This window comes from Fulvia fulva, chromosome 11 (genome assembly GCF_020509005.1).
Source record: "Fulvia fulva chromosome 11, complete sequence".
Lineage (NCBI taxonomy): Eukaryota > Fungi > Ascomycota > Dothideomycetes > Mycosphaerellales > Mycosphaerellaceae > Fulvia > Fulvia fulva.
The window spans coordinates 2,207,114-2,478,038 of record NC_063022.1 but is presented as its reverse complement, the minus strand read 5'-3'; the positions used below and the strand labels follow the sequence as shown (position 1 = coordinate 2,478,038).

General features: G+C 50.7%; 87 protein-coding genes across 87 annotated transcripts; 52 read left to right on the top strand and 35 right to left on the bottom strand.

Annotated features, from left to right (window-relative positions):
- Positions 1-48,685: 48,685 nt before the first annotated feature.
- On the top strand, positions 48,686-49,741 carry CLAFUR5_13114 (uncharacterized protein; the record flags this gene model as incomplete). The annotated part of the gene is made up of 3 exons (XM_047912262.1): positions 48,686-48,831; positions 49,357-49,407; positions 49,558-49,741. The coding sequence occupies 3 exons, from the start codon at positions 48,686-48,688 to the stop codon at positions 49,739-49,741; spliced, it is 381 nt and encodes a 126-aa protein (XP_047767994.1).
- Positions 49,742-51,361: 1,620 nt separating this feature from the next.
- CLAFUR5_13113 (uncharacterized protein) lies at positions 51,362-52,522 on the bottom strand (the record flags this gene model as incomplete). Its single annotated transcript, XM_047912261.1, has 1 exon — positions 51,362-52,522. The coding sequence occupies one exon, from the start codon at positions 52,520-52,522 to the stop codon at positions 51,362-51,364; it is 1,161 nt and encodes a 386-aa protein (XP_047767707.1).
- Positions 52,523-54,221: 1,699 nt separating this feature from the next.
- CLAFUR5_13112 (AN1-type zinc finger protein TMC1) lies at positions 54,222-54,787 on the bottom strand (the record flags this gene model as incomplete). Its single annotated transcript, XM_047912260.1, has 2 exons — positions 54,222-54,631; positions 54,682-54,787. The coding sequence occupies 2 exons, from the start codon at positions 54,785-54,787 to the stop codon at positions 54,222-54,224; spliced, it is 516 nt and encodes a 171-aa protein (XP_047767706.1).
- Positions 54,788-56,303: 1,516 nt separating this feature from the next.
- Positions 56,304-57,620, top strand: CLAFUR5_13111 (uncharacterized protein; the record flags this gene model as incomplete). The annotated part of the gene is made up of 3 exons (XM_047912259.1): positions 56,304-56,307; positions 56,379-57,503; positions 57,556-57,620. 3 exons carry the CDS (start codon positions 56,304-56,306, stop codon positions 57,618-57,620), a joined length of 1,194 nt encoding a protein of 397 aa, XP_047767705.1.
- A 399-nt stretch (positions 57,621-58,019) lies between these two features.
- On the bottom strand, positions 58,020-58,415 carry CLAFUR5_13110 (uncharacterized protein; the record flags this gene model as incomplete). The annotated part of the gene is made up of 2 exons (XM_047912258.1): positions 58,020-58,105; positions 58,160-58,415. 2 exons carry the CDS (start codon positions 58,413-58,415, stop codon positions 58,020-58,022), a joined length of 342 nt encoding a protein of 113 aa, XP_047767704.1.
- Positions 58,416-58,482: 67 nt separating this feature from the next.
- Positions 58,483-58,781, bottom strand: CLAFUR5_13109 (uncharacterized protein; the record flags this gene model as incomplete). Its single annotated transcript, XM_047912257.1, has 2 exons — positions 58,483-58,659; positions 58,710-58,781. 2 exons carry the CDS (start codon positions 58,779-58,781, stop codon positions 58,483-58,485), a joined length of 249 nt encoding a protein of 82 aa, XP_047768290.1.
- A 6-nt stretch (positions 58,782-58,787) lies between these two features.
- Positions 58,788-59,185, bottom strand: CLAFUR5_13108 (uncharacterized protein; the record flags this gene model as incomplete). Its single annotated transcript, XM_047912256.1, has 2 exons — positions 58,788-58,857; positions 58,989-59,185. 2 exons carry the CDS (start codon positions 59,183-59,185, stop codon positions 58,788-58,790), a joined length of 267 nt encoding a protein of 88 aa, XP_047767882.1.
- A 3,847-nt stretch (positions 59,186-63,032) lies between these two features.
- On the top strand, positions 63,033-65,066 carry CLAFUR5_13107 (Heterokaryon incompatibility protein 6, OR allele; the record flags this gene model as incomplete). Its single annotated transcript, XM_047912255.1, has 1 exon — positions 63,033-65,066. One exon carries the CDS (start codon positions 63,033-63,035, stop codon positions 65,064-65,066), a length of 2,034 nt encoding a protein of 677 aa, XP_047768110.1.
- Positions 65,067-65,481: 415 nt separating this feature from the next.
- Positions 65,482-65,775, top strand: CLAFUR5_13106 (uncharacterized protein; the record flags this gene model as incomplete). The annotated part of the gene is made up of 1 exon (XM_047912254.1): positions 65,482-65,775. One exon carries the CDS (start codon positions 65,482-65,484, stop codon positions 65,773-65,775), a length of 294 nt encoding a protein of 97 aa, XP_047768111.1.
- A 36-nt stretch (positions 65,776-65,811) lies between these two features.
- Positions 65,812-66,189, top strand: CLAFUR5_13105 (uncharacterized protein; the record flags this gene model as incomplete). Its single annotated transcript, XM_047912253.1, has 1 exon — positions 65,812-66,189. The coding sequence occupies one exon, from the start codon at positions 65,812-65,814 to the stop codon at positions 66,187-66,189; it is 378 nt and encodes a 125-aa protein (XP_047768051.1).
- A 421-nt stretch (positions 66,190-66,610) lies between these two features.
- On the bottom strand, positions 66,611-68,122 carry CLAFUR5_13104 (uncharacterized protein; the record flags this gene model as incomplete). Its single annotated transcript, XM_047912252.1, has 4 exons — positions 66,611-67,589; positions 67,657-67,885; positions 67,932-67,996; positions 68,052-68,122. 4 exons carry the CDS (start codon positions 68,120-68,122, stop codon positions 66,611-66,613), a joined length of 1,344 nt encoding a protein of 447 aa, XP_047768292.1.
- Positions 68,123-68,348: 226 nt separating this feature from the next.
- CLAFUR5_13103 (uncharacterized protein) lies at positions 68,349-69,119 on the bottom strand (the record flags this gene model as incomplete). Its single annotated transcript, XM_047912251.1, has 1 exon — positions 68,349-69,119. The coding sequence occupies one exon, from the start codon at positions 69,117-69,119 to the stop codon at positions 68,349-68,351; it is 771 nt and encodes a 256-aa protein (XP_047768112.1).
- Positions 69,120-69,575: 456 nt separating this feature from the next.
- On the bottom strand, positions 69,576-71,030 carry CLAFUR5_13102 (Dothistromin biosynthesis peroxidase dotB; the record flags this gene model as incomplete). The annotated part of the gene is made up of 8 exons (XM_047912250.1): positions 69,576-69,623; positions 69,680-70,055; positions 70,119-70,327; positions 70,381-70,510; positions 70,564-70,607; positions 70,678-70,760; positions 70,887-70,932; positions 71,001-71,030. 8 exons carry the CDS (start codon positions 71,028-71,030, stop codon positions 69,576-69,578), a joined length of 966 nt encoding a protein of 321 aa, XP_047768113.1.
- Positions 71,031-72,897: 1,867 nt separating this feature from the next.
- On the top strand, positions 72,898-75,903 carry CLAFUR5_13101 (SWI/SNF chromatin-remodeling complex subunit sol1; the record flags this gene model as incomplete). Its single annotated transcript, XM_047912249.1, has 1 exon — positions 72,898-75,903. The coding sequence occupies one exon, from the start codon at positions 72,898-72,900 to the stop codon at positions 75,901-75,903; it is 3,006 nt and encodes a 1,001-aa protein (XP_047768114.1).
- A 314-nt stretch (positions 75,904-76,217) lies between these two features.
- CLAFUR5_13100 (uncharacterized protein) lies at positions 76,218-76,866 on the bottom strand (the record flags this gene model as incomplete). The annotated part of the gene is made up of 3 exons (XM_047912248.1): positions 76,218-76,498; positions 76,607-76,718; positions 76,798-76,866. The coding sequence occupies 3 exons, from the start codon at positions 76,864-76,866 to the stop codon at positions 76,218-76,220; spliced, it is 462 nt and encodes a 153-aa protein (XP_047768115.1).
- A 2,225-nt stretch (positions 76,867-79,091) lies between these two features.
- On the bottom strand, positions 79,092-84,598 carry CLAFUR5_13099 (uncharacterized protein; the record flags this gene model as incomplete). Its single annotated transcript, XM_047912247.1, has 2 exons — positions 79,092-84,445; positions 84,499-84,598. The coding sequence occupies 2 exons, from the start codon at positions 84,596-84,598 to the stop codon at positions 79,092-79,094; spliced, it is 5,454 nt and encodes a 1,817-aa protein (XP_047767749.1).
- Positions 84,599-84,887: 289 nt separating this feature from the next.
- On the top strand, positions 84,888-86,825 carry CLAFUR5_13098 (Vacuolar fusion protein MON1; the record flags this gene model as incomplete). Its single annotated transcript, XM_047912246.1, has 1 exon — positions 84,888-86,825. The coding sequence occupies one exon, from the start codon at positions 84,888-84,890 to the stop codon at positions 86,823-86,825; it is 1,938 nt and encodes a 645-aa protein (XP_047768201.1).
- A 317-nt stretch (positions 86,826-87,142) lies between these two features.
- Positions 87,143-90,175, bottom strand: CLAFUR5_13097 (uncharacterized protein; the record flags this gene model as incomplete). Its single annotated transcript, XM_047912245.1, has 1 exon — positions 87,143-90,175. One exon carries the CDS (start codon positions 90,173-90,175, stop codon positions 87,143-87,145), a length of 3,033 nt encoding a protein of 1,010 aa, XP_047768204.1.
- A 481-nt stretch (positions 90,176-90,656) lies between these two features.
- Positions 90,657-92,267, bottom strand: CLAFUR5_13096 (putative efflux pump kojT; the record flags this gene model as incomplete). Its single annotated transcript, XM_047912244.1, has 2 exons — positions 90,657-91,669; positions 91,712-92,267. The coding sequence occupies 2 exons, from the start codon at positions 92,265-92,267 to the stop codon at positions 90,657-90,659; spliced, it is 1,569 nt and encodes a 522-aa protein (XP_047768389.1).
- A 1,534-nt stretch (positions 92,268-93,801) lies between these two features.
- CLAFUR5_13095 (Membrane steroid-binding protein 1) lies at positions 93,802-94,938 on the bottom strand (the record flags this gene model as incomplete). Its single annotated transcript, XM_047912243.1, has 1 exon — positions 93,802-94,938. The coding sequence occupies one exon, from the start codon at positions 94,936-94,938 to the stop codon at positions 93,802-93,804; it is 1,137 nt and encodes a 378-aa protein (XP_047767752.1).
- Positions 94,939-95,631: 693 nt separating this feature from the next.
- On the top strand, positions 95,632-96,533 carry CLAFUR5_13094 (uncharacterized protein; the record flags this gene model as incomplete). Its single annotated transcript, XM_047912242.1, has 2 exons — positions 95,632-95,699; positions 95,750-96,533. The coding sequence occupies 2 exons, from the start codon at positions 95,632-95,634 to the stop codon at positions 96,531-96,533; spliced, it is 852 nt and encodes a 283-aa protein (XP_047768203.1).
- Positions 96,534-96,717: 184 nt separating this feature from the next.
- CLAFUR5_13093 (uncharacterized protein) lies at positions 96,718-97,671 on the bottom strand (the record flags this gene model as incomplete). The annotated part of the gene is made up of 1 exon (XM_047912241.1): positions 96,718-97,671. The coding sequence occupies one exon, from the start codon at positions 97,669-97,671 to the stop codon at positions 96,718-96,720; it is 954 nt and encodes a 317-aa protein (XP_047767756.1).
- A 1,348-nt stretch (positions 97,672-99,019) lies between these two features.
- Positions 99,020-99,829, top strand: CLAFUR5_13092 (uncharacterized protein; the record flags this gene model as incomplete). The annotated part of the gene is made up of 1 exon (XM_047912240.1): positions 99,020-99,829. One exon carries the CDS (start codon positions 99,020-99,022, stop codon positions 99,827-99,829), a length of 810 nt encoding a protein of 269 aa, XP_047768206.1.
- Positions 99,830-101,709: 1,880 nt separating this feature from the next.
- Positions 101,710-102,263, bottom strand: CLAFUR5_13091 (Small nuclear ribonucleoprotein Sm D1; the record flags this gene model as incomplete). Its single annotated transcript, XM_047912239.1, has 3 exons — positions 101,710-102,041; positions 102,099-102,148; positions 102,250-102,263. The coding sequence occupies 3 exons, from the start codon at positions 102,261-102,263 to the stop codon at positions 101,710-101,712; spliced, it is 396 nt and encodes a 131-aa protein (XP_047767754.1).
- A 631-nt stretch (positions 102,264-102,894) lies between these two features.
- On the top strand, positions 102,895-103,752 carry CLAFUR5_13090 (uncharacterized protein; the record flags this gene model as incomplete). The annotated part of the gene is made up of 1 exon (XM_047912238.1): positions 102,895-103,752. One exon carries the CDS (start codon positions 102,895-102,897, stop codon positions 103,750-103,752), a length of 858 nt encoding a protein of 285 aa, XP_047767755.1.
- Positions 103,753-103,823: 71 nt separating this feature from the next.
- CLAFUR5_13089 (Unsaturated rhamnogalacturonyl hydrolase) lies at positions 103,824-104,963 on the bottom strand (the record flags this gene model as incomplete). Its single annotated transcript, XM_047912237.1, has 1 exon — positions 103,824-104,963. The coding sequence occupies one exon, from the start codon at positions 104,961-104,963 to the stop codon at positions 103,824-103,826; it is 1,140 nt and encodes a 379-aa protein (XP_047768161.1).
- A 501-nt stretch (positions 104,964-105,464) lies between these two features.
- CLAFUR5_13088 (uncharacterized protein) lies at positions 105,465-107,251 on the top strand (the record flags this gene model as incomplete). The annotated part of the gene is made up of 4 exons (XM_047912236.1): positions 105,465-105,623; positions 105,680-106,674; positions 106,739-106,953; positions 107,010-107,251. The coding sequence occupies 4 exons, from the start codon at positions 105,465-105,467 to the stop codon at positions 107,249-107,251; spliced, it is 1,611 nt and encodes a 536-aa protein (XP_047768160.1).
- A 339-nt stretch (positions 107,252-107,590) lies between these two features.
- Positions 107,591-109,653, top strand: CLAFUR5_13087 (putative rhamnogalacturonate lyase C; the record flags this gene model as incomplete). Its single annotated transcript, XM_047912235.1, has 2 exons — positions 107,591-109,395; positions 109,446-109,653. 2 exons carry the CDS (start codon positions 107,591-107,593, stop codon positions 109,651-109,653), a joined length of 2,013 nt encoding a protein of 670 aa, XP_047768323.1.
- A 1,693-nt stretch (positions 109,654-111,346) lies between these two features.
- Positions 111,347-112,588, top strand: CLAFUR5_13086 (Histone H1; the record flags this gene model as incomplete). Its single annotated transcript, XM_047912234.1, has 6 exons — positions 111,347-111,419; positions 111,518-111,543; positions 111,685-111,707; positions 111,812-111,942; positions 112,103-112,371; positions 112,421-112,588. 6 exons carry the CDS (start codon positions 111,347-111,349, stop codon positions 112,586-112,588), a joined length of 690 nt encoding a protein of 229 aa, XP_047768162.1.
- A 1,013-nt stretch (positions 112,589-113,601) lies between these two features.
- CLAFUR5_13085 (Phosphatidylinositol 4-phosphate 5-kinase its3) lies at positions 113,602-116,584 on the top strand (the record flags this gene model as incomplete). Its single annotated transcript, XM_047912233.1, has 2 exons — positions 113,602-115,731; positions 115,781-116,584. 2 exons carry the CDS (start codon positions 113,602-113,604, stop codon positions 116,582-116,584), a joined length of 2,934 nt encoding a protein of 977 aa, XP_047768164.1.
- Positions 116,585-117,517: 933 nt separating this feature from the next.
- CLAFUR5_13084 (uncharacterized protein) lies at positions 117,518-118,753 on the top strand (the record flags this gene model as incomplete). Its single annotated transcript, XM_047912232.1, has 3 exons — positions 117,518-117,707; positions 117,763-118,041; positions 118,095-118,753. 3 exons carry the CDS (start codon positions 117,518-117,520, stop codon positions 118,751-118,753), a joined length of 1,128 nt encoding a protein of 375 aa, XP_047768163.1.
- A 273-nt stretch (positions 118,754-119,026) lies between these two features.
- On the top strand, positions 119,027-119,518 carry CLAFUR5_13083 (uncharacterized protein; the record flags this gene model as incomplete). The annotated part of the gene is made up of 2 exons (XM_047912231.1): positions 119,027-119,098; positions 119,159-119,518. The coding sequence occupies 2 exons, from the start codon at positions 119,027-119,029 to the stop codon at positions 119,516-119,518; spliced, it is 432 nt and encodes a 143-aa protein (XP_047768324.1).
- Positions 119,519-124,664: 5,146 nt separating this feature from the next.
- On the top strand, positions 124,665-126,019 carry CLAFUR5_13082 (uncharacterized protein; the record flags this gene model as incomplete). Its single annotated transcript, XM_047912230.1, has 2 exons — positions 124,665-124,738; positions 124,792-126,019. 2 exons carry the CDS (start codon positions 124,665-124,667, stop codon positions 126,017-126,019), a joined length of 1,302 nt encoding a protein of 433 aa, XP_047768165.1.
- Positions 126,020-128,256: 2,237 nt separating this feature from the next.
- Positions 128,257-128,808, bottom strand: CLAFUR5_13081 (uncharacterized protein; the record flags this gene model as incomplete). The annotated part of the gene is made up of 1 exon (XM_047912229.1): positions 128,257-128,808. One exon carries the CDS (start codon positions 128,806-128,808, stop codon positions 128,257-128,259), a length of 552 nt encoding a protein of 183 aa, XP_047768325.1.
- A 3,975-nt stretch (positions 128,809-132,783) lies between these two features.
- Positions 132,784-133,274, top strand: CLAFUR5_13080 (uncharacterized protein; the record flags this gene model as incomplete). The annotated part of the gene is made up of 3 exons (XM_047912228.1): positions 132,784-132,947; positions 133,016-133,146; positions 133,198-133,274. The coding sequence occupies 3 exons, from the start codon at positions 132,784-132,786 to the stop codon at positions 133,272-133,274; spliced, it is 372 nt and encodes a 123-aa protein (XP_047768166.1).
- Positions 133,275-135,811: 2,537 nt separating this feature from the next.
- Positions 135,812-137,088, top strand: CLAFUR5_13079 (Calcium/calmodulin-dependent protein kinase cmkB; the record flags this gene model as incomplete). Its single annotated transcript, XM_047912227.1, has 2 exons — positions 135,812-136,067; positions 136,124-137,088. 2 exons carry the CDS (start codon positions 135,812-135,814, stop codon positions 137,086-137,088), a joined length of 1,221 nt encoding a protein of 406 aa, XP_047768039.1.
- Positions 137,089-138,138: 1,050 nt separating this feature from the next.
- CLAFUR5_13078 (Levanase) lies at positions 138,139-140,100 on the top strand (the record flags this gene model as incomplete). The annotated part of the gene is made up of 1 exon (XM_047912226.1): positions 138,139-140,100. One exon carries the CDS (start codon positions 138,139-138,141, stop codon positions 140,098-140,100), a length of 1,962 nt encoding a protein of 653 aa, XP_047768040.1.
- Positions 140,101-140,339: 239 nt separating this feature from the next.
- CLAFUR5_13077 (uncharacterized protein) lies at positions 140,340-141,292 on the bottom strand (the record flags this gene model as incomplete). Its single annotated transcript, XM_047912225.1, has 3 exons — positions 140,340-140,454; positions 140,507-140,974; positions 141,027-141,292. The coding sequence occupies 3 exons, from the start codon at positions 141,290-141,292 to the stop codon at positions 140,340-140,342; spliced, it is 849 nt and encodes a 282-aa protein (XP_047768031.1).
- Positions 141,293-142,555: 1,263 nt separating this feature from the next.
- CLAFUR5_13076 (uncharacterized protein) lies at positions 142,556-144,178 on the bottom strand (the record flags this gene model as incomplete). Its single annotated transcript, XM_047912224.1, has 1 exon — positions 142,556-144,178. The coding sequence occupies one exon, from the start codon at positions 144,176-144,178 to the stop codon at positions 142,556-142,558; it is 1,623 nt and encodes a 540-aa protein (XP_047768032.1).
- Positions 144,179-145,642: 1,464 nt separating this feature from the next.
- On the bottom strand, positions 145,643-146,064 carry CLAFUR5_13075 (uncharacterized protein; the record flags this gene model as incomplete). The annotated part of the gene is made up of 2 exons (XM_047912223.1): positions 145,643-145,953; positions 146,016-146,064. 2 exons carry the CDS (start codon positions 146,062-146,064, stop codon positions 145,643-145,645), a joined length of 360 nt encoding a protein of 119 aa, XP_047768033.1.
- A 1,280-nt stretch (positions 146,065-147,344) lies between these two features.
- On the bottom strand, positions 147,345-149,966 carry CLAFUR5_13074 (uncharacterized protein; the record flags this gene model as incomplete). Its single annotated transcript, XM_047912222.1, has 2 exons — positions 147,345-149,727; positions 149,779-149,966. The coding sequence occupies 2 exons, from the start codon at positions 149,964-149,966 to the stop codon at positions 147,345-147,347; spliced, it is 2,571 nt and encodes an 856-aa protein (XP_047768034.1).
- Positions 149,967-150,368: 402 nt separating this feature from the next.
- On the top strand, positions 150,369-153,629 carry CLAFUR5_13073 (uncharacterized protein; the record flags this gene model as incomplete). The annotated part of the gene is made up of 1 exon (XM_047912221.1): positions 150,369-153,629. The coding sequence occupies one exon, from the start codon at positions 150,369-150,371 to the stop codon at positions 153,627-153,629; it is 3,261 nt and encodes a 1,086-aa protein (XP_047768035.1).
- Positions 153,630-153,869: 240 nt separating this feature from the next.
- CLAFUR5_13072 (uncharacterized protein) lies at positions 153,870-154,558 on the top strand (the record flags this gene model as incomplete). The annotated part of the gene is made up of 3 exons (XM_047912220.1): positions 153,870-153,919; positions 153,986-154,164; positions 154,236-154,558. The coding sequence occupies 3 exons, from the start codon at positions 153,870-153,872 to the stop codon at positions 154,556-154,558; spliced, it is 552 nt and encodes a 183-aa protein (XP_047768036.1).
- Positions 154,559-154,724: 166 nt separating this feature from the next.
- On the bottom strand, positions 154,725-155,162 carry CLAFUR5_13071 (uncharacterized protein; the record flags this gene model as incomplete). Its single annotated transcript, XM_047912219.1, has 2 exons — positions 154,725-155,042; positions 155,106-155,162. The coding sequence occupies 2 exons, from the start codon at positions 155,160-155,162 to the stop codon at positions 154,725-154,727; spliced, it is 375 nt and encodes a 124-aa protein (XP_047768037.1).
- A 458-nt stretch (positions 155,163-155,620) lies between these two features.
- On the top strand, positions 155,621-156,165 carry CLAFUR5_13070 (uncharacterized protein; the record flags this gene model as incomplete). Its single annotated transcript, XM_047912218.1, has 2 exons — positions 155,621-155,758; positions 155,812-156,165. 2 exons carry the CDS (start codon positions 155,621-155,623, stop codon positions 156,163-156,165), a joined length of 492 nt encoding a protein of 163 aa, XP_047768038.1.
- Positions 156,166-156,301: 136 nt separating this feature from the next.
- On the bottom strand, positions 156,302-158,366 carry CLAFUR5_13069 (Polynucleotide 5'-hydroxyl-kinase grc3; the record flags this gene model as incomplete). Its single annotated transcript, XM_047912217.1, has 2 exons — positions 156,302-158,082; positions 158,246-158,366. 2 exons carry the CDS (start codon positions 158,364-158,366, stop codon positions 156,302-156,304), a joined length of 1,902 nt encoding a protein of 633 aa, XP_047768450.1.
- A 139-nt stretch (positions 158,367-158,505) lies between these two features.
- CLAFUR5_13068 (uncharacterized protein) lies at positions 158,506-160,017 on the top strand (the record flags this gene model as incomplete). Its single annotated transcript, XM_047912216.1, has 1 exon — positions 158,506-160,017. The coding sequence occupies one exon, from the start codon at positions 158,506-158,508 to the stop codon at positions 160,015-160,017; it is 1,512 nt and encodes a 503-aa protein (XP_047768449.1).
- A 103-nt stretch (positions 160,018-160,120) lies between these two features.
- Positions 160,121-161,121, bottom strand: CLAFUR5_13067 (uncharacterized protein; the record flags this gene model as incomplete). Its single annotated transcript, XM_047912215.1, has 3 exons — positions 160,121-160,444; positions 160,938-161,018; positions 161,074-161,121. 3 exons carry the CDS (start codon positions 161,119-161,121, stop codon positions 160,121-160,123), a joined length of 453 nt encoding a protein of 150 aa, XP_047768448.1.
- Positions 161,122-162,313: 1,192 nt separating this feature from the next.
- Positions 162,314-162,725, bottom strand: CLAFUR5_13066 (uncharacterized protein; the record flags this gene model as incomplete). Its single annotated transcript, XM_047912214.1, has 2 exons — positions 162,314-162,664; positions 162,717-162,725. The coding sequence occupies 2 exons, from the start codon at positions 162,723-162,725 to the stop codon at positions 162,314-162,316; spliced, it is 360 nt and encodes a 119-aa protein (XP_047768447.1).
- Positions 162,726-163,135: 410 nt separating this feature from the next.
- On the bottom strand, positions 163,136-163,555 carry CLAFUR5_13065 (GTP cyclohydrolase 1 type 2; the record flags this gene model as incomplete). Its single annotated transcript, XM_047912213.1, has 2 exons — positions 163,136-163,190; positions 163,275-163,555. The coding sequence occupies 2 exons, from the start codon at positions 163,553-163,555 to the stop codon at positions 163,136-163,138; spliced, it is 336 nt and encodes a 111-aa protein (XP_047768446.1).
- A 1,093-nt stretch (positions 163,556-164,648) lies between these two features.
- Positions 164,649-164,959, top strand: CLAFUR5_13064 (Heat shock protein hsp9; the record flags this gene model as incomplete). The annotated part of the gene is made up of 2 exons (XM_047912212.1): positions 164,649-164,682; positions 164,739-164,959. The coding sequence occupies 2 exons, from the start codon at positions 164,649-164,651 to the stop codon at positions 164,957-164,959; spliced, it is 255 nt and encodes an 84-aa protein (XP_047768445.1).
- An 843-nt stretch (positions 164,960-165,802) lies between these two features.
- On the top strand, positions 165,803-167,630 carry CLAFUR5_13063 (uncharacterized protein; the record flags this gene model as incomplete). The annotated part of the gene is made up of 2 exons (XM_047912211.1): positions 165,803-166,138; positions 166,191-167,630. The coding sequence occupies 2 exons, from the start codon at positions 165,803-165,805 to the stop codon at positions 167,628-167,630; spliced, it is 1,776 nt and encodes a 591-aa protein (XP_047768444.1).
- Positions 167,631-167,797: 167 nt separating this feature from the next.
- On the top strand, positions 167,798-168,292 carry CLAFUR5_13062 (uncharacterized protein; the record flags this gene model as incomplete). Its single annotated transcript, XM_047912210.1, has 1 exon — positions 167,798-168,292. The coding sequence occupies one exon, from the start codon at positions 167,798-167,800 to the stop codon at positions 168,290-168,292; it is 495 nt and encodes a 164-aa protein (XP_047768443.1).
- Positions 168,293-170,566: 2,274 nt separating this feature from the next.
- On the bottom strand, positions 170,567-174,542 carry CLAFUR5_13061 (Spindle pole body protein pcp1; the record flags this gene model as incomplete). The annotated part of the gene is made up of 2 exons (XM_047912209.1): positions 170,567-170,798; positions 170,851-174,542. 2 exons carry the CDS (start codon positions 174,540-174,542, stop codon positions 170,567-170,569), a joined length of 3,924 nt encoding a protein of 1,307 aa, XP_047768442.1.
- Positions 174,543-174,885: 343 nt separating this feature from the next.
- CLAFUR5_13060 (uncharacterized protein) lies at positions 174,886-176,853 on the top strand (the record flags this gene model as incomplete). The annotated part of the gene is made up of 1 exon (XM_047912208.1): positions 174,886-176,853. The coding sequence occupies one exon, from the start codon at positions 174,886-174,888 to the stop codon at positions 176,851-176,853; it is 1,968 nt and encodes a 655-aa protein (XP_047768441.1).
- Positions 176,854-177,269: 416 nt separating this feature from the next.
- CLAFUR5_13059 (uncharacterized protein) lies at positions 177,270-177,941 on the top strand (the record flags this gene model as incomplete). Its single annotated transcript, XM_047912207.1, has 1 exon — positions 177,270-177,941. The coding sequence occupies one exon, from the start codon at positions 177,270-177,272 to the stop codon at positions 177,939-177,941; it is 672 nt and encodes a 223-aa protein (XP_047767904.1).
- A 444-nt stretch (positions 177,942-178,385) lies between these two features.
- CLAFUR5_13058 (uncharacterized protein) lies at positions 178,386-179,224 on the top strand (the record flags this gene model as incomplete). Its single annotated transcript, XM_047912206.1, has 2 exons — positions 178,386-178,399; positions 178,516-179,224. 2 exons carry the CDS (start codon positions 178,386-178,388, stop codon positions 179,222-179,224), a joined length of 723 nt encoding a protein of 240 aa, XP_047767905.1.
- Positions 179,225-180,095: 871 nt separating this feature from the next.
- CLAFUR5_20097 (uncharacterized protein) lies at positions 180,096-180,454 on the top strand (the record flags this gene model as incomplete). Its single annotated transcript, XM_059462939.1, has 3 exons — positions 180,096-180,162; positions 180,233-180,298; positions 180,363-180,454. 3 exons carry the CDS (start codon positions 180,096-180,098, stop codon positions 180,452-180,454), a joined length of 225 nt encoding a protein of 74 aa, XP_059319155.1.
- Positions 180,455-180,947: 493 nt separating this feature from the next.
- CLAFUR5_14683 (Ecp40) lies at positions 180,948-181,278 on the top strand (the record flags this gene model as incomplete). The annotated part of the gene is made up of 2 exons (XM_047913831.1): positions 180,948-181,088; positions 181,141-181,278. The coding sequence occupies 2 exons, from the start codon at positions 180,948-180,950 to the stop codon at positions 181,276-181,278; spliced, it is 279 nt and encodes a 92-aa protein (XP_047768195.1).
- A 1,086-nt stretch (positions 181,279-182,364) lies between these two features.
- CLAFUR5_13057 (uncharacterized protein) lies at positions 182,365-183,300 on the bottom strand (the record flags this gene model as incomplete). Its single annotated transcript, XM_047912205.1, has 1 exon — positions 182,365-183,300. The coding sequence occupies one exon, from the start codon at positions 183,298-183,300 to the stop codon at positions 182,365-182,367; it is 936 nt and encodes a 311-aa protein (XP_047767997.1).
- Positions 183,301-183,734: 434 nt separating this feature from the next.
- On the top strand, positions 183,735-184,655 carry CLAFUR5_13056 (Mitochondrial acidic protein MAM33; the record flags this gene model as incomplete). The annotated part of the gene is made up of 1 exon (XM_047912204.1): positions 183,735-184,655. The coding sequence occupies one exon, from the start codon at positions 183,735-183,737 to the stop codon at positions 184,653-184,655; it is 921 nt and encodes a 306-aa protein (XP_047767998.1).
- A 1,126-nt stretch (positions 184,656-185,781) lies between these two features.
- On the top strand, positions 185,782-186,509 carry CLAFUR5_13055 (uncharacterized protein; the record flags this gene model as incomplete). The annotated part of the gene is made up of 4 exons (XM_047912203.1): positions 185,782-185,985; positions 186,035-186,151; positions 186,209-186,334; positions 186,387-186,509. 4 exons carry the CDS (start codon positions 185,782-185,784, stop codon positions 186,507-186,509), a joined length of 570 nt encoding a protein of 189 aa, XP_047767995.1.
- A 451-nt stretch (positions 186,510-186,960) lies between these two features.
- Positions 186,961-187,353, bottom strand: CLAFUR5_13054 (uncharacterized protein; the record flags this gene model as incomplete). The annotated part of the gene is made up of 1 exon (XM_047912202.1): positions 186,961-187,353. The coding sequence occupies one exon, from the start codon at positions 187,351-187,353 to the stop codon at positions 186,961-186,963; it is 393 nt and encodes a 130-aa protein (XP_047767996.1).
- Positions 187,354-187,678: 325 nt separating this feature from the next.
- CLAFUR5_13053 (uncharacterized protein) lies at positions 187,679-189,180 on the bottom strand (the record flags this gene model as incomplete). The annotated part of the gene is made up of 2 exons (XM_047912201.1): positions 187,679-188,051; positions 188,648-189,180. 2 exons carry the CDS (start codon positions 189,178-189,180, stop codon positions 187,679-187,681), a joined length of 906 nt encoding a protein of 301 aa, XP_047768465.1.
- Positions 189,181-189,657: 477 nt separating this feature from the next.
- CLAFUR5_13052 (uncharacterized protein) lies at positions 189,658-192,748 on the bottom strand (the record flags this gene model as incomplete). Its single annotated transcript, XM_047912200.1, has 5 exons — positions 189,658-191,676; positions 191,724-191,841; positions 191,932-192,058; positions 192,110-192,656; positions 192,710-192,748. The coding sequence occupies 5 exons, from the start codon at positions 192,746-192,748 to the stop codon at positions 189,658-189,660; spliced, it is 2,850 nt and encodes a 949-aa protein (XP_047768466.1).
- A 288-nt stretch (positions 192,749-193,036) lies between these two features.
- On the top strand, positions 193,037-194,359 carry CLAFUR5_13051 (U3 small nucleolar RNA-associated protein 6; the record flags this gene model as incomplete). The annotated part of the gene is made up of 1 exon (XM_047912199.1): positions 193,037-194,359. The coding sequence occupies one exon, from the start codon at positions 193,037-193,039 to the stop codon at positions 194,357-194,359; it is 1,323 nt and encodes a 440-aa protein (XP_047767916.1).
- A 421-nt stretch (positions 194,360-194,780) lies between these two features.
- Positions 194,781-195,524, top strand: CLAFUR5_13050 (uncharacterized protein; the record flags this gene model as incomplete). The annotated part of the gene is made up of 1 exon (XM_047912198.1): positions 194,781-195,524. One exon carries the CDS (start codon positions 194,781-194,783, stop codon positions 195,522-195,524), a length of 744 nt encoding a protein of 247 aa, XP_047767917.1.
- Positions 195,525-195,790: 266 nt separating this feature from the next.
- On the top strand, positions 195,791-196,432 carry CLAFUR5_13049 (uncharacterized protein; the record flags this gene model as incomplete). The annotated part of the gene is made up of 1 exon (XM_047912197.1): positions 195,791-196,432. One exon carries the CDS (start codon positions 195,791-195,793, stop codon positions 196,430-196,432), a length of 642 nt encoding a protein of 213 aa, XP_047768451.1.
- Positions 196,433-200,678: 4,246 nt separating this feature from the next.
- CLAFUR5_13048 (uncharacterized protein) lies at positions 200,679-201,056 on the top strand (the record flags this gene model as incomplete). The annotated part of the gene is made up of 1 exon (XM_047912196.1): positions 200,679-201,056. The coding sequence occupies one exon, from the start codon at positions 200,679-200,681 to the stop codon at positions 201,054-201,056; it is 378 nt and encodes a 125-aa protein (XP_047768268.1).
- Positions 201,057-201,815: 759 nt separating this feature from the next.
- On the bottom strand, positions 201,816-202,359 carry CLAFUR5_13047 (uncharacterized protein; the record flags this gene model as incomplete). The annotated part of the gene is made up of 2 exons (XM_047912195.1): positions 201,816-201,974; positions 202,030-202,359. 2 exons carry the CDS (start codon positions 202,357-202,359, stop codon positions 201,816-201,818), a joined length of 489 nt encoding a protein of 162 aa, XP_047768410.1.
- A 187-nt stretch (positions 202,360-202,546) lies between these two features.
- On the top strand, positions 202,547-205,735 carry CLAFUR5_13046 (uncharacterized protein; the record flags this gene model as incomplete). The annotated part of the gene is made up of 1 exon (XM_047912194.1): positions 202,547-205,735. The coding sequence occupies one exon, from the start codon at positions 202,547-202,549 to the stop codon at positions 205,733-205,735; it is 3,189 nt and encodes a 1,062-aa protein (XP_047768409.1).
- A 527-nt stretch (positions 205,736-206,262) lies between these two features.
- Positions 206,263-206,673, top strand: CLAFUR5_13045 (uncharacterized protein; the record flags this gene model as incomplete). The annotated part of the gene is made up of 1 exon (XM_047912193.1): positions 206,263-206,673. The coding sequence occupies one exon, from the start codon at positions 206,263-206,265 to the stop codon at positions 206,671-206,673; it is 411 nt and encodes a 136-aa protein (XP_047768412.1).
- Positions 206,674-207,205: 532 nt separating this feature from the next.
- Positions 207,206-207,702, bottom strand: CLAFUR5_13044 (uncharacterized protein; the record flags this gene model as incomplete). Its single annotated transcript, XM_047912192.1, has 2 exons — positions 207,206-207,591; positions 207,642-207,702. The coding sequence occupies 2 exons, from the start codon at positions 207,700-207,702 to the stop codon at positions 207,206-207,208; spliced, it is 447 nt and encodes a 148-aa protein (XP_047768411.1).
- Positions 207,703-208,051: 349 nt separating this feature from the next.
- Positions 208,052-208,900, top strand: CLAFUR5_13043 (Mevalonyl-coenzyme A hydratase sidH; the record flags this gene model as incomplete). The annotated part of the gene is made up of 1 exon (XM_047912191.1): positions 208,052-208,900. The coding sequence occupies one exon, from the start codon at positions 208,052-208,054 to the stop codon at positions 208,898-208,900; it is 849 nt and encodes a 282-aa protein (XP_047768408.1).
- Positions 208,901-209,134: 234 nt separating this feature from the next.
- CLAFUR5_13042 (Cytochrome P450 monooxygenase bsc2) lies at positions 209,135-210,985 on the top strand (the record flags this gene model as incomplete). Its single annotated transcript, XM_047912190.1, has 4 exons — positions 209,135-210,124; positions 210,180-210,429; positions 210,492-210,732; positions 210,784-210,985. 4 exons carry the CDS (start codon positions 209,135-209,137, stop codon positions 210,983-210,985), a joined length of 1,683 nt encoding a protein of 560 aa, XP_047767694.1.
- Positions 210,986-211,701: 716 nt separating this feature from the next.
- CLAFUR5_13041 (FAD-binding monooxygenase acrE) lies at positions 211,702-213,488 on the top strand (the record flags this gene model as incomplete). The annotated part of the gene is made up of 2 exons (XM_047912189.1): positions 211,702-211,970; positions 212,021-213,488. The coding sequence occupies 2 exons, from the start codon at positions 211,702-211,704 to the stop codon at positions 213,486-213,488; spliced, it is 1,737 nt and encodes a 578-aa protein (XP_047767696.1).
- Positions 213,489-213,707: 219 nt separating this feature from the next.
- On the top strand, positions 213,708-215,123 carry CLAFUR5_13040 (uncharacterized protein; the record flags this gene model as incomplete). The annotated part of the gene is made up of 3 exons (XM_047912188.1): positions 213,708-214,180; positions 214,223-214,864; positions 215,120-215,123. 3 exons carry the CDS (start codon positions 213,708-213,710, stop codon positions 215,121-215,123), a joined length of 1,119 nt encoding a protein of 372 aa, XP_047767695.1.
- Positions 215,124-215,696: 573 nt separating this feature from the next.
- On the top strand, positions 215,697-215,943 carry CLAFUR5_13039 (uncharacterized protein; the record flags this gene model as incomplete). Its single annotated transcript, XM_047912187.1, has 2 exons — positions 215,697-215,717; positions 215,773-215,943. The coding sequence occupies 2 exons, from the start codon at positions 215,697-215,699 to the stop codon at positions 215,941-215,943; spliced, it is 192 nt and encodes a 63-aa protein (XP_047767974.1).
- A 770-nt stretch (positions 215,944-216,713) lies between these two features.
- CLAFUR5_13038 (Phosphatidate phosphatase APP1) lies at positions 216,714-218,164 on the top strand (the record flags this gene model as incomplete). Its single annotated transcript, XM_047912186.1, has 3 exons — positions 216,714-216,815; positions 216,889-217,512; positions 217,565-218,164. 3 exons carry the CDS (start codon positions 216,714-216,716, stop codon positions 218,162-218,164), a joined length of 1,326 nt encoding a protein of 441 aa, XP_047767975.1.
- A 532-nt stretch (positions 218,165-218,696) lies between these two features.
- CLAFUR5_13037 (Sorbose reductase SOU1) lies at positions 218,697-219,769 on the bottom strand (the record flags this gene model as incomplete). The annotated part of the gene is made up of 3 exons (XM_047912185.1): positions 218,697-218,975; positions 219,046-219,511; positions 219,624-219,769. The coding sequence occupies 3 exons, from the start codon at positions 219,767-219,769 to the stop codon at positions 218,697-218,699; spliced, it is 891 nt and encodes a 296-aa protein (XP_047767971.1).
- A 1,447-nt stretch (positions 219,770-221,216) lies between these two features.
- Positions 221,217-222,665, top strand: CLAFUR5_13036 (Serine hydroxymethyltransferase, cytosolic; the record flags this gene model as incomplete). Its single annotated transcript, XM_047912184.1, has 1 exon — positions 221,217-222,665. One exon carries the CDS (start codon positions 221,217-221,219, stop codon positions 222,663-222,665), a length of 1,449 nt encoding a protein of 482 aa, XP_047767972.1.
- A 725-nt stretch (positions 222,666-223,390) lies between these two features.
- CLAFUR5_13035 (uncharacterized protein) lies at positions 223,391-224,305 on the top strand (the record flags this gene model as incomplete). The annotated part of the gene is made up of 2 exons (XM_047912183.1): positions 223,391-223,461; positions 223,519-224,305. The coding sequence occupies 2 exons, from the start codon at positions 223,391-223,393 to the stop codon at positions 224,303-224,305; spliced, it is 858 nt and encodes a 285-aa protein (XP_047767973.1).
- Positions 224,306-226,946: 2,641 nt separating this feature from the next.
- Positions 226,947-228,504, top strand: CLAFUR5_13034 (uncharacterized protein; the record flags this gene model as incomplete). Its single annotated transcript, XM_047912182.1, has 3 exons — positions 226,947-227,067; positions 227,125-227,618; positions 227,683-228,504. 3 exons carry the CDS (start codon positions 226,947-226,949, stop codon positions 228,502-228,504), a joined length of 1,437 nt encoding a protein of 478 aa, XP_047767841.1.
- Positions 228,505-229,381: 877 nt separating this feature from the next.
- Positions 229,382-229,858, top strand: CLAFUR5_13033 (uncharacterized protein; the record flags this gene model as incomplete). Its single annotated transcript, XM_047912181.1, has 4 exons — positions 229,382-229,483; positions 229,539-229,670; positions 229,745-229,780; positions 229,847-229,858. The coding sequence occupies 4 exons, from the start codon at positions 229,382-229,384 to the stop codon at positions 229,856-229,858; spliced, it is 282 nt and encodes a 93-aa protein (XP_047767969.1).
- A 2,984-nt stretch (positions 229,859-232,842) lies between these two features.
- On the bottom strand, positions 232,843-233,775 carry CLAFUR5_13032 (Chitotriosidase-1; the record flags this gene model as incomplete). The annotated part of the gene is made up of 4 exons (XM_047912180.1): positions 232,843-232,925; positions 232,976-233,179; positions 233,244-233,578; positions 233,642-233,775. 4 exons carry the CDS (start codon positions 233,773-233,775, stop codon positions 232,843-232,845), a joined length of 756 nt encoding a protein of 251 aa, XP_047768265.1.
- A 1,799-nt stretch (positions 233,776-235,574) lies between these two features.
- Positions 235,575-236,389, top strand: CLAFUR5_13031 (LysM domain-containing protein; the record flags this gene model as incomplete). The annotated part of the gene is made up of 5 exons (XM_047912179.1): positions 235,575-235,711; positions 235,772-235,836; positions 235,890-236,076; positions 236,123-236,179; positions 236,230-236,389. The coding sequence occupies 5 exons, from the start codon at positions 235,575-235,577 to the stop codon at positions 236,387-236,389; spliced, it is 606 nt and encodes a 201-aa protein (XP_047767970.1).
- Positions 236,390-236,568: 179 nt separating this feature from the next.
- Positions 236,569-239,738, top strand: CLAFUR5_13030 (LysM domain-containing protein; the record flags this gene model as incomplete). Its single annotated transcript, XM_047912178.1, has 8 exons — positions 236,569-236,944; positions 236,995-237,316; positions 237,370-237,563; positions 237,620-237,766; positions 237,825-237,860; positions 238,289-238,607; positions 238,658-238,853; positions 238,905-239,738. The coding sequence occupies 8 exons, from the start codon at positions 236,569-236,571 to the stop codon at positions 239,736-239,738; spliced, it is 2,424 nt and encodes an 807-aa protein (XP_047768266.1).
- Between the last annotated feature and the right edge of the window lie 31,187 nt (positions 239,739-270,925).

The following is a 270,925-nucleotide window of genomic DNA, read 5'->3' as shown; positions in this document are numbered from 1 at the left end:
CAAGCATAGCTATCCAGATTCGCTCTGAGCACATTAGGCTGAGAGCATACTTACACCAAAGAAGAGTCCTAGGATACGATTCTAAACGTTGCCCCTGTGGCTACCTATCCCAAAACCCGGAGCACATAGTGCTGAACTGTACTAAGTGGGTAAAAGGGAGAAGCCAGTGGAGGGCGAAGGCAAGAGACAGGCAATACTAGGCCATCATCTAGGACAGACAAGATATAAGGAGAGTGACAAGATGGATCCTTAACGAGGACTACCTAGAGCAATTCTCCCTAGCAGTAGAAACGGAAAGGTGGATAGAGAGGAGGGAGAGAGAGAGAAGAGCCGGGGAAACAGAAGGGAGAAAGGGAATCGAGAGGAGGACATCACCAGGGTTACGGGCAAGGTAGTCATAGGGTAACAACTATGACACTAGCGTACCCTGAAGGAAGGAGAACGAAAGGACAAGACAGGAAAGAACGAGGAGGGCAAAGACGAGGAGGTTTTCATCCGTTAATCGGGTTTCCTACCTACACAAATAGACCTAAATAGCGAGAGACCTGCATAGGCCATAGGGCACTAAAACAGGCGAATAAATAATCTATCTATCTATCTATATAGTTGGTTTCTAGGCTACCTTCTATATTACTTATTGGATTGTCTTCGGGATTTGGTATAATAGCGCTTTTAGCGCTCCTAGTAGCTATACTATAGTGTTCTTATATACCCGGGCTAGGTGTTCGTTATCCCCTAGTAAGTTTTCCGCCTCCGTATATAGGGTCGTCTACGCTATATTATTTGTCGTTAGCCTCTACTTTCTATATAGTAGGCCTTAGCTTATGTCCTAGGTTTTTTCTTAGTTTGTTCCCCGGTTTGACTCTTAGTATAGAATGTTCGTAAGGCTATAGCTCTTGTTAGTTACTATCCTTCGCTATTCGGGGTCGCGCTTCCTAATTAGGTAGTTGTCCTCCGTAACTCCGTAATTCTAGGGTCTGCCTTTAGGGGAAAGGGACCTCGGGTTTAGGGTTTTTTATACTACGATTACGCCGCCGCTAGCGTAGGCGGGTCGCTACTGCTTAAGTAGATTGCTCGTCTTAATAAGGGCTGTCGATTAAATAGTCCTCGTCGATCTTACGAGCGTATATAGAATTTATACTAGGGGTATATAGATCCTTTAATATATATAGCGTACGCGAATATAGCGTTACCGCCTATAACCTTTCGTACTACTATAGCGTAAAGCCCTAACGCTTATACTATAACTAGATCGGCCGCGCTCTTAGCCGTATATACTTCGCGTAGGTTAATCTATATAGTATATACTTCCGTACCTCTCGTACGATAGAGTCTCCGGAGTTCGTACAAGTTGATCCGCTTAATGTCGTCTCTATACCTAGCCCTAACTCTTTTAGCGCCGACTTCGAGGGGCTAAGGGACCGGTATGTCGCGGATATTAGGTCGCTTAAGGCTATCGTAGTCGGGTACCGGTATTAGTAGTAACTCGGAGATAGATAACGTTACTAGTAGGCTAACGTTCTTATAGAGAGAGTGATTCTAATAGTTAACGTCGTTAAAGGTAAGCACGCTTCGCTTCTAGTCTTTATAAGGGCTATGCTTTACGTACTATCTAAGGCTAAGGACTATATCGTAGTAGGTATCGGTAACTAGGTATTTAACTGTCTCGATATAGCCTTAAAGGTTCAGTTTAATGTTTATAGCTTTAGTAATAATTATTGGTGCTTAGGAGCTATTACCTAGGCCTAGCGTAAAGGGCTTAATATCGTAGAGCGGGAATTGATGTTTTTACGTAAAGGAAGTATTTACGAGTTTAGAGTTAGTACTATTATTAAGGAAGGTATATATATATATATATTCTATTTGCCCTACCCTCTACTACAAAGTGATACGAGACTTCGGGTCCTTTATCTACTTCTATAGAAGAGGGCGTGCTCGCTCGGGCTTATAAGGAAAACGCCTATACGGTACGGGTATATTTATAAGGTTCGTAAGGGTATAAGACTTCCTAAGGCGGACTATTATCTATTAGGCTCAAATGATAGCTAAGGCATTTCCCGCCGGTACTTTAATAACCGTAAGGCCGTTATTATTAGCCTTCTTCTTAGGACGCTCGTATAGGTTAAGTAGGTAGCCGGCGGCGCCTAAGACGTAGCCGGTACCCCGATAGCGTAGATAGCTACCGCTAGCGATAATCTAAGTACGCTAATCTTAAGTAAGTTATATAAGGTTCTTATACTAATTAGGGCGGTCCTTCTACGGAAGGAGCGGCTGATTAGTATAAGGAGAGCGGCCGAGAGGTACACCGTTATCTAAAGAGAGTGTCGGTAGTATAATCTACCCTACTATAGGAGGTACTAATACCGTACCGTTACCCTTAGGTATAGTCGTCTGTTTGTCCTTCTTCTCGTCGTTCTTAGTACGTAGTAGGTCGTGTTCAAGTTAAGCTAGCTCGCTCTCTAGGCGGTAGTATTACTAAGTAAGCTCCTTAACTAACTTCGTATTAGGTAGTACGACTAGTCGATTACGGTACTTAAAGCTTAGCTTCTTCTTAAGCTCGATAACCTCGTACTTACGGCTCGCGCCTTATATAAGCTAGGCGCGCTTACGTTAGAACTTAGTATAGAACTCGGAGAACTTGTTATTCTCTACTATCTTAAGCGCGTCTATATTATTACGCGCGGTGCCCTCGGGATTATAGTCGCCGAAGTTCTTGTCTAGGAAACGTAGGCATTTCTTTACGCTCTTAAATAGCCGGCTCGCGGAGGGAAGCTTAGAGAAGACGATCTTCTAGGGGATATAGTTACGGAGTATAGAGTATACTAACCCTATAGTAGTTTCTTATACGAAACGTAGGGCGGATAGTACGTCCTTAAAGATAGAAGCGGTAAGCTTATTACCGAGTTAAGTAGTCTACTTATTAAGTATCGGCGAGTCTTTACTATCTATATTCTCTCCTAAGAATTTAGGCTTAGGTACTTCGATACGGGAACTCGTCTTAAAGTCTTCTACTATAGTTCGGTCATAGCGTACGATATCTACGCTACTGTCTATAATCTCGAAGTCGTCGTCGTCGTCGATAATAACGGTCTCTTATCTCTTTCTCGATCTCTTGTCCTTACCCTTACTCTTACGGTACGGACGCTCTTCGAAATCGGAATTAGAGTCTAAGGACGAGTCGGAGGAATCGGGGTCGGAGGAGTTATTAGCGAATCGCTCCTTACGTTACTTCCGCGTAGGCTTTGTAGCGGGTTATTCGGCGTACTTTTTAGCTAGTTTATCGCCGCGTCGCCGTCGTAACTCGGAGAGGGAGCGGGCGCTACGCTCCTTAGGTTTCTCGGTAGTACGGCTACGCTTAGCTTCCTCGAGATCCTGTTTAAGCGTAGCGATAGTCTACTATAGCCCTACTACGTCGGTAGCCGTAGGGGCGGAGTCGTCCGGTACGAGTATTTCTAGTTTAGCGACTTTAACTTTAAATATATCGACCTCCTTTTCGGCTCTCTTAGTAGAGCTATACTAGTCATTAGCCTACTTCCTATACTTAGTAACGTCCTAGTTAGCCTTTATAAGGTCCTTATTAGCTTGTTCTAGGTCCTACTTATATTCCTACTTTTACTTTTCCGTATATTATAGTTCGGTATACACTTCCTCGAACTTCTTCTTATTTAGCTCGTTAGCTTAATATAGCGCCGCCCTATCTAGGATAGCTTAGCGGTGATTAGCCTCGAGTTTACGAAGGGCGTAGGCAATTGCCTCTAGTTAGTTCTAGACGTAGTCGTAAAACTAAGTCGTATTAAGTAACCGTAGTTAGTCGAGTAGGGTACGGTATATCCCGGTGCGACCGCGGTCGTCTATATAGTTAATAGTAAAGTCCTTACGAGTATTGTCGGTTGACCTATTCTTATCGAGGTTGTCTATAATGTCGCCCTCGTAGAGTAATACTACGAGGTTAAAAGTGTCTATAATTTCGGGTTAGGTATCCTCTCCTTCCTCCTCTTCTAGGAGCCTATCGAGAACCACGCGTTCCTTATTAGCGTACTTAGTAAAGGGATCTAGTAGGACGGTATCGTCGGACTAGGTATACTAATCGAATTGCGTAAAAAGTTCTAAGTTTCGAGTTAGTCGCGCGCGGCGCTCGATACGTTAAGTATTCGCGCCGCCGCCGCCGCTAGGGTAACTAGTACCCTATAGCCTAGCTATAATATAGTAATACGTCTTCTTAGCGTCCTGATCTAGGGAGAAAGAGAGAGTACTACGCTACTTTTACGCTAGTACGAGTCGGAGATTTCGAGGAGTCGTAATATATTACGGTTTACTACTACCGTAACGTCGCGCGCCTTAGCGCTTCCTTATATATCTCGCGCTACGCGCTTCTCTTTCGTAGCCTTACCGAACAACGCTTATTTTACGGTAACCCTATACTATCGTCTTATAGATCACTACCCGTAATAGTTTATTCAGTCTTATAAGCGGTCTATCTAGTTAGGCTAGTAGTTATAATTAAATCGTACTAATAATAACTATAGTCGCGTAAACAAGCGTATTAGTTAAGTTAATAGATCACCTCTCTCCTTCCCGTAAAACGCGTTAAGACAGGTTAAGTTCACTATAGTTACTAACCGTCGAGTCGCGCGTATAGGCGCACTAATAATAACTATAGTCGCGTAAATAAGCGTACTAGTTAAGTTAATAGATTACCTCTCTCCTTCGCGTAAAACGCGCGCCTCCCTACTCTTATAGGGCCCTTATATAGATAGATAGATAGATTATTCATTCGCCTGTTTTAGTGCCCTATGGCCTATGCAGGTCTCTCGCTATTTAGGTCTATTTGTGTAGGTAGGAAACCCGATTAACGGATGAAAACCTCCTCGTCTTTGCCCTCCTCGTTCTTTCCTGTCTTGTCCTTTCGTTCTCCTTCCTTCAGGGTACGCTAGTGTCATGGTTGTTACCCTATGACTACCTTGCCCGTAACCCTGGTGATGTCCTCCTCTCGATTCCATTTCTCCCTTCTGTTTCCCCGGCTCTTCTCTCTCTCTCCCTCCTCTCTATCCACCTTTCCGTTTCTACTGCTAGGGAGAATTGCTCTAGGTAGTCCTCGTTAAGGATCCATCTTGTCACTCTCCTTATATCTTGTCTGTCCTGGATGATGGCCTGGTATTGCCTGTCTCTTGCCTTCGCCCTCCACTGGCTTCTCCCTTTTACCCACTTAGTACAGTTCAGCACCATGTGCTCCGGGTTTTGGGATAGGTAGCCACAGGGGCAACGTTTGGAATCGTATCCTGGGACTCTTCTTTGGTGCAAGTATGCTCTTAGCCCAATGTGCTCAGAGCGAATCTGGATAGCTATGCTTGCTTCCGCCCTCTTCAGGTCTTTATAGATAAGGTAGTTATACCTCCCGAAGGTCCTGGCCGCTGGTGGGGCTCCTGGCCTCACCGGTTTTTGGTTCCAACGCGTTTCCCATAGGTGACCTGCGATCCTTTCTGCTTGGCTTTGCTTCTTTTTCCCTTTGTCCCCTGTGTTAGCTTGCTCCCTCAGAGCTTCTCTCTGTTCAAGGGCTGCTAGGATTTCCTGTGATGTTTTTAGGTCTGCTTCCTTCTGTGGGATCATGTGTGGCCGGTTGGGTCTTCTCCTCCTCTCCCACTGGGTTCTTATCCTTTGAGTAGCTGCTTGGATGGTTCCCTGGGCTGGGTATGCTGATGTCTTCTCTGCGTATTGACACCTCATGCCCTGGAGGTACTCCCTGATGGGGGCTGTACCTGATTCCATTTCCATTGTCCTGTGAGGGGTTGACTTGTATGCCCCTAGTACTCTCTTTAGGCAGGCTGCCTGCGCTCTGTTGAGGGGGTCCTCAATTCTCTTCGGGATGTGTTTTTCCGCTGCCCAAATTGCTGCTCCATATAGCATTGCGGGCTTGACAATGGCCTTGTACATGGTCTGGGCCTTTGTGAAGGTCGCCCCCCAGGTTGACGCAGTGAGTCTCTCGATTGATTGTCTGTTGGTGTCCGCTCTCGCTTGCGCCTTCTTCACTTGTGGTCCCCAGCTGAGTTTCGGGTCTAGCCATATCCCAAGGACTCTGAGTTCCCTTGTAGGATGGGTCTCGAACCCCTGGATTTTTACTGGTGCTGCCAAGTTGTGTTTTGTCTTTGCCTTGCTAAAATGGATAAGTTGGTACTTGTCCGGTGCGAATTTTGCCCCATGCTCTCTTGCCCACTTTTCGCATTGTCTATGTCTCTCCTCTAGGAGTGCGCAGTTTTCCTCTGTGGACCCCGACCACGCTAGGATATTTGTGTCATCCACGAACCCCGATGCTGAGGTGTTTGCTGTTTCTAGGAGTGGGGTCAGGTCGGCCATAAAGAGGAGGAACAGAATTGGGGAGAGTGTAGAGCCCTGTGGGATGCCCGTGTTCGCAATTGGGGTCTGCGGGGCTTTGAAGGACCCTAGGAGGATCTGGGTTGTTCTGTCCTTAAGGAATGACTGCACAAAGTGTACTATCCAGGCTGGGATGCTTTTCATTCTGAGGATGTGTAGGAGCCTTGCGTGGGACACATTGTCGAAAGCCCCTGATATGTCTAGTGAAAGCAGTGAGGCTACCTTGTTGTTGCCATAGTGCCAGATGTGTCTGATTTGCTCTGTGATCAGTTCGACTGCTGTGAGGGTAGATCTCTTTTGTCTCCCCCCCATTTGCGTTGCCGGGAGGAGGTTGTGTTCTTCTACTATTCCGGTGAGCCTTATAGCCACGACCTTCTCTAGGAGCTTCCCTAGTGTGTTCAGCAACGCAATTGGTCTGTATGACTTCAACTTGGTATAGTCTTCCTTTTGGGGTTTCCTTAGGACGCAAGTCAGTGATTGCCTAAAGGCCTTTGGGCAATACCCCTGCTTCATGCACTGGGTAAAGATTGGCGCAAGCACTGGAGTGATAAGGCTGCTGCTAGCTTTTAGGTAACAGTTAGGGATCTTGTCTGGGCCTGGGGCTTTGTTGCCCTTCAGTTTCTTGATAATGTTTCCGATCTCTATAGCAGACACTTGCCAGTTAGCCTCCCTTGGCGGAGGAATGTGTGTTCCTGGGATGTTGCTTAGGTCTGCCTCTACCTGAGTCCCGAAGAAGTGGTCTGCGAATGCTTTCGCTTTCCCTATCGGAGTGGTTTGCGTTTCCCCGTCTTGGTCCTGTATTGAGGGAAACTGGGGCGGGGAGTTTCGTTCCTCGTCTGGTTTCCTGGCCCATTCTGCTAGTCTCCAGATTTGTTCCGGGTGTTCTGTGATCATCCCTACAGTTGACCTCCACTCCTGCGTCTTGTCTCTTCTGATCTGCGCCTTCTTTGCTTTGCACGCGTTGTTATAGGCTTCCCAGTTTGCTTGGGTGCGTCGTTGCTCCCATCTCCTTCTTGCTCTCCTTGCCTCCTTGACTTTGGCTGTGCACTCTGGTGTCCAGTATGGCTTCTGGTATAGCGACCATCTCTTCTCAGGTATATGGGCCTGGGCTGCCCTTTGCATAGCTTCTATCAGCTGCTCCACTGCTTGGTCAATCCCCTCCGTTGTGTGTATGTTGTCAATGTTCACCTGTTCTAGTTCGCCTTCTAGCCGCTGCTGTACTAGTGTCCACTCGGCCTGCTTCCAGCAGAGCCTCCTCTCAGGTTCCCTCTCCTCCTCAACTGTGAGTTGGATGTCGGTTTGGATTGGATAGTGGTCTGATGAGGACTCTAGTTGGTCATTGACTGTGCAGCTTTCTACCCGTCGTGTTAAGGCGTGGGACATGAAGCATAGGTCTAGCGTGCTAGAACTGTTGTTTCTAGCCCAAGTTTCTGTTCCCTTTGGCGTGATCAAGTCCATTTGGGCTGTTTCCATCTGACCAATGAGCCTCCCTGCTAAGAAGTGGTGTGCTGGGGTGAAGTCCGATCCCCACTTTGGGTGGTGGAGGTTGAAATCTCCTATCACGATGTTGTGGTTTTGTTGGTCCATTGCTTCCGGGAGCCTTCCTAGCGTATGTAGTTGTGTGCTGCTTCTGGACTCTGGAGGTGGGTTGTATACGCTATGGATCAGGACTTGGCCTTGAGTTGTTTTGAGCTGCACTGTGGTGATATCCCTGTCGGTTCTCGGCCAGGCCTGCCAGTCCTCTGCTAGTACCTTCTTACTGACATAGATACAAGTTCGTGGGACTCCCTCGGTTCTGTTTATTACTACGTGGTATCTCGGGTCTCGCACAGTTGATGGAATCCTAGAGTGTGGGTTGATCCATGGTTCCTGTATTGCTATAATGTGGTGTTCCTCCGGGTCTAAGGCTTGTAGAAAGCTCCTTTGGACCTTGTCTTTGCTTCTGTTCACATTATACTGAATGATTGATAGTCTGTTAGTGTGAGGCATCAGGACATGTTTGTGTCTGGGTCCGTTTGGTCTTGCTGTTGGTCTTGCTGTTGGTTTTCCCGTCCCTCCTCCTGTTCTTCCCTTTGGGGTTGGCTCCCTATCATTTGGTTGATTCTCATTTGTCCATTGCTCTGCGCTGCCTTGTACAAGAACGTTGGTCTCCCTATTGCTGGCACTATTTGTGGCTCCTCTTGTGGCCGGGGTCTCTTATTCGGGTGGGTGGTTCTCTCTGGTTGTTTCTGTTCACCTACTAGGAACCTGGTTGGTGTTGTTACCCTTGCTTCCCGCGCTCTCCACTGGGCTGATAGTCTAACTGGGCATTGGTTTGACCATGCCGGGTGTTTTCTCCCACATGCTGCGCATCTTGTGTCCTCCTTCCGTTTTTGGCACTCTTGGGTCGCGTGATCACCAGCACAGTGTGAGCAGACTGGTGTGGCTTTGCTACACTTTGGGGCAATATGTCCGTACTGTTGACAGTTGAAACATTGAAGGATTCTGTGGTTGCTCTGATGGATTTCTACATCCAGCCTCTCAAAGTCCCAGTACAACCCTTGGTCTAAGACCTTGTTCGCTTGCTCTGGTGTTGCAACCCATAAGATCAGCGAGGAGGCCCTCTTGCCCTCCTCTATCTTCCTCTTGACCCACGCTGTCTTTGTGATCTGTAGTCCTGGTGCTGTTACCTGGTTTTGCCTCTGGAGGTTTGGTGTATCCCTTTGTGTATCAAAGGTTCGTGGGACCCCATGCGCAATTACCATGTACTGTTGATGGGAGACTTTCGCTGTGCTCCCGATCTTCAGTGTCCACTCCTTGTTTATTTCGAGGGCCTTCTTGTCCTGTACGTGTGCTGTAAACAGCTTGACCCCTTTGTTGTCTGCCCTTGCCCCTACTATTCCCTTTACTCCGATCTTCTCGACTATCTCCCTCCCGGTCATCTTTCCTATCTCTTCCTTCTCTTTCTGGTCCGTAATATGGACTCGTAGTACTGTGCTTTGAGGGGGGGTGGGTTGGCTCGCGATTGTTGCCCAGGTCGTTGGGCCCTGGGTCTGTCTCGGGTCTCTTTGAGGGTTGTTTCTTGCGTTTCGTGTTGCTGCCTCGATTGCCATGTTGATCGTAGTGCTTGTTTGTCGTTTGAGCGCCTTCAGTCCCCCGAGCAGTTCGCTCATTACTCCTTTCAGTGCTCTCTCCGGAAACCTCCCTTCTTCTGCCGCTACCATCTCTTCCGCCTTCTTGCAGAGCGTCCTCCACTCGTCTCCCCCTTGCTCTCGGTCGTCTACTGCCGTCGTCGTCGCCATTTTTCAATCCGTTCTAACCTTCAGGTATAGTATATCAGGCCTCGTGTCTTATAGGGCCCTTATATACCTACTAAGAGAGCAGTCTTATCTACTATATAATAGTATAATATAGCTATACCCGGTAGTACTACTAACGGGGTGCTCTTACCTAAGCAACCTCTTTATCTAGATCTTAGTAAGTATAAGCGTTAGTCGCTCGTACGCGCTAAGCTTTTCCTAACCGTATTTACTAAAACGTAGACACTCGATAACCTAGGCACCGATACCGCCCTAGGTACCTTCCCTTCCGACGACGACTCGAACGTATTTGCCGCCGAACAATAAGAGATCGAGAAGGATCTACTACCTAAAGAACAGTAGTTTGCCTTAACCTCCGACCCTATTAACTTCGTATAATTCCTCGACAAAGAATAGATCTTAGAAGAAGGAGGAATTAAGGTGTATAAGATTATAGAGTCAAGAGATAATATATCTATATAAGATAGTAAAACTAATAATTTACGCTAACCTAAGGAGTAGGTAATCGCCTTAGAGTATACTACTATTAAGAGCCTAGCCGAGTTCGCGACTCGTACTATAGTATACCCGGAGATTATGTTTCACCTCGTTCGCTAGATATAGTTAGACTTCATTATACTTTTTAACTAGGTCGAGCCTCTAAAGAAGGCTAATAAGGTTATATAGCATAAGTACGCTAATATAAAGAAGGAACCTAATATCGTATCTAAGAGTCTTACTTAACTCGAAAAGGATAAGGATGTTAAGGGCCTCTTTATATTCTACTTCAATAAATACTAGAAGTATAAGAGTTAGATATAAGACCTTAAGAAAGCTAATTAGCGCCTCCGATAGGATAACGATACGCTCTTCGGACAGGTCGAGGAGTCGTAGGTAGGTATATTACCTCAGGATATTAAAGCCCTATCTAAGCGTAATTAGGCTCTAAATAAGGAGGTAGTAGAGCTAAAGGCTTAGCTAGTAGCTAAGGATACGAACGGTACTAGCGATACTAGCGGTACTAACGGTAATAATAATAATAACTATAGTTATTAGGTCCGCGTCTACTCCCCTCGTCGTAACGGTGTTTTACGATTACCTACGCCTCCTACTTAGTAGGACCGTATAGTTAGAGGCACCCGACGAGGAGGTAGTAGAGGTAGTAGCAATAACGACGGAGACAACTCTAATAACAATAAGAGTAGAGATAATAGTCGACTACGCCGTTACCTACGCCGTTACCTACGCCGTAACTCCTTACGACGAGAACGCTAGGACATACCTAGTAGTGCTTCTAGGGTAACTAATAATACCGCCGTTAGCTAGTTCACTACTATCGAACCCTCCGTTAATGTTATATATAGATAGATAGATTTGTTATTCCCCTATTCTAGGACCCTATCCGGCCTATATAGGTATATATCTATTGTTATATACAAAGGGAAACCCGAATAGGTGAAAACCCTTCCCGCCCCCGACTACTCCTTATCTAGTTTAGCTTTCCCTCTGAACGTACGTAGTCTATATCACTACCCCGTTAGCCCCCGCTCCTAGCCGGTCTCGTCGCGCTACGTCGTGTCCTCTCTTCCTATACTACTCCTACTAGGCGGTACTATTCTAGCCAGCCCTTCTCTAGTATCTAGTTCGTAATGCGCCGTAGGTCCTTAGCGTTGTTAAGAAGTGCCCTAATCGTCCGGTTCCTCGCCTTTACTATCTACTCCCCCCTTCCTAGCGACCACCTCGGATAGACGAGGAGTACGTGCCGTACGTTCTAGGAGCGATAGCCGTAGGGGTAGCTAGTATTCGTATATCCTAGAACCTTCCTCTATAATAGGTACCCCTAGAGGCCGATGTGTTCGCTTCGTAGTTAGGTTACTATACTACTCTATACCCTCGTAAGGCGGTAGTAGATAAGCTTCGGGGGGTGCTTAACCGCGGATTTTGTAGCTGACCATTCCTTAGGTTGTCCCGCTAGCTAAGGGCGTCTACTATGCCCTACAACCTAGTTGTTCTACCTCTCTTTCTATAGTTGCTCTATAAACGATTTCTCACCTTCCTATTATATTGCTAGCTATTCGTCCCTTGCCCGGTAGTTCGGCTCGTTTCCGGGTCGAATGCCCCTATACGCTAGTACTAATTTACGGGCCCTTACGACTGTACTAGCGATGACCTTCTGTACTAGGTACTATACCGACTTGCCTAAGTAGGAGGTCCGTAGTCCCTAGATATATAGGTCGATCGGCGGTATAGCGGTCTCGTGCTTAAGCATCCTCGTTAGTGTCGACTTATATGCCCCGGTGACCTTCCTTAGGCATTGGTTTTAGATCTTCGCTAGCGGCGCGACGAGTCCCTTCGATAGGTAGGCCCTCTCGCCTAAGGACCACACTTAGCTACTATAGGTAAGGACTGGCCGTATAATAGCCGTATATAGAAGTCGTGACTACCGGAAGTCCGCCCCCTATATAGACGTAGTAAGCCTCTAGTATAATGCTATATTCTGTTTAGCTTTCCGTAATATTGCCTATACGTACTTCCTCTACCGTAGCGCCGGGTCTACCTATAGTCCGAGGATCCTAAGCTAATTTGCCGGGTTAGTCGTATACCCCTATATATAGATAGAAGCTTGTATATTATAGAACCGTAGCCGGCGCGTAAAGTGTATTAGATTGTACTTTTCTAGGGCAAACCGAGCCCCGTGCCTCCTAGCCTAGTCCTTATAGATCTTGTGCTTCTCTTCTAGTAGCCTATAGTTCTCCTTAGTCGAGGAAGACTACGCTAGGATGTTTATGTCGTCTACGAAGCCGCTCGTAGCGGTGTTCTAGGATTCTAGGGCTAGGAGCAGCGTCGCTATAAAGAAGAGGAATAGAATAGGTACTAGCGTTAAGCCTTACGGGATTCCGGTATAGACTACTTAAAATAGGCTTCTATACTAGCCGACTAGGATCGACGTGCTACGGCTTTAGAGGTAGGACCGTACGAAGTTGACAAGCTACTTAGGGAGTCCTTTCGACCTTAGGATATAGAGTAGCCGCGGGTATAATACGTAGTCGAAGGCTCCCGATATGTCTAGGCTAAGTAAGGAAGCTACCTTGTCCCTATTCTTATACTAGATAGCCTTTACCTAAGAGGTGATAAGTTCTATCGCGGATAGCGTCGATCGCTATAGGCGCGTACCTATCTAGGTGTCCGGGAGTAGGGAGTGTTCCTCTACCGCCTCGGAGAGTCTCGTTATAACTAGCTTCTTAAGCGCCTTCCTAAGAGTGTTAAGGAGCGTAATTAGGCGGTACGACTTCACCTACGTATAGTCTTCCTTTTACGGCTTACGTAGGACTACTATCGTCGATTATTTAAATACTATCGGGTAGTATCCGGTCTATAGGCAGGCGTTGAAGATCGCTATAACTACTAGGGCTAGTTAATCTCTATACTTCTTTAGTAGCTCGTTTAGGATCCTATCCGGCCCCGGGGCTTTCTTCGCCGGTAACTTCCTAAGTATAGCGGTAACTTCTCCCTCGGACACCTCCTATTAGACCGCGATACTAGGGGCTAGGGGAGTAGAGCTATTTATGTCGCTTAGATTAGCCTCGACTAGGGGCGGGAAGAACTTGCTAGCTAGTAGACGCGCCTTAGCCTCGGGGTCGCTAACCGGGCTACTAGGCGATTATAGCGCTAGGATAGAGAAGGAGGGGCCCTATATAGGGTCCTATCGGGCCTATTTCGCTAGCTTCTATATCCTCGCTAGCTTGCTAGCGATTTCTTCTACTATAGCCCTCTAGCCGACTACTTTCTCCCTCCGTATTATAGCTTTCTTCTATTAGTATACCTCCCTATATACGTTCTAGGCCTCCTCGCTATAGCTACTCGTCCACACCCGGCGGGCTCTCCTTACTTCTCTTACTACCGTAGTGTACTTCGGCGTCTAGTATTGTTTAGACTATATCGTTAGTTAGGTAAGCGGAACGTAAAGTAAGGTCGCTATTAAATAGGTACGGGTAGATAGTAGCGGAGTAGAGTAAGAGATCAATCTTTAACTGACTAATAGCACGAGTATGTAGCAATATATTAGGAACCAATATGTTGATTGTGTTAGATGTCTATCTAAGCTAAAGGGGAGAGAAGGTATCTCCCTACAAGCTAAGTCATCGTGGATGCCTTAGGCTACTAGATCACTTCCTGATTGTTGACTCCCTTTAAGATGCTACATCTTAACACTCCTACTCATCTCGTATAGGAGGTTACAGTCTGCTCACTTCCTGTTAATAGTACTTAGACCTTTTTATAACAGGTTCAGCTAGCTTATAAACCTCTAGAAGTATAGACCAGTCTTTAGTTTTGTAAACCCGTCTACAACCATCTTAGAGGTTAGGGTGTACTCAATAGCAATAAGCCTCCTCTACTAAAGTTTCCTAACAGCGTTATAGGCAATGTCAATGTGCTTCGACTTGTTATGAACATATATATCTTTCACTAGGGTGAGGGCAGCTTGATTGTCACCTCTTAATTGGACTGGTCTCAAATTTGATACAGTCTCCTGGTTTCTAGTGATTCTTAGTTGATAGGAACAGTCTCCTACTAACTCTAGACAATCCATTTCCCTTAGTAGTGAAGCTAGGAATTAGGACTACTTCGCACATATATTCATAGCTATATATTCAGCCTCTATTATAGATGTTGCTACAGACTTTTGCTTCTTACTCATCTAAGAAACTGGTGCCCCACAGAGGAAGAAGACATACCTAAGGATTGAGACTCTGTCTGCTTTGTCTATTGTATAATCAGAATCACAGTATCTAATAAGGTGTCCTTTTCCCGACTTTGAGAACTGAAGTCCTAGATTAGGGTATGATCTTAGGTACCTAGTGATCTTCTTCAAAGCCTTTATATAGTAGGTGGATGGGTCACTCACAAATGAGCTCATCCTTCCTAGGGCAAAAGCAATGTCTGGCCTTGTGATTGTTGCTGGCCACATCTAAGTACTATTGATACTCTAGTACTCTGCCTTGTCACACCTCTCATCTATGTGGCTTGAAGGTTTGAGGGCCTCATAGCTATCTATAGGTGAGTGTGTAGGTGCTGCCTTCTTATAGTTCATTCCTATCTTGGCTAGGCTGTCCCTAACAAAGTGTCCTTAGTCAAGTTTCAGGATTCCTCTCTTCCTGTCCCTTGTGACTCTCATGCCAAGGATCTTTTCAGGTTCACCTAGATCTTTGATCTTGAAGATCTTGCCAAGTTCTCTTTTGAACTAGAGAACATCTGTCAACTTTAGTGCAGCAATTGGAATGTCATCTATATGTATAAGGATTATGATCTCCCTCTTCTTATAGATAAGTAGGCATAGATCTACTTCTGACTGTGTGAATCCAATCTCTCTGAGCTTTGACACACAGAGTTGATTCCAATCTCTAGCTGCTTGCTTAAGTCTATACAAGCTTTTAAGGATTTTGACTACCATGTTTAGTGGAAGCTTAACTCCTAGTAGTAGTAACATGAAGATGTCTTTATGGAGGGTGCTTTCTGTGAATACATTGTTCACATCCACTTAGTGAAGATGAAGATCCTTTTTACACACAATAGCTATAAACACCCTAAGGGTGTCCTGTCTTACTGTAGGTACAAATGTCTCTATAAAGTCAACACCAAACTTCTGTAAGAAGCCCCTTGCAACTAGTCTAGCCTTGAACTTTTCAATAGCTCCACTAATGCTTCTCTTAATATCAAAGACCTATCTTGATGTAACCAGATTTGCTCCTTTTAGTAGAACAGAATTTTCCTAGGTGTTGTTACTCTGTAGAGCATCTAGTTCCTTTTAGATTGCTTCCTTCCAAAGATGTCCCCATTTCTTGTCATTCATAGCATCCTTGTAGGATTTTAGAATTGGGACCTCTTGCTTGTATACAATGGCTTCTACAGTTGCTACAAAGGCCATTTCCTCAACTTCTTCCAGGAATTCGCTATCCTATAGTATTGAACTGTCCACTGATTGTATAGCTACAAAGAAAGCTTAGTAAAAAGCAGCAAGGTTCTCTAAGAGGTCCATTGCTTCTCCCACTTCAGTGGTTAGTTCGGGCTTAGGGACTATAGATTTTAGGGCTTTCTGTTTCATGTCATAGCCCTCAACATCATAGTCAGCCTTTCTCTTTCTAAGGGATGATTTAGGGACCGTCACTTGTGACCTAGTAACGTCTATTTCCTAGGGATCTAGGGAGCTTCTCTCAATTGGCTGATCGATTTTCTGAAATTCCCCTACGTTCTCCGGAGGTTAGGGAAGTTGCACAAACAGCTTTCTCGGCTGAGCGACTTTAGGGCTCTCAATTAGCTGATCTATTTCGGGGGGGCTCTGATGGACGCCTAAATGGTAGGTAGATTGTCCTAAGGATACGTTCTTCCTCGGCCTTCCTAAGGGCTTCCTAGCTAGTGCACTGCTTAGTAGATTCAATGTTGGAACATTGAGACCTATATCACCTCCAGGCTAGTCCTCAAAGAAGTCTGCATGTGTGTGTTGTTTAACAGCTCTTATGTCTGGTTCCTAAAAGAGCTAGGCTTTAGCTGTGTTTTCAACATACCTAATAAACACTGCTTCTTTACCCCTATTTATTAGCTTGTCACTTCTTGCCTATTGAGGTTGGGATCTTGTGTCTATATAGACAACAGCTTTGCATCCCCAAACTTTCAAATGGTTGATGGTCGGTTTGATACTATCAAAAGCCTCATCTAGTGAAACCTTGAACCTATCGTAATCTGGGCCATTTGGCAGTTTGTTCCTTATATAAGTTTGGGCCTCTAGTGCTTCAGGCCAAAATTCAACCGGCATTTTAGCCTCTTTAAGCATTGCCCTTATAGAGTCCTCTGAGGTTTGTATTGACCTCTCAACTGGTCCATTCTGTAGAGAGTTATATACCTCAGTCGGCTCGAGCCCAATCCCTAAATCCTTCTCCCACTGCTTCACTAATGCAATAAGTTCTTTTATATTGTCAAGTCTTACTGCTTTCAGCTGCGCTGATGATCTCCTCTCTGCTTTGATCTTCCAGTTCTAGAGAGCAACTGGAGCATCTTCTCTTTTCCTAAGAGGAAAGGTCCACTTCTTCCTAGAGAAGTTGTCAACAATCTCAAGCCAGTATTTGAATCCTAGTCTTGAGATTGGTAGTGGGCCACATATGCCAATAGATACAAGGGCAAGTCTTTCAGGTCTTCTCTCTATAACTTTGCCTTTGTACTTCTTCATCTTTGCTATTGAGCATACTCTGCACTAGTGAAAGCCATCCTTAGGGATAGGAATGGGTTCTTTCAAGTCTGTTACCTTGTAAAGATTCTAGAGCAAATTCTTCCCAAAGTGTGCAAATCTTCTATGCCAAAGCTCCCACTGCTTCAGGTCGGTCTCTGATTGAGCAGTCACAAAGGCATTCTCTATTAGTGGTGCACATGATGAGTAATGTGCCCGTTCTTGTAGGAGAGGAGAAATCTCATTAATGAATAGAACCCCCCTAAGGAGCTTTGTCTGGACAACAGTCTCACCAGAGGGGGAAACAAGAGAAAATGATGGAGGTTGCACACCAAACTGCTTGCTAAACTGGTTCCATGAAACCAGGTTCACTCCTAGCTTGGGTACAAGTAGGACATCTTCCAAAACAACTTTTCTGCCAGCTCTCCTACTCATCTCTGCATTCCCAATATAAGTGGCCAATAAAAACCCACCTCCCACTTTGATCCATTTCTTCCTTATCAAGGGAGTCATAGATCTAAAGAGGCAGCTTTGGTCAGTCATATAGGATGAAGCACAGGAGTCAAGTAACCACTCTGACGAGGGGAACTTGCCTTAGACTTCTACAGTTGAGTGAGCCACTTCATCATACTCATCATCATCAGACATTGTCTCTAGGGATGAGCTGTATAGTGACTCTTAGGCGGAGAAACCTTTTCCAGTCTTCTTTGCTTTAGAGGTATAAGACTAGGCCTGGTTCTTCTGGAGTGACAGTATGTTAGAGCTGAGTTTCTTCACCATTTTCTTAAGTTCTTCCATAGAGGACTTCTCTCTTGGTGTCCTCCTTAAAGTGAGTGGTGGAGTTCTCTTCTTCTTGACATGTGTTATATTCTAGGAAGATAGTGGTTAGGAATGAGATCTAAGGACCTTTCTTGCCTCAGGCAAACTAGGGCAGTCCTTGATCAGATGATCCTTCTTATAGAGAAGGCAGGAGAGTGGTCTTGCTAGACCTGAGGGCTTGACCCAGGTAGCTGCCATGCCATACTCAGCCTTAGAGGGATCCAACCTGGCTTCTTGAGCTTCAAGGATCTTTAAGGTCCTTTCATGATCTATCTTTGGCTGAGCCATGATAGTATCCCTGGCTACATAGTAGTCAGGTGGTAGTGAGCTTAAGAGCTGGGTCATCCTCACATCAGCTTTCCTGTAATGCTGACCCTCTAGGTCAACATTAGCAATCCTTTTTCTAAGAGAAACCAGGTGTGTCTATACAGATCTGATGGTGAACTCTTCACTCATCTCAAAGGTCACAAATTGCTTTGTGAGCTCATGTGCATGGGTTGGTAGCACCTAGCTATACTTGTTCCAGAGATATACCCACTTCTCAGCAGCTCTTCCAGATTCACATGAGCCCTCAAGCTCAAATTCATCTTCTTCTATGATCCTACTAAGGATACTGAAGTTACATACTGTATTATGTCTTGTCTATATTGGCGTATTGAGGATCTCTTTGGTTATAGCCTCTTCTTAGAGTTTCAGAGTCTTGCCCTTAATGTTGTCAAAAGACACTTCCATTAGGTCATCAATTGCAAAGAATGCTAATTGGCTCTCTATCTTATATCTCTAAAGGTTGAACCATCTCTTCCAATTGTCCCTCCTAAGAATTGGGATTTTGCCTCCCTTCTCCTCTGTCTTCTCTTGGTATGGATCTATAATAAATTGGATGTAATGAAACAAGGTGTGTATGTTCCAAAGTGGTGGCTTAGATCCTGCTGAGGCTTCTGGTGTAGAATAGGAAAGTTCGTAGGTGTGGATACTAAGGCCCGCTTAGTAAAGTAAAGGAGCGGTATAAGGTCTCGGGGCTAGGACACAGGTCTGTCTCTCCTAGCAGAGCTTCAAATGACTTACTTGAAGTCCTTCTTAATAGTATCTCGATGCAGTTCTGCCTATAGAGTATCTTCAAGGTATTGGCTTTGAGTAAGCCGTATAGAGTCCTTGTCTAGGTTACCTATTACTTAGTATCGAACTAAGCTCCTTAATAGGATAGACGGGGTAGACTTCTGATTCCTAGATGTTTTCTGCTACGATAGTAAGGGATACAAGTAACCTATACTGATATAGGTTGCTCTTATTCCTATATAAACCCGGGCTTATAACCTATTGAACAGGTACGGGTAGATAGTAGCGGAGTGGAGTAAGAGATCAATCTTTAACTAACTAATAGCACGAGCATACAGCAATATATTAGGAACTAATATGTTGATTGTGTTAGATGTCTATCTAAGCTAAAGGGGAGAGAAGGTATCTCCCTATAAGCTAAGTCATCGTAGATGCCTTAGGCTACTAGATCACTTCCTAATTGTTGACTACCTTTAAGATGCTATATCTTAATAGTCGCTTTTCTTATTTCGTCTATTAACCCTTAGACTACCTCGTCTATCTCGTCTTTACTATTATATTACTACTACGCGATCTAGACTAGCCTCTCGGAGTTATCGAGGTACGCCTAGATATTAGCCTAGTAGGCCTTTCCCTAGTTTAGCTTAGGGGTTCTCGCTAGTATACGTTATATCTATATCGTAATAGAGGTCCTAACTAGTATATAGTCTAACGACGCCTCGAGGTTATGTTCGATCCTATAGTAGGTTACCGTATAGTAGTAGCTATCTAAGATCTAGGAGAGGTCGATCGTGCCTTAGAGTCCCCCTCTCTTCTAGATACCTAGGTCCTTCGGGGTATTAAGGGCAATTACGTTACTCGCTATTAAGTCGAGTACTTCGTCGGCTATAGGGTACGGCTATATAAGGCTTTCCTAGGAAGGGTAGTATATATTAAAGTCTCCTACTACGATGTAGTACCCTTGTCTCTTAAGCGTACTGTCTAGGTGTCTATAGACCCCTAGGTCGCGGCTAGACCTCGAGGCTAGCGGTTGTATATATAGGTTGTATATCTAGGTACTACCTACGTAGAGGGAGGTAATATCGCCCCCGCCTTCTTCGTCTACGTAGTACACTACCTCCTAGTCGGATTCTAGTATGTCCTTGCTGACATAGAAGCACGTACGGGGTCTGCCGTCGCCTCGTAGGTATGTCGTGTAGCCTAGTGACTTGTAGGTCGTTAGTCTCTTATAGTACGGGTTAATCTATAGCTCCTAGATTGTAAGGACGTAGTAGACGCGCGGGTCCGCCTCGTATAGGAAATGGTTCTAGACTATATCCTTGCTATAGTTAACGTTATACTAGATAATACTAAGCGTATCGAGGCTAGTTATCGGCATCGACAATCATTTCCTCTATATCGTCCTATGTCCTACTACCCTATACGTCCTAGTCTACGCCTATCGGCTATATACTAAAGGGGAGCCGGGCCTAGTTAGATTCCCTCGCCGTAGCTAGTAGAGCACGTGGCCTCCCGTACGCCCTAGGTTGCGCATCCTTTATATCATTCTCGGCCCTAGGGCGCTTATACCCGACCGCCGCTAGTTAGTTCCGGTATAGGCTAGCCTTACGGTCGCCGTAGAATCTTAGGGCGACGGTTCTGTTTGTGATTACCTTGTTTTTCGCTAGTTTCCGCTATAGGCATTCCGTACTATACGATAGGTAGTGCCCCGGACAGTTCGCGTACCGTCTCGTAGTCGATGTATAGTCCCTAGATATATAGTCTCCTACACAGTTCGAGCAGGCCTACTTGTTTATACACGTGTAGGTTTGGTGTCTATACTGTTAGCATTTGAAGCATTAGAGGACACGAAAGGATAAGGAGTGCTTTTCTACTATCTTAAGGCTATATTACTAGACTAGGCCTTGTTCTATCGCTAGATCCGCCGCTTTCGCGTCTTATAGCTATACTATTAGCGCCGAGGCCTTCTTACCTTCTGGCCATTTCCTATAGAGCCAAGTCGCCTTCTAGATTAGAGAGTTAAGAGTGACCGGGTTGTCCTCTTAGAGAGCGCGTAGGTGACCCTAGTTAGTTAGGTCAAACTCCTTAGGCATGTCGTGGACTAGGATCGTGAATTGTTTCGTTAAGACCTTCGCTAATGCCGTAACCTTAGATGCCTACTATAGCTGTGTCTCTAGGTGCCTCCTAGTAGTAGTAGAGCTAGTATAGATCTATAGAGTGCCGTTAGACTGTTAGTTCACTACGACCACCCCTAGTTAGTTGATTCGTTAGGCGAGCTCCTTATTCGATAGCTTCGTAACTTCGGCCTAGTCTTCCTTTGCTACAATGCGGATCGTAACTACATCGTACGTTAGGCGGGGGCCTAGTATCGATGCCGCGACCGATACCTAGCTATAGGGGTGTTAATTCCGGGTGGCCTTGCTAATCGCCTAGGACGTCGTCCTTATTTCTTATTACCCTCGGTAATACGACAGTACAAGCGCCGTACGTAGCTAAGTGATCATTACCTATAGAGACCGGTAAGGGAGCTAATCGTTAGTTTCTATACTTTTTGCGTCCTCTATAAGTTGCTGCTAGTTGTCTTAGGGGGGCTTCGCCTATAGGGCCGTAGGCGCCGTTAGTGCCGTAGCCTAGGCTACTATTACCTAGGAGTTGCCTAATGTAGCTAGGCACCTCCGCGGCGTTTAGAGCTGAAGAAATAGGGTGAAGAGAGCTTCAAGCTATCTAGATTGAATAAGGTAGAACTCCCTTAGTCCTAGGGGCAGTGGCCTGCTTTATATATCGTTAGAATGACCTTAATAAGAGCTTTCGAATGTGTCTTATTTTGGCGTAGAGGTCGATGAGCGTTTTTACGGGTATTTAATGTCATATATACTAACAAGTTAGTTAAGGACCTAGAAAGCAAGTTCGATAATAAGAATATAAACTTTAACCGTTAGCTTAATTAGCTAGAGATCAAGCCGTCCGTAATATAGTTCTAGACTATCGAGGACGGACTACGCTATATCCTTAACTACCTCGACGGGTACCCGTACTAGCTATACAATCCGCGAGTACCCTCTAAGCGTACTAAGCGTAATTACGTTAACCCCTTTAAGTCTATCGATAGGATAATCTAATTCCTTATCGACCGGTATAGTAAGAAGGACGTCGTAGGCAAGGCCTTCTAGAAGCTCTAGGTCTTATAGTAGGGTAAGAACGAGTCATTTTCTATCTTTATTGCTAAGTACGACGAATAGCGTAACTTATACGACCTATTAGCTAAGACTAATTACCGCCTACTCGAGGGTAAGCTTAACTATAAATATATAGAGGCACTACCTATAGAGACTAAGGACCGCGAAGACTTAGTCGACCTATACTATAAGCTCGAAGCTAAGTTCGAGCGCCTAAAGTTAAAGACCCTAGCTATACTACGACTACCTCGTAGTACTAGCGGTAGTAACGGTACTATACCTACCGCGCCCGGCGTAGCCTAAGGTTTAGGCCTTAAGCTATACGCTTAGATGTCGCGCAAATTTAAGGAACTTAAGAAGCTCGAGCCTAAGGAGAAGGCTAGCATTATCGTAGTAGGCGATTATGTCCGCTACCGCCGTATAGACTATAACTTATACTCGCTAGACTACCCTATTAAGTAGTATAAGCGCCCTCCGCCGCGCGCGAATACTAGCTCTATAATATAGATACTAGCTAACCCTTAGTAATAGGGAAATAGCTAGACTAACGCTTAAGTACGATAACCGTTAGTCCTACTTATAAACATAATACTAAGAAGGAAATATAGCGAGATACGGTAATATAAGGACTAGAGTACGCTTTACGTATATTAGTAAGCTCTCTAACACCGCCTATTACACGAGGGGTACTAAGGCCGAGAGTATCCCCTTACCTTATAATGCCTAGTAGTATAGATAGTAATTAAGCTCTTACCTTCCTTAATTATAGTGCTACCTCTTAGTATATAGATTCTGTATACGCTCGTATATATAATCTTCCTCGACTCTAGGAAGAACCTCTTTAATTAGGACTAGCTAATAGCGGCTCCGCTAACGAGGTTATTACCGAGTCTACGTACTTTCCTTTTAATGTCGGCGGCTACGTCGAAATCCTTAGCTACTATCTAGTAGAATCACTAGAGTATAATATCGTGCTCGGCTCTAGTTAGTTCGTAGACTACGAACTAGAGATATAATAGGAGAAGGGCATTATAATAATAAATCATTTGAATTGCCGTACCTATAAGGCAAACTAGAGGTCTAATAAGTACCTAATAGTATAGTCTATTAACTATCTAGCTACGCTAGTACTATTAGGCAATTATCGACCGCCGATAGTAGAAGATAACCCCGACGAAGTCACCGCTCCTACGCTATCGTTACCTAAGTATATACCCTAACTATAGTTCTATACGACGTTCGAGGATAAAGAGGATAACTTCCGTATATATACTCGATAACCGTTACCGGTAGACGGCGTTAAGACGTTAAAGCGACCGTACCGATATACGAAACAAAAGTAACGAGTTGTCGAACTAGAACTAGAGATCGATATCGTAAACATCTCCGCGGCCTACGTAGCAAAGCTAGCTCGTAAGAAAGGAGCGGAAGTCTATATAATATAGATTATACTACCTAGTTAGAAGTACTACGCTAACCTATTACGAGCCTACGTAATAGTAGCGACTAGGTAAGACTTCGATCCTACTAGGCTCTACGCTATAAACCTTCGGAAGATATAGTTAGCAAACCCCTTAACAGTATATATAATAATAGATAGATTGATAGATTTGTCATTCCCCTATTCTAGGACCCTATCCGGCCTATATAGGTATATATCTATTGTTATATATAAAGGGAAACCCGAATAGGTAAAAACCCTTCCCGCCCCCGACTACTCCTTATCTAGATTAGCTTTCCCTCTAAACGTACGTAGTCTATATCACTACCCCGTTAGCCCCCGCTCCTAGTAGGTCTCGTCGCGCTACGTCGTGCCCTCTCTTCCTACACTACTCCTACTAGGCGGTACTATTCTAGCTAGCCCTTCTCTAGTATCTAGTTCGTAATGCGCCGTAGGTCCTTAGCGTTATTAAGAAGTGCCCTAATCGTCCGGTTCCTCGCCTTTACTATCTACTCCCCCCTTCCTAGCGACTACCTCGGACAGACGAGGAGTGCGTACCGTACGTTCTAGGAGCGATAGCCGTAGGGGCAGCTAGTATTCGTATATCCTAGAACCTTCCTCTATAATAGGTACCCCTAGAGGCCGATGTGTTCGCTTCGTAGTTAGGTTGCTATACTACTCTATACCCTCGTAAGGCGGTAGTAGATAAGCTTCGGGGGGTACTTAACCGCGGATTTCGTAGCTAACTATTCCTTAGGTTGTCCCGCTAGCTAAGGGCGTCTACTATGCCCTATAACCTAGTTGTTCCACCTCTCTTTCTATAGTTGCTCTATAAACGATTTCTTACCTTCCTATTATATTACTAGCTATTCGTCCCTTGCCCGGTAGTTCGGCTTGTTTCCGGGTCAAATGCCCTTATACGCTAGTACTAATTCGCGGGCCCTTACGACTAAACTAGCGATGACCTTCTATACTAGGTACTGTGCCGACTTACCTAAGTAGGAGGTCCGTAGTCCCTAGATATATAGGTCGATCGGCAGTATAGCGGTCTCGTACTTAAGCATCCTCGTAAGTGTCGACTTATATACCCCGGTGACCTTCCTTAGGCATTAGTTTTAGATCTTCGCTAGCGGCGCGACGAGTCCCTTCGATAGGTAGGCCCTCTCGCCTAAGGACTATACTTAGCTACTATAGGTAAGGACTAGCCGTATAATAGCCGTATATAGAAATCGTGACTACCGGAAGTCCGCCCTCTATATAGACGTAGTAAGCCTCTAGTATAATGCTATATTCTGTTTAGCTTTCCGTAATATTACCTATACGTACTTCCTCTACCGTAGCGCCGGGTCTACCTATAGTCCGAGGAGCCTAAGCTAATTTGCCGGGTTAGTCGTGTACCCCTATATATAGATAGAAGCTTATATATTATAGAACCGTAGCCGGCGCGTAAAGTGTATTAGATTGTACTTTTCTAGGGCAAACCGAGCCCCGTGCCTCCTAGCCTAGTCCTCGTAGATCTTATACTTCTCTTCTAGTAGCCTATAGTTCTCCTTAGTCGAGGAAGACTACGCTAGGATGTTTATGTCGTCTACGAAGCCGCTCGTAGCGGTGTTCTAGGATTCTAGGGCTAGGAGTAGCGTCGCTATAAAGAAGAGGAACAGAATAGGTACTAGCGTTAAGCCTTACGGGATTCCGGTATAGACTACTTAAAATAGGCTTCTATACTAGCCGACTAGGATCGACGTGCTACGGCTTTAGAGGTAGGACCGTACGAAGTTGACAAGCTACTTAGGGAGTCCTTTCGACCTTAGGATATAGAGTAGCCGCGGGTATAACACGTAGTCGAAGGCTCCCGATATATCTAGGCTAAGTAAGGAAGCTACCTTGTCCCTATTCTTATACTAGATAGCCTTTACCTAAGAGGTAATAAGTTCTATCGCGGATAGCGTCGATCGCTATAGGCGCGTACCTATCTAGGTGTCCGGGAGTAGGGAGTGTTCCTCTACCGCCTCGGAGAGTCTCGTTATAACTAGCTTCTTAAGCGCCTTCCTAAGAGTGTTAAGGAGCGTAATTAGGCGGTACGACTTCACCTACGTATAGTCTTCCTTTTACGGCTTACGTAGGACTACTATCGTCGATTGTTTAAATACTATCGGGTAGTATCCGGTCTATAGGCAGGCGTTAAAGATCGCTATAACTACTAGGGCTAGTTAATCTCTATACTTCTTTAGTAGCTCGTTTAGGATCCTATCCGGCCCCGGGGCTTTCTTCGCCGGTAACTTCCTAAGTATAGCGGTAACTTCTCCCTCGGACACCTCCTATTAGACCGCGATACTAGGGGCTAGGGGAGTAGAGCTATTTATGTCGCTTAGATTAGCCTCGACTAGGGGCGGGAAGAACTTGCTAGCTAGTAGACGCGCCTTAGCCTCGGGGTCGCTAACCGGGCTACTAGGCGATTATAGCGCTAGGATAGAGAAGGAGGGGCCCTATATAGGGTCCTATCGGGCCTATTTCGCTAGCTTCTATATCCTCTCTAGCTTACCGGCGATTTCTTCTACTATAGCCCTCTAGCCGACTACTTTCTCCCTCCGTATTATAGCTTTCTTCTATTAGTATGCCTCCCTATATACGTTCTAGGCCTCCTCGCTATAGCTGCTCGTCTACACCCGGCGGGCTCTCCTTACTTCTCTTACTACCGTAGTATACTCCGGCGTCTAGTATAGTTTAGACTATATCGTTAGTTAGGTAAGCGGAACGTAAAGTGAGGTCGCTTTTCTTATTTCGTCTAGTAACCCTTAGACTGCCTCGTCTATCTCGTCTTTACTATTCTATTGCTACTACGTAATCTAGACTAGCCTCTTAGAGTTATCGAGGTACGCCTAGATATTGGCCTAGTAGGCCTTTCCCTAGTTTAGCTTAGGGGTTCTCGCTAGTATACGTTATATCTATGTCGTAATAGAGGTCCTGACTAGCATATAGTCTAACGACGCCTCGAGTTTATATTCGATCCTATAGTAGGTAACCGTGTAGTAGTAGCTATCTAAGATCTAGGAGAGGTCGATCGTGCCTTAGAGTCCCCCTCTCTTCTAGGTGCCTAGGTCCTTCGGGGTATTAAGGGCAATTACGTTACTCGCTATCAAGTCGAGTACTTCGTCGGCTATAGGGTGCGGCTATAGAAGGCTTTCCTAGGAAGGGTAGTATATATTAAAGTCTCCTACTACGATGTAGCACCCTTGTCTTTTAAGCGTACTATCTAGGTGTCTATAGACCCCTAGGTCGCGGCTAGACCTCGAGGCTAGCGGTTATATATATAGGTTGTGTATCTAGGTGCTACCTACGTAGAGGGAGGTAATATCGCCCCCGCCTTCTTCGTCTACGTAGTACACTACCTCCTAGTCGGATTCTAGTATGTCCTTACTAACATAGAAGTACGTGCGGGGTCTACCGTCGCCTCGTAGGCATGTCGTATAGCCTAGTGACTTGTAGGTCGTTGGTCTCTTATAGTGCGGGTTAATCTATAGCTCCTAGATTATAAGGACGTAGTGGACGCGCGGGTCCGCCTCGTATAGGAAATAGTTCTAGACTATATCCTTACTATAGTTAACGTTATACTAGATGATACTAAGCGTGTCGAGGCTAGTTATCGGCATCGACAATTATTTCCTCTATATCGTCCTATGTCCTACTACCCTATACGTCCTAGTCTACGCCTATCGGCTATATACTAAAGGGGAGCCGGGCCTAGTTAGATTCCCTCGCCGTAGCTAGTAGAGCACGTAGCCTCCCGTACGCCCTAGGTTATGTATCCTTTATATCGTTCTCGGCCCTAGGGCGCTTATACCCGACCGCCGCTAGTTAGTTCCGGTATAGGCTAGCCTTACGGTCGCCGTAGAATCTTAGGGCGACGGTTCTATTTATAATTGCCTTGTTTTTCGCTAGTTTCCGCTATAGGCATTCCGTACTATACGATAGGTAGTGCCCCGGATAGTTCGCGTAGCGTCTCGTAGCCTAGGCTACTATTGCCTAGGAGTTGCCTAATATAGCTAGGCACCTCCGCGGCGTTTAGAGCTAAAGAAACAGGGTGAAGAGAGCTTCAAGCTATCTAGATTAAATAACGTAGAACTCCCTTAGTCCTAGGGGCAGTGGCCTGCTTTGTATATCGTTAGAATAGCCTTAATAAGAGCTTTCAAATATATCGTGTTTTCCGGTAATAATAATACGCGACGTATATCTAGCTATGTTTATGAGGTATACTCTATATATAATAATAGTAAATAGCGACTTCGATAGATTTATAAAAGGTAAAGATAAGGACTAAGATGCTAAGGTCTACTTGCCCTAGGAACTATACAATTTTAAGGACTGTTTTAACCGTTAGGATATATCGAAGATCCTACCTTACCGCCCTAGTAAAGACTATAAAATACACCTTAAAGACGAAACTAAGTCACCTCCTTTTAAGCGGCTATACGTAATGTCGTCTCGCGAGAATAAGGTAATTAAGAAGTAGGTCGATAATTAGCTAGAATCTAGAGCGATATAACGAAGTACGAGCCCGGCTTCTATACTAGTACTAATTGTACGTAAACTAGGCGGCGGTCTACGGGTCTATATCGACTATAGAGCTCTTAATACCCTTACGGTCAAAAGTAGATACCTAATACCGCTATTCTAAGAAACGCTAAACCGCCTAAATAGGAAGAAGTACTTTACTAAACTCGATGTTATCTCTACCTTTAACCGTATTCGTATTACGGAGGGCTATAAATAGAAAACTACGTTTAGTACTCGCTATAGTCAATTCGAGTGTATAGTAATGCCTTTCGGCCTATATAATGCTCTAGGAACATTCTAATTATATATTAACGATACGCTTAGGGAGTATCTTAATGACTTCTATTTAGTATACCTAGATAATATCCTGATCTTTAGCGACACATTCGAGGAATATATATAACACGTACGTAAAGTGCTATAGCGTATACGTAATGCCGGCCTATAATTAGACATCGATAAATACGAGTTCTACTAAACAGAGACGAAGTACCTTAGTGTTATTATAGGAGTGGACGGTATCCGTATAGACCCGGAAAAGGTCGACGTAGTTAAGAACTAGCTTACTCTAATATGCCTAAAGGATATATAAGCATTCCTTAGGTTTAGAAACTTCTATCGAAGGTTTATATAGAACTTCTCCAAAATCTATATACCCCTTACGAATTTAATAAAGACTAGTAAGAATAGTAAGCCGATACTATTCGTTTAGATAATAGAATACGAAGCAGCCTTCTAAGGATTAAAAGATACATTCTTAACGGACACGGTACTCGTACACTTCGTACTAGGGTTAGAAACTATAGTCGAAATAGATGCCTTAGATTCCGTTACTACGGTAGTAATTTTATAGAAATACGGAGACGTCTAGAGACCGGTAGTATACATGTCTAAGAAGATGTTACTATAGGAGTATAACTACGAGATTTACGACAAGGAACTATTAACTATCGTCCTCGCCTTCGAAGAATAGAGACCTAAGCTCACCGTCAACTTAGACGATAATATAGACACCGATTTCGAGAATACGAAGGATATAGATAACAATTCCGTCATTATCTACTCCGATCATAAGAACCTAGAATACTTTATAAGTACGAACCAACTTAATAGACGGTAGGTACGCTAGGTATAGTTTCTAGTACAGTTCGTATTTAAAATCACCTATCGTCTAGGTATATAGGGCATAAAGCCTAATAGCCTTACTAGACGATCGTAAGATCTACCGTCGAATCTAAGCGATCTACGTCTATAGTATTAGAGCTAGGTCATCCTACCGCCCGCTCGCCTCGATATTAAGCTCAATTTAAGCGAGCTACGGGAGGGGGAGGTAGTATAGTAGGCAGTATAGTAGGACTTACTTATATAAGTTAAGGCTCTATATAACAAAGAGACCGTTTAGGCTACTATATAATAGCTATCCTAGAACTAGTAAGTACCCCTATTACGTAAATATAAGATCGACGATCGTACGTCTAAAGTAGAAGATAGTATAATCTATATAAAGGACGCCTACGGAGGATATAGCTTATTTGTCCTAGAAGTTACTAGCGTAGTAGAACTTCGTACTCTAATTACGAAACGTTTCTACGATATACCCGCGGCTAGGCATCCCGGCCGTAAAAAGACATTCGAGTTGATTAGTAGATACTACCGCTAGCTACGTATAGTATAAACGATTAAGAGATTCGTCCGTAATTATGTTATATATAGAATAACGGTTCCGTTAAATTAGTAGTATTAGGGCCTCCTTATACTATTACCGGCACCCTTCGGAGTATAGGAGGATATCGCTATTGACTTCGTTATAGATTTGCCCGTAAGAGCTTAACCGATAGATAAACATATAAGAATGTCCTTATAGTTACGGATAGGCTTACTAAGGAGAGATACCTAATCCTAGTACTATAGATAGACGCCCTATATATCGTATATATCTTCATCCGCTATATCTTCGTACGTTATAGCATTCCTAAGAGCATCGTCTCGGATCGGGGCTCCTAGTAGACGTCTACGTTCTAGAGACGAGTTTGCTCCCTACTCGGTATTTAATAACGACTATTAACGGCCTTTTACCTAGAATCCGATAGATAGTCTAAAAATACGAATAAGGTTATAGAACGTTACCTTAGGGCCTATATTAACTACGCCTAAGATAATTAGGTTAATTAGTTACTACTTACCGAGTTTACTACTAATAATTATATATTAGCTACTACTAGAGTATTACCCTTCTACGCTAATACCGGTCGTAACCTAGAATTTATAGATACTAGTCTAACCACCCCTATAAAGCTTATGCCCTATAAGTAACGACTCGATATAGAATCTACGAATGCGTTTGCTAAGCGTATAAACTAGATATACGTATATCTAAGGCAAGAAATTGTGTTAGCCTAAGTATTATAAGCAGATTTTATAAACGTATATCGCTAGCTACCTCCGAATTATAACATCGGCGACGAAGTTTATATTAATACTACTAACTAGTCAATAACACGCCCGTCTAAGAAGCTCGACATTAAGAACGTAGGGCCGTACGAGATCACCGTAGTACTCCCGTATTATAAAATACTTACCGCGTTATAATACCCGATTAGTTAGGCAATCTCTATAACACTTTCTACGCCTCGCTCCTATAACTAGCTACTAATAACCCCGAACCTAGACAGATCCTAGTACCGCCGCCTCTAATCGAGATCACCCGCGACGACGACGGCGAAACATCCGAAGAGTACTTCGTAGAGGATATACTCGATAGGAAATATTTCAAGCTAAAGGGAAGACTACTAAAACACTTACTACCGAAGTAAGACGAGTATAAGTACCTAGTAAAGTAGAAAGGATACCGCGAGCCGAGCTAGGAGATAGTAGAAGTATTAGTAGGAGTAGCCGCCTCTATTATAGACTTCTACTACAACTTTCCGACGAAGTCTATACCCGCCGACTTTAAGCCGCCGTACGACTAGGTACCTAATAAGGACCGAGTTACTAGTATACTACGATCTTATACTAAGTCTAGGTAGTTACCTACGGAGAACGCGAGTACGTCTATATCGGTAGTTATACCGTAAACTAATACGCCCGTAACGGCGTCTAAGCTATAAGTAAGGACGTTACGCCGCTCGACAAGACTTAATATAAGTGCGATAGAGTTCGACACGCCTATAGTTGACCTATAAAGCTCTATAGAAATGAACGCTATAGATATAGGCTCGGATACTTAATACGCTAGGGCTACTATAGAACCGCGTATACCTACTTCTATAAAGATAATAACGGATAGAAGTCTCTATAATAAGCGTTAGAACAAGGATGTCGCTATATACCCTAAGCCTCTATATAGCCGTACTAGTTTAGCCGCCCGACGGATATAGATAGATAGATTTGTCATTCCCCTATTCTAGGACCCTATCCGGCCTATATAGGTATATATCTATTGTTATATACAAAGGGAAACCCGAATAGGTGAAAACCCTTCCCGCCTCCGACTACTCCTTATCTAGTTTAGCTTTCCCTCTAAACGTACGTAGTCTATGTTACTACCCCGTTAGCCCCCGCTCCTAGCCGGTCTCGTCGCGCTACGTTATGTCCTCTCTTCCTACACTACTCCTACTAGGCGGTACTGTTCTAGCTAGCCCTTCTCTAGTATCTAGTTCGTAATACGCCGTAGGTCCTTAGCGTTATTAAGAAGTACCCTAATCGTCCGGTTCCTCGCCTTTACTATCTACTCCCCCCTTCCTAGCGACTACCTCGGATAGACGAGGAGTACGTACCGTACGTTCTAGAAGCGATAGCCGTAGGGGTAGCTAGTATTCGTGTATCCTAGAACCTTCCTCTATAATAGGTGCCCCTAGAGGCCGATATGTTCGCTTCGTAGTTAGGTTACTATACTACTCTATACCCTCGTAAGGCGGTAGTAGATAAGCTTCGGGGGGTGCTTAACCGCGGATTTTGTAGCTAACTATTCCTTAGGTTGTCCCGCTAGCTAAGGGCGTCTACTATACCCTACAACCTAGTTGTTCTACCTCTCTTTCTATAGTTGCTCTACAAACGATTTCTTACCTTCCTATTATATTACTAGCTATTCGTCCCTTACCCGGTAGTTCGGCTCGTTTCCGGGTCAAATGCCCCTATACGCTAGTACTGATTCGCGGACCCTTACGACTATACTAGCGATGACCTTCTATACTAGGTACTATACCGACTTGCCTAAGTAGGAGGTCCGTAGTCCCTAGATATATAGGTCGATCGGCGGTATAGCGGTCTCGTACTTAAGTATCCTCGTTAGTATCGACCTATATGCCCCGGTAACCTTCCTTAGGCATTAGTTTTAGATCTTCGCTAGCGGCGCGACGAGTCCCTTCGATAGGTAGGCCCTCTCGCCTAAGGACTATACTTAGCTACTATAGGTAAGGACTAGCCGTATAATAGCCGTATATAGAAATCGTGACTACCGGAAGTCCGCCCTCTATATAGACGTAGTAAGCCTCTAGTATAATGCTATATTCTATTTAGCTTTCCGTAATATTACCTATACGTACTTCCTCTACCGTAGCGCCGGGTCTACCTATAGTCCGAGGATCCTAAGCTGATTTACTAGGTTAGTCGTATATCCCTATATATAGATAGAAGCTTATATATTGTAGAACCGTAGCCGGCGCGTAAAGTGTATTAGATTGTACTTTTCTAGGGCAAACCGAGCCCCGTGCCTCCTAGCCTAGTCCTCGTAGATCTTATGCTTCTCTTCTAGTAGCCTATAGTTCTCCTTAGTCGAGGAAGACTACGCTAGGATGTTTATGTCGTCTACGAAGCCGCTCGTAGCGGTGTTCTAGGATTCTAGGGCTAGGAGTAGCGTCGCTATAAAGAAGAGGAACAGAATAGGTACTAGCGTTAAGCCTTACGGGATTCCGGTATAGACTACTTAAAATAGGCTTCTATACTAGCCGACTAGGATCGACGTACTACGGTTTTAGAGGTAGGACCGTACGAAGTTGACAAGCCACTTAGGGAGTCCTTTCGACCTTAGGATATAGAGTAGCCGCGGGTATAATACGTAGTCGAAGGCTCCCGATATGTCTAGGCTAAGTAAGGAAGCCACCTTATCCCTATTCTTATACTAGATAGCCTTTACCTAAGAGGTGATAAGTTCTATCGCGCATAGCGTCGATCGCTATAGGCGCGCACCTATCTAGGTGTCCGGGAGTAGGGAGTGTTCCTCTACCGCCTCGGAGAGTCTCGTTATAACTAGCTTCTTAAGCGCCTTCCTAAGAGTGTTAAGGAGCGCAATTAGGCGGTACGACTTTACCTACGTATAGTCTTCCTTCTACGGCTTACGTAGGACCACTATCGTCGATTGTTTAAATACTATCGGGTAGTATCCGGTCTATAGGCAGGCGCCGCCTAATTACGCTCCTTAATACTCTTAGGAAGGCGCTTAAGAAGCTAGTTATAACGAGACTCTCCGAGGCGGTAGAGGAACACTCCCTACTCCCGGACACCTAGATAGGTACGCGCCTATAGCGATCGACGCTATCCGCGATAGAACTTATCACCTCTTAGGTAAAGGCTATCTAGTATAAGAATAGGGACAAGGTAGCTTCCTTACTTAGCCTAGACATATCGGGAGCCTTCGACTACGTATTATACCCGCGGCTACTCTATATCCTAAGGTCGAAAGGACTCCCTAAGTAGCTTGTCAACTTCGTACGGTCCTACCTCTAAAGCCGTAGCACGTCGATCCTAGTCGGCTAGTATAGAAGCCTATTTTAAGTAGTCTATACCGGAATCCCGTAAGGCTTAACGCTAGTACCTATTCTATTCCTCTTCTTTATAGCGACGCTACTCCTAGCCCTAGAATCCTAGAACACCGCTACGAGCGGCTTCGTAGACGACACGAACATCCTAGCGTAGTCTTCCTCGACTAAGGAGAACTATAGGCTACTAGAAGAGAAGCACAAGATCTACGAGGACTAGGCTAGGAGGCACGGGGCTCGGTTTGCCCTAGAAAAGTACAATCTAATACACTTTACGCGCCGGCTACGGTTCTATAATATATAAGCTTCTATCTATATATAGGGGTATACGACTAGCCCGGCAAATTAGCTTAGGCTCCTCGGACTATAGGTAGACCCGGCGCTACGGTAGAGGAAGTACGTATAGGTAATATTACGGAAAGCTAAACAGAATATAGCATTATACTAGAGGCTTACTACGTCTATATAGAGGGCGGACTTCCGGTAGTTACGACTTCTATATACGGCTATTATACGGCTAGTCCTTACCTATAGTAGCTAAGTATAGTCCTTAGGCGAGAGGGCCTACCTATCGAAGGGACTCGTCGCGCCGCTAGCGAAGATCTAAAACTGTTAAATAGGTACGAGTTACGTAGTAGTAGAAGACGGCGGATCACACGAAAGACGAAGAAGGACCTAATAGGATAGCGTATATCTATATATAGTATCGCCGGTATTAGTATAGGTAGATGCTAGGTGTCTAGATGTTTACTAGCCTATAGGCTAGTAGACCCTAGTCACGTGATCTAGTTATATAACACACCTATACCTACATACTTGTCCTACGGCCTATATGTTCTTAACACTCCCACTTAGGCTATATAGTCTCCTACAATCCCTTTACGTAAGCTAGAGCTGCCTTATAAAGTTTTAGAACTACTAGCTATTAAGGGGCTTTATTAACCTATTAGTAGCTATGTCCTTTATATAGTAGTAGTCTACTACAATCTTCTTCTACCACTAGAGATGTCTAATATAGTTATATACAACATCAATATGCTTTGACCTTTGATATATATAGGCATCTTTAATAAGTATCAAAGCGGCTTAGTTGTTACCTATAAGCTTAACTAGCCTTAGCTTGTTAATAGTGCCCTTACTTGCCCTTATACTCGGCTAGAAAGAGCTCTTTCCTACTAGTTCTAGGCACCCCATTTCCCTAAGGACAGTAGCAAGAAATTGTGACTACTTCACGGCTACGTTTATAGCTATAAACTTAGCTTCTTTTATTAATATTGTAATAGACTTCTGCTTCCTACTTATCTAGGACATAGGTGATCTATAAAGGAACTACACGTATCCTAGAATTGAGACTCTATCCACTTTGTCTATAGCGTAGTCAGAGTCCGAGTATCCCTAGAGATTGCCCCCTCCCTTTCTATATATAAGACCTAGGTCTAGGTACGACCGTAGGTATCGGGAGAGCTTCTTCAAAGCCTTTATATACTACTACGAGGGATTAGTAACAAATGAGCTAATTCTTCTAAGGGGGAATGCTAAGTCTGGCCTTGTTATTGTTATTGGCCATATCTAGGTACTATTGTGGCTCTAGTAATCCTGTTTGTTATACCTCTTATCTATAGGTGCCGTAGGCACTAAATGCTCGTAGCTCTCTATAGGTAAGTAGGTTGGCGTAGCCTTCTCTCTAGCTATGTTCATCTTGGCTAAGTTAGCATAGACATAGTGTCCTTAATTAAGCTTTAAAGTGCCTTAGGACCTGTCTCTTATAATCCTTATTCTAAGGATCTTCGTAGGTTCACTAAGATCTTTAATCTTAAACACTTTTCTAAGCTTAGCCTTAAACCACTAAACATCTAACAGCTTCGGAGCTATAATAGGTATGTCATCTATATAGGTAAGGACTATAAGGTCTCTATCCGTATAGATAAGTAGGTATAGATCTACCTAGGACTAGGTAAATCTAATCTTCTCTAGCTTCGTAATATAGAGCTTGTTCTAGTCTCTAGCTGCTTGCTTAAGCCTATAAAGGCTTCGTAGGACCTTAAACACTATATTTGAAGGTGCTTTAACTCCTAGGGGTAGGATTATATAGATGTCTTCAAGAAGGCTACTTTAGATAAAAGCATTATTCACATCCACTAGGTACATCTCGAGATCTCTCTTATACACTACTACTATGAATACTCGGAGAGTATTATGTCTAACAGTAGGTATAAAGGTCTCTTCGAAGTCAACCCTATATTTCTATAAAAACCCTCTTATAACTAGTCTTGCCTTGAACTTCTTAATAGCTCTACTAATCATTCTTTTCACATTAAAGACCTACCTAGAAGTAATTAGATTCGTACCCTTTGGCGGTACAACTGCTTCCTAGGTGTTATTGCTTACTAAGGCAATAAGTTCGTTCTCAATTGCCTCTCTCTATATATGTCCCTATTCGGGGTCTCCTACGGCTACCTTATAGGACTTTGGGATTAGCACTTCCTGCTAATAGGCTATGGCCTGCCTAACAGTAGCAAATGTATATTCTTCTACGTCGTTCAGAATCTCCTCTACCTAGCTTATTGTAGGGTCTAGATAGAACATCTAGGCAATAAGAGCCTTATAGTGTTTAGCCTTATACTCTTTAGAGTTATTATCTCCGTCCCCCCTTGACCTCTTGTTACCTATAACCTAAGGTGGCGCTAGGTATTCGGATAGGTCGAACTGAACGACATCTTCTTTTTCTTTTATTAGAGTACCCTGATCTCTAAACTTCTAGTATTCCCTAATGTCCTTTAGGGGAGGGGGAAGTTGTATAAATAGCGGTTACTGTAGTGTTAATGACTTAGGTAGGTTCTGTATAGATCCACCGTTATCGGCCTTCGACAGTGTTAAAACCGCCTTAATATTTTCTCCTAGCCTTCGTAACGGTGTCTCTAATAATCCCCTATCGGAAAATTTCGCCCTAAAGGGCTTCCTCCTAATAGGATTGCGCTATAGCGCTCGACTCGGCTAGTTAGTAAAGGTGATACCAAGATCTATATCTCCCCCCTTCTTATTCTTAAACTAGTCGACGTGACTATACGATTTTATTGCTTTTATATTAGGATCCTAGAACAGCTATTGTTTTATAGTGTTTTCTAAGTAGCCTATAAACACGGCTTCTTTTCCTCGGTTTATCAACTTGTCTCTCCTTAAGCCTTAAGGTTAGGCTCTTAGGTCTATATAGACTATAGCTTTGTATCCCTAGACGCGGAAATGGTCGACTAACGGTACTTAGCTAGTAAAGGCTTCTTCTAGTAAAGAGCAATACTATTAATGATCGGACTATTAGGCAGTCTGTTTCTGATTACAGTCTGTGCTTATAAAGCTTCTAGCTAGAACTCAACTGGCATGCTAGAGTCTTTAAGTATAGCCCGGACTGTGTTCTTAGAGGCTTGAATTGACCTTTCTATAGGTCCATTTTGAAGAGAGTTATAGGCATCAGTTGTGTCTATCTAAGTGCTAAACTCCTTCTCCTACTCTTTTAGCAAGGCGAGAATTTCCTTTACACTATCACTACGGATCGTAGATAGAAAGTACCTTGACTGCCGTTCTGCCTAGACCTTCTAATCCCGTAGGGCTACAGGAGCGTTGCTCCTAGCCTTTAAAGGGATTACCCACTTCTTCCTAGAGAAGTTGTCTACAATCTCAAGCCAATATTTGTATCCTAGCCTAGAGACTACGCCCTAAAAAGGCCCATAGATGTCAATAGAGATGAGGGCTAGCCTCTCCCCTTTCCTCTCTATAGTAGGTCCTTTGAACTTCCTTATATTTATAAGGGAGCAGACCTTGCAATTCTAGTGTTCAGAAGGAACAGGAATAGGATCTTTCTTATCAGTGACTCTATATAGGTTTCTTAGTAGTCCCTTGCCAAGGTGTGTATATCTTCTATACTATAGCTCCTACTGATCTTCGGACTTAGTGTTAGCTATAGCGGTACCGTCACGTTCTTAAGAGAGTATACTAGCATACTATGGCTTAAGAATTTCCGAGATCGAGTAGATAAACGGTACTCCTCCTCGAAGTTTAGTCTAGACAACGGGTTTACTAGACAAGGATTTTAGGGTGAAACTAGGTAGTTAGATAGCAAACTATTAGCTAAACTGATTCCACGAAACAAGACTAACTCTAAGGCTAGGAACAAACAGGACATTTTCTAAGACAATTTGCTTTCTAGAAGGACTACCTATTACTGCACTTCCTATATATATAGCTTGTAGATAGCCACCCCCAACCTTGATCCACTTCCTCTTTTAAAGAGGCTTTAGTGTCCTAAATAGTGAATCTTGGTCAGTTATATATAATGATACATAAGAGTTAAGCAACCACTCGGACAAGGGGTACTTACCTTTAGCTTCTATAGTAGAATAGGCAACCTTATTAACATCATCGTCTTCTAATAGTATCTTAGGGTCTGATACGTCTTCCTAGGTCGTATAGGCCCTTATAGGCTTACTAGAGGAGGCCTTTGGCTTGCGGCTCTCCTTTATCTGCTTTGTAAGGTCCGTTATTACCTTAAGGACATTACGAAGGTTTAGTAATAATGACCTCCTACGAGGTGGTAACGGTTGTCTCTTAGTAGGGTAGGTAACCCTAGCTAGTTTGTCCTTGTTCCTAATAGCCTACTAAGCTGTAGAAAGGTGTAGGCACTTGCTTATAAAATGGTCACTACTATAGAGATAGTACGTAAGCTTGCCCTAGGAACCCTTCTTAGCGAACATAGCTATCCCTTAATAAATTATTGATTCTTACTTCTCCCTAAGAATTATAAGAATGTCTTGTAGTGAGAGATTCACCTAGGTATCAATTGTATCGCGAATTGAGCCAAATGAGTCTAGTAGAGCTACTAAGAGTTGCTAGATCTTTCTGTCCTTAGTCTTAATGTCTTAGAACTAAGGCGAGATTGAAATAGCCCTCCTTACAATTAAGCTAAGCTCCTACTAGGCGTCATCTATTGACTAGTCCTCTGTTATCACGAAATTGGTGTATTGCTAAAGCAAACTTCTTCTAGTAGCGAGAAGTCTTCTCTTATATTTAGCTTTAGCCCATTCCTATAACTCCTTCGTATGCCGGATCTCGTATATTATCTCTTAGTTATCTGTCGACAGACAGATATACATCTTATATAGGGCCGTTACATTATGCCGTCTGTACGATGCCTTCCTTATCGCTTAATCTAAAGGAAGGGATAACTCCGATGATGTAGAGGGTGTCGCTATAGATAGGGTTATAGCGGGAATGTCCGTAATAATATCTTCGAGGACCTAGTCAACCTACTTTAATACTAGGTATATTCTTATTAGCTTGAACTATGTTTCGTAGTTCTCTCTTATTAGAACAGGTACTGCTCTCTTTCTTATAAACCTAGTCTCGTTCTCTATTTTCTTTTGTAAGTTAAGGGACAGGTTAGCTACCCTTAGGTAAAAGGATGTATTTGGTCGTACGCGATCGGATCGAAATAGGATAAAACGAACGCGAGGTTAATAGCGGAGAGGATGGCTATCCGCCGGGAAGGGGAGGAAAGTCGAAGGATCGTATTAGTACTAAGACACTATAGCGTAACTCTCTTAGTAGAGGGGGTTTCTAAGACACTACGACTCTCTTAGAATGAACAGTTAGTCGATACGAACGCGATGTCCGGAGAGCGACTCTTCTTAGTAAGCTCGCCTACTTGTCTAAGGTATTAGTATAGGCTCCCTAACTCGGAGTCTAATAGTGCCTTACTAGGCTCTTTTACGTCTTATATATACCTATAGTACGGCTATAGCTTCCTATACAATGCGGGTACGGCCTCTAGTCTGCCTTCCTTTTGTTCTAAAGAGGAATAACTCTAATACGACTTTGTCGAGAGTAAAACACCGAGTTACTAACCCGGGTTTATAACCTATTAAATAGGTATAAGTTACGTAGTAGTAGAAGACGGCGGATTATACGAAAGACGAAGAAGGACCTAATAGGATAGCGTGTATCTATATATAGTATCGCCGGTATTAGTATAGGTAGATACTAGGTATCCGGATGTTTACTAGCCTATAGGCTAGTAGACCCTAGTCACGTAATCTAGTCACATGACATACCCACACCCACATACTTGTCCTACGGCCTATATGTTCTTAACAAAAACTAATGCCTAAGAAAGGTCACTAGGGTATATAAGTCGATACTAATAAGGATGCTTAAGTACGAGACCGCTATACCGCCGATCGACCTATATATCTAGGGACTACGGACCTCCTACTTAGGCAAGTCGGTATAGTACCTAGTATAGAAGGTCATCGCTAGTATAGTCGTAAGGGCCCGCGAATTAGTACTAGCGTATAGGGGCATTTGACCCGGAAACGAGCCGAACTACCGGGTAAGGGACGAATAGCTAGTAATATAATAGGAAGGTAAGAAATCGTTTGTAGAGCAACTATAGAAAGAGAGGTAGAACAACTAGGTTGTAGGGTATAGTGGACGCCCTTAGCTAGCGGGACAACCTAAGGAATAGTTAGCTACAAAATCCGCGGTCAAGCACCCCCCGAAGCTTATCTACTACCGCCTTACGAGGGTATAGAGTAGTATAGTAACCTAACTACGAAGCGAACATATCGGCCTCTAGGGGCACCTATTATAGAGGAAGGTTCTAGGATACACGAATACTAGCTACCCCTACGGCTATCGCTCCTAGAACGTACGGTACGTACTCCTCGTCTATCCGAGGTAGTCGCTAGGAAGGGGGGAGTAGATAGTAAAGGCGAGGAACCGGACGATTAGGGCACTTCTTAATAACGCTAAGGACCTACGGCGTATTACGAACTAGATACTAGAGAAGGGCTAGCTAGAACAGTACCGCCTAGTAGGAGTAGTATAGGAAGAGAGGACACGACGTAGTACGACGTAGCGCGACGAGACCGGCTAGGAGCGGGGGCTAACGGGGTAGTAATATAGACTACGTACGTTTAGAGGGAAAGCTAATCTAGATAAGGAGTAGTCGGGGGCGGAAAGGGTTTTCACCTATTCGGGTTTCCCTTTATATGTAATAATAGATATATACCTATATAGGCCGGATAGGGTCCTAGAACAAGGGAATAACAAATCTATCTATCTATCTAATTGTCTAATCGTCTAGTAGCTTAAACGATACTAGCTATTTTATAAGCGCTACTACGTATGCCTTATAGACCTTACTATACTTCTTCTATAGGAGTTTCTAGATCTCTTTCGTATCTCGTATATCTAAGATTTCTTAGTTGTCCTCCTCGGACAAATATACTAAGATAGTATATCTCGCTATACCGTTTACCTTCGAAGTGATCTTAGGCGTAACGCATTCTAGGAGATCAGCCGACGAGTCGTCGATAACCTAGAATACCTCCCGGCTTTCGAGATAGTCTCGTAGTATAACGAATTAGCGCTTCTAGTTCTTACGAGTAAGGGTAGGGCCGACCTTCCGGGGGCCCTCGTAACTCGTTAAGTCTTCTATAGCGAAGGTAGCCTTAGATATATAGCAAGCTCTACTTAACTACGGTAGTTAGAATAAGCTTAGACTCCCCGAGTCTATTAGTAGCGTTCCGTATAGTAGACTCCCCGAGTCTATTAGTATATTACTATACGGATTCCGGGTATAGGGTATAATACCCTACGTCGTACTTCCTTAGTATATCAATATCCTATTAAGTAAACCCGGGCTTATAACCTATTAAATAGGTATAGTATATATATATACGGAAGTTAGGACACGTAATAGGGAAGGGGGAAGGACTAATATAGTATACGAAGGTATATAGTAGAACAGTGTTTAGTACTAAAGGTGTCTCTACTATCGGTATAGAGACTACGTCTCTTATACCTATATAGAGAGATATTGCTCTAGTCCTAGTTCTGTTTTACTACGCCTTATCGGTTTTACCTATATCTTATCCTACGACGGCAGTTCCTCCGACAGTCTCGTACTAACTAGCTAAGCGACTTTAGGTCCTCTAAGTCGCTCCTACTATTCGTACGGTGTCTCGGTAGTATTGCCGTACTATTGTCTCGACTAGCTTAGTATATACTAAGTTAGTCTTAGTACCGTACGATATACCTACTAACCTATATTCGTAATACCCCTTCCTATAACGAGTTTAGTAATAAACCTACCCGGGTACGCATTTTGTTCGTTACTAGTGTCGATTAAGAGTCGAATTCTTTTATAGTTCGTAGTGTCTTCGACTCCTAAGGGGTAGAGTCCGGAGCTAGAGGGGTTAGCGTACGTAGCTTAATATTAAGCTTATCTATTACTACCTATAGATTAAATAGAACTAAACTAGCGCCTCTAAAGCTCGATAGGATGTTCTCCTGTCTAAATATAGCGTCATAGGCTACCCGGAAGGCGCGTAGGAACTCTACTTTGTCGATATAAGTAATGCGCTAGCGTACTAAGCCCGAGAGCTAAGTACTGTATACCTTCTTTAAAGGCGAATAGTAACCTACATCTAATAGCTAGAGTAAGTACGAGGCGTACGATAGTATATATAGGGCCAAGATCTTGTATTCCTTATATAGATTCTAGAATGCCTTCGAGTTATAGATAGATAGATAGATAGATAGATGATTCATTTACCCGTTGTGGTGCCCTCCGGCCTATGCGGGTTTATGTCTATATATGTTACTACATAAGGTAGGAAACCTGTTCCTAGGTAAAAACCTCCTCTCCTTCTCTAATAGCTTCCTTGCCATGAGTTCTCAGTTTTCCTTCCATTAGGGTGCACTAGTGTCATGGTGGTTAGCCTCTGACTACCTTGTCTGCAACCCTGGAGTTGTCCCCCTCTTCCTGCTCTCCTCCTCCTTCTTTCTCTCCTCAATCCATCTCTCTGTTTCCCTAGTAAGAGAGAACTGCTCCAAAAATCCTTGGTGGATGATCCACCTTGTAATTCTCTGGAGGTCTCCCTTATTGCTGATCATGGCTTGGAAGTTTCTGTTCCTTGCCCTTGCCCTCCATTCACCTCTCCCTGTACTCCATTCTTTGCAAACCAGAAGTCTATGTTCGACATTCTGGGACAGGTAGCCGCATGGGCAACTCTTGTCTTCGATACCTGGGACTTTTCTCTGATGCAGGTATGCCCTGACTCCGATGTGTTCAGAGCGGATTTGTATTGCTATGCTTGCTTCTGACCTGGTCAGGTCTGAGTACAGTAGGTAGTTGTGGCTACCAAACTGTTGGAGTGCCTTTGGGGTTCCTGGCCTCTGTGGGGTTCTTGTCCATTCAGTCTTCCAGAGGAGTCCTGCCATCCTTTCAGCTAGAGACTGTTGCTTCTTCCCTTGGCTGGCTGCTGATCCTCTCCCTTGAGCCCTTCTGTCCTGTTCCTGCTGGGCTAGGTGCAGCTGTTCTGTTAGTTCTTTGAACTTCTGCAGGTCCTGCTGCTTCTGTGGGGCTGGATTGGGTCTTGCTTGTCTGTGCCTTCTTGTGCACTGGCTCCTGATTTTGTTGACTGCCTTCTGGATTACTAGCTGGGCTGGGTATGCAGACGTCTTTCCTGCATACTGGTATCTCAACCCTTGAAGGTAGAGCTTGGCTGGTGGGGAGCCAGACTCCATTTCGACCACCCTTGTTGGAGTTGACTTGTATGCTCCAAGCACCTTTTTCAGACAGGAGGCTTGGGCTCTGCTGATGGGATCTGCAATTCTCTTTGGGATCTTGTCTTGGGCTGACCAGATCTGGGCTCCATATAGCATGGCTGGCTTCACAATGGCCTTGTACATAACCTTTGCTTTCGCAAATGTGGCTCCCCATGTGGAGGCTGTAAGCCTGTCAATTGATTGCCTGTTGTTGTCTGCTCTTGCCTGTGCTTTCTTGACCTGTGGTCCCCAGCTGAGCTTTGGATCCATCCATATTCCTAGCACCCTTAATTCACTTGAGGGTTCTGTTGTGTGTCCCTGAATAGTGATTGGGGCTTGCATATTGTGTCTGTTTCTGGCTCTACTGAAGTGGATGAGTTGATACTTCTCTGGGGCAAATCTGGCTCCATGTTTCCTGGCCCATTCCTCACATTCCTTGTGTTTCTTCTGCAAGATTCTGCAGTTCTCTTCTGTGCTGTCTGACCAGGCTAGGATGTTTGTGTCATCTACAAACCCTGAGGCTGATGTGTTTCTGGAGTTTAGCTTTGCTGGCAGGTCTGCCATAAAGAGGAGAAACAGGATTGGAGACATTGTTGATCCCTGTGGGATTCCTGTCTCTGTAGGCATGCTGTCAGATTTGTATCTGCCCAGTCTTAGTCTTGTGGTTCTGCCTCTGAGGAAGGACTGGATAAACTGGACTGTCCAGTTAGGGATAGCCTTCTGTTTCAGGATGTGGATCAGCCTCTGGTGTGAGACATTGTCAAAGGCTCCTGATATGTCTAGTGAGAGGAGTGTGGCTGCTTTGTTGTTCCCAAAGTGCCATAGGGTCTTGATCTGCTCTGTGATAAGTTCCACAGCTGTTAGTGTTGATCTTTGTTTCCTGCCTCCTATCTGTTCTTCAGGAAGGATTCCATGTTCTTCAGCTAGGTTTGTCAGCCTTTCTGCTATGATCTTTTCCAGGAGTTTGCCTAGTGTTTTGAGCAAGGCAATAGGTCTGTATGCCTTTAGCTTTGTGTAGTCCTCTTTCTGTGGTTTTCTCAAGACCACAGTCAGTGACTCCTTGAAGTGTTTAGGGCAGTGTCCTTGGGCCATGCACTGTGAAAAGATGTTTGACAGTGCAGGGGAGATCTGGTCCTTGCATGTCTTAATGAACAAGTTTGGAATCCCATCTGGTCCTGGGGCCTTGTTTCCTGAGAGTCTCTTAATGATGCTCTTGATCTCTCCCTCTCCCACTGTGCAGGATTGCTCTAGTGGTGTTGGATACACACTGCCCTCCAGATCCTGCAGGTCAGCTTCTACCTGTGTGCCAAAGAAATGTTTCCCCAATGCCTGTGCCTTTCCTGGGAGAGTGTGTTGGATTACTCCTTCCTGGTCTTCAATGTTTGGAAACTGGGGCAGCATGTTTCTGTCCTGTGTGGGTTGTCTTGCCCACTTTGCTAGTTTCCACATCTTCTCAGGATTCTGGGTAATGGATCCAACTGTTGACCTCCACTCCAGCATCTTGTCCCTCTTGATCTGGGCCTTCTTGTCTCTGGTTGCCTGGTTGTATCTGTCCCATGCTTCCTGGGAGTGGCTCTGGGTAAGGGCTCTCCTGGCCTGCCTGGCTGCCTTGACCTTCTCTGAGCATTCCTTTGTCCAGAATGGCTTCTGGTACAGTGACTGTTTCTTTTCTCTGGTGTGGGCTGCCGCAGTTTCCTGCATTGTTCTAACCAGTTCTGCCACTGCTTGGTCTATGTCTAAGGCTGTTTCCAGTCTCCTGGTCTCTAGTCCAGCTAGCTTCTGTTCCAGGTCTTGTCTGATCTGTTCCCAGTTGGCTGCCTTCCAGGCCAGCTGAGGTTCTAGGTCTCCTTCCTGCTGTGTCTGTGTTTCAAACTCCACCTGAATTGGGAGGTGATCTGATGAGGACTCCAAGTCCTGGTTAACCCAGCATCTGGTGACCTTCTGCTGCAGGTCATGTGATGCAAAGCACAGGTCAATGGTGCTTGAGCTTGCTCTCTGTGACCAGGTAGTTAGGCCCTTTGGGGTAACTAGGTGCATGTTGTTGCTTTGGGTAGTGGAGAGGAGTCTGTTAGCTAGGAAGTGATGGGCAGGTGCAAAGTCTGATCTCCATGCAGGATGGTGCAAGTTGAAGTCTCCCAGCACGATGTGTTGGGAGTCACTCTGCAGGATGTCTGGCAGCTGTTGTAGTGTGCCCAGCTGGGTGCTGCTTCTGGAGCTGGGGGGTGGGTTGTATACACTGTGGATGTGGATGCTGCCTTGGTTGGTGTTGAGTCTGACTGAGGTGATGTCTCCCCCTTCCTGTTGGATTTGTTCCCAGCTGTCTGTTGCCATCTCTTTGCTGATGTACATGCATGTTCTAGGGGTGCCTTGTTTGGCTAGGAGTGTGTGATACCTTGGGTCGTTAGCAGTAGATGGTCTGTTAGATTTGCTGTTGATCCAAGGTTCCTGGACTGCAATAACTAGGTGTTTCTTTGGGTCCAGTGCTTGGAGAAAGCTTCTCTGGACCTTGTGCTGGCTTTTGTTGACGTTGTACTGGATAGTGGTAATATTAGGTGTCTCAATCATGACTCATCCATGCTGGTCTCCTGCTGGTCATCTCGTGCTTCCTGCTACTGGCTGCTATTTGGGATTGTGGTAAGGTTGAGCCTGCTTTGTGACGGGTCTCTTCCTGCAACCACAATTGATTTTGGTCTACCCATAGCAGGGTGGCCTTGGGCCTGTGTGGTCTCTTCTGTTCTGCCTCTTTTCAGAGGGTTGTAGACAGTCCTGAGGGGTTCTTGGGTGATTGTCCCTGTCTGGAATCTGATAGGGGTGTTGATCCTGGCTTCTCTTGCCCTCCTCTTTGCCTCAATCCTAGCTGTGCAGTCTTGGGACCAGGAAGGGTGTTTCTTTCCACAGCATGCACATCTGGCTTCACTCTTTGGGGCTGTGCAATTCTGTACTTTGTGGCTACCAGCACAGTGGGAACAAGTGTCCTTTTGGCTTGGGCATCTAGTAGAGATATGACCATACTGTTGGCACTTGAAGCATTGCAGTATTCTGTGGGTGCTTCTATGGATTTCTGTGTCCATTCTTTCGCATTCCCAGAAGATGCCCTTGTCAAGCACGGTGTTTGCCTGTTCTACAGTGCCTATCCAGAGCACTAGAGAAGACTCTCTCTTTGTGTCCTTTGTCTTTCTGTTGACCCATGCTGCTTTTGTGATCTGTAGCCCTGGGCATACAGCCTGGTTCTGGTCCTGCAGCCTCTTAAGGTCTCCTTCAATGTCAAACTTTGTGGTCATCCCATGGGCAATAACCATATTTTGTTGGTGTGAGACCTTAGCCGTCTTGCCTAGTTTGACTGTCCACTCCTTCTGTGTCTCTAGCCTCTTCCTGTCTTGCTCCTGTGCTGTGAACAGCTTAAGGACACCTCCCTTCTCTTTCCTGGCTCCAATGATGCCTTGTATCCCAATCTTCTGTATGATCTCCTTGCCTGACAGGCCCTCAATCTCTTTCTGCTCTTGCTGGTCGGAAATGTAGACCTTGATAGCTGTTTTCTGGGGGGGAGGGTTTTGGGATGCAACTGCTGCCCAGGTTGGTTGGCTTAGTTTCTGGCCTTCCTGTGTCCTCTTCTTTGCTGCTGCTGCTACTGTCCTGTTAATGATCTGTCCTGTTTGGCTCCTTAGTGCCTTTAGCCCTCCAAGGAGCTCCAAAATCATCCCCTTAAGTGCTCTTTCTGGGTGCTCGCCATCTCCTGCCATTGCCATTGTTTCTGCCTTCCTGCAGACCTCCTTCCACTCGTTACTCTCCTGCTCCTGGTCGTTTCCTGCGATCGCTATCATCGTGTCTCTCTGAACCTTATCAACCTATCTATATAGATTGCCTTCGAGTTATAGCTCTCGTAGCTATCGATAATAAGTAGTCTCTATACCCTAGTCGTACGAGCTATAGTATACTTCTAGAAATGCTCTAGCTACCGTATACCGAACTTATTATTAGTCTAGCCGTTCTCTATTAGCCCGATTGTCTAGTCTAGACCTAAGTTACCGTCTTAGTACTAGGTACTAACGTACTATTTACCTATAAGGATAACGTAGGGTAGGAGCGCTATTCCGTCTATATAGATAGTCTTAATTACTATTACCTATTCTCTATTGCCCTATTAAACGACCTTTCTCTTTCTACTACGCCTTTCTAAACCCGTAACGACGCTCTAAGACGTAATAACACCTATTATAAACCCTGTCTCGTCGAAGTTGTAGGTGTCCTAGTTAAGGATACTATACTTCTCCTTTATATTACGTATAAGTAAGAACTACCTCTCGATAACATCTAGATCTTCTATTAGGGCTCGCTAACAATCGTATCTACGTGTTATACGAACCTTTAGCTCACGATGCCGCCTAATGAACCTGTCTATCTAATTAAGACTAGCGGGCTTAAGACCCTTCTCTTATAGTAATGAATCGGCTATTACTCGTATACTAGCCTTTAATAGCGGGAAACCTCTAAGATCTAGCTCGAGTATATACTCAAGTATTACCCTCTCTTCTAGCTCTATAAGCTTCTTCGAATTAGGCTCGTAGTCACCCGAGGAGGTCGTCTATTTAATCGATACCCTAGTATAGTTCGAGACGTATCGTATACCTTTATAGCAAGTCGATTCGTGATTATCACGTCGCGTTTCTTGGCCTAGACAGCTAAGGTTAGTTTAGTCTCGTTTAAAGACAATACACGCTATAATAGTAGTTATATAGCTATATCTATAGAAGTGGTATAGTTCTTAGTAAAAGTAGCCCGCTCGGTAGTATAGCCCGCTCGGTAGTAAAGTACTTTATTCTATTAGGTCCTTCTTTATTTATATAATCTGTAATTCCTATCTTCTACGGCTACGTAATTCGTGACCTGTTTAATAGTAGCGATTTTAAAATTTACTAATAAACGAAAAATTCCCGGGACTTTCTTTTAAGCCCTAAGGCTTTTTAATTACTGAAAATTTCGGATTTTTAAAATATAGAGATTGTTCTCCTTTAGCTTCTCTATAGAACTATACACTTATATTTTAGAAAATATATCTATAGACTGCTATAGACCGGGGGTAGGGGTAATATATATACGAAGCTATTGCCCGCAGAATTGGCTGCGTATCTACGAAGCGATAGCGCTTTTCGCGACTTACGCCCTTGTACCACCTACGCTTTGAAAGCTTAGACTTGTTCCTATTGGGCGAAGAAACGAGGTGGTTCTGATTGGCTGAGACTAGCCTTGCGCATCACGTACTGTGGCGACCACAACAACTCAGCTTCCCATGGACGTCACGCAGAAGCAATGGCCATAATGCGCCTTTCTACTGGGACACTGCACCGACGAGCAAGTCCCTGGAGTACGCACCATGCTACATCGATAAACGCGACTACCAATGCGCTCGCCTGGCGATGCCCATGGACTACTGGAATGGCACGACGAACGCCACGGTCAGCCTCGCGGTAATCCGCCAACCAGCCAAAGTGCCCGTCACGGATCCGAGATATGGCGGAGCTGTACTGACCAACCCTAGTGGTCTAGGAGGCTTGGGAGTCGAGTATATACTTCGTGCTAGAAAGCAGCTTCAAAATAGCGTTGACTCGGAAGATAGTAAGTACTACGACGTCATTAGCTTTGATCTAAGAGGTGTGGCAAATTCGAAGCCGACGATGAGTTGTTTTAGTGATGACAACATTGGTTAGGTATAGCAGATAAGGCAAACGGAGGAGGGTATTTTGAAATCTTCTGATGCTACGGTTAGGCGGCTATAGGCTATAGTAGCGGCTTATAGTAGGAGTTGCTCTCTACCGCTGCCGGAGGGCGAGGCTGATATTAAGGAATATATAAGCACGTCTTCTGTTGCTACTAATATAGTAAGCTTGATTGAGGCGTATAGTGAGTCGCGGGAACAAGAGGCGAAGAGGCTTCTTTCTGCCGGATGCCCTAAACGAGCTGCTAAGGTCGACGTTCTAGGAGAACTAAAACATAAGCCTAGCAAGGAGAATATCTAGTACTAGGGCTTCTCGTACGGATCCTACCTCGGAATGACATACGCTGCGATGTACCTATAACGTATCGACAGACTTATCGTCGACGGTGTAGTCGACGCCTACGACTACCGCAAAGTCCTCTAGTACGACAACCTCGTCGACACCGAGGCCGGTATAGACACTCTTTTCTCTAATTGCGCACGAGCAGGCTACCTAACCTGCGCTCTCGCTAACTCGACTAGTAAGACCACCTCCGAAGGCGTCAAATAGCGGATCGCTAACATCACGGAAAGCCTCTACTACAACCCCTTACCCGTAATCGGACCCTACCTAGACATTATAACCTATAGCGACGTCTACGCCCTTATCTTCCAAGCCCTCTACAAACCTATCGCCAAGCTCCTACTCGTCGTAGACATCCTAGCCGACATCGAGAAAGGCAACGGAACCCGCTTTACCGAAGTGCTAAAGCCGTAACACGACTTCTCCTGCCCCTCGAACACAACCTACGACCTCGTCCGTGACTACGGCGCCGCCTAAATAGCTATAGCCTATAGCGACGGCGAGGACCAAAGCTTCCTTACCCGCGAAGCGTTTAAACAACACTAGCACAACCTTACCGACCTATCCCCTACAGCTAGTGATATATAGTCTATGATCCGTCTAAGCTGCGTCTACTACCTTAAACGCGCGAAGACTCGCTTTATCGATGAATAGAAGGGTAACACAAGCTTCCCCGTCCTTTTCCTAGGCAATAGAGCGGATCTAGTGACGCCTATAGGTAATGCGTATAAGATAGCGTAAGGGTTTAAGGGGGCGAGGGTGCTTACGTAGGAGAGTGCGGGGCATTGTACGCCGAGTACGTATAGTAAGTGTACGGTGATGACCGTAAGGGCGTACTTCTAGAAGGGGGAGATGCCGGGGGTTAATGCTACTTATGAGGCGGATGAGGTGCCGTTTGGGGATGGGAGGGGTGAGGTGAGTGTGAGTAAGGAGCGTGAGGCGGGGAGGCAGAGGGTGAGGGTTATTCATAATGCGTTGATAGAGTTGGGTTTTAGGGGGCGGAGACAGAGGATAGGTTTTTTGTAAGGATGATGTAGAGCTGGTCTAAACCTGTGGGTTGTATAAGGGCAATGTTATACAATGTATAGGGTAGCTCTATTGGATATACGTCTTTTATGCGAGCTGCCGCACCCCTAGCCTAATAGCAAACAATGTTTCTAGTAGGATGTAAGTGCGTAGCTGAAGATCAGGGCGGCATCCGCTTATAATGGTCAAGTAGGTCTTGATGGCGATGGGCTTGATCTTAAGGGGTATTCGTGAGCTACGTTGCTCTACCGGAGGTGCCTTTTTCATGAGAGCTGTAGGACTCCCGGTGCCATAGCGACTCAAGTTCCTCGTAGGAGGAAAGTGTGGCATCCGCTTATAATGGTTAAGCAGATCTTTATAGTGAGAGGATTGATCTCGAGTAGCATTTATAGGCGACGTCGCTCTACTAAAGGTGCGTCTCCTATAAGAGCTATAACACTCCCGATCTTAGGGCGGAGAACGTTTTGATAGGAAATAGCTGCATAGGACAAGATCAGGTCCTCATCGTGTCTAAGCAGACCCTCCTAATGACAGGGTCGATCTCGGCCGGCAATCGTGAGCAATACCGTCCCAAGTGCAACTCTTGTGAGCACCGGGAGCATTCCAGCACCTCAGACGCCGTGAGAGCGACAGTAGCATGGGACGCGCACATCAGTAAGTCACGGCAGTTGAAAAGATGAAAGATAGACAATGTTCGGGAGTCAAGGAAGTTCAATTCATATCTCTCGCGGCGTCGCTTCGACGTTAAGCTCTGCTCTCTTGTAGAGCAGCCGCATCTCTCTCGCTCAGAACGCATCAGTCAAGTCGAAGTAGTAGCATCTCGTCGGCACAGAACACCTCATGCAGTATCGTAGTAGTAGTAGTCTCATCTCCCAACTCAAAACCTTGTAGGAAACCCCATCTCTCATCTCAAAACCTGGTAGAATTCTCCTTCTCGCGAGTCATGCAGTGCCATATCTCTCAACTCTCATCTCGTGCCATGCTGTCGTAGTCGTGATGCTGCCCTTTTCAGAGTTCTTCAAGCATGAGGTCGTCATCGCTGTCGTGGAGGTTCAGGCCATTGGCAATCTGTCTCTTGCTCGCCATAGCTCTCTTCTCGGTCCAGGTGACTTCGCCGACGACGCCGTGCCTCATACCCATACCCTTCGCAATCTCCCTCAGAACCTCAGCCTGCTCAAAGAGATCGCCGCGGGTTGCCTTCTTCTCTCCACCGCGAAGGTAGTAGATGACATCAGCGATCGCCATCTCGGCATGGAGCCAAACGTCGTGCTCGTCGGTCTGCTTCAGGTAGAGCTGCAGAGCGATGTGGTAAATGCCTGTGCCTAGGAGATCGACGGCGAACTGGCCGATCTGTGCTGCTTCGACGGTGTAGTCGGCACGGTGGAGCATTACTGTGACGGCGGCAAGGCGGAAGGAGATGTACTCGACGTGGCCTCGGAGCCAGGTGATGTACTTTGGCGTGATGTACTGGCACATGGCCTCTTCTGATGGCTCTAGTGCTGCTGGTGGGAAGGTGGTGAGGAGGTCGGTGCTGTTGGTGGGAGCTTCGCTCCAGTCCAGGTCGGCGAATGGCGTGGCTGGGATGTCGTAGGAGATGTCCTTCACCTTTGGTGAAGGAGGTGGTGCCGCTGCCGTCTTCTTGGTGATGGCCTTGTTGGCCTTGCTGTTGGTGGTGGTGGTGGTGGTGGTGGTGGCGGGAGGAGGGGCAGTCTTCTTCTGCTTCTTGTTGATGGCATTGGCGCCATCGGCCTCGTCTTCAGGTCTCTTCCTCTTCTGGAAGGAGGGGAGGGCCTTGTATGGTATGCTGCCGGCCGTGACCTCTGCACGGCGCGGCGCCTCTGCAGGAACGACAGGGGCGGGCGGGGCGGGAGCGAAGTCTGGTGGTGCTGCTGGTGCTGGCTGCTCGAGGCCAGCCTCGCGCTGCTGGTCGACAGCGTTCTCCAGGAGCGCCTCGGCAGTGAACAGCGCAACGACATCGGCGTGGATGCCGTTGGCCAGCAGGAAGGCCTGCACGCTGCTTGTGACAGCGAGTGCGCCGTCATCTGCCATACTACCGTAGGCAGAGTCCCTGCCTGGGGTGGCGAGGGAGGAGGGGGGTGCCGTGGAGGCCGGGGTGGTGTTGGAGGAGAAGGCGCCTGCGCCTTTGTTGGGAGTGGTGGGTGGTGCCATCGCGTCGTGCAGTGGATGCTTCTGGTGGTCGGTGGATTGCTGTGCTGCGGGAGGAGAAGATATAAAAGCTGGAGGAGGAGTACTGCACTGCAGGAAGCGAGATGTGTTGTTGAGTGAAGGAAAGAAGTGAAGGAATGAGGGAAAAATGAAAATACTTATGCCTCCTACCCTCTATTGTCTACACTGCTATTGTGAGACCTTTCGAAGCTGTAGCGACTCGAAGCTATTGTAGGATTCTATAGCGATTGTTAGCGAGAAGGGCCAGGAAGTCAATGGTTGCTATTGTATAGACCCACTTGCCAGCCACCAAACTTATTGCTCGAGGCGTGCACGTACCTCTCGGCTATTGTTATCTTCTACAACAACCGCAAGCACCCATTGAAGGCTCTGTCAATGCAGCTATTGTGCTTGAGGAAGAGTTGCGTCAGAACGGGGCGCCAAGCGCAGAGGGTGACTCGAAGCTATTGTCGAATTTGATGGCAGCCATTTGCGATTGTCGTCGAATGCCATTCCCTTCGCTTTGGACAATAGGTTCGAGTTGAGAGCGTCATGCAACAGCGCGCTGTTCAGCTCCACCTATTGTCAGGTTCAAGGACAATGGACATCCTGCCATCTATGCTGAGGTCCTTTACAGGCGCTGAGGTATGCGCGGCGGACTGAGATCCTGCCTGAGGCACGCGGTCGGCTCAGACCCATACCAGTGTCCATACCAGTGGTCAGTCCGCCATACATGTTGAGGCCTCTTGGTAGGCCTGAGTGAGAGCATCAAGCGGTACGTCTCCGAGACGCGGTATCTCCAAGTTAATATCACAGTCCACGAAAAGCCATTCACCTGCCGTCCATGATTCCCATGTGCTTGATGTTGAAATGGTGCAGCGCCTCCCTTCTGAAGTCCAGACCCAACGCGCCAGTAGCTCCAAGCTGGATCGCCATCCATGCCACCGTTCTGCGCGCTGTCCATGTTGATACCATTGCTCGAGCCTGGTATGCAAGCCGCGAGACTGCTGAAGTCCAGAGTGTAGCGTGGTGCCTTTTCCAGCTTACGCTCCACGTCTAGAGCAATGGGCCATCTTCTATGCACTCTGTCGGCTTTCATCATGGCTGAAGGATGGCGCTTCGGCCGCTTGAGTCCCAATTTCTGCGCGCCGGTACTACAAACCTATCACGGTCATCCATGCTGAGGACCACCGCGTTGTCCACGCTGCTGCCACTTCAGGAGTCCGTACAGCAAGCGCGAGCTTCCCCAAGTGTCCAGTCTAGTGCGGGTACCTCCCAAGCGACTTCGACATTCACGGCAATGGATGGTCCTTCGTGTAGCTGGTCAGTCTTCCGCCGTACTGAGCGCGGCCCCTCGGAGCTCCATCATATGACTTCCTATACCTGCGTGAGCCTCACCTCACCATTCTGCACACATGTAACCGGAAGTAATGCCTCGCAGGCTGATCATATCCATGTCTGTTGTATTGGACCAATGACGGCCAGTATACTCGAAACTTCTCAATTCAGCACACCATACACTGCGCCTCGCTGATAGAGCAACGCAGGCCCGAAAAGGTTCCCTCCCAAAAACTCCATCATGCAAAATGTCCACACCCGTAATGGCGCGGTGGTCTGATCATCCGCTATTACTGCATCATAACATCCTCCCATCAGCGCACATGCCTGATTCATGTCGCTTGCACATCGTGTCCCTGCGTATCTAAATCCCCTTGATAGCCACAGTACGCTCACTCTCCAACTTCTCGCGATTCCGCTCCTTCTCCTCTTTCTTGCAGTCCTCAAGACCAGTGCAGTTGTGGCTCTCCAGCATGCGGTGTTTGCCGCAGAAGTGACCTTTGCAGAAGCCGCAATCGCCGACGATGAGCTGGGCCTTCTCTTTGCAGTCCTTGGCGTTGCAGCGGATCTTCTTGGGTGCGCCACCGCGGATGGGCAGAGCCATGTGGACGGTGGATTCGCCGCTGATGTGGTAGGTTGAGAGGGCTTCTGAGGGAGAGAGATGCTTGCCAGCGTGGACTAGGCGGAGGTCGGACTCTGGTGTGTTGGTACGCAGGGCGAGGAGGGAGCGGAGGGTATGGACCGAGGTTGACTCGGGAATGGTTATGGGGAAGGCTGGGAGGCTGTTAGTTGGAGTATGATAGTGATGATGGAGTGTCACTTACTGTCGCCTTGGATGCTCTTGACGAAGATCTGCATGGTTGGCTCTGGCTCCGCTGACGAAGCGCGGGAGCAGAAGGAGCTGATGGAGGTGATGCTGTTGGAACGCATGACGCCGGATGTGGTGTGTAGGGTGATTGTGCGGATTTGGATTATCACGAGAGTGTTTGTGGTGATGTGGCGAGCGTGGAGATGACTCGGTGGCAGTAGTCAGGTGCTGATAAGGCTAGCAGATGTTGGGTCGTGTGAGGCGGTGGCTGTGGACTCGGAGTCGGCGACGCTGGCTGATGAATGTTGTAGTTGCGCGAGGTGTTCTTGATGATGATGATGATGATGATGATGATGTAGGAGAGGGGAAGAGGATGAAGAAGGTGTGATGCGTCAGGTGTTGGAGTGGTGAACAGCAGGCTGAGTAATGGGGAATGGCAGGACACTAGTTGACTAGGATGCTGTTGCTGTTGCTGTTCACTCGACACGGTACACCTCGTCACAAGCCGAGCCCGGACCCGTGGCACAGACCCATTCTTCCCGTCGGTCCCTGCATGGCCCGTCGCCGTCGGCCTCGGCCTTCTCCCGACCATCATGCATGAACCGTGGAACCTTCCCAACATGACGTCGAATGAACAGTCCTCCCACCGCAGTTCGCCTTGCCTTTCGCGCGGTATCAACGGGGGCATTCTTCACAATATCCAGTCTGTCCTGGACGACAGCTTCATTCCGCGACTCATGCGCGCAACCACTTTGGGCTAACGCCCAAGCCGAAGCGGTGGACACGTGGCCAACGATATCAACCCTAGCCGGAACACCATCGCCGCATGATCTGTCGTGCGCAATCTACGCCATCACGTCGGTCTGGTGTTTTGACGTGGCAGAATTGCGAGAAATACTGCGCCAATCGAGCACGTTCAACCAGCACATACATGCATTGATAATTCTGCTGTGCAGCAACAGAATGCCAAAAGTCGCTATGCTAAGCTAAGCTACCGGTAACCTTGAGGGTGAGATCCTTCTTGCAATGACAGAGCCTCGACACCTCGGGTCTTTATTTCATTAGCCTAGCTCTGGCAGATGCTAGGATTGCGGCCAGTTGATGCGCTGCACTCGACGCAACTAGGTACGACGGCTGTGGTTACGAAATATACTTCCGGCGTGTCAAGACGCTGTATCGACAAAGAACCAGCCTCTTAAGGAGCCAGTCGAGGATGAATCGTATGCTGCACATCGAGGGATCGGAGGGTCGCCCAGACTCGCAAAGGGAGAATCTGGCTTTGTCAAGCTATATCAGGATCCTTTGACGGCCATCACAATGCTCAATGGACTGGGAAATGGCTGGCTTTGTTTGCATCGGCTCTTTGAGCGTCATGATCGATGTTCAGATATCCAGAAGCCCGCCTGGAGTTGTCTTGCTGCAATTCTCCAACTTTTTCACTATACGACCGACGCAAGCAGCTGGACTGCTTCTATCAAAAAAAGACTGCCTTCCGAACGATCGACCGACCTTACTTCCGAGCCATGGATCTGGAACTCACCTTTGGCATCGAGCTGGAATTCATTTGCGTATATGACCGCATGACTTTCACCAATACAGAATGGCCAGACCTTTTCCCTGGGCGGTGGCTTGGCGAAGATGGGTATGTCAAATGTGAACGTGCTGTGATGCACTTTCTTAGGAAACAGGGCCTCGTTTCTAACACTCTAAAAGAAACCTACTCGACATGGACCGTGACCTCAGACGATGGCGAACTGACACATGGTGAAACCCGCCTTCTGCCAGAATCCTACAAAGCCCAATCTATCGAGCTGATCTCGCCGGTTTTCCGCTTTGACGATCCTCAATCTTTCTCCCAGATCCGCGAAATGCTCGAAGCTCTCAAATGGCTAGAGCAGCGCTTCAAATGTCACTTCATCGTCAACAAGACTTGCGGATTTCACGTCCACTTTGCGTGTGGCAAGGAGAAGATCCCGGACGACACAGCTAAGTGTATCTACCAGATCTTCCTCGCTCATGAACGAACCATCGACTCGATTCACGCGCGCAGTCGTGTGCTGGCGCCAGCCTGGAAACGCCACGATGACATTGAACGGCCTCTGTATGCACCTCTTTCTGCTTTCCAGGGTGCTGCACATCTCCTGCGAAATTCTATCCAAGGCGAGCAAGACCGGAACCTCTTCGCCTGGTTGCGTAGGGTGGAACACTGCGATGACTATGGCGATATATGCAAAATGTTTGAAGCAGAATTCAAGAAGGGCTACCTCGATGGTCACTGTGCAAACGTCAATTTTGATAACGCGCATGCGCATACTGATCGAAATGGTGCGCAATGTACTAAGACTACGATTGAATTCCGGCAGCACCTTGGCACGCGAGAATATGACGAGATGTACCGGTATGTGAAGTTCCTGGGAAGCGTCATTACTTGCTGCCAACAAGCAAGCGATGAAGCTTTCATCGAGACACTTCTCAGTGCTACGTCGCCAACATACAGCTTCGACCAGCTCTGCCAAGCTGTGAATGTGCCGGAGGATGCCCGAGCTCTCTTCCTCCAGACACCACCTTCTATCGCCACCTTCCCAGCCGTTGAGACACCATATGGAGCCCCAAGCATAGGGCAATTCCTCGCCCAGAACGCGCACGAGAATGCACTCAACAGAGATCCAGCTGACGTAAACAGGATGCGAGCAGAGAAGTATAGTACAGGGTACTATGGTATCCAGCCGAATGCCCAGCCGCTCATCTTCGATCAGGAGAAGGTCAAGGACTTGCTAGTATCAGCACGTGAAGATCTGTCCCGCTCACGCTTTGAGGAAGTCACTTCTTCTAGTCTACGTAAGACGCTTTTCGCCAGGCTTGCTGGGTCCTATGCTGCCACTGATTCCAGTCTCGGATGAGGAGCAGAATGATAAGGTCATCGCGAGGATGAACGCGAAGTGGAACGGCAAGTGATCTCAAGAACAAGTTCTGGGGAGGGTGGAGTCGTAGTCATTACATTTCATGTCCAATTTGGCAAAGGGCGTATTCTTTCTTTCCGACAACGACGCCATGCCTCTTCGCATTTGTCTACTTCAAATTCACATCCCTGTTCACTTTCCCGGAGCTGGGAGCTAAAGAACTCGTGGAGCCGGGGGCACAATTGGCGAATGAATGGTTGAGCTCGATACCATGTACCTGTAGCAATCGTCTGCGACATCCATGAAGGTCGAGCTGAAGTGTTGGTCGCGCTGTTACACACTCTTAGATGAAACCACAATGTCCACGAATTTCGAATTTCACAACGCTTGAGCTGTATTCAGCTTCCAAAGCACGCTGCGTATTCACAAAGGTCAGAAATGGTTGCTTAGACGTTCAGCCTCTCTCAAGATCAGCCTCCGTACGTTCGGCGTTCTTATTCTTCGAGCTGGTACCCGGGACCTTCGTAGAGAGGTCAAAGACTGCATCAGATTAGCGTAAGTAAAACCCGTCTGGTTGGTGTCAATGCAACCTACCTGGAAGCTGGAACGGAGCATCAATGGACGCCAGGAGTAGCGAGGTGAACAGGTACCACCCCAGTACATCCGTTATGAACGTCAGTGCTCCAGCAACGACCTGCAAAGTCTGAGAACAAGCCATCTCTCCTATACCGGCGTACCAGTTAGCTGCTGCCAACAGAGCAAACGCGGGTGGGAGTGGGAGCAGAATGACGAAGAAGATGACGTTCGTCCTGATGGCGCAGATGAGGTAGACTAGGCAGAGAACGCCCATCCATAGGAGGAAGAATCCTACCCAAGGTCAGCGATCTATTTGAGCGACAGAGTTGCGCCGAACGGGCTTACCCCCAGCTGTTCACAAACATAGGCTGTGACGCGCCTTCTTGCGGAGCATTGACTGGATCAGGCGCGTAGTGAGAGCTTGCGCCGTAAAATGGTTGAAGCACACCGCCGTATGTGAGCCAGAAGCAGCCGAATGTGCTGAAGACGACCGAGATGAATGTGTTGCCCAGGATCCACTGCTCACATTTGAGTCATTCATTGCAATCGCCGGATCAGGCGTGCTTACCTCCAAGACAGCGGCGACGTTCACGAGCACGCCGCCGAAGAACAGGAATACGGGGATGTTCGAAACTCCCATGCCTGCTTAGGTGTTGCGCCAGTCCATCAGGTAGCATGAGAGTGGTGTTAGGGATAGTAGAAAGCCGCCAAGACCGCTGATTTGGGTCAGTTCTGTGAGCAACGATGTGTGTGGTAAGCCATGACCTTACATTGGGGTCGGATTGCCTGGAGGAAGAAGGTGTTAGTCATGTCCATGCTATATTATGTGCGCTACTATTCTACTTACCAAAGGTCCTTGACCTTGCTCTCCGGATTGAGATAAAGCTTCTCGAACAGCTCCGGTGGAATGGCCACACTGCCAGCGGTTCTGATCTTCCGAAGCGCATTATCTTGCGAGTCGTTCGGGTGCAGGTCCATCTGGTCCTGTCCATTCACGTCGTATTTGGCGGTCCCATACTCATCCTTCCTGTCGACGGTAGCCATATCTCCTTGCTGTGGTTAGGATCAGACCTTGCTCTGAAAGCAGGTGTCTGCGAGAGCAATGGAGAGAAGATCTGACAATACCTTCTTCGCTGCGAATGTCGGCCTTTTGAGCTTTCTACACATGTGCTATCAATACAAACACCATCGCGACGGGGAAGGTTGGCTCGAACTGTGTTTGCGACACGAGAGAATGGAAGACGATGATCGTATGAGTGCCATGCCAATGGAACAAGGCTTCGAGGTTCAGAGTGCTTCTTCGAGAACGGTCATTGGATCAATGCACCTTAGACCTTGACTGCAGATCAGAGCAAGATACTTCTTGCTGCTTGCTGCTTGCGGGGAAGGTATATCTGCCTTGATCTGGTAGTAAATATGGTCAGTCGTTTTGCTTGGAATGAATGTGGCCAACGACAGGTGCTCAAGGGTTCAAGGATGTGCCTGTCTCCTCATCTAGAGATCGTCAGTAGGAATACTGCTTGGACACGATTCGACCATCATACTGGCAGACGTTGTTCCGCGTGAAGGCTCTTGACGGAAGAGATGACCGCCGCACAATAGCAATCACGTCTTCTAGCAGCTACAACAGCGACACTGTAGCTTAGGGACTGCGTACTGCTCCTAAACCAGAACGGTGCTGTCGCTCGGTAGTGTTGGAGTGGAGCCACTTCCGAGCTTGCGAAGGTCCACAGACTTCACCGAGGAGCGGCTGATTTGGGAGGTAAACTGCGTACAAGATGGGAGCGCCAAAGCACGCGAGGCTGTTCGACGTTACGCGGGTAACGCGGCCGATTTCAAGCGCTAGACATCCCTTCCGCAGATCGTAGTTGCTTTCGCTTTTTGGGGGAATGCGGTCGCCTCTTTAGTTAAAAGCCCCCACTGGTTCCTGACGACCTGAACGGTCCATGCGAGGGAGGTCTCGATGACTAGCGAGGGCAGTACGAAGTACAAAGGAACCGCTGACATCTACAGGGGCCATTTCGGATTCTCAGCATCTCGGAAGCGTGTCGAAGAGTACGCCGTTTTGTCAGCCAACGCATCCTTGTCGTGAGAGGACATACCCGCGCGCTACCAAAATGCTGAGAATCCGATATGACCCCTGGAGATGTTACGCAAGTTCTGAGATCGCAGGATAGTGGCATGAGTAACTAGTCGGGGCTGTTGCAAGGTCATGCACATGATATGAGCTTGTTCTACCATCTGGGAGGAGGTGAGGTCGAGCAGGAGACACGAAAGGGAATCTCACTGGTGGCAGTGCCCGTTGCGGGGCCTCGGAGCGGGGGTTCGAGATCCCGATGCCACGGACGCGTTGCTGTCAACAATACTCCTTCCTCTTCCTGCTTCCCACAATCACAAATCACAACCACCACTCTCGAGCATCGACGTGACGTCGTACACCACACTGGCCAACCTTGCTATTCGCGCTGCAATGCCGCTCTGGTAGTAAGGTGACCTTGTTCGGCCGGAATACATATCATCGTTTGGCCTTCATTGCATCCTGCCTAGAACACGTACTATCAACAGGACCACATCTACTAATACCGACAGTAAGCTGTGCAGTCTTCGAAAGTAGCCCTATCGTACGATAGACTGACTGACGTTCTGTTGCGTCTGCTGCAACACGCTGCGCGGAGACTTGTACCTTCGTACACATGGTCTGTGCCAGAACGCACCACATTGGACGATGCTCGGGCAGAATTGCTCGCTTCCTGATGCAGCCAGCACTACAGCATGAGATGGGTTGGCGGCACCGGCTGGGTTTGAGCTCCACCAGGTGGCGGTCGATGGCAGGCCCAGTCATATGTCTATCAGAAGGACAATTTGCCAATGTCCAGACTATTCATGGCGAACACAGTCATGCACGCCATGATGGCGTTCAGCCTTGCAAAGTCTGATGCGACGACCAGGCTAGACTACAGCTGACCAAAATTGCAACCGGGCTCAGATCTCACAAAACCGGCGGAAGGTTATGATCGACTCTTGCGCAGGTGTCCCGGCGTTCCAACTCAGGCTTATAGTCACGCTGAAGAGCACTGCAGATCCGCTTGGCGAGTTGGTCCAAGATATCAAGAACCCTTCGACACATCAAGCCATCCCAAGATTATGGTACCTCCGACTCCACTCACCATGGCAGCACGAAATGCCCGCCACACTCAGCGACGAGACTCTAGCACGACCAGAAAGCGTGGCCATTGTGCTATCTAAAGACTGCGAGCAGGGAGTGCCAGAACATGTCTATCACCCTGGGGAAGTCCTCAGTGGGGAGCTGGGCATCCTATGTGAAGAAGGCTTCATTGTCGATGACATTCTCCTCTCGTTCGAAGGCAGGTGTCACGCCACTGCAGCCAACGTCTCAATCGCAGTACTGACTACGTGATCGGACAGGGGCGACGCGCACCTGGGTTGAGCATGTAGGCTATACGTCAGCGGTGCAGCATGATGTATGCTCGATTTTCCAGGTCTTTTAGCATCTCTAACGCATCGGTACAGTTCCTCAAGCAGTCGCAGCAGATCTCATCGCACCAACTCAAACGCAAGCAGACCATTGGTGGCTAACACTTCTGGACACGATTCAAGTTTCGACTGGCCTCCATGTGTTTCCCCAGCGATGGCTTAAATCCTCAGCTCACCTTGCTACCGCCGGTTGTCAAAGCTGGAGACCTCTCTTTGGATCACCGTGGTAAAAGATGCATGCAACCATTGATTGTGTACGGTCTGCGAGCACTCGTATCATGCCGACATGAGCCACTACAAGCTGCTTCTAGAGTTCAGCACTTTCGAGAGGTGACCTTCATGCCATGGACAGATCCTTGGCCGCCGATGAGTGTTGGAGACTTCCCCGGCGAATTTCAGACGCCATGTACGGTCGACCTCCGGAAGCGTCTCACTAGATCGCCACTTGGCATGTTGAGCGTGTCGCTTGACGAACTAAGACCGCTGATAATGCACTACCCGACGCCATTGACACCATCTAAGACACAGCGCATGCTAAGCCTGGTACTCCGCTCATGCAGTGCGCTGCATGCGAGGCCAATCTGGCATGTGGCTGTAATGCTTCAGCTCATCAGGAAGATCTACTACTCGACAATGCCTTTGGGAGAAGTTGCTAGTACACACTTGATGCGCACGCACAGATTTCGGAAGCTGCGGAACGAAGTTGCACACGCGCACAGCTGGAAGATCGAGCCTCTGAGCTGGGACTATGGCATTCCTGCCGATAACAGTCGCGGCAAGATCTGGATCGCCAATGTCCCTATACCAATCGCACCGAAGCGGCGGTTGCTACCGACCTTCTGCAGTCCACTCGCTACTGTATGATACAGTGCTAGAACGGCGCTTCAAATAATTGAGACAGCACATTCCGAGCTTGTAGTTGAGATACCACTGCAAGTAGTCAGTTGTCGTGGAGTTGAAAATGGCAGGCCCACATCCGGTGCAACATCCCCGACGGCGAACGTAGGCGACCAAGAAGGCGATGCGACTGAATTTGAGGTAAGTATCAGGACCATACACCACTCTCACAATCACTGACCTGTCTACAGCGACCTTCTCCATACTTCCAACAGTAACACTGTCTCTGCATCTGTAGCTGCCTGAGCGTCCCAGCGAACACAGCGAATCTCGCTGCGGTCTGCGGTACGTAATCTGTGTCCATTTCACCGCCCCTGCGTAATGCTGCGAACAACATGGACATCATGTCTCGCTTTGATAAAAGGCGCTACAGGTTCGCTTAAACGGTGGCGCTTTTGCAGCTACCCTGCCATCTGCGGCTGAAATATGTTGCTGACCTCGGAACTGGACTACCTCGATCATGGTATGACTTGTCAAGTCACGTTCAGAGCATCTTAAGATGGGTTACTATTCGTACATTCCTTTGCGCCAGCCATGGGAAGGTCACCATGAGATACGCGTGCTTACACTTCGCCAGGGCCTGCTCGAAGACGACATTCGGGTGAAGCTCTCAACGCATACGGTTCAAGACAGTGTCATGAGTGGCCGATCGAATGCACAGAGTGCCACAGTACAGTGGGAAGCTCTATCATACACCTGGGGTGATATGCAGAAATCACACACAATCACTTTGGAACAGGCCGACTCCAGTCTGGCATGTTTCGAACTCGGCAGCAACCTATATGCTGCTCTACGACACCTTCGCTATCCCGGATCAGATCGCCAACTGTGGATTGATGCTATCTGCATGGACCAGTCCGCAACAGAGCAGGCCGAGGCAGAGCGCAATTGGCAGATACCTGCCATGCTGGAGATCTACAGTATGGCTGCGAAGGTCATCATCTGGCTCGGCGAAGAAGAGAACGACAGCGCGTTCGCGATGCAGTTTCTTCAGCAATTGGGCGAGGGCTTCGACTTCAACTGGAGTACGTACGAGATGACTGGTAACGATAAACTCCAACCAGGTGTCGTGAAGTTTCTGCACAACTATGAGCAGTACTTCGCTCACGGCATGCGCCAGTACGAAGCGGTATGCGCACTGCTTGAGCGGGAATGGTTCACCCGGGTCTGGACCAGGCAAGAGGCTTTCGCATCCAACGACGACAGTGTCATAGCATGTGGAACGCTATCGATGCCACTCCACGACTTCCGGAATGCAATGCAGATCCTGGGCGAACGAGGGCTGGACGTCAGAGACGCTAAACATGACCTGCATAGCACACGATTGGGCCTTGCAATAACAATCCTGGACAAAGCCACTGCCCCTATCCTTGAGACCATCGACCGAGTTCGTGGCAGTAACTGCAAATTCGACGTCGACAAAGTGTATGGAAGCCTTGGCATGATCAAGATGACGGCCGGACCTGAATTCGCTGCAAGTATAACGTTGGGGCACAAGAATCCAATGTCGTTGTACAGTGAATTCTTCAGGAAGTACACTATGCGCTACAACCGGCTTAATTTGCTCGACGCCGCAGGTCTGTATCAGCGCTCAGCTATGAACGGTCCATCATGGATGCCTGACTGGACTACGCGGTCGAATCGACTCCTTCCGACGAGCTCTGAGACTGCAGTGTCTCATGCCATGGTATCAGGTGCAACATTCGAAGATGATGATGTACTTCGGGTTCATGGCGTTGTAGCAGACAAGATCGTCGAAGTTCAAACCCTCGACCGACCTGGAGATGTTTCCGATAAGCACTGGCCAGCGGCCTACGCTGCACTAGCGAGATTCATGGACTCATATCTACAGTCTATGAATCCAGCACAATTTGAAGACTTCATGCGTGCTTTTTTGTATCCACTGAAAGGGCATCGCATCCCAATAGATGACGTCATACAACGAAGGCCGGACTATGAAGTTCTCGTAAGAGCAGTCTGGGCAGGCCAAGACCCAAAATCTCTGGCCTCAAATGATAACGCGCAATCCTTCGCGCACTTTCAGATATGCCTGAGATATCACGAGGTGGCACAGTTGCCGTTCATGTTCACTGAACAAGGCCACATTGGCATTGGCAGCACAGGAACCCGACAAGGAGACCTGGTAGCAGCGGTCCTTGGCAGTCAGAGCCCGCTCGTGCTTAGACCATATTCCTTGACAGCACAGCCCGAGCGATACCAGCTGATCGGCACGTGCTCGATATACAGCCTCAGCACCGGCGAAGTGCTTCTAGGCCCTCTTCCGAAGGGTACAACACTCATCTCTCGGCTTGATCCAGCTGTGGGCGTGTATCAACGACACTTCCACGACGCAGTCTCTGGGACAACGACTTTCTGGGATCCTAGGATAGACTGGGAGTCACTCGAGAAGATGGACGGTAATGCAGGTTCGTGGAAGCTCAAGTCGCCGATGGGAGAAGCCGATCGAAATGCCCCGACTGCTGAGTACTTGCTGGAGCGAGGTGTTCCTATTAGAAGTTTTGATCTGGTGTGAAGGCGCGATCAGGCTCGGTATGTGAGATTGCCATGTCTCGAGTGATGGCGATAGCGAAGCCCGCGCAATTTTTCTTATGTTCGAACAAAGGCCCAAATCGGATCTAATGGCTGGTCACATCTTCGACAAGTAGGAACAGAGGACTTCAACACTTTTGGCAACTGGATTTCACACGAAAGTCTAATTGGTCACAATTGAGTCTCTGCTGAGATCTGGCGGTGCAATAGCGGTTCATCATGCTGGAACAAAGCAACCTTGAGCAATGCAGCCCAGAACTTGTCCGCATGCGGAATACACAAAGACATCGAAGCAGTGCTGGGCATATCTAGAAAGCCCACAACCAGCTATCGCGCTTTCGTTATACAAGCGCCTGCACTGTCGTAGTTCATCGCTACATTGCACTATCAGAGCAAACATGGACGTCGAAGCCATAACAAGAAGCTTCAAATGGCTAGTCCAAGAAGAGCTCGAACAGCTCAGCACCAACCTCGACAATGAGCTCTTCCGTCGCCGTTTTCAAGGCATCAAACCTACGAATACAGTCACCTCGCACTCCAAACTAGCACCGAGCGCACCTGCCCGAAGACCAGAACCCCCAGTGCCCAGCAGTCGACTACGTCTTTCACCATCAGACATGGGCGGCGCTTCAATTGATGCAGTCCGCTCTGGAATCAGATCAGCCCTCGTTCCAAACCTCGCAAAAGGGTAGGGCGAGCCGGACCTCGAGGCAATGATTGACTTCGTGATGCCTGAGCAGCTTCCATCCGCCAAGAAGTCTGCTGTCGCTTCTGGTCATAAGACCCGCAGCAAGAGTTCCGGGAAAACCAAGTGGATTGACAGCGAGAAAATTCAGTACGGCCTCAGTCCCGGCTCTGTCAAGAAGGTTCTACAGGGCAAGGTGATGGATCGAATGGAAGCAAGCTTCGAAGGCGAGCCCGTGGAGTTGGACAATATCGCTCTTAGACTTGTCAACGTGTATCCTATTGAGGACGTCATTGCGGTGCTCAATGGTGTGGCAGATGTGGATCTGCAGCAGGCATTTGACTTGGCTGCTTCCGTCGAGGCTACGGTTAAGGGCGAAAGTAAAAAGAAGAGTGCGAAGAAGAGACGCAAGGGGGAATAGAGACTTCAAGGAGGTTGATCTTGGGAGCAGTGCCCACGCTAGGTGCTGTGGACAAAGTCCGTTGCCGCCGAGCGCGTCGTCTACTTCCATCCAAAACATCATTGCTTGGCCCTTTTGGGTTTCCAGAGCAATCTGTGGTTTGTAGCGACCTACGTGAAGCGCTCGTGGGTTGCCTTACCTCAGTGATCTGGAGAACCCGAGGTCAAGGATCGGTTGCTGCAATGACCCGACGGAGATGTACTTTGTCAACAGCCCTTGCGTGAGGACTGGTGCGAGAAGAACAGTATGGCTTTTACGTATCTGGGGCTAGATGAATGTGCAATCGCGATTCCTCCGAGATTTTGCTCATGGAAGACTTCTGTTTCCGGTAACAAAGCATCGCCACGCAAAATGATAGCAACACATTACCACTTCCTCAGCTCTATCCCACAGTAAGGCCAGTCCTGATAGTCGGCTTCTCCTTCTCGTCCTTTGGATCCGCTCCGATCTCCGGCTCATCCTTCAGCAGCGTCTTCGAGCTGAAGTTGATAGTCTTGAGCCCAATCTCCGACACAATACCCTTCCTCTGCCCCTTCGCAGACCCCTTCCCAATATAGCTCATGTTCCCGCGCAGCTGGAGAGCAGACTCGGCCACAGCATCCGCAATGCTAAGTCCCAGCTCCAGCGGATCGCGATTTTTGAAGCCTTCCGGGTCCTCAGCGATAGCCATGACAATCATGAAGCCACGCTGGACAAGTGGTCCAACGCCAGGAATAAAGCCAAGGCCTACGCCGACCGCCATCTTGAGAATGGAGCGGACTTCTTCCATTGGAGTTTCCGCGTCGGGCGGCATCTCGAAGGGGATGTAAGTCAGCTCGACTCCGAAGTGCTCATTAATGACATGCGCGATGTCTAGCTTGTCGGTGAAAGGCAGCTGGATGAAACCTCTGTCCGGTTGAGCTTGACTTGGCACTGATGGATTCTCGGGTCCTGTCAACCTCACGAGCGCATCAGCGGGATCTGTAGGCATGAAGAGCCCTTTCTCAGCGCTGCGCAGCTGTCGTGGCAGGATGAGGAAGTTGTACACGCCACGGATGTCGATGCCAAGGGTCTGTCGTGGACGATAGCCAAGTCCAAGCTTGTTGTCGAATGGGACGTCGTGGCGAGTGGGCAAGCCATCCATGCTGTAGTCTTTCTGGTCGAACATCTTCACGCCCTTCCGGAGACGGAAGTCGAGCATGAGGTAACTACAAAGGTCGGGGTAGTCTTTGCTTGGTTGGTACTGCAGGGGGAGGTATATTGCTCGCACTGGAAAATTCAGGTCGATCCACATGAATGGCAAAGGCCCGTCTTTGTCGTTCAGCAGTTCTACAGGGGACAGCACAATCTTGGCTGGACCGCCAGCTCCTCGCTTCTTGTACCTGCACGCTATCATTAGCATGGCGTCGACGGATGGCACAGAAGATGAGTGACGTCTTGCACACATACTCGCCGTTGCCCCTTCTTGGAGTCTGTAGCTGTACATGCCGCTTGATGCTCCGGAAGCTAAGATCTTCGGCATCTCCAAACATGACAGGCAGATAGTCCCAGTATACACGGTTGTCGCCGATGCCATCCTTGTCAGCTCGTGTGTTCTTGCACCGAGGTGGCAGACGATTGTCGGTGAAGTCGGTGTTCGCCGGACACGGTTCGTTCCATACCCACTCGATCAAACAATCTAGATATCTCAGTCAGTGGCGAACAACAACGGTGTTCTATGCTACAACGCTTATTGAATACTTCCATGCCCTTTGCGGCATCTGCGTCGTCGACATTGATGACGAAGCTCCTTGATTATGATCAGCCTGAGGCCATACGTCCCAGCATCGGAAGGGTTCGCCTACCAGCCATTGTCCGTAAATGACAAGGCAGAGCGTTTGAAGTACACCTCTCCCTCCGGATAAGGTAGAGCCATGGCGACTTCTTCGTAGTCTGGGGTGAGTGAGCTCAAGACGATGATCGAGCTGCTAGACGACCTCGACTAAATATATGAGCTTCGTCGTGGTCAGCCCGGTGCATGGTCTCAGGTCACATGCTTGAGCGGCATTGTTATGTTACATACCACCAATCTGCAGTAGCTGTCGCCACCATGTTGCGCGAGCAAACGGCTATCTCGACCGAGCATCTCCGTGTTGCACAGTCTAGTCGAGAAGTAGCTGCAGATTAGAGAGGGACCAGATCGAGTGCCTGATCCACGCAAGCCGCATGGTTGTTGGGTAACGTCGAAGTGATCGAGGCCTCGTAGAGTTGCACAAAGAGATGATCGTGATGCAAGAGCGATCCACATGCCCCATGCGATCAAAATGCTCATCACTAGTAAACATGAGCACATCACTCCTACTTGGCCCACTGCCAGTGCAATTCCTCTTCTTGACGGCCTTCTCATGCATCTGCTTCACCAACGCTGCAAACCTGACATTCACAATTTCCGGTCCGAGATCACACCATAGCCATGCTCCAAGCGACAAGCTCTCCAGACCCGTCCGCTGCAGCCTCAGCGGCAGCGCATTCCATCCCAGAAGTCTAACCCGATCAGCATTCTGGATATGAACATGCTTCAAAAAGTGTCTGCCCGGCCCGATGCTGTTGATCCATTGTGTCGCAGAGACCTTCCCCTGCTGGAAGAAGAAGTTGTTGTTCGCGTAGAGAATTGGGAGAGCTTCGTGGTATGTCTGCCTGCATACACGGAGTACTTGATCGCCGAGGCCTGTGGGATTCATTGCTCGCTTGAGCCATTCGTTAGTTCTCAGGGCGGCAAGTTTTGGGCGGTCTAGGTCGATGTATTTTCGCCCAGAGAAGTACTTGTCGGCGTAATCGACGGGCAACTCTCCGGGACTCTCGAGGAGCAGACGATAGATCTCGATTCGTAGCTCGGCGGGAAGGTTAAGGAGGGGAGATGGTTTCCCAGCCATGATTTTGATCCGGCGGACGAAATTTCGTGAAAATGGGAGGGGCGTATTTCGTCGTCAGAATTAGCGATGGATCGAGCTGCAATTCAATCTGCAGATGCCTGTGGGCCGTCCCTAGATTTCTTCGTCAGCTCTGGAGCATCAAACTCTCGCGACTTTCATTCGACGCATGTTTGAGACGAAGTGTGGTAAGCATGAAAAATCATCCTATACTGGGCCTTCATTGGTCTCGATGTTTAAGATACCATCGAGATACAGAGCAAGGATGTATGGCCACGAATTTAAGAACTGTTCCTGTGATGAACGGCCAACGTTCACGGAGACGTGAGGAAATCATGTGACAGCACAATTTGCATTCTACTATCGAACCATGAGTCCCCTTCTGCCTAACACATCAGGACGTATCTCTTCGGCCATAATTCGTGATTACCATACCATCATCTCACCGTGTGTTCGGAATTACTTTGATGGGTACATTCCGGTCTTGCAGTCGAGGTTTGCATAACCCTATCACATATTAGCACCAGTCTCATCAACTATCGCTGTTGCAGAACAGTACTCACCGGGAACTGCTTGAACTGATTGTCATCAATACTCGTAATCTCCGGACAGCTCAACGCGCTGAACGCAGTGTTGAAAGCCTTGGTGAAACCGCTCAAGGCTCCAGTGAGGTCATTCAGCACACCGCTGCAGCTGACCATGTCGGGCATAGTCTGGGCCAGGAACTGCGTGGCGAAGCACATTGCATTGTTTCCCTCGCCGAGAGTTCTGGCATTGTAGATACCTCCAGTAAGATCCGCAGGGTCGATGGCCGCGTACGAGTTGACCTTACCCATGTTGCCACCGACACTGAGGAACTTGGGGTATCTCAGGCCGGCAAGGGCAGTGTCAGTGTTGAGGAAGGCGATAGAGTACTCATCGCCGATGGCGCGCTTGTACCTTGAGGAGAATGTTAGGATCGCCGTGATTGATGCATTATCAGGGTGATGTGAGAATTCTTACCAGTTGTCAGGAATCTTCTCGTGGCCGTAACCGCCGATCTTGGAGAGCTGGCCGTTGACTTCTTCGACGCCGAAGAAGGTGTTGAGGATCTCGCTGTTCATGAGGCCCTGTGGGTGCTCGGCGGACTTGTTGCCCATGAAGCGGTAGATGAACGAGTACGCGGCAGGCTGGACGAGAACACCGGTGAAGGGTCCGTTAAAGAAGTAAGGCTAGATTACAGGTCAGTGATGTAAACCGTGCGTGGGGAGAAGAAGAGACTCACGTTGGTGGCAATGGAGTCGTCGAATCGCATGGAGCGGAATTCATTCATCAAATCAAGATCAAGGTTATCGTTGTTAGCCTTGACCATGTCGTACAATTGCTGATACTGAGACATTTGCAGCTCAAAGTCGCTGCAGCCATGTCAGTAACTGCGAGAGTAGTGTGTAATCTTTCCAATACTCACTTTCCGTACTTGTACAGGTCACCACGACCAGGCGATGCATCCGCCTACACACCAAAGAGTGTCAGCCGTACTCGAGACCCATATGGTAGTGCCTGATCCCCTTCAAATACATACCTCATACTTGTTATGGCTTCCAGAGATACCCTGCGGTGTGCCCAGAAGAGGCAACAAAGGCGGTGCGGCTGCAGAAGGCCCACCTAAACAGAAGGGTGTTAGCCATACTCGAACACCACGTGGCATTGTCTCAGCAACCGCGACTGAGCTAGGGATGCTGCGCGCATGTTCCAGACAGATCATGCCTTCTGCCCTTCAGATTTACTCACCAATCGACCAGACGAGGCCATTGCCGTCCATGACACCGCCGAGGATCTATACATCACGTCAGCACAAGTAGCCCTTCGTTACGACCTCGTCTTCCGCCATGATTACAAACATACCGTCAAGAATCCGGAAAGATCAGCACTCATGCCGAACACATCGAAAGTCCCCTTGATGAAATCGAGATGAGATCCTACACCGTTGTGTGGAAGGTATCCATGGTTGGCTGTACCATGTGAGCACCGTCTGGCGGGCAAGGGATAGTTCTGGCATGATTACCCATCGCATTAAGCCCCGGGCAAGGACCACGCTGGTCGGTCGGTCCAGGAGCAACAAAGGCATGCTCGCCGGTGTTGGAGACGTATTGCTCGGCGGCGTTGAAGCGCGTGCTAAGGTCTGGGGCGGCTTGTCGCTCGCCGATGAGGGAGCGTTCTTCGTTTGTGATCTCCTTCAGGAGGGAGGGGAAGGCGCTGACTACGGAGGCCAGGCTCGCTACGGAGGAGGGAGGGGAAGGCGCTGACTACGGAGGCCAGGCTCGCTACGGAGAGGGCGGAGGTTGATCTCATGGTTGCGGTGGTGTAGGCTGGGATTTGGGAGTGGAAGGTGCGAGAAGAGCGCAATTATAGGTGAAAGAGCGGTGCTTGTTTTATGATACGCCAAAGTCGGCACTCTCATCATCCTCATCCCTCATCCGCTCCGCCGTTTGACAGCGGTGATCGTCTGGGGTACCTTTGTGGGGTGCAGATCGCGCAGCCGCCTCGAAGAGAGTTTGCACCATGATCGTCGACGGGTGCCACCGCGCACTTGGGCTGACAAGCCTATGTCTCCAGTCGTGGCGAAACAGACGAGCACCCCTTGATGAGAACATAAATTGTCTCCTGCGTACGAATCCCCCGACCCACGGTGAGACTTGTCGAGGCAGAATCGAAGACTCCTGTAACTTCTTTCAGTCCAGATCTTGAGGCGACGTGCTGCCTGTACGTAGTTCGACGCAGTCATCGCTGCTGAGCTCTGGTGAATGTCAACTTAAGCTATCCTTGTTCGCTGTTGCTTTCTTTCTTTTCGACCTTTCCCTTGGCGCCGAGACTTTCGGCTCATGTCACGACGGCACGTGATCGTGTCATTCTTACTAGCGCTGTGATGCAGCTTCACGGGTCGAGAAAGCGACAAGTCGATTTTGAGGCACAGCAAGCAAAGAGGAGGGGATGCCGGCGGGGTGTCGCGTCGTATCATGGTGACTGCGGTGGCGATGAAGGATGCACAGGAGAGGTCCATGCATCAGGCGTAAGACGAGATTCGGTGTGCGACAGACGGTCAGGTCAGTTGTTTGAAGTTGATAGCAGGCAGTCGTGTGTCTCCGTTGCAGCGACATGGATGTGGTTCTGTATGCGCGGGTTCATCATACCTCCACTGCGGGCTGCCTCGCTGCAAATAGACTGCAATGATGGCTCGTCTCGTTGGAAGGGAATCCTCTTGCCAGCGGCCACGCGCTAGAGTCTCGCCGATGCTTGGCGGCGCTTCCCTCTCGTCGCAAGGCAAAGCTGCGCTCGCTCCTCTCCCATCGCGTCACCTGCATGCCATTGCCATCGTGTCGTTTCCTCGGCCGCCTACCATCGATGCCACTCCGAGACGGCGCCTGATCACTCCAAGTAAGCATCTCACATCACGAACCTGACACGCCCGGGCCCCGTCTCCCATCACACTTCACACGTGCTCCTCCTCACCACGGTCCACACCACACACACCCGACCCCCGCCTTGCTGGCTCCACGCTCGCCCGGCTTGTTCCTTTGTCAACAATCACCCACTTCCACGCCGTCGACACGCGCGCCCAGAGCCAGAGCCATCCAGCGCCCGCGTGTTTCGCCGCTCGCCTTTGTTTCCACCACACGACCTCACCACCCTAGCATCCTCGGCGCTGCCCATCCACTCATTGGCTGGCGCGCGCTGCATGCGCCCATCCATGTGCTGACCAGCCGGAGGCTAACGATGCCCGTGTCAGTAGGTGGATGCGACCATGAACCCAGCATGGCAGAATGGCCAGCCCAACATGTTCACGCCCGGCCAGCCCCATATGAATCCGCAGCAGATGTACGCCAACCTCACTGCTAACCGGAACTTCGACATCAACCACTTCACCCCGGGCCTCCCGAACGGCGCCGGCTCCCAGTCGCATACCCCCCAACCACAGCAGACCTTCAATCCGACCTTCACCCCAGGCTCTGCGATACCCGCCAAGCGTCCGCACGATGGCATGTCCGGCTCACCGCAGCAGCCCAGTCAACAGTCGCGTAGCCAAACTCCCTCCTACAACTTGCCCAATCAACAGCAGTTCCCGAACGCGCCGACCCCCTACCAGCACCTCCAGCAACCTGGATCGAATAATGCCACACCTTCCCCGACAATGCAGAACCAGCAGTTCCGACCCCCTCAACAGCAGCAGCCTCAGCCGAACATGGGCACCGCCTCGCCGAGTCCTTTCCCCGGCCAGAATCGACCGCCCTTCTATGCCAACAACATGTCACCTGCCCCGCAGAACCAAGGCAATGCCGGCCAGTACAACATGAATCCGGCAATGTCCATGGGTGGCATGCCGAGCGCGTTGCAGGCGCAGATGATGAACAACAACAATCTGCAGCCGAATGCACAGAGGGCGTACCAATTAAAGTTGATGCAGCACCAAGCTCAACTACGGCAGAGTGGTATGGTCGGTCCGCAGCGGGTAGGAGGTCAGCCGGGGCAGATGCCAGGCATGAGTGGAATGCAGGCGGGAGGACAAATGGCGAATGGCAGTGCGCAAGCCATGCAGGCGCAACAGTTGAATCAAAAGCGAGCAGGCTTCATGAAGCAGCTGGCAAATCATGCTTCACAGCAGGGGAGGCCTTTCAACTCAATGCCAATGATCTCGGGGAAGCCAGTCGATATGTTCGCTCTCTGGACGATGGTCACTCAACTCGGTACCTCATCTGGCGTGGATAGGAGCGGCCAGTGGGCGACAGTTGCGAACAAGATTGGCTTTCCGCCTGCTCAATACCCAAACGCCGCCGAAGAGCTCAAGTCACTTTACGCGGTCAACATTGCCCAGTATGAACGAATGTGGTTACAGGTGAAGATGCAACAGAAGCAAGAGGCGGCACGCATACACGCGCAGCAAATGGCGGGCTTTTCAGGACAGCAGCAATCGCCGACGAAGATGATGCCACCTTCAGGACAGCAGAATCAGTATCAGCAGTTTCAACAAGCACAGCAAAGCCAACAGCCATCACAGACCACGCCAGTCCAGGCGCACGCTTCCTTACCGCAGAATGGCATGTCGACACCACAGCAGATGATGGGCGGAGCAGCCGCATTGCATCGGCGCAATAGTAGTGTTAGGAAGCCCGATCAAATGACGCCGCAAGCAGCAGCCACGCCAGGAACGACAGCTTCACCTTTGGCAGTGAAGCCGCAAAGACCGGCATCTGTCAAGCAAGAGTCGTCTGGTCCGGTGATGAAGAGCGAGGAGCCGCAGAGTACAAATTACCAGCCGCAAATACGGTCGATTGAGTCGGATGGTGGATATGACATAGCCGCGCTGTTCGATTTGGGGTCGGCCATCTCCCGAGCCATACCGAATCATCCTACGGTGGACGAAATGGGCGTGATAGACACCAAGGCAATAACACTCAGTCTGGCCTCGGGCATACACGGCGAAGTCAGGTACGCTTTGGATACACTAGCGGTCATATCGCATGACCAGCGAGTTCAAGTCAATTTGGAGCAGTGCGAGGACTTGATGGATGTGGTCGTGGACTGCGCAGAAGATCAAACGGAGGCCCTTTCGGATGATGCTGCCGAGGTCTCCGATGCTCTGGATCTGCCGGCGTACGAAGACATTATGCGATCCGCAAAAGTGGAGGCAGAGATGCTACAGGATGTGCCCGAGTATGGATCTCATGCTTACAAACTAGACCGAGCCGCCGACAAAGTGATCGCTATCACGACCATTCTTCGAAACTTTTCGTTTTACGAGATCAATCACCGACTCCTCACCGCACCTCCCCTCATAAAATGGCTCAGCAACACGATACGACTGCTAGGAACGCGAAACATGCTGTTACGAACATACTACAACACACAGGACTTTTACAAGGACATGATTATCTTCTTGTCGAACGTCACGCAGAGTCTGGAACTGCCGTCTCGAGATGATGCGCTGCACATACTGCACTTTTTGCTGTCATTCTCGCCCCAGCCCGCACCAAGCTACATGGAAAGTGGCGGCAAGGTCAGGTTCACCAGCTTCCAGCCAGCATATCACCGGTACCTACCTCCGGCTATTGATTGCTTGGCCAAGCTACTTGCTCGCCAAGACCCGAACCGGATGCTGTACAAGAGCATATTCTCGGCCTCGTCGTCATCATTGGCTGTTTCCGAATCGCCGTTGGATCTGCTCACCCGAGCCTTCGCGCTGTCCATCTCTGTACTTCCTGACAGGACGAAAGGATCACTGAGTAACAGCACGCAACTCAGGATAGTGGAAGCTCGGAAGGCATATCTCACGCAAGGCATGCTCGCCGCTGACATCTTGACCACACTTGCACCCAGCAACGATTCCGACCTCGCTCGAGCTTGGATTGAAAGCGAAGACGGTTGGGCGGTGGGCCTTCTCAATCTTGCTGCACTGCTCTCCGTTGACCGCAACCAACAAACAAATCCCGCCAAGAGCAGAGAACTTGGCATGGATACCGAGAGCTTCAAGTTGATAACATATCGTGCCTTGACGATGATTAAGCGACTTGCCGAGAAGGCAGGCAAGGGCTCGCTGCAGAACATCCAGCAAGCAATGACAACCAACGGAGACGCCAAGACTGTCGCAAATGGCGCGCATGATGAAGATGACCACTCGAGCAATCAGCCCAAGTGGGAAGGTATACCGCAAGGTCATGCTATCCTTGGCGCTCTGATGATGCCGAGCACGGACAAGGTTGCGCTGGGTCTGCTTTGCGGTTTGCATGACATGACGATGCAGCAGGTCGCGTGAGCGTGAGCGTGAGCTTGACATGACATATAGAGTGGATGGAGCTTGAATTGATGAATGTTGTATGTAGGAGTACAGAACCTTTTCAAGCTTTTGTATGTATCCCTTGAAACCTCCACCTCGATGGCGAGTCGAGCCCGTTCTTGATTGAGTTGGTCTACTTTTCGTGCATGTCACAGAAGTAGTCTTTCTTCGAAGCCTCATTCTCCCCACCAGCTTCACGGTAGCTTATCTTCCCGCGCGATCTATTCGAGACGAATTCTTCGGTCCTTGCCACCTCCAGCTCACTACCCTCCCGCCAGGTTTGGGCGAACCAATTACTGGAACATCCCCAACCCATCATCATCATCATCATCATCATCATCATCATCATCATCATCATCATCATCATCATCCTCACCCTCCCCATTCACCTCCTCCACCTTAACCTTCGCAGTCTTACTCTTCGATTTCTTACTCGGACTCTCGTCATCCGCCTCTCCACTCTCCATCTCACTGGCAGCTTTCTTCGCGCGCGGCCGCTTCGGTGTGGACTTGACGACCTTGTGTGGGGAACCTTTGCCGTTGACAGTGGCGACGTTGGAGGATGCGATGGTGCCTGCGAGTCTTTTTGTGAGTGGAACGAACATGCGCAAAGGTACAGATGGTGGTCGTGAGGAGGGGGGATGGAGGAGATGGTAGGAGACGATGGGTGAGGATGCCTTACCGGACAATGCGCCGTATTCTTCTTTCAACTTCTTCTTGGTGACGCGCATGAGTTCGCGCGCGGAGTTGGAGGAGGCTAGGCCGGCGACTTGTTTGAATTTTTCGTAGTCGATCTGTGTGGTGGGGAGGAAGGTTGTTAGCTGACGGGTGGCGCAGGAAGATAGCGGGAATGGGGTACGAGGATGTGTATACCTTTGGCTCGGTCTCGAAGCATTGCCAGGCGAGGGCGAGGTAGGACATTTGTTTCTCGGTCGGGGGCATGGTGGACAGACGGGTGCTGTGGTGGTTGGTGAGGGGTTGGGATTAGATTTTGGGCGTGCAGACGTTGTCTGTTGGGATGCAGACGGTTTGGTGGTGGTGTTGCGTGTGGGAGTTGGGTTAGGTGCAGGAGTGGGCTGGAGGGACACACGACAGGGTTGGGAGGTGGCAATAGTGATGGAATTTGTAAAGCGATGATTGTTGATGTGAGGTCGTGCAGCAGACGGAGTGAATGCGAACAGGTGGGTGATGAGGGGTGCAAGTGAGGTGCAGCTTTGGAGCAGTTTCACAGTCTATGCTTCGGTCTGTGCTCTCCTAGTCTGGAGGCATCATTGTGATTGGGGCGACGTGCTTATTGTATCTCTCTTGAACATTAAAACCCTCTCACGTCCATGTCGTGAAGCTCTCCCACAGAAAGCACATACATCTCACGTCCTTGGCGTGTGTCGTTGCTCATCTCATGAACCATGTCCTACGCTGCCAACATCATCCCTGAATCACCCCTGAGATTCTGCACGACCCTAGCAAAGCTTCTGGTCTGCTTTGGTTCGCCCCAGGAGCCTCATCGCATTTCTGCAGCCTCCTAGTCCACCAGCGCCTGGTTATAGCGGTGTCTATACCCCAACAGCGAACAGTACTGTGCCGGATGGGTGTGCTTCGAGGCGAGTCTTCGTCAGTCATAATGCCCCAGCGGCGGCTGCGATTGCCTCGAACAGGTAGCAGGAGCTCAGCGAACAGGTCGTAGTTGATTGTGACGTCTTGCTCGGTCAGAGTAACGCATCGAGCGCTTTGACATTAGCGGATGTAGACAAACAGCATGGCGAGAAGGAGGCATAGTGGTAGTAGCTCAACTTGACGCGCACCACCTGGTGGACAATATGCTCCTAGCGGACATCGTGTAGGCTTGTACGAGCTTTGCGGGCAGAAGGTGCCTCGAGCGCGCTGTATCTGTTCTGTGCCCACTGGTGGTCAGTGTTGGCCGTTTCCGCAGATGGTAGGCTCGAAGTGTCCTTGCTGTTGTGGAAGAGGTGGTGGGGGCGCGTTCGGATGATTGGTGTTAGCAGACAGGACTGAGGTGGCGTTGCAGTGTTCGCGCCTGGGTACAAGAAGCCGAGGAGGCATTGGGAAAGCGGAGCGAGTGTCAGGGCTGGAGTTTCCGACTCGAAGCATCCTTGTGGTTTGTGACAGGCCTCGTCGGACAAGCGACGAATATAGCAGTCTGGTTTCGGTAGACAGGACTGAGATGGCATCGCAAGCCTGACGCTGTCGCGAGACCACATGTTGCCGATGATCATGGCTGTATCGAACATTAGTGAATACTCCTGCCTTCACTCCTCCCAATCAGACCCACAGATGTCATTGTTATGCATCCCAGGGTGCGCAGCTGAGACGCTTGCGTGGTGGTCGAGACGGTAGAACATGAATGCGTTCTTGAGGTAACATATGCAAGAACAGCTGTCGTGGTCGGTGTCGTGATGTGCGCACTGTACGGCAGTATCAGGCGTGTCGGAGGAGTTGACTCTCTGGCCATCGAAGAGGAATCGCACACTCTGATTCAGGCGTGTCGGAGGAGTTGATTCTCTGGCCGTCGAAGAGGAATCACACACTCTCCTCAAATATGTCGCGATGCGCGCACTGTCTAGAACAGGCAGTCACCGTTGATGAAGTCCTCCCAGCGCACGTTCAGCATCTCGTCGGGTGAGAAGCTCATCTCGCCTTCCCCATTCTGTGCCATCAACATGTTGAGGTCGAAGGTGATGGTGTACGCTCGCTGCGAGCGAGGAGCTCAGCATCACGCACCGCCGCCCGGGTGGTGGTGGCTCCTGTACTTGCATGGTGAGTCCGTAGACTCGTTTCAGCTGCGGATGAAAGTCAGTCTCTTGGGGTGAGGCTGCGGGTGGGTGGGACTGACAGATTAAACTGAAGAGACTGTCAATATGTTAGTGACTTTGACGCCCCGCGAGTGTAGTGCTGCGTACACAGATCATTGCTCGCGTCAGACACGCCGCGTTTCGCTTACACTCGATATAAGCCAAAAGACAAAGAGTGTGTTGAAGATGATGTTAAGAGAAGGTGGCCCATAACGTGACGTGCGATATAACCGTGAGTGAGGAGCGCGTGACTCTGCCACGTGAATGAGTCGCGTTCCTGCTGTTGCCGTTGCGAACTGAGTGAGGAAGTGAAGGGAAGAGGGGCATTCCATAATCAGCGCCTCATTCATGAATAGCCTACTCGACCACAGTACCCAAGTCAAGTAGATCCTGCAGCAAATTATCCCGCAGTGCTGCCATATCGGGCACCTCCAAGCTGTACACGCCTTCATAAGCGTGAATGCTCAGCTGGCTCAAGAATGGCCGTAAGACAGCTCGCGCAAAGTCTTCTCTAGGCAAAGCTTTGATGTCCTCCTTGTCAATATTGAGGTTGTCACCCAGCAACGGGCGTCGTCTGCTGGTGCTGCTGCCTCCGGGGGTCGTTGCTACTATGCTGTCCTCCATCGTGCTTGAGCCAAGCGCTTCAGCGACGTTATCAGTCAGGGCAGACGGCGTCCAGTCCGCCGGCTGATACACTGCATCGATTGTGTCGGTGATGTAGAGCCATTCGTGCAGCTGGAACTCGTCCGGAGATATTGAAATGAGCAGGTCCAACAGCTTGCAGGCTTGGAGAAGCGTAAGGTTGTTGAAGTCGTTGCTGTTTTGACTTGTGGGCAGCAACGACATCAGTGCTGCTTGTAGCTTATCGTTGATGATCGGCCACAGAGGTGCAAGGTTCAAAGGACTGGTGGAGAGCATGAGGGCCCGGCACAGCATAAATAGCTCGGCTCTAATGGTCGAAGATGGTGACGATGCTGGACTGGCATCAAACAGCTCCGCGATCTTCTCCTCAAGTGGTCGAAGGCGAGATGCATGCGTATCTTCTGGTGAGGACAGTAGAAGTAGGCATATTCTGCGCAAGTTGAGCTGCGTCTTGCGGTCTGCTTCAAGCCTTGCTGCGCTCGCTCCTACGCCGAACATGATGCCAGCACTCGTGGGAGGCATGACTCGTGACATGACTTCAGCCATGATCTCCTTATCATGTAGTGTCCACTGATGAAACACGGGGAACCAGCCATCTAGCACCAGTTCTGTTGGTGATGACAATAGTCTCGCATCATTGAAAGCGTTTGACACCTCTTTCTTCCACGACTTTGCTGTTGGCGCCTTTCGAATCAGCTGGAGAAGTAATTCCAGCAATTCGCGATTCACGTTGCGAGGGAAAGACCTCGCATGGAAGGCGACAGCCACAAGACTCTCGGTGATGTTCTTGACAGCTGAGCCTACGCGTTCTCCAGTTTCGAGGATAAGGTCCAGCTTGCCAATGACACGAGTAAGAGCTGGTACCAGTGTCATAGACTGCTCGAGACTGCGATGTCTGCTCGAGGTGCCATCTTGCGAGCCTTCTCCGTTCACATCCGTGACGTACGTCGAGGGTAGTGCGGTGAACGTCGCCGTCAGTAGTCGCTGAAAGATGTCGCCCAGTTCACGTCTCATCTTGCGTTGTTCTCCGAAGTTTGTGTTATTCAACTTCTCGGCAAGTAGTAGCGACATCGACAGCAGATGCGATAATACCTGCCTATGAGGCAGTGGATTGGTCAAGACGTCCTTCATGAATGCTACGCAATCTGACCATATCTCGTCCATCGCATCGTCTTCCATCGAGTCAAGGTATGCCCAGAAGAAAGTTGCAAGATCTGAAGGCGCCAAGTCGATCGTCAGGCTCGAAAGCCTGGTCTGTGGCATCGCACCAGCGTTGGTTCGACTGCATAGAGCATCCAGAATTGCAGGCACCACGTTCTTGGGCCTGGCAACTTGCATGATATGCAGAAGACTCATAGTAGAAGCCGCCTCTCGATCAGTCTCTGCATCACGCCATTGTGCTATCACGACCTCCAAGCTCTCCAAGGGTTCGACCGAAAATATCTGTTCCAAAACGTGACGAGTCTTGTTGCGGAGCTTCAACGCAGTGTGGGATGCGGTAGCGGAGCTATGACTATCGTGAGTGTCAGCATCAATTGGTGCACTTGCCCACAGCCAGAGCGAGAGCGCGCTACGTAGCGCATCGTGAAATGCCAAAGTCACCGTCAAGCGACTGTTCGACTTCGTGGTCCGACTCGGAGGTCCTTCCGCCTTGAAGACTCCCGATGTGACGTTACTCAAGAAGCCAGGCTTGCTTTCAATCTCCTTAGGCGTGGCCTCGCTTTCTGTCTCTGCGAGGAGGCATTGGTATGCTCGGTTAAGTACCATCTCCAGACCTTCGAGTAACCTCGTCGCGACAATATCTGGCATCGGTGTCTGCTCAGCCTCTACCTCCAGGGAGTTCCTTTGCATCACCCGCTGAAGTTTGTCCAGCTCCTCACAGAAGCACTCCACTAGTGGCAGTAAGTTCGCGAACAAGGCGTCAGCGAAAGTAGGCAGTATGTCTGCCAAGAAAGCAAGCCATTGATCTAGGTGATAACGCGTCCGCGGTGAGGAGAAGCCGATGCGGAGGCATCTGAAAAGCTGCGTGGGTGGGGTTGGTGCAATACTCAAGCTTGATGCACTGGCAGCTGGCCGCGAGTATGGTGTCATGGACGGCCTTTTGGAGCTCGCTGAGCCTCTCGGCCCTGCGTCAGCTGTCGTAGTAGCCTGCATCAGCCGAAGCTTGATCGACCGCTGTATAATTCCTAGCAGTCCACTTTGCAGACCACTAGACCCGCTTTCGATGCATACGGGGAGCTTATCCAGTAGCATATTATCGAGATCGAGAAGCCGCACTTTAGGCGCCGAAGGGCTTGTAAGTAGGACATCCAATGCTGAAATTGCTACACGGTTCAGGTCTTCACGGGTGTGGTGCTCGCTGAACAGCAACCGCACGCATGTGTCCGCTAGCAGCGACATACCATCCGTTTGAGGGGCATCCACATTCGGTCGTACAGCTGTATCCTGCAAAAGTTCGGAGGCGTGTTGGCCGCCGTGATTCAGGGCTCCGATGAAGCGTCGGAGGGTCGTAATGAGCAGTCGCATGTCGTCACCTTGTAGTCTCTGGTTGTCGCGGATATGGCTCGCACAGCGGCGCTGAACGTTGGAGTAGTGCAAATTCAAGTCTTCAAAAAGGATCAGGAAGATTTGCTCGAGGCTGGGCGAATTCTGCAGCCAGCTCTTGACAGTGTCAAACGAAGGATCTGTAGAGCACTCCAAAGCATCCAAGGTCAGCAGTAGTGGCACCTTGAGCACTTCTTGAGCGCGCAGCAATTGCTTCGTGTCTGCCAGGATAGAATTCGCACTACTACGTCGGCCAGCTGCGACTTTCATGCCATCGACAGGTATCGAATGTGTCCAGAATATGGCGAATCGTCTGATAGTCTCGACACGAGGAACGACTTGGTCAGTCCAAGCCGTTGTGTCACCTCTAACAAGCGCAGTGACCGAAGCTGTCACTATCGCAGGATCTGAGAAGAAGTCGTCGAGCTGCCACATTGCCTTTGTTGCTTCAACGTGGTACTTGGGCGATTCTGGGGAGATATAGCACCAAACATGATAGGCCAGCAAAGGCCCTAACTCATGTGCGGTGGCGTCCACATTAGAGTGCTCGTCACCATAAGCATCCATGAGGCTAATGGTCGACACGAGGACCGGGAAAGGCAACTTGTTGCTCGCACGTGCAGCGGTGCGCAAGTCTTCCAGTAAAATTTCTTGAATATGCTTGAACCATGTCTTGGAGATCCCGGCTGGACGTTTGGTCATAAGCTCAGTTTGCAACAAGGCCAGTCTGGAAAAGACGCTGGCTTCCCGCTTGTTTAGAGCCTTTTGGAGCAAAGAAGCCAAGGGTGCACTATGTGCATGCCACAATGAAGGCCCGCAGATCGGTAGTGATTCATGTGCCTGGCCATGAGACCGATAGAAGCCAAGAACGGCTTCAGATACCTTCCTAGCAGCTGGCACCTCACCTGGCGATTGGAATGTCATGCTGCTTTGCTCTTTCGAGCTTGCAAACACTCTGGTTGGGGCCATGGCGAGCAGTCGAGCCGTAGCACGAACCGCCAAGGTCGCTACCTGTGCTGGTACTGACGTGATGTCCAGCTGTGACAGCAGATATAGACTTGCAAACGGGATGTGAATCGTGAGCATTTCTTCATCTTGGACATTGAAGGTTGAGATGACCCAGTCGAACAATCGAATGAGTGCTTCAGTAGAGCCGGACCACTTGAAAGCATCGCGCAGGACACCAAGTAGACACTGCCAGATGAGGCTTGCTTCAACGCCATCGAAAAACAGACTTGCACTGCGAACGGCTTCTGCCACATCTTTCTTCGGGGCTGTCAGACTGTAGGCATGCAGACTGCGCATGGCTGGCAGAAAGATGTCCGGTACCAGCAGGCCACCGATTTCCCATCGATCCATCAGGGACAGACAGATGCGGAACGGACGAGCTTTGACGACAGGGTCTTGATTCGAACTTTCGAGCATCTTGAGTATAGATCGTCTTAGGCTCGCCTTGCCAAAGTCCGAGAAGTAACGCAGCTGACCACTGGGCTCCTCTTCGCCAGACTTTTGTCGCTCGAGTGTTGACGAGGAAGCTTGATTCGATTCCTTCGGATCTGGACCTAAGAACCAGCTCCAAAGACGTCTATTAAGACTCATATCTTTGCGCAACAATACGACTGTCGCTGCTGAGACAATGCGATCGAGATCATCATCGTTGATCTTTTGTTGAAGAACAGGCGAGCTCAAGGGCAGATGAGTGACCAGTAAGTCGAGGAAGCCTCGCTGAATCAGGACTTGCGAGTCTGATAGCCCGCACACAAAGCAGCGTATGAGCAGCCCTGGTTCGGGAGAGATGACACACTCGGCTTGTGGACTCAATTTCCGATTGACCTCACCATCTGCCGTCGATGGTGTACCTGCCATCTTGGGCAACTGACGCACCAGATAATTCAGTGCTCCTTGTCGCCGAGTCGGACTGGTCACCACTGCTAAGAAGAGACATTGCCAGAAGTAGCCATCACTCTCTTGCGTAAGGGCGTCAGAGTCACTGTCCGGCATGAATTCGTCCTCGAGCTCACGCAGTATAGCGAAGGCGCGGTCAAAGTCCTCGCTAGTCTCTTCCTCGAGAGCAGGCAGCAGACTGAGCACCAGAGACTTCAACGCGGGCCGAAGGTCGTCCGATGACAGACGAACGATGTGATCCTCAAAGAGGCTGTAGAGCGCCGGCCGGACCGACAGCGAAGCAAACGAAAGAACCGAGGACAGTCCGGGTAGGTACTCATGTAGGTGTGCCGCAATATGCTCACTGCCGAAGGTGGAGAAGATGTAAGTGTACACTTCCAGTGCCTTCTGATGCACGCCGGATGGGAGAGCTGGGTTGAGACATTGCGCCAGCCTTGTGCTGATAGTGCTGCAATGTGGGAGCAAAGGGACGTCCTTCGGGTGTGTCTGTATAGCTTTGAGCAGTCTGCCCAGGAAGGAAATGTAGTCGGCCCATTCTTCTGGAGCTATTTCCCACGTGGCTAGGACTCTGTCGATGATGGCAGCATATCCCTTAAGGCTCTTGTCTGTCTTGAACAATCCTGCGGGCTGTCAGATTGGCTCGAAGCGTTCCGCCACAAGTCGACTCACATACCGTCCTCGACCGTTCGACGCGTTGCGCGTGGCACTGGCGAAGACCGACCCGAGCTTGGAGGTGAGATGCTGTGCCGGCCGTGGGCAGCGTCGAGGCTCATCTTTAGCCGGGGAGGGTGTTTGATATCATCAGAACTTATTGAGAGCGACAAGTTGCGCGCAAAGTGTTGTCAAGTCTTGCTCCCTCATAAAGAAGTTGCCTGTGTCTCATGAAGATGCCACGACGCTTCGCTTGCGGCTCTTCCCGCACGCGGCCGCCCGAGCCGACCCGCATTGACCAAGATTGTGTGGCGCAAACCAATGGCACAACGGACTAACAACACTGTTCACATGCCATCGCGTTCAGCAGCATACGGCATCTTTTCAGTGTGAACATGCTTCGAAGAAGCAATGCCACAGGGTGATGCGGTAGATGCCGAGTCGTCCTCGAGAGATGGCGCAGGGCTATTCAATACCACACCCGGAAAGGCAGGAGAAGACAATGGCAACAACACTACCCAGCATGCATCACCGACCAGGTCGACGAAGAGTAGCCAGAGACTACACCAATCTCAAGAGCTGACACCTCCACCGTTGCCGCCACGACCTCCGACATCACATGCGGGCTCTCTTCGGCTTTCGAAACAATCGTCACGACCGCAGCTGCTGTCCCCGCCGACGACAGCACTATCTTCGACCAATGTGCATTCCGTGACGCGGGGCGACCATGAAAGTGTCCAGTCTTCTCCGACGACGGGGAAGGCGCTCTCCCGAAAACACAGTTTCACATACTTCGCTCGCCTCCCGGGAAGTGGCAGCGAGGGCGATGACTCTGCTAGCATCAAGAGTTCGATGCCCACTCTTGATGCCCGAGTGGATAACGAGAGTATTCTGGGCGATGTAGCGGGTGGCGAGACGAGTCCAGCATGGAAAGCCTTGAGTGCTCAGGTTGAGAGGGACGACCCGTTCGAGCTCCTTTCGCCCGAAGACGAAGCTCTGAGCGAACAAGTACAGCACGAATTCGATGAAGTGGAGGCGGACGAGTCCAAAGGTCTAACCGAAGACGACGTTGCTACGATCTGGAAGTCTAAGCTGAAGCACTTCTTCATTCTCTCAGCATCGGGCAAGCCCATCTACAGCAGGCACGGCGACGACAAACTGATCAGTCACTATGTTGGCGTGGCGCAGACATTGATATCATTCTATCAAGACGCCAAGGATCCCTTGAAAGGGTTCACTGCAGGTGGCACCCGCTTCGTGATGCTGTCGAAAGGACCGCTCAATCTGGTGGCGATAAGTCGCCTGCCAGAAAGTGACTCGCAACTGCGAAGCCAGCTGGAGGCACTATACATGCAGATCCTATCGACCTTGACATTACCCAGCATGGAGAAAATGTTCAAGCAGCGAGCATCGACCGATTTGCGACGACCACTGCAAGGCACAGATGCATTGCTCGACGGCCTCGCAGATGGCTTCACGCGAGGCTCACCCTCCACACTCCTCTCAGCTCTCGAGTGTCTCCGCCTCCGAAATACGCATCGCAGAGTCATCAACAACACCCTCCTCAAAGTCCGCACACAGAACCTCCTCTACGGCCTCATCGTAGCAGCGGGCCGTCTGGTCAGCGTAGTACGGCCTAAGAAGCACTCCCTGCACCCAGGCGACCTCCATCTAATTTTCAACATGCTCTTCGAAGCCGGCAGTGTCCGAGCTGGAGGCGGCGAGAACTGGATTCCACTCTGTTTACCCGGCTTTAACAACACCGGCTTCCTGTACATGTACGTCAGCTTCTTCTCTACGTCCGAAGAAGCAAAAGAACCAGCAGAGGATGAAGACAGAGATGAGGAACTCGCTATAGTTCTCATCAGCGCTAATAAGGAGGCATTCTACGAAATGCGCAAGATGCGCGATGAGCTCGTCTCGCAACTCGAGTCGAATGGCCGTATGTCCACCATCAAGACTGCTATCCGCCGTGGCCACGCTCCGACCTCTTCTATCGTGCCTGGTACAGTCCTTCGGCACTTCCTGTACAAATCTCGCGGCAATGTGCAATTTGTCATGCCCTCTTTCGAACCGCACTTTGGAGGTCTGGTCAATCGAAGAAGACTCATGTCGCTGTATCACCAAATGCATGAATTGATACACTCTAGGACGGCACATCTGAAGGTGCAGCACAGCATTGCTTCAGACTCGACATCATTGGCGTGGGAGACGCCGCTATTCGAACTGTATTGCGTTGCTGGGCCCAACGCTACGAGAGCTGAGCTGGCGCAAGGAGCTAACAAGGTTGTGCAGTGGATCAGGAGGGAGCAGGAGAGGGTGTTCATCATTGGCGGTGCTGTGTTCTAGGATGGTACAGCTACTGCCAAGACGAGACGGCGTGGATGGAAATCGCTGTTTGACTAGAGAGAGTGGCACAAGTGTACGACAGTAAACATGATTGAAGGGTAACGATTGTGTTTGCATTCTGTTCCAGGATGCGAGTATCTACAAACTTACCGTGACCCCTAGGTCACATTTGTACCGACAGATCCCCTTTATCCCGGCAGTCACTTCCAGGACGAGATCGTCAAAATTGTCGTATACAGTTCGTTAGTTCGTTGTCGACATTTCCCATCTATTCCGTCTCTCGTTTCGTGTTCTTCTTCTTCTTTTCATTCCTTTGCTTACCAGCCACACATCACTCGCTGAGGAGCGACAGCGCCAGACCCACGAGCGATACGTCTTGCAGACCAGCCACGAGCCATAGTCTGGAACCGAGTGATGTCGTTGCTCATCTTCCTGAGACGAGCGTCAAGTACAGCACGCCATGCACGCTGAATCGTTGTCGCTGCAGCGTCAATGCGTTGGCCAGTCTGGACCACTGTGGCACAGTCACGAGCCATGCGCATGAGCGCAATACGTTGCGACGCGACAGTGCGGGCCCGCTTCTGCCGGAACGCGCGCTGGATGGTGGCTGCAGCATGGTGTATCCCGGCCAGAGGCAGCAGTCGTGAAGCCAGGAACGCCAAGTTCGAGATCGTGGTCTCGCGGCTTGGGATGTTGCCAACAGTAGACGCGAGCTGCGTCGTGAACGCCTTGCTACAACCCAATGACTCAAGTCGGGCTTCAAGCGTTGCGTTGCCGTCGCCGGAAGAGCGCTTAGTCGTGACACCTGCTGGCATATATGTCGAAAAGCCGTCGATGATTGCGGCGTATGCTTGGCCATCTGCAAATGATGTCGTCAGGTTTGTAACCTTGTTGACCTCGGACCTGTTGGCATATGCTGCAGCCCACTCTTGCAGCAGCATCTCCGGCTCGTCAATACTCAATTGTGCCTGGTTGCAAGCACCTCCTGCCTTTCGCTGCACATCTGCCGCTAGCGCCTTGCAATCGATCAGATGCGTGAGACCGAAGACGGTGACAAGAGACCACAGAAGACTAAGACTCTTCTCGCGATGCCCAGAGACGATGTCGTCTGCCGTGATGTCACCGACCACATTCGCCGCACGAACGTCGTGACATTCCAGGGCACTGAGGGCTAGCTGAACGTTGAACGTCTTCTGTGCATGGCCGATGGCCGGCATCTTGAGATGCTGAGATAACATGCGGTTGTTGCGAAGAACGCCAGAGGTCCAATACTGGCTTGTCAAGGTGGTGGTGTCCGGCATCGTGATGGTAACATCGTCTGGGACCTTTTTCACGCTCTTGTTGCTATACAGCAGGACTTCAACAAGGTGAGCGAGCAGAACACCATCGCGAAGGCCAACGGCTAGGTTTTCAACATGGTACTTCACTTCGTCCAGAGGATCCTGAACGTGGTGGACCTCATAGTCCATTTGCTTAAGAGCACGAGTAATGTCGCCGACCGAAGGCATGAGCATACCCGATAGCTCATGAAGCACAGCAGTCGAGGACTTTGCGACTGCTGATCGCTTGTACAGACAGCCCGTAACGATGCCGGTCACCTTGGCCTCGTCCAGTAGCCAAACCAGCATGAGACTGCGAAGCATGGTCTTCCGCCAGCGGACAGTCTCTGCGCTTGTGCTGAATTGCGCCTCGGAAGCGTCGATGTCCACTGGTGCTGCGAAGAAGGTCTCTAGGAATTTGGTGAGTGCACGCCGGCCTGAGAGACGATCGAGGACGTTCTCCGCCTCCGAGATTCCCTTTGCTGAACCTGAGGGTGAGCTTCGTGGGACTTGTCTACCAACCACAATCTCAGCAGCGGTGCGAAGAGCGTCTTCGTTGTAGGAGTCAAGCCAAAGCGTCATGAAGCGCTTTCGTAGTCCAATGTCACGGCTCAGATCACGCAGGAATGTCGCCGTCTTGGGCTTGCTCAGAGCTCCGTAGAGAAGCGACGCCTGCAGCCGCTTGTGCAACATGGTGACTTCAGCCCGGTGGTAGACATCGACAAAGGCCTTGCGCATGGCGGAGACTGAGGAAGCCTTTGCAAGCGCATCGGTCGATGCAAAGATGCCATTGACCACCTCCGTCAGCGCGACCTCCTGCTGTCTCAGCCAGCTGTTTTCGTAGAGCTCGGGTTGGGCAAGATCTTCTGAGAGCACAGGGTAGAGACACAGCTTCACAACCTCTCTCTCCAGGCGCCTCATAGCTTCTTCCTTTCCAACATTAGTCTTCCTCCCAGAATAGCCCAGAATGATGGTCCTTGGCTTGGAAGCCGCTGCTTGACTGCGATTCACGTTCGTATCGCGAAGCGGTGGCATCGCTGTGACTCTGCTCGACACCGTGGTGCTGGTCACTCTCGGCGCGACTGGTGCTGTAATTGGCACTGCAGTACGGCTCACAGTAGGCTGTCTCCGGAGCGAGGCCGCAGTCGGCTGGTATATGCTGGGACGGGACCCAGCGCGCGCAGCATCTGGTCGGCTGACGCCGACGAAAGGCTTCAAGTCGAGCATCTTCTCCGCCATTGGAGGCAAATTCTCTTTGCCAGTGTTATCGCCACAGACATCCCACGGTTCGATCTGCTTGTTGAGATCCTCGAAAGACTGCTGGAGAGGAATACGTCGTGGAGCTACAGCCAAAGACTTCCTAGGTCTGCGGCCTGGCTTCGAGATATCCTTCTGCTTCGTCTCCATTGGCTCTTGCTGTGTGATATTGGTCGTACGGCTGAGCTGGAAGGTGTCTTCCAAGCGATTCGACGCATGCGCACCGGGGTGAATAGTCAGCATCGTGGTATCATCGCTTGGCATGAAGATGGTCCTCCTCCTCGCTTCCTTCTTCAATACACCACCCACTTCGACTCGATCCTCTCCACTAACAACCTCAGTACCACCAACACGGCCAACCTGGCCCGAGCCAATCCTCGCGTCCTTGGCCAAAGACAATCTGCTCCTGCTCTGCCCGACCTCCATCAAACCGCTCGCTCGTTGCTCAATGCCACTGCCCGCCGCCACCGCCGCCGTCATCACCGGCTTACGCGCCGGTTTGGAAAGTAGCGTCTTACCTTGAGCGTTTGGCAGGCGTTCCGCTACGACCAAGTCCTCATCCTCCGCGACATCCTCAAAGATGGTGACCGGCGCTCTCTTCGCCGCCTTGCTTGGAAACATTGAACTTCTCCTCGGCTTGGTAGCTTTCAGTGATGGTTCAAATGCTCGCGTATATTCGATGTTAGTAGTCGTATCGTCCGATATACTGTGTCGTGATGCTATGCTACCCAGACCGTTGGTCGGGCAGGGCGTTGCTAGCGATGTCCGGGACATGTTGGTGGCGGTAGTGTAGTGTTGTGTGGGAAGTTCGGTAGAGAAAACCCTGCGGCGGGATATTAGATGTGCATCTCTATGCTGAGTGAATGTGAGCTTTCTCCGTTTGCTCGTGACGTAGCTGGGAGTGAGAAGAAGTGAGGGTGGTGCTCCCGTTTGTCGCGGCCATAGGAAAGTGACAAGACAGGGATACAGCAGCAAAACAGGGTGTTGGTGGGGCAACCGACTAGAATGCCAATCACATGGTGCGGACTGAGCCACCCCTGCTCGCATCCCAAGACTTCATCCACAGGCAGGCACATCGAACACTGGATGTTGCAATGCTTCACTTCGCTTCAGGCTTCATTTCACATCAGACTCTCATTCATAGGCTCGATGTAGCGGCTCGTGCGAACAGGCAGGGAGTGTACCCAGAGAGCAGGAGCAACATCAAGTCCAATAGGCATACGCACTCTCATGATTCATGCCACGCTTGAACGCTTCAATTACCAAAAGCTCTGCAACAATAGGAACATCGTCTCGACTCGGCAACTTCCCTGGCAAACTTCGACCTTGCCCTGACCCGATCGCCATACCGCATTAGTAACCACGGCACAGGCACCAGAAGCAACGCCAATGTCCCCATGATCGTCATCACGAACTGAACTCCAATGCCCTGGTACATCGGCCTTGTTGCAACGACCAACCCTGCACTAAACACATATCTCGCCATCGTTATACTCGCCAGTGCAGAGCTCGAGTAAGTCTCGTAGCCATCAATGATGTACTGATAGCTAGAGATGAAGATGGCTGAGAGGGCGTATCCGAAGAAGATTGTCGCCACGTAGCCAGAAGCTGGATTGATGTCTGAGTAGTTCGTCCAACCCAGCCAGAACAATGAGAGTGGTAGGAAAGGTGCTGCGATGGCCGCTCTGATCAAGCTCAGCTCTGGTGGTATTGTGGCCTCTGTGTCGACTGAGGATGATTCGTCGGATGGGTCTGCTGGCTTTCTCTTGACGAATGCTCTGCAATTTCGGCGAAGGACTCTGCGACAGAGACGAGTGTGAAGGTGTGTAGTCGAGATATCGATAAGGACGCCAACAGTGATGCTGACAAAAGCCAGGGACGCTACGCCGGTAGAGATGCCGTAGGTATCGGTGAAGATGAAGTCCAAGCCGTTCAGGAAGCTGAAATTGATGACGAAGATCAAGATCAGGTAGGATCCAAGTAGAAGGACAATCGGCTCCGATGTACAGAACGCGATAGGCCGCGAGATATTCGTCCGCAACCGCTTCGCCAGACCATCGCCTTGCTCAGTCGGAGCCACAAACGCATCATTCCCAGTCAGCGCCCTCAGATGCTTCGCCTTATACTGCAACAACACCGGACTGAAAGTTTCCGGCAAGAACGCAACCGCCAGTAGCCAGACAGCACCCACAAAAGCCAGACCAATCCACAACGTCCATCGCCAGTCGATACGGTCCGCAATGAATCCACCAGCAACAGGCGCCAACACTGGACCCAACAACGGACTCGCTGCAAAGATCGGCCAATGACTTCTCCTCTCCTCATTCGTAAAGAGATCCGCCAACGTGCCACCATAAATCGACAACGTCGGACTACTCGCCACCCCACTGAGAAACCGCAACACGACCAATGCCCCGAAACTTGGCGCCAGAGCGGATCCAAGCGTAAAAGTCAGCAAGACGAATGTCGAGATCAAGTATACCGGGTTCCTTCCAAACGTCTCAGATAGCGGTCCAGCGAACAGCGCGCCCAGGGCAATTCCGATGAAGAATACTGCAGTGGTGACAGTCTGCGCCGTCTCCGAAACGTGAAGCCCCTCCGACTCGGGCTTCGCCACACGCGAGTCGCACGTGGAGACCCATCCTTGCGAAAACACCAGAAGCCAGACAATCGCGAAGACACGTCCGCGATGGAACGATGACCAGTTCCTCGGATCCGTCGAGTCGTCGCCGTTGCTCGCTACAACATTGTCCTTCTCTGGCAGTCGTGCTTCGTCCTTTGTCCCTTCAGCGATGGGATCTGTCTCGATCTCGATACGTGTTGCTACTCGATTCTGGAGACGGCAGTATTGTAAGAACGACTGCATGGTCGTGTTACGCAGGAATCGCGAGTTGAGGCATTCGGTAGAAGGAGCAATAAGCAGTCCAGGACAAGCAAAAATAGGCAGTAAGTAGCACTTTCAAGCAATTGTTTAAGCTTCCGGCTACGCTGTTGATAGGAACGTGCCTTTGATCGTGCACCTCTCATCCAGCGGATCGTACATACGGACCAAAGCGCCCACCTCCACCAAAAAACAACACCACATCTTCAATCGTGTTTTCTTTATCCAATATCAGGCCCATTGCAACCAGCAAATTTATATACGTATCTGGATACATCACTGAACAAATTGTCGTGCTTGGGTTGGCTATATGTGGTGTTGTTGTCGCATGCTACCGTCGCAAACTTTTCACCTGTTTCTTGGATTGGAGAAGCTACTGCAAGATGACCAAACACCTTTCAACACCTCAAAAGAATCAGATAGTAGGAGCCTATCACTACTGCAGACTTAAGGGCATCAAGTGCTCGCAAAGAGACCTTGTTAAGACCTTCAAATCGCTCTTCGCACCCACAAGGCATCAGGTGCGCAATGCTCTGGACACTGCAGGCTCAAGACAGCCATATCACCTTCCAGAACCTCCACCTTCCGGACCAGATCAGCTCTTATCCAAGGAGGACTTGGACCGGTGTGAACGGCTGCTTGAGAACTACCACAGCAGGGGTCAGAAGAACGCAGTAGATACACATTGTGACAATAGACGCAGCAGAACGAAGAAAAAGGTGGTGTGGATGTGAATAGAGATATAGAACAACACCTTCAGAAATGAACATAATCCCACCAGTTGTTTTGGGCGGTTTGGTCGGTGTGGAGCGTGCAAGATAGAGCGTGTAGGGGCGAGTCCCAGAGTCCCATTGGTGGTTAGCAAGTGATGACGAACGATAGAGCGTATGCTATGCTGAGAGAGGTAGGTCAGCACACGACTTGTTCGTGGTGAAGAATGTCACTCATTGTTCACATTCGTCTTCGACACTTGAGAAATCCCAATTTTACGTGCCGCTAGCTCTGGAGATGCTGGAGATGCATATAGGATGGCTTGTTCTTCAACTTTATCAGAATGTATGCACAACGTCCACGTAATACGCACCTGTCACCTGGTCGTGGCCATTGGATTCTGTCGAGGACTGGGCTTAACTCGATCGTACAGCCTACGCTGGCCGCACTAAGATGCTTCCTTGGTCTACCAGCTGCGCGATCAATCATTATGGGACACTCCATTCTTAGGGACCGAGTACGGAGTGGGACACCTTGAACTCTCCGATCCCGTTCTTGAGCTCTTTCCGATCTCTTGCTTGTAGCTGGCACTGCAACGCTTGCTCTGTTCGCGCACCCATTTGTGCTCGTCAGCAGCCAGGAAAAGCTGTATTCTAGTGCTTGATCATTCGAAGCACCGAGTGAACCACTAACATACCTGGTCGTGCCGGAACGGTGATGTCGACTAGTATGCAACTGATACTTGCCATTCTATTTTGCCGCACACTATCTCATCATCATATCTGTCATCAACACAGCAAGTATGTATCTACAACTCTTCATGCACCAGATCCTCATCATCATCTTCCACCACAACATTCTCCGCCTTATCCTTCTTCTCCGCAGCCGCAGCCTCCTCCTTCGCCTTCTCCGCCTTGGCAATCTGCTCCTTCACCGCCGCCGGCATCTCCCCAGCCTTGTTATCCTTCGCCTTCCCGGCAGCCTTCCCATCAGCCCCCATCATAGGCCCCATAGCGCCCATCATACTCTCCAACTTCCCACCCTTCATCGGCCTCTTCTTCATCGCCGCCTCGCACGGCTTCGGCGGCTCAGGCTTATCTTCCAATATCACAGTCCCCACCACCTTATACTTCGGATTGCCAGCAAAGAATTTGACCCAATGCGCCAACGTCTCTTGTACCTTTGCATCCGCTTCAATCTTATCCTGCTTTCTCCTCTTCTTCTTCTCGCTCTCTGAGACTTTACCGAACCTTTCCATCGCTTTCTTGGCCATGTCGCCGAGCATTTCAAGCGGCATTGCGCCGACTTCCCCCAGTTCGCCGAGGTCACCTTCGGCGGCGCTTTGGAGCTGTTCGTCGAGGAACTTGTTCATGAACATTACGTGGACATCGTCGAGGCGCCAGGTGAACTGGTCTGGGGTGTCCCAGCACTCGGTAATCCAGGCGCGGGTTGCGTCTTTGCCGACGAAGTGATTGTAGTGTCCGCCTGGGCCGTAGAATGCGGGCGAGGCGGAGACGTCGAAGATTGTGCCGTTGATGCCCAGGTAGATGGGCTTTTCTGGATCTGTGCCATCGAACTCTTTCAGCGCTTCTTCGGTCAGCTTGATCTGGCCTGTCACTTCTTGCGCTTGGGCGCCGAACATAGGGATTGGAGTGACCTTGGGTCGGTTGAGTGTGCGCTCGATGATGGGGGCGTTCGTGTTGACCCAGCCAGCGAAAGGACCATTCTCGCGGTTGTCTACCTTGTAGTAAAAGACGGCGACAATGAGGGCGATGAAGACGAAGGCCATGGAGCCAACGACCCGGATGTTGGGCTCAAGATCAGGCCCTGGTCCCTCAGACAGCTTGGATCTGGGCTTGTTCTTCGACTTGTCTGCCTCTTCTTTCTCTGCCATGCGCGCCTCGACTGGCTTTGCCGTCTTTCGTCGTTCTGTGAGGACCGCCATGGTTTCAGTGGTAAGTAGGTAGGTAGGGAGGAGGAGATTTAGGAGGCGAGAAACGATATTGATACCACAAATCACTGGCCAGCCAAGCAGAAGCAAGATGTTACTGCAAGCTGTCCGATGTTTGACTTCGACGATCAATGGTGGCAGTGGAGGGGAGCTACCACATAAGAGATATGCCGAGGCGATCTGGCGCGATACCGTTCTATCTTGTCATCACCGGTCTCCGATGTGGAAGGTGGCTGCGAGTTGTGATACTCAAACACTGCTTTCAAGACTTGGCTGCCGCGATATCGTCGGTGGTATGATACGAGATCGCGAAGCAAAGGTACATGTATGCTGTTGTGGTCGTTCCTCGAGAAAGCACAGGGAGGAGTCAGCACAATGGCAAGCATCGCATTGGCCACCTCCCAAAACACGACAACAACACCACCACACGTACTATCAGCATGTTCATATGGCAGACAAAGAACCTCATGGTAGAGTACACTCAGCAAATACGATACGATATGCCCCTTCACAGGCCTGAGCAGTGGGTATTGCTGGGCGGAGTATAGCACAGCCACCTCGTCTCTTGCAGGAGAGTCTCAACCCACCATTTCCATTGCCCTCACTATTGCCCCATCGATCGATCTATATGACCAGCGCCGAACGCTCACCGATAGCTGCAGACAGACCTGCAGCCTTGGGCAGGTCATGGAGCACGAGAAGCATGAAGAAAGCATTGAGCATGGCTCATCGACGGTGGGAGGCCTTGAGCACATGTAGGCGAAGGCTGGCACATCTTGTATCTGGTAACTTACGTATGTTACAGTGCCAGAAGCAATGCTGAGCAGTCCAGCTTGCTGAAGTTGCCGGTCGAGCTCCGACTCAGGATCTACGAACTACTCCTCACAGGCAACAGCATCCACATTCTGATGCGATACACCAGCCTCACCACTGTTGAGCTCCATCATGTCATCTGCCAGTTCCCGGATCTAGAAACAGACCTGTATGCTCCGAGCGCCCAGGCTCCAGAGGCTAAAGATCCTCCCACAGCCGTCACCGAAGAATACGAGGACCTCCACAGCTCCTGCCATGAAAAGTCAAACCGCTTGACTCTGGCATTGAGAGCCGTCCGCGAGCCAAATCGCGCTGCTGACCTCCGCATCCGAGCTGAGGACGATCAGTTGTCGCTGCACTTCCTCGCGACATGCCGACAGATCTGGTTCGAAGCCCATAAGCTGGCTCGTGGATTGGTATACTCCGGTAACACGTTTTCTTTCCACATTGTATCGCATCTGGATCTCTTTCTGCGAGCGCTTCAGCCCGAGCAGCGACAACTGATTCGCAGCATCGCTCTCCATATCCCGGGAACGGTCCGCGAACGCCACTTCGAGACTATTGCCGACTTAGTCAATCAAGGCTATATGCCGAGCCTGACGAACTTTTCGTTGGTGATTGTGGATGATGTTGTGTTGCCACAGCTGTCGCGCAATCCTTTTGGACTTTTTCCACCGAAGAATGTCCAGATCTTGTTTGCAAGGGATAGTGCTGGACAGAGACCAGATGCAGAGCGTCTCGAGCGGTTTCTGATGCGTACAGAAGGTCATACATAAGACCAGTGCCCCAGTGGGTCTTCGGGTCGATGGAAAGAGACACTGTAAATCTGGGTATTCTTGTTACTGAAGCTATGTCCCATGAACGAGCACTCTTCCAGGTTGCGAAGGATGAAGATAAACAGCAGCTCGCCAACGACACGTCCTCCACCTCGACAGAATCAACCATATTCTGCCGCCGCTATCAATGCGCCATCGTGGACGCATCATCCGAAGCTCCCTCCTCGTGGAGCAGTCCCGGGTATCTTTTCTCGACTTCTTCCCTGACCTCCGCGGATATGGGCGAGGGGAGCACCAGGAATGCAGGAAACATCCCATGGAGATGCAGATCTGGTCGCCAACTGCCCTGGTAGTCCACCTGGCCACCAGTATGGCCTTGGAAAGCCCTAATCAGCTGCTCTTTCTGCATCTTGTATGGCCCAGTCCATTCCTCAGACATATACGTCTTCTGCACCCAACGTGCGGACCCTCCCGTGTTGAGAAAGAGGTAGTGCGTGGAGTCTTCGCCGACAATGCCGGTTGTCATTTCGTAGAAAGGTACGGTCGGCTCTTCGGACTTCTGCCTGTCTCTGGAGTTGGCGGCCGCTTCATCATTGCCGTCTTGCGCAGTCGCGTCGCGGCCATCCATCGCATCTTGAATGCGAAAAGCATCTGGGTACCGCTCCAGTACCACCTCCCTCAACTTCGCGCCAACAGGCTTCATGACCTGCGCCTGGAACGCGCCTTGTATCAGCCTCGCCACCTTCGAGGATGCTTGAGCCGTCTGTACACCTTGCTCCTCCTTCGCAGCAGCATACTCCTTGTCAGTCTCGGCCACGAAATCCTTATACGCCTGGATTAAATCGTTGCTCAACACATTGTGCCTGAACCAGCCTGGGCGAACCTCAAGGCCGGTGCGGTAGTGTGGCTTGAAGATTACGAGGCAGTCGTGCTCGTCATGGCCGGCGATACGCTCCACCTCGAAATCTCTCTCCCAGGTCTTCGGCTCGTCGATCATGCGCTCCCGGTACTCTTGGACCTGTTTATCGGTCACGTCCCGTGTCTTTGCGTGTTGGAAGTGCCGAGATGTGCCGATGCGGTACTCGAAGTCCCCGTCTGGGCGGAGGCGCTCGGTGTTGATGCGGTTGATGTGGGCCATGATGATGTTGAAGAACTCGGGTAGCGCTCTTCGAGTGTTGCTAAAGTGAGAAGTGGTCGAGGCAAGGATGATTGGTGGTGTAGGAGAGTGCGCGTGTCGGAAATTCTGTGTTGTGTAGTGTAAGTATGGTTGAATTTGGGGTTGTGATATATAAGAGGTGGAAAGCGCGACACACGAGGAAGTCGCGCTAGTCAGAAGTTCATTCACTGACAACACGTCACACGACCGCCAAGGCCGTCACAGTAAGCCGAAGCAAGGACCAGGCGCAGAAGTGCGCACTTATTCACCTCATTGAGATTGCTACATGTTTGCTGCTCACCGTTCCGGAAGAAAGCGCTGGTCTCGACTCATACGATGTCCGATGCCATGTGTCGCAGCGTCAAAAGCATCAAATAGTAGTTACTCCAAGCCTTCATCCAGACAGCACGATCTTGCCCGTCCGACCGACCGACGTACGTAGAAGTCCCTCAGCTATTGTCCCTAACATTCACAACATCCCTTTGTCCCAACGCACCATTCACAAAGCCCTCGCCCCTTCACCATCAACAATGCCATTATCCCCAGGCCCCAAACACTTCCCTCGCACAAAGGACCCGCCCTCGAGGGTAAAACATACCATGCCCCGATACCTCTTCAACCCGCCCCGTATCCCAGCTCGTCTCCACACACTCCGCGGCACTCTCTCTTCCATATCCCAAGAAGTGCGACTTTCCTTCCGATCAAAGGAGAAAGAGGCCGAAGATACGTCCTCCGTACTTTCGACGATTAGACTTGTACCACTCACGCCTTCTGTCGACTCGACGAGCATGAGTAGCTGGCGACGCCTTCCGAGTCTGGAGGCTGCGACGCCTGGTGGGCAGAGGTTAAGGAGGGATGTGATGCAGCCGATGCTTTACAGTCTGCTTATGGTGAGCTTGATGCTTACGATCTTCATTGTTGGGGTCACGCAAGGATGGATTGGACCCTATAAGGGTGATACGAGTAGGAAGGGGAAGGGTGGCAGGTAGTTCTAAGGTAGCTAGCTACTAGAATGGTAAGGTCATCGTGTAATCAATTACTTATCCCTTTGATCTCTCAGAGTTAGCAAACTCTCCGCAAGTAAACTAGGTTGTATTTGAACTTCTATCCCATCGCATCTGTGTCGGCCGTATTTTGAGATTGGGCATATCGTGAGAGTGCCTGTACTCCCGACCAGTGTGCTCGCCAGCTCTCTGTCATTGACATGAATGTCAAGCTCCGAAACAGTTTTGTAAATATTTCGGGTGACTGGACCATCAGATCCTATACCCCTTCTAGCCTTTTGTTGGTCCGCCGACGTCCAGCCACTGCAATCGATGCTGCGACTAACATGCCCTCAACTCGAGACGCCGCCTTTGAGCGCAACCAGTCCCTGACCGATATGTTCCCTGTCAACAAGGACAACGTAGACACCGAGTTCGACAACAGCAGCGAAGACGCGGAAAGCGACGAGTCCGAGAAGAGCCATGACTACCAACCCAGACTCATCGGCCAGAATCCAATGCAGTACCTCATAGCCTTCACATACCCCAACGGTAGCTCAACATGCTCCTGGGCCCCGCGCGAAGAATTCCAAGACTGGCTGGTGCAGCATTGGCTGGAGGTACAGGCATACGTCAAGCCATATGCTAGACAACGCGCTATCGAGGAAGGACTGTGGTATGTAGAACTTTACCAGACGATCCTGGTGCTTGAGAACGCACTGTGGGGCACGATGAGGCAGGAAATGACGACAAGTAACGGCGACGCTTTGAAGAGGCAAGTCTGGTCCACGTACGGTGATGGCGTAGCACGCATGATCATCGGCCATGATGAGACGCACTATATCATGCTGGCTCGTGCTCCAGGTTATGAGCCTGAGGCTTCTTGGGTGGAGAAAGATCTTATGCGCGAGGAATTGCGAGGCGAGTACTGGGCCTGGCCTGACGCGCTCAAAGCTGCTAGAGAGTATTATCAGACCGATGAGACTGAGTTTGGGGCGGATCTGCTCTTGCTCCGAGCTGAGGGTGTCTGCATTGCGCTGAGCGGGAAGGTCGCCAGTGAGGGCATTGTCGCCGTGATCAGGAAAAGATATCCAGACTTGCTCGATGAAGGACTGGAAGGAAGGGGAGGTGCGAATCTAGCGCCGAGCGGTGATTGACAGAACGCAGTCTACGCAAAATGTGGGTAAGGCGAAGCGTTTATGCTCTATAGAATTGCCGTCTTGTCAGCAGGTCACACTGTGGATACATAGCCGAGTAGGCCCAATGACAAGAATAACATCTTGTATGGTATGCCTTTCCATTCACGTCCGTTCAAAGCCTGGGCCTTGCCAGCCTTGCTTTTCTAGACTGGCCAGGTCCATTCAAATACTGTTATCCTCACATCGTGTGTGCGTGTCCTCTTTCCGTTCGCGATCTAATGAGTAGACTCCGTTGCATATGTCTGAACCACATCCAGCTGAAGAGCTCCTATGAGATCGAGCATATCTTGGAGCAGCAGCGCTGTTCCACGAAACGATCTACCCCACGGCAGATTGTGCCGAGTTCGGATGGGACGATATACATCGACCTACTGTTCTCCCTCGCGAGGAAGCCATATATTGCTCCTCTTGTTGGCCGTGACTGCCACCGTCAGGCTGTTTATCATCCGCTCTTTCTCCAGCATCGCGCTAGGTGGGCTACGATCGGTGGGTCGTGACTGGAACCTGGAAACGCGATTGTGCTGTTCTTCGGGTTCCAGTACTTGCTGGCATGCAGGACATGTTGGTAGACATGAGCGAGCGCCTTTGTTCCGGCATGTGTAGTAGCATGATGACCTGGCGATGCAGCAAAGTGGACGGTACTGCCAAGGAGAAGACCGGAACAGGTGAATGATATTGGTCATAACTTAGCGTGTCACAGTCGCGTAGCCAATTAGATGGGATATATTGCTTTGTCATGTAGTGTTGAGGTAGTGTGCATGGAAAAGTTATGGGATGGCGATAACATCGTCAAAATCGACGTTTGGCTCTTCACAATCTCAGGTAGTAGTCATTAGCATATGGGTAAATATGTTGTGATCATCTGTATGTTGCTACGTGTGGTGTGTGTTGAAACACGTTTCGACACCAACGTAAAACATTCAACTTTCAACGCGGACACGCACCATCCGTCGCATCTGTCTTGACAACTCCTCGTAGCACGGAACACGCAGGCACAATCCCGTCAACACGAGCAAAAAGACATGCACATCCATGTAACCGCAGGCACAACCAGTGTATACCATGCAGTCAATCACCACTGGGGCCAAACGAGCATATGATAGCCACACTGGCCTGACGAAACGGGAGCAGCATCATAATGCCTCTCCTTTGCCTATAGCCTAGCAGATGCGCCTAGCCCGCCCACTCTCTCCACATGATCGAGGATGCCTCGCGGTATAACGAAGAAGCGAAAGCGGATTTTCTGAGCTGACCTGCTGCTCCCGGTGGATTACATGTTTACCTTCCGGCAGGGACGCTTCCCCTTAGATTCCTTCTGTGACGGGGAAGAAAGAATGGCTACTTTCTACGACACTGACCGGGAAGAAGCTGCTGCAGCTCTTGTCTCGCGTTTGATCGCGGTGTGTACCCGTGCCGCGGTCCTGTGCTGCAATACGTCAGCAGATAGGTTAGGAGCCCTCGATCCTTCGAGCATCGTCCCGAGTTTCTGGAAGTGAGCGATGGAAGGAAATTGGTTGCTGATCTCGTTGTAGCAGCCGGCCGTCCTCAGAGGGCGCTGCTGCATCTCAGCGCTGGCAATTTCGTATGTAATGCAAACGCTCATGTTCATACATCAAGGCTATCCTGTGTCCGCGCCATTGAGGGCGAAGAAGCATCGTCTTTGCCTGGCCGAGGTATGCCTTCCCTTCGTACCATGCGCCATGACTCCTCTTCTCCCCGATGCCTCCGAGAATCGAGAAGCATTTTCGATGTTTCCGACCTGACGATGGCTTCGAGCCGATCGAGCGTCTCATCTTCATGCGCGATTCAGCACGCATCATCATGCCTCATTCCGCCATCTAGAACCCCCTTCCACGTCCCCTGCCCCGACCTCTACCTCTACCACCACCACGCGGTCCTCCTCGTCCACCTCTCATGCCACCCGGGCCACCAGCAGCGGCACTCTTATCCTGCTCCTTCCGCGCCTTGTTCTTCGGCTTAGGTGTGTCGTCGATGAGGAGCGTGTCAAGTGGTAACGAGTCTGGAAGGATGTAATATCTGATTTCGCTGCCGCGGATGGAGATGTGGTCGAGGCTGATCTGCGAGCCGCCTTTCGGGGTCATCTTGGCGTTGCGGAGGTTGGTGTTCATTTGTGGTGAGACGGAGGCGATTGTGCCTTGGACGATTGTGCCTGAAGCAATACTGTTAGGTGGTGTTGGTGCACGGTCAAGGTGGAGATGTGACTTACCCGTCTTGAGCTCAATGGTGACGGTCTCGTTGGTGCATTTCATCAAGAACCTACCAATTGCCTGTCAGCCAGGCTCCCGAGTGTGTAGCCTTTGGAGTGTCGTTCAGCATGCATATACGGTGCTTGCTTCGCGGTGAGGGTGTGCGCTTACCTGACGAGCTTCATCTTGGCGGTCGCGCGTTTGTGTGCGCGGAGGTGTCAGGTGTAGGAGCGTTGTCTGTTGTTGGAGAGTGTGCGGTAAGAGTCGAGTTGTGTGAGTTGGCGCAAAGATGTGAGTTCCAACTTGCTTCTCTTCTCCAGCTGCAACGCGAAGTCGTCGCAAAGTCAGACTTTTGGGATGTGGTCCGTGCTTAAAACTACAGACTCCACCACCACCTGGCACTTCTTCCTGACTTTCCTGACTTCCTCCACGCTTTCTGTTACCTACAGTCACGCCAGCTTGACGACCAAAAGAACAGTACGTCAAAAGGGTCGCTCCGTATCATCAATTGCGTTGTGAGTTACAAAGAGGCCGTTTTCGTTTCTGCCTCCAACCTCTCGCTCCTCTCTTCACAACATTGCCCAGTCCACATGAACCGAATCACACCTGAAGCACCATGCACGCACTTCCCAATGAGCTCCTACAGCACATCTTCGGCTTCCTGGCTTTGGATCACAAAGACACCGTCGACTTCTGGCTCTCAGGACACCGGTCTCAAAGTCGTGGCGACACAACTTGGCCCAAACTTACCTCAACCTCTTCATTCTAACTCCAGGACGATGCAACATCTTCTGCGGTCGCTATGAGGCCGTAATTATGAGGATCCACAAAGTGCTCATGCTAGAGCTCTTCTTTGATCGCTTGGAAGGACCCAACGACAGTCGCTGTGTTTTCAAAGAGGATCCAAAAAGTACTGGAGGGCCGTCGAAAGGTGCGAGCGAAACGTTCCGACGGACTTACGAGAAGAAGAAAGGTCAGCAGTGGAGACGTGCGCTGGACGAGTACATGGGCATCAAACACGGCAGAAGAACGAAGATCAGGCAATTTGAGCGTCCTGCTCACATCATCTCCATCTATGGACACTCCCTCGACAGCGTCTTGCCTGGCCTGGAATATGATATCGAGAATCGAGAATTGAGCTTCCAGTGGGAGCCAATGCTTGCGGCCTTTTTCTCGGAGCAGCACGAATTGAATCGCCGCAGTGAAGGACTCGAAAGCTACTCAGAACTGGCGGATCAATTCGCTGCTGAGCAGATCCAACCGTACAGTGGACATCTACGATTCGCTTTAATGGCTGTTAAATTGCAAAAGGCGGCCGCCGCGAAGGAGAAGGTTATGCTTCGGGTCCGTCGACAGCGTATCATGAAGCAGTATCGGGAGTTCTATACAGAGGAGCGCATTGACAAAGACTATGACGTAGACGCTCACGATGAAGCGGTTCATGTTGGCAAGGTCGTTGCTGTCGACGGAGCTGGCACTGGGCGCGAGCGCACGGGCAGTGGCATGACTAACGATGCTTCCGACGAGGACAGTGCCGATGACCAGGACGAGCAAGAGAACGATTCGGAAGCCGAGGAAGACGATGACCCAGACTACGCCTCAGTATCTTCTGGTGGCGATCCTATCGAGGGCGAAAGGGCAGATGAATACCATGACCTTTCCGACATCGATTGAGGACAGACTGAAGCGCACCTCATGTTATCGTTGTACAGGCAGTCTATATCTATAGTGCTATCAGAAACATCCTACCGGAACCTCTGCAACAGTTCGACCAGCAACATCATCGCCATCGACTGCCCATACGGCATACTGGTCAAAGGAATGTCCTTGTAATGCTGGAGGTCATGACCCATGCCAGTACCGAAGCTGACATCCTTCAGCTCACCACTGGGGTCGATCCTCTTCAGAACAGCATTCACCGCTTTCAAAGCGATCGGCTCATAGTCTTTGCTGATATACCGCTTCCTTACACCTTTCAGGATTCCATACGCGAAGCCAGCGGTCGCCGATGCTTCAACATAGCTGCCTTCACTGAGCGGCACATCGAGGATCGTCCGCCACGCACCTTCCTCATCCTGGAGTCGCCGTAGTGCAGCACATTGAGCTTCCAGTGTGTCGATAAGATGTGTTCGGAAGCTGTCGCCCGGGGGCAGATTCAACAGCTCGATGAAGTCAGGAATGAATATGGTCAACCACGAATTCCCGCGAGCCCATCTCGCCCGAGCGAAGTTATGACCAAAGCCACCTGGCGCCGCTTTGTCAAACTTCCAGCCGTGGAAGAACAGTCCTGTCGTCGGGTCGAAGAGGTACTTGATGTGCAGCAGAACTTGTCGCTTAGCCTCCTCGACATAATGAGGTCTGTTGAGAAGCAAGCCAATCTTCGCCAGCGGAAGCACAGTCATCATCAACGTATCATCCCACAACTCGTTGTAGTTGTCGGTGAGATAGGTCATGTGCTGCATACCACCGAACTCCGTCCTTGGAAGCTCATACATGGCCCATTCCGCCCACGAGTCGAGCCACGGAAGGTACGTCTGCTCTCCAGTCTTCTCGTAAAGGTATGCCAGTGTGGTGAAGACAGCCATGGTGTTGATGTTCTTGGTAGTTCCCGAAGCGAGCTGACCCTTGTACCAGTCCTGCATGACTTGCAGTGCCTTTGGCGAACCCTCGACGGCGTAATATTGCCACAGACCAAGCAGGCCAATCCCGTGAGTCCATTCCCAATCGTTCCAGCCTTTGGTGTCGAAGACCCGGCCATCGGGCAGTCTTAGCAGGAATTCTCCAGTCTCATCCTTGATGTTGACCAGATTGTCGATGAGCAGTTCAATATTCTGCTTCACGTCTGTTGCGTACAGCCCGTGTACGCTTATGGCTTGTTGTGGCATGGTCGCTTGTGGATGATGTACGGTAACTCTACTGTGAGAACTTCTGGTCACGCATTTTCGTGCAGCAGCTCGGAAGGTGGTGGTACGTCTTTTCTTGATCATCGGACGGGATCCTACTCGCTGCATCTCGTGCCGAACCCCAATGCAGCCCGGACTATAGCCTGCGTGAGAGCTATCCTCCACTTCCCACATTTCCCCATACTTCTCCACAAGGATTGGAGAGAGCCAAGGTTTGTTCGGCTCTGTTAATTGCGAGGTTGAGACAAGAGACTCGTGGGAGGTGCATTGTCTGCAGGCTTGGCAATGTACTTGTGGTCATTCCACCAATGGGTTCCTGGAGTTCCTGGCTCAGATTGCCGCTCGGGTATGCTTGGTACCTCGTTGAATAGCTAATGTTTGCCCGAGAGTATGCATAAGATAACTCAGCTGCTGCTGCACCTTGTGGAGTTGCTGTTGTAGTTCTTCGTTTCTGCGGCTGTCCTGCGATCACACGACTCCAGTATGGCGCAACACGTTATGGGAGACCTGAAGGTCAACTTGGACCCTCCTGTCACCGACTCACACACATCCGAGAAAGCAGCCGACACCGCTGAGATCGAACGGGTAATGTCACCAGATGACGACCTCAAGAAAGGCGGCCAGAACTATGGCAAGATGGACGTAAGCCATGCCACCAATACACCCCAAGACCATCAACGACGCTAACACTTCCACAGGCCGAAGTCGCCAAATACGCCGAAGGCATCCCCATAACCATCACCCCCGAAGAAAACAGTCGCCTCAAAAAACTCATCAACAAACGCGTCCTCTCCATCATGGTCTTCACCTACTTCCTCCAAGCCCTCGACAAAGGAACCCTCTCCTTCACCTCCATCATGGGCCTGCCGGAGGACCTGAAACTCGTCGGCCAACAATACTCCTGGCTCACCACCTCCATCTACATCGCCATCCTGATCGTCGAGTACCCCATAAACTGGCTCGTCCAGCGCCTTCCCATCGCGAAGTTTCTAGGAACATGTATTATCATCTGGGGTTCCATCCTGGCCTTCCATGCGGCGAGTAGTAACTTCGCGGGAATTTGTGCGTTGAGGATTCTTCTGGGGATTTTCGAGGCGGTTTGTCAGCCTACGTTCCTTATCATGAGTTCGATGTGGTACAAGCGAGAGGAACAGGTCCTCATCGTGTCCTTCTGGTACTGTATGAACGGCGCGCAACAAATTGTCGGAGGACTGCTGGCATACTGCTTCTCCCTCATCCCTGACACAGCGGCGATTCACTCGTGGCAGGCTATCTTCATTGCATATGGGGCGTTCAGTGTGCTGTGGGGTGTGTTTGTCATCTGGTGGCTTCCTGACAGCCCCATGAGGGCCAAGTGCTTTAGCGAGCATGATAAGCGGTTGATGGTGGAGCGGGTCCGATCGAATCAGACTGGATTACAGAACAAGACGTTCAAGATGGAGCAGGTGAAGGAGGCGTTGTGTGATGTGCAGTGTTGGTGTTACTGTCTCATTCAGATTTGCACGACTCTGCCTACTGGAGGTCTTGGAGCATTCGCGAATATTATCATCAAGGGATTCGGTTTCACAACGCTGGAAGTGCAACTGCTGGCTATGGTGCTGGGAGCTTTCATCATTCTGGTTCTGTTCAGCTCGGCGTGGCTGGTGAAGAAGACGAAGCAGAACATTATCGTGATGGCTTGTTTCTGCATACCGTAAGTATCCTCCTCTTCCCGTCCCGTACTTTGGCACTTCATCACTAACACTTTCCGTGCCTAGATCTTTCGCCGGCACAATCGTCCTCATGACCGTCAAAAACGACGACACCACCTCAACCGAAGCAGGCCTCCTGTTCTCCTACTACATCTGCCTCTCCTTCTGGGCCGCACAGAACTTAGGAATGTCCCTCCTCTCCCGTAACGTCGCCGGTCAAACCAAGAAATCAGTCGCAGTGGCCATGAACTTCATCGCGTGGGCTGCAGGTAATGCAGTCGGTCAGTCATCCTCTTCTTTCCCTCCCATTCCTTTCACATTGCTGACGTAGCTTCAGGCCCACAAGTGTTTTTGGCATACGACGCACCACGCTACTTCATCGCATTTGCTACACATTTGGGCTGCTACACGCTACTGATCTTGAACTTGATCGTGTTGAGGTGGACACTGAGGAGTAGGAATAAGAAGAGGGATGAGATTGCGGCGGCCGGAGTGCAAGAGGCGCATGATGAGACGAATGTGCATGCTTTTGAGGACTTGTCGGATAAGGAGAATGTTAACTTTAGGTATATGTATTAGACTCTGATCGATAGCTCGAGCGAATGCGATAAAGGAGTGTCCGAGGAGGCCTCGATAGATCTGAGCAGATTCAGAATACCGCCTCTGCTATGCTCATTCGATGTAAATTTCCAGGCTCATGCTGCTTGCTCCGTTGCTCCTCGTGGCATCCATGCAACCACCGGCAAATGATACACCGAGCTCAAGCGTGGATCATCGACCCCTCATCATGAGCGGTCTCAGATCTGAGTCCGGAGAAATGCATTCAAACGGGGAGCATTTATTGCGTTGTTGTATAAGGCGTCCCGTGAGTATCGATCGTACCTGAGCTCCACACTCAACAAGCTTTCGACCCTAGCGATGGCATTCTTGCGGACCTTCGCTGCCCTTGCCATCTTGGCAGCAAGTGCCAACGCCCTCCTCATCACCAACGAAACCTCCTCCCGGTTGACACTCTCCAACAATGACTTGACAGTCTCCCTCAACAAATCCACCTCCCACATCGACACCCTCACCCTCTCCGGCCAAAACCTCCTCGGCACTCAGTCTGGATCCACAGGCATAGGCCCTTACCTCGACTGCTACTGCACTCCCTCTGGCGCCTATACTCCCGGCCGCATCGCACCACAGTATACTCTCCTCTCCGGCACCGATGCCACAAACACTTCCTGGGGCGCGATCGTCTTAACAGAGACCTACCCCTCAACCAATCAGACCCTCTCCCAATACTGGTTCCTCCGCGATGGCGAGACGGGTCTGCATACCTTCAGTCGTTTGACATATCATAACGCCTCTCAACCGTTGTTGCGAAACCTCCAGGAGTTCCGAACGCTATTCCGCCCCAACACTAGGCTCTGGACTCATCTGAGCACAAACGAGCGCCAGTACGCTCCCTTACCATACCACAACCCGGCCGCCTCCGATCCGGGCAACGCTATAACAGTCCAAGACGCAACATGGTACCTCCCCAACGCCTCCGACCCCTACGTTCTCGCCGAATCGGATTACTTCACCAAGTACACCTTCTCCGACACATGGCGCGACCATAAAGTCCACGGTCTCTTCTCTGACGGATCCACTTCCGCTGATGGGAGTACGTTCGGCGCCTGGTTCGTCATGAACACCATCGATACGTACAATGGAGGACCAACGCATTCGGACCTGACGGTGGATGGGATTGTGTATAATTACATTGTGAGCAATCACCATGGCAATCAGGTTCCGAATATTACGGATGGATTTGAGAGGACTTATGGGCCGGGTTATTATCACTTCAACAAGGGTGCTGCGGATGCGAGTTTGGAGGAGTTGAGGCAGGATGCGGAGCGGTATGCGGATCCTGAGTGGAACGCGGAGTTCTATGATTCGATAGCGAAAGTTGTGCCGGGGTATGTACCGAGTGCTGGGAGAGGAGCGTGGAGTGGGAAGGTCGTGTTGCCGAAAGGTGCGATGAGGCCGGTGGCGATTCTGACAGAGAGTGGGAGGAATTGGCAGGATAATGTTTTCGAGCCGGATACGTATCAGTACTGGGCTGATGTTGATGCTGGGACTGGGGAAGTTGAGATTGGAAGGGTGAAGGCTGGGACGTATCGGCTCACGGTATATGCTGATGGGGCGTTTGGACAGTTTGAAGTCGATGATGTCGTTGTGGAAGCTGGCAAGACTACCACGACAGATGTGGCATGGACTGAAGAGTCTTGGGGAGTTGAGCTGTGGCGAATTGGCACGCCAGACAAGAGCAGTGGTGAGTACAGGCACGGCTACCAGCCAGACCCAGATCACCCGCTTCATCCCGAGGAGTATCGCATCTACTGGGCAGTGTACGACTTTGTGGACGACTTCCCTGAAGGCGTGACCTTCGAGGTCGGAAAGGACAACGTGACTGAGGATCTCAACTACGTCCACTGGAGCGTCTTCGGCGGCTATGCGAACTCAATCCGAACAGAGCCATACTATGGTGACGGCAATGTCAACAACTGGACCGTACTCTTTGACGTGTCCGACACCCAGATCAGGAACCACTCGCAGGCCACATTGACAGTGCAACTGGCGGGCGCAAAGACCGCTGCTGGCAACACCGATGTCTTCAACGTTACCCAGCCTTACTCGAATCTGCCATTCGTGGTCAATGTGAATGGGGACGATCTAGAGCCGTGGACCATCCCGTAAGTCATGCCACACCTTTGGAATGGAGACCAAGTACTGACCAATACAGGTACAACCAAAGCAGTTCCTGTGCAGTGCGATCCGCTGTAATATGCTACAACATTGCACACAAGTTTGTGTTCGATGCCAGCGTCCTGAAAGGTGGCCAGAATGAGCTGATCTTGAGCTTGCCTTTCAACGCGACGGACTATGAGTCGGCACTGTTGCCAGAGTCGGTGTATGTGCAGTACGATGCATTGCGGCTGGAGATCCGTTAGTGTTGGTGTCTCATAGCCTGCGAAATGGAGCGTTCCGATTACGCGCAGGTTGCGTGAAACAACCACGTTCTGTTACTGACGGTCGCATACTGCGCAACCGGCATCTGGCGCCTGAACAATGTGCGAAGCGAAGAGATTAGCTTTCACTCCAGTCAATCGTTGTTGCACATGCTCTCGATGGCATTTGACTCAGTTCCTGAATCGAATCGCTGAGCAAATGGGATCTTGATGAATTCGTGGTGGCCAAACGCTTCGAGCTGACCCGAACAAGAATGATCTTTCGAAACGGTGGGCATGCTACACCGATGCATGAACATAGCACCACGCGCGAGGCATAAGGCGCATTGTTGAGTCTGCTGCGACCGCGACCAGTCGATTGTTGAGAAATGTAGCAAGCAAGACGTGAAACAACAAAGTCGCGATCGCATGCGTCAACAGCCCTCCGGAAGTGTTTCTTCAAATGCGCCGTGCACCGCCGTCATCCTCACAACTAGCCGTCGCGTTGAAAGTCCAGAACACAGGTCAAATTCCGTGTGATGCCTTCTGGACTATCCGGTCCTCTTCATGCTTGCGTTGCGACGTAGACTTGAGCCCAGCCATTCTTGCGCTGCACCAGAGCGCTGAAGCTGTCCGAGGAGAGTCTCGCCAAAGCAGTTGGGTACTCTGTAGTGTACTTCTTGCATGCTTCCAGTGTCTGCGCCCTGTTCAGAGCTCTGGGGAAGTGTGCGCCCACTGTGTTGAAAGTTCTCATGGGCAGACTCCATGCAGTGCTGCCCGGATCACAGTGGCGCGTGTTGAAGGCGAATTTGTCGTGAGACGTCTTCAACGAGCGCCGCAATCACGCCTGTGTAATGATCGCTGCAAGTGCCGGCCGCGGACGAGCAGTGGTCTTGGACAGTTGGTACTATCCATGTCAGCAGAAACACACGGCTGGTGAGGCGTTGTTGTTTTCGACCAGGCGACGCCAAGAAAAGGTTGTGATCACACTTCACCGACCTGGCGCGTCAGCCAGCAGACTGGCGTGACTGGTAGATGGCATACTGCAATACAGCACAGATTCAGGAACGATCGCAGATGCATGAGATCCAATTGACGAATCTCATCATATGATGTGCACGAATGTGTGCACAAGACCAAGCCGTGGTGAAGGAAGTCATGTGGTGGGAAAGAGTTGAAGACATGCAAGTCAGCTGGTCACACCACTTCGATGAGACGGGGCGATGCCATGAGAACTCGCCAAGGGAAGACGGGCTCGACGGGGAAGGCGATGCAGCGGGAAGTTCGAGAACGAAGAAGTGGGCGACGGGAACGTGTCGAAAGGATGCCAAGAAGAAGGAGAACATCAACAAGACAGCACGAGAGCAGCACGAGAGCAGCACGAGAGCAGCACGAGAGCAGCACGAGAGCAGCACGAGAGCAGCAGTTGCATCTCGACCTCGAGCTGTCAGGCAGGCACGGCCCATGCCGCGCTATGATTGGTCGACGTCGACTTTTTGTTGTGATCCCGAGCGTGACAGCCAAAAACGGGGACTACTTAAGCAACCGGAACGCTCGCTCTCGCGGGGTGCCATCGTTCCTCTCTTCAACTCTCGACGCCATATCCACCACACAACACACGAACATTGTTACGTGCCGCACATCAATCGAAAGCCCCATTCTCCCACTACAACCTCCATCAATCACAATCAACAACATGCCTCCAAAGAAGACTTCCACCGTCGCAAAGACAGCGACCAAGAAGGACGCTGCCCACCCAAGCTATGCGGGTACGTTTTCACCATCCTATCCCCAACGCCACGTTTGTCGCGGCAGGTTGGGATAGCTTTCATCGCAATCGCTGTATGCTGACGCGTATGTCCTACAGACATGATCAAGGAGGCTGTCATCAGCGTGAGTTGACCACCCCCGGCGCAAACAATCTAGTCGTTCTCGTGACCGCCAGATTGCGACGTGTGATCGAATTGGTCGCATTGCGAGCGCTACACAGCTCTGATCGATTCCAAACGCTGGCTAACGCGTCTTCATACACAGCTCAAGGAGCGTAACGGCTCATCGTAAGTCAGAAACAACACCTCACCGTCGCCGGCGCGACTGTTTCTCGAAGCGCTTGGCTCGGCATGGACTCGACCTTTTTGCTAACACAGCTTGTCTTCCACAGTCGCCAGGCCGTCAAGAAGTACGTGCTGGCCAACAACAGCCTCGGCAGCACCTCCGATGCCCAGTTCACCAGCCAATTCAACAAGGCACTCTTGAGAGGGTCTGACAACGGCATTTTCTCGCGCCCGAAGGGTACGTCAATCCGATCGATCACTTTCACGCGTGCTTGCTTCTTCGTTTCGACAATCGATGTGCCTAGCATCTCCGTGGCATCAACATGACTGATGCAACTCGATCCTACCTCATCGTCATCGTCGCTCGATCAACCTGCTGACCTCGTCGTCCCCAACAGGTGCCTCCGGCCCGATCAAGCTCGCAGCACCTAAGAGCGCCGATAGCAAGCCAACCGCAAAGGCTACTACCAAGAAGGCTCCCGCCGAGAAGAAGACCGCCACCAAGACTGCTGCCGCAAAGAAGCCTGCCGCAAAGAAGACTGCCACCAAGGCCGCCGCAACCAAGAAGGCGCCCGCCAAGAAGACTACTACAAAGGCCACAACAACCAAGAAGACTGCAACTAAGGCCAAGGCTAACACTGGCAAGGCACGAAAGACACCTGCTGCCGTATGTTCATCGTCGTCCAAGGTATCAACTCGAACTAACGTCGTCGCAGGCACCCGCCGTTGAGACGAAGGCACCTGTTGTTCTTGGCAAGACCAAGTCTGGCCGTGTAACTAAGTCGACAGCACCACAAGCAGAAAAGAAGGCCGCCAAGCCACGAAAGTCTGCCGCCACCAAGAAGGCAACACCAAAGAAGACCAAGACGCCAACCAAGGCATAAATGGTCTTCATTGACTAACTTGTCTGCTTTGTTGTTCATTACCGACATGACTATACCAAAACGCCGGTGATGTATGTTGAGCCTCGACGACGACTTCCACCTGGCACAGCAAAACGGGTGGGCGTTGCAAGGGCGTCGAGAGCTGAAGGAGTGTATGGATGTGTGTGATACCAAACGCGACGGCGTTTCCTCGATCAATGGCTGATGGCTCTTCTGTTTGGGTGGGACCTGTTAATGGGATCCGTTTCTCGTACTGATCATGGGGATGACATGGCGTTGACGGCTGATTATGATGGGGGATGTCACTATGGAGCGCGAGTACATAGTTTTGACACGAAATTTCGAGATGTTCCAAACCAAGCATTTGTCTGACGTGTTCCACCGTGATGAGCCATGATATGCAGATGTCGCAAAGCTCGAGGTGAAGCACGTAGTATCGATTTCTAGGTGCATGCTCATCGCGTCGCAAATGCGTGAATGCATCGCGTACAATATTTGCTACCATATGGCACTATTCGACGCGTCCTGTGTTGTCTATGTTATCGGGAGCTGAAGTTGGACGGAAGTTACCGGAAGCTTGGCGCCCGGCCCGAGGTGGGTATGATTGGTCATTGAACGAGCGAGCGTACGAACGAGGAACGTAGCAGCGTGGCAGCGTTTCCTGCACAGCACGTAGGAGACACCCGACAGCACACCTTTCCCACTGCAGCCCTTCGCTGGGTACATTGGGACGACGTTCACATTCCTTTGACTGTATTTACATGAGTGTGTAAAGCCAGGCCACCATTGACGACTCCCACTGGACGGCGGAGCTCGCAGCCGTTGCGCAGAGGCCGGCAGGAGACATCGGGAGAGAGGCTGGCGTTGGCATAGTTCTACTGGGCAACAACGACGAGCTGGCTTCCACAATCGGTGCGAGACCCCGCGACGGGGACAACAATGACCGAGAGAGTGTCGTCGACCATAGCGCTGCGCTGAGGAAGAGCACCGAGCTCCATGCCGGCCGCATCTTCATGGTCCACCAGGCCAGAGACATGCCCGCCGCCTTGGCCAGCAACACAGCCAGCAGTACTACCGATGCACCCCATACCACATCGCATACGAACAGACGCATATCGAGCGAGCAGACCAGGAGATCTGCAGAGTACACCACAGCTACACCCGCGACAGAGACACCACCTGGCGGATGGCCGAGCACACCCGGCGCAAACGGTGCGCTGAACGGAAGCATACGGGAGGGCATTGGCGGTAAGGATGGCAGTATACTCAGCGTACCCAATGGAACGAATGGCAGCGAAAGAGCGCCCAGTGCGAAGAGCATGGCTCTCAGTATGCGATCACGCCGGAGTGCCGGGAACCTCACCGCCGAAAGTGAGCGAGGTGACAGAAGGTCGGGTGAAGCCGTGAAGGAGAACACCACAAGACCTGGCGTGGCCGAAGAAGGCTACTTTGCCTCACTTGCTAATGGCAAGCCTGTCGCACCGACTAAGAGTCCGCTCAAGAAGCCGGTCACGATACCCAACGGCGATGTGCCTTCCATGCCGAGGAGTGTAAGCCATAGCGCGGTGCCGATGACTCCCAAGTCAGCGCTGCCTCCTCTGGAAGAGGCCTCTCCGCAGACTGGCGCAAGGACAGATCTGTTGAAGCCACCGAGCGCCAAGCCACACCGCGCGTCGTCACCACCGGCATTCGATCCCAGTGCACCAAGACCGGAGCGCTTGTCGCAACGGCATACGCTCGAAGTACCAAGGGTTGATACCTCGAGGAACTCCAAGGACAGTGCAGAGCTGATTGGAAACAGCCTGGACGGCCAGATATCATCTACTACCGGACGCTTCTCACCGAACACACCTACACGAAGACGAGCCTCTTTGAATCTGACCAGGAGACATACTCGGTCGGTCCACTCTGATCTACAGCTGGACGAGGCCGCCCACGACGAGGATGCCCAAAGATGGGCAGAGCACATCAGAGCGAAGCGAGCCTCCAAGAGGCAGCGCACAGAAACGGACGATGACCGGGTTGTTGTCGGCACCAAAGTCGACGAGAACCACGTGAACTTTGCCACGGCCTACAATATGCTCACTGGCATTCGATTTACTGTGTCTAGGACGAACGCAAAAATGGACCGGGAGCTCTCTGAAGCAGACTTTGTTGCCAAGCACAAGTTCAGCTTCGATATCAACGGCAATGAACTGACACCTGGCTCGAAGTATGACTTCAAGTTCAAGGACTACGCACCTTGGGTGTTTCGACACTTGCGATCCAACTTTAAGATTGACCCAGCCGACTATCTCATGTCGCTGACTTCCAAGTACATTCTCTCGGAACTAGGATCGCCGGGTAAGAGTGGCTCATTCTTCTACTTCTCGAGGGATTACAAGTACATCATCAAAACGATACATCACGGAGAGCACAAATTCCTGAGGAAGATCTTGAGAGATTACTACCAGCATGTCAAGGACAATCCAGATACGCTGTTGTCGCAGTTTTATGGACTGCATCGTGTCAAGATACCTTTCGGAAGGAAGATCCACTTTGTTGTGATGAACAACTTGTTTCCGCCGCATCGAGATATCCACCGGACTTTTGACCTCAAAGGCAGCACGATTGGACGGGACTTCCACGAAGCAGACTTGGAGAAGAACCCGCGAGCGACCCTGAAAGATCTCAATTGGCTGAGACGTGGCCTACATCTCGAGTTTGGACCGACCAAGAAGGATGCTTTCGTCCAGCAGATGCAGCGGGATGTAGCTTTACTGCAGAAGCTGAAGATTATGGATTACTCGCTTCTCGTAGGCATTCACGATCTTGAACGCGGGAACGAGGAGAACCTGCGTGACAAGACATTACAAGTCTTCCAGCCGGGTGGTGATAAGCAGGAAGAACAAACTGCTGGCCCACATCAGCTTGCCAGGACACCCAGTAAGATGGAGAATGCGAAGCGAGCAAAGGAATTGCGAGAGATGGTCAAGAAGGAGCGGCCGATACCGATGGAGCAGACTCTTGACAAGCTGCCGGAAGAATCGCACAAGAGCTCGTTCTACTTTTATGCTGATGACGGAGGGTTCCGCGCAACACATGAGGATGATAGGCCGGGGGAGGAGATCTACTACCTGGGCATCATTGATTGTCTGACGAGGGTAAGGAAATTACTTCATGTGGTTTCGACTCATACTAACATCATCACAGTACAACTACGTCAAGAAAGCCGAGCATTTCTGGAAGGGAATGGGCGGCCACGAGTCTCAAATTTCACCCATACCTCCCGACCGATACGGCGATCGATTCGTGAGATTCATCTCTGGCATCACCATGTCTCGGGAACGTGCGCATCAAGAGAAGGAGCAGGAGAAGGAGCGTGTTACATCACAAGTGGAGGTCAACGCAGGGGTGCTTGCACCAGCGGGCATAGCGAACACTCTCGACGATCCTGCACTTGGTGGCATCAACATGTACAAAGCGGATGCGAGTAATCCACCAGGCACTGCCGAAGTCATGAGGAAGGCAGAACATCAAGCGGAGAAGAGTAGGAGGCGTGGCTCCCACGAGGAAGACGTTCCCGAGCGGACGATTGGAGCGGTTAGAAGCCCTCTTGATCCTCCGGGTGAACAAGCCACGCTTCCTGTGATCGGGGAAGCAGCAGAGAGCGCTAGCAACAATTCACGACACGCCACACCCTCGGCCAGCCACGAGGACGTCTACAACAAGAATCAAGTCATCTTGGGCAATGCGAACATGCCCTCCGAAGCCCTAGGTGATATACCACCACCCACTCCACCAAAAATGGATGGCAGCGTCGACCGCCGTAGTTTGGAAGAGCGACAAAGCTGGGGCGGAAGGCCGCCTCCTACACCACCGAAGGACGAACGACATAGTAGGACATTCGGAAAGGATCTTCCACTGCCGCCTGCAACGAAAACGCTGAGCCATAGTCCGAACAGGCTTGGCGAGCTGGATTTTGAATTCTCGAGCCAGACCATTGGCTCTCGCTAGTAGCGCACGCAGACAGTCAAGGTCGAGAGGGAGCAGCCGCGGAAGGACAGCCACGACAACGAACAAGACGATGATCGATAAGGGGATTTCATTTGTATGATTTTGGATTAGCGACGGGCATCTTGCATGCTGCGCTTTTGGCGTCTTTGGGATGGGCACAAGGGGGGCAGGGGTGCATTACGAAGCCTCTGAGAGAGCTCGTTTCCTTGTGTTGGTTCGTTATCATCATTGCTAGCGAGCGCGCTGTACCATGAGCCTTGTGTTGGTTGTTTCGATATGTGATGGGGATGGACTGTAGGGCATGGAGAAGGACGGGGGGCCTGTGGTATGTACAGGTAGATAGAGACGTTGCGACGTCGAGGGTCGGATAGGACTCGAATTGAAGGCACATTGAGTGCAAGCCCTCTCTCATCCCAGGGACAAGGGTTGTTGATCACGTCGACCGCTGAACGCTCGCATAACTCGCATAGAACTGCACCGAGACCGAGACCGGCAGATGTCTTTCCCTACGAGACGCTGACGAGAGCCAAGTGGACACAAGCAATGAAACTGTGCGACGGCTTTCGACGGCTACCGGTCCATCCACGGCTTCGTGTCGATCGTATGCTGAAAAAGCTGGCGGTTGCCAAGCTGTATTACGATTCCGCTGCGGATTGAGGCCGCACTCTCCTTATGAAGCGTTCTGGATTCGTGGTTGGTGGTCTGTTGCATATAATATCGACGACCGTGCTGGACTTCGCGTGTCACAACGATGGGTAAGGGAGAGACTTGACCAGTTCGATGAGGCCTCTGGGACACTAGAGAATGGCGTTTCGACTGGCGTTGGTAAGGAGTGATGTGACGCGACCGTTATGGGGCGTGGAACTCCGCATAAGGTAGGTGTTGACGAATGGTGTGTGCGTGGTATATAGGCCATCCTGGTGGGAGTTCAATATGAATTCTGCACACTTTCTTGGATCGTTTGAGATGAAGACTACTGGAGTTGTGACATTGCTCGCCGCAGCAGCGCGTGCTCATGCAGCATACGCACCAAAGGTTGAGGTCGAGACGAGATCACTAGACGAGATCTATGCTGCAGCTCAGCAAGAAGAGGGTCCGCTGCAGGTGTTTTGGGGTGGTGATGGTAAGACAATCGACAATTCCAATCTACACACAACAAGACTGATCCATCGCTCCAGCTGGCCCACAAGGCGATGAAGTCCGCACAGCGTGGGCTCAGCGGTTCCCGAATGTCAAACTCAACCTGACAGTCGACCTGAGCAAGTATCACGACAACCGCATCGATCGAGGACATCTTGAGGGTCTCCAGGTTGCCGACATTGCGAACTTGCAGACTCTCCAGGACTTCCGAAGATGGAAGGCCGAGGGAAAGTTGTTGAGTTACAAGCCTGCGACATTTGAGGATCTGCTCGAGGGCGAGAAGGATGCGGACGGAGCTTACCTACCCACCGGGATCAGTGAGTCAAGTAATTAAAGTAACGAGGTCGATGGAGACTGACGATCAATGCAGGCACTTTCGGCAACATAGTCTACGACACGACAAAGCTGAACGCCAGCTCAATCCCAACCTCCTTCGCCTCCTTCCCAGAACCCCAATGGCGCGGCAAACTCATCCTTACCTACCCCAACGACGACGACGCAGTCGACTACCTCTTCTCCCTCATCGTCTCCCGCTACGGCTACCAATGGCTCTACGACCTCGCCAAAAACGACGTCCAATGGGTCCGCGGAACAGGAACCCCAGGCCTCCAACTCACCGACCTCCACAATTCCTCCTCGACTCGCGCCATCTCGTTCACGACATACGGATCGGCCTCATTCCTCGCGACAAAGTCTCCAGAGGCGCCGGAGCAGTACATGTCCTGGGCGCAGACGGGTGCGATCTTGAAGGGGACGAGCAGGCCGGAGAGTGCGAAGTTGTTCTTGGGCTGGTTGGTTAGTGAGGAGCGGCAGGGTCAGGGCAGCGAGACGGGGGCGACAACGTTGAGTAATCTGAACGTGGCTAATGGTGTGGATGTCTATGGGAGCAATGCTACGCAGATCTCGGGTTTCAGGGTCTTCGAGCAGGATCGAAGTGGCGTGGAGTGGTCGAAGAATCTGTTTGAGGAGGTGCTGGGTACGCCGCAGGGAAAGGGACCACTAGAGGTGTATCCTAATCCTGCTTCTTGAGGACCTTGTGCTTGGATGCGGTGGTGGAGAGGGCAGTTGAGGAGCGTGTGATCAACCACCCCTCAGGCACAAACATTTGACGTGCGGCTTCGAGTGAGTGCAAGCACAATCACACAAGCTCACTTCACTCGATCCCCGCCATAACAACCTCACCCAGGCCGCCCCTCTACCTCTTCTGATCGCTACTACAGTCTTCTTCTTAACAGAACTTCATCATTTGACAGCAACCAACACCACCCGTTACAAACACCACCCACTACCAACACCGCCACCATGGGCAATGCCACAGAGAGAGACCTCCAACTCCTCACCATTGTCTGGCAGTGCTTCAAGAGCCCTGTAGAAGTAGACACGACCACCACCATCTCCCCAATACCACGACTTGCCATGCTAACGATCCTCCAGATTGACTTCGAGAAACTCGCAGAGCTCGGCGGATACAAGACCAAAGCCTCCGCCAACACTGCATACTGGGGCTTGAAGAAGAAGCTGCTCAATGGTGGCACCACCACCACCACCTCACCCACCAAGAAAACCCCAAAGAAGCGCTCCGCCACCGACGACAGCGCAGACACCCCAGCTCCCATGAAGCGAGGCCGCAAATCTAAGGCCGAGATCGCCGCCATGACCGTGGAAACCAACGACGACGAGGAGAGCGAGAAGGAAGTCAAAGTGAAGAAAGAGGAGAGACGCGACAGCATGGAGGGTCTGCTTTCTGGTGCGAAGCAGTACCTCGCTGGTGGCGAAGATGACGATGAGGTTTGAGAGGCATGCGTGAGAGTGGAAGATTGGGACCCACAGGCTCTACATCAGTCTGTGCCAGTCTACCTAATCTTCGCCGATTGACCTTCATGGGCGAAGAGATTTGCAGGTGGGGTGTTATGAAGCAGACATGAAGCTGCTGCTATGGTGCTTCGAGGGCTAAAGTAAAGGCTATGGTACTGAGAGTCCATCGCGACCAACTAGCCTCCCAAATTTTGCTTTCATTCACGCCCACATCATCCCATGTTCAGTATCTCCCCGAGGGCTGAGGAATCCGCAAGCATGCATCCGGCTCACGGCTACCGACATACATACCCCATGCCATGGCTTCGGACCACGTCGGAGAATTTGTGGAACAAGGCTTCCGGGGAAGTGAAATAAATGCTGTGTAACGTCTCGCAGCTTTGCGCACGTGCTGACGCCTCTTTTCAACTTCTGTTATCGCAATGCCTGCTCAACGATCGGAGGGCTGTCGTTCCTTGCCCTCAACGGGACGAAGGGCGTGAGGCATGTGATGAGGGTGGCTTGCAGTCTTTCTCTATCCTGGTCTAGGAGGGAATTGGCGTGGCTGGGGGGGATTGCGATGCCTGCTCAACGGCAGCAGGTAAATCTGAGCAAGGAGGAGGAGCCTGTGATGGATCGGCACGACGTTTGTTGTGGAGATGATTGGGTTGGATTTGGTCCTGGTCCGGGAGTCTGGCTTGTAGCGTGACCAGTATGCCGGCGTAACGACTGCAGAAAATTGCAAAAGATGAAACATTGAACATGCGAAGGCTCAAATACACGCCTGTGGTTCCGACCAGTGAGCTGCTATCATAGCGCCGCGGAGGATAGTCCCGAGTTCCCGATTGTGCCTGTGAGGGAACATGGGTCTACTATTCCTTGCATGTAAGTGCAGCAGTGCCGTCTTGAGAAGTGTGATGCATTATCGGGACCAAGCCATTCACGCAAAGCTTTTTACTCTGTGGCCAATGGAGGCGATAGGGCCAGATTTCGTAGCATCCACAGCTCGACACTTGTCGATCTTCCTTCGTTGTTTGCACCTCTTTGTCAGGTCCAGATGCTTGAGATGGACATGCTGCGCCGATTCGGTATGGCAGAGCCAACCCTTCCGATAGGACTGTTGATCGTCGCCAGGGCATGGAGCATTGGGACGTCGGTCGTCCTGTCGAAGGCATTGTGCCAAGTATCGTAAATGTTCCGGGTCTCCCTGGGTCCTTCACACTGGTGGGTAGTGTCGCTCAAGCAGCATGCCCAGAAGGCCTGCACGTATCAAGCCTTGCATAGGTCTTTTCAAGGTAGTTCTGACCCCGGTCGTTAGTGCTTATGGCTGGTGGCACGAATGGCAGCATGATAGCAATGCCGTAGCACTGAGTACTAAGGTGCCATGCAGTTGTTGTTCGGGGAGGATAATGCCATTGTAGATAGCAGGTCGAAGCAGTCGAAATTGGATTTGGCCCTGCGTTGATGATCAGCTTCATGGACCTTGCCCAGATTTGTGAGCCCAGAGCAGCAGAGGACGGGAGGGCTGACACTGGGCTGCAGGTACAGAGATTGGCCGAGCGAAAGTATCTCATAGAGGGAGTTGTCCGGGTCTCCGAATGTAAGATCGATTGTAACGTGCACGGAGTGCTTGAAGAGCCATAGACAGAGCAAGGACTGTTGGAGCGACATGGGTGCTCTACTGCTTTTACATCGTAAGCAGTCGCTGCGCTGTTATACTGCTATTGCAACGATCAAGTTACACGCGACCCGTCGAATAGGGGTCCACATTTCTTGTCAAGGGCCCTTGGAGGTAGGAGGCGGACGGTCAGGAGAGTTGTCAATGACGAAGCACATTCTTCGGCCGACAGCTCGAGAAGATCGTCTATGAGACGGTCGCCAGCTCTCTCCATCCCTGTCGCCCGCCGCTGCAAGCAGCATTCTTGCCATGAGCACCGAAAGTAGTCTGATATCTGAGATCGACCGGTCTTCAGACAGCCATCAAGTTCAATGCCAATGCGCAGTGTCTCCATTCCCCTCGTCGAAAGTGGACAGCGGCAGAAGTGCTGCCTGAAGCCGTAAAACAATTTCCAGTAGCTTCCAAGAAGAGCTAAAGCACCGAATGCGGCCGCTTTACGATAGTATCGTTCAGAATCTGTTGAGAAGCATGGTCCCGTGGAAGCTCTGTGCTGCGGCTTGTGGGTGAACTGCTGTGAGTAAGCCTGGCTTGGGCTTGCGATCCGCTAATGCGAGTGCTCTAGGCGTCAGAATGCGTGATACTGTGCCGGCTGATTACAATGTGCCACGTACAGAAGTGTGCAGCTACTGCATGCGTGCGAACGTAAAGTTGCGCTGTAGACTCAACACAGGGTTACTTCGATGCGCTCGGCCTGTGTGATCTCCCGCGGCAATGTGCTCTCGCCGATAAGGGGTCCGTTCTCGCCAGGGATGCACGAAGCTGTGGCATGTGATTGTCTATGGCTTTTGAAATTCGGCCTCTCTCAGTATGTTGCAGCTTTCCGTGGGTATTGCTTGGACGATGAAGAAGCACATTGCCCAACAGATGCTCCGATGTCTGCCTTTGCCTCGAGGCGAGTCTGCGACGAAGAGCTGTTGTGTTGTTACATCTTTCGCTAAGGACCGGAAAGTCCTCCGACCTGACTGCATGTTCGTACATATATACGAGATCGTAGTACAAAGATTCTTGGGAAGCGAGGTGCCCAAGCGCAATCTGGGGTGCACGCATGCCTGCCATGCTGCTGTTAGCGATCTTGCATATTTTGTGGGTTTGATACCAAAGCCTTGGTAGGTATCTTGATGCGCTCGGATCAGAACCAGATGCGTTGCAATGCAGCTGCCGAAAGTAGTCTCGCTCCCGGCAGTATCCAAAGATCGCATCACCGCATGCTCACCAGCGAGATTAGGTTGTCGCACGTTAATCGAGTGGGTTGCAAGGCCCTGTAAGAGATCGATTGCGATAATACTAGGGAAATGGTTCGAGGAGAAGTCCCGGCTTTGCATGCTGAAAAGTCCGAGCGTGCATGGCGCTATATCTTAGAGGTATCGGCGTGCCTGTATAGGCTCATATTCGCATTCCTGTGCGGCAGCCTCCCGAAGAAGTGATATTGCTGTTCATGATGCTTCCGGATGCTTCCGACATGGAGGCGCAAAATTCACTGTCTACGACCGCAAGGTGCAAAGCGTCCTAAATTACCGGACGGTTAGAACCCGGAAGCCAATGGCTGCTAACGTGGTTTTGACGAGCGTATGAGAAGTGCAGGGCCCCGACGAGAACGAGAATTCTGCTGCCGCTGGTCTGTACGTGTTGCAGCTCCTTATGCAGACACTGTCCGCGTTCGTCCTTATCGTGGAGCGTGCGCTGGTCCTATCGTAGATCGTTGCCGCAGCCGCTCCAATATTCAGGCTGCGTATGACCGCCAAGGAATGCTCGCTCTGGCGTTTTGTCATCGGGTTACGGCTGATGCCAAACAGGGTATTTGTTCTGCCAGATCCAGCCAGACTTATGACAGTGAAAGAATGTCCATCTCAGGTAGTGGTCCATTTCGAGGCCAGCACAGGGGCGGTCGGAAGTTCAGCAGGTCCCGCGTGGTCAGAGTGTCTTCTAAAGATGGGAGAAAGTCTGTACTGAAACAAATGCACGTCGCCACTCGTCAATCTGATGTGACAATATTCTAACTGCTAGGAGGAAAGCGAGATCGAGACGCGATCTCGGCAGGCAGGTGCGTGGTGTAGGTGAATGAATTTTAATTGGTCCACGGCTCATTCGCGGCACAGCCCAAGCGGACACCACCCTGGGAGCTTCATGCCGCTCACGCCGCTACCACTCCTTTGCAGTGGTACGATGGACAGATGGCACAGCTTCGACAACGTGCTAGGCTCGCTCGATGGTGCACAGCGAGTCGAAGACAACGATCTCTGTACAACAACAAAGTCATCTGCACATAAGAGTAATACCAGCAGCGTGGCTCAGCAGGGTTTCGTGGAGCGAGATGGCCGGTCTTCGGTTTCCGGTCGTCACAAGTCTGCGATATAGGCTGGCCGGGTAAAGAGTTTCCGGACGAAGCGCCGAACAACAATGTTCACTCACTCGACTCCAATCTCGACTGCTCAGCGTGTCTCTGGGCAACAAACCATGTCTGCTCAAAGAAATCTGATGTCTCTCCTTCAAGCGAAAGGTCGGAGCCGTCACCGACGCTACACAGAAACAGGTGCTGGCCCAGTTTATGCAAGATAAGATCCGCTGGCCCAAAACATGCCAGATCTTGAGGTGCCATGCGGCTGGTATGGTGCTGCCATCACATTTGACGACGTCGCACTCGCATAGCTTCAATCTTGCGTCCGTCGAACGTCACAGCCCCGCAGCAATCTTGAAGAGCGATGCTCCCGCCTGCCTCAAACAGCAAGGTTGAATCGGAGGGAGATATCTGAGGCTCTGAGCACGGCATTTAGCTCCTCTTAGTGTACCGAACGGATCAGAGATCTCGAGTCAATCTGTGCCACTATGTCCGTGGAGCCAATTAAAGCGCATCAGACCAGCAAGTTCCTCGCTGAGCTCGCTGTGCTCGCCTGGAGGCAGACCAAATCGCTCGGCTACGCCTGTACGAGCTTGCGGGCACAAGAAGCGGAGCAGACGGGCATGGGAATTAGCCTTGCAGCTACTGCGGCAGGCCTGTTGAATACTAGCGACGGAGGCGTTGCAGGATCCCTCCTCGAAGCTCTGCGAGAAGCCGGCCGCCTTTTTCTCCTTCATGCTGCTCACCGCGCTTCCCTTGTTTCTTCATCCTGTTCCAATTGATTCTATCGACAACTCAGCTTGGTCATTCAAAATCATCGTTTGTTATTAGACAAACTGAAGGCCTAGCATCCTTTCCGTCAGGACCCTAACTTTGGACGAGACTTGCCACTTCGCTCCCCGCACGCCAGACCACGATACCTTGGCCACGGGTCTCACACCACTGAAGCCAACAAGCATTCTCTACCGTGTTCTTGTAAGTCCGATATGTCTTTTCGTCTTCAAAAAAACAAACATTGTCGACAATAGTCGGGATCCTGTTATCGCCTTGGAACAACTCATGGTTCGATCGCTGATACTGATAACTCCATAGCTGGAACCTCAAAAAGTCGTCGATCCCCCTTCGCAGCGGCCATGCCTCCTATCCGCACGATGCCGACGGTCAAGCCCGTTCGCACCGAACGGACGCACGAGGAGAATCAAGAGAGGTACGGTCGACAGTGAATCAGATCTTGTGTAACACACTGATCAATGTGTCCAGGGCATACATTGCAGCGTCCCGACGAAGCGATCGTAGCCTGGAAGCTCGTGTCGAATCAGCGCGGCGAGCATCAGAGATACACAAGAAGCGTACTGGGCGTTCGCTTCGTGTTCGAGAGGAAGATGTGATGAACGAGGAGATGTATGAGGAAGAAGATGATGATCTTCCAATGCAGTTCAGACGGATCAATGCTTTGAATCCAGGCTTTGCATTCAACACCAACTTGAACGATCGTGTGAATAGTTACCTCGCTGGCCAGATCGGAGTCAGGAACTACCTACATCAGGCCATATACCAGGCAAACCAGAACAATCAATATGCCCAACAATTTGGATTCAACCCGATGATGCAGCAAGGCTTCAACGGCACAATGTCACCTCTGGCCATGAGTGGTCCATTCAACGGGATGCAGACGCCGTTCCAGCAGCAAGTATCGATGCAGAATATGCGACCCGCTTCACATGGACGTTCGTCATCCATAGCAACCCCCTCAGAGTTCACACACTACCAACAGCCTCAGGCCCAGAAGTCGACCACGCCAGCAGCTAACGACAGCCGCCGTGTGTCGAGTCAGTCAGCTGGCGCATCATCGCCCTCTGCCTCGCACACCAGGAGTACGCTGGGTAGCCAGCCTCCGACGCCCAACGAGATCACTCAGAAGTCGACGTCGCCGAAGCAGGCACCTATCTCACCCCACAACGCAGCACATCTTCCACAAGGCTTACGGCCGTCGGCAGCATCACCTGCACCAGGCTCAACACCTTACGAGCAGTTGATGTACCCTCTCACTACTAAGCTTCCGCTTGAGACTCAGCAGCTCATGGACGTTCCTCAGTTCGCCGGCTACTCGTCGCATATGGCACCTGGTATGGCAGGATCGTACAGCTACAATCCAAATGGCAAGAAGAGAGACTCGACTGGCAACTCGCCGACTGCATCACACGGTCTGAACCAGACCCTGACACAATTCCCGATGGGCAGCCAGGGAGCAATGACAAGTTCGATGAAGTCAGAGCCGTTATCTGCGATGAGCGCACCGGCCAACCTCGACTTCTTCGGCAGCGACATGTATGGCGACATGAGCCACTTCAGTGACTCCAACTACGCCTTTGATCTTGGCTTCGGGAGCGGCGCCAACACTGCGCAGAACAGCGGTCATGTTACACCAGCCACCGAGCAACCCTGGAACGAATCGGACTTCTTCAATTACGCCGCTGCTTCGGACTAATTTGGTCTCACACGATTCGATATGTTGACATTCTTGTACTATATTCGCCATTTGCAAGAAGATTTGTGTATGGACCCACCAAGGCGTCCAGCAATATGTTATGAGGGGATATTGTGGAGCTCTGGAGCTTGATCTGGTCCTCCGATACAGATTTGAGCGTGAAAGTTCAGACTATGATTTTGGAGTACTGGATGAGCTATGAAACCTTTGAGATACCACATGGACACATGACGGCGTTTAACGGATGCTTTTCGGGGAGGAGGAATATGGAGTGGGCGGGTGCTACGCAGCATGTGTCCGCAGTATTACGGAGACTAAGGAGTAACTTAGGACCCGGTGCCATGGTGTAATCCGGCATTGAGCCGCCGAGTATGGGAATGTGGATGGCTGCATGTGTGTATGATCAAGCTGCGTAGTCAGGCTTTGGTCGCAGACAATGGCGCAACAATGACGAGCGCTGGGGCGGTCGACTTCGACCGCCTTTTTTGATGGAGGCACGGATGACACGAGTACCTAGACATAGTGTTATTGCTAATACTCTACTCTCACCACTCCACATCACTTCCTTGTCGCACCCAAATATCTCTCCATTGGCCCAACCTCCAAAATGTTGCCCGCGTGACAGTGCACTTGTGGCTCGAAAGCTCCTTCGCTTTCATGGCAATGATGCTACCGAGCTGATGCCATCTCAGCGGTCGACAGAGCATTCCGGCCTCGCACGCCAGACTCAAAAAGCAAACGTCTGATCGAGCGAAAGCTTTCCCTTGAAAGAGTTGTCCACAAGCTAATCTCCAAGCCTGTCAATGCGCGAACCATGAGTCCTTCTCATTCAAATAATGGGCGAATATTGCTGTCGTGAGCTAGCTCACAAACCTCCTCACGTGCACGTAGTGGGAAACGTTTCCACCCGATGAAGCCACGACCATGACGGAAACAGATACGTCCAGTCTGAGAGCAGTGGCCCAGTTGCGTAGTAACCTATCCAAAAGCAGCCAGCGAGCACGCGCCGCAACAGCCGCCTGCGCGCCTAATAGGTAGCGCATAGAGCAGCATTCGGTACAGCAATGGCAACCATTCACTTCAGAGCCATGGCGCTGCGAGCACCGGCTAGTCCGCATGAGGAAGGTAAGTGATGTTGGTGAATGCTCATTCGCGGCGATGCTGCAACATTGATGCGACTGGATAGGCTGGGAGAATGTACAAAATGAAGATTTCAGAGCGCAAACATATCGCCGGCGATGTCCACTATGCTGCTAGCACGTCATGAAGTGGGCTAGCTGAGCTGTATACGCTGCGCTGCGCAAGAGATGAGGTGAGGTCAAATCTAGCTTTTCCGCTCTTAGTGGCAACTCCCGCCAGCCATTCTTATTTGGAACCTCAGAGCTTGCACTGTCCCTCAAACATCTTGCCGGGCCCGATGCGCTGGTAGATCCGTGCGATGGCCCGCATGAAATTTCTGGTTAAACGACTGCGCTGCTCCCTAATCCGAACTCCCTCGGTCTTGGATGGCTGCGATGTTTTTCTTGGTGGGAGAACCAGGTCCACCTAATTCGCTGAGTGGCTGAATCACCACAAACTATCTCCTCGCGCTTTGACTGTCACAGTCTCCTCTCTAATTTTGTAAACTCGTCTTACCCATGATTACGCCACAGCACCACACTAGTGGTCCTGCGCCCATACATATTCACTGCCAAACCCATGACTGAGCAGCAGCAACTGTCGGAGATGGCCGTGGAATAATATTGTGAGTAAGGACCTCGACTTCCGGATGTGTGCGGATGCGGACCAAGAGCTCAAAGGCACAAGCTTCATGTAGCCAACCTATCGTCGCAGAATGAAGCAGAACTCGTCAGCAGGCTCGAAGGTGATCGAAGACGCTCGAAATATATTGCTCGAGAAGTCAGGCGAGCCGCGGAACGTTGAGTTGGTCTTACGAGCATTTGCCGCGAGCCAGGGGCTCTGATTTCTTGATCCCCCGACGACTATAGGCTCTTCGCGTCCACCAACTTCAGCGATACACTGAGTTGCGAAACCGGATCCAGCAGCCCAAGTCAGGGGCTATCGAAAGTGTAGATGCCATCCCTTCTCGACTCCCGCGTGACCATTTATAGGGGTTACGCAGATGCATTTCGAGGCACATGATCTTTCCAGTGGTAGAATGCTCCGGTTCTTCGACATCAGCCTTTGGTCCAGTTTCTCCTGGGCCAATCTCTCTATCCTCGTTGTCCCGAATGCAATCAGTCGTCCTTATCATCGTCCCGATATACGTTCACCCCGAACATCTTCTTCACCATCCATGAATGTCCAGTCACAGAGATTGGTCCTCCCCTCCACAACGGCAAGACTTGATTCCTATCCTTCCTCCTCTTCTCGATCCTCTCAAACAGTCTTCCTTCCTGGAAGCCCACTATATCCTCGCCCTTGACCAGACCAGTCTTCACATCAGCAGCCAGCGACCATACTCCCATCCCATCCACAGCACCGAAGGGTCCTTTCTTTTCCCTGGCCATACCCATAACCTCACTCATCGTATACTCTTTCTTCTCGTCCACCTCTACTCCATGCAACGGTGTTTCCTTCCATGACACGCTCGGAACGTGTATGTTGAGCGAGAAGAGCCCAGTATTCTTCAGAAACAAATGCCTTCCCACTGCTATTCCCAACGCGACCGGAAAGTCCAGACCTAGAGCGAGGTTGCCTCGAAGTGAGTCCTGTAGCCGGATTGTCTGTGTGTCGTCCTGATTACGGTTTGAGTAAAATGCCAGCAGGCGGTGGAACGGGGCAGTCATGATGGGCACGCGAGCGAGCAGCAAGTACTTGTATAGTGTGCACAGCTGCGGTAGACTTGGTTACAGGATGCAAGCGGAAGCAGGAGACCTTACCTACCTTGCGTTGTGGTGATGTCGTACAACAGCTTCAATGATCTCATGAGCTCTGGCCAAGCAGTAGTTGCTCGGCTGGAATCCTGGGTGAGGTGTCTCATTCGCTGGGAAGATATGTACGCTAATGGAAGCCTGTTTGTCGATGTGCCTTGGCAACCACGCCGAGAGGGAAGTTGGCGTACGACGTGACTTCCTGGAATAATTGCCGACGACACAGTGATTGCTGCGACTATACACAGTATTGCGAAACCCCACGATCAGTATGGAAGACATGGTTGCTCGTTACTCGGGATGTGACTCTACCACAACCAGCTGACAGCTCTCATTCTTCATTCGCTGTACCCAGGTCTTCCAGAGCAGCGGCAAGAAACAATTCAAGAGGCGCCTTGCCCATGATATGAAAACACATGGCAGCCATAGGCGTGCAGGTAAGGAAATGCAATGTCCTCGGTACCACTGACGACCCGCATACAGCAGACTCTCATTCCAATTTCGTCTTGGACCAAAGATGGGATCAAGCAACGGTGCAGCGACATACACGAGTCGCGCATCACTGCCTCGAGTCGTGATCGGAAGGATCGCGAGTCTACAATACAGTCGAGCGGTTCAAGAGCGAGCTTCCAAAAATACTCTCTCTATTGTAGTACTTCAGCTCGTATACAGGTGCTCTGTCGGCATCTGATGATTCCCCTCCTCAAAGATCCCGACACTGCAGTGGTCAGTGTGGTGCATCGATGGATGGACTTGCGTGCGGCTCTGGCACGACCTCTGTCGACCGGCCCTTCGTTTTCCGTTGTACTTTCCGCCGTTCGAAGACGACGCTACGCTGTTGATCAGTCAAGAGCCTGGGTTTGTAGCACGATGATTCGTCCGGCTGTGATATGTCAAGTCAACCTCGCTGGATCAAGGCGTCGGCTTGCCGACACATTGATCACTGTGGACGACAGGAGGAAATTTGGGCTCACACCATCAATCTGTGTTCATTCTACTGTTGTGTAGGGATCTGTGGCGTTGTCGATGACGGTCCGACTTATCGTCGGTGAGACCAGGGTACGTCCGTACATTTTGACATTGCTGATATTTGAAAGTGCATGTTTTACCGCAACGACCAAGCCATTGACCATAACAGCGGGGCTACACGCCATAATCCATAGCGCAACATATTTCGATACCACTTTGGCTTCGGATCTGAAGTTGGGATATGGCCAAGTCGTAACATGGACGCGTTGTCGTCGTCCCAGTGGTTGTTTCCGCACGCTACCTCAACCCTAAGGGAGCCGGCTTGAGATTGATATATGGCTTGTTACCTTCACATCTGCGAAGCGAGTTCGGTCGAAAAATGTGCTGCGAGGCGGCAGAGCCAAGCCTCGTAGAGTCCGACGAAGGCTCTTTGTTTAATCTATCTACTGCCGTATCGACTATAGTATCTACCGCCGTATCGACTACTCGGGCGTAATCTGTTTCTTAACCTAGCATAGTGCAGATCCGCCTCTTTGTTTCCGGGGGAGACCCTCTAGACCCCCCTTTACCCTCGCCGGGCGGGCTACGCGAGGTATATAGGCTGCGCGAGGTGTTTCTACCGCTCCGCTAGGCTTAGCGACCCCCGCTCGAGTGTTCGTAGGCTTATACGTCGCTACGGTGCTGCGCGGTGTGTCTTTATCTACGGGGTAGTATAGCCTCGCAAGCTCGGCGAGCCCCACCCCTATGGATTTAGCTAATCGCAGCTACTCGCCAGACAGCTAGCGTGATTGGAGCTCGCTAACGCTCGTCTAATCAACGCTGCGCTGTCCGGCTCCTGGCTGCTTCTTATAGACCGCCTTCGGCGGAATGAGATTCGTTCAAATACACGACCAAGTCAGACCAAGGGTGTGTGATTCGCTGGGGACTGGAGAACGCTAGTGCATGGCTGTCTGTCGATGTCGCTTGGCAAGAGACGATTTGAGCACTTCACCTCTACGGTGCAAGCGAACGTACATAATCTCAGGAGCTATAATGAGCACATGTGCACACAACACTATGGCCACGAGCTGCAATCAGACAAACCATACTAAGACGCACTCACCACTGTTCCGCTTGGGCCCGGGAGGCAGCGAGGACTGGGGAAGAAGGGAACGTCGGAGAAGAAGGGGAAGTCGGGGAAGAAAAGGAAGTCAGAGAAGACGGGGAAGAAGCCAGACCCTGCCTGTACTTTGTGCGGTACTTACGGCTAGCAGAACGACTTCTTCAATGCCTGCTGTGTAACTGCTTGTCGCCTATCCTGGAGGAAGCGCACCGGAGCAACCGCACATGCCTCCAACGTCGCTAGGCCACTCGTCCGGAGAGATTATCGCTCTCGCATAAGCGTGGTTCTGCACCTTCAAACGAACCGCAGCCCTTGGGACGGAGGCATCCAGCTAAGGACCAGCTGCTGGAATTCGACCACTGTGAGCAACGCCTACAGATGCGTAAGCGCAGCATTCAGGTTGGCATTGCAGCTTCTCTGGTGCCGATGCTCTAGATCCTGGATCCTCTTAGCAGCATCCTTTCACTTGCCGATCCGGGGGACCCGCCAAATGCATGTGAAAAATCTTGGATCGGCTCGCCTTGGACTACGGCTACGAGTATCAAGAGGTTAGAAGGCAGATGCTGAAGCCATGATATTTTTCAAATCTTGTGGGATGAAGACGGATCATTCACAGTTGATCATAAGCGTCGAATACCTTGAAGATGCCTTGAGACCCGCGATGTCTCCTCTAGAAGATGGCTTCATCTCTCGATCTTGGAAGTGGAGGTGATGCGTTGCCAGTAGCCCTGGTCGAGCATCTTATAGTCGTTACTACAATGACTCCCATGCAATGGCGCTGAGCGACGACGTCTTCATGCACGATATGAGCCGGACTTGGATTTCTTCAACTAGGTTTCCCTGTCAAGAGCTGTGCCCGACACATATCGAACAAAGGAACGGTCACCATCGCGTTACTAACAGGCCCATATACGACATCCTCTGCCAAGTATCGATGCTGTTCAGCTTACTGCCATGGTTGCACTTATTCCGCAAGCGTTCTCTGAGAACACCATCCCTGCCGCCCTTCGTCAGAGCTTCGGTCTTGGCGTTGTTGCTAGCACGTATAACCGGGGCTCCGAAGTGAATGGCTACGTACCTCCCGATACAATCCTGCATTCTGCATAAAGGCGACCCTGTTCTGCCCGACCTTTAGGTGAACAGGATACAGCCTTAGGAGAAAGGCAGCACAATCACTTCGAAGCCTTTACTCCGCGAGGTAATTAGGAGAACCTTCAAGTACGAATTACGGTCTCGTAATTCTGCAAAGGCGGAGAAGATTCATCTCAGAGTCAAGGCTACCGCCATAACTGAGACGGCTCGACCGAGGAATGAGCTTCTTAGCCTCCAATAATAGATAAACGATCGAACGTGACGCCGAGGAAAGTGCTGGATTGCGTGGCTCAAGAGCGACCAGCTCGACTACCAGAGCAAAGTCGGCAGAAAGTGTACACTTTCACTAGCTCAATTCAATGGAACTCTCGCTGCTTAAACGGCCTGAAGACCAACTCCACGATTGTGACAGCGATGACCACGATACCGGTCCGCCGAGGAGATGCTGAGCTTGGCGAAGGAGTAGGATGCGTCCGGGCAGCCAGACATCGGATAGGTCGGAATCGCGCACACCTCAGGCCACGCCCGCCTCGAATACCTCAGAAATGTGCTCTGCGCGCTGTGCAGCTATTGAAACACGTTGCACCAAGGCCTACGTCGCAACGTACCGCAGGTCAGTCTCCAGGTCATCCAGCCGGTCCTGCTCCTCTGTACGTATTCTCAACACATGCCTTGAGCGTGAAGCGCCTCCTCTCTTTGCCTCTTAGGATCCTCTTGCGGGAAGAAGCATGGCGACAGATTCCTCTTGCGGGAAGAAGCATGGCGACAGATTCTTCATCGCCCAATTCCAGCTGTGGATCGACGGCATTATAAGCGCAGGCAATTGGAACATACCCTTCGCGCCACTACACCTCACAATATACGCCACATGGTCGACGGCGCCTCTCACCGGGTAGAAGTGTAGAAAGGTCGGCTAGTCAGACCTGCAGGGTGAGATGATACTGCTGACAGGTTCTCCAGGGCTGTCCGTGCTGATTCTTGTATGGTAATCGTCACTTACGACCCAATAGAGCTTACTATGGCTCTAGCCAGCTGGTTCCACCACAAGGGCAAGGCTTTGTACAAGGACAAGGTTCTCGATCTGATTGATCGTTCCGACAGCCTCCACTACCGCTAGTCTTTGTTTGCTCTACTCTACCCAGGCACTCTGTATAACTTTGGCTTCACCGAGGTGGAGCTGGACTACTTCATCACTGGCAGCGAGCACGAGTACCGCTAGCGTACTAGGCAGACTGGCCAGAACACTAACCCGACCGATGGTCAGATCCGTGCTCGCAACAAGAACCGTAACAAGGCAATGCGTATGCAGTAGGTCGGAGGGAAGGGAAAGGATAGCACGAGAGTACTTAGAGTGTACGTATGATTGGGCCAAAGAAAACGGTGACCATGCACCTATGGTACAGGCAAAGTACCTCTTTGGTGCTGTCTATCAAGACAGCTTGCATTCGGCGGCCCATTGCGCCCGTGATGTTATGGTGGTTGATCCTGCGCATCGTAGCTTATTGATATTGGTGGGATCGACTGATTTAGGAGGTAGCGCGCTACGGGAGCCATGATCGCACCGTCTACTAACTGCAGCCTGAGCTTCACGATCACACTGCATGTCAGGTGCTCTACAGGATGTCTCTTGTCCTTCCATATCGTTTTGCCTTGCTCTACCGCTGTGTGCTCGGGATCCGCTTACCTTGCTGTGTAAACCGGCTTGATGTGCTCAGACCGCGTGCGCTTCCCCTCGTTCTTTTGCTGCTCAAGTCTTCGCGCGGTCGGCGGATCAAGGGCCCATGACTTGGGTCGACTTTCTAAGAGAGTGACGATTCTCCGAACTGACCAGCGCTTGGTGTAGATGTGCACAGGCTCGTAGTACGTCAACTGGAGGTCCTGGAAGCCTCGAATTGATGGTTGCCGAGTAACCACTTCCCAGAAGACGGCTCTTCAGCGTTCACAGAGGTCAGACCCGACTCGCGAAACTTTCATCGGCAGATTGAGAGTCGTTCAGGTAGCAAGCGACGCTGGAGCTGTTGGGGTCATGCGCTTCTAGTCCGGACAGATTTCGATAGTGGAGGCATGGTATGGTCGATTTAACACAGATTGTGATGAAAGACAGGAAAATCTAGACTCGACAGTAGGTAAAAGCAGTCGTTCTGGAGAATGCGCGGGAGTCCTCGTTGTGCTCAGACTTCTCGCGAACCTGGAACGCCATACATATGTCACGGCCTTGACCAAAAATTTCAGTTCTAGTACGGCAGCCCCCCCTATGCTGCTATATTCTTCCACAACGGCAAAAAAGGACTTCAAGGAGTGTTTGCTGTAGAGACGCTATCTGCGCTTGGCTTCGGCCAAAAATCAAGGTTTCTAGAGAGAAGCTCCCTACCCGCTAATAGTTGTTAGCACAGAGTTGATGCTAACGGCTGCAGAGGGCTTACGTTCGAACGAGTGGCCTTAGGATTGTGTAGTTGTCGTACTGCAATCCCACGCTCTCTGTGAAGCAGAAGGTTAGATTGTGAGATGACCTTGGGCCGAATCAGAAGGTACATACACCACTGAGCTGCTACTTGTTAGTGTTGATTAGACAGTGAAAGCTGGAAGCGAAGTACCTAAAGGAGCAGAATGTCCTGATTGGATGGAAATAGTGATATTAAACGCAACTATATCGCCTTTTGAAATGACTGCCAGGTAGTCTGATTGGGAAGAAGTCAGGTCTACTTCAAGCCGTTCAAGGTTCCCAGAGCTGCGACACCCACAGATCAGAGTGAGCCATGTACGGCGCCTTGGATGGCACAGAATGCGTTGCGACGACTTCAAATTCATCGTTCAGCATCCCTTGCTGTGGTGCCGTCGAAGTCTCGCGTCGAGCCACCCGGGACTTCTTCAAGACGGTATTCTGCGAGGTACAGCAACACGGTAAAGATCGTCGTTAATCAAAAAAGTCGTTTCCAACCCCTTGCGTTGCCTGTCCATGCCGAGTTCTTGCCTGCGCCGTCGTTGTGAAGCAGGAGACTGCTGCGAATCGTCCCGCTGACGTAAGACTGGACTGGATCTGGCGTCTCCCTTTCGTTTCAGAGAGCAGACCGTCGACAACATGGCATTTCACCCGATTGTTGGTCCGGGCCATGGCAATATGATCACAGACGGTGTACGGCACTTAAAGAGATCTGAAGATAAATTCTATATGCGAACCTGTGAATCGTGTGAATACTTTGTGCTCCGATTGCATGCATGCGTCAAGGTCTTGTCTACAGAGCTTTGTGATCGAAGGCGGTATCATAGTGATCCATGCCAACGACATGCACGCCCGCACTTCGTGAAACTGTCCAGAGTCAACGATACCTCCTCCTCTCCAAGCAACGTCTCCGATGTTTTGGTCGTACCTGCTCCATAGTTCGTGCTCGGCATGCCGTCTTCCTCATCCGAGCCGCTCATAGCAGGACCGACACTCGCATCTCGCAATGTCAACAACACGATCCGTACAAAAGTACAGCTCGTCCGCAAGATGGTCACGCATCGAAAGTCCAGAACGCGAAGTGGCTGACTGATGCATCACGCCAACGTGTCGCTTGAGACCCCACTTCGGCACATGTCAGCCGCAACCTCAAGCACGAACCTGCCTGACCCATGCCATCAGTCAGGAGCTCTTCATGATCAACGTCCACGACCACGCTCGCTCACAGTTGTATCTTCTCGTCCGTCCTTGAAAAGTCCTGCCCATCTGACCAAGTCTCACGGCGACCCCCAGCAAGAGCTAGTAATCGTTCCAGCATGGCTGCGCAACAACCTCAAGTTCAGCCGTGCCGATACAAGACCGGCAAGACACTTGGAGCTGGCTCCTACAGTGTAGTGAAAGAGTGCGTTCACATCGATACTGGACGATACTATGCGGCGAAGGTCATCAACAAGCGCCTCATGGCGGGGCGCGAACACATGGTCCGGAATGAGATTGCAGTGCTCAAGAGAGTGTCAATGGGGCATCAAAACATCTTGACGTTGGCCGATTACTTCGAGACAATGAACAATCGTGAGGATCTCTCTGTGCGAAAGATCGTATGCCGTACTGATATGGTTGTCGCAAAGTCTACCTTGTCACAGATCTTGCCCTTGGCGGCGAGCTGTTCGATCGCATATGCCGAAAAGGTTCATACTACGAGTCTGACGCTGCCGACCTGATCAGAGCTACTCTCTCAGCAGTAGCATACCTTCACGACCATGGCATTGTACATCGCGACCTCAAACCAGAGAACCTCCTCTTCCGAACGCCCGAAGACAACGCAGATCTTCTTCTCGCCGACTTTGGTCTTGCCCGTATCATGGATGAAGAGCAGTTTCACGTTTTGACGACTACATGCGGTACGCCAGGATACATGGCACCCGAGATATTCAAGAAGAGTGGACATGGTAAGCCTGTAGATGTGTGGGCGATTGGTGTCATTACATATTTCTTGCTCTGTGGATACACTCCCTTCGACAGGGACAGCAATCTGGAAGAGATGCAAGCCATTCTTGTCGCGGACTACAGCTTTACACCTATCGAATACTGGCGCGGCGTGAGCATGTCTGCACGACAATTCATCAAGCGATGCCTCACGATTGACCCAACCAAGCGTATGACAGCACACGAAGCTCTTACGCACGAATGGATTGCCGGCCCAGAAAGTGGTCGTGGCGACGAAGATCTGCTGCCTACTGTCAAGCAGAACTTCAATGCTCGGCGAACTCTGCACAAAGCAATCGATACGGTTCGCGCGATCAACCAGCTTCGAGCTGGAGGTATGGGCATGATGGACGGCTCAATGTCCATGAACCCAGAGCCTCTTAAGGCGGCCGCGGCCAAGTCGATCTCAGACGAGATAAAGCCCGCAGACGAGGACGTTGATATGAGAGATGCTCCCCACCCCGAGGCTGTTCAACCTGTCGACTCGATGGACCCAAGAGGCAATGCCAAGGGACAGACACAAGCACAGATTGAGGAGCAGCAGAAGCGGCAGCAACAGGCCATTGCAGGTCTTTGGCAGAATAAACAGCAAGGACAAGCAGCATAAGATAAGTGAGAAGAATCGACGGCCGTCCAGCATGAAAGAATTGCGGAAAACGAGGTGGACGTTCTGTTACGCGGCACTTTCGCTCTTGATACCCAGAGCATATGAGCAGCCAAGCTCGCAAGGCATATTTGCACTGCAAACGAATGGCCAAGAGTAATGTTCAATGACTACTTAAGTACCCGGTTTCTTGGGCTCAAATTCACTCACGGAAAGCAGCTAAAATCGTTCTAACGCCTTCTAGCGTCTTGGGGTGTGACACTGGTGGATTCATTTCATCGCTGTGTACACGCTTTTGCCCACAGCGTGGCCATCGCGTGTCCATATTCGGATGACATCACGGCATGCTAGGCTGGCCATGAAAGGCTCTGAATAGACCAGATCTCAGGCATCTAGGCACATATAGTATCCGTGCACTGTCCGTGCACTGTCCGTGCACTGCTCGTGGACATCGTGGGCGAATATCCGCCCATCTGTCCACACGGTGGACACGTTCTGTGGGTGTAGGATTGTATCAGTGGGTTGCATCTCTAGACTCGATCTTCTCCGCACGCTCGCCCGCTTCATTTCCCTTAGTTCCGAAAGCGACGAAAGGCGTGCCATGCAGGCCCATCCTAGCTTGACCACACGACAATCAATGCCGCCAGACGCCGGGGTCCTGGACTACACCGACATCATGCCGCCTCTACTGCACGCCTCCTTCCTTCCCACCACTCCTTCCTGTTGAAGCTACCTCCAACAAAGAACGGTGCCATGCGATAGGCTTGCCATGTGATATAGCCCGTATCTGGGGGCGCAACAGATGGTCCGCTTCCCCAGCTTTCCTCCATCTGGAGTAGCATCGGCGGGGAACTGCAGGGTTGGATCCTTCCCCCAGGTCGTGCACGTTTCTTGAGGTTTTCTGCTACATCCTTGGACGGCACAGAAGTCGGACCACCTACATACTCGATCTTTTCTTCCGGGACTGATGATGCCGAAGATATATAACGTAGGATCCCAGGTTGTCTTTTTCTGCTAGCCTTTTTGCCAGTCACTCTCTCTGCATCGTTCAGCATGCATTCTCTCGTTCAACTGACGGCACTGCTCACTGCAGGGGCAATTGCATCAGCACGCCCCGGCAACAGTAACGGGCAGGGTGGCTCACAACACCATGGACCACAGGACGGCCAAAGCTGTTCTTCGATAACAGCAGATCAGGTCACAGCCATGCGCAATAACAGCCTCTTCACCCGATGGAGACCTCAAAGCCACTTTTTAGCACCTGCCGGCTGGATGAACGACCCTTGCGGCGCTGTCTACGATCCGACTCGTGACGAGTACCACCTATCCTACCAATGGCACCCCGAGCACTTCAACTGGGGCAACATCTCCTGGGGCAGCGCAACAAGTAAGGACCTGATCACCTGGACGGATCGTGGCAGCTGGAAGGGTAGAGACGCCCTCATCCTCAGTCCTTCTGGCAATGGCAGCTTCCCGGAAGCATATGATGGTCTGGGTATCTTCTCTGGCACTGTACAGCCTGTGAACCTCAAGGGCGAAGTGAACGGTGATCTACTTGCTTTCTACACTTCTGTGAGCTATCTGCCTACGAACTGGCAGATCAACTATCAACCGCATACCGAGTCGCAGAGTCTGGCGATTAGCCATGATGGAGGTAAGACTTGGGAGCAATATGCCGATAACCCAGTCATTGATGCCACGACGGAGACGGCACCGATGAACTGGAACGTCACTGGTTTCCGTGATCCATTCTTTGAGCCACTCCCGGAGCTCGATGCCATCCTTGGAGTATCTGAGCCACATTACTATGCTGTCTTCGGCTCAGGTATCAAGGGCGTTGGCCCCAGAATGCCGTTGTGGTCTGCACCAACATCTGATCTCACGAATTGGACTTTCCTCGGAGCACTCTGGGAGCCTGCAAAGAACACATCTGTTGGTCCCGTCCTATCGACCGGCTCCTATGCCTTCAACTTCGAAGTCTCCGGCTTCTTCCCACTTCCCGACAGCAAGGGCAACCAGCACTGGTTCGTCAACATGGGTACCGAAGGCGGGAACGTATCATTTCACCAGTCGGCACAATGGGCTCTCTGGAACGGCGGCGAGGTCACTCGTCGCGAGAACGGCAGTGCTCACTTCACGCCCAGCTACGGCGGCGCAGGTGACTGGGGCAGTGGCTACGCCCTCAGCAGCTTCAACGACACCAAGTACAACCGCCGCGTCCAGTATGCCTGGATCAAGGAAGACTTTGTTGGCGCTGGTGGTCTCTTCAGTGCCCAACAACAAGGGTTCCAAGGCGCTCTATCCCTTCCACGTGAACTCTTCGTGCACGAGGTTGAGAACGTCGAGGCCACCACTGAGCTCAAAGAGGCCAAAACCTCAGTAGTCGGCGACGATGGCATCGCACGCACCCTCGGCGTTCGCCCTCTCTGCGATGTCGTGGACGGTCTCCGCTCCTGCGCGCAGCACCAGTCCTACCCTTGCACAACCTATACCTCCCCAGAGATCCTGGCCGCTCAAGCCTCGTCCCACATGGAACTAAAAGCGACCATAAGCTCCTTCACCGGCCCCTTCGGCCTTCGCTTTGCAGCTTCCCCAGACCGCCAAGAATACACCACAGTCAGCTATCAACCCTCCAACCATACCATCCTCGTCGAACGTCTTCACAGCAGTAACATCGTCGAGTTCAACAACGCTACCATAACCGGCTACTTCGACCCCTACACAGTCCACGGCAAGACTGAGGCGATAGTTATAGACATTTTCCTCGACGGCTCGATCGCCGAAATCTATGTCAACGAGCGATTTGCACTGTCAGCGAGAATCTACCCAAGCATGGAGTGCAGTACTGGTTATGGTGTTTATGTTGCCGATGGCGCAAATGTCACATTTGAGAGCATCGAGGCCTGGGTTGGAACGAAGAATGTTTGGCCTGAAAGACCGCTTGACAGTAGCTCGCAGCTGGTGTGGGACTCTGCTGAGCCGACCAACAACTACACGTGGTGGACGGGGAACTGAAAACGCTGGTGTATGAGTCGAGTTGGTAGCACATTGTACATAGATTACCTGTATAGTCGCAAAATATCATTATTAACCATGTGATGCATCTCGAGATCGAGGCGTACCGAAGTGACAGAGACTAGCTCTGTCCTCGGTGGCTGTCCCTTCATTCCATATCATTAAAATCATATCCTCACTCCCCGCATGGTCCTCCTGTCGTGAAATTGGGTATCTCTGTATTCGTGATCACCTCAGGCTTAGACCAATGGCTTCTTGGCGAGCCTCATGGCAACGTTGATGATGCTGGAGGTCGCGATGACGTGAGCAAGAGTGCGTGGGGCATCGACGTTGAAGACGTATGCTGGGTAGAAGCTAGCAACAATGTCAGTAGAGTCTTAATCGAATCAGCAATTGCAGGACTCACATGAAGCACTTGCTGATGACGTGCAGACCAAGCAAGTTGATCAAAGTCTGGTCACCTGGAGCCATGACCTGTGCCAACGCAGCAGTAACGGCCCACCCTGGGAACATTTCCATCAGGTTAGAGTGTGCCGAGTACAGACGCAGAGGAAGACCCTGGAGGTTGGCGACCTGCTTTCGTGGGTACCTGTTGTCCAGTCCCTTCTCGTTACCAGCGGCCTTTGCTGCAGCGCTGCCTGCGCCAGTCAGAGCGTAGGTGACAGTGACGTAGAGACCTGCGAGTGCTGCGATCTTGCCAGTCTGTGGGATGGTGGAGGTGGTTCCGGCGGAGCCAAGGAAGCCAACGGTGCTGATAACGCCGTTGACTGCCTTCTCGACCAGACCGCCGTTCTGGGCGATCCAGCTGGTTACTGGTACTGCAGCGAGGAACAGACCGCCGAAACCGAAGAGTGCGAGGCCTGCTGGATTGACGCTACGAAAGGTCAGCGCATTTTCTTACATCATGCGATTGATCCACAACTTACACGCCATCCTCCTTGAGCTTCGCAACAACGGTGTCTGCTGCATCCTTGGCCTCTCGCTCTACCTTGCGGCCAGCCTCCTTTGCATCTTCCTTGGCTTCCTGACCAAACTCCTTCGCGGTCTGGCCTGCCTGGTTGCCGTACCTCTTCGCAGTCTGGCCTGCCTCTTGAGCAAACTCACTGGCCTCCTGACCAAGCTCACGGCCGGCCTGCTTTGTTTCCTCGCCAAAGTCCTTGGCCTTGTCGGTAGCTCCGCTGTTGTTCGACATTATGGTGTGTGTTGTGGTAGCACTTGGGTTGAGGTTCTTTGTATTGGGACTTGGTCGTTCTTTTGATGGTCTGATATGACAGATAAACGTGAAGTCTGGAACAAACAAATAACAAGAAGTGAACTTACACGGCAGGTGAGCTCGATCAAAAGTGAGCGCACCCTCGGCTGGAAGGCTCGAAGCAGGCAAGGACGTCCCCGCTCAGAAAGTCAATCACGAACATGACGGTGTAGCAAATCTGCGATGCGCCAACGGCATCTCACTATCAGGTTTCGCGCAGATGTCGAAGCCAAACAGCCATCACGGCAAGCGCCCGCGTGTAGAGGCGTCGTTCGAGGCACGGGTGGACTGCGCGTTCGTCCTGGAGCTGTGAGGTGACGTGGTACTGGCGTTAGACGTGGTACTGGCGCTAGACGTGCCGCACCGCGAGCTTGTTCGAATGCTGTGTTACTCCTGCTTTCTGCTTTCTGCAACAATCGGGCCAGTCGTGGTGGGAGTGGAAGTAGCGAGCCGCGTGTAAGACAGAGCACGGCAGCTGCGGCGCTGCCATTGTTGTTGTATGCATCGGCAGATCCGTTGGGCATCAAGATATCTCCCATTAGCGTGCACCGTATCGCTGATGTTCAAGCAGCATAAAAAGATGTGCATCGAAGCTCGTCAAGATATGTCGAAGTCAGCGAGAGGACACGCCATACGGCTCAGCTGCGCCTCTGCCTTCTGCGCATCCAGTATACCAGTACATAATCCATTTGTCAAGCGATAGATCTGGTCTATCGAGGAGACGGAACCGAGTTATCGCTTGGAGAGGCTTGAAGAGCACCAGAGGACCAGAGCCGGGACGTTGAACATTTGGAGATACAAGATCGGACAACCTCAGAACTGTCTCAACTGTCCGTCGCCGTCCACAGCCTCAGCTCAGACATTTTGTAGAGCTGACAGTCTTCTTCACTCCAGTATCGACGGTATTGGTATAGTAGCGGTAACTTATTTGACGACGAGGCATGATGGCAATGACAAACAGTGGACAAGAAGCAGATGAAATTGGAACCGTGGTTTGTAATTTGTCCTGTGGCTGAGACTAGAACTAACCTAAAGCTACACCCTCCAAGACAAGGCCGTGGCCCGTGGGTCTTGACATGTGAGATCATAATGTTCCCGAGATTCGGCACCCGCGCTGCTTCCTCGTCTTGACCGCAATCACGTCCAAATCGCCATCGCTCTCAGCGCAGGCCGCCACACATCAAATATTGAATACAACCATATTCAATCGATGACAATTGCATTCTCCTGACTCTGCTTCTCCGCCAGCCTATCCCACACCTGCTCCGCAAGCTCGGCGTCAGCCTTCGCAATGCTGCGATACTTCTTCAACTGATCACGTTTCAGCGCCGACAGCTCACCCGGCCTAGCGCTGGTTGGCTCTATCCTTCTGAGCATCTCATCATCTGCAGCTTTCAGGCGTTTCTCAGCCTCGCGGAGGAAGTCCCAGAGGTCACGAGGAGCCATCTGCATCACCTCGTACCTGGATCTCGGTTCTTGGAGCAGACGATTGGCTGGAGCGGTGACCGGAGGACTGGACTCGATTTTTATGGGTACGTGGGATAGGGTTGGAGAGACTGGAGGACTGTCGACCTTGGCAATGGTGACGGATCCGTCCGAGTCTTCTGGCGGCTCTGGCGATGATTGCAAGACGCTGTTTCGAGGCGCTTCATTCACCGCAGGCTCCGGCGTCGCCTGATAGATGCTGCTTCGTCGCGGCTCGACTGTTCTCCGCAGGACATCGGAGAGTGTTTCTTGTTCTACGACCTCGGCAGCCTGAGACCTTCCCAGTGTCTGGCTAGGCGACACTGGCCTGGCCTCAGCGATCTCGAATGCCCTATCGAGATCACTTTCCCCGTAAATCCTAGGCGGACTATGCGGAACTCTCCTGGTTCGCTCATGGATGGCTTGCCTCAACGCCGTTACAGCTAAAGCAGGATATCTAGGCGTCGCGACAGCAAGCCTTCTCATGGGCACAAGGATTCGGTGAGTAGCCCAGTCGCGAGGCTCTGCTCGTGTGCCTTTGCTGGTGTGGACCCATAGATTCTTGGGAATTGCTGCATGGCATGGTATCTGCCAAAGATGCTGGATCGTGTCAAGTAAGCTGTCGCGCTCGGCTTTGCCCTTCTCCTTACAGCTGGCATATGGCCTTGTCTGAAGAAGGCCTTCTACTCTCTCGATTCGCTTTCGCCGTTTCAGCGGAGTCTCTTCTTGTGGCTCTGGAGATCGACGCTTTGTGGTGGAAGTTGGCAGGCCGTCCGCTGAAGCAGACAGAGGAGATCGTGGAGATTGCTGCTCGAGATCCATGGCGAATCCGTCTCCAGAATCGGTACTTTCGGCTCCAGGCGCTGATGTCTCGTTGAACGATGGTACTCCGGCCTCTGCAACTGGAAACTCAGCCCGAGTCGCCAACTTCCGCCTTCTGCTTTCGTTGAGCACGGTTCCGCGAGAGAGCATTTCTGCTTCTCGATCCAGCTCCTCTTGTGCAAGATGATTCAGCCACTGGCCCGGGGTGCCTGCCTGCGACGGCTCATACAGGCCATCCTCCGCATCACGCCTCGCTTCTAGCTGCTGCACGATTCTCATATGCTCTTCGACGGCCATCGACTCCGGAGACATAGCGGAGTCGCCTGGAGTATCATTTGGCGTGCAGAAGAGGGGACTTTCAGGCACTACATCCGAGCGGAGTATCTGATTTATGTCATTGAAAGCCGGGACAGTCGGCCACGCTGTTGGCCTTGGTGAGTCTCGGATTGGCAGCTTCCCACGTCTTCTGGTCTCAGGTGACTCCCGTCTGATCTCTCTGATCTCTCCAGGCTCTGCTGTGGTCTGGCGACTCCATAACATGTTGGCAGCCGGGGGGCTGCTGCTGTGGTGGCTGGCGCTCTCTTTCTTGTTCTGTGATTGACATTTGGGAGAATGGACTGTCCACAGACGTCTCCGTGCTGTGTTCGCCAGCTCTAGCATCCGACTGTCCATTACTGGTCTGTTGAGCCTCCTCGACAGCTCCTGTAGCCACATCGGTGACGATGATCTGCCTTCCACCTCTATTAGGATGGACATCTATGGCTTTATGAAATTCCTCACTACGAGGTTGTACAGGTTGGTATGTTCCAGTAGGAGCAACTATTCGATAGCCATTCGCGAGCCTTCTGACTGGTATATTTCCAGCACGAAAGACGGATGCAGTAGCGTTAGCATCTACAGTACTCTTTCGTCTTTGTAGCGTGTTCTGACTTAACGCCATTATAGGTTTTATGTTCGTCTATGTCTATATGTACGTCCAAGCTGATGCGGTGTGCATGAAAGGGAAGCAGGAGACGAGAGGAAAGATGCCTCTTCTTATACCATTCACCACGCAGAATTGAGTTTGAAAACTATAGTCATAATTCTTGTGTTCTCCACTTTTTGTGACTGGAACTTGCAGACCGCTTTCCTGTGTCGCCCAATGGGCAGCTTTGGCAGAGACATTGCTGCAGCCAGGTCACATTGCTACATCTTTCCCGAGGAATGGTTGGAGGAATGTGAGAAAAGTGGGTTATTGACGCAGACTTCTTTGCAAATCATCGATATTGTGCAGAATTGCAGGGGTGCAAGCGTCGACAAAACAGGTTTCTGTAAGAGGAGTCATATCGGAAACATGCCAGGAAAGAAAAGAGTCGAACGAATATCTCCCAGCCGTTCGAATGATGATGACGATGGACCCATGACCTACATGTACGTTGCCTCTGCCGAGGTCATAGCATCCTGACATATCGAATATATCGGATGTATCGAATAGAACCAATAGACCGAGTAGTCAGCAGGGTTCTAACAGTTCTCATAGTTCTAACAGATCGAACAGATCGAATGTTCAATCAAACGCTCTCACGAACAACGCAACTGACTCAAGCAATCGATCGGAACCACGGCGACTGGTGACAAAGTTCGTTGCCATGATGAACGAGCAGCAACCTGTTCGAGAGTCCCTAGAAGCGCAGCTCGCGCAACATGGAATTACCTACGCATCATGAGGCGCCAAAGCTTACTATGTCTTGCTCCAGTCTGCGCTATGCAGCTACGCGCCAGTAGGTCCAAACATGATCACTCCCTCCAAAGGCACGGCCGCGCGTTCGGTGGCAAAGAACAAGATTCACTTTGTCGACAGCGCATACCAGCACGCTCGACATTCGTGGAATGCTTTGTTTTATTGCTTTCTGCAGCATGATCATCGGCAAGAAATCCCTCCTTCGCCAGCGCTGAACACAACCAACGAGTACACCGAGGCGCCACATCGATCAGCTCCAGCAAGGCCCAATGCAATGACAAGGTCTAGATCCCCTTCATGCATCCATACCCCATCAACTTCTCCACCGCTTTCCGTTTCTTCACCTCATCGAGAGGCCCACTCTCCTTGAGCTTCCTCTCCTCAGGCGATAGTCTGTGCGTGTCGTACGACCATGAACCACCTGAGGACGAGCGACGTCTGCTGCTGATGCTAGAGGGGTAGGAGGAGTAGGAGAGCCATTCTTCGGTTTCGTAGCTTGGCCTTGAACTCGGCCTTGAGCTCGGTGTGTTTGAAGTCTTGTCTTTGCTCAGCACGGATTCTATGCTTGGTCTGTCGTTGGATCTAGTTGTGGTGGCTGGAAGGATATGTTAGGTTTGGAAGGGCGGGCGTTGCTTGTGAGGGAGATGAGAGGCTTACTGGATATGTTGGTGACGGAGAGGTATTGCTGATACTGGCGTTGTGACATAGTTGGTGTGTCTTACTTTGTCTGTCTTTGCAGGTTTGATCCCTGGACTTCCTGGCACTACTGCCTCTCAAGAATCGAGTCTCCAGAACGTATACACGAGACAAGACGAAACAAGAAAATCAACCCTCCAACCTCGCCCCAAACGAAGCCTTTTGCGTCTTTTATCTCACCTCTTCGTAGCTATCATAGCTATCTCCATCTCCATCTCGTTCGGGTCACACAGCTAAGCTGAGCTCCAAACGAGAAAAAATCGCGCATGGCCGAAAACGCTCAGCAGAACAAAGGAACACCGTGGCTGTGAAGTCCGGCAGCATCAAAGAGCCGTAATAAGTTGCCATATGCTGTGTTCCGCCGGACGAAGACGTCAGAAGTCACATAAAGTGCTGCATGTCCATCTCGTACGGTAGCGATGGACTGCCAAGGAATCGTGCACTGCCACGCTCGAGCACCGCCAGTAAATCGCTCAGTCACGATGGACAGCACAATCAATCTTGCTGCGTTCTTTGCTCGCGTGATCTTCATGAAGAGGTCGAAGGCGTGGCACAGTCCTTCTTTTGTTGGTGCTGATGCAAAAGTCTTGATCGGGATGATGAAGAAGCTGACAAAGATCTGGAGAAGAGAGTTTGCAGCTCGGGCTTCGTGGGCAGCAAGGTCTGGCAAGCGACGTGCTTGGACCTCACTGCGTGCTCACGCCCATAGGATTTATGAGACGAGACCGGCATCCGCCAGGCTGACACATACACTGCATCTCCATTCGAGACGAATCCTACAACGACAGAATAACACTCATAGACCCAAGGTCACCTCGACCCAAGTCCAAAAACATCCCTATCCCTCGGAGCGAGAAGTATCTTCTCGGTGGAAACTCCTCGCCTCCCGCATCGATTGTGCCAGACTCTTTCCCCCCTCCCCTTTCCCTTCCCCATCACCCACCCCGCCATCAACCCCACCATCAACCCCACCATCCGCCTCATCAGATCCCTAACCCTGACAAGTCTCCCGGTGCTTCTTGAAAACCTCCCGATACACATACTGCCTGTTACACTTCCTGCACCTCAGCTCCTGACACTTATGACCCCTAGTCTCACTCTGCGACAGGACAGCCTCGCAGTAATCGCACATCCACGTCCCAGTCTCGGGGTCCTGCGACATGCCCTGCGTGGGTGTGGAAGTAGAGCTTCTAGCTGGAGGTGGCGCGGCGGGCCTGTTGATAAGAATAGACGTTAACTCTTCTGACTCGGAAGCAGGCGACGAGACTCTGTCTCTCCAGCGAATGGAACTTACGAGGTACCATTCGTTTGCGCTGCTGGTGCTCCGGTCGAAAGTGGTCCTTGGCTTGGTGGTTGTGGTGTAGTGTTGGCTGGTCGAGGTTGCAAGGTTTGTGGTGGCGGTCTGAAGCCGTTGACGGGTGTGTGTGGTTGCGATGGGTAGTTGTTTGGCGTTACTCTGCCCGAGCCTGCCTGAATAGGGTAGACCGGGCGCTGCTGACCCGCTTGCTGCATCGGGTTCGGTGCCATCGAGACGGCAGGAAAGCCCGCTGGCTTGGCTGGCGAAGCGGTGCGTGGGAATGCCTGTTGCTGTGCCGAAGAGTTAGTCTGATAACCAACGGCGTTCGCAGCGGCGGTTTGCGCCACTGAGCGCGGTGGCAACGGGTATTGGGGTTGTGCCTGAGGCGTGTAGCGTTGTTGTGATTGCGGTGTTGACTGGTACGTCTGGCCGAAACCGCCGAATCCGCCTGGAGTCTGTGCTGGACGCTGATAGAATTGTCCAGCTGGAGTGGACCCAAAGCCACCCTGTGGCGCACCTGGGCGGGTGTACTGGTTCGGTTGGGTGTAATTCGGTCGTGGCGCGGTCGCGGTTGGTGTGCCGTACGAAAGTGGGTTGCTAGCTTGACGCTGGAACTGAGGCAATGCTGGTGTCTTCGCGCCAAATTGTTGACCGTAGCGTGTGTTGGCTGCCTGGCCGATCGCAGGTGTACGGTTTGCGGTGGTACTGTAATGCTGTCCGGCTGATGAGTTGGGTCGAGCAAGGCTGGCAATGCTCGATGCTGTGGCAAGTGCTTGTGCTTTTGCTAGCCGAGTGACCGAGTCTTCCTCCATGACACCCTTAATGTCTTTGGTGTGGAATTTGATGAGCTTCTTCACGCCGAGCTCAGACAGCTGATCACCGTCGAGCTTCGCTACAGCGTAAGGGGGAAGCTTCATGACCAGGTAGGCAATCTCGCGTTGGAGGCTGTAGTAAGTGTTGACTTCTTCCTCTGATGGCTCGTCTGGCTTACCCAGCTGCGATGCCACAATCGGAGCAGGTGATAGAGGTGTCCGCGAGGGTGCTGTCGAGGTCGCAAGGCTAGCAGTGCGGTTCCGTTGATACGATGCGAGAGTCTCGAGAAGTTCGGAGACTTTTTGCAGCACTTGCTCAACATCGGTCTTTGACTTGACGGGTTCTGGGTCGGGCGTGACGCTCTCGAGTGCCTCCACGTCTTCCATGACCTTGTCGAAATCATCGACCTCAATCGCTGAATCGTGATCGATACTCTCGAACGGCACCACTGAAGGTTCAGTCTCGTCCAGCAGTGCAGGATCGATCGCGAAGCTGTCGTTGAATCGTTTGTTACCAGTCTTGTGCCACCATACCAGATTCTTGGTCTCTTCGGGTACGACGGCATTCGAGTTGTCCATAGAAGGCGCAAAACTAGAGTACGCTCTTCGGAATAGTTCCTCCTCTTCTTTGGCCAATGCTTCCTCCAGAGCGGCTTTGTCAGGTCGTTGTGCAGGCTCACCGGCGCTGCTGCTAAGAGCACGATCGCGCTGCTTTCTCTTCTCTCGTGTCGCGTCGGCATCTGCGCCATCTTTACCACCATAGGCCAGCCAATTCCCCACGGTCAGGGACTGCACCGTATAGCCTGCACCTTTCTTGCTCCTTTGCACTGGATCTTTAAATTCCCACGTGACAGACTGATCTCGGGTGGAGGACCTCTTGTGTGCTTTTGGTGGTTGGAGTGCTGGCAAGTTGTACGGCGGAGGAAAGGCTTCCTCCAACGTCGGGCCTTTCTTGCTCTCCACCGGACCTGCGACGACCTTGGTAGCTGTGATGCCATTCGGGAGGCTCATCTCCTCTACGGGCAGCTCATTCTCAACGGCCGAGTCCCCACGAGCAGCTGATGGGTTCTGCATCGACGAGAAGAGCTGCTTGGGGGTGGGCGCATTGCCAAAGAGGGTGAGCACTGAGCCCGACTTGCTGGCTGACGTTGTTGCTGTTCCGGTGTCTGTAGGATGGCCATTCGCCAGTTCCTCCTTCTTGGTTGGCTTGGCCTGCCGTTCTTGCAGACCCAGGTACTGCGACTCCTTGTCCACGACATGTCTGATCAGCGACTCGAGTGCGTGGATCTTATGTAGGTGTTTCAGGTCATCCACCGATGGCCTGCCACCGGCATTACCATCTCTGTCTTTCGCCTTGGCACGGATCGAGGTCGCAAGCTGTTCGCATACGACAGCGGCATCGCTCTTGATTTGGTGTAGTGTAGTGTAGCTGGCATGGTCGAGGTTTGTGGCTATAGTAGAGGCCTCGCTGGCTGGCTCGGACAGTCTGGCCTTCTTTTGCTGTGGCTGATGGGAGGGAGCATTTGTGAAGGTGTGCTTGAGGAATGATGGCTCGGTGTCGTGTCTGTATCTGATCAGTCTGCGCCGCGTGGAATCTCACGGCATGTCCACATACTGTTCCAAGAGCTGTAGTATGTCCCTCTGTATCTGCCTCGTCCGCGATTGCAGTGTTGTTGCGGCTTCGGACACGTCAGCGGCATGTTCGCGCTTGCGCTTGTTGTTCGCGGCGTCGGAGAGGTCGATGTCGGCGGTGTCGTGGTGGGTCGGCGGGGCATGGTCGCCGTTGATTGCGAGTTGCGCCATGATTTACTGGAGCGCGTCGGCGTCGTGAAGTTCGGGCTGGGGGCTGGGGTCGCGTAGGAGGAACAACGCTGCTCACGTGTGTCGCACTGCACTCATGTCCGTCGCAAAACCCTGGACTGGTACTCAAGATATGGCCAAATGCAACGGATTGTAGAGGTGAGTGCGGGTGAAGGGAGTGGTGGTTGTGTGTCGGAAAGGGCCACGCTTCGGCCATCGGCCAATCCTAGGTGTACAGTATACAGTACATGTACACACGTTGGACGCAAGGGAGCTCCCGCAGTTAGCCCCCAGCTATACTCCACTTCTACCGTACGGAGGCAGGCAAGCTTTCTCTCCCATTGCAGCTTCGACGTCTCTGTGCTCGTGTCTTCCTCTCCATCGCCTTCTTGTCTTGCATCTTGCATGCAGCATGGGCCATTGACGCCGCTGGGCAGGCAGCTGAGATCTGTGCGCGCTACCATCACGGCCAAATCTCCCATCAACAACAATCGCCATGGCCTCCCACTACCACCGCGCACCTTCGTGTCCTCACTCCCATCCTCGAGCCGACAGAAGAGTGCAACCAAGCCCGACCCAGACGGCCATGACACCCAACCCTTCACGCCTTTCGCGGACACAAAGCCGAGCACAGAATCGGAAGCCGCCGTCCAAGTGCGATGGAGTGGCCCAAATGAATATGATGCAGGGCACTTCACCGAGAGCAGCCCACCGCGCTTCCGCGGACGAGCGAGGACAGACCACTTGACAGAGGCGCTGCAAGAGACGGCTCAACTACCTCCGCATGCCTCGAACCGTCGACGGAAGCCCGACCATTCCTACGTCGATCCACAGAGCCGCGCGCCAACACAAGACTATGGCCCGTGGGCCGACCAAGACAAGCTTGCTGAAGCCCAACGACATGCTCGACTGCACGACGTCTCAGTGCAGCGCATCCTCGCCGACTTCATCCGTCACAAACCCCGCTCGCTCGACTCCGTGCCCGCCGAGTGGGAACCACCCTTCGCACTGGCGCCACTACATGCACGTTTCTTGGCGCGGAAAGGTCTCACGCTGCAAGACATCGAAGCGTTGGCAGACATTGTCACCACACAGAACTCCTTCGACGCCGCCCAAAAGTTGGCCCGATATTCCGAGAGCCGTGGCTCCAACTACTTTCCCATCTTCGTCTACCTGAATCTCCTGAAGCGAAGCTACATTGGTGCTCGAGCGCTACGAACATTCATCAACCTCGCCACCATCATGTTCAAGGAACGAGCTCAATCTGTTCCACACCCAGACTACGATCGACATGCCATTCTCCTCGCTGTCATCCGCTTGCTGCGTCATGCTCGCGAGGTGTGGCCGCAATCCATGCGCGCCACTGTGGAGCTCATGCTGCATCATCTAGCCTACCGCGAGACTCTCCAGCCCTACGACCGGGAAGGACTCTCTACCGTCACCTACGAGCTGAACAAGATCATGGGCCTGGTCTCATACGCGACAGCAATACAGCCCTTCAAGGACAATCCTCACCAGGAAGCCGCGATAGTGCCAATCTTGCGCTACATGGCAGAGCATGACCCGCCGCTCCACATTGACCGTCAAGGCTACCGTGCCGTCATACGAATTCAGCTTTCCCAGAGGAAGACCCCAAACGAAATACAGTGGGCAGAGTTGAAAGCGCTGTCTTGGCCACCATGGAAGGTGGACCGCACGGCCATGGACGCGTCAATCGATGCAGAATATGGCACCTCGAGAGCTGGTGCTACGCTGACTCGAATGAAAGAAGCTGGCTATCGTCCACTGCAATGGGAGAGAACCGCCCAGCTGTACACAGGCTGGGATCCCGATGGAACACCTACCATCCAGATGCGTGCACTGCACGAACAGCCGGGCGCACGCATGTCTACGAGATATCTACGGGACGAACAAGGTTGGCCTGCCAAGATTTCTAGTACTCGCACAATCCAGGAAGCTTGGGCTTGCTATCTTGCTTGGGAAGATCAAAAGCTGCCTCATGACCAAGCTGTCTACCTGGCTATCCTGACGAGATTGCGGGACGAGGAGAATCGTTCATACCGGGCCGGCAGACACCGCAACCACTACAGCCGACATATTCGATCGGACAAGGCATGGCCTTTGCTTCCTGGTGACACTGTCGAAATAGCACCACTACCGCCTTCCACTCATCTGTACACATACACACGCACCAAGCCGCCCACTGTGGACGAATTCTACAGGACACTGACATCGCAAAAGGTGACTTTCAAGGGACACTGCCTAGCATTTCTGATCCAGCACGCCGCCACAGTGCAAGAAGCTGCACAGCGCATTGAGGACGCTTCCTCAACATATCCGGACATCACTGGCGTGCTCGTCCCAAACATCATTCGCGATATCACGAAGATACCGCCTGCCATCTATGGAGCAATCGTGAAAGTCTTTGCCCGCTTTGGACGTGTACCACTTTGGCGAGCGTCAGCAGAACCAGACTGGGGCCTTTCTTCTTCGTTAGCGAAAGAGAACGCCCGGGCGATACACGGCCGCTTGAACCCTACGCTCTTTATGACTCGTGCGCTCGAGTTGCTTCGAGATCGTCCTGTATTGCATCGAAGATTGTGGTCAGTCCTGCTGGAGGGGCTGACGAACAAAAAGAATCGCGTTGCAATGAGTAGAGCTTGGTTGCCGCGAGCTAAACTCTTGACCCGATTGCAAAGCGTTGACATCAAAGAATCCGCTGACCAGAAGAGCCGTGGTGACCATTGGGTTCCATCGAAGCTGCCAATAGAGATTGAGCACCATGCTTGTGCAATCAACGCGTATCGCATCGCCCGTCGTCTGTTGGTGTTGATGAGAGAGAACCATCTAGATCCCGATGTTCTGGCTTTCCGTAGCTTTTGTTTGACTACCGAGAACATGGTTATCGCAGCCTGGGCGATCCTGCAGAAGAGTGTACTCGATGACGCAGCCGGCGTGGTATGTGACAGACCTTTCAATGTTCTGCGCGAGGACATGAGGGTTCTGCTACGCAAAAGACCAAGCAACAGACCAAGCCACCAAAACCGTCTCAAAGGCGAATTCGGGGCCTTGGTTGGGCAAGATGAGACGCTTTCTCCCGCAGTCACGGATGCGCAGGAGGCTACTCTCGCTGCAAATGTGCCGAGATTGCTCGTTGTACCCAGTGCAGCTATCTTGCATGGTTACGTCCGTACTCTCGGGTGGTTTGCCGACTACGATGGACTACTTACTACTGTGCGCTGGATGCGTGACAACTGGAAGGAGCTGGCGGAGCGACAGAGTCATGACAGGAACGGTACCGCCATGATGCGGAAGGTCATCGTCGCATTGAGGGTCTTTCTTGAGAGGAGCTGGCTCGCAAACAGCACGAAGCAGAAGGAGGTCGTGGATGCCGAGTTTCCAAATTCACGACCATCTATTCTAGCAGCTCTGCGCAGCCCAGCAGAAACGGAACTTATCGATGCTGTGCGAGGGGTCGTTGAGGAGGTTGAGGAGTGGGAAGGTTGGCCAACGGATGCAGAGGTGGAAGAGTATGCTGCTGATACGCGCTTCGATCCGACGAAGCTGCCAAGCTCTGAATCAGAACTCGTATTCATCGACTATCGCCTGGCGCATGATGTTGCGAAAAAGCATCATCACCGAGACCCTTTCTCGCCGCGCGCCTGACGTGGTGGTGAGCAGCGCCGAGCCAAACGACCCACATAAGCCTTGGAGTCTCCATGGCACACCTTAGACTATTGACTGCAATCACTGCCGAGACTTCAGAGCCCAGACTTGGACGTCCCCTGTGCTACACAGCCTCGATAATGAGTTGTTGCGAAGATACGGGCGCTGGGGCGATTGTATGGAAATTGGCTGGAAACGTGGAAGAAGCTGGGGTGAGCTGCTTGGCCGCCACTTTGCGAGATGGAGACATGCATCACGCCACGGGCACGCGACGCGATAACAGGCTCAAGGTAGGCCTAGATGTGTTGATGGAGTGGTACATAGTCTTTCAAACACCTTCCTGCTCACCTGTCCAGCCAGAAACATCACCCCAGAAAGCAGACAGAAAGCGCTGCAAAATACCAAGCCAAATCACGCTGCCTGTTCTACGATTCACACTACACAACATCACTACGACCTGACCCAAGCACGCCGTCAATTACCACAATGTCAGACCTCCACAAAGACGACGAAACAACCCAAACAAAAACAAACAGTACGTGCCGCCCCCACTATCCCACACCACCCCGTCACATCCCATATCCTCTTCCTAACCCATCCCTCCAGACACCACCTCAACTTCAACATCACACTCCCACTCGCCAGACTCAACATCACCCGACCCCTCCCCCCTCGACAACTCCAGCACCCCGATCGCAACACGCTGGATCAGAGCCGAAGATGCCGAGCGGAGACGAAGTCGTAGCAGGGACGAGGGACGGAAGAGTCCAGATTTCGGAGAGGGGAGGAGGGGTAGTGTAGCAGAGCCTAGACGGAGTAGTGTGGTGAGCGGAAATGGGAAGGGATTGGTGGTGGATAAGGAGAAGGAGCAGAGGGGCAAGGTGGCGAAGTTGTTGGATCATAAGTGGGGGCCGGGGTTTTTGAAGTAGGGTAGGAGAGGGGAGGGAGGGGTAGGAGGGGAGGGAGGGGAGATGGGGTTAGAATGTATGGGCTTCCGAATGTTGCGCTTCATGCTGTGAAAACTCTCGGGCAGGACGGCATCTGCGCTGCTCCATACCTCCCCAGATCCTTACCACACCTCGAGAGATCCCTTCCTCACACACTCCGCTTACCCTCCTCCACCTTATCCACATCCTCCCCGCCCCCTCCCTGCCCCTCCCCCAACGGCCATATCTTCCTAACCCTCACCTTCTCCTCCCCATCCTCCTCCAGCCCCAAGCCTGCAATACCATTCCCCGGCCACGCGCCCCGCTCCGGAACACCACAGAAGAAAGCCCTCGGCGCACCATAGGGGAGATCGTCAACCTCTCTCAGCAAGACTTTTGGATTGTGGGAGTAGAGCTTGCAGACGAGGTCGAGGAGGAGTGCGTAAGCGTCGCCTGAGCCGAAGCCGTCGGGGATGAGGATTTCGATCTGGAGGGAGGGAGGGGATGTTAGTGAGAGGAGGGGATTGGGGAGGGAGGTGGAAGTACGTACGTAGAAGATTGAATAGGATTCTGTCATGCCTTTGTAGTTTATTGTTGGGGTTGTCATGGTTGTGGTTGTGGTGATGTGTGCGTTGGGTTAGTGATTGTTGGTAGTTGGTGGGTGACGGCCGTTGGTGCAGAGAGGCTGTAGCGCGTGGTGTTTGTCGAGAAGAAGGGCAGCAGCATCGTTGTAATGTGTTAAATAAGAACATGTGAGGCGCACGCACAGACTCGCCCCTTCCACTTCATCTCCTCGTGAGTGAATGCAACTTCTCACATGTACCTTCCCTACTCCCTCCGTGAATGCACGCAAGGCTAGCAAAGCACGTGAGCCCCGTGAGGTTCGCGCCCAAGTCGCTCTTTCCAACACAAGCATACATCAACATGCCCCTGCCGGATTCCGCGTGATCGTACGCTCTTGCCTCATGCTATGCTTTGCCTCGTCGTCGCAATGCCTGCAACAATGGCCACCTCCTCACCCACAACATCACCATTCACATTCACATCCACATCCGTACCTCCAACATGTCTACAACCCTATCAACAGAATCCTTCGACCTGACCAAAGTCACCATCCTCCCAGACCTGACGCCCAAACAACTCGCTATAGCGATGATTAACGATGACCCGGAAGACTTCCTGCGAGGGATGGTGGTTTACAAGGTTAGCTCTCGAATTCCATCTCCCGTGGATCTTCGCCGACTCACACCCTCCAGATTGAGCCCATCCCCTCCGCCAGACTCGGCGCAGCCTCGTCCCTCAAGTACGAACTGAAATACAACTTTCGCATACAAGTCCCCTCCGTCTGGCTCGCGGACTGGAAAGACTGTGATGCTTTCGTGGCGGGAATTCCGCCAGGCGTTGAGTGTCCAATCAAGACGCAGCTGGGGAGGTATACCGTGACGAAAGTTGAGAGGCCGCAAAGTGAAGATGGTGTGAGGGATAAGATTGCGAGGGTGGTGTCTGGAGTGTATGTGGGGAGTAAGCATGCTGTCGTTGACCTGAGAGATAGTGTTGCGTTTCGGTGTGGGTTTAGACAGGTGCAGGAGATTGAGGGTCGGGGAGGGTAGAGGTGATGTACAAGATGATTTCCCTGATTCGATTGGTGTGTCCATCTCATGACGCGCGGGTTCGTGAGGGTCTTGTATGCCAGTATGAGCTGACGGCAGCTGAGAACATGCTGTTTGCCTCGAAGCAGCGCCCAGCTCATCTGGTCTGATCACGAGTCGGCGGGTGCCGCAGCCTCCAGATTGCCCCTTCGATGCCGACCTGCCCACCTTGTCTCACCCACGGCCGCTCGTCATCAGGCGCATCACCGGCAGCATGCAGATCCTCAGTATACGCCCAATCCGGGGAGTCAAAAGCGCCTCGCACCAGAACAATTTGCTTGTCCATGATCCCGGCAATTTCAGTTTCGCTAAGAGGTGTCACCACCTGCACCTCCTTCTCTTCGGTGTCGATACCACGCACGAGCGCTATGCCAGCGCAATGACTCCATTCTGGATCAATAGATTCGACGCTACTGTATGGCAACTGCTCCTCCACAGTGCGATGTACGTCTTGGAGAGTGTACCCCCCGTCAAGCACGACGATCGCGACTATCGAGCCGTCCAACACTTCAGCGAGGAAGTCTGGATGTGGCGCTTGACCATACGAAAGTACTGCCGTGACGCCAAGTGATTCGTGGGCGTAGCTGACCTTCCATGGTCGTATCATGTTGATGCTCTTGTCAACCCACTTGATGCTGTCTGTCGAAGAGCTGTGTTTGTGGTGGAGGTAGGCCATCGTCTGCATCGCTCTGTGCTCTGCAGGTGATTTGTGCGTCGTGAGTCTGCCTTGGCGGCGCGGCAGGACATGTATTGATTGGGATTGCCTGCGTATAGCTTCCTCGAGATCCGAATCGATTGGTTGTATCAGGACCGTATCGGTGATGCGGAGCGCAGTAGTCAACTCGAGCAGGACTGTGGCGCCCAAGCCGTTGACCCAGCCACATGAGTTGACGATGACTGTAGCTGTTGGAGGTATGTGTCGCGCGAGTTCCTTCGCACAGCTAACGTAGAGCTCTGGATCGTCTTTGAAGGATGTCGCAGCGATGATATGCGATTTGATTCGCTGGAATCTATGCGACCGTGGCGATGCTGGGTGGGTCAAGGGAGGTCCCAACAATGGAGACGTCACCTTAACAAGAGAAATTTGTCCAGGAGGCCCGAATTCTGGCTGTCCTGGGTCTAAGTCGAGATAGTAAAGATTCGGCTTCTCTGGCCAGGTGACAACTGTGTTGCAAAGCAGACGGTTGAAAGTCGATTTCCCTGTAGATTTGCCTCCCACTGCCATTATTCGATTTCGACCGTTTCCTGTCGCTTTGGCCACGATTCGTGAGATGACATTCCTAATGTCGTTATCTATGTCAAGTGGCGCTAGTGGGCGTTGTAGGATATCGTCGTTCGAGCTGGACAGAAACGAGAACGACCTTCCTGTGCTGTCCCTGGTGCCAGTATTTCGATAAAGAGGAGAATAATGCGACAGACAGTCGACGCTCGACGGCACAGAGCTAAACTTGACAGTAGACGCTTTCCTCGCTACCACAGCAGGTAGTGCTTGAGTGGGGAGCGCGTGCACTCTTTGCACACCAGAAGCCGGGTGTAGCGTTGCTCCTGCAATGGTGACAAGACCATTTGATACGTGTAGATCGTACTCACCCCCAAGCGTGACACTGTCATTTGCCTTCAGACGGACTTCATAGCCTTCCTTGTCGCTCCGCAGCACATTCTGCTTGGTTGGTCGCCATGTTGATAGTGGTCTGTCTGGGCTGGAAGGCGCGTCGATAACCATCGCTTCGCCGTCTGATGAAGCATCTTCGCCGTCGATCACGCTATCGTAGGGTGCAGCAGCCACCGCGGTGGCGAGCGAGGGCGAGTCCGGCTCTGCTTCGGGTTGCGCAGCTTTTTCTCTGGCTTGCTTGAGAGCGGCAGCAGCGCTCAGCGGAACTACTGGCGATCAGCATTCGATCAAAGATCCTCCTGACTCACAGTTGAGGCTCCAGTATTGCCGCTGCGTAGTAGAGACAGGCATAGATTGGTAGAGAGAATGCTATGAATCGACGCTTGCTGAGGTGAGGTCGTCCAACGAGATGGATGTAGTCTGCCTTACCTGACGGCTTTGAGCAAGCCTCTCGAGCCGATCTCTTTTGCGCCATGCTATGCGAGATGCTGGCTTGATTGAATTGTATAGAAAATAATTCAGAACAACGCATATGGTGTACATGTAGCATGCTCAGAACAACGCAGATGGGTGTACGTGTAGGTATTCTATTTTCGGCGAACTTTCAGGCATCCAGAGCTCCATCTTTTTCGCGTGCCAATGTCAATGTTTCAAGCTGTGTTGAATCAATGTCTGTAAAAGAGCCAGCCATGGCCAAAGACAAGGCTGCGAAGCCCTCATCGAGTAAGAAGAAGGATGCTTCAACCACAAACGCCAAACCTGCCAAGTCCACAAACGCCAAACCTGCCAAGTCCACAAAAGCGACCTCGAAGTCCTCCGGCCTCAGCGAGGAACGAATAGCAGACTCGGACAGCGACAACGAACCAGCACCTGTCCCAAAGAAGACTACACCGAAGAAACCCACGCCAAAGTCCACAACGAAGAAGGAAAGCACGAAGAAGAGCAAGGCAGTCTCACCTCCCAGCAGCGAAAGCGAAGAGTCCAGTTCTGCAGAAGAGACAACGAAGGTTGTGCCCAAGAAGCCCGAGGGCGTACCCCCGAAGGTGAATGGCGTGAAGCGAAAGGCTGAAGAGGAAGAGTCGTCTGGGAAGGAGTCCAGAAGCTCAGACGAAGAGGCAGAGGCTGAGAAGCCACAAGCGAAGAAGGCAAAGACAACAACTACGAAAGCTGCCTCGCCGCCTTCGTCCGATGAGGAAGAGAGCAGTGCAGAGTCAGAGGCAGAGAAATCAGCAGCGGCGGCGAGAGCAGCCACCCCAAAGGACAAGCAGCCTGCGCTGGCCCAACAGCAGCAATCCTCGCTGCAAAGCATACCCGCAAAGCCATTCGAGCCGCCCTCGGGATACTCATCTTTCGACGTCGAAATTCCTGACTCCGATTCGCACCTTTCGAAGAAGAACTTAGCAGGAAAGCAGATATGGCACATCACTGCACCTTCAAACGTACCCATCAAGACAATCACCGAAGTCGCTCTGGACGCAGTATCGAATGGCACGCCGGTGCTAAACTACAAGGATGTAGACTACGTCCTTGACGAGGATACAAGCTACGACACGAAGTTCTCGAACGTCCTGCTACCGGGCGATGCAGGTTTCCAGCATGCTGGACAGAATGTTGATCGGACATTACGCCTTCAACAAAAGATCGAGCTACCGAATCTGAGCAAGAAGCAGGCAGACCTCAACACTGGCAGTAATGCAGCGGCAGACATCGCTCAGGCGCCTGTGAGTGACATACGGCCGCAACCAAAAGGACTCAAGATGCGATACAAACCACCAGGCTTCGGCAAAGGAGACCCAGGAATGATGTCGGGCTCGAGCGACGACGAAGGCCAGCAATCATCAAACAAAGGCTTCCAATTCCCCAAGACTCTTGGTGCCCATGGCGCCGCGGACGAGCCAGAAACTGCTCTTACGGAAAAGAGCAAGAAGAAAGACAAGAAGAGGCGGAAGAGCGAGAACCTGATCGATGGCGATGTGGAGATGGTTAATGGTGACTCGATGCCGCCGCCGTCGTCTAAGAAGAAAAAGAAGAAGCAGGAGGATGGATTGGAGAGGGTGGTGTCAAAGGAGAGTGAGAGGTCGCAGGAGAAGGAGGATGAGACGCCGGAGGAGAAGGCGAGGAGGAGGGAGCAGAAGAGGCTGAAGAAGGAGGCGAAGAAGAGAGCGAAGGAGGGTGAGAGTGGGTTGGAGAAGTCTTTTTGAGGGTCTTGGTGAAGCTCGTCTGAGGTGCGTTTAGCGGCAGCCCCGACACACAAAGATCGCCTATTACCCATGGCCTCTCACACCGACGTGATCCTGAAAATCCTCATCCGAATCGGACCTCGTACGTGTCGTGTGCCTCTCCAGTCTTGATACAGGTGAGAATCACGTCGTCCTCTGTCCAGTGGTCCTTCACGTACTCCCTGAGCTTCTCCAGTCGATTCCGTCGGAAGACCTGAACTTTGAAGCCACTTATCAGGCTTCCGTGCACTGGCCCAATGGCACGGAGCCACTTTTCCACAAGGGCCCCTTCTCCGCACCACAGCTTGTAGTGCAGCTCGGTCTTGGTCTTGTAGTAATAAGGAAGCAACTCCGAACGCAAGACTTGGTTGATGCAGGAGATTGGTGGCTGTTGGACAACGCGTAGGGTCTGCGTCGAGAGTGAGGATATACGTGAAGGCACCGAGTCCTGGCGTGCTAGAAACATCCCTCGTCCACGCTCAACGCGCCGTCCTTATCGTCCGTTCGCTTGGACCTCGATATCATCGCAGGAACCTCACCTGGTACACCAAATTTCTGCTTCATTCATCCTCGTGAACCTCGTAGGTCTCACTAAGCTCCACATCAACCTCAAAGAAACGCACGACACTCTCTAATATAAGCTCCGTCCGCTTCGATAAAACCAATCCACGCACGTTCTTCCTGTCATCGGCTCCAATCGCTCGCAACCACTTCTTGACCCATTCCGCGCTTCTAGCCCCCATGAACCCCACCATGCGGTCCAACCGGGGCCGATTGGGGTGGTGGCTAATTTTGGTTCGATAGTAGTATGGCAACAGCTCCAGTCAAAGTGCTCTGCACGTGCGAGTGATTCGAGGTTGGTGGTAGGAGGGGCCTGGACGGCTAGGATTAAGGTCCCTGACTGCGAGATCTGCTTCGGCATCGATTGCCATCTTTCCACTTCTAGACCAGAGCTCTGGTGGGAGTTCGAGGAGGCGAAAGGGCTGTTGGTGGTGTGTCAGCAAGATACTGCTGCTATCGCGTGATGATGAGACCTACTTTGGCATTTTCAGTCGTGCCATCGGCAATGCAGATGTTGGCGGCCATGGTGTTGGTGACTACTGTGGCGGTGGAGGCAATTTGTGGTTGCGTTTGATGTTGTTGTGAAGTTGCTAGTCGAGGCGGAAAAAGGAAGTGACGGCTTTGGTCGGGCTTCCGATGCTCGATTGTCATATGAAAGCAATGCGGACTGATTGAGACTTTCGGAAGCGACTTCGAGGACGGCCTGCTACCTATAGAAAGTTGCACTAGGGAACAAGTCGCCAGATAATACATGTAATTTGTGAACTCTTCGATTCCCTGTAAGTCTACCGTTTCGGCCCTCAAACACCCTCATTTCCCAGTGGTCTAAGCTATCGCCGTCCTGGCACTTAAAGCTCGTCACACAAATCGCACCGCATACTCGAAGAGGTCATCATCGTACGTACCACTCCACGACATACGCTTCTCGAGCTCCACCTTCACTTTCCACACACGCCCGACATCCGCTGCTGTCAGATCGTCTGTACTGACTATAGTCAAGCCGCGTACCTGCCTCGCGTTTTTATGCCCAATCGCCTGCAGCCACTGGCGAACTGCGCGGGGGTTGTTAATGCCGAAAGATGTTGGGCACCCGTAGTGTGTGGGACTGGCGGCGTCAGGATGCTGGTTAGACATGCAGATTTTGGTGCGGTAATAGTATGGTAGCAGCTCGTCGCGAAGGACCTTGCACGTGCGCGTGATTGCTGGCTAGTGGTATTGGTTTTGCGCTCGTGGTACCATTACGGTCTCGAGTGTGAAGTTAGGCTCGTTGTCGACGGCGTGTTTGCCAATCTTCGACCATATCTCAGGAGGAAGGTCGAGGAGACATCTCCGATCCTGTGGCGTCGGTGGGACAGTTATTGGTGCGTGAGAGGTCGCACATACCTTGCTCGCGCTGACAGGCGCGGTCTCGTCCTTGCCGCAGACTGCCATGATGGGGAGGTGTGTGTGTGCGTGTGGTGAAGTGTGTGTTGAAGTGGAGGTGAGGGTTGAAGTCAAGAAGAAGTCAAAGGCCAGTTTGGAGGCAAACTCCAAATGCAGCAGCTACGCTAAGCGCGTCCACGGGCGCGCTCGCTCCTTCCGCGCTCTGGTACACGTCCACCAACCCTACAATAGTCGCACTGCGTATTCTCTCTCATCATCCTGGTACACCTGAGCCTCAGAAAGCTCCAGCTTCACTTTCCATTTCTCCTCGAGGTGCTGGGCCACAAGCTCACGATCATGGCAGATCGACAAGCCGCGCACATTCTTCCTGTTTTCTTGGCAGCCAGCTAGCGACTCTAGCAGAACCCAGGGATCCCAGCAAAGGTACAATCTTTTTGAGGCTGTTCCAGTAGATTTCGGCAGTCTCAGCACGATCCCTCGACATGCAGATCTTGGTTTTGTAGTAGTAGGGCAGGAGCTCCTCGCGCAAGACTTTGCAGACACGAGTGACTGGAGGCTGAGGCTGGCCACGTGAAAGCCGTTCTACAGTGAGGAAGTCGTAATAAGGAAGGTTTGCTTCATTGTCGACCACGAGCTTGCCGATTTGAGACCAAATCTCTGGCGGGAGGTCGAGGAGACCCTGTGGCTGCTATGCTGTCAGCGTATGGTAAATCATTGAGGGTTAGGAGCATTCTTACATTCGCCATCGTGGTGGTCTGGGTCGCCGTTGCTAGCAGGGCTTGGTGCGAGAAGCTGTATGTGTGGATTTGTGTGGTGTTGCAAGAAGAAGCAAGAAGTCAGGCGCAAACTTGCGCGCGTGGAAAGATCGCACGGACATAAAGTGGAAAAGTCACAAGTCCATTCCGAGATGCTGAATGCTCCTCACCCGGCGCTTCATTCATCGCTGACTACTCGACAGCGTACGCTCGCCCAGCTTACCTCTACGATGCTCCTTGCTGTACATCACATATACACATGGTCTCCTCGGCTGGTCAATCAATCGCTCGCTTTCCACGACTTGGAGTCTGTCCACTGCAATGGCTTCATCTCGAACCGCACAATCCTCACCACTCATTGAGATACCGAGTAAAGTTGCGTCGAAATCCGAATGCACGATTCAGAAGTCCTCAAGCTTGTACACTTCGTACGCCGGCTCTTCATATGGATGTGTCCTGCTGAAGTCAGCTCTCCTCTCTTGCTCACCTCTTGCACTGGCTGCATAGCACGACTACTGCGGATCTCACGCAGCGACCTACCTCTTCAGCGCCGCAACAACCTCTTTCGTCACATCCCTACCAGAGCACACAGTCTCGAACTTGACCTCTCCTACCTCTTCCACTTTGCCTCTTTCACCAATGTGCGGGTTTGCAGCATCGCCGGGTCGGAACTGGCCCACACCGGGTGATGTGAAGCCACATTCGGTGTAATTATTGAAACGACCGGCTCCTGCTGCGAAGATGGCTTCTTTGATCTTTGGCAGATCTTGAGGCGGAGTGAAGAAGATGAGTTTGTAGCGGTCGTTGGAAGCGGACGCCATGGCTCGGATCGTTGGCGCTGAGAGCTGCGGTATGATCTTCCGACATGCAAACAAGGCAGTTGTGTTCCTTCGAGACAAGCAGATGCGTGGTGAGCTGGCGGACGTGGTGTAACGCGTGCCTTGGACAATTGTACGATGGAGTGTCATGAGGTCGACGCGGTTGAGATGCAGACGCAGACATAGCTGTTGTCGCCAGCAAGCTGCATCATGCTGCTGTTGCCAGGGTCCTGTTTTCGGCTTCTGAACGAGCGGCTTGCTGCGGATAGCATTTGGTTCCTGACACAACGCGTGCGGCCATTGCCAAAGACGATATGAGGCATTTACTCCTTGCCACACAAGCGGAAGGCTCAAGCCTCACATCATTGCCGTCTCCACGTGTGATGTCTTGCATCAGAATCGGGCTGGATCTGGAACGTGGCGCAGACGTCATCTCAGGGCAAGTGCAACCCCGCCATCCCGCATGCGGCAAGTGCGAAGTGGACTGGCATCTTGTGACCCATGTCGAATTCCATCATAGCAGGTTTTACCACATTCACAAAGTCAATAGCAGTGACGTATCGCTGGTCAGCATTCTGCTGTGTTCGTGGCAACAGTGAAGCCCAGAAAACAAGCCCGAGGCATGAGAAGGCATCATTGACATGAGGATGGGCACTGATCCCATGAAGAGACGATGTAGAGCTGTGGAGAGCAATCTCGATCAATGGGCTGCACAATTACCTGCCGTGCCTGCTTGCAGCATGATGAACGAGCCACAGTTGTCACTGCCCCGCTATTCATGTGAAAACGAAAGCGGTGGTGGCTGTCATCGCGTGAAGTGGTGGCGCCTTCACTTGCATGCTGCTTGCGTGTCGCGTCGCCCGTGACTGCTGCCAGAGCTCCTTCACTCTGCGTGACGAGTTATGACGTCCTCACATGCTGTTCACTCTTGCCAGCTTGCCAGCTTGCCAGCCCGCAAGGCAGCATAAGTAGCTCTTCCTTTGTACTTGATCCCTCTCTTCTACATCAACCACCAACACAAGCAACTCCAACACAAACAACCACCACATCAACTCAATCAAACCAAACCAAACCAACACCACATCCAACCGCCAACATGACTGACGCAGGACGCAAGGATCTCTCCTCCAGTATGTTCTCACTCATCACCTCCTCCTCTTTGACCGCCCGCTAACAACCACCACAGAGATCGGTGACAAAGCCCAGCCAGACTCCTCCAAGTCCACCCTCGACAAGGTCGGTGAGGGTCTCTCCGGCGCCGGCGACAAGGCCGCCCGTGACCTCGTCCCAGACAGCCAGAAGTCCACCACCCAGTCTCTCGGCGACAAGGCATCCCGCAGCAAGGATGACGCCAAGGACGAGTCCATCCTCGACAAGGCCAAGAACGCCGTCGGCATGAACAAATAAATGCCTCGACATCTCTCCAAGCACCTGACACCGACCCACACCACACCTAGGCATCATGCAGCATGAGGGCTGAGGCAGGAAGGGCGGATATGAAGCATGGATACGACTACCTGATACCCCAAGCAGGGTGGAGTTTTTGATACGATATGATACCACGACCATAGTATGGGAATGCATCCAGCCTGAGAGCTGCTGATCAACATTGTCTTGTGTCCTCTTCCTTCATGCCTCGCTCTTTCAACGCTGTTCCCTCGTCTCCACCTCTCACTGCTGACCTTTTGTCACTGGACGACGGGACGTAGTTGGCCCGTATCGCACGCGCCGCTGCTCGTTCGGGGCAAGGGCAAGTCGCGTAGTTCGTACATCACCTGTCTTGTCTCATCAGCGTTCAAAATCGATCTCATCTCAACCAAGCAGTGTTGTCATAACGAGGCAAGCTTCTGCGTGTGCTTGCCTGAAGAAGACTGAACGCAGTCAAAAGACCCGAAGGACCAAGCACCGTTTCCTGGTGGTGATCACGTGGGGCCAATGCCGGAAAGCTTCTTGGTTCGCGCAGAACCAACCTCACCACTTCCACAACACGCCCAAGGCTGCATACGAGAATAACGAGGTCGGTACCGCAGTAAATGATGCGTCTTGTTCCAGGAACCCGTCATGATCCCAATCGACTCTCGTAGCAGTGCAAGCCAAGAAAGATCGGCCTCAGGAACACGAACAAGATGTGGCGACTTTGCAACACCTCGTGTTCGGCACCGGAGAAATGCTATACTGGCGTGACTGGGATATTTTGGAACCTTGCAAATTACCGTCACGAACTAGAGGAACAGTGTTCTCGACGCAACAATGTCTGAAGGACGGCGAGAACATGAATCTTCGCAGTCACTCTTGGACAGCAACACTTCCTGGAAGGTCTGGAAACGCGGCCGCGGACACACACCGAAGATGGAGAAACAGCCCAAGATGAACGCATGGCAGCCCGGATTCCTCCGCCGTATACCTTGGGGCGGCATTAGTTGTCTGTTCGGCGTGTTGTGCTGCATTGTGGTGAACATTGCGATTCTGGCCACATCGAATGGAGCACCTATCACCAGCTGGAAGTATCCGCCTAGTTTGTATCTCTCTGTGGCTTACACTCTTGGAAACATCCTGCTTAGTGCGGCGTTCAGTCAAGGCTTGACAGTATGTCCTAGGGACTATCTGCTTATGTGTAGACCGCTGACAAGAGATCCAGATCTACTGGTGGCGCAAAGCTTTGAAGGAAGGCACCCAGCTGGGTGACCTCCATCGATACTGGGATCATGGCACGAGCCCCGTAGCAGCAGCGCTGGCGGGCAGAAACTTCAATTTCATCTCCTTCGCAGCATTGTACTTGGCCATCACTCCCATCAATGGACCTTTACTCCAGCGAGCATCGACCACCATGACCGACAGTCAGCGCTATCTGTCCGACGACGTTCGTGTGAACGTGCCAGCTGTGACATCTCTTCAGGAACCCAGTGGCCACACTTCTGGACGAGCCTACATCGTATCGATGCTCGATGCCAACTTCACTCCCATTGTGCAGGACTGGAACAAGGGTTTGGACATTGTCGTGAACCATACTGACTGCGCTAGCGATGGGATCTGTTCTGGAACGTTACAAGCTGCCGGGCTCGCTGTCAGCTGTAATTCGAGCACTGCGGACTTCGACCTTTCATACACTTCGAGCGACGGATCTGTCAACCAACAATCCTTCGATGGCCTTGACATCTTTCAAGTGGACTTCTCTTGGTCGGCAATGACTCCTTCGAACATCACTCTGGATCTGCAGTTCAAGCCTGAGAAAGACTGCTCCCAAGGGAAACTCGAGGTCAGAAATTGTACCATCGGTGCTGCCACCGTGGAGTATCCTGTCACCATCAATGGCAACAAGTCAACGATAGCCCTCGACCCAAACTCGAACATCCACACCGATCGCCTTTTAGAGCTTGTGGAGTATACTCCTGAGACGATGTACGGTCTGCCATCTCCACTTGGTGGATATGCATATGCTCTCAGCTCCCGGCTCAACTCAGCTACGCGCCTCAGCTTTGCCGGGGCTGCTGGCTATACCGTCTCGTCGGACGGCTCACTCGCAGCACAATTCGCCGACCTGGACGATGTGACTGACTATACTTCTGGCATGTGTTACACCAAGTTCACCGATCCTACAGAGTATCTCTTTGAACGCGCCCGCGACCTCATGTTCCGAGCCGCCATAGCACAGGGCAACGCCACTACACTCCAGGAGATGCAGCAGACCAGCGAAGTACGAACCGTCACTGTCTATCGCTCACACTTTGAGTACCTCGCCGGTGCAGTAGCATTGACATTCCTTGCTATGATAATCGTCATGTGCACTTTCAATGGATTCTGGCTGCTGGGAAGGAATGTCACGATGAGTCCAATCGAAACCGCGAAGGCTTTCAATGCTCCTCTTCTGGCACAGGAACATCCTAATGCAGAGGTGACTGAGCTTGTCAGAGGTGCTGGGAATAAGCCAGTGCGGTATGGTGAGGTCATGGACTCGTCGCAGGCTGCGTTTGACAAGGGAAGTGAATATGGACATGCGGACACTGTTGAGCTGAGGCAGTTGCCGCTAGCGATCGACAACCCAGCGAATGTGCAACCTTTGGGAAAGAGGAGGAAGTGAGCAATGCTGCCTGTGCAGCAATGTGAAAGATTGTTGGCATCGGCAAACACTCGACCACTGAGGAGGCTCGGAGGACTGATGACCAGCTCTCACCACGATGAATTTTCTGCGACGAGATCATATCACAATTATCTTCGCCGACTTCATCACTATACGACCCAACCGACATGGCATCGTCGCAAAATACATGCATCAACATGGAACCCACTACAAAGACTAAAATCGGCTTCTTCGACCTTCCACCAGAACTTCGCCACGAGATATACTCCTACCTCTTCGTCAGTAGACACGACACGGTGCTAACATGCTTCGGACAACAACCCATGTACCAAGGCTACGCGTACCGACGACTGGAATCTTACATTCCCGGCTATGAGGATCTGCGGACAATCATGTTTCTCAAGAAAGCACGCAGTCTGTGCCACCAGATGAAATGCGAGGTCGACGAATTCTTCACCAGCAAGCATGAATTCCAGGGGATGATGGCGCATGGTGCCACGGGAACGAAGGGGCTCCGACAATGCGTCTCTCACCATATCTGGCGACAGGCACGACATGTGGATTTCGAGTACTATGTTGAGTGGGGCGTGCTGGAAGTAAGGAGTAGCCGCCTTACGCTGACGATGGACAAGCAGACCGGGCGGTGGGCATGTCGACTATAGTACCGCGCATCTGAGTCTCACGTGGCGCGGCGGTGGCTCCGGGGGAACAAGAATGTGCAAGAACTCGCGGCGGCCATTTCCCTGAAAGAGCCGTTTGAACAACTGACACTGGGGGAAGTCGAGATCATCCGCAGGACCTTGTGCAAGATCTTCGAGTCAAGACATCGTGGCGCTTACATGTACGACGGGACAAGTAATGGTAACTTGCATCAAATGAAGTTGTCCGTCAACGAACGGCATCTGGAGAGCAGAGAGATGAGCATATTGGCTGCTTTTACGCCTGGGCTGCATTTGTCGCACTTGGAAGGACCACAGCCGCGGTTCACACTCATGCATTATGGTCCAAGCACGGGTCGACTACGATTGGTGTATCCCCTTGATAATCCTACCACAGAGTCTACACCCGCGCAGCGAAGTAGAGAGATATGCGTATGGTGGCTTCAAGGTCTTGCTAGTGGGCAGGCAAAACGGACGCCGCCGATCGAGTGGACTCTGTTTCTGCTTGTGATGTCTCCGGCGTCGCTTTGGCGAGTCGTATGGGGCACAAGAAGGTCATGATATAGACTATGCGAGCGAGGACGTGGAGGGAAAGAGGGAGCGTCACGGACGATACAGATAGAAAATGTGGCCTCTGTTGCGATATTTCTTACCTCATGCTAGCAAAGTCAGTGCTACAGCCTACTTACGTCTCCTTCGCCGAGTCGCTGCCCTGCCTTGAATCCGGTGATAACATTGACAGCGCGTGATGATTCTTCACATCCCTCTGTCTGGTGGTGCTGGGGTGCCTCTCGGCAAGGTTGTTCGTTCTTTTTGCTTCAACTGCACTCCTTCAGCTCGCGATAGTGATGCTAGAAGTTTCGATTCCCAGAGGACCCCTACAATGCTCAATGATTGTCATGCTTATGCTGATTCGCTGTACAGCGTCTGTCCGCATAAGAGTCACAAGCGTTGCCGAACATCCCAGCCAAATCCAGGATCGCAGCGGATTGGTTTGTGCTCCGAGCGCGGCAACTAAAGACACTTGTGACTCTTATGCGGACAGACGCTGTAAACTTGGCGAAGGCCCGTGTCAGAGCAAAAAGTAAAACAAACACCCCTGCTCGAAAGGCCTGATTACACCGCCGAGGACCTCACGGCCATTGACGTGAAGCCAAACTACCGTCATATCATGATTACAGTCTCATACTGTATAGCACCTTGACTGCGCCATTCGACCAAAGATGCTTGTCGATGAGACTCAGCCATGCAACAGATTATATTACCACTCTGATCTCCTGACTCGGACTCAGACACCGATCACATGCCCAAGCCTCGCTGTTCTTGGCATCACCAAACAACGGTAGATATACAGCCGGTTACGCGTTGCCTCCGACAGACATCTCTGCTCGAATGGCAAAGTGAGAGCAATACGCTTTCACGATCAGCTCTATGGAAGGGGCGCTACACTCCATCGGAGTGGAAACTTCTTCTTCCGTGCTCCCGCTGTTCGAGCAGTGGTGTTTGTTTCTTCTCGTCTTTTTGCTACAATGCTTCCGTGCTTGCATCCTGCTCATCCTCTTTTGCTCCTAGCTCTTGCCAGCAAAAAAACATTTCCCTTCACGACGTAATGTCTAATATCTGATAGAGCTGACACTAAGAGCAAAAAGACCCAAATTCAACAAAACAAAACATCCTCGCGCGAATGACTGTGCTTACCAATACTTCGACAACCATGTCAATGACATGGACCAGAAGTAGCAGTTGGAGCATTAGGCAAGCCGACACTTGCAGTGTCTTGACTGAGCCATTCGAGCGAGGATATCTGTCGAAAGATCCAAGATGATGTGAGCATATATACCTTGCGGCTTCAGGAGTCATGGGGAGGTGATCACATGCCATTTCACCAGCGTTGCCGCTAGCATCGAACCGATGTTGACCATAGAAACTGTAGCGCCTCTCGACAGAGACTCTTGTCGCGATGGCCTAGTCAAGTACGCAGCGCAACAGCTGACCGTGCCACGTTGCTTCCACGGAGTGTAGTCGCATGTGGCACCTATTCAACCGGATAAGGCTGTTTGTTCTTTTTACTCTTTTTGTGCCTTGCCTTTTTCGAGTTCGATGTCGATCTTACAGCCAGGATCCAGAACATGACAAGAAGTCGATTTGCGAATACGAGATGTCTTCCAGGTTCATGTTATGTATGCACACTTCAACGAACGCCATACCACCAACACCACGCTATCATCATCAGTCGTAACATATCGGGCAAGGATGAGCGTCAAACATCAACCTCCATCACCGCCCAGCCTTCCCACTGAAAACCTTCCGCTCCCTCCTCATTCCCTCCAATTTCTTCAAAAGCACCTCATTCAACTTCTTCTGCGGCGCCCACTGCTCCTGTAACTTCTTCATCCTCACACTCGCCACAACCATCAAACCAACGGTGCGCAACGAGTGCTTCTTCTCTCGGAACGACATATCCGGCGTCACGCCGATTTCTTCCAGGAGGCGGATATCGGCTTTGTTGCTGTCAAATTGTTAATATAGTCGTGCTGAAGAATTAGGGGTAGTGAACTTACCAGGCATTGTACATCCCAACCTGCATCAGGAACCACTTCTTCACAAATACAAGATCGGCTCGGAACGTTTCTTCTCTCGTGCATTTGGCGCGGAGGTACTGGATCTGCTTCGCCAAACCCTTCAGCTCCGCTTGATGCCTCGTCTCGACATTCTGCATCTTCTGGAACTGGTCGGCGCTCATCGCATGGTCAGCAGAGCGAACACTCTTCAGTTTGTTGCGGAGCTCTTTCTCTCGCTCGCTCGAAGCTTGAAGGAGTCTGCTGCGGTCCACGAGTTGTGATTGCAAGGCTTGGAGCTCGACTTCGGCGTCATCCAGCTGTGCTTGGAGGTCTTGCTTGTTGAGATCAAAAGTCTCGTCTGCTCGCGCCTTTCCAAGACGTTCGCGGAGGTCGTGTTCCTTACGCTGGAGAATCTGAAGTCTGTCGTCCTTTTCCACAACCTCGAGCTGTAGTTTGTCGAGCTCGGCCTTGGTGTCTCGGAGTTGAGCGCGTAGTTCTGCTTCTCGTCTGGCGTGTCCCGACGAGCTGCCTTGTCGGTCTTGGATCTGAAGTTGCAACTCTTCAAGCCGGGCCTTTGCATTTCGAAGCTCTCGAGCAGTACCGCGGTGATCTTGCTGCTTAGTCGTGAAAGCCGCGGTCTGGTTCTCCATCTCAGCAATTTGGGCTTGAAGATCCTCAATCTCAGCATGAGCATTCTGCAGCTGGCTTTGAAGCTCATTCTCCTTGCGCTTGGCTGCGGTCTCCTGCTTCTCGCGCTTGGCAAGCTTGATGGACAACTGCTCGGCTTCGAGCTTCGACTGCTTGAGCATCTCGTGCAGATCTTGGCGCTCTTCTGCGATAGTTCGCTCTTGTTGAGCAAAGGCCAGCTCATCCTCGAGCGTCTTTACCTGGTCTTGCAACTTGGCAGCACGCGACTCGGCTTCACGAAGCTTCTGACGGGCATCGTTGCGCTCACGTACTGGCGTACCATTGGTACGTGACTTGGCAGCATTGTCGAGCTCAGCTTCAAGTGTCTTGACTGTGACTGCCAGATTCTGTCGCTCGTTTTCAACAGTCCTCAGCTTTCGTCGAAGCTCATCTCGCTCGCGTACTGGCGTGCCGTTGTCTTTAGCGCGCCATGCTCGCTCGACCTCACTCTCGAGGCTACGAATCCGACTTTCAAGATCTGCCTTCTCCTGCTGCATGGAACCGTTGCTGTCCTCCAGAACGGCAAGCTCGGCTTCAAGATCTTCGTACTTTGTCTGCATCTCTTGCAGCTTGCGTTGAAGTTCTTCAGAGTCGCCCCTGCTTGATCGCGCAGCCTCAAGTTCTTGTTTCAGCTTCTGCACGTCCGCCTGTCGCTGCTCCATAGCTTGCTGGAGTTGCGCTTGTAGATCATCGAGCTCATCCTCCAGACTAACGATCTGCTCGTCCTTGCCACGGAAAGACTCGACTTGCTTCTGAAGCTGATCTCGCTCGGCCTCATAGTCTGCAAGTATTCCATCAGCCTCTTCTAGCTCTCGCTCCTTGTCCTGTTCTGCTTGCTGCAACTGCTGTTGGAGACTTCGGACCTCCTCGGCTTGTTGCTTGATTAGGCTGTCTTTCTTTGATGGCGTCTCCATAGCTCCAAGACGTGACTTCAAGCTCATAATCTGCTGACTCTGATCCTTGATGTCACGCTCCTTATTCTGCAGCTCCATCTCAAGTCGTTGGATCTGCTCAAGCTTCTTGCGAAGTTCAGCATTATCACCCGACTGCAGACTACTGAGGCGATCCTGCAATGCTTGCATCTCCGTCTCTCGTGCTTGAATGAGACCGTCCTTCTCGTTGAGCTTGGCCTGTGAAGAAGCTGATGCCACACGCAGCTTCTCTTGCATTTCGTTGACCTGGTCTTGCAGCTCACGGACGCCCGAACTCTGCTTGCGAAGCGCTTCATCACGAGCATGCTCTGCGGTGCGGACGCGCTTTTCGAGATCGGCCAGCTCTTCATCTCGCTCCTCGATCACTCGTGATTTGTCTCGTAGCAGGCTCTCCTTCTCCCGGATGACGCGATCCTTCTCCTGCATGCGCTCATCGACTTGGCGAGCTTCAGCATCCCAGCTGCCACGTGCAGTCTGTACTCGTTCCTGTAGAGCTCGGATTTCGCCATCTTTGTCCGCGAGCTCGCGTTGAGCATTACGAAGCTCGTCGTCCTTGTGTCGAAGGTCAGAACCGGCAGACTCTGCAGACTGAAGCCGCTTCTCGAGGCCACGAATCTGCTCCCTGCTCTCATCCAGATTCTGCTCCTTTTCTCTGAGCTTGGTCTCCAGATCAGACACATCACTCCGCAGCTTCTTCGTTGACTTTTCGCGATCGTAGGAGCCATTGACTTGTTCTTGGAGCTCAGATATCTGTCTCTTCTTCTGGGCAAGCTCGTCGTCTTTCTCTCGCAGCTCAGCATCCATCTCTTCAATGTCTTTCTGCATATTGTCGACATTCGCATTGTCCGCCTGGAGTGCTTTCACCTGATCTTTGAGCTTCGCCAGTCTCTCATCCTTCTCCTCCAGCTGACGGTCGCGCTCCTGCACATCTTGCTCCCATTCTCGCAACTCGTCCTTCAGTCGCTGTACCTCGTCGGAGTCGTCTGTCGAACGTGCGGCCTCGTCCAGCTTGTCTTGCATTTCCTCGATCTTGGCATCCTTTTCGTCAAGCTCGCGATCACGATCGCGAATATCCTGCTCGAGATCTTGCAGTTGCTCCTTCAGCTTGTCCGCATCGTCGCCACTGTTCTGGAGCTGCTCGGCCTGGTCCAGCTTCTCGCGCATGGTCTCCAATTCTTGCTCACGATCGTCGGCGATCTTCTGTGACTCTTCCGCCATCTTCTGCAAACGATCGAACTCTTCCTGGTCGCGTTCGGTGGTGTGTCGCTTCTTGACCTTCTCTTGGTATTCTTTCAAGAGCACCCTGTACTCCTCCAGCTGCCGCTCCGCCTCTTGCACGCGTTTTCTGTGCTTCTTCAGGTCCAGCTGTATGGAGCCCTTCTCAGTCTTGAGCTCGACGTTCTCCCTCAATGTCTGCCGGTGGTACTCGTTGCCCGTCTTCCGCAGTGCCTCTTCGAGAAAGTGGATCTTCAGCTTCAGGCCGAAGTTGTCCTTCTGAATCTGGTCGAGCTTGGCTTCCTGGTCGCGCAAGGTAAGGGCGTTTCCCTGCTCCAGCACACCAGGCTTGTGTCTGTCCGGTAGTTGTGGTATGGGGGTCGAGTCGATCATCGACGAACTCGCAGCTTGCGGCGCAATAGGAGTGGCTTCTCGGTCTGCTGAGCGTCCCGTCTCCTCATCCAGCATCGAGCTCGAGATGGGCGGTCCAGGTGTGCGACCGCGGTAGCTCTGTCGCAGACCGTGCGGCGTCTTCAGATCCGCCGTGTTCTCCTTGTCCTCCAACACGCTCTGCTGCAGCAGCTGGTTCCGCTTGGCGCTCTTCAGCAGCGGCGTGAACTCCTGCTTGCCGCCCGGATTGCGCTTGTCGACCAAGGCAGTCCGCGGTCGCGGTGTCCGGGTTGGCGGTGGAGCTCCGCGCAGTCCTCGCATCTGGTTGCGCAGATCTTGGGCGGGATTCTTCGACGGCGAGGCGAACGGCTGTGCGAAGGAGAGATCGATGTGTTTGGCGGGACTCGACATGAACGTGTTGTTCCTACCGCGCTCGCTGCCCGGCGTGTCGATGTAGTTGTGCGCCATGGTTGCGCGCACTTCCTCCTCTTACCCGATGCTGTCAGTATCCAACATACGCGCCAGCCAAGCAAAAGTCGTGCAAGAAGTGCGAATGCTGAGTATGTCGATGTCGCGTCGAAAGTTGATGTTCACGTTCCGCGTCGGTGTCGGTGTCGGTGTTTACATCTGACAACACTCTCCAAGGGGCAAGTCGAGCCGAGACCGCCACTCCACGAGAGTCGAGACGGACTTTCTCTGCTTGACCTGCCAAGACAACAGCTACATGCCTGTGCATCTACTGTATTCACTGCTCGTCATCTTCATCAGTGTACTGTGAACGGAACCGCTTGAATACTGTGCCATCCGGGCTATGGACGACCCGCTCCCGGATGATGGCCTCCAGTGCTTCGGCGCAGGCTTTGATGGCTTTCCGAAACGACTTCCAGACGACTGCGTCGAGTATGTTATACATGTCATCGACCAGAAGCTGGACAGCATGGCCGCCGTTCGCTGCACGCTCAACGAGATGCTCAAAGCCGTGAGCGAGCTGAAGAAGAAGAAGTACCTCAACGACTACATCTGGCAACGAGACACCTTCGACCTCGTTCTGCATCCCAAGCTCCATCTGTCCAAGGCTGACGATGTTTCTCGCTTTGCCTCAACAAAATCGCCGCCGTACCTGCGTGGCCGGACCAACTTTGGAGATTCGGTGGCGGACGAGTGGCTCATAGTGTACCTGCTCCGCGAACTCAGCAAACAATTCTTAGACGCCTGGATCAGAATCTACGACACGGATGGCGAGTTTCTGCTTATCGAAGCTGCCAACTCCCTTCCGAAATGGCTCAGCCCAGAAACTGCGGAGGATCGTGTCTGGCTAAACGATGGCCACCTGAAAATCATCCCACTCGAAGGCGACGCCCCAAACCAGAACATGAGCCTCGAAGACGCATTATCGACCATCAAGCGCACGCCCGAGAAATTGCTTGTAGACGAAAAGATCGAGAAGGAAGCCTTCTACAGACTACGGGAGTATCCTTCCGCTATCTCATCCTCTCTACATCACGCTCCCATCTCAATCCCACGAAGACTTGCATACATTCTTCACCGCAATCCTGCTTACATCTCGCCCGCTGTCGAATCATTCTACCTTCGCGATCCGGTGAGTCTCAAGCCGCTCGCGACCAAGGATACTGCAACATTGAGCTTCCCACCAGAAGACTTTGCGATTGTCAGTGTCAGGTTCACCAAAGTTGGATATGCTCAGCTGCGGAGTCAAGTCTTTGACCCACCTCCGGCGTGGACTGCAGTGATCCCGAGGATGAAGGATGAGAAAGTGGCGATGGGCATGAAGTTGACTTGTGGTTTCGAGATGTTGGTGGCGGATCCGCAAAATCAAGACAGTAGGAATGTCAGGGAGATCAAGCTCTTGCTAGAAGATATCGAGACTGGGGACGAGAAGCTGCCAGATGACGCAGAGCTTGCTACTTGGCCCAAGACCCAGGACGACGAGAAGTGGCTGGACATCGACTACAACGACTTCGAGAAGGAACTGTCAGGCAAGGCCGGTGGCAACAAAGGCGGCGCAGGTGATGGCTTCGGCGACCAAGGTGCGCAAGAGAATCTGCGCAAGATGGTCTCCCGTTTCGAAGACTTCCTCGAAGATGACGAAGCTGGTGCCGAAGGCATTGACGACATGGATGACGATGACGAAGAAGTCGCCGACAGCGATGAAGACGCCGAAGACAAACCACTCGACGAAGCCGACATGAAAAAGAATGGCACCCACCCCGACACCGAAGACGCATGGTTCGACGACGCCATGAAAGACGTCCGATTCATGGGCGACGACCAAAAAGCAGAAAGCGGCCTCCTCGACGAAGCCCGCAAACTCGCCCTCCAAGACGACGAAGATGCCACGGACATCGACGAAGATGAGGAGATGCGCAAAGTCATCGAATTAATGGAAAAAGAGCTCAAAGACCACGGCGCCCTCAACCTGAACGCCGACACCAAGTCAAAGGGCAAGGGTAAAGCACCAGCCGTCAAACCCGTCGACAAACCCACGTTCGGACCTGAACGGCCGCCCAACTTGCAGGTAAAGAAGAAGGGTGTGCATTTTGAGGGCGAGGAGGAGGAGGCGGATGAAGAAATCGGACCGGGTGATGGAGAACTGAGCTCGGATGATGAGGAGTATAATGATGTGGATTTGGGGCTGGCGAAGAATATGTTGGAGAGTTTCAAGGGGCAGGCGGGGATGGCGGGACCGGCGGGGAATATAATGAGGGCGCTGGGGGTGGGTATGCCGAGGGATGAGGGGGAGGAGGAGGAGGGAGAGTGAGTGATGGGTGGAGGACGCAGTACAGCGTCTGTCTGCAGCGGAGTCAAATTTTGTTCCCGAGTATCCTAGCAGAACCTAGGATTGCAGCAAATCAGCCGGCGTGCCTGGCAGCGGCCACTAAAAGCGAATGTGACTCTGCTGCAGACAGACGCTGTACACAAGTAGAGTGTTGTGCTTGGTCGCGCCTGCACGAGTTCAAAACATCCCTGCCAGCTTGACTCCCTGCCAGCTTGACCCACAAATGTGCTCTAGCGCAAACTCTTAAGCCAACTTCACATCCATGGATCACAGCAACAACATACGCAATTACAACACCTGCTTGTGACACCACCATACACCGAGCTTCGCACCACGAGATACCATCACAAGATACCACAAGAAGCTTAGCGACTCACATCCACGACCACTCGAAAATCATGGCGGACGCTCATCACAGCAAGAAGCAGCCCACCAGCAAAGACTTCACGAACTATCAGATCGCTCACCATGGCCTCAAGGGTCAGCAGGGCTGCTTCAAACTTCCAGCAGAGCTGCGGAACGAGATCTACGCATTATGCCTGGTGGGCCCGAGGACCATTCACGTAACATGTCTACCCTTCACCAACACACTAAACCCTCGTGCACACTGCGTGGACGACAAAGGTACATCCGTCTCTGTCGGACTGGCGGGTACACTGCTCAGAACCTGCCACGAAGTCCGTGACGAGGCGAGTCCGGTGTTTTACGGCATGAACCACTTCAGCCTCTCTGAGTTCCACATGATCGAGCCTTTCCTCGGCGGAGCAGGAGACTTCGTCCAGCACATTCGGCGCATCACGTTCTTCTGCGTGGCGGCATCTGACTGTCGGAATGGTATGTTGCTCTTGTCTCAGGCCAAGAACCTGGAGACTGTCACCGTCAAGACTACAGGCATCTGCATGCGGCCACGGGATATGGCAGAGGCGTTGCGGCCATTGTATGAGACGATGCGAGAGAGTAGCAAGAAGCGCGAGCACAAGGAAGTCAAGGAGATTTTGGTTCTGCCCACTGACAGGAGTCTTGAGTACTGGCAGTGTGTCAGAAAGTTGCTGGGCGATGACATGCTGTAGGTGATTTCAGCGAAGGCTTAACTTAAGTCGCGACCAAGGCGAAGCGGAAGTGAATGTTGAAGAGGGGGTTTCACGTGCAAATGGACAAGAATATCATATGCTTCCCGGCTTCCCTCGGCATATGATAGTGCTGCTTGGGAGGTGAACGAGCATCACGGGCTCACGCGGTACTTGAGAATCTTTCCAGGCCTTGCCAACAACATTGCAACACTCTATACCTTCTCAAACAACACTACACACCAGTATACCAACACGATGGGCGGTATTGCAACTGCAACACGCCTTCAACATGGTAGCGGCAGCACATTCTTCAGCGGGTCGCCACGCCCGTTAGTTACTCAGCGATCACGAAGAAGCACAATTTCCTACATCGACCCAAGGTCTGCTGCTACTTACTTGGTATCCGATTCTTGCCACAGCATCAGCAATACCTCAACTTCCAACATGCCTACAGGACGGTAAGAGCAGTATATTCTTCGACGCTACGAGAGATTCGGCACTGCTCTAGTATAACCGCCAAAAGCACGTTTCGTGCATCATATGATCGACCACTCACTCAGTTTTTCCACTCTAGCAGATCGGTCGAAGATCCCTCATCCAGCACCGCCCTCACCGACCTCACCGACCTCACCATCAGCTTACAGCTTTCCCTTTCCATCCAAGACAACCCTTGCCACGTCCTCGAGATCCCAGCAGAACTTAAGAACAAGATTTATATCCACAGCCTCACACTGCCCGAACCACTTCTCATCATCATCCGCGACCCGGACGTCATTACTCTCGCATCGAATCAAGCAGCTCAACTTGGTGTCACACTCCTTGCCACCTGCAAACGCATCAACACCGAAGCAACACCAATCTTGTATAGCCTCAACACAATCAGCCTTCGCAACGGCGTCTACGTCCCACCAATCCTCGAAGCGCTCCACCCCGGAGCCCACCACATTCACAACATCGAGATCAGCCATTTAACCCGTGGCGAAGTGGCATCTTTGGTCGAATACCTCCCACGGCTTCAAACACTTCAGAACATCATCGTCCATGGGGACATGTGCAGATATACAAACGATCCCCTCCGGATCGTGGAGAGATTGGGACCATTGGTCAAGGCTCTACGTACCAAATGCAGGGAGAGCGGCAAGAAGGCCGTCATGGAGATGTTTCAGCTGCCACTTTCCGGACAGGATGGACAATGGTGGATGCAAGTCCAGGAAGGAGTGCAGGAGACGATTGAGTTTCTCGACGGTGCGGATCGGAATGGTGGGAGAGTGAGCAACCTCTAATTCCGACAGCCTTCGAAGATACGGGGAAAGGCAGCGGTGAGACAAGGCCTGGACCCATCCAAAAGTTATGAACACAAAAGTTTTGCTTACTCTATCGATACCAACTAATGATAATGTCTAATGTCTAATCACATGGTCCTGCTGTGCTGTCATGGAAGGTCAAGATTTCCCACCGACTGGCCCCCTCCCTGAATTCGAGTCAGCCGGTCAAGTTCTTTCGGGCCTGCGCGCAGGACAACTTCCAGCTGAACAAGCATCCCTCGTCCCTGAAACGAGCTTTACGGTCTCGACGTGTCTCTCGCAACAACGATAGCCTCCTTGTATGCCCAGATTCCACCACAGCGCAACGCCCAGCTTTCTCTAACCTACAGCGTCTTGTCGCAGCGGAAGGTTATTTTGTTTAACCATAGCAGGCGGGAGCAGATATTGCAGCAATTCACAAACGCGACAACCTGGTACGGGCACTAAAAGCACCAAAAATATAACCTTCCGCTGCGGACAGACGCTGTAGGCATCTGGGTCACAGCGGAGTCACATGGAAGATCGTCTTATCCCAGCGAAAACCAGGACTGTAGCGAATCGGCCGGCGCAATTACCGCGGACGCCACAATAAGTTTGTGTCTCCGCTGCTGACAGACGCTGTACATCTCGACTCCGAAAAGCGTTCGGAAGCGGCCGCTCACGACGTTAGGAGTTCAGCTTTGCGGCGACGATTTTATCTGGGCATCCTTCCCTCCAACTCCTCACGTCCCGACGGACAGCACGACCGGTCTTCTCGCTCTATGTAAAACTCTAGGTCAAAAGGAACGCTCCTTAAGAGTTAAAGAGCTGAGCAGTCTGGCTATATATAATTTCACACTCTATCTTGACTATGAAGTTTACACTCTTCCTCCTCTCCCTGCCGATCATCGCCCTGGGTGGTGGATTACCTGTAGGCTGTAAGTTCATCCTCAGTTCCAACTCTGCCCGAAACCCAAGTCTCTCCATCTAACGGTCCATTGTTACTAGCCCCTTGCACGTACGACGAAGAGTGCCAAGAATGTACACCTGAAGGATATCAAACGGGATGTTTCTGTGAGTGAACTAGAACGATTATAACTTCTATGAGCTGGCGGCTTCTAATTGCCTGGTGTTGTAGTCGTGGGTCCGGAGTTTAAAGTACGGCAATGCAATACGTACCCGTGCGGTGAGCCGCCGAATATTGTGACGTGCCGGTGTTCGATGTTATGAGGCGTCTGCTACAGACGGAGGGTTTGGAAGATTGGTGCAGAGGAGGATCCTGGGGAGTGATACTTAGGGCTGGTGTCAAAGGTTTAAAATGGCGGATGAGGCTGGGTTGCTCAATGTCAGTAGGGCTGTGGCCAGATTAACAACGGCCACGCTTCTCACTGTGTGTACACATACCCATCGCAGTCGCGACATAACCAATCCTCGGAACTTAGCAATGTCGAAGTGTAGACTGTGCTCTAAAAAGGTAACCAACACGCTGTACGACAGATTGGACCCCAATTGCCGTTCAGCACACTTTGACCGACTGAAGGTGCAACAGATGATAACAACTGTCCTCTTAGCCCTTGTTTCCGCTTAGATCTATAGCAAGGGAGGTCGGAGCGGTATAAGAGCTTCTCGTTTGACCCTCGAAAGCTTTCCGCTATTAAACTTTCCCGACTGCCTCCCCACAACTTCCACGGTTAAGCTGTACTGTAAATCCAACCTCGACAGAATGCATTTCAATACAGTATCCAGCATTCTTGTACTTTGCCTCTCTGTAGCCACACCGACTTCTGCGGAGCATAAAGGTTTATGTTGCGACACCTCGTTGACATCTGGTACTCCAGCCTGTGGCATTCAACAATCAAGCTGTGTAAGTATCTAATAGGACGACGGACGTATTCCCTTGTATTAACCGTCTCTAGTGCCACAATGAGTCCGATCCAATCAGTTGCTTAGATGACTTTTCAGTGATTAGAGTAGTCACTGGACAGCCTGCTGGTGCACGTGGACTAGCTATCGAATGTGGGTCTGGAGGGCAAATATGGTGCATAGCTGTCTGATAGAACGCTCGAGAGCGACCAAGGGCTGGTGACAAAGTTAAACGTCGCCGAGCGCGTCGCCTCCGTATCGAAGCGGAGGCGGTTGCTTCAACACGCTGGCATATGGCTAAATAGCGAGGTCCGACTAATGCATTCGAGGGCACAGCGCGGCGATGTAGGTATGCGTTCATTTAGTGGCCCTCTAGAAGTGGCTTCGACGGATATAGCGGCAGCAATATACTTTGTCAGCAGGCCTCTGACTAGCGCTCGGGGTGCTTGATGGGCACTTGGCAAAATCTACGAGTTAGCATAAAGTGTGCACATTGAGACTCTTTACCGGACAATACTGTCACCTGCGTTGGCAAAACGTCAAAATTCATCCGCACACCTTGCCAGTTCGAGTGGTAGAAGTGCTGCACCGGCCATAGCTCGAGCGGAAAAGTTTGAGGCCGGCTGAACGGCGGTCATTCGCCCCGACCCATGCACATGCAAGAAAAAAGGCAAAAACATACAACACAGGGGATTCCCACGTGGTCACCTACCGTAGTACTAGTCCTGCACTTTGGTGCTTGAATATGGGGGAGGCTCCCCCACATTTGGGCGAGTTTGACTTTGCACTCCGCTCACCCGCATTGTGGCTACCACTAGGAGATATTTTGGACCCCTTACTTTCACCAACCTATGGTCGTATGTGCTGGTCGAAAGAAGTTGCTGGAATATGTAGCCTGCTTTCCGCTCCAAGCTGTAAAATCTAGCACGCCACCTGGAGTGTGCATTGGCGGTGCCTCAAGGCGAGGCGCGAATGTATCCTGCGTCGTTGGGTTCCCGAAGCGAGTGCTAGCTGGCGCGATATCTATTGGCATTCGTGGGGAGTCCGGCGCTACCTGTACGTGTTGTGGGCGCTTTGAAAGACACCCAGACGCAAGAAGCGCTATCCGAGCGCATCGCCTGTATTATGATCCAGTGCATGCATTCAGAATCCTGGATCCTTCGTGTCGCCGGTTGTGTGCACCGACGCATCTGCGGGAGCCTGGTCCAGCACAGAGTTATCTTGTAGATGCAAACGTCTCGCTTTCCAGCTCTTTCTAAACCGCGATCCACCACCTTCTAAATATACTTCTTCTGCGGATCCAGGTTATCCAACAACTCAATCGTCTTCTCATACATGGTGAACACAATTCCGCCACTGAACACCAATCTCCCCAACCTCGGCAATGCTCCCGACCAAAGCTTGAAGAAGCCCTCATTCCTGAAGATCTTGACCGCACAATCTATGCTGTGCTTGTATTGTCCTTTGGCATCCAGACTCTGCATCCTCGTCTTGACCGTGTCAATAGGTTGTGTCGCGTAAACCGTTATCGTCCCTGCGATGCCACCAAGCGCAAACGTCGACAGCGTCCCTAGCTTCTCGCCCGGCGCGGTGTAGCTCTGGGCCATCTGCTTCAAGCTGGTATATGCTGAGAATCGCACAGCAGAGTTGGCGGCTTGTCGTGCTGTCGTTGGTACAAAGCCCTTGAAGAACCCCCTCACGCCCTGTTCTCGGAAGATCACGCCGCTACCGTGTAGAAAGCCTCGCATTCGCGGCACTTCCCGTTTCCGGTCGTCTATGAGTTGTGTCTTTATGCTTTCGAACGGTGTCACTGCCAGTAACGATTCTGTCGCACCCGCCAGAAATCCCGACACTACTGTCATGGGTCCACTGATGTTGCCCTCAGCATCGCTGAGCATCGATCTGTACTGATCGAACGCGACGAATCGTATTCCTGCTTTTATGCTGTTGCCGATGATGAGGGTTGTGCAGCCTGCATACCATTGCGCGCCGAAAGGTGGGAAGGGGAGTTTCTGGCCAGGTGCTAGCCGTGAGTTGAGCTGTGTTCGTGTCTTTGCGAATTCTGCGGGATATGTGATTGCGATCTCGACTGCTCCTGCTGTGCTCCCTGCTATTATGCTTCGCAAGGGTGATGGCTTCTCTTTCTTGTTTGTGGAGGTCGTTGGAGGCGGCGCTTTCGTTTGGATGCCCGTGTTAGGCATTGTCGTTGTCATCTTGGACGTGTATGTATTGTGTTACCTGATGTTGTGTTGTGGTGGAGGAGTGAAGCCGCGCGTTGTGGTATGAGTCGGCGACGTCGGAGGTGGTTTGAGTGACGCGGTGGACGTGACAATGGCCTCGGTGGTACGGCAAGGGTGTCCTGCGACTACTACAAAGCTACGGCTGGCATATGATCGATCTGTGCTTGTGTTGGCGTCGATTGGTGAGTGAATATATCGCCACGGTGTATGGACCATGGTTGACAGATGATGTCGCAATGACCTGTCGTGCAGCGCCAAGATGTCGATCGGCCCAAGCTCCTCCTCACATGAAAGAAGTCTTCCATCAACGTCGAAGTCGATAGCGTCCCATCAAGATACCCAAACACGCTCCTCTTCACCCGACATCACCCTTTGTACTACTACCTAATACCCGACGATCCTTCACGATGCTCGCCCTCCGCTCTCTCGCCCGCGCGGCACCTCGCACAATCTCCCGCATTGCCACGACTTCGACCATCAGACTCGCATTCAGGGCAACATCACAGCAACTCCCCAAGATCGCCGCATTCTCCACAACCCGCAGCAGATTCGACGAGTACAGCCAGCAACTCTCCGCAAAGCTGCAGAACGAGATCGACATTGAGACCGAAGAGTCCTCCGCAAACTCTACCGGCTCAGACTCGAACGTTGAGGCATTTCGCGCTGAGAACCCAGCATGGGAGATCGAGGACAGCGACGGCAAGCAGGATGTCTATCTCTCACGAAAGTACGACGATGAGACCATTACCGTGCATTTCAGCATTGCAGACTTCAACCAGGAGATGATGGACGACCAGGAGGAGATGGACACTTCCATGGGTGATGAGGAGGACATGGATGTGCAGAGTGGCGGTGCCAACACGAAGGGCTCCATCAACCAGGGTGGCACTGCAAACAAGAACTTCAAGGTCGCACCGGAGGACAGCATTGCGCCAGCTGACCGCGAGGAGCTGAGGGATGAGGAGGATGAGTCTGGACCAGCGTTTCCAGTCGATGTGAACGTGCTCGTTCAGCGCCCAGGCAAGGGCGCTCTCAAGTTCTCCCTGGTCGCATCCGACGGAGACTTCATTCACCAGAGCTTGGTCCAGCTGCCAAAGGATCTCAAGGCGTCCTCCGCTCAGGAACTCCTCAAGGAAGCCGACAAAGAGTTCTACTACGTTCCACCATTCCAGCAGCTTGATGAGGATCTTCAGGGTCTGCTCGAGAGCTACCTCAACGCTCGTGGTGTGACTTCGAGCTTGGCTATCTTCATTCCAGACTACGTTGATGTTAAGGAGCAGAAGGAGTACCTGCGATGGCTCGGCCGCGTCAAGGACTTCCTTGAGTAAGGGATCGTAGAACGCAATCATTGGGAACAGGAGAGCCAAGACATCGATCACAATGCCACAGGGTATACCACAGCCCTGTAAGCAAGTCGCGCTGGTCGATTGGAGGAGAAGACAACAAGCTACACCAAAGACATGAGATGCATCCCATCGGCGAACATGGCGCAGGGCAGCGTTGCTTGTAGTGTGGATCTGTACCCACCAGCGCTGTACATCATTGTATACCACGACTCCACTTTCGGAAGGTACATTCCCAGTGCTGTTCACCCACTTATCCCCAGTCACATCGCTCTATGACATCTTTTGGTAACGTATTTGCATTGCAAACTAACGATGAAAGATGCAAGAAGGCAGAGGTGAGACCATGAAGAAGCCTGAGCTTGAAAGTTGCAGACTACTGTACGTGCATGGCGCTCCTGGGCTTTTGAGGAACACCACTCGGCGATGCATCCGAGTGTGGCGCTGATGAATGTTTCAATAGCGGACTTGTACTTCAACACGACGACAATTGTAGGCTTGGCTTGTCTTGGAGGCTTTGCGAGAATTAGTGCCACATGACTACACGATGCCAAGATAGTGCGATTGGAGCCCTTTTCGTGTGCGTCAGGACGGGTGCATCACATCCAGCCGCTGACAGCATACAGGGTTACCGAGCACTTTGCGCACTGGCTGGACGTGACTGGACAAATCTCAAAGCGAGGTCCATGTTTTAAGGAACGGGACGCAGCGATTGCTGAGCCATAGGCTTTTGTCGGCGGAGGCGGGCATCTTGACCTCAGGTGTGACTAGAACGTGGCTGGATCGCTCTCAAAGCAAGACACATACTCTAAAGCAATGAGCGTAGCGATTGTAGCACCACAGCACTTGGCCCGGTTGAAGATAGGTATCTCGATCTCGATCGGAATCGTTCATCAGGCGGATGTACTGGTCCTACGGCTGGAACATTGGGCGTCCCCGATTGCAATGCTCGTTCGCCAGTAGCAGACGTACTGACCCGAGCGAGTCTGACAAACCGTTGCGAATGAAGAAAACATAAAGCCAGCGTCCTTCTCCGCCATTCTAGGTATCAACAGACAACTCTGGACCTCATCTCTTTACTCCAATCTTTTCGAAAGACCCGCGTGTCATCATGAAGATCCCATTCCTCCCACTTTCGCTATGTGCAGTGGCTCTTGCTTTTCCTGCGGACAAACACATCGCCGCTCGACAGGTCACAGCAGACAACATCGTCAACGGCATCGAGCGCAACGGGAACATCCTGAGCCAACTTGCCGCGGTCCAGACGAATGCTGACAAGGTCACTGGTACTCTCTTTATCGCAGGGCGGTTGAAGGTAGACCACACCGTCAACTCATGCATTGAACGACCTCTAATCCACACAGGAAGTCAGAGATGGCCTCAGTCCCGTAGGACAATCAATCAATGCCCTCGATCGGGCCTTGCCTGCGGGATCTTTCTCCGCCAAGGACGGGGAGAAAGTCCGCGTCAGCCTCAGGAAGGTAAATGCCCATCGAGACATAATGCCAGCGCAGTAGGCTCGGCTGACTCTGTGCTAGCTGGTCGCAGCCAATGACAAGCTGTTCAGTACACTTATCGAGAAGGCTACGTTAGCCAATGTGATACCATCTATCGGTTCTCCGACTCTGACAAAGGCCTTCACTGATTACCGCGATCTCTATAAAGTAAGTTGCAGCATATGTGAAGTTCGGTGTCTTGGCTCACTAGGTTATACAGGTATTCTTGTATAGAGTGGCTGACCTACTGCCACCGAAGGAGAAAGGTGAGACCATCGATGATGCAGTCGCTACTGAGAGGCTCATCAATTCTGCTATCACCAATTACAATGGGCTGGGTTAGAGCGGGAGCATTGCTGAATACTGCCTGATTGGTCTATTGGACGACGTGCAAGATCTCGGTGTGTTCTTTCATGGCATGTGACTTCATCACGAACACGGTCTTTACCCTTCTGAGAGGATTCTGGAATAGCATGTAGGCTTTGGCCTCACGAACATCTGCTACAATTTGTATCGCCTCCAGGTCAATTTGCCACTTCGAGTCCTTGCTGGATCTCAAGGATGTATCTCTCAGCATCCGTTGCCCTATCCTCCCAGCTTCGCGACATCTCATTCCCACAGTACCTCCTTATCAAATCCCAACGGTCAGCGGGAAAGAACTGGAACATGACTCCTCGAGTCTGATCTGTTCCATGCTGCGCAACCACGCGTCGTCCCTGTAGCACAGGAATCAATGCCGGAACCACTCTGTCGATCTCGCGCACCCTTGCAAACTCCACCGCCAACTCGACTTTCTACAGGTCGTTTCCTCCAGCGAGCATGGCTAGGGCGAGCTCGATCTCCGGCAGGTAGTAATTATCAACCCTGATCTGGCGCATGTGACGACATGAGTCGCCAATCCAGTCGAAAAATGGCTTGACGTGAATGCCATAGCTGAACTCGAACCTGTTGCCGCCATAGAGTACAGCCCGAGCTTCGGCGTGGACTTGGCGGCAGGTGCGCCGTAGCTGGCCGCCTTGGCCAAAGCGCCACGGTTTAATGCCGGGTGATACGAGCACCTTGATGTGATGTGGTAAGGTCAAAGCGAGAATGTAAATGCTGTTGCGGATCTCGGCGGGAAGGTCCAGAAAGGTTTTTTTCATTTTCATGGCGGAAACATGGGTTGATGATGCTGTGCTGGAAGTCATTATGTTTGTGCGCGGGTGTCGTTGCGTGATGCGGTTGGTGGGCTTTGTATGGCAAAGGAGTATCAAGTTGTTCAGGAGGGAACCGACCTTCGGGTGGGCACGGAACTCGACTACGAGGATGTTCCCTTCACAGAGCGCACAGGTGCAGTCTCTAAGTTGTATCTTCGAATGAGGCCGCTCAGCGGGATTCCCTAGTGTTCTCGAAGCATCGCCATCGTGTCGTCCGATCGAGAGTCCACTCTCCACCGATTTCCTCCATATCACAAGTAATCCGCATCAACACTGGGGAAAAGACTTGCACGCTCCAAGCACCGGTAGGATTTCGTTACTCCCTTCCAACACCAACATTGTTCCACATGAGCCTCCCTAACCACGCCTCCATATCGAACCCAATATTCACCAAAAATTGACGAAACCAATCATCCTCCTCCTCCTCTGGATCTTCGCCGCGCTCGCGAGCCAACCACGTCAAGTTATCATCGAGTCCGAGGAAGACAAGCGACAAGATCAACATGACGACTATGGCCACGACAACGACTGGTTCTGTAATTTTCCCAGGCATCTCTTGATCGTACTTCGATGTAGTAAATGGCTCGGTGAGACCTAAGTCGTTCCAGAACTTTGGTGGGAGCATCTTGGATATCTTGCCGAAAAGGGGTGGGTCAAGGTCGATGGTGTTGTTGTGCTTGCCAAGTGTTCTCCGTGGAGTGGTCAGTAGCTGAGATGATGTTGTTGGGTGTTGTATCGAGAGAGCTGTGGTCGGTATATTTATAAGGGCATGAGCAAGATCGATATCTGGATCTGTCAAAGTAGCATGCCGAGGATTGTGCATTTTGAGGACGGCGCTGTCCGAGTCGAAACATTGTAGTTCCGATATCCCTTCGCTTGCGAGCTGGTCACACCTTTGCTCGCCCAGTCAGACTCATTCGAATCTATGCCTCATGCTCCAGAAGTCGCAGTCATCGCGTCTGTAGCCTGTCGTCGTTGCTTTCTCACCATGCCACCGACAGCCCCTTGTACCCGCATATAGACATCCAGCATAGCCAGCAAATGTTTGCGCTCAAGCCTCATACCCTCCTCTCGCCCCGCTATGTCCTCAAAAATATCCGTCAACTCATTCCCAGTCATCGTCCTAATCACCGTATCGAAAGGCCCCAACTTCGAATGCCTCGAGATCCAGCTCTCCGACTGAGCATGCCGATGAAACCTCGCCGACCACGCTCCCCAGGGCAAATCCACATCCCACGCATCACTGCAATGCCTCGCAGGGTCACTCCAGCTTTTACATGTATACCTGATGATATTAAACTGCACATCGACACGAAATCTCGTCATCAGTCGAAGAAGTTCGTCAGGGGGACTTTTCTGCCTGTCACCATAGCGATGCCAACTCAGCTGTGCGTGATCAGGTAATCCTTTCTTCTCGCCTTTGCGGCAGACAATTCTGACCCGCCAGCAGAAAGAGTGGAAGAATAGTGGGAGGACTTCGCGTCGTAGTGCATGGCACACGGCGGTTATAGGTGGTGGCACGACGAGGTAGTCCGCTTTGACTTTATCAGGTTCATATGTGTCTCTACGGCTTGGGAGACGTTTCGCCAGCCAATCGATGTGGATGTCGTAAATCTTGTTGCGCACTTCAGGCGGCAAGCGAAGGAAGTTCGAGAAAGTGGTGCCGTCGTCATCATCCGTCGCCTCAAGCAGATTGCTGAACTTCCTTCTGGTCTGCTTTACGCCCTTGGGAAGTTCGAGCTTCCTAGCACAGCAGAACGCTCTCAGCTCGTTGGCGTCGAATGCATCGTATGACAGGAGATTCCTTTCCCATCGCATGTGTAGGTAGCGCAGTCTTTCCTCGCTACTGTGTTCGAGAAAGAAGTACTTCTTGCTCTTTAGGGCCCCGCGCAATGTATAGATACTGTAGTCTGGGAGTCGATATCCGACCATCCAATAGTCGGATATGCCTGAATATTGGCGGCACTGGGGCAGAGCGTCTGATTGTGCCCAGAGATGTAACGATGGTGATGTTGCGACGGAAGTGCAATGCGAGGCGTTCCCGGACGTATTTGGACTTCCAGTCCGTGGTGTGTCATAGGTGAGTCGACGGTCCCGACAGACTGGTCTCCGCCCTCGGTGGTCCCAAGTTTGGCGCTGAGTGCTTGCAAGTTTGTCATATACCTGTCAGCCTGTGCATCTAGTGATGAAGGGCCTCTTTGTACCATTATCATTGTCGCACCTACACAGTACAATACTTCTACATACCATCCACAACCCCTCTCCATCCCAAGATCACAATCCTTCCCTTTCCCCCTAAGCATAATACCTCGGCTCATCAAACACATGATATCTATGCCCCCTGACGCCCTGCCCTCTGAACAGAGTCGGGAACCTCATATCAAAAGGAACCTCATTCTCATGTACCATCCTATTACTCGTGTCCTCGGGCGCTCCGACCCGGAACTTGCCCACCTGAAGCTCAGTATCCGTGATCGTGCCTCTGCTGAGACGAGCATAGCCTGTTCGCTTCATGCCCTTGTACAGGATGTACTCGCACCATCGATCCCAGTCGGTCGGGTCGATGTCTTTCATGCCGCTGCGTTCTGACACATATGTGTTGTAGTTGCCCTCATTGGGCCTTGTGACTAGGTATGAGAGGAGGATTGATGGACGTGGTGATGAGCCCATCAGGTTTGCGAGGTACTCTGATTGGAGACGGCGGTCCTCGGGATCTTCTTCTTGGCCGGAGTGGAAGACGAAGATGTCCACCAGTTCGCCGTATGCGTCGATTGTGGCGTGGATGGCAGGTGCCAATTCGCCGACTGGTGATGGGAGGAGATGATGTGTAGAGTTCACGATGGGGAACTTGCTAAGGAGCGCACTGCCCCAAGTGTGCTTGTTGGGACCCGGGCCAAAATCAACGTACATACCGAGCTCTTCTGCAAGGTACTGGGTCGTATCACGGTTACCCATGATGATGCGCTGAAGGTCTGATTCCAGCAAACCAACGACATCAAGTTCGCTCTCGCGAATGAGCGACTCCATGCGACGTTCAGAACTCCACATGTCGTTGTCGATGCTGAAGTGGATCGTCCAGATGCCGGCAGTGATGAGTTTGCTGTCCTGGTGGTAAGGAGTGTAATCGTAGCTTGGGAAGCGGAGGTACGCTACGCTCGCGCTGAGCAGTTGCAGAGCAAGTAGGATGTAGATGTAGTAGCTTCGCTGTCTCCTCGCAGCTGGACTTTGGATTGGCTGGAAGGACTTCTGCCTGACCGGCGTACTGTTCTGGATCGTCGAGAAGACACCACACCCGATCATGACCATGGTCGTAGCCATGACCCAATCAGTATGCTCACGCACAAGCGGACCACCAGGCACGAATGCATATGCCACGACCCAGACGTGGAACAGAACCAAGAAGTTGTAAAAGAAGAAAGCCACGAAGAAGGTTCGGCCTGGGGCAAATCGCACTGCGTTGCTGATCAGCACAGGGGTGATCGCCACCAGGTAGACAGCTAGGGCAAGGCCGCCGTAGTATCCGGTCCAGTTGCTGAACGTCGTCAACACTGCAGCGCCGATCGAGCCAATGCCGAAAGCTGCCCAGCTTCGCACGACGTTCGGGTACCAAAGACCCGCAAGGAGTCCAACACCCATGGCGAGAATCGTCACAGCACCGTGTGGCACGGCGAGTGGTCCACGAACGGGGTATCCTTCCCAGACCCATAAGATCATAGTGCTGGAGTCCGACAGTAGAGAATGAAGGCCGAAGATAGCCCCGGCGAGACCCAGGCCTGCAAAGATGGAGGGACCCTTTGGCTTCTCGATCGGTGCACTGTCAATGTGTTTTGACTGTTTTTGGAAAGCACGGAGCAGTGCTAGCACGAAGAGGAAGAGACCGGTCTTGTTCAGACCACCATTGGCCTCGTTCATGATAGGCCAGAGTGGATTGTTCGTCCAGAATGCGAACTTTGAAATGCTGCTGGCGATGAGGCCGATCAACCAGGCAGAGACTCTGGCTTCGAGCATTGCAGGACTGTTGCGCTTGCTGTACCAGGCGGCGACCCACCCAAGACATCCTTGCCAGACTGCGAAGCTTACTGCACCGAGACGAAGCTCAGGTGACTTGATGAGGTATGCGAGCAGCCCGACGATAGTGGTCAACAGTATTGTAGGCACAGATTTCAAGGCCATGCGGCGGATCGGAGGAACGCCTAGCAGAAGTGGTGAAATTGTCGACATGACAGCAACTTCGTAGCCAGAGATACCCATGTGCCAGAGTGGGAAGTACCACACAACAACGCCGAGCGAGGTCAGGATCGTCCAAAAGGTGTACTGGACCTTGTTAGCAGTTGTCGTTGCTATATAGCTCTTGCACTTACGCCAAGGTAGACATCTGCCGCAGCATCGAGCATCTCGTCAGTCGAAAACTTGTCGTCGAACACTTGGCCAATTGCTTTGTCCTTGTTCTTCTCAAGAACACGATCGACTCGTTTCTCACTGTTGGCCCAATATTGTCAGTGCCCCGCTCTTGTGTTTAACGTGCAACGAGTACATCGTACCAGCTACTTCGGAAGCCAACGGACATACCCTCTGCTCAAGCCCTTGGTGTCCTTCACAACGAGGTCGAATGTGCTAAAGTCCAGGGCAGTGATCGCATCAAAGCCGACATCGAGGAGAACGAGGGACCATTCGAAGAAGGCGTAGATGGTGTATGCTATGGAATGTGTTAGACGAGCTCATTGGTGGATTCGACGTTCTCTCATACCTCCAGGCACCTTGTGCACCTTGTGTTGGATGAAGAAGTAGATTAATGGCACGAGTGTACCAAAGAAAGCACCACCCAAGTACTTGCGGTACTTGATGGCCTGCGGATTAGGCGGACTCAGTGCCAAACAACCCAGTGTCCATGGTAAAGTCGCTACTAAGTAGCTGATCATGAAGATGTCATGCCAATCGTGATCATCCGTGCTCGTGACATATGTCCATCCTCCGCAGGTCAATGTCCTGAATACACCAACTCCTGCAACAAACTTGGGCAAAGTGCTGCCAGGCTTGTTCGCCAGACAGTACCACAGGAAAACAAGGGCGAACCGCGGACCCGAGCAGATTGCGATGAAGACCTGAAAGAAGGATCGTTCGGGGTATCGGTCGCCAATGGTTGCGCTGACGGATGGAAACCATTCAATAGGGTAGCCGAAGTGCTCGTTCTCGACGATCTTGTGGTAGTGAAGCCACATGCCCACGATGAGGGCACTCAGGAAGGCGGCATAGGCAGAGATGGTGTGTGCGTGGGAGATGAATTGGCCGGGGATCTGCAGTCGCGTGAGTGAATGGTGCTGCTGACATGCATGTTGGGAGCGCGTACGACGGCCACGACATCGCCGTCGCGGTGTTTGGGGGGCATTGTGGCTGCTGGCCCGTGGACAAAGTACAACACAGCAGGAGAAGGGCAAGCCAAAGGAGAGAGGTGAAGGATGAACAGGAACAGCGAACAACTTCCCACGAGAGAACGCGAAAGGGAGACGAGAGATGCACATGCATGCATGGAAAGTACTGTAACTTGTAAGACGGCATCCCTGCATCCGCCTCGGCAGCGGAAGGCAGCGGCCGCTCGAAATCTTGGCTGCAGCGACGACTTGGCGAAGAAAGATGAACTTTGCGACAATCGACATAACATCACAACACACGCAGTATGGCGGCTGCAAGTGACAAGGCTCGCTTCTATCTCGAGCAATATGTCCCCGAGCTGCAGGAATATCAGCAAAAGGGCATCTTCACCCGCGAGGAAATCACGGCCATCACCTCAAAACGATCCGGCTTCGAACACACTCTGAATGCACGAGGATCGACGCCCGCCGACTATGCCCGATATGCGACATACGAGATGAACCTGGATGGTCTACGGAAGAAGAGGCGTAAGCGACTAGGCATCAAGGGGGCAAAGACGTTCAATGGCCAGCGAACAGTTTTCTTCGTACTCGATCGTGCGACCAAGAAGTTCCCAGGCGACATGGGTCTGTGGATGCAGTACATCGACTTCTGCAGCAAGGAGAAAGCAAGCAAGAAGTTGGCGAAAGTCTTCACATCCGTGCTGCGGCTACACCCTCGAGACTCATCACTATGGGTGCTGGCAGCGAAGCATTATGCTGAGACACAGGGAGACATGGGCACTGCAAGATCGTACTTCCAGCGAGGTCTGAGGTTCTGCAAAGACGATGCGAAGCTGTATCTGGAATATGCAAGGTTAGAGATGGTGTACTTGGCGAAGCTGAAGGCAAGGAAGCGGTTGCTTGGGCTGGACGAGGAGAGGAAGGTGCAAAAGGAGGAAGAGGACGACAACATGATTACTTTGCCCTCTATCACGGCTGAAGATATTGACCCGGATGCAGGAAAGGGCGTGGAAGAGGTGAACGAGGATGCACTGAAGAGGTTGGAGAGCGCACCAGCATTCACCGGAGCCATACCCGTCGCAATATTCGATGCGGCCATGAAGCAATTCACCACCTCAAGAAATGCGGCATCGGTAGCAGAAAGCTTCTACGATCTGATTGCCACCTTCGAGAACGTACAAGCCACACCGACAGCACTCCAGCACATACTGTCATATCTGCGGGAGCACGAATCGACCTCAGTGGAAAGGTCTATCTGCGATGCAAAGCACGAGCTCTTTGCCGTCGATGCACAATCTGCAGAGTTTCCGCCGGCACTCACGAAAGCCCTGGCCACCATCAAGAAGGGCTTGGGTGAGGTGCCCTCAAAGTCACAGCCACTACTAGCCGAGAAAGCTGCGCTACTGCTCCTGACATACAGCGCCGCAGCAAACTCGTCAGAGGAACAACTTGATCATGACATACTTCAGGTGCTGGATGTGACGATCAAGCGCTACCTGCGGATTCTGTCCAAAGCCACTGGACCAGCTCGGAAAGGACGGCTAGACGGACTGTTGGAGACACTGGAGAAAAATGGCGATCAACGGAGGGTGCAACTGCAGAGACTCGCATTGGGACTGGCGTGAAGTGGTCTGCGCTGCAATTGCTTGGCGAACACATGGACTGCTGCCTAGAGATACCCCATACTGTACATCATCACGTGCCGACTACTGCGCCGGACTGCTCTATATATTGCCCTTTCCCGATCGACAACTCCATACTTGTCTCCATTACATCAGATCGATACCAGATTCACTTCATGAGAACATGAGGTTGGAGCGTCGTAAAGTGACCAGGCGCCATGTCCGGACCTGTCGCAAGGGGCTCTATTTCCCTTACGCCGAGACGCCGGCCACACCTTTATCCACAGGGCCATGGCATCGCACTGTACGTCACATAGATTGGAAGGCTTCAGCCTTGAGACTGCCTACACATCATGCCATAGACAGTATACCTGGTGCGTCGGTCGGGAAACGACAAACACATCATCAGCCAGACCCGGCAACGATGGTCCCACCGGGCTGCACACTTGGAGACCTTCCAGTGGAACTAGTGCTCCGATTCCTGGCGCCTGTTATCCCTGATGGTCACATATTCCATCTTGGACCTCACCAGCACGAAGTAAAAGGGGTACAACCAAGATATGTTCACCAGATCGTCGCCCTACCAAACGATGACCCTACAGTATGTCTCTCCGAACTCGCACTATGTGGTCGCAAAGTCAAAGAAGTGGTCTATGCACTGTTCTACGGCAGGAATCAATTCGTCCTCGAACTTGCTGCGGTTTCGCACGGAGCCCACGTGGCCGTGTCTAAGACTTTCCACGCTACGTCGTGGAATCGAATTGTCCATTCAAGACCTGATACACTACCTTTGAGTCACGACATACTTCTCTATGTCAAAGACCTCACCATCTCCATCGGCCTCACCTATGGGGGTGGCACTATTCGCGAGAGAGGAGCGATCAAAGCTCAACTGCAAGAGCTGGCGGACGCTTTCGTGGATCAAGACCATGCGCTCAAAAAGATTACTGTTGGTCTGACGACGCTGAAGCAAGTCGACAAGCGCTGGACCAGCAATAATCTGAAGCTAAAATATGGCTTGCCGAACGTTGCCATGAGATTAGCCTTGGCGCGATTTTCGAATCGACAAGCCGCGATGTTGAGGGAAGCAATCGCAAGTATGCTCATGCCTCTTACGCAGCTGAGCGATGTGGAGGTTGAGGTTGTTGTTAATGGAAAAGGTAGCTGAATGAGTGGAAGCGATCGGTGAGATGGCGGACGTGGAGTGAGAAGCTCGCTCGCGACGAGGACAAGGTGGACGACTCCCGAACTGATGGGCGAAGGAGTACAGAGCGACATTCTACGGCTCTCGAATCTGGCGTTAGACAAAATTCGCCAATATTGCTGATGTCTTACATTCTCTGCCCGAACGGCCTTTCTTCCGACGTAGCTAATGCCAAGGTCATAGCTGATCAGCTTCTACTTCGTTGGACACGGACTGCTGCATGTTTCAACATGCTCAAAGTCTATCGGCTTGTGGACCCACTTATTCTCGAGTGTCCTCATATGCGTTCTCTATATCAGACTCGCACTTTCACTCATTTAATCGCAAGTCACAGTAAAAGCAACAAAAGCAATTACTTGATCACGACATACACCATCGCAAGAACCCACAATCCCGAACATCGCCACCGCGCAATCTACAAGATCAACCACCACCAGCAATACCACGATACACCACACCCAACCCAAGCCAACCTCACCACCACCTCCAATCTCAAAATGTACCGCCCAATGTACACCTCACCACTAACCCGGGAATGCATCCCCTGGTCCCAACTCTCCTTCAAAGAGCGCATGAACTCCGACGAAGCCAAAATCGACCTTCGCAACCTCAACATCATGATCTTCTTCGTCTTACCGATGCTCTTCATGTTCTGTGCCCTCGGCTACTACAGACGGAGAGGCGACTGGTACAAGCGGCGTGTGCAGGCTCTGGAGGAGGGGATCGAGAAGATGGACAAGGGTCAGCAGGACTGGGTCGATCTGGGGCCGAATCTTGAGGGGAGAAAGAAGTTGATTAGACAGTTGGAGGAGGGACGGAGGTGGTGTGAGGATATGGTGCAGCATTACCGGAGTAATGATGTGCTGCAGTAAGTTTGAGGGAGTGGAGGAGGAAGGGGGTTAGAGGTTCGCATGTGGCGAGATGAGGTTTAGGTAGAACTTTGAGCGGTGGTGCTGAGGCGGTCTCTGGGGTCTTCGGGGTGGAGTCGTGGATCGAGAGCCAACCAGTCATCACAGCAGATAGCTGGTATGAGAAGTAATGAGCGGTGAGACTTTGCGAGGTTCGGTGATAGATTGCGACGATGGCGGCAGCGATATGTGAACAGGAAAGCGTCATGCGTGCAGACTTATCTTCCATTGCTGATATGACAACTAACTACGTTCCATGTCCAGCAGGAGTACCTCCAACACACCGTGACCCGAGTATTCCCGCCCATCCAATCACTTCTGACGACGACCCCGACCAGCATCACCTTCGTGAGAGTGGAAGGTATGCTGACATCCCGTCAGACTCCCGGCCACCTTGACTGCATACTGTTCCGCCCGATGATCCTCCTGAGTGGTCGCCATGTCCCAGGTGATGCTTGCTGGTGTTGTTCTTTGATGTTGATGTGAATTGGGGATAGTGAAGATGAGAGATGCATCGATGCCTGATCGAAGCACGCAATGCAGTCAAGCTGCAAGGCCTCGACGCACGATGACAGCTTTGACAAGTGTGCCCGGATGGTGACGTGGGGACCGATGAGATTCTGTTGGTCAAGATCACGCTGAGGATTGAGCACAGCGTCCACCAATGTGCACCAATGTGGGATATGGCTGTGTTGAAGTTGAGAAAGATTCATACCGCGACCTCGAGCTGTGGCGTATGTTAACCGGGTGATCGACCGTGACGAATACAGACTACTCGGCTCCCGACTGCCCATGTGTATCTGGTCGACGTTCTGTGCAATTGCTTGCCCGTGGCTCGGAGCTGATAGGCGTGAGGAATTGTTGGTGAAGATTGTGCCAGGTTGTTGCGGGTGTACACCCTGCTCTCCATGGTATTGAGAATGGTGTTGATGTGCTCGGCAGGTGACTGCCATCAGTGTCGAAGGCGTGATATGTGTCCTGAGTGCCCCTTGACCCAGGCTTCTTTGAATGCCGGTGCCTGGACACAGGAATGGTAGAAGAACTTGTATCTGTGGTGGTCCCTTGTCCTCGTCCGACAGCATCTTGATCGCTCCAATGTGACGTTGTCGAGCATGGTACCGGTCGTGGTGTGGCTCATATGAACATGGCCATGGTGCGAGAGCGCCTGTGCCTGTCCCATTGATGTCTGTCCAGACGTGAACGCGGCCAGTGATGTCTCATGGGCGAAGTCGTGGTGTTTCGCAACCGGAAAGTGGTATATCGTGACCATGAGATGCCTGGCCATGGATTCCAGAGAGGACAGTGTATGGCTCGGCTGGCGACGTATGATGGAGATGGCGATCGCTGGCAAGATGGCGGCAGATGCTGGAGATGGCGGTGGATGGCGAACATGGCAACAGATGGCGGTAAATGGCGAAGATGTTTTGAGATGTCGGTAGATGGCGGTAGATGGCGGTAGATGGCGGTAAATGGCGGAAGATCGATCGATGCTGAGGTGTTGATGCTGCCGAATCGATGCCTGGGTAAAGTTGATGCCATTGGAAGGATGTCGACGCCAGCGCCGTTGGTGTTGATGCCGATGGAAGAATGCGACGGGCTTTGGCCGTCTCGCCAGCGAGACGTTCACCCCAACGCCGCGTTGAGGCCCCCGTCGGAGGTTGAGGTTGGCTATGCTGGTCTGCAGGTGCCAGACCATGAGCCGTTGTCAACGCCCAGAGTCACTGGTCCAAGTCCATACTGTTGATGGTCGACAGGATCTCAGGGGTTAAACGCCCATCACTGACCCACGCCGATCGCCTCCCCTCCTCTCCTCCTCTCCTCAGCCTGAGGGAAGCCGGATCGGGTCAGCACAAGGCTGAGCACCTCACCGAGCAACCAGCCGAGGATTGTGGATGGCAGAGCCGAGACCATCGAGCGCATCGCCTCCGGGAGCGATGCCAGAAACTAGTCCGACATGCCATCCGGAAGCGAGGCCGTCAGGTACCCAAACAGCAGGAGGACCAGGCCCTCCGAGCAGATCGCGAGCACCAGACCCCGCAAGCCGAGACTGTGCACTGGCCAGCATGGGTCGAAGCAATGGAGAGGGGAGCTCGAAAGCGTGCATCTTACGCCCTGCTTGGTAGCGGATGTGGTGGTAGCGGATGTTGATGTACGAATGTGTATTTGATGTGCGACTGTGGGATGCTTCGAAAATGCCGTGTGTGGGTGCGATGAGGAGGCCAAAGGCACGAGAGCGCAGCATCGAGTTATAAAGTAGAAGCGCTCGAAGCGCTGTTGCTGTACCCCGTACCTTCACCTGCCTCCACTTCGCATTCTTCTTGCCAATGTCCGCCGCCTTGGCCTCGCTCTTCCTTGACGCGACCGAATTCCAGGACGATATCATGCAACAGCGCTCGGCCATGCCTCCATCGCGCCATCGTGGTGTTCACGTGCATTGTGTTGAAGCGAAGCATCCATGCATTCACCCCTACCTACGGCAACCAAAAAGACAAGACCAAACACACCACCCACAATCTGCATCGCATTCCAGACCGAAAGATCGACCGTCACCCACGATGCTCCCTCCAAAGCCTTACGACCAAATGACCGCCGCTGAACAATGGTGTGACCAACAATATCAGAAACGTCTCGCCGAAGCAGAGAACGAGAAACTGTTGTTGATGATCTCTGGTGCGGTAGCTGCAGCTGTGGTCATATTCGTCCTGCTTCTGCAGATCCCAATCTTCTACGACTGGGTTCTCGACCAACTTGAAACCCTGGGCTCGATGATAGAAGCATCGAAGAGAGACAGCGAAGACGGCGAGGATGGAGTTTTGGTCGAGGCTGAGAAAGAAAGCGAAGGGGCGAAAAGGTGCCCGTGCTGTAGGGTTAGGGTCCCTCAACAAGCTGTGGACACCCCGTGCATAGGATGGCGGCGACGGCAATTCGGGGTGTGCGGTATCTATGTCAAGATGACACCCTGGATAGTCACGCCAGTAAGGGGCCTGTCACTTGATCGTCGATACAACAGATCGATCAGAACATGCGATCCGTAGGCTGGCCGCCAGGAGGCGCGAATGGAGCGCCAAAGCCATGCCGGTCACTGGAGCCATCGTCGCTGTTCGATATGGTCATGGTGTAGACATGTATAACATGCTCATTATTAACTCAAGCCTCTTGGCACCATTCGATGGCCGATTCCGTGACCAGGCTGACGGCTTGGCAACGCATTTACAAAGCGGAGAGTTTAGAACTCTCTCCACACTTTCCTCACCCCTCCCCTGGGACAACTGTGCAGCTGTGCTCATCTGCTGACTCCACTGGCTAGGAAGCTCTAGGGGTTTGCTTTGATCTCAACCTCTATATCCTCTATATCACGTACTCATGAACACCTCCCAGTGTGCTGAATGTTCACAGTATCATCACACTCCGCCGCCAAGACATTTTGCGCAATCACAAGCAAAGTCCAGCATTCAGCCAAGCGAAATGACAGGGGCCCTCACCTAATGCATCAAATCGTCTAGATCAACACAAACCAAGCTAGACGACATATTCGCCGCCATGCATGTCTCAAGAAGCCTGGCCGCACGATCAGCAGCACCAACAAATGAGACCATGAAGGTTGGATGTCATGATCCTTATGTCTGCGGAACATCGATTGGGATTGGCTGCTTTGTGGCAATCTTGCTCGTCATCTTTTTGGTGTGGAAGATCAGCTTGTGCATCAAAGCTAGGACTATTGGGATTGACATGGACGACTTTATGCAGGCAGAAGTCAAGCCAGAGAACGAAGGGCAAGGGCCGGGGAGGCGGGATTCAATGGTCGTTTGGACTTGAGGAACAAGGCATGATGATATAAGCGGCCGCAGGCGGCGAATCAACTTCTGCAAGGGTACTGCGGGTTCACAGAAGCGATTAGGTAGAAGCTACATAAGTAGCAATGATCAAAGTGCGAAAATGGAATGGGTCATGGAGAAGCTGACCAAGTCGGATGCAGTATCCACCCGACAGTGGGAGTCTCCTCCAGGAACTAGTCATCAATCTTGAGGACAGCCAAGTCATAGGATTGATTCGAGAGCTGAGGACCAATATCTTTCTCTTCTGCACGCCCGGAAATTTTCTCAACACAAAAGTTCAGTATCTATCACGCAGTAATCTTCAAGACGCTCATCAAATACCATACCCTACAAGGCCAGCAGCACCTACCTCTACAAACCACATCCTCACAACCATGCCCTCCGAGGCCGCAACAGCAGCAATCCTGGGCGGATTCGCCGTCGCAAGCGTCTTTGCCGGCTTGCTCTTTGCCAAACTCTTATACTACTGCATCGAGACAAGACCAGAGAAGGCCAGACAGAGGAGAGAGCAGAAGGATCTCGAGGCGCAGAGGGTCGCCAGACAGAGGACGGTGTGGAGCAGTCGAGCTGGAAATTTGAACACGGTGACGGGTCACCAGAAGACTACGAGTACATATCAGCCTGCTACCGTTGAAGCACAGAGGCAATCGATAGAGGTCGCACGGGAGGCTGCTGAGAAACTTGCGAAGGAGGTCTCGGGAGAGGATGAGGGGAAGTTTAGGAGGTGGGTATGGAAGGTTACTGGGCGGTGAATGGAGATGGCAGGGGTCATGGTGGAAAATTCGTCGCGAGCATGAGGGTGTTTGAGTGTGAGTCTTGGTTTGGCAGTGATTTGAGATTGCCTGTTCGGCAGAGGAGCCGCATTATATGGTCCACGTTAGACAAAGGCTTCGTCGACGTAGTCCCATGGTGTGCGACGGGATGGGAGGGCTTTGGGTCCGCAGGCAGGAGAGACGGCTTTAAGGAGGTGGGGTCACCTTGACAGATGATACTGAAGAGTCAGCGAACATGCTCGTCAATTCCCAAACATATTCTGTTCGATGAGTGGGCTGCGGAGACGTCAGCACAGGCTAGCATACAAGATAACATTGATCAACAGCTCTGTGTCTATAGCGTGATCAACATCTGCTACATGTGGCCATACATGCATTTGCCTTGGTCGTGTTACCGACCCGGTTCTGCGCAGTAGTCTCACATCTCTCCTACGCCGATTGAGGTCATAGTCAGCCAAGCCGCTGGCTTGGGGCGGTGCCATGTATCCAGTAGAGAGCAGTTCTGATGAATCTGCATCCAGGGGTTCAGGAGGACGCGCATGGCCTCTATTACTCTCATGGCCGTATCGGTGATGATCGAAACGCTGGTCATGCGCATAGGTGAGCCAGATCTCCGTGCAAAGTTACTCGTCCAAGACGCCATTGCCCCGTCACCGTGTTGGAAAATGTGGCTCCGAAGCGAGGTATTCGTGCATCGGCGCACGTGGTATCGTTCCATCAACATCTCTTTCTCAACTCTCACTTCTGCCCGCCTTTCCCTTTCTCGCTCTTCACAGCCTCCTCTCTCTTCCCCGCCACCTTTCCTTGCCCCTCAGCCTCCTTCCCAAATCCACTAATCAAATCCAACAGACTATCCCCAGACTGACTTTCATCCAGCTTCTCCTCTCCTTCCCGTGCCTATCGCCATTGTCAGCACTTCCACGTTTTCTCTACCAAAGCAAGCAACACTTACCTCCTCTCCCTCCTTCAATGCCTCCGCATCAAACCCTCGTCCGAACCTCGCCCTAAAGCTCCTCAACCTTCCTGCCTCATCTTCCTCCACGTTCAGCAACTTCTGACTACTGGGATTCCATAATGGGCTGTTCTTCGTATCCTTTGCTGAGCGGTAGATCGGTGCTGGGGATGTTGTGCGGTGTGTGAAAGTGCTGCCGTCGCTGAGGGTGATGAGTTGGGTGAAAGTGTAGGGCTTCTTCGGCCGGCGGAGGAGCGAGGCGTGGCGTATTTGATGTGTAAGACGGCAGGCGGCGCACTCGATACGGCACGAGCTGGAGAGGACAGACATGGTGAGTGGTGTGGTGTACCTGTTGTAGGGTAGGGTAGGTATGGGGAGAGTGGTGGTGATGTTAGACCCGGGTGGTGGTCGTTGCGGAGAAGCGGGAGTCCGAGATATGGCCGAGGCGGTAATGGAGGTTACGACTTCAATGTCGTTCTGTTTCTGGACAACAACATTCCATGTACTTTGTTCTTCAATGCAGCGACCGAGCCTCGCTGCGAGACGCTTCTACGCAGATTTCTATCGATGGGTAACATCCACATCGAGGCCAACCGAGCACACGTTACATCCACGACTTAGCTGCAAGAAAGCCTTTCATACCACGACTTGGCATCACGCCAGGAAGGAACCCTTACGACTGCGAATAAAACGTTACGAGTCGTCACGGGACCCTCGAGACACCTGGAAAGCAGACAGCACGACTGCAGAGCCAAAGCACGACGATGTTTTCAAGGCCCTCGCGGACGCTGTACCGCAAAGCCCGCTCGCGAAGCCGTTCAGCGCATTAAAGGAGCAAGAGTTCGTCCTTAGGTACAGGTCAGCTGGGAGCCTGATGGTGGAAGCTGCTATCCCCGAGGAAGATCTACATCAAGTGCAAAGCTTCAGACGTACACAGGGCGCGAGGATCGAGGCTCAATACGATGTCGTGAGCACTGTCGACGGCCAGAAATTGGTCTCGGTTCTGCTATCCGGCACTCGCGAAGAGGTGCGGAGTGCTTGGTCTGTACTTTGTTCCCGTCGCAACAGCGTGCCCATCCCGGACGATGTGACCACCTTCCTCGTACGCCCATCCGAGACTCTTCTCCCTCTTGAGTCGGTCCTGCGAATAAAGGCTGCGAACGGCAATAGAAAACTCGAATTGAGCGTGCTGGAGTACCAGTGGATGAGATTTGTTGCTGCCCATGACTTGGAACGCATTGCCAGAGACACCAAGGCGCAGATCGAAGTGACGCAACCTTCCATGCGGCCGCTTGATCCAGCGTCCGCACTCACAAGGCTTGCTCGCTCCTTCCTAATCAGCGGACAAGCGGCAAGTGTTTCCAAAGCGTACGGCCAGATCTACGCTACCATTAAGTTTGCAATTCCTGCGAACGACAACAAAAAGACGAAGTCTGAGCCGGAAGCGGAAGTTGAAAAGGCGCCTTCTGTGGAAGAGCCAGTCGTAACTCGCTGGTTCGAGTTTTCCGGTCTGTCCCGTCACGAACGCCATCGGAATTTTCTGCATGAACTCGAATCCAACCTCGAGGAACTGAGACGGAAGGCCGGCTGTCAAAGCTTACAGGTGACTGGGGGACAGGGGTCGTTGAAAGCCCAAGGGACCCCTTCTCAGCTCAATATCTTGCAAAAGACACTGGTAGATCGCGTTGCCCGTATATGTGAAAAGGTCGGCGCCACGGTGCCTGGAACCAGAATGCTGAAGAACAGACCAGCGCATCGAGCCCCGAAGCCAGCCGATCAAGACAATGACGAGCGCCTCGTTGAAGGCACGCGCACTGCTCTTCGTGCTCTGACACACCCTGTAGTGGTGGTGACCTCCCGGATGCCTGGCCGAGGTGATAAATTCGAAAGGATGCGTACCGCGCGCGCCGTGACAGTGTCTTCATTCAACACTGTCACCTTGCACCCCAGACCAATCATCTCCTTCAACCTCAAGAAACCCAGTAGCACCTGGGATGCTATTTGCGAATCGAAGTGGCTGCGGGTGCACCTCATCGCAGGCACACCCCGCGGTGCTGCGATTGCTTCTGTCTTCACACAACCGTACAAGCAAGCTCACGATGGAACCAGGCGGCTATTCCATATGAAAGTCCTGACCAAGGTACGAGAAGGAGCCTCCCCACCAAATATGTATAGTCCCTATGGTGACGTCTTGGCTACGCTGAACGCGAATTTGCGAGAACACCACTGCGTCGACGTTGGCGATCATGTAATCGTGGTCGCAGAGGTTGAGCATCTGGAGACTGTTCTCAAGCCGGACGGAACACCATGGATGACTGACATCTCCGCCTTGTCTTACTCCAATGGAAGCTATAGCAGCGGCAGCGCTGTCATTGAGCCCCAAAAGTTGCCTGAGATGGGACCGGAAGAGGATCTGGCAAAAGAGTTTTTTGATACTCGGGCTTCAATTAAAGCTGATTCAGATCAAGCCTCCCCTGATCCGCTTGCGCTTGGTCGGGCTCCAGACAGCCCTGTTGACGTCTACCGGCCTGTGGCGAAATCAGCAGATACCGAAGTAGCTCCAGCTCCCGAGCGGGCCAAAGATCGCCCTGAAGAAATGGTCAATGATCCCATCTACAGTGCGTTGCTGGCTGCAAAAGACTCAGACGTAAAGTTCTCGCCATCTCAGCAGGACAGCAAGAAGTCGCCTTCAAGCCGCTCAGCTGTCTCGCCATCTCGGCACGACAGCAATAAGTCACCTTCAAGTCGCTCAGCTGTCTCGCCGTCTCGGCAGGACAGCAAGAAGTCGCCTTCAAGCCGCTCAGCCGTCTCGCCGTCTCGGCAGGACAGCAAGAAGTCGCCTTCAAGCCGCTCAGCTGTCTCGCCATCTCGGCACGACAGCAATAAGTCACCTTCAAGTCGCTCAGCCGACAACAGCGGAGCGCTCTGGGGTCCTAAAGACGTGACTCGGGAGGAGTCTGAACGACTTGCAGAGAATGCTGCGCCTCGTGCCTCTCCCAGCCGGGCGCCACGGATAGAGCGTGGCCGCCAGGGTTCAAAGAATGGCGGCCCCGAGCGACCATACTCGACCTTTGCTCGATCAAGAGCCTGCGTCTACCCCTCGCGACGCACTTTCTCCTCGATGCAAGCAGTACGATCAGCCCCCGAACATACCTCTGTACATGTCGACCCTGCTGCCCGCAACATGACCGTCGCGGACTTTTTTGGCGTTCCGGACGAGGGCCCCGCTCACCGCCCACAAGTTGACGGTCTGATCCGCGCAGACAAAACCGCGCACCTTGCAGAACGCCGACTTGCGAAGAATCCAGATCTTCCTGAGGAAGAAAAGCTGCGACTTCAGCATCACATCCAGGTCACTAATCGCAAAATGTCGAAAAAGCTCGCGTGGAACGCTGCTATCGATCTTCGCGTTATGCTCGACAAGGGCAAAGTCAATCTTCAACGAGCGCAGTTCCTAGAGAGCGCGATTGAGAAGGGACAGATGACGCTGCTGGAGGATGCGAGGCGGGTTAGGGAACTCCTTAATCAGGGCAAAATTGATCTTGAAAAGTTCAATGCTATCAAGAAGAGCCTCGAGGAGACGAGTGAGGTGTTGACGACAGAGGCGATGAGGTTGAGGCAGGTCGTTGATGAGGAGGGAGATTACTTTGAGAATGCTGCGAATGACGAAGAGGCGGGCTTCGATGGCTTCAAGGGGAATCGCTGAGCGGACTGCAGCACAACGTTATGAGACTGTCGACAACCGCCATGGCTTCACGCCCTCCAAGCATTGAGCGAATCAATGTCGCCAACCAGTATTGTACGATGCCATCTTGCACGAAGCCAGGGTTGGGAGTTGGTCGCTTCGAAAGCCATCTGCGTGCTGCAGCACTGCGAAATATGCCAAGCTCAGAAAAGCTGAAGACGCCACATCAAGCAGGGATTGACAACCTTAAACCTACTTCCGCGAACTATGACGTCGCGCGTCGACGCGCCGTGGCTGTATGTACCCATGCAGAGACCACAATGCCAGGTTTTGTTATCGTCGATGTACCAATCCAGGTATGGTTCCCTATGAACGACGTCAGAAGAGCAGGGTATTGTTCAAGATGTTGTGGAAGGTTGTGTAGATATAAGAGCGTGGTGCTAGTCAGTCGTACGGATGTAGACTGCAACATCCACTGCATATACATCAGAATTAAAACAAAACTATCAACCACAAACTCTTAACAACTCAACACACCACACCTCAAAATGGCCCGCACAACCAAACCCACCACAACAACCCACCACGCAAAGAAACCCTCCCTCCTCTCCCGCCTCCGCAACAAAAACCAAGCCAAAGTCTCAACAACCCAATCCACAAACCCCATAACCGGTACAACAACTACAACTCAAACGACAAAGACTCACCCCAACGGCTACGGCTCCCGCGGTCACGGTGGTAAAGGACCGCTAGGCTCGAACACGAACCATCATTATACCAATTCCACGAGCACGACGGGCGTGCATCATCAGAAGAGGAAGGTTACCATGGGAGATCGCGTTAGTGGTGCGATGATGAAGTTGAGGGGCAGTGCGACGGGCAAATCTGGAGTGAAGGGGGCGGGGACTAAGAGGATGAAGGGGGCGGATGGGAGGGGGAGTAGGCGGGTTGTTGTGTAAGAGGTTGGAGGGTTGAGGTGGTGGGTGAGGCTCGTGCAGAAGGGTAAGAATGATGGGTTATGATGTGATGAAGTTGCGTTCTGTTGTTTGCGTTTGGGATACCCTTTTGAAAAGTTTGTATGAGTATTGAGCGATGTCGATTATCCGGACGATCCTTTCATCTCATTCCTCTTCGCATCATACTGCTCGCTCATCACCAGCCACACTCTGCCGCCCCTCGGGCCAGGGTAGGTGGGTACAGACACGCGTCAGCATTCCGTGATGATCGCTGTCTCACTCATATCGGCGAACATGGTATGGACATTTTGCTGTCCAGACAGCATGCCGACGAGGACCGGTATATTTTACGGTGAGCACCCATCTCGGCGCCTGCAATATTGCCAGGCATCCCGCCGTCCGACTCTGGCTAGCTGTCGCGAAGGACCACATCTCAAGTTCGCTCGTGGCGATGTGAGCTTCCACAGGTTCAAAGCAGCACGGACCGATGGCGGACGACTGTTTCACCTAGGTTGCACATGGAAGCCTGTGTTTTTCATCCAGCAAGACTCGCCCCAATTCGCACTCTTTCCTCCTTCGTGAAACACTTGGTGCCCTGTCCAAGTGACCGGATCAACATCGACACACTCCGATCGCTGAAGTCACCAGCAGATCGCAGCTTGTCGAGGTCGTTGGCGAATTCCTTGGTGGCCGAGCGGAGGTAGAAATCTTCGAAGGCTTTTTCCGGGTCCTGTTTTGGCTTCCGCTCTGGGATTGAGATGGTGTTGTCGCCTTCGTTCAGCTGAACGCTCTCGTCGTCCGAGACTGGGTCGTTGGGTGCAGGAGTCTGCTTCTTTTGCTTCTTGGGTGGCGCTGGCGCTGGCGCTGGCGCTGGCGATGAAGCTACGCTGCTCTCGCTGTCGGATGAGACTGGTGAGGAGACTGGAGAATTGTTAGTCGGGGAGGTCGTTTCGAGCTTCGGAAGCACTTACCTTCTGTTCGTGTCTTGCGCTTGTTGCGGCGCTTCTTCTTTTCTTCCTTCTTGGACGCCATCTTGATCCTTGAATGTTGATGTAAGAGAGCGCCCGTGTAAACCCGTGGTCGAAGTTGCCGTGGCGCTCGGAATTCGGCAATGGCGGGCTTCGGCTTTGGCTTGTGTTGTGATCTTTCCCAAATCGTGAACGCGACTTCCTTTCTTTTCTTCACCTACACGAACAATCTGCTGGACGAACATACACGCTACAGAGTCGTCATATTTTCACCGACTCGCTTTTCACGTTGCTCCGTCCATTCGTGGCCGTTTAAGCGTCAGAAATACATATCGTTTCGGGCCACGCCATCGCATCTTTCCTCCTCCACTGTCTTCAACACAACTATATTCACACCGCAAGACACACCAGACATGTCTGCCCTGCCCCTAACCAGTCCTCCGCCCCCCACTTCCTTCCTTGTCCTCACCTATCCTGCTCCCCGAGTTGTCATGATGAGGATGAACCGCGAGAAGGACCTCAATTGCACATCCGCCTCGGCAGTCCTGGAGATGACAGCGGTGTTCAGATGGTTTGACGCAGAGCCAAGCCTGACAGTGGCAATATTGACTGGGACTGGCCGCGCTTTCTCCACCGGGGCAGATCTCAAAGAGTGGAACGCAAAGGTCGCCGAAGCAGTTGCACAAGGCAAAGAGACGGCTAATCTAGGTCCCGGCAACGTTCCAGGAGTCGAAGCATTGAGCAATCGACGTGGCAAGAAGCCGATCATCGCTGCAGTCAATGGCTTAGCACTGGGAGGCGGCTGCGAGTCTGCCATCAACTGTGATCTGCTCTTGGCGAGCGAGCGAGCCACCTTTGGCTTGGTAGAGATTCAACGTGGGTTGGCTGCCTACTCTGGAGCTCTCCCCAGACTCATCCGCACGCTTGGACTACAGCGCGCATCCGAGTTCGCATTGACAGGTCGAACGATTTCCGCGCAAACAGCCTACGACTGGGGTCTTGTCAACAAGGTTGTACCACACGAGCAATTGGAGCACGAAGCGATCAAGTGGGCGAGCGAGATTGGTGATATGTCTCCAGACTCGGTCATATGTACAAGAGCCATGCTACGAGAAGGATGGACAACGGCAGATGTTGTAGAAGCGACCAATATCAGCAACGGGCGCCAGTGGGAAGAGCTGCAAAGAGGTGACAACATGCGGGAAGGGCTTACAGCGTTTCGTGAGAAGCGGAAGCCTGTGTGGCAGGCATCACGATTGTAGGACACGCAGCGCCTTGCAGCAGACACTTCTCGTTGTGATACGCCATTCTTTAGTCGAAAGGGCATCTCCATCCGATGATCCCTATGCACACAGTGCTTACGCCTCATTGTATAGCCCTGCTACACACGTGCTGTTATAGCCGAATGCGGGTGTTGTACAGAACTGCAAGGATTGTTGTCATCGGTACCTAGGCTTGCCTCACTGACAGCGCGACTATCCGAGACTTGTGTCACCATGCTGACACGGCTGACACGACATACGCTCGCAACGGCCACATGGCAGCAAACGGTCATCGACGAGGCCACAGTTGTCGGTCTTCCCGACCAACATCCAAACACTGAGCAGTACTTCGCCATGGCATCGGAAACGCATATACGACACACACTGGACGCTGGCAGCCGATCAACCCTACTACAAGTCATCATCGCCGCTGTCATTCTCGCTCTTGCATACTATCTCCTCACTGGTGACCGACCGTACGCAGGAATACCGGTCGTCAAGCCCCAATGCAAGGGTTTGGTAGCCTGGCTCCCCGCCAAGTATGCATTCATGCTGGACTCACGAGCGCTGTTCCAAAGAGGTCGCAAGGAGCACAGCGGCTGTTTCCAGATCGCCGCAGCTGGAGGCTACAAAGTCATTATACCAACTCGCTTCGTCGAAGAGGTCAAGAGTCACCCGGACCTTTCCTTCACCGAGGCTAATGCGCACGACTTCTTCGTGAAGTACCCAGGCTTCGAGGGCTTTGATTCTGACCGCGCTCACGAACTTCTGATGGACATGATCAAATGGAAGCTCACACCAAGCTCGGACTTGATCACGCAGGGTCTGATTGAAGAGACGAACGACTCGTATCATGTCAATATGGGTGAACCTGTTGAGTGGCAGACTATTCCATTACGACAGCAGGTTTGTGATACTGTCGCTAGACTGTCGGCCAGGATCTTCTTGGGCCAAAGATTCTCGCGCAATCCTGAATGGGTACAAATATCGAAAGAATACGCCATAAATGGCTTCGTCAGCCGCACGATACTTCATTTGTTCCCGAAACCGCTTCAACCCGCTGCTTCATGGGTGCTTCCAACGACTCGTAAGCTTCGCAACAGCAGCCGTAGAGTCAGGCAGATGATTGAGCCAGAGGTCCAACGCAGACAACAAGACATCCAAGAAGCGGAACAGGCTGGAAGGAAGCCAGAATTCGACGACTCCATCTGCTGGCTGCTTGAGGTATGCACACTGCACTATCAAAAGGTTAGTAATCTATCTGACTGACGAGATGCAGGTTGCCAAAGGACGGCCATGCGATCATGCTGCTGCTCAGCTTAGCTTGAGTCTAGCAAGCATCCACACTACAACAGAGATACTCTCGCAGACCATTGTACAGCTTTGCGACACCCCGGAATTTGTGCCGCCGCTCCGGCAGGAAGTCATCGATATCCTGCGCGAAGTTGGCTGGGGTCGAACAACGCTTTCGAGGATGAGACTCATGGACAGTTTCCTGAAAGAGACCTTACGAACACGAGATACTCCTGGTGAGCAATCATGAACGCTTGGTCCCTCTAAAGATTCTAAGCTAATCATATTGAACCCCCAGCGACCATGCTGCGGATGTGCACGAAGCCTGTCACGCTGTCCGATGGCACCAAGTTGCCCAAGGGCGCTCTTCTCATGGTGCTCAACGAAAGCGCAAGAGATCCTGCAGTCTACGATGAACCTGACAAGTTCGACGCCTACCGTTACTTGAGAATGCGTTCAAAAGAGGGCGAGGAGAACCGTCATCAGTTTACATCCACATCTGCGGACAACCTTGGCTTTTCGCATGGGACGCACGCTTGGTAAGTCACTTGACATTTGTTTCCAAATGTGTGCTGATAACGAGATCCAAGTCCTGGCCGCTTTTTTGCCTCGAATGAGCTCAAGATTGCGTTATGTTTCCTCTTGCTCAAGTACGATGTTCGCTTCGTGCCTGGCGAAAGCAGGCCGAAGATGATGGCTTTCGAGCAGAACCATACTATGCCGCCGAGTGTCAAGGTGCAGATCAGGCGGAGACAAGAGGAAGTGAATTTGTTGTCGCCGAAGGCGAAGTAGGCTCCATAATCTAAGGCCTCCAACAGCGCGACAACGATACTAAATCAGAGCACTACCAAATGTGGATTCGTTTAATCCTTCACACTGTTCCGGCAAACGCTCGCTTTACTCAGCCGTCTGAGATGAGTCGCTAAGCTGCCAAGACACACACTCCTACTCCATCGACTCGCCAGACTTGCCTGCTGACCAGGTGGATCGATTAATGCCACCGTAGGGCAGGCAGGGGATAGCTCGGAGCATGCGAGTTGTGAACGACGACATGAGCTGCGAACCCCGCCGCTCCTCTTCTTCGCCCACATTTTGCGGGGCATGTCGCGCTGGTGGAGATGTCAAGACGTCTAGTTCAAGCCGCGGGCGTTGACAAGTCGATGTCGTCGCTCCGCTCGGAAGCTGCGCAATCTGCATAAATCAGTGTTCGTGCAGAAGAGTAGTCCACATTCTGGAGCTGAGTCGAAGTCCAGCTGGGTCAGATGCTGACTCTGCTAGACATCATCCTTCGACACCTCATTTGCCGAGAGCCGACCATGTGGCTACCAGAGTATGCATGAGTTAAAAGGTGCCCTTCCTGCGCTGCGAATCTTCTTGCTGGTCTTGCTTGCACGGCATACTTATGCGAGCGTCCCAGTAGTTGACATCGATTCCAAGCTGATATAGACCCCGTTCAATTTCTTGTGCACTGCAGCTTTCCATCGCTTGTATCAGACACTGGAGTAGACATGACAGAGCAGAAGACGGTGCCATACCTCAATGGCGAGGTGCCTGTCGTTGGCGGTGCAGAAGTCAACGGCAATAAAGCAGAAGTACACGAGTTCACCGCCGCACAGCCTGCTACTACAAATGGCATCAGCAACATCGAGACAGATGCACTCGTCATAGGGGCTGGATTCAGCGGCATCACGGCCATCGACCGACTTCGCAAAGCTGGTCTGAGGGTGAAGTGCTTTGAGGCTGGCGAAGACTTTGGTGGAGTGTGGTATTGGAATAGGTTGGTTGCAGCATGTCATTGGCAGGTTGATCTCACTGACCATGTGGTAGGTATCCCGGCGCTCGTGTGGACTCGGAAGCACCTTTCTATCAGTTGAACATCCCCGAAGTGTACAAGACATGGAACTTTAGCGAGAGATTTCCTGATCACCAGGAATTACGCAAGTACATGGCTCACATCGACAAGACTCTCGGCCTGCGCAAGGATGCTTACTTCAACGCTCGGGCCAACGATGTCTCGTGGGATGAGGGTGCTGGGAGGTGGACTCTCAAGACAGAGCAGGGCCATGTTGCAACGGGAAAGTATCTCCTGCTATGTACAGGTTTGCTCCATCGCACTTATACTCCTGACTTCCCTAGCATCAAGGACTACAAGGGCGAGATCTACCATTCAGGAGCCTGGCCTGAGAATTGGAGTGCGAAGGGCAAGAAGGTGGGACTTATCGGTGCTGGAGCGACCGCTGTTCAGATCACGCAGGAGCTTGGCAAGCAAGCAGATGAATTGACTGTCTTCCTGAGGAGACCGAGCTATTGCTTGGCGATGAAGCAGCGCGAACTCACTCCTGACGAGCAGAGACATCTCAAGAGCTTCTACCCAGCATTATTCAAGGCTGGTCGCAATTCGCTCGCCGGCTTCCCCAACGCACGAGAATCCGTCGGAGCTGCAGAAGTGTCTGCAGAAGTGCGAGAGAAGCATTTCAAGGAAAGCTGGGAGGCTGGCGGCTTCAACTTCACGCTTTCAAACTACAACGATGTTGTGATCAGCCCAGAGTCGAACAAGCTCGTATACGACTACTGGCGCAAGCGAGTCTGCGAGCGCCTGACAGATCCTGAGAAGCAGAAGATCATGGCGCCGGAAAAGCCACCTTACTATTTCAACACAAAGAGAAGTCCCCTAGAGCAAGACTACTACGAGGTCCTCGATCAATCGAACGTCCATCTTCACGACCTTAGCAAGTCCCCCTTGAGATCATTCACGGAGAAGGGCCTCCTCATGGCGGACGACAAGGCATACGACTTCGATGCCGTCGTACTAGCAACCGGCTTCGACTCCTTCACCGGCTCCCTCACCCACCTCGGCCTCAGAAACAAAGACGGCATCCTCCTGAAGGACCTCTGGCAAGAAGGCGTCAACACATACCTCGGCCTAACCATCGCCGGATTCCCCAACATGTTCATGGCCTACTCGCCTCAAGCCCCTACCGCTCTCTCCAACGGTCCCACCATCATCGAAGCACAAGTCGAGACGATTGTCGACATGATCAAGAAGCTGGAGAGCGAGGGGACGAAAGTGATCGAGCCCACTAAGGAGGCTGAGAGCCAGTGGAAGGAGCATTGTAATAGTATGTTGCAGTATACGCTGTTTCCGTTTACGGAGTCGTGGTGGAATGGAAGCAATATTCCAGGGAAGAAGGCGGAGAATATGAGTTATATTGCGGGGATTAATGCGTATGAGGCGGAGTGTAGGGCTACGATGGAGGGGTGGAAGGGGTTCAATGTTGTAGCGGGTAAGGCTTAGGATATCGACAGAGCATCGTAGTAGTACAGAAGAGGTCTAAAGATGTCGCATATATGTATGCTTTCTTGCTAGCCGCAGGTCCTAGGCTATCGTCGTTTCCTTAGCAACAATCGCCCGGCTGCCATGTCGAAGGTGCAGACCCCGGCTAGGCAGCAGACCTGCAACTGTTTGCCATTCTCTCGACTTTGCTTCCCGAGTCATTATGTGGCAAAGATGCGAATGAAGCCCAAAGAGTATGAGCGTGCCAAGAAGAAGTCCTCGCATTACGGATTCCAGTTCGATATCAATGTCGACACTTACCTACCTCCAGACATAATCGTAGACGACGAGGGCCTGCGTTGGCTAACAGGACCATTGCAATATCCAAGACGTGGCAAGAGATACTACCAGTCACAATGCCTGTTCCGGTTGCTCAAAACGCAAGACACGATCCATGAGCTCCAGGAACGTTTAGAATCCCGCGACAAATCCAAAGATGCCGGAATCAAGAAGGTCCATGACCGAATTCTGAAATCCATTCGCAGCCATGAGATAGCTGTGGCTCGCGAAGCTGCAGAGCCCTGGTGGCGTGATCCTACAAGGACTTTAGACGAGAAGATCTCTTTCATCCTCGTCGAGCCTTGGCGGAGAGCATCAAAGACAATAATGTGCTCAAGACATCCTGCTACGTACTCCGTCGAAGCACTCCTGGTGTGTCGAAGGCGGCGACTTCTCTCGGTCTGACACACGAAAAGTTCTACTCCAGGCCGGATTCTAAAGGAGGCCGACTGTACCTGGGCGACCTCGTCGGAGAAGCAAAGGCCGTTGCGACGAAGGCGGCAGAACTACAGGTTGAGGCTGAGGAGGAAGAGCGCCAGGCAAACGCTCAGAGTGCGGACAGAAGCTGAGGCCAAGAAGGCTCAGCAGAAGGCTCGGCACAACGCTCAGCAGAAAGCCCTTCTAGCTGACGCTATGCGGATGCCTGACTGGGATCCCACTGGGACTTGGTCTATTCGATGCGAAAAGCTGTCAACGTACATGTACGGTCGAGGTGCTCCACAGAAGTTGACGATGCAGATATGGCGGGACGACTTTCGTTTCGACAAGATGTGTGAGGATGACGAAGATGGCGTACCTGAAGAAGAAGAAATGGACGATGCAGACGATGAGATCGACGAGGAAGCATACGACCCATGGGACGACGAGGAAATTGAGAACTTTCCCTGGGGTCAGCAATCTCATTCCAAGAAACCAGCGGAAAAGAATGCTCACCTCCCGCGATTCTGCGCCAAATTCCATTTTGCCGTAGTTGAAGGAGTAATGCGAATCGTTCCACCTGAGAGCACAAGGCAACAGTTTCCAAAGACCTTCCTGATCAAGAACAATCGTTGCTTCGAGTACATCTGGCGAGGGCGCGAGACTGGAGAAGGCGAGATCCAAATTCCAGATGAGAAGCCGAAAATGGAGAACATTGAGTTCATCGACCATGCCACGATGCTCCGAGGCGTCTTTGAATGCCCCTTCATGGAGGACCAATGCCACTTTACTGGTGTTAAACTGACACATGGCCGTGGGAAGCTGCATAGGAGCGAAGATGAATGGGCTGCCCTGAGCGGAGAAGCTTGGAGCAGAGGGTGCGTTAGTCGTTGGAGATGATGTCGCGGGTATTATGCGATCGAGTGCTGTCGTTCTGAATGGAAATTGTAGTCCGTGCCGATCGTTCGATAGCTCATAGCAGATCATGAAATATCACCAGTGTAGTCGGTAGGTATCGCATTCGACTTGCCTGTGACATTCACTTCCACACTCGGGCAGACTTCGGCCGCGGTCGCTACGGGAACTGGTAGTCTGGTAGTCACTTTGAACCTTGCTTGTCTCACAAACCTAGAACTTTCTTCCCCTCCCTTCTCTTCTAAGGTCTACCACCTGTTTATCGCGCGCCATCAAAGCCCAAGCATGACTCCAGAAGACTATCAGCGCACTCAGCGCAAGCTCACTCGATACGGCCACAGCTTTGATTCCAACCTAGATCAGAAGTTGCCAGCGCCATTGCTCAAGACCAAGAAAGGAGGCATCGCTAAGCGGCAGCCAAAGTACGAGAGGAAGAACAAGACTTAATATCAGGCGCAATGCTCTTTTCGAGGATTGAAGACGACGGGCACTATCGAGGGACTACAGGCTTTACTGCAGGCTCGTGATGTGGCTAAGGACGAGGGCATTAGGGTTGAGATGGAGCGCCTCAATGCAGAGGTACGTTGTGATGTTCTTGATTTCCCGTTCTCACAAACGACTAAAAGAATGCCAGGTCGATAAGCACCTCGAGGAGCAAGAAGATCTCGAGGATGAGCAATGGTGGCAGGAACCCACTCGCACATTCGAGCAAAAGGTCGCCTTCGACGCCTTGCGTGGTCTGAAGGAGGTCATGGGCCAAGGCCACGCCGTCGAGACTTCATGCTATGTCTTCAAGGAGTCTTGATCGGGAGAGTCGGACGAGATGGGCGGGTGGTAGGGGTAGGTGGTAGATTGGCTGAGTATGGCTATGATGCCACGGATGCTTGAGAAGACGGGAGGCACAGGGTATATGCGAAAAACGGTCGGAGCGCGTCCCGGCCAAGAGTTTCGGCATCGTCCCTCAACTTTCGCATGCCACTATCCTAGACGGACATGGCATCTCGTGCTTACTGCTCCTGTCATCTGAAACATACATGGAAGTGCACAACGACAAAGGACGTCGTCCTTTCGACATGCGCCATCTTGTGCTGCATGTCAAAGATGTGAAGACACACGTGCTATGGACGTGTGCCGTCTGAGCCACTGGCTTGGCTAGGCGCAGTGTGATTCGCCCGCATGCCACTATTCTGGGAATCTGGGCATGTCGATTGTCTTGTGGGTACATCTTGTGTTCCGCTCCTACGCCATGATGAGACAGCTTCCGCAAGGCGGAAGCACAGTGAGGGGACTAACATTGCAGTTTGGACTGTCTGTGTGTGCTGTACTGATCGCTCAAATTTTGGATCCCATTCGATCGCTCTACACCGGTGACCGGCCTCAGCAACATTGACAAGCAGACCGCTCACGAAGAGCTCGAATCCATCGCACCTACCATCAACACCTTCACAGTCAACAGTACATGTACATGTAAGACTGGACTGACTCCTGCTGTCATCCTCTCCAGGCTCCTGCTCCGGTCAGACCGAAAGAACCCTTGGCAATCCGGATCACACGCTCGCAGCAGGCACTACCATCATGGACTTTCTTAAGGAAGTCGCTGACGTCGGTCGGCGCGGTGTCGTTGATGCTCTACAAAGCGCAGCCATCAATCGCGACGCTCCGCTCTCTCCTGAAGTAGTAAGTTATACCTATCATCAAATCTGCTACCCTGAATATCTACCAAGATCGAATTTATTCTGACCTATTCTAGCCCGACGCCCTTCGAGCATTCATGCCTGACCTGTTCGACCGTTTCCCTATAGTCTTCCCATGGACCCGACCAGAGGCTATTGATCCTGCGCTGCACACAGTATGGCTCCTCGACAATACAGCCTTCCGCACACCTCAACCCGGAGATCGCAGGCCTGATCTGGGCGAACTCATCAGCTCAAGGCATGCCAAGCCAGAGAGGGTCGGCGAAGATGGCAAACCACATTCTGTCCGTGGCGGCAGTGGGTGGGAGGTCGAGTTCGTAGCGTGCTACTTTGTGAAGAACTCTGGCAGGGACCTCTCCAAAGTCGTCGGTGGCATTGCGCACGAGCTCCAAATCTCTGATGATGATATTGCTACCAAGAAGCGTATTTCCGAGAGAGTGCAGCCCTTCGTGGATACTATCCTACCAAAGCGGACTGTGAGGATCGCTATCGATGGCAAGGAACTGCAAACGCTTGGTCCGAGTGGATACAGTGGAATCAGCTCCAATCTACATCAGCTGCATTTCCAGCCACCAACGCAGCCATTCCAGTCCAGTGTCGTCAATCTGCCGCCTCCATTTGGTCTGCCTGCAACAACCATCGCTGCTGAGGAACGTGGCTGGGGTATCATCTCAGACGTTGTGAGTACGAACATAACCTCGCCGAAGGTCTCAAGCTAACACTCTCGCGCAGGACGACACCATCAAAATCACCCAAACCCCCTCCCCTCTCGGCATCCTCCACAGCACCTTCGTCGTCGAAGACCCAAACCCAGTCCCCGGCATGCCAGCCCTCTACGCCCACATCCAGTCCACCCTCCAAACCCCACCCTTCTTCTACCTCTCCGCCTCCCCCTACAACCTCTACCCCTTCCTCCGCCAATTCCGCGAAGCGCACTATCCACAAGGCACTATCATCCTCCGCGACGCATCCTGGCAGAATCTCGGCGGCCTCATCGCCTCCCTCACCCAGGGCACCGAGCAGTACAAAGTCGACCGCATCAAGAAAATCCACTCCTGGTTCCCGCATCGCCGCTTCGTTTGTATTGGAGACTCCACCCAGGCGGACCCGGAGAGTTATGGCGAGATTGCGAGGAAGTTCCCCGGCTGGGTTAAGGCAATTTATATCAGGAAAGTAACGGGGATCGCGGAGATGGACGAGCAGAAGAAGAATTCGGATGAGAGGTTCGAGGAGGCTTTCAAGGGGCTTGATCGCAGTTTGTGGCATGTTTTCACGGAGCCGGCGGAGTTGGCGGAGAGGATTGATATGTTGGCGACGCAGAGTGTGCAGTGAGTGCTCAATTTGCGTTTGCGGTTGTCTTTTTGTGGATACAATTTGGTTTACAGTACGCTAAATTGGTTGCACAGTGATGGCGGGGAAGTGCTCGAGGAAGAAGATGAGACGCCGGCACAGAAGCTTTCTCGATGGCGTTGTACAGTGTTGTGAGGTTCATGGTCGTGAGGGGAGAGGTTGATCTTTCTTGACGGAGCACAGTACATGAAGGCGGTAGCAGGACGTTACGGGACCCAGACCTGAGGTGTTTGCCCCCGTGGGTTTCAATCTAGCTTGCTAAGATAGTATCAAGTCTGTTATACCTTCTCATCTCAGGTCCTCTTTGCGAAGGTATCCATTCCAGCCTAGGCACGAAGAATGCCACTCTCAACAACGGAGTTTTTCACCTCGGACTGAGCCTTGCTGGACACACCTGCTCGTAGCAACTCAACCAGGCTACTCACCCCCCCCCCCGGACCTCATGCCCATAGCAGCTGACATGGTCGCCCGTCGCCCTCTTCCATTTCACCACACATCTCCGCTCCAAACCACTTCAAAGAACCACATACCCCCCGTCCACAACAATCTCACTCCCCGTCAAATACGAGCTCGCATCACTACACATACACACCGCCGCACCCCTGAACTCCTCCGGCTTCGCAATCCGTCCCAGGGAAATATGCTTAACCCACTCCTTCGACAGCTCCTCCATCTCCTTCCCCTCATTAACAGCAGTCTGGATGTACCCCGGTGACAAGGCGTTAACCCGAATCCCGTGAGGGCCCCACTCGGCGGCTAGGGATTTCATCATGTGGGCGGTAGCGGCTTTGGACTGCACGTATGGAAGAAGTGGTCAGTGGGTGGCGCGGAGGGTTGATGAGGGGGGAGGGGGCTGTACGGACGGTGTTGTAGGCAGCTTGCTTCTGGGGTCGATTGACGATCGTGCCGCTCATGGAGCTCACCATCAAGATCACGCCCGGCTGCTTCGTCTCAATCCAAAACTTCCCAACCTCACGAGCAAAAACAAACGTGCCATTGATATTCACATCGAGCATCTGCTTCCAGTCATCAAGCGGGTAATCTTCCGCAGGCGCGCCTCCTGTGATGCCGGCGTTGGTCACGAGGACGTCGATCTTGTTGTCGAAGTCGTCGAGAATTTGAGTGAAGGTCTTCCTAACGCCGGATTCGTCGGAGGCATCGCATTCGTAGGCGTGGAGTTTGGCGGGTGGGAGGCCGTGGGACTGGATTTCGGAGTTGATGGTTTTGATGGACTCGCGGGCGCTGGAGAGGTTGAGGTCTATGACTGCGCCGTGGGCACCGGAGCGGGCGAAGGCGGCGAGGATTTGGTGACCGAGGCCTTGGGATGCGCTGGGTTATGTTAAGCTGGAACGTAATGAGGTTCAGCTTTGGAAGGCCACATACCCAGTCACTATGGGGGAGAGAGTTAGCTGGAGCAGATGAACCATAGACATTAACTGACATGCCAATACAGTTCTTGCCCTGAAGACTGAACTCAGGGAGGGTGCTGCGAGTGTTGTGAGTATGGCGTACGAATGCTCTCGTGACCTTTGGAATGGTCGAAGGGCGCCAGAGGAGGCGTGTTGCCAAGACATACGGTCGTGCCATGTTGTGGTTGTCGCTAAAAGCTTCAAAGGTGGTGTGTGTGGCACTTCTCCCTGTGCGTCGTCTTTGGCGTTGCTGCGTCGACTGGAACCCATACGCCCATTTGAGTCGAGGTGCGCGTCTACCATTGTTACACACATTACGATCATGTGACGTATGTTCGTGTCAACTTGATGTTCTTATCGACAAGACAAGGAGAGGACAAAAGAAGAGGGTATGAGCTCGCGAAGCAGTCACTCGCCTTGTCGCATTTGCAGTTATTACCATCAATGTTGAAGGGAGGCAGACTCGCTCGCGTACCTGCATCTTCAAGCTCCGGATATCAAGGTGCCCTTCCGATCGCCAATAATCTTCCAGCTGCTGAGATCTCGCTCGCTTCTGGCAGAGCCTGACTGGTGTGGACATGAAGCCACTGTCATTAGGCTTGCCGAGCATAGATGGACGCCGCGAGCATGGAGGCGGATTTGCTCAAGTGGTCGAACAAGCTGTCCCTCTCGATCGTATAGGATACAGCAGGATACAGCTCATTGGTCTTGCATGAGCAGCTTTTTAGCCTCAACCTGAGCGGCGGGATGGCCTCCATGTTGGTCTTGAGACCCCAGACGGTACAATCATCTGATCGGCATCGAACAACTACTTCGCCCGGCCCGCAGCATACTGTCCTGTTGGTGTCGATGCTGACTTGGTACCGACTCGATCGTGTAGCCACAGTAAGCACGATTGGGTGACTTCGATTCTATACTGTGGAATCAGACTCACAACGAACGCTGTCTCGACTGCTTGCATAGAGTGAGCTTCATGAATCGATGCACCAGCCTTCGCTATACGGGTCAGCCCCCGGAGTATTTCGAGCTGGGCCCGACCGCTTCATTTCCAGTCAGGTCCAGGTCCCCGACGCCGAGGACGAACGGCGTGTTGTGCTTGTTGTTCGTGTGCAGTGACATGGTACGGAAATGCTCGGAGTATCGTGTGAGGTAGAAGTTGGCACAAGAGGGATCTGGGATTGTTCGACGCCGAGAGCGCAAGCGACGCGTGAACAGCAGCAAGTCGCGTCAAAGCCAGCGAGCTGTAGACTAGGCCAATCGTGGCCGCGACAATTGCAGACGTCAACGAGATACCCACATGTACTGTATCATATCCACAATCTTGACAAACATACGATGGCACGTGGCAGCCATTGAGGTGTTTGAGGGTGTAGTGTACGAGTGAAAGGTGGCAGGAGAAGGAAGATGGCCCGATGTACAAAGCCCCTCCATGATTCGCCGAATCTGCCCGATAAAAAGTCTAAGAGCTCATGTCTCACCACAAAGCTCAGATATTATGTTTCTCTTGTGACTCGACCTCTTTTGCCTCTCGAGCATACACTACAATCAACCTCACACTCGTCGAAACAGTCGAGCTTCCCACCAGTCACTCTTTCTGACCACCCCGCACCAGGACAATCGCAGCAATGGCCTCCAACGGCGTCAATGGCGCACCCACGTACGCCTTGCCACAGGCTCACCAGGACCTGATGGAGAAGTCCCTCGTCGACACCGACCCAGAGATCGCCGACATCATGGCCAAAGAGATCAAGCGTCAACGCGAGTCTATCCTCCTCATCGCCTCCGAGAATGTCACCTCCCGCGCCGTCTTCGATGCTCTGGGCTCGCCAATGAGCAACAAGTACTCCGAGGGCTACCCAGGTGCTCGCTACTACGGTGGTAACGAGCACATCGACGAGATCGAGCTTACCTGCCAGAAGCGAGCTCTCGAGACCTTCCGTCTTGACCCAGCGAAGTGGGCTGTTAACGTGCAGTGCTTGAGCGGTTCGCCCGCCAACTTGCAGGTTTACCAGGCCATCATGAGGCCTCATGATCGCTTGATGGGTCTTGACCTCCCACACGGTGGCCACTTGAGCCACGGCTACCAGACACCCACCAAGAAGATCTCAGCTGTTTCGACCTACTTCGAGACCTTCCCATACCGCGTCAACCTGGAGACTGGCCTGATCGACTACGACCAGCTCGAGCAGAATGCGCTCATGTACAGGCCCAAGGTTCTCGTCGCTGGTACTTCGGCGTACTGCAGAGAGATCGACTATAAGAGGATGAGAGAGATTGCGGACAAGGTCGGATGCTACCTCATGATGGATATGGCCCACATCTCTGGTCTTGTTGCAGCCGGTGTGAACAAGTCGCCTTTCGACTACGCCGACATTGTCACAACCACCACCCACAAGAGCTTGCGTGGACCACGCGGTGCCATGATCTTCTCCCGCAAGGGCGTGAGGAAGACCGAGATGAAGGCTGGCAAGGAGGTGCAGGTTCTCTACGATCTTGAGGGCCCAATCAACTTCTCCGTCTTCCCAGGTCACCAGGGTGGCCCACACAACCACACAATCACTGCTCTTGCGGTCGCTCTCAAGCAGGCACAGACTCCAGAGTTCCTCCAGTACCAGGAGCAGGTCATCAAGAACGCCAAGCAGCTCGAGGTCTCTTTCAAGGGCCGCGGCTACAGACTCGTCACTGACGGTACCGACAACCACATGGTTCTCCTCGACCTGAAGCCACTCGGCCTCGATGGCGCACGTGTTGAGGCCGTGCTCGACCAAGTCAACATTGCATGCAACAAGAACACCACCCCAGGTGACAAGTCCGCTCTCACCCCATGCGGTATCCGCATTGGTGCCCCAGCCATGACCAGTAGAGGCATGGGCGAGAAGGACTTTGACAGAATTGCCGACTACATCGACCAGTGCATCAAGCTCGCGACCAAGATCCAGTCCGAGCTCCCAGCGCCGGCCAACAAGCAAAAGGACTTCAAGGCCAAGGTCGCCGAGGGTGTAAAGATCCCAGAGATCGCTGCCCTGAAGCAGGACATTGCCGCGTGGGCCAGCACTTTCCCACTGCCAGTCTAAGCGCTAGTCGTAAAGACGAGGCGTATGCATGCATTCACAAGGCGTTCTAGGCGATTGGAGGGATCTAGAGAAAAATTCAACAGCGCTGGTGTTATGGGGCTTAGTGAGTGTGATGACGATTGCGGCGCTTCAACTTGCTGCGCGTTGTCTGGCTTCGGACAATGGGATATCGACGAATGGATGACCGAGTAGAGAAGACAGTATGATATGGACAATCCGTACCTTCCCGAGTTCGTGTCGTGCCTTCCCTGTCTTCGCGCCTGCCGCTTTGCTAGCAGCCAATCAAAGCCGTCCCCGTTTCTTCACCCATGCAGCGGGGGCAAGCGCGCACGCGTGGAAGTGCAGCTGCCGCCAGGGTCCGGTGACGTGTGTGGTGCAACAAAGGAAGGAGTTCAATGAACGCCGTTTCCGATCGATTCACGTAGCCAACCACACGACATCTCACTGCAGTAACGTGAAGCACAATCCAAAGTCGCAATCCCCCGGACGAGACTGTTGCCACCACGCAAACATCCATCTGCCCCGCCTGCCATCTTCCCTGCTCAGCCGCACTCCCCGGCGCATTGCAAGGAAACTTGCGACAACGAACAAAGTTTGGCGACACCTGAGCTCGACTCCTGCACACTGCACCACACCAGACTCCTGCCTTCGCGACCATCTCATAACTACTGCTCTCTACCAAGACAACTCCAACAGCTCGCAACGTTCCGCACATATCCTCCACCATGTCCAACGCGCCCACGCTGATCAACCTGCCACCGCCGCCCTCGGATCCTGTGACGCCGTCGGAAGTGCCGTATGCGCCAACGTGTCGCGCCCATACTGTCACCTCATGCTAAACAACATATCACAGATCTCGCTCCGGCACACCGAACAGCACCACTACCTCCATGTCCGAGCTCTCCACTGTCGCCATCAAGGACGGACACCGCGGCCACCTGCCCCACCACTCCTCGCACCACCACCCCGGCTCCTCTCGTGAATCCTCAGGACTATCCCACCAACTCGATGCCGAACGCGCAGATCGTATATCGCGTCTCGCTGGCCTTGAGCGCGTCACTACTGCTCGCAACCCACAGACACCCACATCGTATGCTCCAGGCAGCAGCGGCATCACACCCGGCGCTGCAGCACCACCGCAGCATCCAGCTGCCACGACATACTTCGATGCGACAGGAAACCCCGCCATGGGTAGAGAACGTAGCACAGTGGGTAGTGCCTCGGCGACAGGCAGTGTAGGCGCACGTACAACTTGGGCCGGCTCTGAGGCCGGCGACCGCGCAGACTACGACAAGATGTCCGAGTCGCAAGACATGGATATGGATACCTCTTCGGTTGGTGGTATGTCCGAGGAAGGCACGGGAAGTTTGGTCGCATTTGGAGAGGGCGCACGTACTCCGGCGAGGCAGTCTACCATCAGTAGTCCTGGTGGGAAGGCTGCCACGCCGAGAGACGCGAGGATGATTGACGGCATGACTTACGATCAGCATGTCCTTGATACCACTAGTGGACAAGTCCCCGGCAGAGGACAGGAGGAGGCGGAACGTATCATGAGGGATAACATGGACACGACTTCGGCGGATAGGATGCGTCGTGGACAAGGTCCGAGAGATCTGGGATCGTTCGGGTTTGAGAAGTAGGGAATGTGGACCTGGGGGTGGGGGCAACCTGCCGAAAAGTGGTTATGGAAAGCGCTGCGGGTCAGCTTGGAAGCGATATGGAGTTTTGGAGTTTCATGGGAAGGGCACGGGACCGGTATGGTATGGCCCGACTGCGATGCCACGGCTATTGGCGCGATTATGGATGAACACGAAATGATACCAAAAAGGCATTGCGCTGCTTGTAGCTAGACGCATGCCATGCTGTGACTGTGGGAACAATGAAATCAACTTTGACATCTCAGCCTGTATCTTTTGCACGATACAATTGGGTTGATTACGCTGACGCTGCAAGACGAGGAGATATTGCCCATGTTGGAAAAGCGCCAGCCATGTGAGGTAGTGAGAGGTAAGATACGTTGATGTTGCAGCGCAGTCGATCCTCGACGCTGACACCACGACTTTTTTCGGAAACATCTTGACAACTTATTCGTTGAACGGATCGTGCTGAATTTCACGAAACGCGATATCATGGCAAACAAGAGTCTCGGCAGCAAGTCAAGCAACGCAGATCGTGAGGGTCGGCTCGACGCTCCTCATCATGAGCGCTTCTTCAACGACATCGCTTTGATCGGATTCGATGGAAGACATGGATTGAGGTGCATGTCCTGCAAGAAATTGCCATCTCACTGTGAGATCATGGCGAGATCTTTCACTGAGTCGACCTTCCTCTTCGCTTCGACCGGGCTCGACCAATTTACCGCTTGGGACGCATTTTTCGCAACAGGCCTCCGAGTCACTGTTCAATCATGATTAAACCATTCCCAGGAAAGGGGTCGTGGCCCTGGGCGAGGGGCAGCTGGCAGCTCGACGAAGTCAAGCGGTGCTTCGAGGTAGTGAGGTCGTTGTCAGTATTGTACGCATACTTAACCCTCCAAAAATTTCCACCACTACACTTGCTCCATGTTGGGAACAGTATGAATGAATGGACATGGGCTTTGCAACTTCATCGACACGAACAATGGCCAGGAACCGGATCGGGTTGTCTGGATGTCTAGTCGGCCGGGTCGATGCATCTATTTTCTGGACGTCGTAATGCGGTCTACTATACGCTTGCTCCCTGTTCAGCGGTCATAACAGACTGGCCTCGTCCTCGCGAAAGAGAAAAACAGATCATGAGATGAGGCGCGACGTATGCTGCAGTTGGCCTCTCTGTTTCTGGTATTATGGTTTTGGGCGTCATGATAAGCCCGTCTCGGGACTCAGGAAGCCAGTGGGCAGGAAATCGTCTCCTTGAGCACGATGTGGTGCACGGGCTGGTCCTGCCTGTCAATCTTTCGACGCGCGTCGGGACTTTGAGAGGCAGAATTAGTCCTTAGGATTGGGAACCCTGCTCATTAGCGACTGCAAAACATCGTTTTCTTTACATATATAAGGCCACGAAGGAGATGACAAAAGGAACGGGCCTGTCTGCAGTACTCTCGAGTACTGATGAGGTACTTCCAAGACACACTGAACCCGAACTTCGCGAATCATCGCGTGGTACGTCTGTACGTTGCGGCTAGTGCAATGCTTGAGCATGCGACTACACCACTTCAGGACAGCGCGAAGCAACAAATGAGCAAGATCTTATTTTGGGTCGATCGTTTGCAGATCCAAGGCAGTGTGCAAATGCGTTGCGGTATAGGGACATGCCGAGGCCCTTTGACTGCACCAGACTCACCAGCCTTATCAATACCACAATTGAGGACAGATGTGTGGTTCCCGAGTCTGATCTGCTGGCAGCGGGCACAGCTCTGGGCAATGCCTGTGCAAAGTCTGCCTGTGAGACAGAGCTCCATGCGAAGGTCGCTCCTTCGGTGTGTGCTGGATTCTTCGACGCTCGGGCCTCATGTGAGGTCTCTAGGGTACAGACTCCTGTCTCATGGCAGTGATGGCACAAGCCACCAAATGCGGCTCGTAGCTTGTGTTAGGTGCGTTCCGAGCCAGCGCTATAGGTGCGCCACAAAGTCTTACTCCCACGACTTACCGCTTTGGGAAGGTCTCATATTGTGTGGTCTGCGGAAGAAGGGACAGTCAGCCTGCAAGCACCAGACGAATGCAGTCAAATATGTGACAGAGGCTTTCTAGAATTGCTGTCGAGGTAGATGCTGCAAGATGGGACATTATTTTGAAGCGTACGCCATCGACGACGGAGAAGATTTTCTGAGCTCTGGTCTTCCAGCATCCTTAGCTCTCTCCTGGGTGACACAATATCGTGCTGTGCCGTGCTCGATGTAGAAAGTTCCACCACGCCGCTGACTTGTGTCCTTTATGGTCATCACTAAAGTATAAGCAGCTTCAGCACGCCCAGAACGCCACAGTCGTTCATTTTCATGACCATCGACATCCGGCACGGGCTCAGGCACTGGTCGAATCCAGCTTCTCTCGCTTGTCACGACTTTCTTGGGCATTTATGTGAAGGATCACCCGCTCCAAGACGCTCAGGGGAGCCATGTGGCTGGCTGAAGGCTGCGCTGCCCTGCGCGTGCCACGAGGTCTGGACAACGGATGGGAAACTGAGCTGGGATACAGAAAAGGATGTTAAGAACACCTCTGCCGGTGGACTTTGGATCAGCAGCAGCTTTGATACTCGCACTCGTTGCTGGAGATTCACGCTCGTTCGATTATATCAGGTTCCAGGATGCAGCTTCCTTCTATTCTTTCGATAGCGGTGCTGCTAGGCAGCGTCGCCGCCAACCCGCTCGCTCAGTACTATGGGAAGCCGCCTGGATATGGGAAACCAGCGCCTTCCTGCCCGGCTGGTAGAGATCACAAAGACTACGACGTGTATGAGCCTCCGTACTAACAGCGTGACACAGACAAATGCTTCAACAGTATCAAACAGAAGCCTGCGGAGGCCAAGGTCGCCTCTGCTTTCTGCAGCCAGTACATTATCCGCAAGCCTTGCATCAAGACCACTATGGTGAAGACGACTAAGACCATCACGACTACGAGCAAGACCACTGTCATCCCAGACAAAGCCACCAGCAGGGCCACATTCGCCATCACTCCTACTCCAGCGACTGTCTCGCCAACATGCACCACGACCACCACTGCTGTGGAGGGAACGTTCACTACGGAGCGACTCTTCACCTATCAGGGCACTCCTCCTGCAGGTGGCAATCAGAAGAGAGCAGCGCCGACTATTCCCTCCATGTCAGGTGCTGGTTGTGGTACAGGGAAGCCTCTCACATTAAAGATCAGCAGCGCTTGCTCTTGCTTGCTTGGTACTGCGAAGACCTCCGTGTCAACATCGACGTCGACGATCCTCACGACAGTCACTGTCACTTCTAGCACCACAGAGGCAGCTATGGTAAGCACTCCTCCCACCTTCCATTCACCAGACACCAGTCCTCACCGCACACTTCTTGCCTCAGACCACAACCGTTTCCGTTAGCGTCCCGCTCGATCAAGTCACGTCCTGCCAAACAGCCACAACCACAACCACCACATTCGCAAACGGCGCTGGCAGAACCTGCGGCGCCGCTCCTCCAGTCGCAGCCTACACGACTGGCCGTCAAATCTCCTGCACCGCACCTGCCCCTGCCGGCCAAACCAACTACCGTTTCCGCATCGAAGGCAACACCGCCGAAGGCACGACCTTCGACGGCTGCATCATCACCGGACCAGAAAATATCACAACTCCATCAGGTGGTACCCATCTCTGCGACGGCACAAACAATAACAATAACCCCACCCCTGGTGGCACCCTCACGACCGCCATCAATGACACTGGCCAGCAGGAGGGCTTTGGCTTTGACGGCTCTTATAGTAATCAGTTTCGAGACTTCTTCATCACTCGCATTCGTGATTCGGCTCAGACTGGCTCCCAGTACTGGGGTGTGCTTCGCGACCGGGTCTTCACAAATGCCGGTGGTTGTCAAAAGCAGACTGTCCCCGGCACTGAGGGCCTGTGGGCTTTTGATGCGTTCAATGCTAATGCTTTCTTGAACCTTGACTCGCAATATGCTGTCGTACAACCGGGAGCTGCGGTCCTGGTGACAGTGACGCAGACGGATGGGAATGGTTCAGGAAACCGTCCCGCTGCGGGCGCGACTCTGGCTGGGGCAACTTCTGACTCTAATGGGATTGTGCTTTTCACGGCGCCGATACAGGATGGGTGCTATCAGTATAAGGCTGAGAGGAGTGGCGCGATCAGGTCGCAGATCTTCTATCTGAGTGTTGTGAGCGGCCTTTGAGGTGTCTCGGGGTGAACGTAGTAATACGAGCGCAAGAGATTTAACCAAAATGGAACGCACAGTGTGTTTGAGCTAAATACTTGTAATGGCGATGTAGACATTGCTTTAAGGTGAACTTTCGACTTCTGGAACATGGAATGTCGAGCCTCTCATTCTTGGTCATCAAACGTACTTTTGCTCGACAGTGGAATTGATTAAGCGTAGCGACCGAGCGCTAGCCACACCGGAGTACGAGCTTGCGAGTACGTAGGTGAGGCGTCAGCGAGGGAGTGAAGCTCTATACCAGTCCTCAACTAGCCTTGGCGCCCGCTCTGATTGGTCAACTTTCAAGTTTTAGGGTCACGTGACCTACCGCACTGTGCCTGTTGGCGAACTCGCAAACATATACTCGTCGCTAACGCCTATGTCGTCGTATAATAAGCACTGTACGTCGGGTAGCGATAGCGTGGATCGCACGCTACTTTGCAGTCTAGAAGGGTTGGTAGAGAGCTCCACTCCGCTACGCTTACCTTTGGAGGTTCACAACCGCCAACAGCACATTTTATGGCCTACCGCCGCACACGCGCCTGTGTCCAGCTTCCGTTCCGGCCTTCCTCAGTGGTGCCATCTTGCCCAGAACACGGCTCTTATTCGGGTCTTGACGCGTGAAGTATCAGGTCCTCGTCCTATCGTGCTTCACCTCTTGCAACAAAAAACTACTTACGCTCACCTACGCCTCAAGTTGTTCCCAATCACTCTTCATTTTGTAGAGCACTGCGACTACAATGGCGATGTGCTTTCGATCCCCGGCCCTTAGCTATTCAGGATGCCGCGCTCAGCAGAAGGCATTGTCCAAGGCAATTTCTTCGCTATTATATGTTGAGTGATCAGAAAGACTATGGCTTTACTTATCTTGACATCCGACTGCCGGCCCGGTATAGCGTCTTCCAGACTCTTGACGCGGACGGAGCCATATCGGAAGCAATTGGACTGGAGCGATGTAAGTGGTGTGCGTTCCAGCAGAAGGTCTATAAAACAGCTTAAATCTCTCGTAGTCTTTCGTGAGGACCCCGGTATTACCAGCAGACTACAACATCATGCAATTCCTCACCATTCTAGCCTCCCTCCTCCTCGCGGCGACCGTGTCCGCTCAGGAGTGTGTCACTCAAGCGACATGTAACGACGGCGTATGTAACTGCTAGCAGAGTTCAACGACGGAGCACTGATGCTGTCTTAAATACATGAATGTCCTTGTCCACAGAAGATCCTTTGCGACGATGGAAAACCGCGAAGATGTGTATGTCATTCTTCAGCCTCTTAGCAGGACGTGCTGACGATACCGATCTGACTGACACGTGTTTAGGCTTTCGTATAGAGTAAGGAAGATCTGCTGGTATTCGCTGGGTTTGCTGCGTATCCGTGATTCGGCAAGAAGGACAACGATTCCATCGATCTGAAAGTTGTTGGAAGTCAAATAAGCCACTCTGAACTGAGCTCAGGGCGGCGTCGCCTTTTGCAACAAAACTAGAGGCTGCAAGAGGCGGCCTTTTCATGCTGTGACCCGGGCTAGAGGGAAGAACTTAGTCGATTGGTTCCCGTGGAAAACGTTCAATGCAAGGCTGAACATTGGCTCGTTGACCACATCTCCATTATTATTCCAGGTCTTTGCCTTCTAAGAGCATGGCATAAGTGGTAGATCATCACCGATGGCGGGAAATTCGTCGCAGGCCCCCGGAAACCCGATTACCTCATATGTCTTCTGGCAGCCGTAGCTGAAGAACACCTGATTAACGCAAGTGTCTCGGGTTCAAGGTATTGTATATTCTGCGAATGCGGCAGATCGGGTTTGAAGCGCTTGGAAGACTTCATCTCGACCTGGAATCAGTAAATACGAAGCATAGCCTTACGACCATGTAAGGCTGACGACGACGACGATTAGAGAGGCTCAACACAAGCGTGGCATCCATGGAACTTTTACGTGTTGTCGCACTAGGCCTTGGTGATGGCCGGCACTGGTCGATATGCTTATGCTGTCCACGAAGTCCCAGTCTCGACAGGCAATGCAGTACGATGAACCATTGGTGACCCGGGCAGTACAGCCTTCGAAGTCACCACCACGTCCGCCGTGTGCAGTTGCGTGGGCTCTGGCGGTGGAGGCGACCAGTAGAGCGATGGCATGACCGTACCATCATCAAAAACTTCAACATCATCCTCCAATAACTGATCCAAGATGAAGATGTCTTCGATCCTGTTCTTGCGCTGCAAAACTCTTCTCACCAAAGACCTCTTGAGCCAGCTACCCATATTAACGTTCTGTGGAAGTTGGTTGTCGGGGTAACTCTCGGGCTGCAGGCGATAGTTTGAGGCAGGATAATTGAAAGGGGCAGCGAACATTGGATCGGCAGGGTGTGCTCGAAATCCTTGATCGGTGACTGTTCTCGCAGCTCCGTTGGCCCCTTTGGTGTATGTTGCCCAACATTCGCTGTTCTGAGTCTGGGAGTCGAAGCCATATGCTTGAATGAAGTGCTGGCCATTGGCTTGACCACGACCGTCGCCGTTCCCGTAGCCATCAAAAGCCCAAGTGATAGGTGGCGCGCCTCGCCCATTTGCAGAGCGGAGTGCAGAACAAGGCTCCCAGACCAGTTGTTTCCATACTCCGAAATTACCACCCTGTCGTCCATTTGCGGGTCCATTGACAAAGCGGAGGACTTGGGTATTGGGCCAGGTGGCTTCACGTAGACCTCCCATGGGAAACTCATCGACCTCGCAGCGGTACCTGCCAAGACCAGGTAGCGATGGCCTAGCTGCTGAGCGGTACCTGTCTGCACGCCAGTTATCCCAGTCGTCTTTGAAGTATCGTCCAGCACGATTCCGCTGATGGTAGACAGTATTGCCACCAAGATAGTCATCGATTGCCCACCGCTGGTTGTCGCAAATCTCATCAAAGTTCTGCCCGTATCTACAGGTGTAGGTGACTTGACAGTCAGTCTGCCCTCGTGTGGTCGGGAGAATGGTCCAACCACTTTGAGTGGCAGGAACAGGAACGACGGTCAAGGTCACGGTCTTTGTGACGGTAGAGGACGCTGATTTGCGAGCACTGTCCAAGGCACTCATGATCAATTTCGCTACTAGGCCGACTGCCACTGCATTGTCTTGTTGTGGTTTACTGGGTTTGCTGCCAGAGCTGCAAGCGATGGCAGTAGCTAGAAGGCTGCTGATACCTCCGAAGAAGAAGCCGACTGGTCCTGTGAAGAATCCAAGAGCTCCGGCGGTAGCTGCCGAGGTGGCCAGTCCTGCTCGATAGCATGTACCTTGTGATATAGATTGTCGCTTGGTGATTCCTCCTTGGCCCACCAGGACGAGGTCGGTTGTGTCGTATTTAGGCGAAGGAATAAACCCATTGCAGCAGTAAGACTGTGTTCCGCCATTGCAAGGCTTGCCGATACTGTCTTCTCCGTCGTAGGGATGACCTAGATGGAGTTGTTAGTGTAAGAGGCTATGATGAAAGATGGTGCTCGCCTCACTGTTCACAGCAACGACCGAGTCGTTCGCACTGCTGCATCCTCCAGCGGCGCAACTGAGACCGACTCCACGCCAGCCATCCCAATGACAGGTTCCTGTTGTGGTACCTGCAGCACAGCACAGAGTTTGGAACTCGCTTCCACTGCAAGTGGTACTCCTCGAAAGTCCACTGACTTGTCCTTTGGCATAAGTCGTCTCGAAGTAGCCTTCGACACACTGCCCACCACCTGCCCTCTCGTTAGCGTAGTGCTTGGCATCACTGGGAGTGAGTGCTTACAAAAGGTCCAGTAGCAAGATTGTCTGGTCGTGGCATCTACCTCAGCCTGAAGCTGCGCAGCTGCAAGTTCTCTCACAAGTTCTGGATCAAGGCCCTCCAGCCCGAGCAAGTTGTGGTTGCTGGTGCTGTCAACATCATCCTGGTCTAATGCCCAGATCATCTTGCCGCCAAGGCAGAGTTCGTTAGCAGCTTGGAGTTTCAGCGATGTCGTCTCGCCGTCGTCGTAGCTAACCCACTGATCGTTGTTCCATGTGATCCACTTGACAGCTGCCTCTTTGTCGAACACAGGAGTGAGGCCGTTTTGCTGTATGATTTCGATGATCTCAGCATTCATGAGCGTACCGGCAGCGTCAGGACTTGGGTTGCATCGCCCTGGTGTTCCACCAGATTTGAAGACGCATCCGGGTGTATTGCAAGAAGGGTCTGCCAAAGTGAATGATCTGCCGTACCAACCTAGCCCGAGGTTGACCTTTTGAGGATCCACATCATTGCGCCATAGTAGGTCTAGCCCATCCCTGGCGCTTGTCAGCATGCATTTCAATGATCTTTGCGTTAGCGATCTACTTGATCTGGGTGAGGTTAGTGTGTGGTCTGATGTATGGGCCGGTCTCCTTGTTCGTAGAGTCCCAAACACCGTGGATGTCTGCGACGCAGTCAGTGAGACGGACTCCACCAAAGGTACTACACACATACCGTAAGACATGAAATTGTAGAAGTCCACATAATCTTGCATGCCATTGATGTCGAACCATCGAAGATACCAGAAGCTTGACGGCAGGGTCAAGCTAATACCGTATGAGTTGCCGAAGGCTGCTCGCATCTCTTGCAATAGGGACACGAGATTTTGGGTATCGGCATTGATTCCTCCCCGATCCCAAGCACCTGGATACTCCCAATCTTGTGAATGTGTTAGTGTATATTATGGGTTGTGCTTGATTCCCGCGCTTTAACCGTAGCTTACCGAGATCAACTCCATCGAATCCATACGTCTGCATGAATTGAAGACAGCTTCGAATGAAAGCAGCGCAACTCTCTGATGAAGAAGACATGTCGCTGAATGCCCTTTGAGTATCAGGTACATTGACGGGGTCATTGAAGCTCCAGCCTCCAATTGCTATCCATGTCCGCAAGGAAGCCTTTCTTGACTTCAGACCTGTGAACTCGGAATATAAAGGAATGTCGGCAGCGTCCATGGGCGTGATCTGGAATGTCGTTGGGTGGAAGTATGCGAATGCGAAGACTAGATGCGTGAAGCCAGTAGCGTCCAAGTCGCTAGGTGTCTTCGACATGCACACTCTACGTGATGACTGTCTTGTGTCAATCATGTCATGTCAAGGCATAATCTTCACGGTGACTTACCCAAGCTTCATAGTAACCCACAGTTCTCCCTGCTGACGCGCCCGAGCATGATGGCGCGGGAGCATCTCCACATTGCCCATATTCGTCTTGACATTCGTCATCGCAATAGTCTGTCGTTGTTCCGCAGAAGCCATGCTACCGGAAGTCAGCTTTCGTGTCTGGATGTCATCCTGCTCGCGTTCTGCGGAAATACCTGCCTTCGAGCAGCACACGTTCAGTGGACAGGAATTGTTTCCTGGTACGCCGTACTGTCCACATTCCGCCTTTGCATCGCAATTCGAGAGACAGACGTCGCTGCCGCTGTAGGGATGAATTCTGAGTCAGCTCTAGTGTTCGACTGTTAATCCGACTTCTAATTGATACATGACTCACCACTGATCTGGGGAGTATCCGCAAATGCCGGTTGAGCTACAGCAAGCTCCGTTGACGCATGGTGTACCCGGTGCACATGTGCCAACTGGGAGCTCTGTGTCCTGTCGTTTGTCGAGCGTTGTGCCAATAGAAGACGCCAGTAACACCCTGATCAGAGGGTTGACATTGGTGCGAGAGACATTCTCGAACTTGGGCGTGGAGTTAGAGTGTACCGTGATCAGAGGCCTGTACACCTCTGAGCCATTGCGAAGTGGAATGGTAAAGTTTGCTGCCTGGATCAGCGAAGAATAAAGAGTCAGCCATAGGGAGCAGATGCTAGTCCGAGGCATCTTCGCCAAAGGGAATCAGAACGTAGCAGCTCAATGCTCGAAGCTGCGTGATTAGGGTGACCTGGGCAAGGGCTCCTAACATGAGCGAGGCAGGATTATGAGAAAGAAGTCGAACGTGAGGATGTCGCTTCGACAGCACCATGCTCGGGCATAGCACGGACTTGGGGCCTCTTCGAAATCTGGTGTGAGTTCTGGCCTCTTGTAGCGAGATGAGATTGCTGTGGGTATTCGAGAGCTGAGTGTGGCCTGCATGATCAAGTGTGTCATGAATGATTACTGCTCCTACCGAAGAGGCTGATCGTGCCCAGTGGCTGCATAGGTGATATGGAGTGCGGGCCATTGGCATGATACCCTTCTTTTCCACCTAGTCGGTCGTCGTACCGTAGGAGGTACCTGCGCCGGAGAAGACGGCATTGAGGGTCTACAGATGGGTCCCACGGTGGTGCCGCATTCGGCAGCATGCATAGGTGTGAGCGAGCTCGCATGGAACTTGCGGCGCCTTGGCAGTGGTTCACGCTTCTGCAAGGGGGATTTTCGCAGACATATGGCGAGGCTAGAGCATGGACATGGTTCGAGTACCGTTCGACGCATGGGGAGAGAAGTCTTGCTGGCGTTGATACTTGATGGTTATGATTCTGGTCATGTGTCGCGTGTTGTAGGGGAGGAAAAGAAGGAGCAACCTTGGAAGTGGTCAAGGTTCGCCTGGGCCAAGAACGGGCTGGGCCGCTCCCCGGGACCCCGACGCTGCCGATATAATAGTCTATCAAAGTTACTCAAGCCAATATGGACTTCAGCTCAACATTCCTTCGCTTTGTTTTGGGATTAAAATGCTGCTTCAAGATGAGGCTGCTGGTATCCGACCCTTGCCTGCTGCATGGAATGCGGGCTCCACCCCTCCTGAGTCCACCTACTTGTCACGTCCAGAAGGAGGCTGAAAGGCTCGAAAGGACAACAGAAACAGCGTCAAAGCACGCTAGATCCTGGCAAAGCGCGCTCTCGTAGCGCCCGGTAGAGTGGATTGCACTATCAATGCCTGTAATACTTGGTCTCGACATTGCGAAAGCCAGCCAAGTCGGTGGGTTCCGATCGGGAGTGGTTGAAGGCTGTACAGCACGTATCGTTTGGAAAGAAGCAAGTAGCTGTCGATGGTAGGGTCTGCACTCGTACTCTGCTTGTAGACTGCTGGTACTAGAAACTCCCTTCCATCCTCAGAGCAGCAGCGGAGAAAAAAGATGTATCCTTCAGCATTGCCGGTAGCTCTCTTCCTGCACACCGTTGCGGCAGCCTCATCGTTCAATCTTTACACAAACTTCGATCCGGCTGGCGTTGAGCTCATTCTGGGCTTTTCTGCAGAATGTCTCGAGGCGCTGTGAGTAGAAGTGTCGACTTTGCAAAATGACCTGGGACTTGTCACTAAGAACATGTACAGTAACGCCACAGTCAACTGCGATTCTGCTACGACACTGTTGGCCGCCCAAGGTCCAGATGAAACTTGTCAGTAATGCTCAGCCGATCGCAGCAACGAGGATGCTCACGAACTTTCACAGACTGGTCTCAAGACAACCTCACAACGTTCTGTACCGACCAATGCGCTTCATCTATGACATCTTGGGTGTCCAACGTCGAAAATCGTTGTGCTGGACAGTCTGCAGACTTCGGAGATACCATCGTGCAGGCTGTGACTGACCCGCTGCTTGTTGCTGCTGGCCACGATTTACTGTGCCTCAAAGACAGGTACTGCGCTGCCTCATACAAGCGTCGATCAAGCTGACAATTGTAGCTCCGGTTCTCTATGTTATCTAGAATCGCAAGATTGGCAAGGCAGCGACTACGTGAGGTGTGTATCAGGCTTCGTTGAAAGCAGCTTCATACTGATGATTGAAGAAGATACAATCCTCCGGCATGCCTCGCAGATGACCCGGATCGCCCTGAAGGTCTGTGCGACGGTACCCATTTCTCGACCGAGATCAATATCTTGCCAGAAATGACCAACGTCACGCGACTTTACGATAGCGAGCTGGTAGACGACTCGCCCCAGTGTAGTTGAAAAGAGCTGATGAAAACCAGGTCTGTAGTGAATGCTTCGTAAAGATATGACGGCAACGACTCCTGTCCCCCACGTTGCCCAAAGACGATTACACTCAATATCTTCTCGAGCAGTACGACCAGATTCAAGACACTTGCTCAACAAGCATTCCGGTTGCCACCTATAGCAACACGCTTTTCATGACCGGAACTACGACCACGCCGAGTGCCACAACAGCCACGCCAACTACCACTTGCGCAGGGCAGATAGTGAGCCCGCCTACGGATGTCGTATTACCGGGATGTAACCTGCTTGCGGATGCCTACAACGTGACGACAGGTGATCTACGTGCAGTCACTGGAAACGAGATGTGCGAGTTCAACTCTTCCATCTGCCTTCCATTGCCGTGTCCCATCGACGTCGTCTACGGCTTTCTGACCTGTGCCGATCTGGCCACAAAGTATAGCACCTCGAATAATCAAGTCACCCTGACCCAATTCTTAGGCTGGAACAAGTGGATCTTGGGCGACCGTAGCTCTCTGGCGTCCAGCCAGAGGATTTGCATTGGGTCTCCAGGTAAGGCGATCGGAACCGACACTCAATGACGAGCGGCTAACGTTGAACAGGTGGCTCGTATGTTCCCGACTCCACCATAGTGGCGCCAACAGGTACCGGCTCATATTTTACTGCGGCTACGCCAGCGCTGCCCACCCAGACTGGGACAGTAGCAGCACGTGGCCGGTATTACGATGTTGTCTCTGGCGACACCTGTAATCAGATCGCACTCGTGTATGGCCAGCTTAACTCTTACCTGGACGATGACTGCAAGAATTTGTGGCTCTCTACTTCGGTCTGTGTCGCACCTGTGACCGTGGGCCCACCATCTACCGACGGGACATGTGGCCCAAGCTACAGTGGAACGACTTGCAACGGGACATTGTTCGGCGAGTAAGTCATGAGCGCAACGATATGTTTGATGCCGAGTGCTGATGATAAACAAGTTGCTGCTCGACGTCAGGATATTGCGGTTCTAGTGAAGCGTACTGTGGCTTTGGCAATTGCGTTTCTGGTGCTTGCGAGACTGATCAGTCCATCGTATCACAAGACGGAAGCTGTGGTCCCGACCACGACGACCTCATTTGCGTTGGCTCCGGTTTTGGCGATTGCTGCTCGATATACGGATACTGTGGTTCAGGTGCGGATCAATTACATCTTAGTCTCAATTTCTCCGCTAACAATGGTTGTGCTTAGGCTCATCATACTGCGGCGCCGGTCTATGCTACTCTGGCGAGTGTGAGGCTGACATCGGAGGCCCATCGGTCGATGGTTCTTGCGGACCTAACTTCAATGGAAACAAGACATGCACAGGAACTCAGTTTGGTTCCTGTTGTAGCACTTGTAAGTTCTCAGCCGCAAGTTCGCCGACGATTTTGCAGTGCTGACGCTTTTTGCATAGCTGGCTATTGTGGCTCGACTGCAGAGTACTGTCAAGGTAATAATTGCTATTCGGGCGCTTGCACCGCGTGAGGGATTGCCATCGATCGTGCTTGAGAATCTCAGCTGCACTGTTGCATGTTCCAAACACGAGATCTTGAGCCCTTCTGTTCGCCGATGTGTGACCATCGTGAACGTGCTACAGCGATTAAGGGTGATTGGGTGATGTATCACGCTCGCATAAGTCATTGCATGACTCTACTCTCAAGCGACGCTGTTCTTGTGTAGTGGCAGTCGTTGCACGAGGACCCATAAAATAACCCCCTGGTTCGGTCGTGACTAAGCATTTCATGCACCTTCTTCGTTTCATCCTGACTTTTGGTTTCTCTTCCCTTCCCTTCTGTCCACTACTTTGATCATACTCCTTAACAATGCCATTGGACCATGCGAAATGCGCGGAGCTACACAACAACATCGCGCGAACAGGATGGGAGGCAACAGGTCGCCAATTTGAGGATGGTCAATTTCAGCCATTCTGGGCCGCTTGGGAGGCAATTCACGATCAACTGGAAGCTATTCTGTATACCGACACTATCGCCTTTTACAAGTCAGCACTAATTCCAAATACCCAACCCGACGTGGACGATGACTACCAGTACTTCTTCTACTTCTGCTCGGGTCTGGCAAATCCCAATGCCGAGTTCAATTGGGATGCAACTCGGGCATTGAACAACAACCAGGGAGGCCGATACATTGTCTTGTATTCTCTATCGTATCTGGAGAGTGGCCATCGTGTCGGTGTGCTGTGAGTTACAATGCTGAAAGTAGCTCGCGCAATGGCTCACCTTTTGACAGCCTGGATCAAGAGACCGGAAACGCGATCATGCAACCGAATCTGTTCAGCTATGACTCTAGGAGTCCTGGGCTTCCTTGGAGACCATTAGAAGACGTACTCCAGAGCTTCATCGATATGATCAATGTCAACAAATTCGTAGCGGGGAGATACAAGTCTGACAATACCATACCGCCATTGGGGATGGCCAGTCCGCAGGTCAGCATTTTCATTTGTTGACATGATCTGTAACTTACCCTTCACTAAAAGTACCCATGGAAACTCTTATCATTCAGCACAGAGATCGTGGATCTGACGCTGGACGCATATCGAGGCCTCGTCAAAGCCATCGAGGATCGGATGCCGCCTGAGGAGGAAGATCAAGCACACTTGGCGCAACCTTTGGCGACGAATGCGACTCTGGACCAAGGCAAATTTCCATCGAAGTGCTTTGTACGAACATTCTTGACGAGTGCACAACATCCGCGCAGAGTCCGATACATTGCTCCAGGTGTGACACTTCCAACAGAAGAGACATTGCTTAACCAACCATTCAAGGAATTCGCCAGACAGCATCGACATGCAAGCCCAAGCTATGGCATGCCTGTCGCCGACGATGAAGATCCATTGTATCCACCATACCTTCTCTTCCCAGCAGAGAGGGATGGGCAACAGGTTCGCACTATATTGCTTACAGGAGAAGAAGTTGAGCCGACATTCGAGCATCCTTTCTCTTCATTACAAGATCTGCCATCTGGTGTATACCTCGATGCGACGCGGCCGTGGAGTGGAACAGCACACGAGGATGCGAGTCTGCTTCTCCTGCCTTACGATGTCGGTGGTGCTGATGGGTATGCTCAATACAACGACCAAGTGATGTTTGAGTCTCCTTCAAAGACAGATCTGTACCAGACCAGTGTCAATCCTTTCACCCTGGGCCACAGGACACAGCTACACCTGATTCTAGACAGCTGGAGACGCATGATAGAGCAGGGCCATTGGGAGGTGGACAGCGATGGTGACACCGGCGGCATAGACAAGTTTCGGGAGGTCGATCAGAGCGCGGACATTGCCAGGAGGTACACCGCAGATCTGCATTGGTGAGATTATATGCGCGTGCAGTTGCACATTTGCACATTTGCACAAGACTGTAAGACACGCAAGAGGAGCCCGAACCGATTACCGGTGGTACAGAGTTCGTTATAGACCCTCGGAGAAACCTGGCGTTGTCTTGGCCGCGGAACGACGTGCTGGCATACTGGGGAAGAAGTCTTCGTGTCGACAGTGAGACGCGAATAGCGACAGTGAGCATGTCGCCTTTCATAAGAACGGGATCATTTGGTCGGCGCTATACTACGGACGACGCTTCTACCCACCAACACCTCCTCATCTTCAAGATCTCAGATAGAGATCTGACTACCACGTCGAAGTCCAACGCCTGCTCCGAAGCTTTTCAAGATACGTAGGGTCTAAAGTGTGCCGGCACAAGCCGTGCGGCCATTACTACAGTAGCAAGACTCGCCATTCTGGCACGCGAGGAGAGGCTGGAAAGTGCCTCCACTACAAAAATACTGCGAAGACATTAAATACACTCCAATCACGGGCTGTGCACGTCACCAGCTTACTGATTCAGCGGAATTGGCACCAAAGCCACAACCCACAACACCTATGGCGCACTGCTCTCCTTGTTGTACCTGGTTGATACAGATAGCTTGGATCAAAGCTGCTGGGAGCATGGCAGCGAGCATGGTGAAAGTGGTAAAGTAGTGCATTTTGGTGTGGTGCAGACTGCTTAGGCTGTTGGATTGAGTTGAATTGATACAGGTTGAGAAATTGGGTTGCGTTTAACGAGAGACGCATGAGTTTTGTATGTGTGAGGTGCAGAACTAGTTCCTGCGAAGGATCAGAGCACAGGACGATCACCAAGGGCAGGCGTGAAGGACAGGCACGAAGGACAACAACAAACATTGGCGCACAACTGCAGCACTCCATGGCTTGTACGATCGCTTTTCGGGAACTCCTGCCCTTGCTACTGTCTCTAAGGGAGCTTGATATCAACACACTGCTCTGCGGCTACAGTCCCAACATCCTGCTTATGCTCATGCTTACGCTTATGCTTATGCTCATAAGCAACCTTCGTTGGGGTCCAAGAAGGAGTCAAAGCCAGTCCAATAGCACGATATCATTGTAGCTTTGGCGTCGACGTGCGGAGCATGGGCACAGCTGGCCGACGCGAAGGATTGAGCTGGCCGGCGCGAAGGACTGAGCCAGCAATGCGTGTTCTCAAGGCACGTCAGGCTCTGTATACCTTGCCACAGCTGGATACTGTCGGCCTGATAATTTCATCATTCTGCGAAGTCAATCACACTTTTCACGCTGCTCAAAGCAATGGACCCCGAACAAGACACACAACACGACGATGAGAATGGCGACGAACAGCAGAGCACTCTGTTGCAGAAGTCCCCGATATGGAGCAAAACCCATCTTACTTCCGTTGTCACTATCTGCGTCGCCATTTTTCTACTCGTTCCGTTGACGGTTCTAGCACATCTACTCGGGCGATCAGGCAATTCAAATCTCGCGGCTCTTGACAACTGCGGCACCACACCTAGTGAAGCACGAAGTCGAGGCTGTCCCTTTGATATTCTTTCCTTCGCCTGGCAGACTCCAGACTGCTACGACCACGACAACACCGAGGCATTCCGTACGCACAATGGCACTTGGTCATATTTCGCCGACATACAGGGCACAAGATCGAGACCCGAGGAGGAAGCCATGGCTGGTGGACTCCAGACATTTGTTACGGCTGAATATCACTTCACGCACTGCACCTATATGTGGAGACAGCTTCACCGTGCATATACGATTCGAGGCTATATCGATGATCATCTCGACAACTGGAACCACACTCTACATTGCCAGCGATTGCTTTTGGCCCGTCCAACATGGCAAATGGCAGACGTGAACACAGTTGGGCGGATCATTTATCCCAAATGCAGGAGGATTGGACAGCCTAGGGACTGAAGTACTAGTGGCTTGCTCGTGGTCGGAATCGGAGTCGTCCTCACTCGGCATTGACATTCCTAGAAGTTCTGCAGGATGAGCACACCCTTATCTTTCGCATAGAGTCAAAGCCATAGCTCCGGATTGCAGACGAACATAGCGGTGTCCTCAGAGCCATCGATGCGGCACCGACTTGTCGAGATTCACTCCGCCTGAGCTCGGACCGGTTCCTAGTTCGGACTAAAAGTCTGGCCTATTCTAACTTTCAAAAACCGTGAGACAGCAACAGGGGTGGGATTCCACACAGAATCCGAGAGATTCTACGCCGGATCTATCAAAGTCTAGAAACTACTCCCGTAGCAAAAGCTAAAATCGCTACTACTAATACGCCTGCTTTGTAAAGAAGGCTCTCGCATAAGGACAAGGTAATATATCTTGCTAGATCTTAAGTACTATAGCTATATAACCTATCGCGACTCTATTCCGTAAGTCTTAGGCTCGTCCGACTCGTTCTCGCTGTTTAGAACTCGCAAGAGTAGTCTAGATCTCGAGTCTTACCCCGGTCGCTGTCTTACGGTTTTTGAAAGTAAGAATAGTGGCTGATAATAGAGCCTTGCACAGCTGAAGGACATCTGAGTACCGCAATCCAGAATGCTCTCACGGAAGACTGATGCTCAAGCCGTGGTCCAAGAACATGCAAGGAGACGCACTATATCGTAGCTCCGAAGTCTCGGCTTCACGTCGGCGCACACTGGAGCAAAAAACAAAAACATACAGCACGAGGGATTCCCACGTAGTCACCTACCGTAGTACTAGTCTCGCGGTCGAATGCTTGTATATGGAAGAGCGGACGGGGTTCCTAATTCTCATTCGCCTATGGCCGTATGTGACAGTAATGTCGTTTGATCAACATATATAGGTAAGACGCTAGCATAAACACCTAGTGCACTCGGCTTTCCCGGTCCGCTGAATCGCGAGTTTCCTAAAAAAAATTCAGAAAATAAGATAAGTTATAACTTCGTAGTATAGCTAGATACGAGAATACAAATTTCTAGAAATATAGAACTAATAAGTTATAGATCTATCGACAATTTAAGTTTCGTAATATTAAATACACTAACTTATAGTAGGAGTTATAGCTATATATACAAAAGTTTGTCGTAAATTATCGACGTCGATAAGCGCTAAGACTTTGCTATTCTTTGCTCTCGGGAAAATAGACTCTTAGTATAACTTATAACTAGTATTTTAAGGTACGTATTTAATAAGGTATATTATTACGGTTTAATTCGTAGGGAACCTACGGCCACTTATTTAGCGAAACGGAGCGCTAAGGGAGACGACGGAGCTACTCTATTTTGGTTCGACCGGTCTGATCGGACTGACTAGAGTACTCGGTAATTAGCCTACTCGGTCTAATTAGTTACGCTAAGACGTAGCACTATATAGACGACGGTCCTTAATAAGTATATAGGAGCTTCGTACTTAACTTAATCTATTATACTACCGGTATAGTTATAAACCTTCACCTTCTTAAAGACGATATAGATATATATATATATAGAATATACCCTATATTAAGATAATAAAGTAAGGATTATAATATATATATAGGCGAGCATTTTAGTATATATATTACTATATATAACTAAGTATATATAAGCTTCTATCTAGATATAGGGGCACACGACTAACCCGGTAAATCAGCTTAGGATCCTCGGACTATAGGTAGACCCGGCGCTACGGTAGAGGAAGTACGTATAGGTAATATTACGGAAAGCTAAACAGAATATAGTATTATACTAGAGGCTCACTACGTCTATATAGAGGGCGGACTTTCGGTAGTTACGACTTCTATATACGGCTATTATACGGCTAGTCCTTACCTATAGTAGCTAAGTATAGTCCTTAGGCGAGAGGGCCTACCTATTAAAGGGACTCGTCGCGCCGTTAGCGAAGATCTAAAACTAATACCTAAGGAAGGTTACCGGGTGTTACGAATATAGGTTAGTAGGCATATCGTACGGTACTAAGACTAACTTAGTATATACTAAGCTAGTCGAGACAATAGTACGGCAATACTACCGAGACACCGTACGAATAGTAGGAGCGATATAGAGGACCTAAAGTTACTTAGCTAGTTAGTACGAGACTGTCGGAGGAACTGCCGTCGTAGGATAAGATATAGGTAAAACTAATAAGGCGTAGTAAAATAGAACTAGGACTAGAGCAATATCCCTCTATATAGGTATAAGAGATGTAGTCTCTATACCGATAGTAGAGACACCTTTAGTACTAAATACTGTTCTACTATATACCTTTGTATACTATATTAGTCCTTTCTCCTTCCCTATTACGTATCCTAACTTCCCTATATATATATACTATACCTACTAAACAGGTTATAAGCCCGGGTTTACTTAATAGGACATCGATATACTAAGGAAGTACGACGTAGGGTATTATACCCTATACCCGGAATCCGTACGGTAACGTACTAATAGACTCGGGGAGTCTACTATACGGAACGCTACTAATAGACTCGGGGAGTCTAAGCTTATTCTAACTACCGTAGCTAAGTAGAGCTTACTATATATCTAAGGCTACCTTCGCTATAGAAGACTTAACGAGTTACGAGGGCCCCCGGAAGGTCGGCCCTACCCTTACTCGTAAGAACTAGAAGCGCTAGTTCGTTATACTACGAGACTATCTCGAAAGCCGGGAGGTATTCTAGGTTATCGATAACTCGTCGGCTGATCTCCTAGAATCTGTTACGCCTAAGATTACTTTAAAGGCGAACGGTATAGCGAGATATACTATCTTAGTATATTTATCCGAGGAGGATAACTAAGAAATCTTAGATATACAAGATATAAAAGAGATCTAGAAACTTCTATAGAAGAAGTATAGTAAGGTCTATAAGGCATACGTAGTAGCGCTTATAAAACAGCTAGTATTGTTTAAGCTACCGGACGATTAGACAATTAGATAAGGGTAGATATATCTAGGTAACCTATCTATATAGATTGCCGAAATAGATAGTAAAGAGACCTACTATAAGGACCCTATCCGGAGATTTAAGTACCTACTAAGTAGCCTCCCGGACGTCTACGCTAGTACTAGGGACACTATCCTAGCCTAGCTAAACCTAGGCTAGGAATCCGCTATAACCTTACTTAAATCTTACGAATCACGGATCTAAGAGAGTAAGGGCGAGACCGCTCTATACTCCTAGAGGCAAGGGGGTAAGAGCGGCTACTTTATCTACGATAGTAACTACCTAGTTATATCGTGCCTAGAACTAGATTCCGTAAAGGAGTTTATTAAAAAGAAGAACACCGAGAAGTAACCGGAGAAGAAGTCCTACGAAGAGCTAGTCCGGGATCTAGAGAAGGCCTAAAACGCCCTTAAGAAGTCTAGGAAATAGCAGAAGGATAGGAGAAGCTAATCCTATAACAAGACAAAGGTAAAGGCGACACGAGCCTATACCTTACGAGAAAGCGATACCGAGGAAATATACGACGACGAAGTCGCCTATTCTACTACCGAAGTAAAAGGTAAGTTTCCCGCCTCCGAATAGTTACTAGACTCCTATACCTCCTTATATATAACTGACAATAAGTCTCTATTCAGATCGCTTAGGAAACTAGCGAGAAGGAAAGTAATTAAAGTCGGTAGGGGATACCTAGATACATTCTATAAAGGAATAGTAACTATAGAAGGTCTAACGGGGAAACAAATTACGCTAGAGAAAGTCTTGTTTATTCCTAATCTCGGAGTTAATCTGGTTTTCTAGAGGCAATTTAGTAAGTAATTCGATGTCGAACCTCTAAACTTTATACTTAAGTATAAGAGCGGAAAGCCTATCGTACGAACAGTACTACGAGGGGGGGTACCGGTAGTATCTTCGATATCCGACTCCCTAAACTAGGTAGATAATAGACCCCCGGAGATGCTATATAAGAAAGCTCTAGCCGCGGTAACTACCGAGGATTAGTAGGAGCTTTAGTATAGAAGATTCGTATACCTAGGTAAAGGATTACTCCGGAACGTCTATAGGGTAAGTAATAAGAAGGACCCGATTCCTATCCCGGACGAGTATAACTATAAGGTATACTCTATCGCGAATATAGGGAAGTTTAAAGGCGCTGTCGTAGAACGAAAGAACGAAAGACTTACGCTTATATCTATCGACATCTACGGACCCTTCGAAAATGCGACATCTAGGCTAGGTTTTAAATACTAGCTAGAGATCGTAGATAACTTCTTAAGAAAGAAGTAGGTAATCCCGCTTAAGAACAAATCCGACGCACCGTAAGTACTACGACGATAGCGGCTAACTATAGAGAAAGTATCGAAATACTACGTAAGAGTAGTACGGAGTAATAATATACCTAAGCTACTAATAGTTCTAAAAGAATAGGAGAAAGAATCGGGGGTTTAATACAATACGACGGATACTTATAACTCTATACAAAACGGAGTAGTAGAAAGGTTAATCTAGGTATCGGAGAACGCGATCCGCGTAATACTCGAGGAATCGGGGATACCGGTAGAATTCTAGCCTAAAGCGCTAGAGGTATAGGCGGTTATACGTAACCTACTACCGAACGGACCGTTACTTAACGGTATCTAACTTTCGCCGGAAGAAGTATTTACTAGCAAAGTGCCGACGGTAGATTACCTAAGAGTATAGGGTTATAGGGTAGTAGTTTACGTAGAACCGAAATTATATCTAAAAGGGCTACGATAGGATAAGTTAATAAACCGGGGTAAGGAAGCTATTTTCGTTAGATATAGTTAATCGACTAAGTAATAGTTGTTCTAGGAGCTAGATATACGAGCTATTAGGCAGTATAGCCAAGTAGATTAGTTCGAAAACGAGAAGGGGGGAGATCTAGACTTAGGTATCTCCTTTACGAACTAACCTAGTAGGTTACCTAAACGAAGGCTAGTCGGTCGACTACCGGCGGTCTCGCGACTACTACTAGTTTAGCGACTAGCGGATGCCCCGATAGCAATCTTACGATCCTCGGGTAGTATAATACCCTAACTTCCTACTACTAAAGTAGCCGAGTCCTCTATAGAAGAACCGACCTAGCTAATCCCCGCTCCCTACGTAGAGACCGAACCCGCTACGGCTAAGGACAAAGGACTAACTATCTTAAGACCGCTCTATGTCTAACTTCCCGGTAGACTAGATAATATCGCGGACTATAAGAAGATCGAGGAAACCCCGGAGCTACCGGAACTAATCGTCCGGAGGAAAAGGACTAGGGATCCTAAAGATAACTACGGCTAGGACTAGGACTATAAGGCTAAGCACTACAAAGCTATAATAGCTTTGTTCTACTAACTACTATAGGTAAATAATAGACTTACCGATGCCGACGAACATATATTTATAGCTACGGTAGAGGAACTATTCGACGAAGTCTAAGAATACGCCTTTACTATATTCGAACCCGGTATCGCCTATTAAATAGGTACGAGTTACGTAGTAGTAGAAGACGGCGGATTATACGAAAGACGAAGAAGGACCTAATAGGATAGCGTGTATCTATATATAGTATCGCCGGTATTAGTATAGGTAGATGCTAGGTGTCCGGATGTTTACTAGCCTATAGGCTAGTAAATCCTAGTTACGTAATCTAGTTATATAATACACCTACACCTACATACTTGTCCTACGGCCTATATATTCTTAACACTCCTACTTAGGCTATATAGTCTCCTATAATCCCTTTACGTAAGCTAGAGCTACCTTATAAAGTTTTAGAACTACTAGCTATTAAGGGGCTTTATTAACCTATTAGTAGCTATGTCCTTTAAATAGTAGTAGTCTACTATAATCTTCTTCTACTACTAGAGATGTCTAATATAGTTATATACAACATTAATATACTTTGACCTTTTATGTACATAGGCATCTTTAACAAGTATTAAAGCGGCTTAGTTGTTACCTATAAGCTTAACTAGCCTTAGCTCGTTAATAGTGCCCTTGCTTGCCCTTATACTCGGCTAGAAAGAGCTCTTTCCTACCAGTTCTAGGCACCCCATTTCCCTAAGAACAGTAGTAAGAAATTGTGACTGCTTTACGGCTACGTTTATAGCTATAAACTTAGCTTCTATTATTAATGTTATAACAGACTTCTACTTCCTACTTATCTAGGACATAGGTGATCTATAAAGGAACTACACGTATCCTAGAATTGAGACTCTATCCACTTTGTCTATAGCGTAGTCAGAGTCCGAGTATCCCTAGAGATTGCCCCCTCCCTTTCTATATATAAGACCTAGGTCTAGGTACGACCGCAGGTATCGGGAGAGCTTCTTTAAAGCCTTTATATACTACTACGAGGGATTAGCAACATATAAGCTAATTCTTCTAAGGGGGAATGCTAAGTCTGGCCTTATTATTGTCATTAGCTATATCTAGGTACTATTATAGCTCTAGTAATCCTGTTTGTTATACCTCTTATCTATAGGTACCGTAGGCACTAAATACTCGTAGCTCTCTATAGGTAAGTAGGTTAGCGTAGCCTTCTCTCTAGCTATGTTCATCTTGGCTAAGTTAGTGTGGACATAGTGTCCTTGATCAAGCTTCAAAGTGCCTTAGGACCTGTCTCTTATAATCATTATTCTAAGGATCTTTATAGGTTCACTAAGGTCTTTAATCTTAAACACTTTTCTAAGCTTAGCCTTAAACTACTGAACATCTAATAGCTTCGGAGCTACAATAGGTATGTCATCTATATAGGTAAGGACTATAAGGTCTCTATCCGTATAGATAAGTAGGTATAGATCTACCTAGGACTAGGTAAATCTAATCTTCTCTAGCTTCGTAACATAGAGCTTGTTCTAGTCTCTAGCTACTTACTTAAGCCTATAAAGGCTTCGTAGGACCTTAAACACTATGTTTAGAGGTGCTTTAACTCCTAGGGGTAGGATTATATAGATGTCTTTAAGAAGGCTACTTTAGGTAAAAGCATTATTTATATCTACTAGGTGTATCTCGAGATCTCTCTTACACACTACTACCATGAATACTCGGAGAGTATTATGTCTAATAGTAGGTATAAAGGTCTCTTTAAAGTCAACCCTATATTTCTATAAAAACCCTCTTATAACTAGTCTTGCCTTAAACTTCTTAATAGCTCTACTAACTATTCTTTTCACATTAAAGACCTACCTAGAAGTAATTAGATTCGTACCCTTTGGCGGTATAACTACTTCCTAGGTGTTATTACTTACTAAGGCAATAAGTTTGTTCTCGATTACCTCTCTCTATATATATCCCTATTTAGGGTCTCCTACGGCTACCTTATAGGACTTTAGGATTAGTACTTCCTACTAATAGGCTATAGCCTACCTAATAGTAGCAAATATATGTTCTTCTACGTCGTTCAGAATCTCCTCTACCTAGCTTATTATAGGGTCTAGATAGAACATCTAGGCGATAAGAGCCTTATAGTGTTTAGCCTTATACTCTTTAGAGTCATTATCTCCGTCCCCCCTTAACCTCTTGTTGCCTATAACCTGAGGTAGCGCTAGGTATTCGGATAGGTCGAACTAAACGACATCTTCTTTTTCTTTTATTAGAGTACCCTAATCTCTAAACTTCTAGTATTCCCTAATGTCCTTTAGGGGAGGGGGAAGTTATATAAATAGCGATTGTTATAGTGTTAATGACTTAGGTAGGTTCTGTATAGATCCACCGTTATCGGCCTTCGATAGTGTTGAAACCGCCTTAATATTTTCTCCTAGCCTTCGTAACGGTGTCTCTAATAATCCCCTATCTGAAAATTTCGCCCTAAAGGGCTTCCTATTAATAGGATCACGCTATAGCGCTCGACTCGGCTAGTTAGTAAAGGTGATACCAAGATCTATATCTCCCCCTTCTTATTCTTAAACTAGTCGACGTGACTATACGCTTTTATAGCTTTTATGTCGGGATCCTAGAATAGCTATTGTTTTGTAGTGTTTTCTAAGTAGCCTATAAACACGGCTTCTTTCCCTCGGTTCATTAACTTGTCTCTCCTTAAGCCTTAAGGTTAGGCTCTTAGGTCTATATAAACTATAGCTTTGTATCCCTAGACGCGGAAATAGTCGACTGACGGTACTTAGCTAGTAAAGGCTTCTTCTAGTAAAAGAGCAATACTATCAATAATCGGACTATTAGGTAGTCTATTTCTGATTATAGTCTATACTTATAAAGCTTCTAGCTAGAACTTAACTAGTATACTAGAGTCTTTAAGCATAGCCCGGACTATGTTCTTAGAGGCTTAAATTGACCTTTCTATAGGTCTATTTTAAAGAGAGTTATAGGTATTAGTTATGTCTATCTAAGTACTAAACTCCTTCTCCTACTCTATTAGTAAGGCGAGAATTTCCTTTATACTATCACTACGGATCGTAGATAGAAAGCACCTTGACTACCGTTCTACCTAGACCTTCTAATCCCGTAGGGCTATAGGAGCGTCGCTCCTAGCCTTCAAAGGGATTACCTACTTCTTTCTAGAGAAGTTGTCTATAATCTCAAGCCAATATTTATATCCTAGCCTAGAGACTACGCCCTAAAAAGGCCTATAGATGTCAATAGAGATAAGGGCTAGCCTCTCCCCTTTCCTCTCTATAGTAGGTCCTTTGAACTTCCTTATATTTATAAGGGAGCAGACCTTGTAATTCTAGTGTTTAGAAGGAATAGGAATAGGATCTTTCTTATTAGTGACTCTATATAGGTTTCTTAGTAGTCCCTTACCAAGGTGTACACATCTTCTATACTATAGCTCCTACTGATCTTCGGACTTAGTATTAGCTATAGCGGTACCGTCACGTTCTTAAGAGAGTATACTAGTATACTATAGCTTAAGAATTTCCGAGATCGAGTAGATAAACGGTACTCCTCCTCGAAGTTTAGTCTAGACAACGGGTTTACTAGATAAGGATTTTAGGGTGAAACTAGGTAGTTAGATAGCAAACTATTAGCTAAACTGATTCTACGAAACCAGACTAACTCTAAGGCTAGGAACAAACAGGACATTTTCTAAGACAATTTGCTTTCTAGAAGGACTACCTATTACTACACTTCCTATATATATAGCTTATAGATAGCCACCCCTAACCTTGATCCACTTCCTCTTTTAAAGAGGCTTTAGTGTCCTAAATAGTAAATCTTAGTCAGTTATATATAATGATATATAAGAGTTAAGTAACTACTCGGACGAGGGGTACTTACCTTTAGCTTCTATAGTAGAATAGGTAACCTTATTAACATCATTATCTTCTAATAGTATCTTAGAGTCTAATGCGTCTTCCTAGGTCGTATAGGCCCTCGTAGGCTTACTAGAGGAGGCCTTTGGCTTACGGCTCTCCTTCATCTACTTTATAAGGTCCGTTATTACCTTAAGGACATTACGAAGATTTAGTAATAATGACCTCCTACGAGGTAGTAACGGTTTTGGCTTGCGGCTCTCCTTTATCTACTTTATAAGGTCTGTTATTACCTTAAGGACATTACGAAGGTTTAGTAATAATGACCTCCTACGAGGTAGTAACGGTTGTCTCTTAGTAGTATAGGTAACCCTAGCTAGTTTGTCCTTATTCCTAATAGCCTACTAAGCTATAGAAAGGTGTAGGCACTTGCTTATAAAATAGTTACTACCGTAGAGATAGTACGTAAGCTTGCCCTAGAAACCCTTCTTAGCGAATATAGCTGTCCCTTAATAAATCATTAGTTCTTACTTCTCCCTAAGAATTATAAGAATGTCTTGTAGTAAGAGATTCACCTAGGTATTAATTGCATCGCGAATTGAGCCAAATGAGTCTAGTAGAGCTACTAAGAGTTGCTAGATCTTTCTGTCTTTAGTCTTAATGTCTTAGAACTAAGGCGAGATTAAAACAGCCCTCCTTATAATTGAGCTAAGCTCCTACTAGGCGTTATCTATTGACTAGTCCTCTGTTATCACGAAATTAGTATATTGCTAAAGCAAACTTCTTCTAGTAGCGAGAAGTCTTCTCTTATATTTGGCTTTAGCCTATTCCTATAACTCCTTCGTATACCGGATCTCGTATATCATCTCTTAGTCATCTATCGATAGATAGATGTACATCTTATATAGGGCCGTTACATTGTACCGTCTATACGATGCCTTCCTTATCGCTTAATCTAAAGGAAGAGATGACTCCGATAATATAGAGGGTGTCGCTATAGATAGGGTTGTAGCGGGAATGTCCGTAATAATGTCTTCGAGGACCTAGTCAACCTACTTTAATACTAGGTATATTCTTATTAGCTTGAACTATGTTTCGTGGTTCTCTCTTATTAGAAGAGGTACTACTCTCTTTCTTATAAACCTAGTCTTATTCTCTTTTTTTTGTAAGTTAAGGGACAGGTTAGGTACCCTTAGGTAAAAGGATATATTCGGTCGTACGCGATCGGATCGAAATAGGATAAAACGAACGCGAGGTTAATAGTAGAGAGGATGGCTATCCGCCGGGAAGGGGAGGAAAGTCGAAGGATCGTATTAGTACTAAGACACTATAGCGTAACTCTCTTAGTAGAGGGGGTTTCTAAGATACTACGGCTCTCTTAGAATAAACAGTTAGTCGATACGAACGCGATGTCCGGAGAGCGACTCTTCTTAGTAAGCTCGCCTACTTATCTAAGGTATTAGTATAGGCTCCCTAACTCGGAGTCTAATAGTGCCTTACTAGGCTCTTTTACGTCTTATATATACCTATAGCACGGCTATAGCTTCCTATATAATACGGGTGCGGCCTCCAGTCTGCCTTCCTTTTATTCTAAAGAGGAATAACTCTAATACGACGTTGTCGAGGGTAAAATACCGAGTTACTAACCCGGGCTTATAACCTATTAAATAGGTACGAGTTACGTAGTAGTAGAAGACGGCGGATTACACGAAAGACGAAGAAGGACCTAATAGGATAGCGTATATCTATATATAGTATCGCCGGTATTAGTATAGGTAGATACTAGGTGTCCGGATGTTTACTAGCCTATAGGCTAGTAAACCCTAGTTACGTAATCTAGTTACATAACATACCTATACCTATATACTTGTCCTACGGCCTATATGTTCTTAATATCGCCTACTAATAGGAAGTACCTATCCCGAAGATATATAAGGCTACGGTAGAGGATCCTAAATAGGGCTACTTATAGAAGGACGCTATCGATACCGAGCTACTCTCGTTATTAAGTAATAATACCTAGGAAACGGCTATCGCTTTAAGGGGAGCAAATATAGTCACCTCTTAGTAGGTCTTTAACGTAAAGAGACTTATTAGCGGAGTAACCGAAAAGTTCAAGGTAAGACTTGTCGTAAGAGGGTTTTTATAGAAATTCGGCGTTAACTTCGAAGAGACATTCGTATCTATAGTACGCTATAACACCCTAAGGGTCTTTATAGTAGTAGTTTACGAGCGGGATCTCGAGATATGCTAGGTCGACGTTAATAATACGTTTACCTAAAGCTACCTAGCCGAAGACATCTATATAAAACCCCTACTAGGAGTCGAAACCCTACCGAATACGGTCCTTAAGGTACTCCGGAGTCTCTACGGCCTAAAGTAGGTAGCTAGAGACTAGAACAAGCTCTATATTGCTACGTTAGTTAAAATAGGATTCTACTAGTCCGAGGTAGATCTATATCTTCTAACTTATACTAAGAGAGACATTATACTACTTATCTATATAGACGACATACCTATTATAGTACTAAGGTTAGCCGACATCTAATAGTTTAAGAAGTAGTTCGCGTAATACTTTAAGATTAAGGATCTCGGGGAACCGGAGAAACTACTAGGACTAAAGATTACTCGCGATAGGCGTAACGTTACCCTAAAACTCTACTAGGGCTATTATATCCGTAAGGCCCTTACTAAAATAGACATAGCAAAAGAAAAGGCAAGCCTAACACTCTCGCTAATAGATAGTTACGATAATCTCCGTCCTATAGCCCCGAACGACGAGAGATATAGTAAGGATAACTACTAGAGCGATAATAGGACCTAGATATAGCTAATAACTTTAACGAGACCGGACCTAGCCTTCCTACTTAGGAGAACTAGTACATATGTCGCGGATCTAACAAAGCGGTATATAAAAGTACTAAAGAAGGTCTCGAGATACCTAAGGTCGTTCCCCGACCTAGGGTTAATATTTAGACGTAGTAGCGGTACCCTAACCGGATACTTAGACTCCGACTACGTAATAGAGCGAGTAGATAGGGTCTTAATTCTAGGACATGTCTAGCTAGTATATAGTATACCTATATCCTAGATAAGTAAGAAGCAAAAGTCTATAGTAACCTCTACTATAGAGGTAGAGTTTATAGCGATAAACGCCGCCGCGAAACAATCCTAGTTCCTAGCGGCTATCCTCCGAGAGATAAACTACCCGGGGCTAGTAGGAGACTGCTCTTTCTAACTAATAGTCCTAGCCGATAGGAGCACCGTCGACGAACTAAGACTAGTACGCCTTATAGGGGATAACTAGGCGGCTCTAACCTTAGTTAAGGACGCCTATATCTACGAAAGATCTAAGTATATTAATGTTACCTATAACTATATTAGGCATCTCTAGTAGTAGAGGAAGATCAAAGTAGAGTACTACTATACTAAGGAGATAGTAGTAGATAGTTTGACTAAACCGCTAGCCGGTCCCTAGTTCTAGACCTTCGTACGATAGCTATAGCTAGTATAGTAGGAATAATCGTTCCTTACCTTACGACCTAAGTAGGAGTATTACAAATATAGGTTAGTAGGCATATCGTACGGTACTAAGACTAACTTAGTATATACTAAGCTAGTCGAGATAATAGTACGGTAATACTACCGAGACACCGTACGAATAGTAGGAGCGACTTAGAGGACCTAAAGTTACTTAGCTAGTTAGTACGAGACTGTCGGAGGAACTACCGTCGTAGGATAAGATATAGGTATAAGAGACGTAGTCTCTATACCGATAGTAGAGACACCTTTAGTACTAAACACTATTCTACTATATACCTTCGTATACTATATTAGTCCTTTCTCCTTCCCTATTACGTATCCTAACTTCCGTATATATATATACTATACCTAACTCGGATTTTCGCCTTATATCGCTAAACACGATATATTCGAAAGCTCTTATTAAGGCTATTCTAACGATCTACGAAGTAGGCCACTACCCCTAGAATTAAGGGAGTTCTACCTTATTTAATTTAGATAGCTTAAAGTTCTCTTCACCCTATTTCTTTAGCTCTAAACGCCGCGGAGGTACCTAGCTATATTAGGCAACTCCTAGGTAATAGTAGCCTAGGCTACGGTACTACCGGCGCCTACGGCTCTATAGGCGAAGCTCCCCTAAGACAACTAGTAGTTACTTATAGAGGACGCAAAAAGTATAGAAACTAACGATTAGCTTCTATACCGGTCTCTATAGGTAATAATCACTTAGCTACGTACGGCGCTTATACTATCGTATTACTAAGGGTAATAAGAAATGAGGACGACGTCTTAGGCGATTAGTAAGGCCACCCGGAATCAACACCCCTATAGCTAGGTATCGGTCGCGGAATCGATACTAGGCTCCCGCCTAACGTACGATATAGTTACGATCCGTATTATAGTAAAGGAAGACTAGGCCGAAGTTACGAAGCTATCGAATAAGGAGCTCGCCTAACGAATTAACTAACTAGGGGTAGTCGTAGTGAACTAATAGTCTAATAGTACTCTATAGATCTATACTAGCTCTACTATTACGAGGAGGTACCTAGAGGTATAGCTATAGTAGGTATCTAAGGTTACGGTATTAGCGAAGGTCTTAATAAAGTAATTTACGATCCTAGTCTACGATATACCTAAGGAGTTCGACCTAACTAACTAAGGTCACCTACGTACTCTCTAGGAGGACAACCCGGTCACTCTTAACTCTCTAATCTAGAAGGCGACTTGGCTCTATAGGAAATAGCTAGAAGGCAAGAAGGCCTCGGCGCTAATCGTATAGCTATAAGACGCGAAAGCGGCGGATCTAGTAATAGAACAAGGCCTAATCTAGTAATATAGCCTTAAGATAGTAGAAAAGCACTCCTTATCCTTTCGTGTCCTCTAATACTTTAAATACTAACAGTATAGACACTAAACCTATACGTATATAAATAAGTAGGCCTACTCGAACTATATAGGAGACTATATATCTAGGGACTATATATCGGCTACGAGACGGTACGCGAACTATCCGGGGCACTACCTATCGTATAGCGCGGAATGCCTATAGCGTAAACTAGCGAAAAATAAGGCAATCACAAACAGAACCGTCGCCCTAAGATTCTACGGCGACCGTAAGGCTAGCCTATACCGGAACTAACTAGCGGCGGTCGGGTATAAGCGCCCTAGGGCCGAGAACGATATAAAGGATACGCAACCTAGGGCGTACGGGAGGCCACGTGCTCTACTAGCTACGGCGAGGGAATCTAACTAGGCCCGGCTCCCCTTTAGTACATAGCCGATAGGCGTAGACTAGGACGTATAAGGTAGTAGGACATAGGACATTATAGAGGAAATGATTGTCGATAACGATAACTAGCCTCGATACGCTTAGTATTATCTAGTATAACGTTAACTATAGTAAGGATATAGTCTCGAACTATTTCCTATACGAGGCGGACCCGTACGTCTACTACGTCCTAGTAATCTAGGAGCTATAGATTAACCCGTACTATAAGAGACTAACGACCTACAAGTTACTAGGCTATACGATATACCTACGAGGCGACGGTAGACCCCGTACGTACTTCTATATTAGTAAGGACATACTAGAATCCGACTAGGAGGTAGTATACTACGTAGACGAAGAAGGCGGGGGCGATATTACCTCCCTCTACGTAGGTAGTACCTAGATATACAACCTATATATACAACCGCTAGCCTCGAGGTCTAGCCGCGACCTTAGGGTCTATAGACACCTAGACAGTACGCTTAAGAGACAAGGGTACTATATCTTAGTAGGAGACTTCAATATATACTACTCTTTCTAGGAAAGCCTTATATAGCCGTACCCTATAGCCGACAAAGTACTCGACTTAATAGCGAGTAACGTAATTGCCCTTAATACCCTAAAGGACCTAGGTACCTAGAAGAGAGGGGGACTCTAAGGTACGATCGACCTCTCCTAGATCTTAGATAGCTACTACTATATAGTAACCTACTATAGGATCGAACATAAACTCGAGGCGTCGTTAGACTATATACTAGTTAGGACCTCTATTACGATATAGATATAACGTATACTAGCGAGAACCCCTAAGCTAAACTAGGGAAAGGCCTACTAGGCCAATATCTAGGCGTACCTTAATAACTCCGAGAGGCTAGTCTAGATCGCGTAGTAGCAATACAATAGTAAAGACGAGATAGACGAGGTAGTCTAAGGGTTAATAGATGAAATAAGAAAAGCGACCTTACTTTACGTTCCGCTTACCTAACTAACAATATAGTCTAAACTATACTAGACGCCGAAGTATACTACGGTAGTAAGAGAAGTAAGGAGAGCCCGCCGGGTATAGACGAGTAGCTATAGCGAGGAGGCCTAGAACGTATATAGGGAGGCATACTAATAGAAGAAAGCTATAATACGGAGGGAGAAAGCAGTCGGCTAGAGGGCTATAGTAGAAGAAATTGCCGGTAAGCTAGCGAGGATATAGAAGCTAGCAAAATAGGCCCGATAGGACCCTATATAGGGCCCCTCCTTCTCTATCCTAGCGCTATAATCGCCTAGTAGCCCGGTTAGCGACCCCGAGGCTAAGGCGCGTCTACTAGCTAGTAAGTTCTTCCCGCCCCTAGTCGAGGCTAATCTAAGCGATATAAATAGCTCTACTCCCCTAGCCCCTAGTATCGCGGTCTAATAGGAGGTATCCGAGAGAGAACTTGCCGCTATACTTAGGAAGTTACCGGCGAAGAAAGCCCCGGGGCCGGATAGGATCCTAAACGAGCTACTAAAGAAGTATAGAGATCAACTAGCCCTAGTAGTCGTAGCGATCTTTAACGCCTACCTATAGACCGGATACTACCCGATAGTATTTAAACAATCGACGATAGTAGTCCTACGTAAGCCGTAAAAGGAAGACTATACGTAGGTAAAGTCGTACCGCCTAATTACGCTCCTTAACACTCTTAGGAAGGCGCTTAAGAAGCTAGTTATAACGAGACTCTCCGAGGCGGTAGAGGAATACTCCCTACTCCCGGACACCTAGATAGGTGCGCGCCTATAGCGATCGACGCTATCCGCGATAGAACTTATCACCTCTTAGGTAAAGGCTATCTAGTATAAGAATAGGGACAAGGTGGCTTCCTTACTTAGCCTAGACATATCGGGAGCCTTCGACTACGTGTTATACCCGCGGCTACTCTATATCCTAAGGTCGAAAGGACTCCCTAAGTAGCTTGTTAACTTCGTACGGTCCTACCTCTAAAACCGTAGTATATCGATCCTAGTCGGCTAGTATAGAAGCCTATTTTAAGCAGTCTATACTAGAATCCCGTAAGGCTTAACGCTAGTACCTATTCTGTTCCTCTTCTTTATAGCGACGCTACTCCTAGCCCTAGAATCCTAGAATACCGCTACGAGCGGCTTTGTAGACGATACGAACATCCTAGCGTAGTCTTCCTCGACTAAGGAGAACTATAGCCTACTAGAAGAGAAGTATAAGATCTATAAGGACTAGGCTAGGAGGCACGGGGCTAGGTTTGCCCTAGAAAAGTACAATCTAATACACTTTACGCGCCGGCTACGGTTCTATAATATATAAGCTTCTATCTAGATATAGGGGTATACGACTAATCCGGTAAATTAGCTTAGGATCCTCGGACTATAGGTGGACCCGGCGCTACGGTAGAGGAAGCACGTATAGGTAATATTACGGAAAGCTAAACAGAATATAGTATTATACTAGAGGCTTACTACGTCTATATAGGGGGCGGACTTCCGGTAGTCACGACTTCTATATACGGCTATTATACGGCCAGTCCTTACCTATAGTAGCTAAGTGTAGTCCTTAGGCGAGAGGGCCTACCTATCGAAGGGACTCGTCGCGCCGCTAGCGAAGATCCAAAACTAATGCCTAAGGAAGGTCACCGGGGTATATAAGTCGATACTAACGAGGATGCTTAAGTACGAGACCGCTATACCGCCGATCGACCTATACATCTAGGGACTACGGACCTCCTACTTAGGCAAGTCGGCACAGTACCTAGTATAGAAGGTCATCGCTAGTATAGTCGTAAGGGCCCGCGAATTAGTACTAGCGTATAAGGGTATTCGACCTAGAAACGAGCCGAACTACCGGGTAAGGGACGAATAGCTAGTAATATAATAGGAGGGTAAGAAATTGTTTATAGAGTAACTATAGAAAGAGAGGTAGAACAACTAGGGTATAGGGTATAGTAGACGCCCTTAGCTAGCGGGACAACCTAAGGAATAGTTAGCTACGAAATCCGCGGTTAAGCACCCCCTAAAGCTTATCTACTACCGCCTTACGAGGGTATAGAGTAGTATAGTAGACGCCCTTAGCTAGCGGGATAACCTAAGGAATAGTTAGCTACGAAATCCGCGGTTAAGTACCCCCCGAAGCTTATCTACTACCGCCTTATAAGGGTATAGGGTAGTATAGTAACCTAACTACGAAGCAAATATATCGGCCTCTAGGGGTACCTATTATAGAGGAAGGTTCTAGAATATACAAATACTAGCTACCCTATTACGGGTAGTAATCTATAAGACGATAGTATAGGGTTACCGTAAAATAAGCGTTATTCGGTAAGGCTACGAAAGAGAAGCGCGAAGCGCGCGAGATATATAAGGAAGCGCTAAGGCGCGTAACGTTACGGTAGTGGTAAACCGTAATAGTACCCCCCCTTTAGATCGCTATTTCCCCTCGGACGGCTCTGTCTCTATAGTAGTATATCTACGAAAACTATATTATCCTCTAGTCTACCTTATTTAGCTTAAGCATCCTCTAAACCCTTAATATCCTCCTTACTATCGATTACTATATCCGTCGGGCGGCTAAGCTAGTACGGCTATAAAGAGGCTTAGGGTATATAGCGATATCCTTGTTCTAACGCTTATTATAGAGACTTCTATCCGTTATTATCTTTATAGAAGTAGGTATACGCGGTTCTATAGTAGCCCTAGCGTGTTGAGTATCCGAGCCTATATCTATAGCGTTCGTTTCTATAGAGCTTTATAGGTTAAATATAGACGTATCGAACTCTATCGTACTTGTATTAAGTCTTGTCGAGCGGCGTAACGTCCTTACTTATAGCTTAGACGCCGTTACGGGCGTATTAGTTTACGGTATAACTACCGGTATAGACGTACTCGCGTTCTCCGTAGGTAACTACCTAGACTTAGTATAAGATCGTAGTATACTAGTAACTCGGTCCTTATTAGGTACCTAGTCGTACGGTAGCTTAAAGTCGGCGGGTATAGACTTTATTAGAAAGTTGTAGTAGAAGTCTATAATAGAGGCGGCTACTCCTACTAATGCTTCTAGTAGCTCCTAGCTCGGCTCGCGGTATCCTTTCTACTTCACTAGGTACTTATACTCGTCTTACTTTAGTAGTAAGTATTTTAGTAGTCTTCCCTTTAGCTTAAAATATTTCCTATCGAGTATATCTCCTACGAAGTACTCTTCGGATGTTTCGCCGTCGTCGTCGCGGGTAATCTCGATTAGAGGCGGCGGTACTAGGAGCTGTCTAGGTTCGGGGTTATTAGTAGCTAGTTATAGGAGCGAGACGTAGAAAGTGTTATAGAGATTACCTAACTAATCGGGTATTATAACGCGGTAAGTATTTTAATATAGGAGTGCTACGGTGATCTCGTACGGCCCTACGTTCTTAATATCGAGCTTCTTAGACGGGCGTGTTATTAACTAGTTAGTAGTGTTAATATAAACTTCGTCGCCGATGTTATAATTCGGAGGTAGCTAGCGATATACGTTTATAAAATCTACTTATAACGCTTAGGCTAACACAATTTCTTGTATTAGATATACGTATATCTAGTTTTTATGCTTAGTAAACGCATTCGTAGATTCTATATCGAGTCGTTACTTATAGGGCATAAGCTTTATAGGGGTAGTTAGACTAGTATCCGTAAATTCTAGGTTACGACTAGTATTAGCGTAGAAGGGTAATACTCTAGTAGTAGCTAATATATAATTATTAGTAGCAAACTCGGTAAGTAGTAACTAATTAACCTAATCATCTTAGGCGTAGTTAATATAGGCCCTAAGATAACGTTCTATAACCTTATTTGTGTTTTTAGACTATCTATCGGATTCTAGGTAAAAGGCCGTCGATAGTCGTTATTAAATACCGAGTAGAGAGTAAACTCGTCTCTAGAACGTAGACGTCTACTAGGAGCCCCGATCCGAGACGATGCTCTTAGGAATGCTATAACGTACGAAGATATAGCGGATAAAGATATATACGATATATAGGGCGTCTATCTATAGTACTAGGATCAGGGGTCTCTCCTTAGTAAGCCTATCCGTAACTATAAGGACGTTCTTATACGTTTGTTTATCGGTTCAGCTCTTACTTACGGGCAAATCTATAACGAAGTTAATAGCGATATCCTCCTATACTCCGAAGGGTGCCGGTAATAGTATAAGGAGGCCCCAATACTACTAATTTAACGGAACCGTTATTCTATATATAATATAATTACGGACGAATCTCTTAATCGTTTATACTATACGTAGCTAGCGGTAGTATCTACTGATCAACTCGAATGTCTTTTTACGGCCGGGATGCCTAGCCGCGGGTATGTCGTAGAAACGTTTTGTGATTAGAGTACGAAGTTCTACTACGCTAGTAACTTCTAGGACAAATAAGCTATATCCTCCGTAGGCGTTCTTTATATAGATTATACTATCTTCTACTTTAGACGTATAATCATCGATCTTATATTTACGTAATAGGGGTACTTACTAGTTCTAGGATAGCTATTATATAGCAGCCTAAACGGTCTCTTCGTTATATAGAGCCTTAACTTATATAAGTATATCCTACTATACTACCTACTACGCTACCTCCCCCTCCCGTAGCTCGCTTAAATTGAGCTTAGTATCGAGGCGAGCGGGCGATAGGATGACCTAGCTCTAATACTATAGACGTAGATCGCTTAGATCCGATAGTAGATCTTACGATCGTCTAGTAAGACTATTAGGCTTTATACCCTATATACCTAGACGATAGGTAGTTTTGAATACGAACTATACTAGGAACTATACCTAGCGTACCTACCGTCTATTAAGTTGCTTCGTACTTATAAAGTATCCTAGGTTCTTATAATCGGAGTAGATAATAACGGGATTGTTATCTATATCCTTCGTATTCTCGAAATTAGTATATATATCATTATCTAAGTTAACGGTAAGCTTAGGTCTCTATTCTTTGAAGGCGAGGACGATAGCTAATAGTTCCTTATCGTAAATCTCGTAGTTATACTTCTATAGTAACATCTTCTTAGATATATATACTACCGGTCTCTAGACGTCTCCGTGTTTCTATAAAATTACTACCGTAGTAACGAAATCTAAGGCATCTGTTTCGACTATAGTTTCTAACCCTAGTACGAAGTATACGGGTACCGTGTCCGTTAAGAATATATCTTTTAATCCTTAGAAGGCTACTTCGTATTCTATTATCTAAACGAATAGTATCGGCTTACTATTCTTACTAGTCTTTATCAAATTCGTAAGGGGTATATAGATTTTAGAGAAGTTCTATATAAACCTTCGATAGAAGTTTCCGAACCTAAGGAATGCTTATACATCCTTTAGGTATATTAGAGTAAGCTAGTTCTTAACTACGTCGACCTTTTCCGGGTCTATACGGATACCGTCGACTCCTATAATAATACTAAGGTACTTCGTCTCTATTTAGTAGAACTCGTATTTGTCGATATCTAATTATAGGCCGGCTTTATATATACGCTATAGTACTTTACGTACGTATTATATATATTCCTCGAATGTATCGCTAAAGATCAGGATGTTATCTAGGTATACTAAATAGAAGTTATCGAGATACTCCCTAAGCGTATCGCTAATATATAATTAGAATGTTCCTAGAGCATTATGTAGGCCGAAAGGCATTACTATATACTCGAATTGACTATAGCGAGTACTAAACGTAGTTTTCTATTCGTAGCCCTCTATAATATAAATACGGTTAAAGGTAGAGATGACATCGAGTTTAGTAAAGTACTTCTTCCTATTTCGGCGGTTTAGCGTTTCTTAGAATAGCGGTATTAGGTATCTACTTTTGACCGTAAGGGTATTAAGAGCTCTATAGTCGATATAGACCCGTAGACCGCCGCCTAGTTTACGTATAATTAGTACTAGTTATTAGGGCGAGAGCCTAGCCTATAAGATATAAGAGTGAAAGCGAGAATATAGGTACGAAGTAGAGATACAAAGGGTATAGTATAATTACTATATAGAACGAAAGACGAAGAAAGTAAGAGAGGCCTAGAGAAGGCTAGATATTTATACGCGACCCTCGCGAGTACGTGTTACCGTATTAATAGGGCTAACCCGTACGAAGCCGCGCTTAGTAGCTTTGCTCAAAACCTTATTCTAACCTGCCCTACGTTCCGAGTCTTCTACGTGCTTCTTCTAGGGTCTAGCGTAGTCGCGGGTACTCGCGGGAGCGCCGTAAGTTATATAGTTACGAGCCGAAGTGAATCTATTAAGGTTTAGTAGAGTAGTGAATTTAGAGGGCTAGGTCCCGTAGTAAATATTACGGGGTATATAATTCTTAGCGCTTATATACTAAGCTAGACTTTCACTTCTTAATAACTTCTAAGCACTCTAAGGCTCTTCTGTCCCTACCTTCTATATACTCTATAGGGAGACTATAATAGTAGTGTTACGGTTCGATTCGTGGGAACCCCACAGCCATTCACTACGCGATGAGAGCAAGGAAACCTGTGGGACAGAGAGCAAGAGATCAAGAGGACAAGAGATTAAGAGAGCAGGACAGATCACGCCAAGACATGGCACTATATAGACGACGCTTCTTTACGAGTAGATAGGAGCCTCGTGCTCAACTCATTTTAAGTATACACCATATACTGTTTGGGACCACTACCTTCTCAACGAGTCAGAGACATCACTGCAAAGATCCAAGCCCGGTTGGGATAACGTACAGCGGTTCCTAACAACTTTGAGCACCACCACCAGGGCCCTTTGCACATGTCTGGGAGAGACGCTACCCGGAGTCCGTCACGACAACAGCCACAGTCAACTGGCATCACGGAACGAATGAGCGAAATGTCGATTACTGGAAGCGGAAAACGATCAACACCCTCTGCAAGCTCGAACAGCATGCACGAGTTCACCAAGGCACCTAAGGTGTCACCACCGGAGACGTTCGATGGGACACAAGGGAAGCTGGAGGCTTTTCAGCTGCAGGTTCAGCTGTACCTCTACTTCAACGCCCAACAGTTTAATGGCGAGGCCTCTAAGGTCTTGTACGCCGCATCCTTCCTAAGGGGCAGGGCAGCCCGGGGGTTCAGACCATGCCTCAAAGACTGGCTCAACAACCAGGACGAAGGAGACGACCCGAAGACAGAAACCCGGAAGGTATTTGCCGACTACGATGAGTTCGAGATCGAACTGAATGATCTCTACGGGATACCTAATGAAGAGGTTCATGCCGACCGACATATCCGACAACTCCGACAGGACACCTCAGTTGCCGTCTATGCTTCTGAATTCCAGGGATATGCCGCCGACCTCGAGTGGAACGACGCAGCGTTTCGTTCCCAGTTCTACCTAGGCTTGAAGGACAACGTCAAAGCCGAATTATCTCGAAACTCCAGTCTCACCAGCTTGGCCGCGATGGTCAAGGCTGCAAAGGAAATCGACGAGAGACTCCAGGAGTTGAAGTACGACCGATTCGTACAGCCTGGATTCCAGAGACCCGCGAGAAGCGGAAGAGGGGGCTTCAAGGCCAGAAGTCATGACCCTGATTATGGAGAGCCGATGGAGCTCGACGCCACGGAAAGGCGCGGACGAAGCAAGCAGTTAACAAGAGATCTAACTTGCTATGCATGTGGAAGGAAAGGCCACTATGCTAGAGACTGTCCGAAGAAGAATATTGTTAGCCGCGAGTTCAACGCTATGGATCGGGCAACGACGACGTACGGGGAATGCGAGAACTTCTTCTCGAAATCTGCCTAGCAGAAACAACCTGACGACAACGGCCTCACACCGCGGACTCTTGGTGTGAAGGTTCGGGAGAAAAGAGACCCTTTAACGGATCGTCGAGAGGGACACCCGTTATCGTACTCCAGTGGTCCAGAGGCATTTCGAGAATGCCATGAAAGAAAGATTGATCCGGTACCTCTACGCCGGAAGGAACAGAGAAAGGGAGAACGGACTCGGGAGCGGGATCCTCGGACTCCAGTTCCTCGAGTGCCAAGGCAGTGGCGCCGTCAACGCGGTTCTCGGCGAGACGCAGTTGTTTCCTGAGACGAATCTTTTTCATTCTCCTCTCGGATAACGCCTGCTGGTCGCGAGACAGGCGTTGCAGGATTTCCACCTCTTCCTCCTCCAACGATTCAATATCACGACGCAGCGCCTCCCTCGCGCTCCGAAGTTTCTCCCACTGGGAGAAGGCCAGAGAGACGTCGCAGGATTTCCGGTTGTGCTTGATGCACTCGGAGCACTTCGACGAGCGAGGACCAACAATGCAGCGAGGACGAACTTCGCCGGGTGCGACTACGACGGACTTGCAGGAAGAACAGGGCGCCATTTCAGTACCGTTTGTTTCGATATCGGTATAGAGATCCAGACGACGGAGAGTGGACGAAACCTTTGGTTTGCGACGGTGTGCGGGTGATGGTAAGGAAGACGACATCTTTTGCCGCTGAAGAAGATGCACACCCGAACGACTATAAGCTTCGGGACGAAGCTAAGCTAGAAGGGGGATGGTGTTACGGTTCGATTCGTGGGAACCCCACAGCCATTCACTACGCGATGAGAGCAAGGAAACCTGTGGGACAGAGAGCAAGAGATCAAGAGGACAAGAGATTAAGAGAGCAGGACAGATCACGCCAAGACATGGCACTATATAGACGACGCTTCTTTACGAGTAGATAGGAGCCTCGTGCTCAACTCATTTTAAGTATACACCATATACTGTTTGGGACCACTACCTTCTCAACGAGTCAGAGACATCACTGCAAAGATCCAAGCCCGGTTGGGATAACGTACAGCGGTTCCTAACAAGTAGCCCCCCCGAACAAAGCTAAGTTCCTACGAAGCCGTAGTAGTTCTATATATCGAGGATGTTTAGCTTTAGTACTAGGCCTAGGCTTAATATTATAGTCGATATACTTTTAGTAAGCCCCGTCGAAGAGCTTAGATTTGAAGAGCCTACCGATATTAACTTCTAGGCCGTCTAAGCGGGCGTAGTATTCTTCGATTGCTTAACGATTAAAGATGATATATTGAATAGGTTCCTATAAGGTATCCTACTTAGGGTAACCTTACTATTCGACTTTATACTTAATCGGCGGTAGTCCTTTAACGTCGTTAGGCTCTACGCGGATTCCCCGGATCTTACGGACGGTATAGTCGTTAGAAGGTAGGTTAATAGGCTCGTCGACTTCTACTTTATTAGGAGGACCTAGTATGTCTTAGTTTTAGTTCGGGAATAGGTCCTTAGCCGACGGCCGAAGGCGTACGGGATAGAAGACGTTATAGATCTTTATATTCGTAGGAAGAGCTAGACGGTAGGCGTATAAACTAATACGCTCGGTGATCTTAAAAGGACCTAGGTTCTTCTAGCTTAGCTTCTTAGAGGGGCGGTCCGTCTTAATATTCTTAGAGTTAAGGTAGACTATATCGCCTACTTAGTAGTCGGGAGCTAGCTAGCGACGACGATTAGCTTGATCCTCGTAGATTGCTTATACGTATACTATCTCGTCGTAGACTTCTTTATAGATCTATAAGAGTATAGTAACGAACTCGTCTACTACTTACTCGTTTACGTCTTCGGTAGGCGGGAGAGGCTCTTCTAGTTCTATACCTATACGAGGGTAGTAACCTCTCGTAGTATAGAAGGGAGAGTAGCTAGTAGTCTCCGAGTCCTAGTTACGAGTAGCTAACTCTACCGTAGGGATATACTAAGGCCAATCCTTCTAGTAGTAGTCGACGAAGTAACGAAGGACCTACTCGAGGATAGCGTTCGTAATTTCGGTCTAGCCGTCGGTCTATAGCTAAAAACTAGTCGAGAGGTTATACTTAATGCCTAGGATAGTATATAGACGCTTCTAGAAGTACGAGATGAACTAGGAGCCTCTATTAGAGGTAATACTATCCGGGAGGCCTTAAAGCGCTAGACGAATTCGTAGAACAAGCAAGTAGTCTCCTTTACGGTTATACTCTAGTACGGGATTATATACCGGTCCTTAGAGTAACGGTCTACGATTACTAGAAGGGCCTTTACCTTTACGCCGCTAAAGGTCTTACCGTAAGGAAGATCGGTAATAAAGTCTATAGTAATATACTTCTACGGACGATTAGGAGCCGGGAGAGGGTATAAGAGACCGTAGGGGCGGTAGCGGTTAGATTTAGCTCTTTAGTAAGTAGCGTAGTTTAGTACGTAGCGGCGGACGTCCTTCTAGGCATACGGCTACTAGTAATACCTAGCGAGGAGCTTATAGGTCTTAGCTACGCCTAGGTGACCCCTAGAAGCGGAGTCGTAGACGATTTAAAGAATCTTAGCTCGGATATTAGAGCCTTTGGGCTACGGTACGTAAAGCTTCTTACGGAAGTAGACGACACCTTCCTAGAGCTCGTACTCGGATAGCGAGAAGCCCGGGAATGTCCTCGCGCTAGATTTAAGGACCTAAACTAACTCTTAGGCGTCTAGGTCGGTATCGTACGCTATTCGTACTCGTACTATAATGCCTTTAGGTTGCTCCTTATTATTAAACCCCTTAAGGTCTAATTCGGATAAGCCGTCGGTCGTTACTAAGCCCTCTTTATCGTCGTCTAAGTCCTTAGCGTCCGAGGCGTATTCTTTAGGCTCGGATTTATTGTTACTCTCGTTATAGTAGGTAGGAGCGAGTATAAGAGTAGTAAAGGAAGCGGCGAGCGTAGGCTAGCCGTTCGATAGGTACTCTCGAAGCTCGGAAGAGAGGTTATACTCTTTAATAACTTATTACTCTACGATTTGCTAGCCCCCTCTTCGATTAACTAGAGAGTTACTAGGGCGGCGGGTAAGGGCGTCGGCTATCGAGTTAGCCTTACCGGGCGTATACGAGATTATAAAGTTGAACCGGGAGAGGAACTCGCTCTAGCGGGCCTAGCGACGATTAAGTAGCTTGCTCTTTATAAAGTAGACGAGGTTCTTATAGTCGGAGCTTACTTAGACGGGTATAGTAGAGCCTTCGAGCTCGGGACGCTACTCTTTAAAAGCTTTAACGATAGCGAGAAGCTCCTTATCGTAGATCTCGTAGTTATACTCCGTAGCGGTTATCTTCTTAGAGAGGAAGGCGATAGGTAACTAGGGGGATTCAGGCGAGCGGCGTTATAGTAGGACACCGCCTACTACGCCGTCGGATACGTCGGTCTCTATACGGGTCTCTAGTTCGAAATCGAAGTGCTATAGAAGCGGGTTCTTAATAAACTTCGCTTTAAGCAAGTCAAAAGCCTCCTAGTATTCGTCGGTCTAGGCAAACTTCTTACCCTTACGCGTAAGCTTCGTTAAAGGGCGTACTACGCCCGAGAATACGTAGATAAACGGCGGTAGAAGTTAGTAAAGCCTAGGAAACCCTAGACCTCCTTAACGTTCGTAGGAGTATCCTATTCGACGATAGCGTCGATCTTCTCTTAGTCTATCTTAATGCCGTCTACGGTAATGATTAAACTAAGGAACTTGACTTCGGTCTTCTTAAACTCGTACTTATCGATATCGAGCTATAAGTCGGCGTCTACGAGCTTCTAAAGGACCTTATAGACGTACTCGCGGTGCTCCTCCTTAGTCTCGCTATAAACTAGGATGTCGTCGATATAGGTAGTATAGAACTAATCGAGGAACTCCTAAAGGATGTCGTTAATAAAGTTCTAGAAGGTACTAGGCCCGTTATAAACGCCGAAGGGTATAACGAGCGACTCGAATAGCCCGTAGCGAGTACGGAAGGCTATAAGATACTCGTATCCTTCTACTATTCGTAACTTGTTAAACGTAGCGATGACATCGAGCTTAGTAAAGTACTTGGCCTTAGAGAGGCGCTCGAGCGTCTCCTAAATTAACGGTATTAGGCAGCGGTTCTTCTTTATAATAGCGTTTAAGCCTCGGTAGTCTACGTAGAAGCGTAGACTACCGCCGGGCTTCTTAACGAATATAACGGGACTACTAGCGCTAGAACGGCTCGCTCGAATAAACTCCTTCTTTAGGTTCTCTTCGAGGTATCTCTTAAGGACGATAAGCTCTTCTCGGGATATAGAATATAGCGGTCCGAACGGTATCTCTATACCTTCTTCTAGCTTAATCTTATAGTCGTAAGGGCGATAAGGAGGCAGCTCGTCTACGGCTTTAGTATCGAATACGTAGAGGATATAGTGTGCCTAAGGAGGGACCTTCGTAGTAGGGTCGGTAGGTATACGCTTCTTATCGAGCTTCTCGAGGGCGATGTCGATATTACGGAGAGAGGCGGCGAAGACTTAAGCTTTAGGCTACTTAGTAGTAGTAGTAGTAAAGGTAGCGGCGTTTACCTAGAAGATCTTAGTATACTTAGGACCGCGCTAAGGCGGCGGAGAAGGCGGAGGTACCGGAGGAGCTTCTAGAGGGAAGCTAATAGTAAGGGAAGTCTAGTCGATAATAGGTTAGTATCGTCTAAACTAGGGTAGGCCGAGGATAAACTTCTAATACGGTAGGGACGTAAGGAAGCTAGCGATCGACATACGCTTGCCTCCGAGGGTGATTAACGTATATATAACATAAGTAATCTTACTAGTAGTAGTCTCCGTACCGTTAAAGAGTTCAAGGGTACGAGGGTACTTTAGTTTCTAGGGTTTGAGGCTAAGAGAGGTCGCGAGTTTATAGTCTATAAAAGACTCGCCTAGTACGCTAGTGTCTATAAGAGTAAGATTAGAAGAAGAGAGTTTCTTTAAGCCGATATTTATATTCGTAACGAACGGTTTATAAGCGTAGTCCTTACCCGTCTCGTCGTATAGGTCTAGCTATACTATATTGATCCTCAACTTCTTTCCTCTCTTTACTTTCGGTAAACGTTATTCTTAGTCTTTATCGCGTCGATAAGGAAGACCTAGGCTTTTTCCTACTTAGCGGGAGTAGTAGGAGTAGGCTCGATAGCGCCGATAGCGCCGCGAACCGGGTTACGGGCGTTACGGGTAGCGAGCTACGGATAGTTAACTACGATATAGCCTAGACCGCCGTAGTAGGTATAGAGTCCGGCCTAGCGACGGCGAAGCTTCTCTTCGGGAGTAAGCTTACCGTTAACGAGGCCCTAGACTCGAGGGACGGCGGTACTAGCGCTAAGATCTATAGCGTTACCTATAGAGACGGGAGGGAGAGCCGTAGGAGCGGCGGCGCCTAGTAGAGTAGCGAAGTAGCTTCCGGGACTACGAGGCTAACGACCTTAAGAACGGGAAGCGAGGAGAGAGGCGGTATATTTTATATTAGAGTCGAGGCGCTAGTAGGTCTCGACGAGCTTACGGAAGCTTATAGTACCGACGTCCTTGTCCTCGAGGGCTCGAAGAAGCTCTACTAATAGGCCACGGCGGAGAGTGCTCTTCTTAGTCTCTTCGTTATAGCCGGTAAACTCGATATCGCGGTTAAAGGCCGCGAGGTACTCGGCGAAGCTCTCGTTCTTCTAGAGGAGGTTATAGATAGCGTTCTAGGCGGTAGCTCTACGGTCTAGATCACTAAAGGCAGCACGGAGGTCCTATATTAAGGTAAGGACGTCCGGGTAGCCGATAGTCTACGTAGCGTTATCGATATAGTATTATACCTAAGCCGCGGCGTCTCCCCGAAGGAGGGAGAAGACGTACGTGACCTTATCCTTCTCTTACGGAAAGTGGTCGGCATTGGCTAATAGCTTAATAGTGAGCTATGTCTTAAATGCCTTAAACTTGCTCTTATTACCGTCGAACTCGTCTAGGTTATTAACCTTCTTAGAGAAGTAGTAGCGGCGGTTATCGTCGGCGTATAGGGCGAGGTTCTAGAAGGTGTTTATA